The sequence below is a fragment of the Ranitomeya imitator genome, chromosome 1 (genome assembly GCF_032444005.1).
Source record: "Ranitomeya imitator isolate aRanImi1 chromosome 1, aRanImi1.pri, whole genome shotgun sequence".
Lineage (NCBI taxonomy): Eukaryota > Metazoa > Chordata > Amphibia > Anura > Dendrobatidae > Ranitomeya > Ranitomeya imitator.
Window position 1 is genome coordinate 168,794,807 of NC_091282.1, and position 288,358 is coordinate 169,083,164.

Here is a 288,358-nt window from a genome sequence, read left to right on the forward strand (position 1 = left end):
CAAACAGTGGTTTACTCCCACATATGGGGTATCTGCGTACTCAGGACAAACTGGACAACAACATTTGTGGTCCAATTTCTCCTATTACCCTTGGCAAAATAGGAAATTCCAGGCTAAAATATCATTTTTGAGGAAATAAAAATTATTTTTTATTTTCATGGCTCTGTGTTATAAACTTCTGTGAAGCACCTGGGGGTTTAAAGTGCTCAATATGCATCTAGATAAGTTCCTTGGGGGTCTAGTTTCCAAAATGGGGTCACTTGTGGGGGAGCTCCACTGTTTAGGCACACAGGGGCTCTCCAAACGCGACATGGTGTCCGCTAACAATTGGAGCTAATTTTCCATTCAAAAAGTCAAATGGCGCGCCTTCCCTTCCGAGCCCTGCCGAGTGCCCAAACAGTGGTTTACCCCCACATATGAGGTATCGGCGTACTCGGGAGAAATTGTCCAACAAATTTTAAGATCCATTTTATCCTATTGCCCATGTGAAAATGAAAAAATTGAGGCGAAAAGAATTTTTTTGTGAAAAAAAAGTACTTCATTTTTACAGATCAATTTGTGAAGCACCTGAGGGTTTAAAGTGCTCAATAGGCATCTAAATAAGTTCCTTGGGGGGTCTAGTTTCCAAAATGGGGTCACTTGTGGGGGAGCGCCAATGTTTAGGCACACAGGAGCTTTCCAAACGCGACATGGTGTCCGCTAACGATGGAGATAATTTTTCATTCAAAAAGTCAAATGGCGCTCCTTCCCTTCCGAGCCTTACCATGTGCCCAAACAGTGGTTTACCCCCACATATGAGGTATCAGTGTACTCAGGAGAAATTGCCCAACAAATTTTAGGATCCATTTTATCCTGTTGCCCATGTGAAAATGAAAAAATTGAGGCTAAAAGAATTTTTTTGTGAAAAAAAAGTACTTTTTCATTTTTACGGATCAATTTGTGAAGCACCTGGGGGTTCAAAGTGCTCACTATGCATCTAGATAAGTTCCTTGGGGCGTCTAGTTTCCAAAATGGGGTCACCTGTGGGGGAGCTCCAATTTTTAGGCACACGGGGGCTCTCTAAACGTGACATGGTGTCCGCTAAAGAGTGGAGCCAATTTTTGATTCAAAAAGTCAAATGGCGCTCCTTCCCTTCCAAGCCCTGCCGTGCGCCCAAACAGTGGTTTACCCCCACATATGAGGTACCAGCGTACTCAGCACAAATTGGACAACAACTTTCATGGTTCCGTTTCTCCTTTTACCATTGGTAAAATAAAAAAATTGTTGCTAAAAGATAATTTTTGTGACTAAAAAGTTAAATGTTCATTTTTTCCTTCCATGTTGCTTCTGCTGCTGTGAAGCACCTGAAGGGTTAATAAACTTCTTGAATGTGGTTTTGAGTACCTTGAGGGGTGCAGTTTTTAGAATGGTGTCACTTTTGGGCATTTTCAGCCATATAGACCCCTCAAACTGACTTCAAATGTGAGGTGGTCCCTAAAAAAAATGGTTTTGTAAATTTCGTTGTAAAAATGAGAAATCGCTGGTCAAATTTTAACCCTTATAACTTCCTAGCAAAAAAAAATTTTGTTTCCAAAATTGTGCTGATGTAAAGTAAACATGTGGGAAATGTTATTTATTAACTATTTTGTGTCACATAACTCTCTGGTTTAACAGAATAAAAATTCAAAATGTGAAAATTGCGAAATTTTCTAAATTTTCGCCAAATTTCCGTTTTTATCACAAATAAACGCAGAATTTATTGACCTAAATTTACAACTAACATGAAGCCCAATATGTCACGAAAAAACAATCTCAGAACCGCTAGGATCCGTTGAAGCGTTCCTGAGTTATTACCTCATAAAGGGACACTGGTCAGAATTGCAAAAAATGGCAAGGTCTTTAAGGTCAAAATAGGCTGGGTCATGAAGGGGTTAATATTCTTCATTTAACCATACTTACCATACTTCAGCGCCTGCAAAAAAAGTAAAATTATAAACCGTATACTCCCTTTCCGCCGTAGTCCAATTAATAACGAGTGTCCCACGACGATCTCCCCTATAGAACAGTGACATCGGGTAATGTCACTGCTCTATAGGACCCTCAGTGACCCACTGACAGGAGACAATGGCTCCTGCAGTGCATCACTGAGAGGTTATCTTAGGACAAAGTCTCACTTTATGGCAATTGCTGCGTGGGAAAATGTCTCACCCAGCAATGCCAATAGTGAGACTAGGGACTATTTTCTCCCAGGGGCGTAGGAATACCTTGTGATGAATACATGATGGAAGGATACCTTCCATCATTGTGTTCCTGGAGCCCCTGGAGAGTGGTCGCATCAGCTGATGCTCCTGCTCTCCACGGGAGATCGTCGTGGGACACTCATTTTAATTGGATTTCTGCGGACAGGGAGTATATTGTTTGTTTATTATTTTAATATTTTTTACAGGTGACAATGGCTTTGGGGAACAAAGTGACAAGTGATGGTGAGTATGTACTCTATGTTATATGTACTTTTGTCTGTAGTATGTATGTATGTTCTGTATGTCGCATGTCGTTGCATGGTGCATGTCGTCGCATGGTGCATGGTGCATGTCGTTGCATGGTGCATGTCGCATGGTGCATGTAGCATGTCGTCGCATGGTGCATGTCGTCGCATGGTGCATGTTGTCGCATGGTGCATATTGTCGCATGGTGCATGTAGCATGTCGTCGCATGGTGCATGTCGCATGGTGAATGTCGCATGCCGTCACATGGTGCATGCAGCATGTCGTCGCATGGTGCATGTTGCATGTAGGCGCATGGTGTATGTTGGCGCATGGTGCATTTCGCATTTCATCGCATGGTGCATGTCGCATGCCGTCACATGGTGCATGCAGCATGTTGCATGTCATCGCATGGTGTATGTTGCATGTCGTCGCATGGTGCATGTCGTCGCATGGTGCATGTCATCGCATGGTGCATGTCATCGCATGGTGCATGTCGTCGCATGGTGCATGTAGCATGGTGCATATCGTCGCATGGTGCATGGCGCATGTCGTCGCATGGTGCATGTCTCATGGTGCATGTAGCATGTCACATGGTGCATGTCGTCGCATGGTGCATGTAGCATGTCGCATGGTGCATGTAGCATGGTGCATGTCGTCGCATGGTGCATGTAGCATGTTGCATGGTGCATGTCGTCACATGGTGCATGTAGCATGGTGCATGTCGTCGCATGGTGCATGTCGCATGTCGCCGCATGGTGCATGTAGCATATCGCATGGTGCATGTCGTCGCATGGTGCATGTAGCATGTCGCATGGTGCATGTAGCATGTCATCGCATGGTGCATGTCGCATGTCGTCGCATGGTGCATGTAGCATGTCACATGGTGCATGTTGCATGGTGCATGTCGTCGCAAGGTGCATGTCGTCGCATGGTGCATGTGTTGCATGATGTCACATGGTGTGTGTTGTATGTATGTATGTGCTGTGTGTTTTTTTTTACATTCGAAACACATTAGCTGGATGATAGGACTACTACTGTCCCATCATTGGCTAATGTGTCACTCACTGTCACTGTAGCAGGCATAGCCCGATGGAACTTGTAGTTCCATCGGACGATGCCTGCCTACACACACACACACACACAGCGCCGGCACGCACATGCCGGCGGGCACCGGCCGCCGGTCCACAGGCACCGGCCGCCGGCGGGCAGACACCGGCCGCCTGTCCACAGACACCGGCCGCCGGCAGGCAGACCCCAGCGACAGCAGCACAGCCCCGCCCGCCCGCAGATCCCAGCAGCAGTGAGCACACACAGCCCCGCCCGCCCCCAGCACAGCTATGCAGGCAGCCCCCAGCACCGCCCACAGCCCAGTCACTCTTGCTGAGTGACTGCTGACTGTGGGGGCTGGTCACACCTGCTGCTGACGTCACGTCAATTTCTACAGTCTGGAAATTGACGTGACGTTGGCGGAAATGAGCGGCGGCTGCAGCCTGGGGGTCACGTGACCCAGACTCAGCAGCCAGAATAGCGCTGCTCACAGGCAAAAACGGCAACGGAAGGTAATTGCACAATTCATTAGGGGCCCCGGGGGGGTACATTGGGGGGTTAATTGAAAGTAGTGGACACCCCCTTTAATAAACAAACATTTCTCAAGATTGTGTCACTATGAGCATTGTCTGTCACATCTGTAAATGTTTTACAAGAAATGCAGCTATGTGATTGTCTGAATGCTTTTGGTATACAGTATTTTAATCTGAATTCCAAATCTCCATTTCTATATTCACCATTTGTACATTTGAGGCAGCCAAAGTTATGGCTCTCAAGGAGAGAAACTAATATAGTGGACAAAGAAATATTTGTAATGAACTACTGAGCCAAACTAACAGCATTGCTTTATCAAATTTATATGAAGTGTATTGTGTCCAATGTGAACAACCAAGCAACACAAATAGGAGCTTTACAAGTGAGCGCTTTAAGGTACACAAATGTTATGAAGTCTTTGCCAACAAGGATGTGGTTTCACCAAAGGGGTGTACATTTTTTAAAAATATACTATTGCCATCACAGCCCCCCTTGCTCATAATTCTGTGGCCTATTACAGTACAGAACATGTTCACCAACGTCATGTCGTCGGAGAGAAGGAAGAGACATTGCAGGAAATAGAGTTAAGAAGTAGACCCAATGTAGGGATGTGGATCTCTGAGACTTGTAATGGAGGGCATGAGCTGACAAACAATTCCCCAATGTGGGGTCCTTTTTTTATTAAATAAAATAGTGCCATCACAGCCCCCTTGCCCAAAATTCAGTGGCCTATAACAGTACAGAGCACGTTACTCTGGTGATCTACTAGCAGTTAAAGGAGACATTGCAGGAAATAGAGTTAAGAAGTAGACCCAATGTAGGGATGTGGATCTCTGAGACTTGTAATGGAGGCCATGAGCTGAAAAACAATTCCCCAAAGTGGGGTCCTTTTTTTAATAAAAAAATAGTGCCATCACAGCCCCCTTGCACAAAATTTACCAGCCTATAACAGTACAGAGCACATTCACCCTGGTCATCTAATGGCAGTTAAAAGAGACATTGCAGGAGACAGAGTTAAGAAGTAGGCTCAATGTAGGGGTGTGGGTCTCTGAGACTTGTAATGGAGGGCATGAGCTGACAAACAATACCCCAATGGAGGGATCTTTTTTTAATAAATAAAATAGTGCCATCACAGCCCCCTTGCCCAAAATTCAGTGGCCTATAACAGTACAGAGCACGTTCACCCTGGTCATCAAGTGGTTCTGGATGATGAGGATGAGGATAAGGAGGAGGATAAGAACAAACAGACCAAATCTGGAGCGTATACCCATGTGTGGTTGTGAAGAGGTGCATGAGAATACACCTCCCCAAAACAGAGAATGTATTTGAGGTTATGTTTTGCTGTTTTCACTTGGTGGTATATAGAAGTCTTTCCCAATCCAGCCCTTGTTGATTTTTATAAGAGTCAGCCTGTCAGCATTTTCAGTTGACAGGTGGATGCGCTTATCTGTTATGATTCCACCAGCGGCACTAAAAACCCGCTAGCAGCAGGGCAGGCCAGGATCTCCAAGGCGTAGAGAGGCAGTTCATGCCACACGTCCAGCTTGGATACCCAATAATTAAAAGGCACAGAGGAATCATGGAGGATGTTTGTTCGATCTGCAAGGTACTCCCTCACCATCTTCCCAAACATTGCACTTCTTGTGACAGCACCCCTTGCCTCTGTGCCATCACTATAGGAGGGTCTGAGAAAACTGTCCCAGAACTTTGCCATTATTACCCTGCCTGAGCTGGATTGTGCTTCTTTCTCTCTCGCTTGGACTCCTTGCTTCTACAACAAACTCTGACATCTGCTGCCAGCATTCTCACATGGGAATTTTCTAAGTAATTCCGCTGCAAGGGCCCTCTGGTACTGCAACATTTTAGTACACCTCTCTGCCTCAGGCAGAAGAGATTGAAAGTTCTTCTTGTAGCGTTGATCTAGAAGTGTCACTAACCAGAAATGAGTGTCACCCGAAATTTTTATAATGCGAGGGTCACGTGTACCGCAGTGCAACATAAAGTCAGCCATGCATGCCAGACTACTAACAGGCAAGACTTCCGTGTCCTCACCAACAGGATGGCTGACCATGCTGTCCTCCTCCTCATCCCCCTCCTCCTCCCTGTCCTCAGGCCATCCACACTGAAAAGACGGTATGACAGCTGTGCTTGTAGAACAATCTGTAGCGCATAAAAGCTCCTGTTCTTCCTCTTCCTCCTCACTGCCTGCAATGCATCCTCTTTAATTGATGCTAATTATGGCGTCATCGCCGCTCACCATCTTGGTGCAGTCCTCAAAGTTTTGGAGGATGGTACATATATCTGACATCCATGTCCACTCCTGAGGTGTTATGTGTGGAGTCTGAACTGAATATCAACAGCCTTGTTGATGTTGGTAGTCAACAACTGCCCTCTTCTGCTCACAAATCCTTTCCAACATATGCAGCATAGAGCTCCAGCATGTGGGGACATCACACATCAGTCGGTGAGCTGGAAGCTGCAAACGCTGCTGAAGCACATCAAGGGCGGCTGAAGCTGTAGCTGACTTTCTAAAATGGGCAGACAGATGGCATGCTTTCACTAGCAGATCCGGCAGTTTCAGGTAGCTTTTCAGAAAACGTTGAACCAGGAGGTTAAGCACATGGGCCAAGCAAGGAATTGTGTAAGCTCACCTTGCCTCAGAGCCGCCACTATGTTTTCAGCGCTGTCCAAAACTCTTCCGCATTGTGCTCTTTCTCAGGTATGCAGATTAGCTTCAGCACAGCCTTTTGTCTCTTGGCTGAGGCAGTGCTGCAGTGCTTCCAGCTTCTGACTGATGTGTTGATTTCAGAGCTGGAGGATGAAGAGGAGGAGGAGTTGCAGGAGCTATAGACTGTGGGGGCAACCCTGGTTAAGGTAGGGCCAGCAATCGTCGGCATGGGGAGGATGTGTTCCATCCCAAGGTCCGACTGGGTTCTTTCTTCCACTATGTTAACCCTGTGTGCCATCAGTAAGATGTACTGTCCCTGCCCACAAGCACTTGTCCACGTGTCTTTGGTTAGGTGGACTTTCCCTGTAACAGCCTTGCTGAGGGCACGGGTAATGTTGTGGGACACATGCTGGTGTAATGCTGGTACGGCACACTGGGAGAAATAGCGGCTACTAATAGCGGGGACCGAGTACCTTGAGATAACCGCAGCCTTCAGGTTGCGGAAAGCTTCTGTCTCAAGGAGCCTCTAAGGCAATATTTCTAATGCAAGCAGAAGAGAAATGTTAGAATTTAGGACTGTGGCCTGTGGGGCGTTGGCTGGGTATTTATGCTTGCGTTCCAAAGACTGGGGTATAGACAACTGAAGGTTGTGCTGGGACAAGGTTGTGGATGGGCTTGATGATGGTGCTGCTTGACTGTGAGCAACAACAGGTGCAGGGCTAGAGGCTTCTTCACATGCACGGTGGACTGGAGATTGGCTTCGCCTTCTACACAAAACAGTGGAAGAATCAGTGTTGTCACCTGCAGACAATGTTCCTGGAGCCTGGGGTTCAGCCCACAAAGTTGTGTGCTTTGCTGCCATGTGCCTGATCATGCTGGTGGTGGTCAGGCTGGTTGTTTTGCTACCCCTGCTTATGGGGGCATGACAGGTGCTGCAAATGGCCTGTTTGGGGTTATTGGCAGAGTCTTTAAGAAATAACCAGACTCGGAAAGATCTAACAGTTGGAATGGCAACTTCACTCATGTTGGTGTTACGGGGAACGGATACATGCCTTCTGTCTGTGGCCACCACACTGCTTCTTCCTGCCTGTTGGGGGGATCGTTTGTGCTGCTGTCCTCGCTTTGCATGTCCTCCTGCCAGGTAGGGTCAGTTACTATGTCATCCACCACCTCGTCTTCCACATCCGCACCCTGCTCCTACTCCTGACTTTCTGGCAATTGTCTCATCATCGTCCACCTCTTGTGACACTTTCCCACCATCGCCTTCGTGTGTCTGGGGCTGGTCAAAGCTTTGGGCAGCTCTGCATCCAATCTCATCTGTCCCCACTTCAAGTTGACCTGCCGAGAGTCCGGAATCTTGAAATGGAAAACTGAACAGCTCTTCAGAGTGTCCAAGTGTGGGATCAGTTGTCTCAGGGTACGCGGCATGGTGGGAGGAAGGAGGATCAGGGTGAGAAATATCCGGGCCACACTCACGGCTACTCAGACTTGACTGTGTGGAAGACGTGGTGGTGGTGGCTAAGTAACTGAAAGCATTATCCGCTATCCTATCTGGCTTGAAAAGTGGGGTGCTGCGGTCCCTTAGAAACTGGGGCAGGAAGGTCGAGCGAGAAGATGTGGGTCTTTGTTGTGGCCCACTTTCACTTTGTCTAGGGCCTCGTCCTCTGCATGCACCATCAGTATCATGTCCACTTCCCCGTCCCTTGCCTTGCCCATTTTAAATGGACTACTGCACTATTTCAAAAGAGCAACACAAAAGTATTTATTTGGAGCTAAATGATATCTGATCAGTGTGCCTGCAAAGCTAGGATTTTTCAAACACAAACACCAAGCCTTCAGCCTGACATAACAAACTGTATTACATTTTTGGGACTTTTACTGAATTTAAAACCCCCCAAAAAAGAGTGGCACAGGGCTAGCACACAGAACTATGCTATGTATGCCTGCTGAAATATGATTTTTCTAAACCAGATTCAACAGAACTCAGCCTGACATAACAGGCTGTATTAACTTTTTTTAGGGTTTTGTATAAATTAAAAAAAAAAAAAAAAGAACAAAGCTAGCAGACAGAACTATGAAACATATGCCTGTCAAGCTACGATTTTTCAACCACAGAAACAATAGGCCTCAGTCTGACATAACAGACTGTGTTAAATTTTTTGGGGGTTTTGTAGAATTTTATTAAATGCAAAACAGTGCTGTATATAAGTAGAGTAACAGGCACCAAACAGTGGAAAACCTGCCTAAAATGCCCAAACTTGGAGCACGCAGATTTATGAGACCTGTCATGGAAATATCACACTGCCAAATATGTGGACTGTATTTTTTGGGGGGTCTGCAAAATAGTGCTGTATATAAGTAGAGTCACAGACTGAAAAAACAGGCCTAAAATGCCCAAACTTGGAGCACGACGATATATGAGGCCTTTTTTGTTTTTTTTGGCACAAATAGAGCTGTATATAAGTAGAGTAAGAAACAGTAAAAAAAAGGGGAAACAGGCCTACAATGCCCAAACCTGGAGCACGCAGATATATGAGGCCTGTCACAGAAATACCACACTGCCAAATATGTGGCCTGTATTTTTTTAAATGCAAAATAGTGCTGTATATAACTAGAGTAAGAGACAGCAATAACAGTGGAAAACCGGCCTAACATGCCCAAACTTGGAGCACGCAGATGTATGAGGCCTGTCACGGAAATACCACACTGCCAAGTATGTGGCCAGTACTTTTTGGGGGTCTGCAAAATAGGGCTGTATATAGCTAGGGTAAGAGACAGCAAAAATGGTGGAAAACTGGCCTAAAATGCCCAAACTTGGAGCACTCAGATATAGGATGCCTGTCACCGAAATACCACACTGCCAAATATGTGGACTGTACTTTTTGAAATGCAAAATAGTGCTGTATATAAGTAGAGTTACAGACAGCAAAAACAGTGGGAAACTGGCCTAAAATGCCCAAACTAGGAGCACGCAGATTTATGAGGCCTGTCACGGAAATATCACACTGCCAAATATGTGACCTGTATTTTTTAAATGCTAAATAGTGCTGTATATAAGTAGAGTAACAGAGAGCAAAAAAAAGGGGGAAACAGGCCTACAATGCCCAAACTTGGATCACGCAGAAATATGAGGCCTGTCGCAAAAATACCTCACTGCCAAATATGTGACCTTTACTTTTTGGGGCGTCTGAAAATAGTGCTATATATAACTAGAGTAAGAGACAGCAAAAACAGTGGAAAACCAGCCTACATTGCACAAATTTGGAGCATGCAGATATATGAGGCCTATCAGGCAAATATCACACTGCCAAATATGTGGCCTGTATTTTTTAAATGCTAAATAGTGATGTATATAAGTAGAGTAACAGACAGCAAAAAAAGGGGGAAACAGGCCTACAATGCCCAAACTTGGAGCATGCAGATATATGAGGTCTGTCGCAGAAATACCTCACTGCCAAATATGTGACCTTTACTTTTGGGGCATTTGAAAATAGTGCTATATATAACTAGAGTAAGAGACAGCAAAAACAGTGGAAAACCGGCCTAAAATTCCCAAACTTGGAGCACGCAGACATATGAGGCCTGTCTTGAAAATAACACATCGCCAAATATATGGTCTGTACTTTTTGGGGGGTCTGCAAAATAGTGCTGTAAATAACTAGAGTAAGAGAAAGCAAAAACAGTGGAAAACTGGCCTAAATGCCCAAACTTGGAGCACGCAGATATATGAGACCTGTCACGGAAATACTACACTGCCAAATATGTGGCCTGTATTTTTTTAATTGCTAAATAGTGCTGTATATCAGTAGAGTAATAGACAGCAAAAAAGGGGGAAACAGGCCTTCAATGCCCAAACTTGGAGCATGCAGATTTATGAGGCCTGACACGGAAATATCACACTGCCAAATATGTGGCCTGAATTTTTTTAATGCAAAATAGTGCTGTATATAAGTAGAGTAAGAGACAGCAAAAAGTGGGAAAGCGGCCTACAATGCCCAAACTTGGAGCACGCAGATTTATGAGGCATTTTTTGTTTTTTTTTGTGAATTTAAAACAAAAAAAAGAGTGGCAATACTTGCTAGGCTAACGGGGACGGCCTCCCAGCATCCCGGGTAATGTGATTCTTCTTTGGCTGATACAATCTTCTGCAATGTGTAAAATGCAAGGACCTTGTGCCAACTTACTGGCAAATAGCAATTGTAGATCATTTTAAAAGGACCTATCACCCAATCAAATGTGGTCAATTTTTACGCTAATTTCATTCTTACTGCTGCCCTGGGTGTTACATTTTTTAAAATCCTCCTCATGGTTTCAGTCATATAAGCTAAATTATTTTGGGTTAATTGTTACGGTCTATACTAAGCGGGTGTGGCTCACAGGTTTTTCTGGGGGCCTGTTTTTATACTACTGTACATTTATTACCCTGTGAGCAACACCCCTTTTGGGTGGGGTACGCTGCTGAGTTGCACCAAATTGTACTAGGCCCAAAAGGATTTCCTGGGCTAGATGCCGTTACAAAATAGTACTTAGGTAAACAGGCGGTGTAGCTTGCTTCATGGGTGGGGTACGCTGCTGAGTAGCACCAAATTCTTCAAGGCCCAAAAGGATTTCCTGGGCTAGATGCCGTTACAAAATAGTAGTTAGGTAAACAGGCGGTGTAGCTTGCTTCATGGGTGGGGTACGCTGCTGACTGGCACCAAATTCTACTAGGCCCAAAAGGATTTCCTGGGCTAGATGCCGTTACAATATAGTAGTTAGGTAAACAGGCGGTGTAGCTTGCTTCATGGGTGGGGTACTCTGCTGAGTAGCACTAAATTCTACTAGGCCCAAAAGGATTTCCTGGGCTAGATGCCGTTACAAAATAGTACTTAGGTAAACAGGCGGTGGGTAGCTGGGCTACTCTGCTGACTAGCAGACACTGAAGCATTGGAGTAGACCTCTGAATCCCAGGCCATAGTATGAGTAAACAACTCTGCAGACGATGGCAACATCATGTAAAACTCAGCAAGGGGACTAAATAAAGAGTCTCCATTTTTTCCAAAAAATCGGCCACAGACACCACTTAAGTGGCATCAATTTTGCCAGAGTCTTTTTAAACAGTTTGTGAGGTGATTTTCAAAAATCATCAAGCTTTTAGTCTCCCCAAGATGACACAGGGGTATAAAAGTCCTTGCGGATCCAGGATTTGTTTATCTTGATGAACGTTAGTCTGTCTACATTGTCACTGGACAATCGCGTGCACTTATCTGTCAGCACACCACCAGCAGCGCTGAACACACGTTCAGAGAGAACGCTGGCTGCGGGGCACGAAAAGATCTCCAAGGCGTGAGTGTCGAGCTCAGGCCATTTTTCAAGATTGGAAGCCCAAAATGAGCAAGGGTCCAGTTCCACAGTCATGGCATCGATGTTAACTTGGAGATACTCTTGTACCATCCTCTCTAGGCATTGGCTGTGCGTCATACTTCTTGTCTCCTGTGGCCTTGCAAAGGATAGTCTAAAAAAATCTTGAAACGATTGGAAAAAATTGCTGTTACCACCAGATACGATGTTACTGTTACGGTTTGCGTGATGACTCGATAGTCCCACGGTTGGCAAGTTAGAACTCAGAGATTCACTTCGTGCACCACTGGTGTTTTGTGGAAAAGCAGATGTTAGATTCTGTAACAGTCTCTGCAGATACTCCTGCATGAGTGAATCCCGTTCTATGGCAGGAATTATTTCACCAAATTTGGTTTTGTACCAGGGATCTTAGAGTGTGGCAACCCAGCAGTCGGCATTACTTCGGATTCTGACAATCCGAGGGTCATGTTGCAGGTAGTGCAGCAAGAAGGCACTCATGTGTGCATTCAGGAGGACCAAGTCCTTGTTGTCTTGGTGGTGGCAAGGTGATAATCATGCTTCCTTCATCTGCACTCTCCCCCCAACCTCGCACAACAGAAATTTGATCAAGGTCTCCCTCATCTGATGAGTTTTCCATGCCCAGTGCCAGTTCGTCCTCCACTTCTTCCTCGCCTCCTGCACCTTCCTCAACAGTTTGGCTGCTACCATGCGCCCTCGGTAATCCCTCTCCCCCAGCCTCCAATGCCAGCCACCTTGGTGCTGCCAACCTTCTTGACCTTGGAGATATGATCTCTTCCGCATACGACTCCTCCTGTTCCTCCTCCTCCTTCTTCTTCTCTTGTTCCACCACCTGACTCCGAACACTGTGTAAGGTTTGCTCCAGCATGTAAATCACTGGAATGGTCATGCTGATAATAGCATCGTCAGCAGCACTAAACATCTTCATTGCTATTTCAAAACTGTGCAGAAGGGTGCATAGGTCCCTGATCTGAGACCACTCCTGCAGCGTGATTTGCCCCACCTCTTGATCTCATTGGCCCAGGCTGTACGTCATAACGTTTTGCACCAGGGCTTGTTGGTGCTGCCACAGTCGCTGCAACATGTGCAGAGTTGAATTCCAGTGTGTGGGCACATCGCATTTCAGTAGGTGAACTGGCAGCACCAACAACTTCTGTAGAGAAGCAAGTCGTTGAGCTGTGGGATGCAAACGGTGGAAGTGAGCACACAGCGACCGTGACCTCTGCAGAAGCCCATCTAGTCTGGGATAGTGGGATAAAAATTGCTGGACAACCAGGTTCAAAATGTGAGCCATGTAAGGCACGTGTGTGACATTGCCCCGGCGAAGGGCCGCACCCAGGTTTGCAGCATTGTCGCACACAGCCTTCCGTGGCTGCAAGGTTGAGTGGAGACAACCATTGATGGAACTCGGTCTCCAGAGCTGACCACAACTCCTCAGCTGTGTGACTCACATTTCCCAGACATTTCAATGTAAACACTGCCTGATGCCTTTGAGCCCTGGTGACAGCATAGTGAGAAGGTGTGCAGGATTCCTTCTGCCCAGTTACAACATGGGTGGCATTACCAGACAGGCTTTGGGTACAGGTGGAGGACCGAGAGGAGGTTGAGGAGGCAGAAGCAGTGGAGGAACTTCTAGATACAGAGGATCAACGAGCAACTCGTGGGGATGGCAAGACTCAGACAGCAGCCCCTTCTCCTGATGTCGCTGTAGTTACCCAGTGCCCAGTCACCGACATGTAATGCCCCTGTCCATGTCTACTCGTCCAAGTGTCTGTGGTGAAATGCACCCTGTCACATACAGAGTTTCTCAAGGAAGCGGTGATGTTGTGTGCGACATGCAGGTGTAGCGCAGTCACAGCTTTCTTTGAGAAGTAGTGGCGACTGGGCATCTAGTACTGGGGCACTGCGACGGACATAAGGTCTCGAAAATCCTCTGTGTCCACCAGGCGGAAAGGCAGCATTTCTGTAGCCAACAGCTTGCAGATGGAGAAATTCAACCTCTTAGCTTTGTTATGGTTAGGAGGAAATGGTCTTTTACTTGTCCACATCTGAGGGACTGAGGGCTGGTTGCCGTGCTTAGACAGAGTTGAGTAGGGTTTCCCCGGCATGCTGCTGGTCTGTGAGGAAGGTGCAAGCGGAGATGTTATGTTGCCTTGATCAAAATGTGGTGTCGATGTCGGAGAGCGCTCAACACCAGCAGGTGTTTCCATGTGCAAACATCATGAAGACCTGCCAATCACACTGGCTGTTGTGGGTAGAGGTGGAAGGTCTGTATCCAAAACCATGTGCGACTGCTGTCCCCACAGTCACAGAGGATTAAGAGGACGCGGATGCACTTGATGGGGCAGATGGTGGTTGACCCAGCCCACTAGGCCGCATTGTAGCATAGTGAGCTTCCCACTGCAACTTATGCCTCATATCCATGTGACGGTTCATGCATGAAGTACTCAAGATAGTGATTTTTTGGCCTCTACTGAGATTTTTGTTGACAAATCTTACAGACAACATGAGTTGGGTCATCCTTTGCAATGTCAAAAAAATTCCCAGGCTATGCAAGGCTTAGAGCCCGTACGACCTGAAGAGCCACCACGACTTCTGGTCTGAGGCACAGTTGGGGCTGAGGATGCAGTTGTTGAGGGGCTTCCAGTACTCCGTCTCTGTCCAGGAAGGCGCACCATTACCTCATCATCAGACTCGTCACTAGCATCCTCCACCACCTCCTCTACTGACCTCATGGACTGGCGGTTGACAGAAAGTGGGGTCTACAAACTCGTCATCATCATCCTGTGTGTTCTCACGCCCGTCATCCTCAGAGCCAACCTCTTCCTGCCCCGACCGAAAAGTCAGTTTTCGTTCCAATCAGGTATCTCAGTTTCATCATCATCTTCCTCATTATCTCCACCAACAGGAGTTACAGTTTGGGAACGAGGGTCTACATTATGCTCAGAACCTTCTTCATCTGGGCCTGGATCCGACTCACAAAGATTCTGGGCATCAGTGCAGATCATTTCCTCGTCTGGATTCACAGAAGCTCTGGAGCAGACATCTGATTCCCAGGCTATAGTATGCGTAAACAGCTCTACAGACTCAACCATGTGTGTTACCCAATGCTCAGACGGGCAGCTGGAGACTTGGGAGCTGTGAGGAAGCAAGTGCGATTGGGGTGACAAATTTGAGGACTGGAGTAGTTGTTATTAGGGTTGAGCGACCTTGACCTTTTTAGAGTCGAGTCGGGTTTCGCGAAACCCGACTATCTCAAAAGTCGAGTCGTGTGGAATCGGCCGATTATCGTGAAAAGTCGGGGATCGACCGAAACACGAAACCCAATGCAAGTCAATGGGGGAGCATAGTTGGCAGTGAGTAGAGGCCAGGAAAACATGTACAGAGCCCATTTTAATGGCAAAAACATCCATTCTTGTTACTGAAGCTTGTCAATCTTAATTTAGCTTATAACAATTGTAAGTCATTTGAAATTGGGGGTCATTTGACTAAAGTTGTGGGGGGTAGGGCCGGTTCAAGTAATTAGTGGGCCCAGTAAATCTGGACCACGTCACGGCAGTGGAGCAGGGAGAGATAAGTATTTCAACTTTGCAAGTGCTGTGATCCTGAGCAAGCAGGGGGGGGCCCCTCGTTGGTATTGGCACTGGCACAGGGCCCCTCAAAGTACAGCGGTGTGTTTGCATGGCGGGGGCGCCTCCCACCGGCAGCAACACTTTTGCGTACTATGAGAGGGCCCTGTGCCAGTGACGTCGCCAACGAGTATTCCTCCCCCCACCTGATGAAGGAACCTGCACCTTCATCTGCACCTTCCTCTTTGTCCCCGTGTAAGGTGGTATGGTATGCGGGAAGGGGGACCTGACTTTCAGCAGGGTCACAATCTTGCAGTGTAGCGTGCATGGGGAATGTTGCGTTATGGGTCAATGTACGAGCAGACTCATCTATCACTGGCTGGGCATTGGGCAGGATGAGGAGGAAACACAGATATAGGCCCAAAGAATAAAGTGGGCTAAATGCAGTTCAAAATTGGTAACAGGACTAACCAGGGGGCATTGTTTTGTTCAGTGGAGGACAACTGGAATGAGAGGCTGATACAGAGAGTAGGCCCAAATCTGTAAGTAGTCTAAATGCAGTTCAAAATTGGCAAGAGTAGTAAACAGGCGGCACAGCTTTGTTCACTGTAGGAGAACAGCAAGGAGCGGCAGACACAGATAGAAGGCCCCAACCCAACTAGTAGGCCCACTGCAGTTTTAAAATTCCGATAGGCTGAAAATCAGATAATTGTAGGTCATTTTTTGTAAAGAGGACAGCTGTATTGAGTGGCGCAGCCAGACACTACAAGTAGGCCTTAAACCACAAAGTTGGCTCGACGCTGGTTTAAAATAGGTTACATGGGTACACGTTCTACATTGTTGTGCTCAGTGGAGGACAATTGGAAGGAGGGACCGCAGAAAGACTTTGTAGGCGTAAAATTACAAAATAGGCTCTATGCAGCTTCGATTATGTGGCAACATGGAGAACACCTTGGAGCGGCAGACAACGTCTCTACGACCCAGACCCAACTTGTAGGCCTAATGTAGTGTTGTTTCAACAACTACTTAAGACGAGCATGAAGATTGAAGCTATGGAGAGGAAACCTGGAGAACACCTTGGAGTGGAAAACACCGTCTCTACACCCCAGACCCAACTTTTAGGCCGAATGCAGTGTTGTTTTCAACAACTACTTAAGAAGAGCCAGAAGATCGAAGCAATGGAGAGACAACCTGGGGAACACCTTGGAGTGGAACACACCGTCTCTACACCCCAGACCCAACTTGTAGGCCGAATGCAGTGTTGTTTTCAACAACTACTAAACGAGAGCCAGAAGATTGAAGCAATGGAGAGGCAACCTGGGGAACACCTTGGAGTGGAACACACCGTCTCTACACCCCAGACCCAACTTGTAGGCCGAATGCAGTGTTGTTTTAAACAACTACTTAAGAAGAGCCAGAAGATTGAAGCAATGGAGAGGCAACCTGGGGAACACCTTGGAGTGTAACACACCGTCTCTACACCCCTGACCCAACTTGTAGGCCGAATGCAGTGTTGTTTTCAACAACTACTTAAGAAGAGCCAGAAAATCGAAGCAATGGAGAGGCAACCTGGGGAACACCTTGGAGCGGAACACACCGTCTCTACACCCCAGACCCAACTTGTAGGCCGAATACAGTGTTGTTTTTAACAACTACTAAACAAGAGCCAGAAGATTGAAGCAATGGAGAGGCAACCTGGGGAACACCTTGGAGTGTAACACACCGTCTCTACACCCCTGACCCAACTTGTAGGCCGAATGCAGTGTTGTTTTCAACAACTACTTAAGAAGAGCCAGAAGATCGAAGCAATGGAGAGGCAACCTGGGGAACACCTTGGAGTGGAACACACCGTCTCTACACCCCAGACCCAACTTGTAGGCCGAACGCAGTGTTGTTTTCAACAACTACTAAACGAGAGCCAGAAGATTGAAGCAATGGTGAGGCAACCTGGGGAACACCTTGGAGTGGAACACACCGTCTCTACACCCCAGACCCAACTTGTAGGCCAAATGCAGTGTTGTTTTCTACAACTGCTAAACAAGAGCTTTAAGATTGAAGCAATGGAGAGGAAACCTGGAGAACACCTTGGAGCGGAAGACACCGTCTCTACAACCCAGACTCAACTTGTAGGCCGAATGCAGTGTTGTTTTCAACAACTACTAAACGAGAGCTAGAAGCTCTAAGCTATGGAGAGGAAACCTGGGAAACACCTTGGAGCGGCAGACACCGTTAGTAGGCCCTACCGAAGTAGTAGTAGTAGCCCCAATGCAGTTTTCAAATTCCTATAGGCTGAAAACCAGACTATTGACGCTCAGCTTTTTTAAAAGGAGGACAGCTGTATTGAGTGGCGCAGACAGACACAGGTAGTAGGCCTTAAACACAACATTTGGCTCAATGCAGTGTAAAAAAGGTTACAGGGGTACACAGGCAGCATTGGTCTGTTCAGTGGAGGACAATTTCAATTATGGACCACAGACAGAGTTTGCATGCCTACTATTAAAAAAAGGATGCTCTATGCAATTTAAAATAGGTTCCAGGGGTACACGGGTAGCAGTAGACAGGTCACTGGAGGACTAGTGGAAGGAGGGACCGCAGACAGGCGTAGTAGGCCTAACATAACAAAATTTGGCTGTAGGCACTTTAAAATTGGTTCCAGGTGTACACGGGCAGCAGTGGACAGGTCACTGGAGGACTAGTGTAAGGAGGGACCGCAGACAGGCGTAGTAGGCCTAACATAACAAAATTTGGCTGTAGGCACTTTTACATTGGTTCCAAGGGTACACGGGCAGCAGTGGACAGGTCACTGGAGGACTAGTGGAAGGAGGGACCGCAGACAGGCGTAGTAGGCCTAACATAACAAAATTTGGCTGTAGGCACTTTAAAATTGGTTCCAGGGGTACACGGGCAGCAGTGGACAGGTCACTGGAGGACTAGTTTAAGGAGGGACCGCAGACAGGCGTAGTAGGCCTAACATAACAAAATTTGGCTGTAGGCACTTTTACATTGGTTCCAAGGGTACACGGGCAGCAGTGGACAGGTCACTGGAGGACTAGTGGAAGGAGGGACCGCAGACAGGCGTACTAGGCCTAACATAACAAAATTTGGCTGTAGGCACTTTAAAATTGGTTCCAGGGGTACACGGGCAGCAGTGGTCTGGTCAGTGAAGGACTAGTGGAAGGAGGGACCGCAGACAGGCGTAGTAGGCCTAACATAACAAAATTTGGCTGTAGGCACTTTAAAATTGGTTCCAGGGGTACATGGGCAGCAGTGGTCTGGTCAGTGGAGGACTAGTGGAAGGAGGGACCTCAGACAGGCGTAGTAGGCCTAACATAACAAAATTTGGCTGTAGGCACTTTAAAATTGGTTCCAGGGGTACACGGGCAGCAGTGGTCGGGTCAGTGGAGGACTATTAGAAGGAGGGACCGCAGACAGGCGTAGTAGGCCTAACATAACAAAATTTGGCTGTAGGCACTTTAAAATTGGTTCCAGGGGTACACGGGCAGCAGTGGTCTGGTCAGTGGAGGACTAGTGGAAGGAGGGACCGCAGACAGGCGTAGTAGGCCTTACATAACAAAATTTGGCTGTAGGCACTTCAAAATTGGTTCCAGGGGTACACGGGCAGCAGTGGTCGGGTCAGTGGAGGACTAGTGGAAGGAGGGACCTCAGACAGGCGTAGTAGGCCTAACATAACAAAATTTGGCTGTAGGCACTTTTAAATTGGTTCCAGGGGTACACGGGCAGCAGTGAACAGGTCACTGGAGGACTAGTGGAAGGAGGGACCGCAGACAGGCATAGTAGGCCTAGCATAGCAAAATTTGTCTGTAGGCACTTTAAAATTGGATCCAGGGGTACACGGGCAGCAGTGGTCTGGTCAGTGGAGGACTAGTGGAAGGAGGGACCTCAGACAGGCGTAGTAGGCCTAACATAACAAAATTTGGCTGTAGGCACTTTTAAATTGGTTCCAGGGGTACACGGGCAGCAGTGAACAGGTCACTGGAGGACTAGTGGAAGGAGGGACCGCAGACAGGCGTAGTAGGCCTAACATAACAAAATTTGGCTGTAGGCACTTTAAAATTGGTTCCAGGGGTACACGGGCAGCAGTGGTCTGGTCAGTGGAGGACTAGTGGAAGGAGGGACCTCAGACAGGCGTAGTAGGCCTAACATAAAAACATTTGGCTGTAGGCACTTTTAAATTGGTTCCAGGGGTACACGGGCAGCAGTGGTCTGGTCAGTGGAGGACTAGTGGAAGGAGGGACCTCAGACAGGCGTAGTAGGCCTAACATAACAAAATTTGACTGTAGGCACTTTAAAATTGGTTCCAGGGGTACACGGGCAGCAGTGGTCTGGTCAGTGGAGGACTAGTGGAAGGAGGGACCTCAGACAGGCGTAGTAGGCCTAACATAAAAAAATTTGGCTGTAGGCACTTTTAAATTGGTTCCAGGGGTACACGGGCAGCAGTGGTCTGGTCAGTGGAGGACTAGTGGAAGGAGGGACCTCAGATAGGCGTAGTAGGCCTAACATAACAAAATTTGGCTGTAGACACTTTAAAATTGGTTCCAGGGGTACACGGGCAGCAGTGGACAGGTCAGTGGAGGACTATTGGAAGGAGGGACCGCAGACAGGCATAGTAGGCCTAACATAACAAAATTCGGCTGTAGGCACTTGCAATTCTCTTGCAGGGGTACACAGGCAGCATTGGTGTTGTCAGCGGAGGCTGATTGTAATGAGTGTCTGCCAGTTAGTACTCCAAAAAAAATAAATAGATGTAATGTCTCGCATTACAACAAACCCAAAATACAAAAGGGTGGAATACTTAGGTACAGGGGTGGGCTCCTCTACTGAGTTTTAGACCTAGTAATTTGGCGCTAATTATTTACTGGTGTAAATATAGGACACTGCCCCTGACTATGTTAAGTACCATCATACATGTCAACACAATGGTATTGTCAGTGCCAGGCATTGAATGATGTCAGCGCATAGACTAAACATTGGTGGAACTGTGAGAGATAATTGTGCAAGTGGTAGAGCAATGTTTGAGCTGGGGGGGGAACTCTCTTGTGGCCGGCGGTACAGGCCCAGGGCCCCTCATGTTACAACAGTGTGTCTGACGTTGGGTGCGCACCACCACCGCCAGAGACACTTTATTGTACTATGAGGGACCCAGTGGCAGTGCCATCGACCAAAAGCGGGCACACCCACCTCTTCAGACAAATGGCACTCTCACGGGTGCTTGCGCCAAGTGGCGAGACCACGGCCCCGTGGGGGGAGTTTGGCCATTTAGGGAGGTGTAAACATGTCGTATGCTGGACAATCAGCTGCTGCAAATTACGAGATTGGAAAAGGCATTCAGAATAGTCCACAGGCAAGACCTTTTCATAGGAAAGCTAGGTGTCAGCCAGGCAAGGTGGGGCAAAAGATTTCGAAATCCAGTTGTGGTTCATTTTAATGAAGGTTAGATCATCTACATTTTGGGTAGCCAGACGAGTCCTTTTTTCGGTTAATATTGAACCTGCAGCACTGAATACTCTTTCTGATAGGACACTAGCTGCCGGGCAAGCAAGCTCCTGCAATGCATATTCTGCCAATTCTGGCCAGGTGTCTAATTTGGATGTCCAGTAATCAAATGGGAATGACGGTTGAGGGAGAACATCGATAAGGGATGAAAAATAGTTAGTAACCATACTGGACAAATGTTGTCTCCTGTCACTTTCAATTGATGCTGCAGTACCTGTCCTGTCTGCGGTCATAGCAAAATCACTCCACATCCTGGTCAGAAAACCCCTCTGTCCAACGCCACTTCTGATTTCTGCACCTCTAACACCTCTCGTCTGCTGCCCCCTGCAGCTCGTGTGAGAACGATCACGGGCGCTGTGTGCTGGGAATGCCTGAAGCAAACGGTCAACAAGAGTTGATTGTTTGGTTGCTAATATTAGTTCCAAGTTCTCATGTGGCATAATATTTTGCAATTTGCCTTTATAGCGATGATCAAGGAGGCAGGCCAACCAGTAATCGTCATCGTTCATCATTTTAGTAATGCGTGTGTCCCTTTTGAGGATATGTAAGGCATAATCCGCCGTGTGGGCCAAAGTTCCAGTTGTCAAATCTGCGGTTGTGCTGGGTTGAGGGGCTGTTTCAGGCAAATCCACGTCACTTGTGTCCCTCCAAAAACCAGAACCCGGCCTTGCCGCGCCAACAATTTCCAGTGGTACCGGAAAAGCTTCCTCATTAAAAATATAATCATCCCCATCATCCTCCTCGTCCTCCTCCTCCTCTTCGCCCGCCTCCTCGTCCTGTACACTGCCCTGGCCAGACAATGGCTGACTGTCATCAAGGCTTTCCTCTTCCTCAGCTGCAGACGCCTGATCCTTTATGTGCGTCAAACTTTGCATCAGCAGACGCATTAGGGGGATGCTCATGCTTATTATGGCGTTGTCTGCACTAACCAGCCGTGTGCATTCCTCAAAACACTGAAGGACTTGACACTTGTCTTGTATCTTCGACCACTGCACACCTGACAACTCCATGTTTGCCATCCTACTGCCTGCCCGTGTATGTGTATCCTCCCACAAATACATAACAGCACGCCTCTGTTCGCACAGTCTCTGAAGCATGTGCAGTGTTGAGTTCCACCTTGTTGCAACGTCTATGATTAGGCGATGCTGGGGAAGGTTCAAAGACCGCTGATAGGTCTGCATACGGCTGGAGTGTACGGGTGAACGGCGGATATGCGAGTAAAGTCCGCGCACTTTGAGGAGCAGGTCGGATAACCCCGGATAACTTTTCAGGAAGCACTGCACCACCAGGTTTAAGGTGTGAGCCAGGCAAGGAATGTGTTTCAGTTGGGAAAGGGAGATGGCAGCCATGAAATTCCTTCCATTATCACTCACTACCTTGCCTGCCTCAAGATCAAGATCTACAGTGCCCAGCCACGACTGCGTTTCTTTCTGCAAGAACTCGGACAGAACTTCCGCGGTGTGTCTGTTGTCGCCCAAACACTTCATAGCCAATACAGCCTGCTGACGCTTGCCAGTAGCTGCCCCATAATGGGACACCTATTGTGCAACAGTGGCAGCTGCAGATGGAGTGGTTGGGCGACTGCGGTCTGTGAGCGAGCTCTCGCTTCTGCAGGAGGATGAGGAGGAGGAGGAGGGGGTGCGAACGGCTACAGCCAACTGTTTCCTAGACCGTGGGCTAGGCAGAACTGTCCCAAAATTGCTGTCCCCTGTGGACCCTGCATCCACCACATTCACCCAGTGTGCCGTGATGGACACGTAACGTCCTTGGCCATGCCTACTGGTCCATGCATCTGTTGTCAGGTGCACCTTTGTACTCACAGATTGCCTGAGTGCATGGACGATGCGCTCTTTAACATGCTGGTGGAGGGCTGGGATGGCTTTTCTCGAAAAGAAGTGTCGACTGGGTAGTTCGTAGCGTGGTACAGCGTAGTCCATCAGGGCTTTGAAAGCTTCGCTTTCAACTAACCGGTAGGGCATCATCTCTAACGAGATTAGTCTAGCTATGTGGGCGTTCAAACCCTATGTACGCGGATGCGAGGCTAAGTACTACCTTTTTCTAACCATAGTCTCATGTAGGGTGAGCTGGACTGGAGAGCTGGAGATCGTGGAACTAGCCGGGGTGCCGGTGGACATGGCAGACTGAGAGACGGTGGGAGACGGTATTGTTGCCGCCGGTGCCCTAGATGCAGTGTTTCCTACTACGAAACTGGTGATTCCCTGACCCTGACTGCTTTGGCCTGGCAAAGAAACCTGCACAGATGCTGCAGGTGGTGTGGAAAATGGTGGCCTTACACTGACGGAAGGGATGTAGCGTTGCTGACTAGCTTCATTGGCCGAGGGTGCTACAACCTTAAGGGACGTTTGGTAGTTAGTCCAGGCTTGCAAATGCATGGTGGTTAAATGTCTATGCATGCAACTTGTATTTAGACTTTTCAGATTCTGACCTCTGCTTAAGGTAGTTGAACATTTTTGACAGATGACTTTGCACTGATCAATTGGATGTTGTTTAAAAAAATGCCAGACTGCACTCTTTCTAGCATCAGATCCCTTTTCAGGCATTGCAGACTGAGCTTTAACCGGATGGCCACGCTGTCCTCCAACAGGTTTTGGCTTTGCCACGCGTTTTGGGCCAGATACGGGCCCGGCAGATGGAACCTGTTGCGATGTTGATGCCTGCTGCGGCCCCTCCTCCTCCGCTTCAGAACTACTGCCTGTTCCCCCAATGGCTGCCAATCGGGGTCAACAACTGGGTCATCTATAACCTCCTCTTCTAGATCGTGTGCAACTTCGTCTGTGTCACCGTGTAAGTCGGTGGTATAGCGTTCATGACGGAGCACCATAGTCTCATCAGGGTCTGATTCTGGATCAGTACCCTGCGAGGGCAATGTTGTGGTCTGAGTCAAAGGACCAGCATAGTAGTCTGGCTGTGGCTGTGCATCAGTGCACTCCATGTCAGATTCAACTTGTAATGGGCATGGCCTGTTAACTGTTTCACTTTCTAAGCCAGGGACGGTATGTGTAAAGAGCTCCATGGAGTAACCCATTGTGTCGCCTGCTGCATCCTTCTCTGTTGCTGTTTTTGCTGAAGAGGACAAGGAAACGACTTGTCCCTGACCGTGAACATCCACTAACGACGCGCTGCTTTTACATTTACCAGTTTCAGAAGAGGAGGCAAAAGAGCTAGAGGCTGAGTCAGCAAATTAAGCCAAAACTTGCTCTTGCTGCTCCGGCTTTAAAAGCGGTTTTCCTACTCCCAGAAAAGGGAGCGTTCGAGGCCTTGTGTAGCCAGATGACGAACCTGGCTCCACAGCTCGAGACTTAGGTGCTATATTGTTTTTCCCACGACCACCCGATGCTCCACTACCACTACCATCATTACCAGCTGGCAATGAACGCCCACGGCCACGACCTCTTCCACCAGATTATCTCATTGTTTTAAAAACGTCACCAAACTAACAGTATTTGTTACTGTCAAACAACTTACAAGGTGAACTCTAACTTCTGTATGATTTAGATATCCCTTTATAGGTGGGTGAGACCGCAAGGAAAATCAGGCACGATGTTACACCTCTGTTTCCTGTGGCACCAAATGAGAGAGATGCCACACACGCAGGACTGTAACTCAAGCACAAAGGCCAATATTAATTTCCCACTGTTTTTTTTTTTCTTCAGAGAGAATTTAGATACCAAATTAAAAAAAAACAAAAAAAACACGGGGCTTTCTATGGGCCACTATTTAAGAGAGATAGCACACTCAGGACTGGCACACAAGCAGAAAGGCCAATATTAATCTCCCACTGTTTTTTTTATTTTTCAGGGAGAATTTAGATACCAAATAAAAAAAAAACACTAGGCTTTCTATGGCCCACTATTTAAGAGAGATGGCACACTCAGGACTGGCACACAAGCAGAAAGGCCAATATTAATCTCCCACTGTTTTTTTTTTTTCAGGGAGAATTTAGATACCAAATTAAAAAAAAAAACACTAGGCTTTCTATGGCCCACTATTTAAGAGAGATGGCACACTCAGGACTGGCACACAAGTAGAAAGGCCAATATTAATCTCCCACTGTTTTTTTTATTTTTCAGGGAGAATTTAGATACCAAATTTTAAAAACAAAAACACTAGGCTTTCTATGGCCCACTATTTAAGAGAGATGACACACTCAGGACTGGCACACAAGCAAAAAGGCCAATATTAATCTCCCACTGTTTTTTTTATTTTTCAGGGAGAATTTAGATACCAAATTTAAAAAAAAAACACTAGGCTTTCTAGGGCCCACTATTTAAGAGAGATGGCACACTCAGGACTGGCACACAAGCAGAAAGGCCAATATTAATCTCCCACTGTTTTTTTTTTTTTAAGGGAGAATTTAGATACCAAATTTAAAAAAAAAAAACGGGGCTTTCTATGGCCCACTATTTAAGAGAGATGGCACACTCAGGACTGGCACACAAGCAGAAAGGCCAATATTTATCTCCCACTGTTTTTTTATTTTTCAGGGAGAATTTAGATACCAAATTAAAAAAAAAACACTAGGTTTTCTATGGCCCACTATTTAAGAGAGATGGCACACTCAGGACTGGCACACAAGCAGAAAGGCCAATATTAATCTCTCACTGTTTTTTTTATTTTTCAGGGAGAATTTAGATACCAAATTTAAAAAAAAAACACTAGGCTTTCTATGGCCCACTATTTAAGAGAGATGGCACACTCAGGACTGGCACACAAGCAGAAAGGCCAATATTAATCTCCCACTGTTTTTTTTTATTTTTCAGGGACAATTTAGATACCAAATTTAAAAAAAAAACCACTAGGCTTTCTATGGCCCACTATTTAAGAGAGATGGCACACTCAGGACTGGCACACAAGCAGAAAGGCCAATATTAATCTCCCACTGTTTTTTTTTTCAGGGAGAATTTAGATACCAAATTTAAAAAAAAAAAAAACCACGGGGCTTTCTATGGCCCACTATTTATGAGAGACGGCACACTCAGGACTGGCACACAAGCAGAAAGGCCAATATTAATCTCCCACTGTTTTTTTTTATTTTTCAGGGAGAATTTAGATACCAAATTAAAAAAAAACGCTAGGCTTTCTATGGCCCACTATTTAAGAGAGATGGCACACTCAGGACTGGCACACAAGCAGAAAGGCCAATATTAATCTCCCACTGTTTTTTAATTTTTCAGGGAGAATTTAGATACCAAATTAAAAAAAAAACACTAGACTTTCTATGGCCCACTATTTAAGAGAGATGGCACACTCAGGATTCAAGCACACCCAGGGATTCAAGCTTCAGGAGGCTAATTTGCATATTCCAGGTGCCTTCTGGGAGAAGCGAAGTCTCCCTAAGCTAGAAGATCGTTGGGTACAGCCGGGACCAGCTGCTTCGAAAGCATCACCAAACCAGGGATTCAAGCTTCAGGAGGCTAATTTGCATATTCCAGGTGCCTTCTGGGAGAAGCGAAGTCTCCCTAAGCTAGAAGATCGTTGGGTACAGCCGGGACCAGCTGCTTCGAAAGCATCACCAAACCGCGCGAATTTTTGCCTGTAGGACAGTATTGCAAGAGAGCTTGGCTGAGTAGATTACACAAGAAGGAAAACACACAGCAAGTCAGCAGGATCGAGGAGCAACATGGCAGATGTGACAACCTACATGGTGAGCTGCAGCATGTGCTACATGTTCACAGATCGACCAGAAGAAGAATCCAATTTCACCTGTCAGAAGTGTAGACTAGTGGCCCTTTTAGAAGAAAAGGTGCGGGGTCTGGAAGAAAGAATAGCAACTTTGAAACTCATCAAAGAGAATGAAGACTTTCTAGACAGAACAGAAGCATCTCTACTGGTCACAGAAGGTGCAAAAAGTGTCAGAGAACCTCCAAAAGCAGATGAGTGGAAGCATGTGACCAAAAGAAGCAAGAAGATCATGGAGAAATCACCAACCACACAACTGAAGAACCGATATCAAATCTTTGTAGAGGATGAAGATGGCACACCTAAGAATGAAGCAATACCAGCAAGCAAAAAAGAAAAGGGCACACAGCAACAAGTGACAGCAAAAAGTACAGCCAAGAAGCAACGAAGAGTGGTGGTGGTGGGAGACTCACTACTGAGAGGCACAGAAGCAGCCATCTGCAGACCGGACATAACTGCAAGAGAAGTATGCTGCCTTCCAGGTGCGATGATCAAGGATGTGACCGATAGGATACCAAAGCTCTTCAGCTCCAAGGACATCCACCCATTTCTTCTGATACATGTTGGCACCAATGACACGGCAAGGAAGGACCTACCGACAATCTGCAAGGACTTTGAAGAGTTGGGGAAGAAAGTAAAGGAACTGGATGCACAGGTAGTTTTTTCTTCTATCCTTCCAGTAGACGGGCATGGCACCAGGAGATGGAACAGGATCCTTGATGCAAACAACTGGCTAAGACGATGGTGCAGACAACAAGGATTTGGATTCCTGGACCACGGTGTGAATTACTGGTATGATGGACTCCTCGCCAGAGACGGACTACACCTCAACAAACCTGGGAAACACACATTCGCCAGAAGACTCGCTACACTCATCAGGAGGGCGTTAAACTAGAAGAAGAGGGGACGGGAAGAAAAACATTAGACTCGAACAAAGACGACCCAGGAAAACATACTCAGAAGGGAGGTAAGAACATTTCTAAAACAATCCACAGTGAGGAGATTGGAACAAAACAAAATCCTCTAAACTGCATGCTCGCAAACGCCAGAAGCCTGACAAACAAGATGGAAGAACTAGAAGCAGAAATATCTACAGGTAACTTTGACATAGTGGGAATAACCGAGACATGGTTAGATGAAAGCTATGACTGGGCAGTTAACTTACAGGGTTACAGTCTGTTTAGAAAGGATCGTAAAAATCGGAGAGGAGGAGGGGTTTGTCTTTATGTAAAGTCTTGTCTAAAGTCCACTTTAAGGGAGGATATTAGCGAAGGGAATGAGGATGTCGAGTCCATATGGGTTGAAATTCATGGAGGGAAAAATGGTAACAAAATTCTCATTGGGGTCTGTTACAAACCCCCAAATATAACAGAAACCATGGAAAGTCTACTTCTAAAGCAGATAGATGAAGCTGCAACCCATAATGAGGTCCTGGTTATGGGGGACTTTAACTACCCGGATATTAACTGGGAAACAGAAACCTGTGAAACCCATAAAGGCAACAGGTTTCTGCTAATAACTAAGAAAAATTATCTTTCACAATTGGTGCAGAATCCAACCAGAGGAGCAGCACTTTTAGACCTAATACTATCTAATAGACCTGACAGAATAACAAATCTGCAGGTGGTTGGGCATTTAGGAAATAGCGACCACAATATTGTGCAGTTTCACCTGTCTTTCACTAGGGGGACTTGTCAGGGAGTCACAAAAACATTGAACTTTAGGAAGGCAAAGTTTGAACAGCTTAGAGATGCCCTTAATCTGGTAGACTGGGACAATATCCTCAGAAATGAGAATACAGATAATAAATGGGAAATGTTTAAGAACATCCTAAATAGGCAGTGTAAGCGGTTTATACCTTGTGGGAATAAAAGGACTAGAAATAGGAAAAACCCAATGTGGCTAAACAAAGAAGTAAGACAGGCAATTAACAGTAAAAAGAAAGCATTTGCACTACTAAAGCAGGATGGCACCATTGAAGCTCTAAAAAACTATAGGGAGAAAAATACTTTATCTAAAAAACTAATTAAAGCTGCCAAAAAGGAAACAGAGAAGCACATTGCTAAGGAGAGTAAAACTAATCCCAAACTGTTCTTCAACTATATCAATAGTAAAAGAATAAAAACTGAAAATGTAGGCCCCTTAAAAAATAGTGAGGAAAGAATGGTTGTAGATGACGAGGAAAAAGCTAACATATTAAACACCTTCTTCTCCACGGTATTCACGGTGGAAAATGAAATGCTAGGTGAAATCCCAAGAAACAATGAAAACCCTATATTAAGGGTCACCAATCTAACCCAAGAAGAGGTGCGAAACCGGCTAAATAAGCTTAAAATAGATAAATCTCCGGGTCCGGATGGCATACACCCACGAGTACTAAGAGAACTAAGTAATGTAATAGATAAACCATTATTTCTTATTTTTAGTGACTCTATAGCGACAGGGTCTGTTCCGCAGGACTGGCGCATAGCAAATGTGGTGCCAATATTCAAAAAGGGCTCTAAAAGTGAACCTGGAAATTATAGGCCAGTAAGTCTAACCTCTATTGTTGGTAAAATATTTGAAGGGTTTCTGAGGGATGTTATTCTGGATTATCTCAATGAGAATAACTGTTTAACTCCATATCAGCATGGGTTTATGAGAAATCGCTCCTGTCAAACCAATCTAATCAGTTTTTATGAAGAGGTAAGCTATAGGCTGGACCACGGTGAGTCATTGGACGTGGTATATCTCGATTTTTCCAAAGCGTTTGATACCGTGCCGCACAAGAGGTTGGTACACAAAATGAGAATGCTTGGTCTGGGGGAAAATGTGTGTAAATGGGTTAGTAACTGGCTTAGTGATAGAAAGCAGAGGGTGGTTATAAATGGTATAGTCTCTAACTGGGTCGCTGTGACCAGTGGGGTACCGCAGGGGTCAGTATTGGGACCTGTTCTCTTCAACATATTCATTAATGATCTGGTAGAAGGTTTACACAGTAAAATATCGATATTTGCAGATGATACAAAACTATGTAAAGCAGTTAATACAAGAGAAGATAGTATTCTGCTACAGATGGATCTGGATAAGTTGGAAACTTGGGCTGAAAGGTGGCAGATGAGGTTTAACAATGATAAATGTAAGGTTATACACATGGGAAGAGGGAATCAATATCACCATTACACACTGAACGGGAAACCACTGGGTAAATCTGACAGGGAGAAGGACTTGGGGATCCTAGTTAATGATAAACTTACCTGGAGCAGCCAGTGCCAGGCAGCAGCTGCCAAGGCAAACAGGATCATGGGGTGCATTAAAAGAGGTCTGGATACACATGATGAGAGCATTATACTGCCTCTGTACAAATCCCTAGTTAGACCGCACATGGAGTACTGTGTCCAGTTTTGGGCACCGGTGCTCAGGAAGGATATAATGGAACTAGAGAGAGTACAAAGGAGGGCAACAAAATTAATAAAGGGGATGGGAGAACTACAATACCCAGATAGATTAGCGAAATTAGGATTATTTAGTCTAGAAAAAAGACGACTGAGGGGCGATCTAATAACCATGTATAAGTATATAAGGGGACAATACAAATATCTCGCTGAGGATCTGTTTATACCAAGGAAGGTGACGGGCACAAGGGGGCATTCTTTGCGTCTGGAGGAGAGAAGGTTTTTCCACCAACATAGAAGAGGATTCTTTACTGTTAGGGCAGTGAGAATCTGGAATTGCTTGCCTGAGGAGGTGGTGATGGCGAACTCAGTCGAGGGGTTCAAGAGAGGCCTGGATGTCTTCCTGGAGCAGAACAATATTGTATCATACAATTATTAGGTTCTGTAGAAGGACGTAGATCTGGGTATTTATTATAATGGAATATAGGCTGAACTGGATGGACAAATGTCTTTTTTCGGCCTTACTAACTATGTTACTATGTTACTATGTTACTATGACTGGCACACAAGCAGAAAGGCCAATATTATTCTTCCACTGTTTTTTTTTAAGGGAGAATTTAGATACCAAATTAAAAAAAACACTAGGCTTTCTATGGCCCACTATTTAAGAGAGATGGCACACTCAGGACTGGCACACAAGCAGAAAGGCCAATATTAATCTCCCACTGTTTTTTTTTTTTTCAGGGAGAATTTAGATACCAAATTTAGAAAAAAAACACTAGGCTTTCTAGGGCCCACTATTTAAGAGAGATGGCACACTCAGGACTGGCACACAAGCAGAAAGGCCAATATTAATCTCCCACTGTTCTTTTTTTTCAGGGAGAATTTAGATACCAAATTAAAAAAAACACTAGGCTTTCTATGGCCCACTATATTAGAGAGATGGCACACTCAGGACTGGCACACAAGCAGAAAGGCCAATATTAATCTCCCACTGTTTTTTTATTTTTCAGGGAGAATTTAGATACCAAATTTAAAAAAAAACACTAGGCTTTCTATGGCCCACTATTTAAGAGAGATGGCACACTCAGGACTGGCACACAAGCAGAAAGGCCAATATTAATCTCCCACTGTTTTTTTTATTTTTCAGGGAGAATTTAGATACCAAATTAAAAAAAAAACATGGGGCTTTCTATGGCCCACTATTTAAGAGAGATGGCACACTCAGGACTGGCACACAAGCAGAAAGGCCAATATTAATCTCCCACTGTTTTTTTTTATTTTTAAGGGAGAATTTAGATACCAAATTTAAAAAAAAAAACCTAGGCTATCTATGGCCCACTATTTTAGAGAGATGGCACACTCAGGACTGGCACACAAGCAGAAAGGCCAATATTAATCTCCCACTGTTTTTTTTTATTTTTCAGGGAGAATTTAGATACCAAATTAAAAAAAAACACTAGGCTTATTATGGCCCACTATTTAAGAGAGATGGCACACTCAGGACTGGCACTCAAGCAGAAAGACCAATATTAATCTCCCACTGTTTTTTTTTTCTGGGAGAATTTAGATACCAAATTTAAAAAAAAAAACACGGGGGCTTTCTATGGCCCACTATTTAAGAGAGATGGCACACTCAGGACTGGCACACAAGCAGAAAGGCCAATATTAATCTCCCACTGTTTTTTTTATTTTTCAGGGAGAATTTAGATACCTAATTAAAAAAAAAAAACACTAGGCTTTCTATGGCCCACTTTTTAAGAGAGATGGCACACTCAGGACTGGCACACAAGCAGAAAGGCCAATATTAATCTCCCACTGTTTTTTTTATTTTTCAGGGAGAATTTAGATACCAAATTTAAAAAAAAAAACCACTAGGCTTTCTATGGCCCACTATTTAAGAGAGATGGCACACTCAGGACTGGCACACAAGCAAAAAGGCCAATATTAATCTCCCACTGTTTTTTTTTTTTCAGGGAGAATTTAGATACCAAATTAAAAAAAACACTAGGCTTTCTATGGCCCACTATTTAAGAGAGATGGCACACTCAGGACTGGCATACAAGCAGAAAGGCCAATATTAATCTCCCACTGTTTTTTTTTCTCAGGGAGAATTTAGATACCAAATTTAAAAAAAAAAAAAAAACACGGGGCTTTCTATGGCCCACTATTTAAGACAGACGGCACACTCAGGACTGGCACACAAGCAGAAAGGCCAATATTAATCTCCCACTGTTTTTTTTTATGTTTCAGGGAGAATTTAGATACCAAATAAAAAAAAAACACTAGGCTTTCTATGGCCCACTATTTAAGAGAGATGGCACACTCAGGACTGGCACACAAGCAGAAAGGCCAATATTAATCTCCCACTGTTTTTTTTACTTTTCAGGGAGAATTTAGATACCAAATTTAAAAAAAACACTAGGCTTTCTATGGCCCACTATTTAAGAGAGATGGCACACTCAGGACTGGCACACAAGCAGAAAGGCCAATATTAATCTCTCACTGTTTTTTTTATTTTTCAGGGAGAATTTAGATACCAAATTTAAAAAAAAAAATACGGGGCTTTCTATGGCCCACTATTTAAGAGAGATGGCACACTCAGGACTGGCACACAAGCAGAAAGGCCAATATTAATCTCCCACTGTTTTTTTTTTATTTTTCAGGGACAATTTAGATACCAAATTTAAAAAAAAAACCACTAGGCTTTCTATTGCCCACTATTTAAGAGAGATGGCACACTCAGGACTGGCACACAAGCAGAAAGGCCAATGTTAATCTCCCACTGTTTTTTTTTTTATTTTTCAGGGACAATTTAGATGCCAAATTTTAAAAAAAAAACACTAGCCTTTCTATGGCCCACTATTTAAGAGAGATGGCACACTCAGGACTGGCACACAAGCAGAAAGGCCAATATTAATCTCCCACTGTTTTTTTTTTCAGGGAGAATTTAGATACCAAATTAAAAAAAAAAAAAAAAAAACCACGGGGCTTTCTATGGCCCACTATTTATGAGAGACGGCACACTCAGGACTGGCACACAAGCAGAAAGGCCAATATTAATCTCCCACTGTTTTTTTTTATTTTTCAGGGAGAATTTAGATACCAAATTAAAAAAAAACACTAGGTTTTCTATGGCCCATTATTTAAGAGAGATGGCACACTCAGGACTGGCACACAAGCAGAAAGGCCAATATTAATCTCCCACTGTTTTTTTATTTTTCAGGGAGAATTTAGATACCAAATTAAAAAAAAAACACTAGGCTTTCTATGGCCCACTATTTAAGAGAGATGGCACACTCAGGACTGGCACACAAGCAGAAAGGCCAATATTAATCTCTCACTGTTTTTTTTATTTTTCAGGGAGAATTTAGATGCCAAATTAAAAAAAAACACTAGGCTTTCTATGGCCCACTATTTAAGAGAGATGGCACACTCAGGACTGGCACACAAGCAGAAAGGCCAATATTATTCTCCACTGTTTTTTTTTAAGGGAGAATTTAGATACCTAATTAAAAAAAAAACACTAGGCTTTCTATGGCCCACTATTTAAGAGAGATGGCACACTCAGGACTGGCACACAAGCAGAAAGGCCAATATTAATCTCCCATTCTTTTTTTATTTTTCAGGGAGAATTTAGATACCAAATTAAAAAAAAAAAACACTAGGCTTTCTAGGGCCCACTATTTAAGAGAGATGGCACACTCAGGACTGGCACACAAGCAGAAAGGCCAATATTAATCTCCCACTGTTCTTTTTTTTCAGGGAGAATTTAGATACCAAATTAAAAAAATCACTAGGCTTTCTATGGCCCTCTATTTAAGAGAGATGGCACACTCAGGACTGGCACACAAGCACAAAGGCCAATATTAATCTCCCACTGTTTTTTTTATTTTTTAGGGAGAATTTAGATACCAAATTTTAAAAAAAACACTAGGCTTTCTATGGCCCACTATTTAAGAGAGATGGCACACTCAGGACTGGCACACAAGCAGAAAGGCCAATATTAATCTCCCACTGTTTTTTTTATTTTTCAGGGAGAATTTAGATACCAAATTAAAAAAAAAACATGGGGCTTTCTATGGCCCACTATTTAAGAGAGATGGCACACTCAGGACTGGCACACAAGCAGAAAGGCCAATATTAATCTCCCACTGTTTTTTTTTATTTTTAAGGGAGAATTTATATACCAAATTTAAAAAAAAAACCCTAGGCTATCTATGGCCCACTATTTAACCCCTTAACCCCCAAGGGTGGTTTGCACGTCAATGACCAGGCCAATTTTTACAATTCTGACCACTGTCCCTTTATGTGGTTATAACTCCGAAACGCTTCAACGGATCCTGGTGATTCTGACATTGTTTTCTCGTGACATATTGTACTTCATGATAGTGGTAAAATTTCTTTGATAGTACCTGCGTTTATTTGTGAAAAAAACGGAAATTTGGCGAAAATTTTGAAAATTTCGCAATTTTCAAACTTTGAATTTTTATGCAATTAAATTACAGAGATATGTCACACAAAATACTTAATAAGTAACATTTCCCACATGTCTCCTTTACATCAGCATAATTTTGGAACCAATTTTTTTTTTGTTAGGGAGTTATAAGGGTTAAAAGTTGACCAGCAATTTCTCATTTTTACAACACCATTTTTTTTTAGGGACCACGTCTCATTTGAAGTCATTTTGAGGGGTCTATATGATAGAAAATGCCCAAGTGTGACACCATTCTAAAAACTGCACCCCTCAAGGTGCTCAAAACCACATTCAAGAAGTTTATTAACCCTTCAGGTGTTTAATAGGAATTTTTGGAATGTTTAAATAAAAATGAACATTTAACTTTTTTACACAAAAAATTTACTTCAGCTCCAATTTGTTTTATTTTACCAAGGGTAACAGGAGAAATTGGACCCAAAAAGTTGTTGTCCAATTTGTCCTGAGTACGCTGATACCCCATATGTGGCAGTAAACCACTGTTTGGGCGCATGGGAGAGCTCGGAAGGGAAGGAGCGCTATTTGACTTTTCAATGCAAAATTGACAGGAATTGAGATGGGACGCCATGTTGCGTTTGGAGAGCCACTGATGTGCCTAAACATTGAAACCCCCCACAAGTGACACCATTTTGGAAAGTAGACCCCCTAAGGAACTTATCTGGATGTGTGGTGAGCACTTTGACCCACCAAGTGCTTCACAGAAGTTTATAATGCAGAACCGTAAAAATAAAAAATCATATTTTTTCACAAAAATTATATTTTTGCCCCCATTTTTTTATTTTTCCAAGGGTAAGAGAAGAAATTGGACCTCAAAAGTTGTTGTCCAATTTGTCCTGAGTACGTTGATACCCCATATGTGGCAGTAAACCACTGTTTGGGCGCATGGGAGAGCTCGGAAGGGAAGGAGCGCAGTTTGACTTTTCAATGCAAAATTGACAGAAATTGAGATGGGACGCCATGTTGCGTTTGGAGAGCCACTGATGTGCCTAAACATTGAAACCCCCCACAAGTGACACCATTTTGGAAAGTAGACCCCCTAAGGAACTTATCTAGAGGTGTGGTGAGCACTTTGACCCACCAAGTGCTTCACAGAAGTTTATAATGCAGAACCGTAAAAATAAAAAATCATATTTTTTCACAAAAATTATAATTTTGCCCCCAATTTTTTATTTTTCCAAGGGTAAGAGAAGAAATTGGACCTCAAAAGTTGTTGTCCAATTTGTCCCGAGTACGCTGATACCCCATATGTGGCAGTAAACCACTGTTTGGGCGCATGGGAGAGCTCGGAAGGGAAGGAGCGCCGTTTGACTTTTCAATGCAAAATTGACAGGAATTGAGATGGGACGCCATGTTGCGTTTGGAGAGCCACTGATGTGCCTAAACATTGAAACCCCCCACAAGTGACACCATTTTGGAAAGTAGACCCCCTAAGGAACTTATCTGGATGTGTGGTGAGCACTTTGACCCACCAAGGGCTTCACAGAAGTTTATAATGCAGAGCCATAAAAATAAAACAAAATTTTTTTCCCACAAAAATTATTTTTTAGCCCCCAGTTTTGTATTTTCCCTAGGGTAAGAGGAGAAATTGGACCCCAAAAGTTGTTGTCCAATTTGTCCTGAGTACGCTGATACCCCATATGTGGGGGGGAACCACCGTTTGGGCGCATGGGAGGGCTCGGAAGGGAAGGAGCGCCATTTGGAATGCAGACTTAGATGGAATGGTCTGCAGGCGTCACATTGCGTTTGCAGAGCCCCTAATGTACCTAAACAGTAGAAACCCCCCACAAGTGACACCATTTTGGAAAGTAGACCCCCTAAGGAACTCATCTTGATGTGTTGTGAGAGCTTTGAACCCCCAAGTATTTCACTACAGTTTATAACGCAGAGCCATGCAAATAAAAAATCTTTTTTTTTCCACAAAAATTATATTTTAGCCCCCAGTTTTGTATTTTTCCAAAGTTAGCAGGAGAAATTGGACCCTAAATGTTGTTGTCCAATTTGTCCTGAGTACGCTGATACCCGATATGTGGGGGGGAACCACCGTTTGGGCGCATGGGAGGGCTCGGAAGGGAAGGAGCATCATTTGGAATGCAGACTTAGATGGATTGGTCTGCAGGCGTCACATTGCGTTTGCAGAGCCCCTAATGTACCTAAACAGTAGAAACCCCCCACAAGTGACCCCATATTGGAAACTAGACCCCTCAATGAACTTATCTAGATGTGTTGTGAGAACTTTGAACCCCCAAGTGTTTCACTACAGTTTATAACGCAGAGCCGTGAAAATAAAAAATCTTTTTGTTTTGCCACAAAAATTATTTTTTAGCCCCCAGTTTTGTATTTTCCCAAGGGTAACAGGAGAAATTGGTCCACAAAAGTTGTTGTCCAATTTGTCCTGAGTACGCTAATACCCCATATGTTGGGGTAAACCCCTGTTTGGGCACACAGGAGAGCTCGGAAGGGAAGGAGCACTGTTTTACTTTTTCAACGCAGAATTGGCTGGAATTGAGATCGGACGCCATGTCGTGTTTGGAGAGCCCCTGATGTGCCGAAACAGTGGAAACCCCCCAATTATAACTGAAACCCTAATCTAAACACACCCCTAACCCTAATTCCAACGGTAACCCTAACCACACCTCTAACCCTGACACACCCCTAACCCTAATCCCAACCCTATTCCCAACTGTAAATGTAATCTAAACCCTAACCCTAACTTTAGCCCCAACCCTAACTGTAGCCCCAACCCTAACCCTAACCCTAGCCCTAACCCTAGCCCTAACACTAGCCCTAACCCTAACCCTAGCCCTAACCCTAGCCCTAACCCTAGCCCTAACCCTAGCCCTAACCCTAACCCTAGCCCTAACCCTAGCCCTAGCCCTAACCCTAGCCCTAACCCTAGCCCTAACCCTAACCCTAGCCCTAGCCCTAACCCTAGCCCTAACCCTAGCCCTAGCCCTAACCCTAGCCCTAACCCTAGCCCTAACCCTAGCCCTAACCCTAGCCCTAATGGGAAAATGGAAATAAATACATTTTTTTTTATTTTTCCCTAACTAAGGGGGTGATGAAGGGGGGTTTGATTTACTTTTATAGCGAGTTTTTTAGCGGATTTTTATGATTGGCAGCCGTCACACACTGAAAGACCCTTTTTATTGCAAAAAATATTTTTTGCAATACCACATTTTGAGAGCTATAATTTTTCCATATTTTGGTCCACAGAGTCATGTGAGGTCTTGTTTTTTGCGGAACGAGTTGACGTTTTTATTGAAAACATTTTTGGGCACGTGACATTTTTTGATCGCTTTTTATTCCGATTTTTGTGAGGAAGAATGACCAAAAGCCAGCTATTCATGAATTTCTATTGGGGGAGGCGTTTATACCGTTCCGAGTTTGGTAAAATTGATAAATCAGTTTTATTCTTCGGGTCAGTACGATTACAGCGACACCTCATTTATATCATTTTTTTATGGTTTGGCGCTTTTATACGATAAAAACTATTTTACAGAAAAAATAATTATTTTTGCATCGCTTTATTCTCAGGACTATAACTTTTTTATTTTTTTGCTGATGATGCTGTATGGCGGCTCTTTTTTTGCGGGACAATATGACGCTTTCAGCGGTACCATGGTTATTTATATCTCTCCTTTTGATCGCGTGTTATTCCACTTTTTGTTCGGCGGTATGATAATAAAGCGTTGTTTTTTGCCTCGTTTTTTTTTTTTTTTCTTACGGTGTTTACTGAAGGGGTTAACTAGTGGGACAGTTTTATAGGTCGGGTCGTTACGGACGCGGCGATACTAAATATGTGCACTTTTATTGGTTTTTTTTTATTATTTAGATGAAGAAATGTATTTATGGGAATAATATTTTTTTTTTTTTTCATTATTTTGGAATATTTTTTTTTATTTTTTTTACACATTTGGAAATTTTTTTTTTTTACTTTTTTACTTTGTCCCAGGGGGGGACATCACAGATCAGTGATCTGACAGTTTGCACAGCTCTCTGTCAGATCACTGATCTGACATGCAGCGCTGCAGGCTTCACAGTGCCTGCTCTGAGCAGGCTCTGTGAAGCCACCTCCCTCCCTGCAGGACCCGGATCCGTGGCCATCTTGGATCCGGGGCTGGAGGGAGCAGGGAGGGAGATGAGACCCTCGCAGCAACGCGATCACATCGCGTTGCTCCGGGGGTCTCAGGGAAGCCCGCAGGGAGCCCCCTCCCTGCGCGGTGCTTCCCTGCACCGCCGGCACATCGCGATCATCTTTGATCGCGGTGTGCCAGGGGTTAATGTGCCGGGGGCGGTCCGTGACCGCTCCTGGCACATAGTGCCGGATGTCAGCTGCGATAAGCAGCTGACACCCGGCCGCGATCGGCCGCGCTCCCCCCGTGAGCGCGGCCAATCGGCTATGACGTACTATCCCGTCTAGGGTCAGATAAGCCCAGGGCACCTCGACGGGATAGTACGTCTAAGGTCACAGAGGGGTTAAGAGAGATGGCACACTCAGGACTGGCACACAGGCAGAAAGGCCAATATTAATCTCCCACTGTTTTTTTTATTTTTCAGGGAGAATTTAGATACCAAATTAAAAAAAAACACTAGGCTTATTATGGCCCACTATTTAAGAGAGATGGCACACTCAGGACTGGCACTCAAGCAGAAAGGCCAATATTAATCTCCCACTGTTTTTTTTTTTCTGGGAGAATTTAGATACCAAATTTAAAAAAAAATACACGGGGGCTTTCTATGGCCCACTATTTAAGAGAGATGGCACACTCAGGACTGGCACACAAGCAGAAAGGCCAATATTAATCTCCCACTGTTTTTTTTATTTTTCAGGGAGAATTTAGATACCTAATTAAAAAAAAACAAACACTAGGCTTTCTATGGTCCACTATTTAAGAGAGATGGCACACTCAGGACTGGCACACAAGCAGAAAGGCCAATATTAATCTCCCACTGTTTTTTTTATTTTTCAGGGAGAATTTAGATACCAAATTTAAAAAAAAAAATACGGGGCTTTCTATGGTCCACTATTTAAGAGAGATGGCACACTCAGGACTGGCACACAAGCAGAAAGGCCAATATTAATCTCCCACAGTTTTTTTTTATTTTTCAGGGACAATTTAGATACCAAATTTAAAAAAAAAACCACTAGGCTTTCTATGGCCCACTATTTAAGAGAGATGGCACACTCAGGACTGGCACACAAGCAGAAAGGCCAATATTAATCTCCCACTGTTTTTTTTTATTTTTCAGGGACAATTTAGATACCAAATTTAAAAAAAAAACCACTAGGCTTTCTATGGCCCACTATTTAAGAGAGATGGCACACTCAGGACTGGCACACAAGCAAAAAGGCCAATATTAATCTCCCACTGTTTTTTTTTTTTTTCAGGGAGAATTTAGATACCAAATTAAAAAAAACACTAGGCTTTCTATGGCCCACTATTTAAGAGAGATGGCACACTCAGGACTGGCATACAAGCAGAAAGGCCAATATTAATCTCCCACTGTTTTTTTTTTCAGGGAGAATTTAGATACCAAATTAAAAAAAAAAAAAAATAACACGGGGCTTTCTATGGCCCACTATTTAAGAGAGACGGCACACTCAGGACTGGCACACAAGCAGAAAGGCCAATATTAATCTCCCACTGTTTTTTTTTATGTTTCAGGGAGAATTTAGATACCAAATTTAAAAATAACACTAGGCTTTCTATGGCCCACTATTTAAGAGAGATGGCACACTCAGGACTGGCACACAAGCAGAAAGGCCAATATTAATCTCTCACTGTTTTTTTTATTTTTCAGGGAGAATTTAGATACCAAATTTAAAAAAAAAAAATACAGGGCTTTCTATGGCCCACTATTTAAGAGAGATGGCACACTCAGGACTGGCACACAAGCAGAAAGGCCAATATTAATCTCCCACAGTTTTTTTTTATTTTTCAGGGAGAATTTAGATACCAAATTAAAAAAAACACTAGGCTTTCTATGGCCCACTATTTAAGAGAGATGGCACACTCAGGACTGGCACACAAGCAGAAAGGCCAATATTAATCTCCCACTGTTTTTTTTATTTTTCAGGGAGAATTTAGATACCAAATTTAAAAAAAAAACACTAGGCTTTCTATGGCCCACTATTTAAGAGAGATGGCACACTCAGGACTGGCACACAAGCAGAAAGGCCAATATTAATCTCTCACTTTTTTTTTATTTTTCAGGGAGAATTTAGATACCAAATTTAAAAAAAATACGGGGCTTTCTATGGCCCACTATTTAAGAGAGATGGCACACTCAGGACTGGCACACAAGCAGAAAGGCCAATAATAATCTCCCACTTTTTTTTTTTATTTTTCAGGGAGAATTTAGATACCAAATTAAAAAAAAAAACACTAGGCTTTCTATGGCCCACTATTTAAGAGAGATGGCACACTCAGGACTGGCACACAAGCAGAAAGGCCAATATTAATCTCCCATTCTTTTTTTATTTTTCAGGGAGAATTTAGATACCAAATTTAAAAAAAAAAACACTAGGCTTTCTAGGGCCCACTATTTAAGAGAGATGGCACACTCAGGACTGGCACACAAGCAGAAAGGCCAATATTAATCTCCCACTGTTCTTTTTTTTCAGGGAGAATTTAGATACCAAATTAAAAAAATCACTAGGCTTTCTATGGCCCTCTATTTAAGAGAGATGGCACACTCAGGACTGGCACACAAGCAGAAAGGCCAATATTAATCTCCCACTGTTTTTTTTATTTTTTAGGGAGAATTTAGATACCAAATTTAAAAAAAAAACACTAGGCTTTCTATGGCCCACAATTTAAGAGAAATGGCACACTCAGGACTGGCACACAAGCAGAAAGGCCAATATTAATCTCCCACTGTTTTTTTTATTTTTCAGGGAGAATTTAGATACCAAATTAAAAAAAAAACATGGGGCTTTCTATGGCCCACTATTTAAGAGAGATGGCACACTCAGGACTGGCACACAAGCAGAAAGGCCAATATTAATCTCCCACTGTTTTTTTTTATTTTTAAGGGAGAATTTAGATACCAAATTTAAAAAAAAAACCCTAGGCTATCTATGGCCCACTATTTAACCCCTTTACCCCCAAGGGTGGTTTGCACGTCAATGACCAGGCCAATTTTTACAATTCTGACCACTGTCCCTTTATGTGGTTATAACTCCGAAACGCTTCAACGGATCCTGGTGATTCTGACATTGTTTTCTCGTGACATATTGTACTTCATGATAGTGGTAAAATTTCTTTGATAGTACCTGCGTTTATTTGTGAAAAAAACGGAAATTTGGCGAAAATTTTGAAAATTTCGCAATTTTCAAACTTTGAATTTTTATGCAATTAAATTACAGAGATATGTCACACAAAATACTTAATAAGTAACATTTCCCACATGTCTCCTTTACATCAGCATAATTTTGGAACCAATTTTTTTTTTGTTAGGGAGTTATAAGGGTTAAAAGTTGACCAGCAATTTCTCATTTTTACAACACCATTTTTTTTTAGGGACCACGTCTCATTTGAAGTCATTTTGAGGGGTCTATATGATAGAAAATGCCCAAGTGTGACACCATTCTAAAAACTGCACCCCTCAAGGTGCTCAAAACCACATTCAAGAAGTTTATTAACCCTTCAGGTGTTTAATAGGAATTTTTGGAATGTTTAAATAAAAATGAACATTTAACTTTTTTACACAAAAAATTTACTTCAGCTCCAATTTGTTTTATTTTACCAAGGGTAACAGGAGAAATTGGACCCAAAAAGTTGTTGTCCAATTTGTCCTGAGTACGCTGATACCCCATATGTGGCAGTAAACCACTGTTTGGGCGCATGGGAGAGCTCGGAAGGGAAGGAGCGCTATTTGACTTTTCAATGCAAAATTGACAGGAATTGAGATGGGACGCCATGTTGCGTTTGGAGAGCCACTGATGTGCCTAAACATTGAAACCCCCCACAAGTGACACCATTTTGGAAAGTAGACCCCCTAAGGAACTTATCTGGATGTGTGGTGAGCACTTTGACCCACCAAGTGCTTCACAGAAGTTTATAATGCAGAACCGTAAAAATAAAAAATCATATTTTTTCACAAAAATTATATTTTTGCCCCCATTTTTTTATTTTTCCAAGGGTAAGAGAAGAAATTGGACCTCAAAAGTTGTTGTCCAATTTGTCCTGAGTACGCTGATACCCCATATGTGGCAGTAAACCACTGTTTGGGCGCATGGGAGAGCTCGGAAGGGAAGGAGCGCAGTTTGACTTTTCAATGCAAAATTGACAGAAATTGAGATGGGACGCCATGTTGCGTTTGGAGAGCCACTGATGTGCCTAAACATTGAAACCCCCCACAAGTGACACCATTTTGGAAAGTAGACCCCCTAAGGAACTTATCTAGAGGTGTGGTGAGCACTTTGACCCACCAAGTGCTTCACAGAAGTTTATAATGCAGAACCGTAAAAATAAAAAATCATATTTTTTCACAAAAATTATATTTTTGCCCCCAATTTTTTATTTTTCCAAGGGTAAGAGAAGAAATTGGACCTCAAAAGTTGTTGTCCAATTTGTCCCGAGTACGCTGATACCCCATATGTGGCAGTAAACCACTGTTTGGGCGCATGGGAGAGCTCGGAAGGGAAGGAGCGCCGTTTGACTTTTCAATGCAAAATTGACAGGAATTGAGATGGGACGCCATGTTGCGTTTGGAGAGCCACTGATGTGCCTAAACATTGAAACCCCCCACAAGTGACACCATTTTGGAAAGTAGACCCCCTAAGGAACTTATCTGGATGTGTGGTGAGCACTTTGACCCACCAAGGGCTTCACAGAAGTTTATAATGCAGAGCCATAAAAATAAAACAAAATTTTTTTCCCACAAAAATTATTTTTTAGCCCCCAGTTTTGTATTTTCCCTAGGGTAAGAGGAGAAATTGGACCCCAAAAGTTGTTGTCCAATTTGTCCTGAGTACGCTGATACCCGATATGTGGGGGCGAACCACCGTTTGGGCGCATGGGAGGGCTCGGAAGGGAAGGAGCGCCATTTGGAATGCAGACTTAGATGGAATGGTCTGCAGGCGTCACATTGCGTTTGCAGAGCCCCTAATGTACCTAAACAGTAGAAACCCCCCCACAAGTGACACCATTTTGGAAAGTAGACCCCCTAAGGAACTCATCTTGATGTGTTGTGAGAGCTTTGAACCCCCAAGTATTTCACTACAGTTTATAACGCAGAGCCATGCAAATAAAAAATCTTTTTTTTTCCACAAAAATTATATTTTAGCCCCCAGTTTTGTATTTTTCCAAAGTTAGCAGGAGAAATTGGACCCTAAATGTTGTTGTCCAATTTGTCCTGAGTACGCTGATACCCGATATGTGGGGGGGAACCACCGTTTGGGCGCATGGGAGGGCTCGGAAGGGAAGGAGCATCATTTGGAATGCAGACTTAGATGGATTGGTCTGCAGGCGTCACATTGCGTTTGCAGAGCCCCTAATGTACCTAAACAGTAGAAACCCCCCACAAGTGACCCCATATTGGAAACTAGACCCCTCAATGAACTTATCTAGATGTGTTGTGAGAACTTTGAACCCTCAAGTGTTTCACTACAGTTTATAACGCAGAGCCGTGAAAATAAAAAATCTTTTTGTTTTGCCACAAAAATTATTTTTTAGCCCCCAGTTTTGTATTTTCCCAAGGGTAACAGGAGAAATTGGTCCACAAAAGTTGTTGTCCAATTTGTCCTGAGTACGCTAATACCCCATATGTTGGGGTAAACCCCTGTTTGGGCACACAGGAGAGCTCGGAAGGGAAGGAGCACTGTTTTACTTTTTCAACGCAGAATTGGCTGGAATTGAGATCGGACGCCATGTCGTGTTTGGAGAGCCCCTGATGTGCCGAAACAGTGGAAACCCCCCAATTATAACTGAAACCCTAATCTAAACACACCCCTAACCCTAATTCCAACGGTAACCCTAACCACACCTCTAACCCTGACACACCCCTAACCCTAATCCCAACCCTATTCCCAACTGTAAATGTAATCTAAACCCGAACCCTAACTTTAGCCCCAACCCTAACTGTAGCCCCAACCCTAACCCTAACCCTAGCCCTAACCCTAGCCCTAACCCTAGCCCTAACCCTAACCCTAGCTCTAACCCTAGCCCTAACCCTAGCCCTGACCCTAGCCCTAACCCTAACCCTAGCCCTAACCCTAGCCCTAGCCCTAACCCTAGCCCTAACCCTAGCCCTAACCCTAACCCTAGCCCTAGCCCTAACCCTAGCCCTAACCCTAGCCCTAGCCCTAACCCTAGCCCTAACCCTAGCCCTAACCCTAGCCCTAACCCTAGCCCTAATGGGAAAATGGAAATAAATACATTTTTTTTTATTTTTCCCTAACTAAGGGGGTGATGAAGGGGGGTTTGATTTACTTTTATAGCGAGTTTTTTAGCGGATTTTTATGATTGGCAGCCGTCACACACTGAAAGACCCTTTTTATTGCAAAAAATATTTTTTGCAATACCACATTTTGAGAGCTATAATTTTTCCATATTTTGGTCCACAGAGTCATGTGAGGTCTTGTTTTTTGCGGAACGAGTTGACGTTTTTATTGAAAACATTTTTGGGCACGTGACATTTTTTGATCGCTTTTTATTCCGATTTTTGTGAGGAAGAATGACCAAAAGCCAGCTATTCATGAATTTCTATTGGGGGAGGCGTTTATACCGTTCCGAGTTTGGTAAAATTGATAAATCAGTTTTATTCTTCGGGTCAGTACGATTACAGCGACACCTCATTTATATCATTTTTTTATGGTTTGGCGCTTTTATACGATAAAAACTATTTTACAGAAAAAATAATTATTTTTGCATCGCTTTATTCTCAGGACTATAACTTTTTTATTTTTTTGCTGATGATGCTGTATGGCGGCTCTTTTTTTGCGGGACAATATGACGCTTTCAGCGGTACCATGGTTATTTATATCTGTCCTTTTGATCGCGTGTTATTCCACTTTTTGTTCGGCGGTATGATAATAAAGCGTTGTTTTTTGCCTCGTTTTTTTTTTTTTTCTTACGGTGTTTACTGAAGGGGTTAACTAGTGGGACAGTTTTATAGGTCGGGTCGTTACGGACGCGGCGATACTAAATATGTGTACTTTTATTGGTTTTTTTTTTTATTTAGATGAAGAAATGTATTTATGGGAATAATATTTTTTTTTTTTTTCATTATTTTGGAATATTTTTTTTAATTTTTTTTACACATTTGGAAATTTTTTTTTTTACTTTTTTACTTTGTCCCAGGGGGGACATCACAGATCAGTGATCTGACAGTTTGCACAGCACTCTGTCAGATCACTGATCTGACATGCAGCGCTGCAGGCTTCACAGTGCCTGCTCTGAGCAGGCTCTGTGAAGCCACCTCCCTCCCTGCAGGACCCGGATCCGCGGCCATCTTGGATCCGGGGCTGGAGGGAGCAGGGAGGGAGATGAGACCCTCGCAGCAACGCGATCACATCGCGTTGCTCCGGGGGTCTCAGGGAAGCCCGCAGGGAGCCCCCTCCCTGCGCGGTGCTTCCCTGCACCGCCGGCACATCGCGATCATCTTTGATCGCGGTGTGCCAGGGGTTAATGTGCCGGGGGCGGTCCGTGACCGCTCCTGGCACATAGTGCCGGATGTCAGCTGCGATAAGCAGCTGACACCCGGCCGCGATCGGCCGCGCTCCCCCCGTGAGCGCGGCCGATCGGCTATGACGTACCATCCCGTCTAGGGTCAGATAAGCCCAGGGCACCTCGACGGGATAGTACGTCTAAGGTCACAGAGGGGTTAAGAGAGATGGCACACTCAGGACTGGCACACAAGCAGAAAGGCCAATATTAATCTCCCACTGTTTTTTTTATTTTTCAGGGAGAATTTAGATACCAAATTTAAAAAAAACACTAGGCTTATTATGGCCCACTATTTAAGAGAGATGGCACACTCAGGACTGGCACTCAAGCAGAAAGGCCAATATTAATCTCCCACTGTTTTTTTTTTTCTGGGAGAATTTAGATACCAAATTTAAAAAAAAATACAAGGGGGCTTTCTATGGCCCACTATTTAAGAGAGATGGCACACTCAGGACTGGCACACAAGCAGAAAGGCCAATATTAATCTCCCACTGTTTTTTTTATTTTTCAGGGAGAATTTAGATACCTAATTAAAAAAAAACAAACACTAGGCTTTCTATGGTCCACTATTTAAGAGAGATGGCACACTCAGGACTGGCACACAAGCAGAAAGGCCAATATTAATCTCCCACTGTTTTTTTTATTTTTCAGGGAGAATTTAGATACCAAATTTAAAAAAAAAAATACGGGGCTTTCTATGGTCCACTATTTAAGAGAGATGGCACACTCAGGACTGGCACACAAGCAGAAAGGCCAATATTAATCTCCCACAGTTTTTTTTTATTTTTCAGGGACAATTTAGATACCAAATTTAAAAAAAAAACCACTAGGCTTTCTATGGCCCACTATTTAAGAGAGATGGCACACTCAGGACTGGCACACAAGCAGAAAGGCCAATATTAATCTCCCACTGTTTTTTTTTATTTTTCAGGGACAATTTAAATACCAAATTTAAAAAAAAAACCACTAGGCTTTCTATGGCCCACTATTTAAGAGAGATGGCACACTCAGGACTGGCACACAAGCAAAAAGGCCAATATTAATCTCCCACTGTTTTTTTTTTTTTTCAGGGAGAATTTAGATACCAAATTAAAAAAAACACTAGGCTTTCTATGGCCCACTATTTAAGAGAGATGGCACACTCAGGACTGGCATACAAGCAGAAAGGCCAATATTAATCTCCCACTGTTTTTTTTTTTCAGGGAGAATTTAGATACCAAATAAAAAAAAAAAAAAATAACACGGGGCTTTCTATGGCCCACTATTTAAGAGAGACGGCACACTCAGGACTGGCACACAAGCAGAAAGGCCAATATTAATCTCCCACTGTTTTTTTTTATGTTTCAGGGAGAATTTAGATACCAAATTTAAAAATAACACTAGGCTTTCTATGGCCCACTATTTAAGAGAGATGGCACACTCAGGACTGGCACACAAGCAGAAAGGCCAATATTAATCTCTCACTGTTTTTTTTATTTTTCAGGGAGAATTTAGATACCAAATTTAAAAAAAAAAAATACAGGGCTTTCTATGGCCCACTATTTAAGAGAGATGGCACACTCAGGACTGGCACACAAGCAGAAAGGCCAATATTAATCTCCCACTGTTTTTTTTTATTTTTCAGGGAGAATTTAGATACCAAATTAAAAAAAACACTAGGCTTTCTATGGCCCACTATTTAAGAGAGATGGCACACTCAGGACTGGCACACAAGCAGAAAGGCCAATATTAATCTCCCACTGTTTTTTTTATTTTTCAGGGAGAATTTAGATACCAAATTTAAAAAAAAAACACTAGGCTTTCTATGGCCCACTATTTAAGAGAGATGGCACACTCAGGACTGGCACACAAGCAGAAAGGCCAATATTAATCTCTCACTTTTTTTTTATTTTTCAGGGAGAATTTAGATACCAAATTTAAAAAAAAATACGGGGCTTTCTATGGCCCACTATTTAAGAGAGATGGCACACTCAGGACTGGCACACAAGCAGAAAGGCCAATAATAATCTCCCACTGTTTTTTTTTATTTTTCAGGGAGAATTTAGATACTAAATTAAAAAAAAAAAACTAGGCTTTCTATGGCCCACTATTTAAGAGAGATGGCACACTCAGGACTGGCACACAAGCAGAAAGGCCAATATTAATCTCCCACTGTTTTTTTTTATTTTTAAGGGAGAATTTAGATACCAAATTTTAAAAAAAACACTAGGCTATCTATGGCCCACTATTTAAGAGAGATGGCACACTCAGGACTGGCACACAAGCAGAAAGGCCAATATTAATCTCCCACTGTTTTTTTATTTTTCAGGGAGAATTTAGATACCAAATTAAAAAAAAAACACTAGGCTTTCTATGGCCCACTATTTAAGAGAGATGGCACACTCAGGACTGGCACACAAGCAGAAAGGCCAATATTAATCTCCCACTTTTTTTTTATTTTTCAGGGAGAATTTAGATACCAAATTAAAAAAAAAACACTAGGCTTTCTATGGGCCACTTTTTAAGAGAGATGGCACACTCAGGACTGGCACACAAGCAGAAAGGCCAATATTAATCTCTCACTGTTTTTTTTTTTTTTCAGGGAGAATTTAGATACCAAATTTAAAAAAAAACACGGGGCTTTCTATGGCCCACTATTTAAGAGAGATGGCACACTCAGGACTGGCACACAAGCAGAAAGGCCAATAATAATCTCTCACTGTTTTTTTTTTTTTTCAGGGAGAATTTAGATACCAAATTTAAAAAAAAACACGGGGCTTTCTATGGCCCACTATTTAAGAGAGATGGCACACTCAGGACTGGCACACAAGCAGAAAGGCCAATAATAATCTCTCACTGTTTTTTTTATTTTTCAGGGACAATTTAGATACCAAATTTAAAAAAAAAACCACTAGGCTTTCTATGGCCCACTATTTAAGAGAGATGGCACACTCAGGACTGCACACAAGCAGAAAGGCCAATATTAATCTCCCACTGTTTTTTTTTATTTTTCAGGGAGAATTTAGATACCAAATTAAAAAAAAACACTAGGCTTTCTATGGCCCACTATTTAAGAGAGATGGCACACTCAGGACTGGCACACAAGCAGAAAGGCCAATATTAATCTCCCACTGTTTTTTTTTTTCAGGGAGAATTTAGATACCAAATTTAAAAAAAAAAAAAAACACGGGGCTTTCTATGGCCCACTATTTAAGAGAGACGGCACACTCAGGACTGGCACACAAGCAGAAAGGCCAATATTAATCTCCCACTGTTTTTTTTATTTTTCAGGGAGAATTTAGATACCAAATTAAAAAAAAACACTAGGCTTTCTATGGCCCACTATTTAAGAGAGATGGCACACTCAGGACTGGCACACAAGCAGAAAGGCCAATATTAATCTCCCACTGTTTTTTTTTTATCTTTCAGGGAGAATTTAGATACCAAATAAAAAAAAAACACTAGGCTTTCTATGGCCCACTATTTAAGAGAGATGGCACACTCAGGACTGGCACACAAGCAGAAAGGCCAATATTAATCTCTCACTGTTTTTTTTATTTTTCAGGGAGAATTTAGATACCAAATTTAAAAAAAAAAATACGGGGCTTTCTATGGCCCACTATTTAAGAGAGATGGCACACTCAGGACTGGCACACAAGCAGAAGGGCCAATATTAATCTCCCACTGTTTTTTTTTTTAAGGGAGAATTTAGATACCAAATTTAAAAAGAAAACACTAGGCTTTCTATGGCCCACTATTTAAGAGAAATGGCACACTCAGGACTGGCACACAAGCAGAAAAGCCAATATTAATCTCCCACTGTTTTTTTATTTTTCAGGGAGAATTTAGATACCAAATTAAAAAAAAAACACTAGGCTTTCTATGGCCCACTATTTAAGAGAGATGGCACACTCAGGACTGGCACACAAGCAGAAAGGCCAATATTAATATCCCACTGTTCTTTTTTTTCAGGGAGAATTTAGATACCAAATTTAAAAAAAAAACACGGGGGCTTTCTATGGCCCACTATTTAAGAGAGATGGCACACTCAGGACTGGCACACAAGCAGAAAGGCCAATATTAATCTCCCACTGTTTTTTTTATTTTTCAGGGAGAATTTAGATACCAGATTAAAAAAAAACAAACACTAGGCTTTCTATGGCCCACTATTTAAGAGAGATGGCACACTCAGGACTGGCACACAAGCAGAAAGGCCAATATTAATCTCCCACTGTTTTTTTTTATTTTTCAGGGAGAATTTACTTACCAAATTAAAAAAAAAAACACTAGGCTATCTATGGCCCACTATTTAAGAGAGATGGCACACTCAGTACTGGCACACAAGCAGAAAGGCCAATATTAATCTCCCACTGTTTTTTTATTTTTCAGGGAGAATTTAGATACCAAATTAAAAAAAAACACTAGGCTTTCTATGGCCCACTATTTAAGAGAGATGGCACACTCAGGACTGGCACACAAGCAGAAAGGCCAATATTAATCTCCCACTGTTTTTTTTTCAGGGAGAATTTAGATACCAAATTTAAAAAAAAAACACGGGGGCTTTCTATGGCCCACTATTTAAGAGAGATGGCACACTCAGGACTGGCACACAAGCAGAAAGGCCAATATTATTCTCCCACTGTTTTTTTTATTTTTCAGGGAGAATTTACTTACCAAATTAAAAAAAAACAAACACTCGGCTTTCTATGGCCCACTATTTAAGAGAGATGGCACACTCAGGACTGGCACACAAGCAGAAAGGCCAATATTAAACTCCCACTGTTTTTTTTATTTTTCAGGGAGAATTTACATACCAAATTTAAAAACAAAACACTAGGCTTTCTATGGCCCACTATTTAAGAGAGATGGCACACTCAGGACTGGTACACAAGCAGAAAGGCCAATATTAATCTCCCACTGTTTTTTTTAAGGGAGAATTTAGATTCCAAATGTAAAAAAAAAAAAAAAAATGGGGGGCTTTCTATGGCCCACTATTTAAGAGAGATGGCACACTCAGGACTGGCACACAAGCAGAAAGGCCAATATTAATCTCCCACTGTGATAGGGTTGGCGGAACGCACCAAATATATTGTTTATTAAATGGAATTGGTGCGTTCGCAACCCGGGATCCACCGTGCAGGAAAGTACCTGCTGCTAAATAATGGCGGCTCTATATGGCGGTATATACCAACTCTGTTAGCTTCACAGAGTAACCGCGAGAGGCAGGCTCTGTGCCCTGTTAGACTTTCACAGAGGCACAGGCCAACTACCCAGATGTGAGCAGTGAGTGGTCATGCATGCATACACAATCTCCTCGCCGGAGGAGCCAGCATTCTAGGGGCTTATTTCAGCCGGGTCCCTGAACACACTTATACACAATCTCCTCGCCGGAGGTGCCAGCATTCTAGGGGCTTATTTCAGCCGGGTCCCTGAACACATACAAACGCATGACCACATTGGCGCAAAGCATATGACAAAAGACGATACTAGCGCATGGCCGTGCGGTCATGCGCAGTTTATATAGTTACAGCACAGGAAGCTGCTACCAAAGTTTTGCCCTTTCAGGACCTTCCTGGAGGACCAATGGGATGCGCTGCAGTACCTGAACATGTGACCGAACATGTGACCCTCGACCTCCAATGGGAGACCTCGCCCTGGGCATGCTCAGTATGTGTAAATAAGGACTTAGTCCCAGAGAGGCCTGCTCGCCGCAGATCAGTGCAGGGTACCATAGGAAAGCCAGAAAAGGCAGTAGTGACCCTATGCACCGAATCAGCCTCAGCGAGACATTGGGAGCGATGTCTCCGCTGAGCAGACCCCACTGCGGCCGATGCTGAATGGGAGACCGCAGCAGACACGGATCGAGATTCCCCCTGTGCAGCAGAGGAAACTCGACTCCTAACATTACCCCCCCTCCTAGGGCCCCCCCTCCTTGAGCCTCACTACGCTCAAAAGCTGCAATAAGCAGTGGAGCCCATATGTGCTCCACAGGCTCCCAGGTTCTATCCTCTGGGTCGTGACCCTTCCAGTCCACCAGATAAAATTTCTTGCCGCGTACCACCTTGCACCCCACAATAGCATTCACCTCAAACTCATCCGTGGATGAACCCGATGTCCCAGCAGATGACTCAGAAAACCGGGACAAATGAACGGGCTTTAAGAGGGAAACGTGAAAAGTATCGGTGATACCAAGGCGTGCAGGAATAGCCAAACGGTAGACCACAGGGTTGACCTGTTCCAGAACCTTAAACGGGCCAATGTAGCGAGGAGCAAACTTAGTGGACTCAACTCGCAGCCTGATGTTACGGGCGGAGAGCCACACTAAGTCGCCAGGAGCAAAAACCGGAGCGGGGCGCTGGTGTGTATCAGCCGAAACCCTCATTTTCTCCTTGGAGGCCCGGATGGCATCCTGTGTGCGGTCCCAGATGTCACGTGCCTCCACCGCCCAGTCTGCCACCCTAGAATCGGTGGATGACACGGGCATGGGCACAGGGACACGCGGATGCTGGACGAAATTAAGGAGAAAAGGAGTTTGACCAGTGGAATCGGCTACGGCGTTATTCAAGGCAAATTCCGCCCAAGGTAGCAAAGATGCCCAGTCATCCTGCCTAGCAAAGACGAAATGTCGCAAATATGTCACCAGAGTCTAATTGGTTCTCTCCACCAACCCATTCATCTCGGGATGGTATGCAGAGGAAAGGATTAACTCTATGCTGAGTAAACGGCAGAGTTCTCTCTAAAACCGAGACGCAAACTGGGGACTCCGATCGCTGACAATCTTATCAGGCATACCATGCAATCGGAAAACGTGCTTAATGAACAACACCGCCAAGGACTGTGCTGAGGGTAACCGAGGAAGCGGCACCAAATGCACCATCTTAGAGAAATGGTCGGTGACAACCCAAATAATGGAGCAGCCACGCGACTTGGGTAGGCCCACCACAAAGTCCATCCCGACCATCTCCCAGGGCCTGTCTGCCACCGGTAGAGGGTAAAGCAACCCAGCAGGCCGTTGCCGAGGAGACCGATTCTGGGCGCAAGAAACGCACGCCTGAATATAGTCCCTGACATCTCGGGCCATATGCGGCCACCAGTATGTTCTCGCCAAAAGCTCACATGTCCTCTTGGTCCCAAAATGCCCACCCACTCTGGAGGAGTGAGCCCAAGAGAGAACCTCCGGTCGCAAGTTAGCTGGTACGAAAGTCTTGCCCGGGGGCACAGACTCAAGCAAAACCGGAGCTACAGTTCTCAGGCTCTCAGAAGGGACAATAAGCCGAGGCTCCTCCTCCTCCTCCTCCGATGACACTACGGAGCGGGAGAGAGCGTCAGCACGAACATTCTTCTCCCCGGAGAGGAAATGGAGAGTAAAATGGAACCGGGAGAAGAACAGGGACCATCTATCCTGGCGAGAATTCAGCCGCTGGGCCGTTTGTAGATATACCAAGTTCTTGTGGTCAGTGAAGACTTGGAAGGGAAAGCGAGCTCCCTCCAAGAGATGTCTCCACTCTGAAAAAGCCAACTTCATGGCTAGCAACTCCCTGTCCCCGATGGAATAATTCCTCTCCGCTGATGTGAAGGTCTTGGAGAAGAAGAAGCAAGGATGCTTCCGACCTTGAGCATCCTTTTGGAAAAGGACTGCCCCAGCACCAACGGATGAGGCATCCACCTCCAAGATAAATGGTTTATCAACATCGGGGCGATGTAGGATGGGAGCGCTAGCGAAGTGTGACTTGATCGAGAGAAAGGCTTTGGAGACCTCCTCTGACCACAACATGGGATTTGCTCCCTTTTTGGTGAGGGCAACCAAGGGAGCTACCAAAGTTGAGATGTGTGGAATGAACTGGCGATAGTAATTAATGAACCCCATAAAGCACTGCACCGCTTTAAGAGAATGGGGTTCCTGCCAGTCCATTACAGCCTGTAGCTTGGCAGGATCCATAGCCAAACCCTGGGCAGAGATGATGTAACAAAGGAAAGGCAAGGACTCCTGCTCAAACACACACTTCTCCAACTTGGCGTAGAGGGAGTTTGCCCGTAAGAGGTCGAAGACTTTGCGAACATCTCTCCGATGGGAGTCAATATCTGGAGAGAAGATGAGAATATCGTCCAGATAGACTACGACTGAGGTGGTGAGCATATCCCGGAATATGTCGTTCACAAAGTCTTGGAAAACGGCTGGGGCATTACAGAGCCCAAAGGGCATCACCAGATATTCATAGTGCCCATCCCTGGTGTTAAAAGTCATCTTCCATTCATCCCCCTCACGGATGCGAATCAGGTTGTAAGCACCCCGCAGATCTAACTTCGTAAATACCCTCGCTCCCCGTAGCCTATCAAACAGCTCAGAAATCAGGGGTAATGGGTACTTGTTCTTAACGGTGATGGCGTTAAGACCCCTGTAGTCTATGCATGGACGTAAGTCTCCAGTCTTCTTCTGTACGAAGAAGAACCCAGCCCCTGCCGGTGACACTGACTTCCTAATGAATCCTCTTGCCAGATTTTCTTGGATGTACTGAGACATCGCCTCCGTCTCTGGGAGAGATAACGGATAGACTCGACCCCGGGGAGGCTCAGCACCAGGCAAAAGGTCAATAGGACAGTCATAGGGGCGGGGAGGCGGAAGGGTTTCCGCAGCTCTTTTGGAGAACACGTCTGCATAGGGCTATTAGTGCTTGGGGAGAGAGGAAAGATCTGCGGGTACCTGTGTAGTAGCAACCTGAATGCACTCCCTCAGACATCTACCCTCGCAAGATTTACTCCAACCCAAAATTCTCCCAGAGGACCACTCAATATGAGGAGAATGGTAGCGAAGCCATGGTATCCCCAACAGGACCTCATCAATTCCCTCAGGAATGACTAATAGGGAGATTATCTCCTGATGTGACGGAGACACAGAAAGCGTGAAAGGAATGGTTTGGTGGGTAATCTGTGAGGGTAGTGTTGACCCATTTACCACTCGAACGGTTACAGGCTTGGCGAGCATCACCAAGGGTATTGCGTGACGCTGGGCAAAAGAGGAAGACATAAAATTACCCTCTGCCCCAGAATCCACGCATAGCTCGACCATAAGAGTGGATGGGCCTATGGTAATTGTCCCCTTGAAGGACAATTTTGAGGCAAACGTCGCCGTCTCTAGTGTACCTCCTCCAACTGCCACTAGACGCTGACGTTTCCCCGACCGCTGAGGACCCTTGGAGGCAAGATGTCCTGACTGCCGGCAAACATGAGGGACCTTATGTGCACGGGCGGACTGAGACTTGGATCCCGCTCGTGTCACCTCTAAGGCCTCATGTGACTCGGACGCCTGGACTGGAGATTCCAAAGATTTGGCGAAGGTGGGAGCCAGCCGAAACCTCTGCCTGCACTGGGCTGGCTCCAACCTTCGCTCGTGAAAACGAAGGTCTATGCGAGTAGATATGGCTATGAGCTCCTCCAGTGTGGCGGGAATCTCCCTAGTGGCCAAAACGTCCTACACATGGTCAGCCAGCCCCCTCCAAAATACGGGAATGAGGGTTTTATCTGGCCATTCCAACTCAGACGCTAATGTCCGGAAGAGAACGGCAAAATGGCTGACCATGGTTGAACCCTGAGTCAAAGCCAGCAGTTGGAGCGCTGTATCATGGGTGACTTGAGGTCCTAAAAAGACCTGTTTCAGAGAGTCCAGAAACCGAGGAACACTCCGCACCACATGATCGTTGCGCTCCCACAGCGGCGTAGCCCACTCCAACGCTCTGACCGACAAGAGGGAGATTATGAATCCCACCTTTGCCCGCTCAGTAGGGAAACGTGCAGCCAGGAGCTCGAGGTGTATACCACATTGGCTCACGAAACCCCTACAGGACTTACTGTCCCCAGAGTATCTCTCAGGCAAAGGAAGGTGAGATAGGGTCGGAACAGAGGTGGCAGTGGGTAAAGCTGCTGCAGCCACGCTAGCAGCCTGAACAGCTATTGCGGTAACATCCACCGCCGAGGTTGCACGCTCAAGAGACGCCAACCGGCCCTCCAGCAGCTGGATGTACCCCTACAATCGCTGTTCATCCGCCATTACTTAGCCAGATCCTGGCGCTAGTATACTGTTAGGGTTGGCGGAACGCACCAAATATATTGTTTATTAAATGGAATTGGTGCGTTCGCAACCCGGGATCCACCGTGCAGGAAAGTACCTGCTGCTAAATAATGACGGCTCTATATGGTGGTATATACCAACTCTGTTAGCTTCACAGAGTAACCGCGAGAGGCAGGCTCTGTGCCCTGTTAGACTTTCACAGAGGCACAGGCCAACTACCCAGATGTGAGCAGTGAGTGGTCATGCATGCATACACAATCTCCTCGCCGGAGGAGCCAGCATTCTAGGGGCTTATTTCAGCCGGGTCCCTGAACACACTTATACACAATCTCCTCGCCGGAGGTGCCAGCATTCTAGGGGCTTATTTCAGCCGGGTCCCTGAACACATACAAACGCATGACCACATTGGCGCAAAGCATATGACAAAAGACGATACTAGCGCATGGCCGTGCGGTCATGCGCAGTTTATATAGTTACAGCACAGAAAGCTGCTACCAAAGTTTTGCCCTTTCAGGACCTTCCTGGAGGACCAATGGGATGCGCTGCAGTACCTGAACATGTGACCGAACATGTGACCCTCGACCTCCAATGGGAGACCTCGCCCTGGGCATGCTCAGTATGTGTAAATAAGGACTTAGTCCCAGAGAGGCCTGCTCGCCGCAGATCAGTGCAGGGTACCATAGGAAAGCCAGAAAAGGCAGTAGTGACCCTATGCACCGAATCAGCCTCAGCGAGACGTTGGGAGCGACGTCTCCGCTGAGCAGACCCCACTGCGGCCGATGCTGAATGGGAGACCGCAGCAGACACGGATCGAGATTCCCCCTGTGCAGCAGAGGAAACTCGACTCCTAACATTACCCCCCCTCCTAGGGCCCCCCCTCCTTGAGCCTCACTACGCTCAAAAGCTGCAATAAGCAGTGGAGCCCGTATGTGCTCCACAGGCTCCCAGGTTCGATCCTCTGGGCCGTGTCCCTTCCAGTCCACCAGATAAAATTTCTTGCCACGTACCACCTTGCACCCCACAATAGCATTCACCTCAAACTCATCCGTGGATGAACCCGATGTCCCAGCAGATGACTCAGAAAACCGGGACAAATGAATGGGCTTTAAGAGGGAAACGTGAAAAGTATCGGTGATACCAAGGCGTGGAGGAATAGCCAAACGGTAGACCACAGGGTTGACCTGTTCCAGAACCTTAAACGGGCCAATGTAGCGAGGAGCAAACTTAGTGGACTCAACTCGCAGCCTGATGTTACGGGCGGAGAGCCACACTAAGTCGCCAGGAGCAAAAACCGGAGCGGGGCGCCGGTGTGTATCAGCCGAAACCCTCATTTTCTCCTTGGAGGCCCGGATGGCATCCTGTGTGCGGTCCCAGATGTCACGTGCCTCCACCGCCCAGTCTGCCACCCTAGAATCGGTGGATGACACGGGCATGGGCACAGGGACACGCGGATGCTGGACGAAATTAAGGAGAAAAGGAGTTTGACCAGTGGAATCGGCTACAGCGTTATTCAAGGCAAATTCCGCCCAAGGTAGCAAAGATGCCCAGTCATCCTGCCTAGCAGAGACGAAATGTCGCAAATATGTCACCAGAGTCTGGTTGGTTCTCTCCACCAACCCATTCGTCTCGGGATGGTATGCAGAGGAAAGGTTTAACTCTATGCTGAGTAAACGGCAGAGTTCTCTCTAAAACCGAGACGCGAACTGGGGACCCCGATCGCTGACAATCTTATCAGGCATACCATGCAATCGGAAAACGTGCTTAATGAACAACACCGCCAAGGCCCGTGCTGAGGGTAACCGAGGAAGCGGCACCAAATGCACCATCTTAGAGAAATGGTCGGTGACAACCCAAATAATGGAGCAGCCACGCGACTTGGGTAGGCCCACCACAAAGTCCATCCCGACCATCTCCCAGGGCCTGTCTGCCACCGGTAGAGGGTAAAGCAACCCAGCAGGCCGTTGCCGAGGAGACCGATTCTGGGCGCAAGAAACGCACGCCTGAATATAGTCCCTGACATCTCAGGCCATATGCGGCCACCAGTATGTTCTCGCCAAAAGCTCAGATGTCCTCTTGGTCCCAAAATGCCCACCCACTCTGGAGGAGTGAGCCCAAGAGAGAACCTCTGGTCGCAAGTTAGCTGGTACGAAAGTCTTGCCCGGGGGCACAGACTCAAGCAAAACCGGAGCTACAGTTCTCAGGCTCTCAGAAGGGACAATAAGCCGAGGCTCCTCCTCCTCCTCCTCCGATGACACTACGGAGCGGGAGAGAGCGTCAGCACGAACGTTCTTCTCCCCGGAGAGGAAATGGAGAGTAAAATGGAACCGGGAGAAGAACAGGGACCATCTATCCTGGCGAGAATTCAGCCGCTGGGCCGTTTGTAGATATACCAAGTTCTTGTGGTCAGTGAAGACTTGGAAGGGAAAGCGAGCTCCCTCCAAGAGATGTCTCCACTCTGAAAAAGCCAACTTCATGGCTAGCAACTCCCTGTCCCCGATGGAATAATTCCTCTCCGCTGATGTGAAGGTCTTGGAGAAGAAGAAGCAAGGATGCTTCCGACCTTGAGCATCCTTTTGGAAAAGGACTGCTCCAGCACCAACGGATGAGGAATCCACCTCCAAGATAAATGGTTTATCAACATCGGGGCGATGTATGATGGGAGCGCTAGCGAAGTGTGACTTGATCGAGAGAAAGGCTTTGGAGACCTCCTCTGACCACAACTTGGGATTTGCTCCCTTTTTGGTGAGGGCAACCAAGGGAGCTACCAAAGTTGAGATGTGTGGAATGAACTGGCAATAGTAATTAATGAACCCCATAAAGCACTGCACCGCTTTAAGAGAATGGGGTTCCTGCCAGTCCATTACAGCCTGTAGCTTGGCAGGATCCATAGCCAAACCCTGGGCAGAGATGACGTAACCAAGGAAAGGCAAGGACTCCTGCTCAAACACACACTTCTCCAACTTGACGTAGAGGGAGTTTGCCTGTAAAAGGTCGAAGACTTTGCGAACATCTCTCCGATGGGAGTCAATATCTGGAGAGAAGATGAGAATATCGTCCAGATAGACTACGACCGAGGTGGTGAGCATATCCCGGAAGATGTCGTTCACAAAGTCTTGGAAAACGGCTGGGGCATTACAGAGCCCAAAGGGCATCACCAGATATTCATAGTGCCCATCCCTGGTGTTAAAAGTCGTCTTCCATTCATCCCCCTCACGGATGCGAATCAGGTTGTAAGCACCCCGCAGATCTAACTTCGTAAATACCCTCGCTCCCCGTAGCCTATCAAACAGCTCAGATATCAGGGGTAATGGGTACTTGTTCTTAACGGTGATGGCGTTAAGACCCCTGTAGTCTATGCATGGACGTAAGTCTCCAGTCTTCTTCTGTACGAAGAAGAACCCAGCCCCTGCCGGTGACACTGACTTCCTAATGAATCCTCTTGCCAGATTTTCTTGGATGTACTGAGACATCGCCTCCGTCTCCGGGAGAGATAACGGATAGACTCGACCCCGGGGAGGCTCAGCACCAGGCAAAAGGTCAATAGGACAGTCATAGGGGTGGGGAGGCGGAAGGGTTTCCGCAGCTCTTTTGGAAAACACATCTGCATAGGGCCAATAGTGCTTGGGGAGAGAGGAAAGATCTGCGGGTACCTGTGTAGTAGCAACCTGAACGCACTCCCTCAGACATCTACCCTCGCAAGATTTACTCCAACCCAAAATTCTCCTAGAGGACCACTCAATATGAGGAGAATGGTATCGAAGCCATGGTATCCCCAACAGGACCTCATCAATTCCCTCAGGAATGACTAATAGGGAGATTATCTCCTGATGTGACGGAGACACAGAAAGCGTGAAAGGAATGGTTTGGTGGGTAATCTGTGAGGGTAGTGTTGACCCATTTACCACTCGAACGGTTACAGGCTTGGCGAGCATCACCAAGGGTATTGCGTGACGCTGGGCAAAAGAGGAAGACATAAAATTACCCTCTGCCCCAGAATCCACGCATAGCTCGACCATAAGAGTGGATGGGCCTATGGTAATTGTCCCCTTGAAGGACAATTTTGAGGCAAACGTCGCCGTGTCTAGTGTACCTCCTCCAACTGCCACTAGACGCTGACGTTTCCCCGACCGCTGAGGACCCTTGGAGGCAAGATGTCCTGACTGCCGGCAAACATGAGGGACCTTATGTGCACGGGCGGACTGAGACTTGGATCCCGCTCGTGTCACCTCTAAGGCCTCATGTGACTCGTATGCCTGGACTGGAGATTCCAAAGATTTGGCGAAGGTGGGAGCCAGCCGAAACCTCTGCCTACACTGGGCTGGCTCCAACCTTCGCTCGTGAAAATGAAGGTCTATGCGAGTAGATATGTCTATGAGCTCCTCCAGTGTGGCGGGAATCTCCCTAGTGGCCAAAGCGTCCTTCACATGGTCAGCCAGCCCCCTCCAAAATACGGGAATGAGGGTTTTATCTGGCCATTCCAACTCAGACGCTAATGTCCGGAAGAGAACAGCAAAATGGCTGACCATGGTTGAACCCTGAGTCAAAGCCAGCAGTTGGAGCGCTGTATCATGGGTGACTTGAGGTCCTAAAAAGACCTGTTTCAGAGAGTCCAGAAACCGAGGAACACTCCGCACCACATGATCGTTGCGCTCCCACAGCGGCATAGCCCACTCCAACGCTCTGTCCGACAAGAGGGAGATTATGAATCCCACCTTTGCCCGCTCAGTAGGGAAACGTGCAGCCAGGAGCTCGAGGTGTATACCACATTGGCTCACGAAACCCCTACAGGACTTACTGTCCCCAGAGTATCTCTCAGGCAAAGGAAGGTGAGATAGGGTCGGAACAGAGGTGGCAGTGGGTAAAGCTGCTGCAGCCACGCCAGCAGCCTGAACAGCTATTGCGGTAACATCCACCGCCGAGGTTGCACGCTCAAGAGACGCCAACCGGCCCTCCAGCAGCTGGATGTACCCTTACAATCGCTGTTCATCCGCCATTACTTAGCCAGATCCTGGCGCTAGTATACTGTTAGGGTTGGCGGAACGCACCAAATATATTGTTTATTAAATGGAATTGGTGCGTTCGCAACCCGGGATCCACCGTGCAGGAAAGTACCTGCTGCTAAATAATGGCGGCTCTATATGGCGGTATATACCAACTCTGTTAGCTTCACAGAGTAACCGCGAGAGGCAGGCTCTGTGCCCTGTTAGACTTTCACAGAGGCACAGGCCAACTACCCAGATGTGAGCAGTGAGTGGTCATGCATGCATACACAATCTCCTCGCCGGAGGAGCCAGCATTCTAGGGGCTTATTTCAGCCGGGTCCCTGAACACACTTATACACAATCTCCTCGCCGGAGGTGCCAGCATTCTAGGGGCTTATTTCAGCCGGGTCCCTGAACACATACAAATGCATGACCACATTGGCGCAAAGCATATGACAAAAGACGATACTAGCGCATGGCCGTGCGGTCATGCGCAGTTTATATAGTTACAGCACAGGAAGCTGCTACCAAAGTTTTGCCCTTTCAGGACCTTCCTGGAGGACCAATGGGATGCGCTGCAGTACCTGAAAATGTGACCGAACATGTGACCCTCGACCTCCAATGGGAGACCTCGCCCTGGGCATGCTCAGTATGTGTAAATAAGGACTTCGTCCCAGAGAGGCCTGCTCGCCGCAGATCAGTGCAGGGTACCATAGGAAAGCCAGAAAAGGCAGTAGTGACCCTATGCACCGAATCAGCCTCAGCGAGACGCTGGGAGCGACGTCTCCGCTGAGCAGACCCCTCTGCGGCCGATGCTGAATGGGAGACCGCAGCAGACACGGATCGAGATTTCCCCTGTGCAGCAGAGGAAACTCAACTCCTAACACACTGTTTTTTTTTTTTTCAGGGAGAATTTAGATACCAAATTTAAAAAAAAAACACTAGGCTTTCTATGGCCCACTATTTAAGAGAGATGGCACACTCAGGACTGGCACACAAGCAGAAAGGCCAATATTAATCTCCCACTGTTTTTTTTTATTTTTCAGGGAGAATTTAGATATCAAATTTAAAAAAAAAAACACTAGGCTTTCTATGGCCCACTATTTAAGAGAGATGGCACACTCAGGACTGGCACACAAGCAGAAAGGCCAATATTAATCTCCCACTGTTTTTTTTATTTTTCAGGGAGAATTTAGATACCAAATTAAAAAAAAACACTAGGCTTTCTATGGCCCACTATTTAAGAGAGATGGCACACTAAGGACTGGCACACAAGCAGAAAGGCCAATATTAATCTCCCACTGTTTTTTTTTTCAGGGAGAATTTAGATACCAAATTTAAAAAAAAAAAACACGGGGCTTTCTATGGCCCACTATTTAAGAGAGACGGCACACTCAGGACTGGCACACAAGCAGAAAGGCCAATATTAATCTCCCACTGTTTTTTTATTTTTCAGGGAGAATTTAGATACCAAATTTAAAAAAAAAACACTAGGCTTTCTATGGCCCACTATTTAAGAGAGATGGCACACTCAGGACTGGCACACAAGCAGAAAGGCCATTATTAATCTCCCACTGTTTTTTTTATTTTTCAGGGAGAATTTAGATACCAAATTTAAAAAAAAAAGGCTTTCTATGGCCCTCTATTTAAGAGAGATGGCACACTCAGGACTGGCACACAAGCAGAAAGGCCAATATTTATCTCCCACTGTTTTTTTAATTTTTTCAGGGAGAAGTTAGAAACCAAATTTAAAAAAAAGGCTTTCTATGGCCCACTATTTAAGAGAGATGGCACACTCAGGACTGGCACTCTAGCAGACATGCCAATCTTAATCTCCCACAACTTATTTTTTTAGGGAGAATTAAAAAAAAAAAAAGGGACTGTCCTACAATTACTATCTCCCTGCAGTAATCTCAGCCAGGTATGGCAGGCAGCAATAAGAAGGAGTGGACTGCTGCACAAATTAAATCAAAAGTGTGGACAAACAAAAAAGATAGCTGTGCAGAAAGGAAGGAAACACAGGATTTGTGCATTGAAAAAAGCAGTTGGTTTGCACAGCGGCGTACACACAGCAATGCAGCTATCAGGGAGCCTTCTAGGGCAGCCCAATGAGCTACAGCGCTGAGGAAAAAAAAATGTAGCTTCCACTGTCCCTGCAAACAAAAGGTGGTGTTGGACAGTGGAAATCGCTACAGCACAAGCGGTTTGGTGGTTAATGGACCCTGCCTAACACTATCCCTGCTTCTGACGAAGCGGCAGCAACCTCACCCTATGCTCAGATCAGCAGCAGTAAGATGGCGGTCGGCGGGAACGCCTCTTTATAGCCCCTGTGACGCCGCAGACAGCAAGCCAATCACTGCAATGCCCTTCTCTAAGATGGTGGGGACCAGGACCTATGTCATCACGCTGCCCACACTCTGCGTCCACCTTCATTGGCTGAGAAATGGCACTTTTAGCGTCATTGAAACGCGACTTTGGAGCGAAAGTCGCGTACCGCATGGCCGACCCCACACAGGGGTCGGGTCGTGTTTCGTGAAACCCGACTGTGCCAAAAGTCGGCGACTTTTGAAAATGAACGATCCGTTTCGCTCAACCCTAGTTGTGATGTTGACGTTGACATGGAGGAGAGCCCACTTGAATGAGCACTTGATATCCGTTCAAGCACCTGCTATTTTTTTGCCTCAACTGGAATTTTTGGCGATACTTGTAGCGATGGTAGTAAGAAAGGGATCATATCAGATTGTCCACGAAAAGAAGTAGACATCTTACTTTGGCTGGAAGATGGTCTTTCTTCTGCAGATATTACTGTTGCTTGACCACCTACTCCACGGATACAACCTTTTTTTCCCTTTTCAACACGCCTATTCCCCTTTCCACCAGCAGCAGGCCTTTTGCCACTCATTTTAGTGCTTAACTAATTGGCAACTCTGTATCTGTAGTTGTTGGCACACCGAGCAGAACTGAGTGGCCAAACTGTGGTACTAGGCCCAAAACTAATAACTGGATTAGATGCAGTGAAAATTGAGATACACAGTCGGTATAGCTTGTTTCACAGGCAGGCTACTCTGCTGACGTGCAGACACTGCTCCTAGGCCCTAAACTATCAACTGAATTAGATGCAGTGAAAATTGAGATACACAGGCGGTATAGTTTTTTTCACAGGCAGGCTCTTCTGCTAATGTGCAGACACTGCTCCTAGGCCCTAAACTATCAACTGGATTACATGCAGTGAAAATTGAGATACATAGGCGGTATAGTTTGTTTCACAGGCAGGCTACTCTGCTGACGTGCAGTCACTGCTCCTAGGCCCTAAACTATCAACTGGATTAGATGCAGTGAAAATTGAGATACACAGGCGATAGTTTGTTTCACAGGCGGGCTACTCTGCTGATGTGCAGACACTGCTCCTAGGCCCTAAACTATCAACTGGATTAGATGCAGTGAAAATTGAGATACACAGGCGGTGTAGCTAGCTTTACAGGCGGGCTACTCAGATGACTATCAGACAATGCTACTAGCCCAAAAGGATTGGCTGAGCTAGATTACACCAAATGCTGTGACAAACACTTGCACAGCACTGGCACAGACCTGCCTGGCAATCAGTGCTATGAACTGCTGTAACCTACCCTGAAAAGGGCTGATATTACAACTAGTCCCGACTCCCTAAACCTACCTCTCTGACAATTCGCTCCAAAAAAACACTATCAGTCTGTATAGCGCCCACAGCAGCAGCGGTGCCGTCTAACACTAAGCTGCAGCAGCGAGGAAATGGTGGCGACGGGGCAAATGGCTGGTTCTTATAGGGCAAGGACATGTGACATACACAGCCAATGACACATGCCCTTGCTTGTTTGCATCACATGCACATTGCTGTGTGTGTGCGCACTGCTGATAGGCTGAAAGACTGCACCGCCCCACTGTAAATGCGGGAAGAAAAAAAAATGGAGATCCGCGTTATTTCAGTACAGATCTATCCCCCGCCCACTATACACTGAAACAGTCTATTAACAATAATAAACAGTTTTAATGTGCAAATCAAACTAGGCTTTTGGTGAATGAACATTTATCGAACAGAAACTCGAACAGCCGAATTTTAAGCAAATTGTTTGGGTTCGTCGAACGACTCGAACATCGCCCAAAACAGCTCGAATTTGTAATTGGCGAACAGTTCGACTCGTACACCGTTCATCTCTAATCTAAACTCAGCAACATACCTCCTTGACGCCCATTAATTTGTGAATGCGTTTATTATTTGCTGTTTTATGCTTGACCAGACTTGTTACTTTGAGCCCAACATAACTCGTACATATTAAATGGATGTCAGCTGAAGAAAGGTTCAGCTGATTATTCAGTTAGCAGCCATTTTGACCAGCTCTTCTATACACAGGAGTGCACGTTTGGCCAAGCGCTCTTGTGTTCTTTATGGTGGAGCCGCCGTCAAACATGCCTCCTAACTAGTGATGAGCGAATATATTCGTTACACGAGATTTGTTGAGCATGCTCGGGGGTCCTCCGAGTATTTTTTAGTGCTCGGAGATTTAGTTTTTCTTGCCGCAGTTGAATGATTTACATCTGTTAGCCAGCATAAGTACATGTGGGGGTTGCCTGGTTGTTAGGGAATCCCCACATGTACTTATGCTGGCTAACAGATGTAAATAATTCAGCTGCAGCAAGAAAAACTAAATCTCTGAGCACTAGTGTTGAGCGATACCGTCCGATACTTGAAAGTATCGGTATCGGATATCGGTATACCCGAAAAATATCGGATATCGCCGATACCGATATCCGATACCAATACAAGTCAATGGGACATCAAGTATCGGAATGTATCCTGATGGTTCCCAGGGTCTGAAGGAGAGGAAGCTCATGTGACCGCCACGCGACCAATCAGAAGCCGCGACGTCATTCGCAGATCCTCAATTCCTAGAGTTAGGAGTTTAGTGAATGAGAATGACGTCGCGGCTTCTGATTGGTCGCGTGGCGGTCACATGGGCGGCACGCGACCAATCAGAAGCCGCGACGTCATTCTCAGGTCCTAAAGGCGCTCATTTTAAACAAAGAAGCCGGCCGGTTACCAGCGTGATGTCCAGGGGCCGCCGGAGAGGTGAATATATCAATATTTTTTATTTTAATTCTTTATTTTACACATCCCTATGGATCCGATACCGATACCCGATACCACAAAAGTATCAGATCTCGGTATCGGAATTCCGATACCGCAAGTATCGGCCGATACCCGATACTTGCGGTATCGGAATGCTCAACACTACTGAGCACTAAAAAATACTTGGAGGACCCCCGAGCATGCTCGAGAAATCTCGATTAACGAGTACTGTATATTCGCTCATCACTACTCCTAACATTATCTCTGGGAGAGCAAAAGCAATCTGAATTCAGACATGCTAGATGCTTAAGTTCCATGACAATCAATTGTCCGGGGCCACAATACAAATCAAAAATGAGTCTAATAAGTATTGGGGGATTTACTCTGTCTTTTCATTGCTGACTTATCTGACCTCTGTCTGTTTTATTGCGTTATGAAATTTGGCTGACCGGTCTTTGAAATTGTCAACTTTTTCAATCTCTGGTGATCTTGTATATACATTTCATCCATACCATCAGTACCCTCATGGGCAAAATTTTAGTGTGAGAATAGTAAAATACTTCGGACTCTAAGGCTGCGTGTCCACGATCAGGATGGCCGGCGGTATCGTCGGAGCGGCTTTGCCGCTCTGCGCTAAGCCCCGTCCCCTTCTGGGACGCGATGATGCCGGATGTGTTCACAGCACACATCCGGCATCATCACACCCATCGCATAGGGCCCTGTGCTATATCTTGTGGCGACGCAGCGTCGCCGCAAGATATACGGACATGCTGCGATCTGAAAAGACGCGCAGCATGTCTGGAGTCGCCGGGCCGCCGGGTGCATGTTACCATGCATAGTGGAGACGGGATTTCATTAAATCCCCTCCACTATGCTGTAACATCTGGACGCTGCGTGTCTGACGCTGCAGCTCTATGCAGCGTCAGACACGCAGCGTTTCCTGCACGTGGAAACATACCCTTTAGCCTCCTCACCCTACCATCCCATCAAGTTTAGCTCAGAGCCGAATCTAGTAGTGACAAAGTAGGTCCACATCTTAACCGTGACATTGTACCAGCTAGGGAGGTTGCATTTATTGTACACTTTTATATGGTTGAGTCCATAAAATAGATCCTTATGCTGTTATGCAATACATTATGAATAGAGTTGAGCGACCTTGACCTTTTTAGAGTCGAGCCGGGTTTCACGAAACCCGACTATCTCAAAAGTCGGGTCGAGTGAAATCGGCCGATTATGACGTAAAGTCGGGATCGACTGAAACACGAAACCCAATGCAAGTCAATGGGGCAGCATAGTCGGCAGTGAGTGGGGGCCAGGAAAACACCTAGAGTGCCCATTTTAATGTCAAAACCATCCATTCTTCTTAATGAAGCTTGTCAAGCGTAATTTACCTTATAATAATTGGAAGGCATTTGAAATTGGGGGTCATTTGGCTAAAGTTGTGGTGGGTAGGGCTGGTTCAAGTAATTAGTGGGCCCAGGAAATCTGGACCACGTCACGGCAGTGGAGCAGGGAGAGGTAAGTATTTCAACTTTGCAAGTGCTGTGAACCTGAGAAAGCAGGGGGGGCCCACTCGTTGGCATTGGCACTGGCACAGGGCCCCTCAAAGTACAGCGGTGTGTTTGCACGGCGGGGGAGCCTCCCACCGGCAGCAACACTTTTGCGTACCATGAGAGGCCCTGTGCCAGTGACGTCGCCAACTAGTATTCCTCCCCCCACCTGATGAAGGAACCTGCACTTTCATCTGCACCTTCCTGTTTGTCCCCGTGTAAGGTGGTATGGTATGCGGGAAGGGGGACCTGACTTTCAGCAGGGTCACAATCTTGCAGTGTAGCGTGCACGGGAAATGTTGCGTTATGGGTCAATGTACCAGCAGACTCATCTATCACTGGCTGGGCAATGGGCAGGATGAGGAGGAAACACAGATATAGGCCCAAAGAATAAAGTGGGCTAAATGCAGTTCAAAATTGGTAACACAGGACTAATCAGGGGGCATGGCAGTGGAGGACAACTGGAATAAGAGGCTGACACAGAGAGTAGGCCCAAATCAGTAAGTAGTCGAAATGCAGTTCAAAATTGGCAACAGTAGTAAACAGGCGGCACAGCTTTGTTCAGTGGAGGAGAACAGCAAGGAGTGGCAGACACCGATAGTAGGCCCCAACCCAACTAGTAGGCCAAATGCAGTCTAACATTAACAACTACTTAACGAGCGCCTGAAAACGGAATTTCAGGACAGGAAACCAGGAGAACAGCAAGGAGCGGCAGACACCGATAGTAGGCCCCAAACCAACTAGTACGCCAAATGCAGTTGTTCCGTTTAACCACAATTTAATGAGAGCCTGAAGATAGAAGTTCAGGAAAGGCAACCTGGAGAACACCTTGGAGTGGAACACACCATCTCTCTACACCCCATACCCAATTTGTAGGTCTAATGCAGCGTAGTTTCCAACAACTACTAAACGAGAGCATGATGATCGAAGCATTGGCGAGGAAACCTGGGGAACACCTTGGAGTGGAACACACCATCTCTCTACAGTGGAACACACCATCTCTCTACACCCCATACCCAATTTGTAGGCCTAATGCAGCGTAGTTTCCAACAACTACTAAACGAGAGCCGGAAGATCGAAGCAATGGAGAGGAAACCTGGGGAACACCTTGGAGTGTAACACACCATCTCTCTACACCCCATACCCAATTTGTAGGCCTAATGCAGCGTAGTTTCCAACAACTACTAAACGAGAGCCGGAAGATCGAAGCAATGGAGAGGAAACCTGGGGAACACCTTGGAGTGTAACACACCATCTCTCTACACCCCATACCCAATTTGTAGGCCTAATGCAGCGTAGTTTCCAACAACTACTAAACGAGAGCCGGAAGATCGAAGCAATGGAGAGGAAACCTGGGGAACACCTTGGAGTGTAACACACCATCTCTCTACACCCCATACCCAATTTGTAGGCCTAATGTAGCGTAGTTTCCAACAACTACTAAACGAGAGCCGGAAGATCGAAGCAATGGAGAGGAAACCTGGGGAACACCATGGAGTGTAACACACCATCTCTCTACACCCCATACCCAATTTGTAGGCCTAATGCAGCGTAGTTTCCAACAACTACTAAACGAGAGCATGATGATCGAAGCATTGGCGAGGAAACCTGGGGAACACCTTGGAGTGGAACACACCATCTCTCTACAGTGGAACACACCATCTCTCTACACCCCATACCCAATTTGTAGGCCTAATGCAGCGTAGTTTCCAACAACTACTAAACGAGAGCCGGAAGATCGAAGCTCAGGAAAGGCAACCTGGAGAACACCTTGGAGTGGAACACACCATCTCTCTACACCCCATACCCAATTTGTAGGCCCAATGCAGCGTAGTTTCCAACAACTACTAAACGAGAGCCGGAAGATCGAAGCAATGGAGAGGAAACCTGGGGAACACCTTGGAGTGTAACACACCATCTCTCTACACCCCATACCCAATTTGTAGGCCTAATGCAGCGTAGTTTCCAACAACTACTAAACGAGAGCCGGAAGATCGAAGCTCAGGAAAGGCAAACTGGGGAACACCTTGGAGTGTAACAAACCCTCTCTCTACACCACGGAAGGGCTGATTCTTAGGAAGGAAGGCTGTCGGAAAGAAGCAGGGCGCGTCCGAGGGTGATTATATTCTTATTAGGTATATACTCACCCTCGGACGCGCCCTGCTTCTTTATTTGTAATGAATGTTTATTTGCAATGTGGTTTTGACTTACTCTATTTTTTTGGTAAATAATGATTTTATTATTTTCATTGTTTTGCATCTTCTTGGCAATAATATAAAGAAGACGCGACAGGACAACACTCGGTGGATGCCATATCTGTGTTTAAAATTGAAAAAACCTTTCAGTTAACTACTTGCAGGAGAAAGTTATTGTAGCTGGTGGCCATTTTTAGTACTGTACCAGATTTTTGTTGTATGTGTTTGTTTTTAATGTTAAAATGTCTGCATTTGATATCTCTCCAGTATTTTCATTTTTATTTGCAAAATACTTATTTTTATATTTTCTGATGTTGGTTCCAGGGGTACACGGGCAGCAGTGGTGTGGTCAGTGGAGGCCTAGTGGAAGGAGTGACCGCAGACAGGCATCGAAGGCCTGAAATAATAACACATGGCTGTAGGCAATTTTAAATTGGTTCCAGGGGTACACGGGCAGCAGTGGTGTGGTCAGTGGAGGCCTAGTGGAAGGAGTCACCGCAGACAGGCATCGAAGGCCTAAAATAATAACACATGGCTGTAGGCAATTTTAAATTGGTTCCAGGGGTACACGGGCAGCAGTGGTGTGGTCAGTGGAGGCCTAGTGGAAGGAGTGACCGCAGACAGGCATCGAAGGCCTAAAATAATAACACATGGCTGTAGGCAATTTTAAATTGGTTCCAGGGGTACACGGGCAGCAGTGGTGTGGTCAGTGGAGGCCTAGTGGAAGGAGTCACCGCAGACAGGCATCGAAGGCCTAAAATAATAACACATGGCTGTAGGCAATTTTAAATTGGTTACAGGGGTACACGGGCAGCAGTGGTGTGGTCAGTGGAGGCCTAGTGGAAGGAGTGACCGCAGACAGGCATCGAAGGCCTAAAATAATAACACATGGCTGTAGGCAATTTTAAATTGGTTCCAGGGGTACACGGGCAGCAGTGGTGTGGTCAGTGGAGGCCTAGTGGAAGGAGTGACCGCAGACAGGCATCGAAGGCCTAAAATAATAACACATGGCTGTAGGCAATTTTAAATTGGTTCCAGGGGTACACGGGCAGCAGTGGTGTGGTCAGTGTAGGCCTAGTGGAAGGAGTGACCGCAGACAGGCATCGAAGGCCTAAAATAATAACACATGGCTGTAGGCAATTTTAAATTGGTTCCAGGGGTACACGGGCAGCAGTGGTGTGGTCAGTGGAGGCCTAGTGGAAGGAGTCACTGCAGACAGGCATCGAAGGCCTAAAATAATAACACATGGCTGTAGGCAATTTTAAATTGGTTACAGGGGTACATGGGCAGCAGTGGTGTGGTCAGTGGAGGCCTAGTGGAAGGAGTGACCGCAGACAGGCATCGAAGGCCTAAAATAATAACACATGGCTGTAGGCAATTTTAAATTGGTTCCAGGGGTACACGGGCAGCAGTGGTGTGGTCAGTGGAGGCCTAGTGGAAGGAGTGACCGCAGACAGGCATCGAAGGCCTAAAATAATAACACATGGCTGTAGGCAATTTTAAATTGGTTCCAGGGGTACACGGGCAGCAGTGGTGTGGTCAGTGTAGGCCTAGTGGAAGGAGTGACCGCAGACAGGCATCGAAGGCCTAAAATAATAACACATGGCTGTAGGCAATTTTAAATTGGTTCCAGGGGTACACGGGCAGCAGTGGTGTGGTCAGTGGTGGCCTAGTGGAAGGAGTGACCGCAGACAGGCATCGAAGGCCTAAAATAATAACACATGGCTGTAGGCAATTTTAAATTGGTTCCAGGGGTACACGGGCAGCAGTGGTGTGGTCAGTGGAGGCCTAGTGGAAGGAGTCACCGCAGACAGGCATCGAAGGCCTAAAATAATAACACATGGCTGTAGGCAATTTTAAATTGGTTACAGGGTTACACGGGCAGCAGTGGTGTGGTCAGTGGAGGCCTAGTGGAAGGAGTGACTGCAGACAGGCATCGAAGGCCTAAAATAATAACACATGGCTGTAGGCAATTTTAAATTGGTTCCAGGGGTACACGGGCAGCAGTGGTGTGGTCAGTGGAGGCCTAGTGGAAGGAGTGACCGCAGACAGGCATCGAAGGCCTAAAATAATAACACATGGCTGTAGGCAATTTTAAATTGGTTCCAGGGGTACACGGGCAGCAGTGGTGTGGTCAGTGTAGGCCTAGTGGAAGGAGTGACCGCAGACAGGCATCGAAGGCCTAAAATAATAACACATGGCTGTAGGCAATTTTAAATTGGTTACAGGGGTACACGGGCAGCAGTGGTGTGGTCAGTGGAGGCCTAGTGGAAGGAGTGACCACAGACAGGCATCGAAGGCCTAACATAACAAAAATGTCAATACAATGGTATTGTCAGTGGCAGGCATTGAAGGATGTCAGCGCATAGACTAAACATTGGTGGAGCTGTGAGATAATTTTGCAAGTGGTAGAGCACTGTTTGAGCTGGGGTGGGGGGAAACTGTCTTGTGGCCGGCGGTACAGGCCCAGGGCCCCTCATATTACAACGGTGTGTCTGACGTTGGGTGCGCACCACCACCGCCAGAGACACTTTATTGTACTAGGAGGGACCCAGTGGCAGTGCCGTCGACCAAAAGCGGGCTCACCCACCTCTTCAGACAAACTGCACTCTCACGGGTGCTGTCGCCAAGTGTCGATACCACGGCCCCGTGTGGGGAGTTTGGCCATTTAGTGAGGTGTAAACATGTCGTATGCTGGACAATCAGGTGCAGAAAATTACGAGATTGGAAAAGGCATTCAGAATAGTCCACAGGCAAGACCTTTTCATAGGAAAGCTAGGTGTCAGCCGGGCAAGGTGGGGCAAAAGATTTCGAAATCCAGTTGTGGTTCATTTTAATGAAGGTTAGATCATCTACATTTTGGGTAGCCAGACGAGTCCTTTTTTCTGTTAGTATTGAACCTGCAGCACTGAATACTCTTTCTGATAGGACACTAGCTGCCGGGCAAGCAAGCTCCTGCAATGCATATTCTGCCAATTCTGGCCAGGTGTCTAATTTTGATGCCCAGTAATCAAATGGGAATGACGGTTGAGGGAGAACATCGATAAGGGATGAAAAATAGTTTGTAACCATACTGGACAAATGTTGTCTCCTGTCACTTTGAATTGATGCTGCAGTACCTGTCCTGTCTGTGGTCATAGCAAAATCACTCCACAACCTGGTCAGAAAACCCCTCTGGCCAACGCCACTTCTGATTTCTGCCCCTCTAACTCCTCTGGTCTGCTGGCCTCTGCAGCTCGTGTGAGAACGATCACGGGCGCTGTGTGCAGGGAATGCCAGAAGCAAACGGTCAACAAGAGTTGATTGTTTGGTTGCTAATATTAGTTCCAAGTTCTCATGTGGCATTATATTTTGCAATTTGCCTTTATAGCGAGGATCAAGGAGGCAGGCCAACCAGTAATCGTCATCATTCATCATTTTAGTTATGCGTGTGTCCCTTTTGAGGATACGTAAGGCATAATCCGCCATGTGGGCCAAAGTTCCAGTTCTCAAATCTGCGGTTGTGCTTGGTTGAGGGGCAGTTTCAGGCAAATCCACGTCACTTGTGTCCCTCAAAAAACCAGAACCCGGCCTTGCCGCGCCACCAATTTCCAGTGGCCCCGGAAAAGCTTCTTCATTAAAAATATAATCATCCCCATCATCCTCCTTGTCCTCCTCCTCCTCTTCGCCCGCTACCTCGTCCTGTACACTGCCCTGGCCAGACAATGGCTGACTGTCATCAAGGCTTTCCTCTTCCTCAGCTGCAGACGCCTGATCCTTTATGTGCGTCAAACTTTGCATCAGCAGATGCATTAGGGGGATGCTCATGCTTATTATGGCGTTGTCTGCACTAACCAGCCGTGTGCATTCCTCAAAACACTGAAGGACTTGGCACATGTCTTGAATCTTCGACCACTGCACACCTGACAACTCCATGTCTGTCATCCTACTGCCTGCCCGTGTATGTGTATCCTCCCACAAAAACATAACAGCCCGCCTCTGTTCACACAGTCTCTGAAGCATGTGCAGTGTTGAGTTCCACCTTGTTGCAACGTCTATGATTAGGCGATGCTGGGGAAGGTTCAAAGAACGCTGATAGGTCTGCATACGGCTGGAGTGTACGGGCGAACGGCGGATATGTGAGCAAAGTCCACGCACTTTGAGGAGCAGGTCGGATAACCCCGGATAACTTTTCAGGAAGCACTGCACCACCAGGTTTAAGGTGTGAGCCAGGCAAGGAATGTGTTTCAGTTGGGAAAGGGAGATGGCAGCCATGAAATTCCTTCCGTTATCACTCACTACCTTGCCTGCCTCAAGATCTACAGTGCCCAGCCACGACTGCGTTTCTTTCTGCAAGAACTCGGACAGAACTTCCGCGGTGTGTCTGTTGTCGCCCAAACACTTCATAGCCAATACAGCCTGCTGACGTTTGCCAGTAGCTGCCCCATAATGGGAGACCTGGTGTGCAACAGTGGCAGCTGCGGATGGAGTGGTTGTGCGACTGCGGTCTGTGGACGAGCTCTCGCTTCTGCAGGAGGACGAAGAGGAGGAGGAGGGGGTGCGAACGGCTACAGCCAATTGTTTCCTAGACCGTGGGCTAGGCAGAACTGTCCCAAACTTGCTGTCCCCTGTGGACCCTGCATCCACCACATTTACCCAGTGTGCCGTGATGGACACGTAACGTCCCTGGCCATGCCTACTGGTCCATGCATCTGTTGTCAGGTGCACCTTTGTGCTCACAGATTGCCTGAGTGCATGGACGATGCGCTCTTTAACATGCTGGTGGAGGGCTGGGATGGCTTTTCTGGAAAAAAAGTGTCGACTGGGTAGCTCGTAGCGTGGTACAGCGTAGTCCATCAGGGCTTTGAAAGCTTCGCTTTCAACTAACCGGTAGGGCATCATCTCTAACGAGATTAGTCTAGCTATGTGTGCATTCAAACCCTGTGTACGCGGATGCGAGGCTAAGTACTTCCTTTTTCTAACCATAGTCTCATGTAGGGTGAGCTGGACTGGAGAGCTGGAGATCGTGGAACTAGCGGGGGTGCCGGTGGACATGGCAGACTGAGAGACGGTGGGAGATGGTATTGTTGCCACCGGTGCCCTAGATGCAGTGTTTCCTACTACGAAACTGGTGATTCCCTGACCCTGACTGCTTTGGCCTGGCAAAGAAACCTGCACAGATACTGCAGGTGGTGCGGAAAATGGTGGCCCTACACTGCCGGAAGGGATGTTGCGTTGCTGACTAGCTTCATTGGCCGAGGGTGCTACAACCTTAAGGGACGTTTGGTAGTTAGTCCAGGCTTGCAAATGCATGGTGGTTAAATGTCTATGCATGCAACTTGTATTGAGACTTTTCAGATTCTGTCCTCTGCTTAAGGTAGTTGAACATTTTTGACAGATGACTTTGCGCTGATCAATTGGATGTTGTTTAAAAAAATGCCAGACTGCACTCTTTCTAGCATCGGATACCTTTTCAGGCATTGCAGACTGAGCTTTAACTGGATGGCCACGCTGTCCTCCAACAGGTTTTGGCTTTGCCACGCGTTTTGGGCAAGATACGGGCCCGGCAGATGGAACCTGTTGCGATGTTGATGCCTGCTGCGGCCCCTCCTCCTCCGCTTCAGAACTGCTGCCGCCTGCACCCTGTTCCCCCAATGGCTGCCAATCGGGGTCAAGAACTGGGTTATCTATTACCTCTTCTTGTAGCTCGTGTGCAACTTCGTCTGTGTCACCGTGTCGGTCGGTGGTATAGCGTTCGTGATGGGGCAACATAGTCTCATCAGGGTCTGACTCTTGATCAGCACCCTGCGAGGGCAATGTTGTGGTCTGAGTCAAGGGACCAGCATAGTAGTCTGGCTGTGGCTGTGCATCAGTGCACTCCATGTCAGATTCAACTTGTAATGGGCATGGACTGTTAACTGCTTCACTTTCTAAGCCAGGGACGGTATGTGTAAAGAGCTCCATGGAGTAACCCGTTGTGTCGCCTGCTGCATTCTTCTCTGTTGTTGTTTTTGCTGAAGAGGACAAGGAAGCGACTTGTCCCTGACCGTGAACATCCACTAACGACGCGCTGCTTTGACATTTACCAGTTTCACGAGAGGAGGCAAAAGAGCTAGAGGCTGAGTCAGCAAGATAAGCCAAAACTTGCTCTTGCTGCTCCGGCTTTAAAAGCGGTTTTCCTACTCCCAGAAAAGGGAGCGTTCGAGGCCTTGTGTAGCCAGACGACGAACCTGGCTCCACAGCTCCAGACTTAGGTGCAATATTTTTTTTCCCACGACCAGCTGATGCTCCACCACTACCACTACCCTCATTACCAGCTGACAATGAACGCCCCCGGCCACGACCTCTTCCACCATACTTCCTCATTGTTTTAAAAACGTAAACAAACTAACGGTATTTGTTGCTGTCACACAAATTACACGGTGAGCTATAACTTCAGTATGATTTAGCTACCCCTTTACAGGTGAGTGAGACCACAACGAAAATCAGGCACAATGTTACACACTCTGTTGTTGGTGGCAACAAATGAGAGAGATGCCACACACGCAGGACTGTCACTGAAGCACAAATGTAAATATTAATCTCCCACTGATTTGATTTTTTTTTTTTTTAAGGGAGACTTTAGGAAAAAAAAATAATAGAATAAAATGATTTTTTCAGGAAGAATTTAGAAACCAAATAAAATAAAATGATTTTTTCAGGGAGAATTTAGAAAACAAATAAAACAAAAAAAGGCTTTCTATGGCCCACTGAGTGAGAGATGACGCACACAAGAGTCAGGAGTGGCACACAAGCCCAGGGGCCAATATTTATCTCCCACTGATTGATGTAGTGATTTTTTCAGGTAGATTTTGGAACCCAAATCAAGCTAAAAAAAATAATAGGCTTTCTATGGCCCACAATTGGAGAGAGAGAGAGAGAGAGAGATGGCACACCCAGGAGTCAAGACTGGCAAACAAGCAGAAAGGGCAATATTAATCTCCCACTGATTTTTTTTTTTTTTTTTTTTTTCAGGGAGACTTTAGGAAAAAAAAAAATAGAATAAAATGATTTTTTGAGGAAGAATTTAGAAACCAAATAAAATAAAATGATTTTTTCAGGGAGAATTTAGAAAACAAATAAAACAAAAAAAGGCTTTCTATGGCCCACTGAGTGAGAGATGACGCACACAGGAGTCAGGAGTGGCACACAAGCCCAGAGGCCAATATTTATCTCCCACTGATTGATGTAGTGATTTTTTCAGGTAGATTTTGGAACCCAAATCAAGCTAAAAAAAATAATAGGCTTTCTATGGCCCACAATTGGAGAGAGAGAGAGAGAGAGAGAGAGAGAGAGAGAGAGAGATGGCACACCCAGGAGTCAAGACTGGCACACAAGCAGAAAGGGCAATATTAATCTCCCACTGATTTGTTTTTTTTTTTTCAGGGAGACTTTAGGAAAAAAAAAAATAGAATAAAATGATTTTTTGAGGAAGAATTTAGAAACCAAATAAAATAAAATGATTTTTTCAGGGAGAATTTAGAAAACAAATAAAACAAAAAAAGGCTTTCTATGGCCCACTGAGTGAGAGATGACGCACACAGGAGTCAGGAGTGGCACACAAGCCCAGAGGCCAATATTTATCTCCCACTGATTGATGTAGTGATTTTTTCAGGTAGATTTTGGAACCCAAATCAAGCTAAAAAAAATAATAGGCTTTCTATGGCCCACAATTGGAGAGAAAGAGAGAGATGGCACACCCAGGAGTCAAGACTGGCACACAAGCAGAAAGGGCAATATTAATCTCCCACTGATTTGTTTTTTTTTTTTTTTTTTCAGGGAGACTTTAGGAAAAAAAAAATTGAATAAAATGATTTTTTGAGGAAGAATTTAGAAACCAAATAAAATAAAATGATTTTTTCAGGGAGAATTTAGAAAACAAATAAAACAAAAAAAGGCTTTCTATGGCCCACTGAGTGAGAGATGACGCACACAGGAGTCAGGAGTGGCACACAAGCCCAGAGGCCAATATTTATCTCCCACTGATTGATGTAGTGATTTTTTCAGGTAGATTTTGGAACCCAAATCAAGCTAAAAAAAATAATAGGCTTTCTATGGCCCACAATTGGAGAGAGAGAGAGAGATGGCACACCCAGGAGTCAAGACTGGCACACAAGCAGAAAGGGCAATATTAATCTCCCACTGATTTGTTTATTTTTGTTTTTTTTCAGGGAGACTTTAGGAAAAAAAAAATAGAATAAAATGATTTTTTCAGGAAGAATTTAGAAACCAAATAAAATAAAATGATTTTTTCAGGGAGAATTTAGAAAACAAATAAAACAAAAAAAGGCTTTCTATGGCCCACTGAGTGAGAGATGACGCACACAGGAGTCAGGAGTGGCACACAAGCCCAGAGGCCAATATTTATCTCCCACTGATTGATGTAGTGATTTTTTTCAGGTAGATTTTGGAACCCAAATCAAGCTAAAAAAATAATAGGCTTTCTATGGCCCACAATTGGAGAGAGAGAGAGAGATGGCACACCCAGGAGTCAAGACTGGCACACAAGCAGAAAGGGCAATATTAATCTCCCACTGATTTGTTTTTTTTTTTTTTTTTTTCAGGGAGACTTTAGGAAAAAATAAATAGAATAAAATGATTTTTTCAGGAAGAATTTAGAAACCAAAGAAAATAAAATGATTTTTTCAGGGAGAATTTAGAAAAGAAATAAAACAAAAAAAGGCTTTCTATGGCCCACTGAGTGAGAGATGACGCACACAGGAGTCAGGAGTGGCACACAAGCCCAGAGGCCAATATTTATCTCCCACTGATTGATGTAGTGATTTTTTCGGGTAGATTTTGGAACCCAAATCAAGCTAAAAAAATAATAGGCTTTCTATGGCCCACAATTGGAGAGAGAGAGAGATGGCACACCCAGGAATCAAGACTGGCACACAAGCAGAAAGGGCAATATTAATCTCCCACTGATTTGTTTTTTTTGTTTTTTTTTTTCAGGGAGACTTTAGGAAAAAAAAAATAGAATAAAATGATTTTTTCAGGAAGAATTTAGAAACCAAAGAAAATAAAATGATTTTTTCAGGGAGAATTTAGAAAACAAATAAAACAAAAAAAGGCTTTCTATGGCCCACTGAGTGAGAGATGACGCACACAGGAGTCAGGAGTGGCACACAAGCCCAGAGGCCAATATTTATCTCCCACTTTTTTTTTTTCTTGTTCCAGGGAAAATTTATAAACCCAATAAAAAAAATAATAAATAGGCTTTCTATGGCCCACTATCTGAGAGACAGAGAGAGATGGCACGCTTAGGACTGGCACACAAGCCCAAAGGCCAATATTAATCTCCCTTTTTTTTTAAGGGAGAATTTATAAAACCAAAAAAAAATAAATAAATAGGCTTTCTATGGCCCACTATTTGTGAGAGAGATGGCACGCTCAGGACTGGCACACAAGCCCAGAGGCCAATATTAATCTCCCACTTTTTTTTTTTTTCCAGGGAAAATTTATAAACCCATTAAAAAAAAATAAAAATAAATAGGCTTTCTATGGCCCACTATCTGAGAGAGAGAGATGGCACGCTTAGGACTGGCACACAAGCCCAAAGGCCAATATTAATCTCCCACTGATTGATTTATTGATTTTTTTCAGGTAGAATTTAGAACCCAAATAAAGCAAAAAAAAAAAAAAATGGGCTTTCTATGGCCCACTGAGTGAGTGATGATGCACACAGGAGTCAGGAGTGGCACACAAGCCCTGAGGCCAATATTTTTCTCCCACTGATTGATGTAGTGATTTTTTCAGGTAGATTTTAGAACCAAAATCAAGCAAAAAAATAAATAGGCTTTCTATGGCCCACTGAGTGAGTGATGATGCACACAGGAGTCAAGAGTGGCACACAAGCCCTGAGGCCAATATTTTTCTCCCACTGATTGATGTAGTGATTTTTTCAGGTAGATTTTATAACCCAAATCAAGCAAAAAAATAAATAGGCTTTCTATGGCCCACTGAGTGAGAGATGACACAGACAGGGATGGCACTCTAGCAGAAATGTCAATCTTAATCTCCCACAAAAAAAAAAAAAAAAACAGGGAGTGTCCTTCAATTACTATCTCCCTGCAGTAATCTCAGCCAGGTATGGCAGGCAGCAATAAGGAGTGGACTGATGCACAAATTAAATAAAAAGTGTGTACAAACCAAAAAGATAGCTGTGCAGAAAGGAAGGAACAAGAGGATTTGTGCTTTGAAAAAAGCAGTTGGTTTGCACAGCGGCGTACACACAGCAATGCAGCTATCAGGGAGCCTTCTAGGGCAGCCCAATGAGCTACAGCGCTGAGGGGAAAAAAAAAAAAAAAATTTAGCTTCCACTGTCCCTGCACACCGAAGGTGGTGTTGGGCAGTGGAAATCGCTACAGCACAAGCGGTTTGGTGGTTAATGGACCCTGCCTAACGCTATCCCTGCTTCTGACGAAGCGGCAGCAACCTCTCCCTAAGCTCAGATCAGCAGCAGTAACATGGCGGTCGGCGGGAACGCCCCTTTATAGCCCCTGTGACGCCGCAGACAGCAAGCCAATCACTGCAATGCCCTTCTCTAAGATGGTGGGGACCAGGACCTATGTCATCACGCTGCCCACACTCTGCGTTTACCTTCATTGGCTGAGAAATGGCGCTTTTCGCGTCATTGAAACGCGACTTTGGCGCGAAAGTCGCGTACCGCATGGCCGACCCCGCACAGGGGTCGGATCGGGTTTCATGAAACCCGACTTTGCCAAAAGTCGGCGACTTTTGAAAATGAACGACCCGTTTCGCTCAACCCTAATTATGAACACATTTTTCTACTGAATTCAATTCCGAGGTCTTATCTAAAGAAGTGCCTGTTAAACTGATCCTATCTCACTCAATGTTAAAGCATAAAGAGAATAAGATGCATATAAATAATTATATAAAATGTTATAACGTCACACACATAATGGATTCATCCAAATAGATGTGAAAAACAAATCAAATAAGTACCTGTGCCATTTATTTTAAGTTTGTGCTGTGTGATAACAGTCATTCATGTCATTCAATGACATTTACTATGACATTTACCAGGATGTAGAATTTCATTAACAACAAAGCTTCATCCACATATGTAAATTGAAGTTACACTGTTAGTAACCCTCCACCATCTTGAGAAGCAAATGTCTATTAACATATTTTCCAAAGTGCTGATTGTATCTCCTTGGAACTTTTATTACTACTAATAGAAAATAAATGCATGTTTTTATCCTTGTCTTGGTTCTTTGGAAAATATAATTAAGGACCCAATTCATTATTGTATTTATGCCTATATTTTCCCTAATTTTTCGCTTTAAACCCATTTTTTTTTCAGTTCTGCCTATTTTGAAGTATTTTTTCAACTTGCTAGTCTATTTTTGACTGTTTGCCATTATGGACTTGTTTTTTGACTGTTTGCCATTATGGACTTGTTTTTTTTAATCCACATGTTTAAAAGGAACCTGCCCCTTTCCCCTTCCCCCCCCCCCCCCCCCCCCCAGCGTTTTTAATTAAATGTGCCACCTTGGGCAGCACCAATTCCCTTCTAACGCTGCTATATTATTTTTTATAATTTTCGCGCCATACCTTTAGTCTGTCCGGGTGGTACGTCTTTCCCCCGGACACAACTACCTCCCAGCCATCAGTCAGCCCCTCAGTGCGCCTGGTGGCACCTCCTCTGTCTTCACACTGCGGGGCGGCATCTCTGGTCTCGGCTACATGCAGGCGCGAGATGAATACATCAGGTGATGCGATTGAAGGGCAGCGCAAATGGCACATGCCCGAAAAAGGAAAGCACAGTTCAGGCACCGGGTACGTTAATGCAATTTGGGATCAAATAGGTAAAAGTTTGTGTAGAACTGCTATTTATCCAATGTACAATACATTCATTTTGCTGTATGACAATGGCTCTGTTTATCTAGTCCCTAATAAAACTTAAAAAAAAGGTAAAGCATTCACATCTCAATGAAACGGTTTTGTAAATTTTATTCTCGTCTTATGACATTTCAGCCTCAATTGTACTAAAACAAAGATGCAAATATTATGTATTAATATTGTGATATACTGATTTTTTTTGTCTTCAATTAGTTCATTCTGATATTGTTTTCTTTTTCTGTGCAGCTTGCCAACAGGTTAACAACAAGGTAAACTTGTATAGACAAATCTTCTTTCATACCTTTAGGCTCTGTGCACACGTTGCAGATTTCCTGCTGATCCGCAGCGTTTTTCCGCCCAGAAACGCTGCAGATCCGCAAGTGATTTACAGTACAATGTAAATCAATGGGAAAAAATGCTGAGCTAATGGTCAGAAAAATCCACATGGAAAACGCAACAGATTCAAAAAAGGACTATGTCAATTATTTTTGCGGATCTGCAGCGTTTCTGCACCCATTAACTGCCATTGTGTCAGGCATATCCGCAGCAAACCCGCAGATGTAAAAAAGGTCTGCGGTTTTGCTGCAGATGAAACGCTGCAGATCGGGAGGGGGAAGAGTGTGGGAGGAGTGTGGGCGGAGCTATGTGCATGTATGTGTGTGTGCCGATGTCTGCATTAATCTGTGTCTGTGTGCGGGTGTGCGTGGGTCTGTGTGTGTGCGTGTGTCCCTGTGTGTGTGCGGGTCTGTGTAAGCAGCCATTGTCTGATGGGATTTCTGCTCCCATCCGGCTATGAATGCTCACAGTGACAGCATTGCCGATGATGGGAAAGTAGTCCCATCAGACAATGCATGTGTTTAGTAGTAAAAAAAAACAAAAACATACAGAACATGCAACATATAACGTACAGTACATACACATAACATATAACACATAACGTATAGTACATACTTACCAATCACCTAGTCTCCAAAGCCCTCGATTCTACTGTAATAAAAATAACATAATAAACCAACCTATACTTACCTTTCCATCATAGTCCAGTTAATACCGAGTGTCCCACGACGATCTCCCATGTAGAACACTGACATCGGCCGATGTCAGCGCTCTATGGGGGCCCCGCGATGAACTGACAGCGGGGGTAATCCTCCGCAATGTATATCCCTCCGCCGCTGCCGGGAGAGAGGTCACTAAAGTTCATTCTTTCACTGGCAATGCTGTGTGAGAAAATTCCCATTCAACATTGCCATATAGCGAGAGAATGATCTAAAGTAACCTCTTCAGTGATGCACTGCAGGAGCCATTATCTCCTATCAGTGCATCACAGGAGGCCTATAGAGCAGTGACATTACTCAATGTCACTGTTCTATAGGGAAGATTGTTGAGGGACTGCTTCAGACAGGGAGTAAATGGTTGGTTTATTATTTTTTATTTTTTGCAGGTGATTGATGGTCGTTGTAAGTATAGTGAAATTAAGAATATTAAAATACTTTTTTCTGGCTGTCTCTTTTTTTTACTCTATCACTACTGTAGGATTAGTAATGGATAGGCATGTTATTGACACCGCTCCATTACTAACCGCGCTTAATATCACCTTACAATCAAAGGTGACATTAACTCCTTATTACCTCATATGCCATCGCTACAGGGCAGAGGGAAGAGAAAGGATAGATGCCAGAATTGGCACCATTTCTAGGGTGGCTGGGAGCTGGTATTTGTAGCCAGGGGAGCAATATCCATGGCCCCTCTCTAGGCTATGAATATCAGCCTGCAGCTGTGTGCATAGGCTTTCTGGCTGTAAATTGTAGGGGGACCCCACGTAATTTTTTTGGGAGGGTCCCCCTATTTTAATAGCCAGTAAACGCTAAATATACAGCTGCGGGCTGATATTCATAGCCTGGGAAGCTCCATGAGTATTAACCCCTTCTTCCCAGGCTATAAACATCGGCCCCCAGTCGCTGGCTTTCCCACTCTGGATTTGAAAATTGCGTGGGAGCCCAAGCAATTTTTTTTCCATTTTTTAAATTAAACAGATATTGCATTTAAGGCCGGGGTCACACTTGTGAAAAACTGCCGCCGGCACTTGGGACTGGAGTGTGCATCTGCATGTATTTCTATGTAGCTAAATGCTCCGGTCCCAGTGCCAGCGGCAGTGCCGCGTATTGAGGTGCGAGACTCGTGCAAATTTCTCGCAAGTGTGACCCCAGCCAACTTTGTGTGTGTGTGTACGTGTCTTTGTTTAACCCTTTATGTACCATTTTATGTTTATTACTAAACATCAGGCTTGGCATTATCTATCTATAGATCTATCCACCTATCTATAGATCTATCTTTCTAGATAGATATATCTGTAGATAGTAGTCCAAAAAGTGTTCAGGTTTTAATAGCCCATCATGGCAAGGCTTGAGAAAAACTCTTTATGAGCTGAAACGTTGCTATGATGGGCTATTAAAACCTGAACACTTTTGAAATGTATTTTCAATGGTGTGCTGCCTCTGACTTTTTGGACTTCTATTATAAGGTTTGGTACATGCCTGAGGGGCTTTGCACTCTAAATTTGTTTTTCTGTGCTGCTCTCACTTTTTTGCAATTATATCTGTAGATAGATAGATCTATAGATAGATGGATAGATATATCTATAGATAGATCTAAAGATAGATAGATCTAAAGATCAAGAAAAAAATAGGAACAGCATCAATACTATCGCAATTGTGGTGCAAAGCTTTCCAAACCAGGGTTCCAATGGCTTCAATATAGAATATAGAAGTAAAAAAAGAAAACAGCACACAAAAAATATCTATCTATCTATCTATCTATCTATCTATCTATCTATCTATCTATCTATCTATCTATCTATCTGTCTATCTATCTATCTATCACTGTGTGTAAACATTATTCTTCAATGGAGTATGTAAATGAAGAGGTTGGACAAGAAATGACATCACAATTCTTTTTTTTTCAATAATAGATCTTTATTTAACTTTCAAAAACGCATACAAGTCCGCATGAAAAAAACGCATCAAAAACGCATCAAATCCGCACCTGCGTTTTCTGGCAAGAGACGAAAGAATCTGCACAGAGAATTCCACAGGCAAATCTGAAACGTGTGCATATACCATTGTTAGCTCAGTTTTTTTTTAAGAGAATTTGTCAACAAGTTTTTGCCAACTAATCTGAGCGCAGCATAAAGTCGAAGCACAGACACTAATTCCAGCAAAGTGTCACTTAGGCTACTTTCACACTAGCGTCGGACTAGCGTCCGCACAACGGAGGCAGCGGATGCATCCGCTGCCCCATTGTGAGGTGCGGGGAGGTCTGGCCGCGCATGCGTGGTCGGAAAAAGCGGTCCGTCGGCAGCAAAAAATGTTACATGTAACGTTTTTTGCTCCCGGCGGTCCGCAACAACACGTCGCACGACGGTTGCGACGTGTGTCAATGCGTCGCAATGCGTCGCTAATGTTAATCTATGGGGCAAAAACGCATCCTGCAAACAACTTTACAGGATGCGTTTTTTCCCATAAACGACGCATTGCGACGTATTGCAAAAACTGCTAGTGTGAAAGAAGCCTTACTAAGGTAATGAATGAATGCCCCTTAATGAACCGAGCTTTTTTCAGTTTTACATTTTCATTTTTCACTCCCCTCTTTCCCATAGCCATAACTTACTTACTTTTCTGTCAATATGGCCATGTGTGGGCTTACTTCCTTTTTGTGGGACGAGTTGTACTTTTGATCAACACCATTGGTTTTACCATGTCGTGTACTAGAAAAACGGAAAAAAAATTCCAAGTGCGGTGAAATTGCAAAAAAAGTGCAATCACACACTTGTTTTTTATTTGGCTTTTTTGCTAGGTTCACTAAATGCTAAAACTGACCTGCCATTATGATTCTCCAGGTCATTACGAGTTCATCAACACATCAAAACCAAACACACAACACACACAATTTTCCAATACCCTTAGCGTCTCCATTTTTTGTTATCTTGGGTCAGGTGAGGGCTTATTTTTTGTGTGCTGAGCCAACTTTGGTGCAGATATATTCTTTTGATCGCCCATTATTGCATTGAAATGCAATGTCACGGCCCCCCCAAAAATGTAATTCTGGTGTTTTGAATTTTTTTCTCATTACGCCATTTAGCGATGAGGTTAATCCTTTTTTCATTGACAGATCAGGTGATTCTGAACACGGTGATACCAAATATGTGTGTGTTTTATTTTTTTATTGTTTTATTTTGAATGGAGCAAAAAGGGGGTGATTTAAAGGGGTTGTCCACTACTTTCAATTAACCCCCCCAATGTATCCCCCCAGAGCCCCTAATGAATTTTGCAAATACCTTATGTTGCCGTTTTCGCCTGTGAGCGGCGCTATGCTGGCGGCTGAGTCCGGGTCACATGACCCCCAGGCTGCAGCCGCCGCTAATTTCCGCTAATGTCACGTCAATTTTCAGACTCTGGAGATTGACATGACGTCAGCAGCAGGCGTGATCCAGCCTCCACAGACAGTGGTCACTCATCAAGAGTGGTGCTAAGGTCAGCCTGCGGGGCTGTGCTGGGGGCAGGGCGGGGCTGCCTGCTCTGCTGGCTGTGCTGGAATGTGCGGCCGGTGTTGGGATCTACATGCAGCCGGGGGATCTGTGCAGTAGGTCTGCGGCTGGCCCTGGGATCTCCTGGCAGTGCTGGGATGTGCGGGCGGGGCAGGGGGGTCTGCGGGGCTGTGCGGTGTAGTCATTGGTGTGTGTGTGTCTCTGTGTGCAGGCATCGTCCGATGGGACTACAAGTCCCATCGGGCTATGCCTGCTACAGTGACAGTGAGTGACACATTAGCCAATGATTGGACAGTAGTAGTCCCTTCATCCAGCTAATGTGTTGAATGTATAAAAAAACACAAGCATACAACATACAGTCATAGCCAAAAGTATTGACACCCCTGCAATTCTGTCAGATAATACTCATTTTCTTCCTGAAAATGATTGCAAACACAAATTATTTGGAATTATTATCTTCATTTAATTTGTCTTAAATGAAAAAACACAAATACAGCATATTACATACAGCATATTACATACAACCTACATACATACAACATGCATACTACGTACATACAACATACTACATACATGCAATATACTACACACATGCAACATACATACAACATGCAACATACTACATCCATGCAACACACTCCATGCATGCAACATGCTACATACATGCAACATACATACAACATGCAACATACTGCATGCATACAACATACTACATACATGCAACATACATACAACATGCAACATACTCCATACATGCAACATACTACATACATGCAACATACATGCAACATGCTACATACATGCAACATGCATGCAACATGCAACATACTACATACATGCAACATACTACATGCATGCAACATACTACATACATACAACATACTACATACATGCAACATACTACAAACATACTACATACATACAACATACTACATACATACAACATACTACATACAGTACATACTACATACAACATACATACAACATACTACATACATACAACATCTAGATATACAGTACATACAACATAGAGTACATCCTCACCATCACTTGTCACTTTGATCCCCGAAGCCAGTGTCACCTGTAAAAAATATTAAAATAATAAACAAACACTATACTCCCTGATCCGCAGAAATCCAATTAAAATGAGTGTCCCACAACGATCTCCCGTGGAGAGCAGCAGCATCAGCTGATGCAACCGCTCTCCAGGGGCTCCAGGAATACAATGATGGATGGTATCCTTCCGGCCTGTATTCCTCCGCCACTGTAAAAAATAGTCCCTAGTCTCACTTTTGGCACTGCCATGTGAGAAAGTTCCCACGCAGCAAAGCCAAAAAGTGAGACCCTGAACTAAGGTAACCTCAGTGATACACTGCAGGAGCCATTGCCTCCTGTCAGTGTGTCACTGGAGGCCCTATAGAGCAGTGACATCACCCGATGTCACATTTCTAAAGGGCAGATCATCGTGGGACACTCGTTATTAATTGGACTGCATCGGACAGGGAGTATATGGTTTATTATTTTTAATTTTTTGCAGGCGATCAAGTATGGTAAGTATGGTTAAATTAAGAATATTAAAATACTTTTGCCTGCCTGTGTCTTTATTTTTTTTAACCCTTTCACTACTCTAGGATTAATAATGGATAGACGTCTTATTGAAGCCTCTCCATTATTAATCGGGTTTAATGTCACCTTACAATAGCTACACGGGAGTGGGAAGAGAGGGGCTAAGTGCTGGAATTGATGCATCTTACAGATAAGCCATTTCTGGGGCGGCTGCGGGCTGGTATTTGTAGCCGGGGGGTGGCAATATCCATGGCCTCTCTCTAGGCTATGAATATCAGCCCGCAGCTGTCTGCATAGCCTTTAAATAAAGGGGGACCCCACGTCTTTTTTTTTTTGGAGTCCCCCTATTTTAATAGCCAGTAAAGGCTACGCAGACAGCTGTGGGCTGATATTCATAGCCTAGAGAGGGGCCATGGGTATTACCCCCTTCCCAGGCTACAAATATTGGCTCCCGGCCATCGGCTTTCCCCCTCTGGTGCAGAAAATTGCGCGGGAGCGAAATTTTAACCCCGCGCGTTCCAATTCACCAAACAATTTTGCCCCTATCTACATAATGGGGAAAAAAGTGAAAGGAAAAGTGTTGGAGGCGTCGCAGCTACAGACACAAAATTTTGCACAGTCACACGTCTGGACCCTGAGAGCATCATAGGCTATGTTGTGAGGTGAAATTTTAGCCCTGCGCTTTCCAATTCACCAAACAATTTTGCCCCTATCTACATAATGGGGAAAAAGTGAAAGGAAAAATGTTGGAGGCGTCGCAGCTACAGCCACAAAATTTTGCACAGTCACAGGTCTGGACCCTGAGAGCGTCATAGGCTATGTTGTGAGGTGAAATTTTAACCCTGCGCTTTCCAATTCACCAAACAATTTTGCCCCTATCTACATAATGGGGAAAAGTGAAAGGAAAAGTGTTGGAGGCAAATTGACAGCTGCCAGATGTGAACAAGGGGGACTTAAAGAATGAGAGCGATGGCGCCAAAGAGTATATACCGTACAGTTGCTAAGGTGGGGCCCCGACATGGGATACTCACCACACACGGGGATATGAACACACACAAAATGCGCCACACACTACCACATGCTTGAACACATATACCACCCTCAGCACACATTTCACCACACATACACCAACCTCGCCACATAAAAGTCGAAACACAAAAGTCGGCGCTCAAAACTCGCCATGCGCAGAACTCGCCACATGCAAAAACTAGGCTCACGCAAAACTCGCCACAAGTGCAAAACTCACCTCATGGAAAACTCGCCACAGGCAAAACTTGCACACGCGGAAAAATTGCCACATGCACAAAATTTGCAACACATGCAAAAGTTGCCTCACACAAAACTTGCACATACTCAAAAGGCACCACACATAAAACTCGCCACGCGCAAAACTCGCCATGCGCAAAACTTGCTGCACACAACTTGCTACACTAACCTGTCACATGCAACTCGACACACAAAAAGTTGCTACACGCATGTTGCCACATGCAACTCAACACACACAACTTGACAAACGGAACTCACCCTAAAACACACACAAGTCTGGTATCCTTCAAAAATAAAAATCTGATTAATAAGCAGACAAACTATAAGAGCAACAAATGTACCATATAGGAAATACGGCAGCTGTCAGTCATATGACCTGTCTATTATGTGTATGTGTGAGCTAATATATACTGCCAGGGGGAGGGCTTCCTGTTGGCTGGGGATTTATCAGGCTGCCAATTTAGCTTACAAATACTGAGGTAAAAATACTGAGCAAATAACGTGTGAACGAGGTCTAATACAGGAGGAGATGACACACAGGTATATACTATATACAGGGGAGATGACACACAGATATATACTATATACAGGAGAGATGACACACAGGTATATACTATATAGAGGAGGAGATGACATACAGGTATATACTATATACAGGAGGAGATGACATACAGGTATATGCTATATATAGAAGATGACATACAGGTATATACTATATACAGGAGGAGATGACACACAGATATATACTATATACAGGGGAGATGACACAAAGGTATATACTATATACAGGAGGAGATGACATACAGGTATATACTATATATAGAAGGAGATGACATACAGGTATATACTATATATAAGAGGAGATGACATACAGGTATATACTATATACAGGGGAGATGACACACAGCAGGTATATACTATATACAGGGGAGATGACATACAGGTATATACTATATACAGGAGATGACATACAGGTGTATAATATATATAAGGGAGATGACAAACATGTATATACTGAGGTGAAAATGAGAGGTGTGAGGTGAAAATGAAAAGGTGTGAGTACAAAATGAGAGGAGTGAGGGAAAATAGTGGAGTGATCAGAAAATGACAGATGTGAGGTCGAAATGACAAGTGTTAGGGGGGAATGAGAGGAGTGAGGGAGAAAATGAGAGGTGTGAGGGAGAAAATGAGAGATGTGAGGGGGAAAATGAAAGATGCGATTGGGAAAATGAGAGGCGTGATGGGAAAATAAGAGACGTGAGGTGCTATAACTAACCACAGATATTTACTATGCCCAGGCAACGCCGGACTCTTCAGCTAGTCCATAGATAAATCTATATATCTATACATGGATAACTATGGATATATCCATAGATGGATAACTATGGCTATATCGATCTATAGATATATTTATAGATAGATATATCTGTAGTTACATAGATATATCTATCCATATATCTATCTGGCTACTTTCACACATCAGGTTTTTGCCGTCAGGCACAATCCGGCGAGTTTTGAAAAAGCGGATCCGTGTTTTTTTTCCGCCGGATCCGTTGTTTTCTCATAGAGTTTTATTAGCGCCGGATTGCGCCTGATGGCAACACGTTTCATCTGTCTTTTGCCGGATCCGTCAGAACAGCTGTTTCCAGCGGACAGAGAAAATGTACAGAAAAATGTTTTTTCTGTCCGGCGAAAAAACGCCCAGCGACTGATCCGGTGAAAAACGTATGAAAGTGAGATCTGAAATGATGAATCCGGCCTCCGAATCCGGTTTTTCATGCATTTTTGAATTGAAAATCATGTACATTTTCCATTCTCTCTCTCTCAAAAAAACGGATCATTGCATCAGTTTTTCACTATTTGCAATGGATCCGTTTTTTCAAACATTCACCTGATCCTGCCTGACGGAAACAAACTGATGTGTGAAAGTAGCCTAACTATCCATATATCTATCAACATCTATACATCAAGCAGGATCTGGCGAATTTTGGTGAAAAACTGATGCACCTGATCCGTTTGTTTTTTTAGAGAGAGAGCGAGAGAGAGAATGGATAATGTGCATGATTTCAATGGAAAAAATGCAAGAAAAAACGGATTCGGAGGCCTGATTCATCATTTCACATCTCAGTTTCAAACGTTTTTCGTAGGATCCGTCACTAATACAACTCTATGAAAAAAAAACGGAACCAGCGAGAAAAAAAATGAATCCTTTTTTTCAAAACTCGCCAGATTATGCCTGTTCAATAATACATCCTTATTTATCTTTCAAAAACGCATACAAAAACTTATAAAAAAACAGCATCAAAAACCGCGCAAAAACGCATCAAATCCACGCAAAAAATACATCTGCGTTTTCTGCCAAGCGCTGCGGATTTAGTGCAGCAAAATCCACAGGAAAATCTGCAACGTGTACACATAGCCTTAGGCTATGTTCACATGCTGCGGATTTTGCTGCGGATCCGCAGCGTTTCCGCAGCTGCGGGTCCGCAGCAGTTTCCCATGCCTTTACAGTACAATTAAAAATGTCCATGGTTGTTAGGTCACGCCGGGTACTCCATTCCTGTGCTGACAGACCATGTGATGCGGGGACCGGAAGTTGCCGACCTCCAGACTGCGCATGCGCCGCACATACCCGGGCCGCAGCGCTCGGTGAAAGTCCTATAAATACCCCTCTGGGATCTTCATTCACTACCCCCTGACGAAGGTAATACATCCGAAACGCGCGTCGGGCACACGCAGGTCCCGGACCCAGTCTCTCCTCTCAGGTAGTGCCACATGACTTTCTGCTATTATTATTTGCCCGCATGGCCATTTACCAGTGATAGTCTCTTGTATTTGGGCACCGCTCTATGCAGTAAGCAGTCACTTAATCTACCTTGCTGTGTGAGCACTTATTATTTGCACCTGGGCACTCTCTTGAATATGCTGCTATAACTCCCATAATTGGTACACTTATCTTGCAATGAGCTGATGTAGAAATTCTCCCCATGTAGAAATCTATCTCGCTGTGGGTGCATTATTAAACGGTCATTTGTACCAGGGCACGTTCTAATATTTGTACCAGGGCATGTTCTAATATAGCGTACTACTACAACTCTCCCATTCAGATAATATACCTCGCTGTGTATATACCACTGTTGTCACTTTACTTTACATCCCCTGATAGGGATATGCACTGCTTTCACTTTTTATAAAAGGATTTTTATTCACACATTTTTGCTGTGTTTTATACATTTTTTCATATTTTTCTCTTATTTAGTGTTTGTATTTCACATACATAATATTTCACAATTTTTTATGGGTCATATGTGACTTTTTTCTTGTGTATATATATATTTTTAATATATTTTTTTATATACTATACTTTTTTACATACGTATACGACACAGTGAGTAGTGATATTATATATCATTTTTGGAGGGATATCTGTATTATATGCTCATATATATATTTTTTAGGAGTTTTTGGGTACCATACAATATTGTTCCTGCGTTTTGTTTTTATATATTTTTAAAAAATATATACTTATATGATATGTATAAATTGCCACTTTATGTAATAAAGGCATATTATTGATCCTAACGCTGTATGACTTTCTGGTGATTTCCTATCTTGTGGTGGTTAGGTGTTTTGATCTTTACAGTACAATGTAAACCTATGGTAAACGCAATCCACATTGCACATGCTGCGGAAAAAATGCTTGGAAACGCAGCGGCTTACATTCCGCAGCATGTCAATTCTTTGTGCGGATTCCAGAGCGGTTTACACCTGCTCCACAATAGAAATCCGCAGGTGTAAAACCGCAGAGGAATCCGCACAAAATCCTCCATAAATCTGCAGTAATTCCGTAGGAAAACCGCAGGAAAATCACAGTGCCTTTTACCTGTGGTTTTCACAAATCCGCTGTGGAAAAATCTGCAGACCTCAAGAATACGTGTGCACATACCCTTATGCAGTTTTTGGTGCAGTTTTTTGTGCAGTTTTGATGCAGTTTTGGTGCAGTTTTGATGCAGTTTTTGGTGCAGTTTTGATGCAGTTTTTGGTGCAGTTTTGATGCAGTTCTTGGTGCATTTTCGATGCAGTTTTGGTGCTGTTTTCTATGCAGTTTTTGGTGCAGTTTTGATGCAGTTCTTGGTGCATTTTTGATGCAGTTTTGATGCAGTTTTTGATGCAGTTTTGGTGCAGTTTTGATGCAGTTTTTGGTGCAGTTTTGATGCAGTTTTATTGTGTTTTTATTCAGTTTTTGGTGCAGTTTTGATGCGTTTTTTATGCAGATTTTGTTGGAGTTTTGATGCAGGTTTTGGTGCTATTTTTTATGCAGTTTTGATGCTGTTTTTGGTAAGGTTTTGATGCAGTTTTTGGTGCAGTTTTGCTGTGTTTTTGATGCAGTTTTTGATGCAGTTTTGGTGTGATTTTTGCACGGTTTCGATGCATTTTTTAAATAATATTTAGGGCGGTTTTGATGCAGTTTTTGGTGCAGTTTTGATGCATTTTTGATGCATTTTTTATGCAGTTTTTATGCGTTTTTAATGCAGTTTTTGGTGCGTTTTTTGCGTGGTTTTGATGCAGTATTGTGTATGGTTTTGGTGTGGTTTTGATGCGTTTTGGATGCAGCTTTTTGTACGGTTTTGATGCAGCTTTTGGTGCATTTTTTGCGGTTTTTATGTGTTTTTGTGCATTTTTGTATGCATTTTTGAAAGCTAAATAAATGTGTTATTGAACAATAAAAAAAAATTGTGATGTCATTATTGTCCAACCTCCTCTTTTACATTCATCCAACCCACACTCCATTACACACACAGATAGACAGATAGATGATAGATGAGATGGATAGACAGATCTACATATAGATAGATCTATAGATGCATACATCTATCTATTCACATATCTATCTATAGATATATCTGGATAAATATATCTATTGATAGATGTATGGATAGTGTAGCGTGCATGTCTGGATTACATCCGGATTAGCTGCAGATTGGATGATGCATACTTGTAGTCCCATCGGATGATGCCTGCATACTCACCCCCAAAGACCCCCGCACAGCCCCGCAGAGCCCCGCACAGTCCCCCACACACCCACACACATCCAAACAGCCCGCAGACCCAACCCGCAGACACATACACGCACACAGTCACCGCCCACAAACTTCCCTTCTCCCGAACTGCAGCGTTTCTCAGACCCACATCCGCCACAAAACTGCAGATCTTTTTTACATCTGGGGTTTTGCTGCGGATGTGCCCGACTCAATGCAAGTCTAAGGGTGCTGAAACGCTGCAGTTCCACACAAATGAAGTGACATGCTGCGGAAAAAGCCGCACCAAAACGCAGCTTTTTTTTCCGCTCAGCTCAGCATGTCTGCGGCTCCCATAAACTTACATTGGTTGTGCACTACACTACGGATTTGATGCAATTCCGTGTGGCAAAAAGCACTGCAGATCTGCAATCAAATCCGCAATGTGTGCACACAGCCTTAGCATTTAGTGAACCTAGCAAAAAAGCCAAGCAAAAAACGTGTGGGATTGCAATTTTTTTGCAATTTCATCGCACTTTGAATTTTTTTCACATTTTCTGTTACACGACATGCTAAAACCAATGGTGTCGTTCAAAAGTAGAACTTAGGTTGGTTTCACATTTGCGTTTTTGCGCAACAAAATGCAAAAAAACGCATGCGTTTTCCCCCCTATACTTAACATTAAAATCGCATGCGTTTTTTGCATGCGTTTTGATGTGTTTTTGCAACGCATGCGTTTTTTCTCTGCATGCTTTGTGTTGCAGAAATGCATCCCCTTGAGGAAGCGGCACGGTGCTGCCGCGAAATGCGCATCGGGGTTCACCTCCTGACCGTCTCCCCACCCTCCCCCCGATATTGGTAAGTTTTGCACCAGTACCAGCCACCTTATTTTTGTGGTGACACTATGGGGTCCGATGTTTGGACACTGGTCTGGTAACTGGGTGCTCTACTTGGGTCAGGCCCATTGTGGCAGTCTATTTGCGCATAACACCTTATTACGTTTTACTGCTGAGGGGGATTGGTTTGTATGCTCCCAATGTGTGGAGTATTACTTGTGGGGTTGGGATGGGGGCTTTTTTCAGCATTTCTTAGACACTCATGTTGCTCCTGTTACTTAATAATGTTATATTGCTATTGAACTTTATGTTTGTTTATGTAGTAATTTATATAATAAACGCTATTTATATTTTGTACATCAATGCTCCGGGTTTTTCTCCTTAATTAGAAATGCAATATGTAGTAATTTTAGCGGCGTTTTTTTGCCGCAAAAAAACGCATGCATTTTTTTGCAGCAAAAAACCCTATTGATGTCTATGTAAACGCATGCGTTTTTAAGCACATGCGTTTTCAAGCGTTTTTATAGAAAAACACAAGAATACACACTGATTAGGGTTAGGATCCCTAGGGTTAGGGTTAGGATCCCTAGGGTTAGTGTTAGGGTTAGCGTTAGGGTCCCTAGGGTTAGGGTTAGGATCCCTAGGGTTAGGGTTAGGGTCCCTAGGGTTAGGGTTAGGGATAGGGTTAGAGTTTGGGTTAGGGTTAGGGTTAGAGTTTGTGTTTTAGGGTTAGGGTTAGGGTTACAGTTTGTGTTTTAGGGTTAGAGATTGTGTTTTAGGGTTAGGGTTAGGGTTAGAGTTTGTGTTTTAGGGTTAGGGTTAGAGTTTGTGTTTTTGGGTTAGGGTTAGGGTTAGTTTTTGGGTTAGGGTTAGGGTTAGAGTTTGTGTTACAGTTTGTGTTGGAGTTGTGTTAGGGTTAGGGTTAGAGCTTGTGTTTTAGGGTTAGGGTTAGGGTTAGAGTTTGTGTTTTAGAGTTACGGTTAGGGTTAGAGTTTGTGTTTTAGGTTTAGGGTTAGGGTTAGGATCCCTAGGGTTACTAGGGATCCTAACCCTAACCCTAACCCTAGGTATTTCTGTTTATAGTGGGTTTTCTAGTTGATTTTGATGATTGGCAGCTGTCACACACTTCTCATCATGCGTTTCAAAAACGCAAACGCAGGAAAAAACGCATGTAAACGCATCAAAACGCCGCATTTGTGTTAAAACATGCAAAAACGCATGCGCCTAAAAAACGCAGCGTTTAAACGCGTTTTTTCACCAAATGTGTTTGCGTTTAAAACGCTGAGTTTTTAAACGCAAATGTGAAACCAGCCTTAGATCTATTATCTATCTATCTATCTATCTATCTATCTATCTATCTATCTATCTATCTATCTGTAATTGAGTGTGGGTTGGTCAAATGTAAAAGAGGAGGTGGGACAAGAAATGACATCACAAATCTTTTTGAAGATGGAGGAGGGAGAGGAGGGAGGGGTTTGGGTGTGTTTTGGAGTGGGTGTGTTAGGATCGGGCTTAGAAGCCAGGGCAATGCATCATGGAACTTGTAGTATTAGAGCACAATAAGTCAGGAGAAAGGAAGTTGTCGATTAACCCCATGAGAGCTGGATCCAGCACTGAAGATTTGCTGCTACAGCATGATAAAAGGTAAAATAAATTGCTAATTATTATTGCTAAAAATAAGCACAGTGGATGTATTCAGTGGCACATAATAGCAAGATTTATGAAAAAAAAAGTTATAGTAGTGGACAACTTCTTTAAACTTATATATTTTTTTCATATTCTCTAAAACATTTTTTTTACTTTTGCCATAATTCAATAGCCTCCATGGGAGGCTAGAAGCTGATATAGCCTGATCGGCTCTGCTCCATAGGAGTGATGCTCAGATTGCTCCTATGTAGCTGAATGACAGCATTCCTATGAGAGCCACAGCAATCTGGCATCAACAATCATAGAGGTCTTCACTAGATCTCTCATTGTCATGCTGACACATCGCTGACTCCCGATCCCGGAGATCAGCGATGCGCACAATTCCAGCCGGATGGCTGGAAGCACTAGTTAAATGTTGCTGTGAACAGTGAATAGTGAATAGGCGTGGGCGGATCGGGAATCCACCCACGCCTATTGCAGGCTCATGTCAGCTGTTCAAAACTTTGACGCAGGGGTTCTGCCATACTGACGTACTATTCCATCCGATGGCAGAAAGGGGTTAAATTAAAAAAATTTTTATAAACAGGAGATTATCACTACAGGACTAGTAAACCTGCTGAGAGATAGTCCTTCATAATAATAACATCTGTATAACCACGCCCCCACATCTGATTGTCAGCTTTCTCTCTATGCACAGTGCATGCAGAAAGCTGCCAATCAGTGGTGTGGGTTGGGCTATGTAGAGCTCAGAATTCAGAGAACTGATAGATCTGCAGCAAATAAAATAATGATTTTATCAGAAGAGCAGCAAGCAGCCCAGTTAGTGATAAATCGGTGGAATAAGGGTCTCTGCCCCAATTTCTTGCTCCTCTAATATAGGGTAGGAAAACCCTTGTGACAGATTCCCTATTAAGGTACATTAAATTAATATATTACATTCTAATTATATGTATTTATGTGGGAAGGATCTTACTTAAAGTATTAAATTTGAATAATAATTGCAGGATCCAAAAGTAACAGATTCCAGGCAAAGTCAAAGGTAGAGTTACATTTTAATTTAGTCCAAATAAAGAAGACACTCTAATAAATATATGCGAGAAAGTGTAAGCATAAGTAATACAGGCAAAACAACTATGCCAGGGTGCACAGGTCCAGCAACCTACAATTCCTGCCAGACATAAAACTCCAAAAGTGCGAAAAAGATTAATTAGCATTAGTGATGAACAAAACCAAACTGTAAAGTTCGGGGTCTGTACCGGACACCTAGTGTCTGGTATCAAACCCCAAACACGGACTTTTCACAGGATGTACAGTTTACTGTTTGGGTATGAGATGCCTAATGAAGTTCCTTAAAAGGCTGCAGCACATCCAACCAACAAGCTTTTAGGCTGGGCCACTTCCGGAGCGATCACAGCCATGCCAAGTATTGGTATGGTTGTGATTGGCTGGCACACCACATAACTTGGACTCAGGGCCGGACTGGGACTAAAATTCAGCCCTGGCATTTGCAGTTACACAGGCCCACTTGTCACGTGGTGACTCTATAATATCTTTGTACACTTGTAGGTTAGTGAAGTGAGGGGAGTGTAACACGACTATATAATATATAATTACAGCTGTATCCAGCATCACAGCTCAGTCCTATTTATTGCTTTTAGTTGCGGTACCAAGAAAAGCCGCTACTTTACCTACATAACTGGATCTCATAGATAATGAAGGGATGAGATGACCAAAGGCTATGGAACCTCATTCTGATGCTCCATAAGCGTTGCCTACAGCCACTTTTGGTTCCACTGCGCAGCATGAGACCCGGTGACTCTTCAGATATTCCGGGTCTTGCGCTGAGCTCGGCGACTGTGAAGAGCGGTATTGTTACTACCGTCACTGCTCTTCAGAGTCACTGGGTCTCGCCAGGTCTGGGCTAGTAGTGGAGATGTCTGATAGACACCTCTCCATTACTTACACCAGGGATTGATAGCAGCTGACATTACGCAGCTGACATCAACCCTAAAAATCATTACACATACCAGAATTAAATGCTCTGGCAGCTGGGAAAAGCAGTAAAGTTAGAGCTATTCCCAGGCACTAAATACAACTGTCATCATCCTTGCCTTGTCTCCCTGTGAAGCATTTCTGCTGTATTTACATGCACTGATCTCAGGCCACTAAACAAGTGTGATCGACAATACTGAAGTCGTTCGCTTGTTTCCCGGCCTCTTTACACCAACTGAGAAAGAATGATGGGGACAGAACAATCACAATTAGATCAATCTGTCCCCATACAGTATAATGTTATTAGCAGCACAACTACAGTTTACACCGGCAATGTGCTGCTGAGAACTAGGATTTCTGTTCCCACATAAACAATCCAATCACTTGATGAATAGGAAGCATTTTGCTTGTTTAGTATATTACACCCCATAGTCCTCCATATATTATAATGTGCACCTCAGTTCTCCATATAGTATAATACACTCCTCAGTCCTCCATATAGTATAATACATTCCTCATAGTGCTCCATAGAGTATAATACACTCCTCAGTCCTCCATATAGTATAATACACCCCATAGTCCTCCATATATTATAATGTGCACCTCAGTCCTCCATATAGTATAATACACACCTCAGTCCTCCATATAGTATAATACACTCCTCAGTCCTCCATATAGTATAATACATTCCTCGTAGTGCTCCATATAGTATAATGCCCCGCCATTGTCATCCATGTAGTACAATTCACTTCCCATTGTATAATGCACCCCATAGTTCTTCATATAGTATAATGTATTCTCCATAGTCCCCGATACAGTATAATGCAGCCCACATATAGTATAATGATGCCACCCCAAAGTGTAATGCAGCCACCCCACAGAATATATTGTAGCCCCCTGAGTATAATGTAACCCCCTCAGAGAATATAATGCAGCCCCCTCATATAGTATAATGCAGCCCCTGCATATATAATCTATGGTAACCTCATAGAGCATAATGCAGCCCCCCATAGAATATAATGTAGCCCCTCCATAGAATATAATACAGCACCCCATAGAATATAATACAGCACCACATAGAATGTCATACAGCCCCCCATAGAATGAAATACAGCCCACCTCCCCATAGAATATAATACAGCCCCCATAGAATATAATGTAGCCCTCAGAGAATGTAATACAGCCCCCCCATAGAATGTAATACAGCCCTCCATAGAAGGTAATACAGCCCTCCCTCCCACATAATGGGATAGGTACAACCATAGCCAGTGTATGGATGAAAGCAAGATGCAACACCAGACAGGAGATATATATTAAAAACGCCTTTATTAAATACAGTTGGCAAATAATTGTATATTTAAATTCTCATAAATAGTGCGCACAAGGACAAAAAATATATGATATCAAAAAATAACAATTAATATTAAACATATATGTAAAAGAATATATATATATATATAAAAAAATTAAAAATATATAGAAAAATGGAAAGAAGGCTGACCCCAACAGTTTCTTATTAGCCTACACCGTAGCAGGTAGTTAGACCGGATAGACCGTCTCTTTGTGCTTGTTTTATCACCCGATTGTGGAAAATATTTTGCACACTTATTTTTGCACTTTAGTTTGCACACTACTTATCATATTGGTGTTTTCACCCCCATAAAAAAAAATTTTTTTTATATAAATTTTGGCACGTTGCACTTTGGTCTGTGTAGTTTAGCATATATATACGGAACTACATTACATATTGTTGATTTCACCTCAATATTTTATTATATTATATTTTTTTATATATAAATTTTGGCACGTTGCACTTTGGTCTGTGCAGTCTAGCATATATATATACGGAACTTCTGTGCTTACTAGATTTTAGCTTTGCTATATATATTGTATGGGAGCCACACCCTCTGTCCTATTTGTATACTGTTGGGGTCAGCCTTCTTTCCATTTTTCTATATATTTTTAATTTTTTTATATATATATATTCTTTTACATATATGTTTAATATTAATTGTTATTTTTTGATATCATATATTTTTTGTCCTTGTGCGCACTTTTTATGAGAATTTAAATATACAATTATTTGCCAACTGTATTTAATAAAGGCGTTTTTAATATATATCTCCTGTCTGGTGTTGCATCTTGCTTTCATCCATACACTGGCTATGGTTGTACCTATCCCTGGTTAGGTGGGTCCTCCACGAATCCTTCCACAGAGCACTGGTCACTTTCACACAGATTATTTTATATAGATTATTGCCTACGTTGGCACGTGTATGTACACATAAAACCTCTGTGCCCTGTGGATTTGTCTCTCCCTCCCACATAGAATGTAATACAGCCCTCCCCCATAGAGTGTAATACAGCCCCCCATAGAATGTAATGCACCCAGCCACCATAGAATGTAATGCAGCCAGCCCCCCATAGAATGCTATGCAGCACAGCCCCCATAGAATGTAATGCAGCCAGCCCCCATAGAATGCAATGCAGCCAGCCCCCGTAGAATTTAATGCAGCCAGCCCCCATAGAATGTAATGTAGCACAGCTCCCATAGAATGTAATGCAGCCAGCCCCCATAGAATGTAATGCAGCCAGCCCCCATAGAATGTAATGCAGCCAGACCCCATAGAATGTAATGCAGCCTGCCCCCATAGAATGTAATACAGCACAGCCCCCATAGAATGCAATGCAGCACAGCCCCCATAGAATGTAATGCAGCACAGCCCCATAGAATGTAATGCAGCCAGCCCCAATAAAATGTAATAAATCCCCCCATAGAATGTAATACAGCACAGCCCCCATAGAATGTAATACAGCACAGCCCCCATAGAATATAATACAGCCCCCCAAATAGCCCCACAATCCAGTTATCACTCATTGATATATTTAAAAAAAACACCTCCTCCTCACCTCTCCTCGTGGCCTCCTGGCTCCGGTCTCAGCAGCTGCAGTCTGCCCGCCCGACACACAGCAGGTGTGCGATAATATGACATCATCACGCACCCGCAGTGTCAGAGGCAGAGCGGTGAATGATGGGAGAGGGAGCGACAGCAGATGCTCTCTCCATCATTGCATTCAACTGTACCGGCGTCATAGTCTCCAGTATAGTTGAATGCGGCGGCACTGGCGGGGGGTGAGTCAGCAGCGGGGGGTGAGTTGGCGGCGGGGACGGAGTCGGCTCTGGTGAGCGGCCCAAGACTCCCACTGGCCCTTCTGGCATTTGCCAGAAATGCCCGATGCCCAGTCTGGCCCTGCTTGGACTGTATAAATGCTGGATCACTGGTGCTGCCACAATTTTGCTTTGTTTAGTGTAGGGACAGAACGAAACTGGAATAAGGGACAGCATTAGGTAGCGCACTCTGCCACAAATCTGCCGTATTTACTCTGCACCTGTCTTAGTGGGAGAACTGTGCCAAAAGCCAAAGTCTACTCTGCAAACCCACTTGTGGGAGTAGTGTACCAAAACACATTGTGTGTACTCTGCAACCCTGCCTGTGGGAGTACTGTGCAAAAAAACTTTGTTTATACTGTGACAAAAACCACCTGTTTGCACTGTACCAAAATAGGGATCGTATCAGATGGTGTTGCTGGATATTTTGAAGTGCTGCGTAAAGTTTTCCACATTTCTGCTATGCTAACCAACCATTTCGAGATGGTGCCAGTGCCCCAGCTACTTTGGTGATTTTATCCTCATCTGCCATGTTCTTCAACTGATTCCCAGCTGTCAGGGGAGAGTGCCATCAGTAGTGTGTCTACCAGTGTGGGGATCCAGCAGGGGGTAACCAGTAATCAACACTTGTAACAATCTGAGCAACTCAGTGGTCATTGTGCAGGCACAGCTCCATGTATTTCTTCATGTGTGCCAGGCTGCACAGGAGCAACGACAGCATGTGCAAGGTGGAGTTCTGCCTTGTGGGTACATCGCATATGAGGCAGTGAGTGGAAAGGCAGAGGTGAAGCTGCAGCACAGACAGGCGAGCAGCAGCAGGATGAGAATGCCAAAAGCATGTAAAGATGGCTTGCACTTTCAGCGGTAGCGCTGATATACCATATATACTCGAGTATAAGCCGACCTGAGTATAAGCCGACCCCCCTAATTTTGCCACAAAAAACTGGGAAAACTTATTGACTCGATTATAAGCCTAGGGTGCGAAATGCGGCAGCTACCGGTTAATGTCAAAAATAAAAATAGATACCAATAAAAGTAAAGTTAATTGAGACATCAGTAGGTTAAGTGTTTTTGAATATCCATATTGAATCAGGAGCCCCATATAATGCTCCATACAGTTCATGATGGGCCCCATAAGATGCTCCATATTAAAATATGCCCCATATAATGCTGCACAAAGGTTAATAATGGCCCCATAAGATGCTCCATAGAAACATTTGCCCCATACAATGCTGCATAAAGGTTGATGGCCCCATAAGATGCTCCACACATTAGGGGCCCCATGAGATGCTCCATACATTATGGCCCCATGAGATGCTCCACACATTATGGCCCCATAAAATGCTCCACACATTATGGCCCCATGAGATGCTCCATGCATTATGGCCTCATGAGATGCTCCACACATTATGGCCCCATACATTGTGGCCCCATGAGATGCTCCACACATTAGGGGCCCCATGAGATGCTCCACACATTATGCCCCATACATTGTGGCCCCATAAGATGCTCCACACATTAGGGGCCCCATGAGATGCTCCACACATTATGCCCCATACGATGCTCCATACATTGTGGCCCCATGAGATGCTCCACACATTAGGGGCCCCATGAGATGCTCCACACATTATGCCCCATAAGATGCTCCTTATATATGCCCCATGTCAGGCCAAATGAGAATCATGAGGTCAAAGGAACTGTCCAAGGAGCTCAGAGACAGAATTGTGGCAAGGCACAGATCTGGCCAAGGTTACAAAAGAATTTTTGCAGTACTCAAGGTTACTAAGAGCACAGTGGCCTCCATAATCCTTAAATGGAAGAAGTTTGGGACTAGCCAAAATGAGCAATCGTGGGAGAAGAGCCTTGGTGAGAGAGGTAAAGTAGAACCCCAAGATCACTGTGGCTGAGCTCCAGAGATGCAGAGGGGAGATGGGAGAATGTTACACACAGTCAACTATCACTGCAGCCCTCCACCAGTCAGGCCGTTATGGCAGAGTGGCCTGACGGAAGCCTCTTCTCAGTGCAAGACATATGAAAGCCTGCATAGAATTTGCTAAAAAACACATAAATGACTCCCAGACTATGAGAAATAAGATTCTCTGGTCTGATGAGAAGAAGATAGACCTTATGGTGATAATTCTAAATGGTATCTTTGGATAAAACCAGGCACTGCTCATCACCTGTTTATATATTCTTTTCTTAGAAACTACAAGTAACTTTTAGAAAACAGATGTAGAAATCATGATACGTCTTGTACAATGTTTAATATGTAGCATTATCCACCCCTCATGTTAGGCTGCCACAGGGAAGGGTCACGCTGACTCTAATCCTTCCACTCCTTCTTTATATTGATGTTCCATTCCCTGGACAAGGGGTCGGATTTGTCATCTTCTGTGAACCAGAATTTCATGTGGTACGTCCCCCAGACAAGCATTCTTTTTGGAGCTTCTTCTAAGGGAGTTAGGAACTCGTAGGCTTCGGCGCGGGGTCCGTAGCTGCCGACCATGTGCATTTCTTTATCAACTCTAATTCCTTTCCTGAAGGTGTGCTGTACATACTTCAACCCAGAAACTATTTCCTTGTTCACCTTAAAGGTCATTTTCACCTTGTAGCTTGAGCCCTCCTTTATTACAATTGTAATGTCCTTAAGTGCCGCTATGTTGCCTGTTAAGTCCATAGTGATGGGTCCTGGGGCGTCATCGCACATCAAAGCCATCTGCGTTACCTGCACATTGAAGGCACTGAGGTCCACTGCGCCCGGCAGGTTGCCCAGCAGGGCCTGCTTGGACTTGATCAGACTCTCGTCATCCTTGTCCAGCTCCTGGATCTCCTGCAGGGATTTCTTCTCTGGGGCTTTGTAGTTCAGGTCGGTTTTGTCCTCTTGATCATCTCCAATGGTTTAATCCCATCTTTGTCGGCCATGATGTCTCTGCCTGTAGCTGGTGCTGGGCTCCTGGGGGCTCAGGCTGCGGCTGCTGCTGCACAGGGTGGAAATGCTGAAGTTCTGCTCATCACCTGCCCAATACAATCCCAACAGTGAAACATGTTGGCATCATGCTATGGGGGTGTTTTTCAGCTGCAGAGACAGGATGACAGGTTCCCATTGAAGGAAACATGAATGCGGCCAAGTACAGAGATATCCTGGATGAAAACTTCTTCCAAAGTGCTCTGGACCTCAGACGTGGCCAAAGGTTCACCTTCCAACAAGACAATGACCCTAAGCACACAGCTAAAATAACAAAGGAGTGGCTTCAGAACAACTCTGTGACTATTCTTGACTGGCCCAGCCAGAGTCCTGACCTAAACCCAATTGAGCATATCTGGAGAGACCTGAAAATGGCTGTCCTCTAACATTTACCATCCAAACTGAAGGAACTGGAGAGAATCTGCAAGGACGAATAGCAGAGGATTCCCAAATCCAGGTGTGAAAAACTTGTTGCATCATTTCCAAGATGATTCATGGCTGTACTAGCTCAAAAGGGTGCTTCTACTCAAACTGAGCAAAGGGTCTGAATACATATGACCATGTGATATTTCAGTTTTTCTTTTTTAATACATTTGCAAACATTTCTACAATTCTGTTTTTTCAGTCAAGATGGGGTGCAGAGTAAACATTCATGAGAAAAAAAAAATAAGTTTTTGAATTTACCAAATGGCTGCAATGAAACAAAGAGTAAAAAATGTAAAGGGGTCTGAATACTTTTCGTACCCACTGTATATGCACATAGGGTGCAAAAGATAAATATGGTAGCAACTCTATAGAATATGAATAGAAGAGATCACTGAGTCCATGCTACAAGTAAAAACAAAAAAAATTATTGCGAAAAACACAAACAATTAAATTATACGAAAAGTGGAAAGGGTAGAGAATGAGGGCAGGACAGTGACTCTTTACCCACGAATTGAGAGGCCGGAAGCACTACATAACAGGTAATAAGCAATGGGTACTGAAGGATGATTAAACGTCGAAAAAATATGTATCAAACTTAACCAATCTAAAGAGAAATTGTATTAAGTGCCCATTTGGAGAATAGGCTGCATAAGCGGTGTGTGCACCACGTTTGGTGTGAGTTTATGGGAAATGGATCTCCAAATGTCCCATCCCATGCACTATGGCAACTTGATGTAAGTGGACCTCCAAATATCCCTACACTGTGGCCACAGTGTAGCATGACTCCACATCTATTTTATAAAATAGTGCACTCAGAAAGCAGTGTCTGCATTAATACGTCCACCCAAATATGCATGCATATGCATCAAAGCAGGCAACTGAAGTAGAAGATGAGAATATAATTAGGAAAGATGGATTAGTAATGAACCATGGCTATAGTCAAAGTAGTGCGCCGGCCAAATTTCCCCAATTCACATTTCGCTTGTGGGTTGCTTCTTAAGGAGGCATGGCTTGTTACATCATGTGTCACTCTATATGTATTCAGTTCCACCAATCACGTGGTTGGCAGGAATCATTCACGATGAGTGAGTGGCGCATGTACTCTAGCACCACGGAGTCCCGCGACTGTGCACGTGTCAGTCCGACATGATCACGTGGGGCTGTCGGCGCCTGGCTGCAACGTCGCAACCACATCCGACCTGGGAAGACAGAGGTACGTCCAGAGCAAGACGCTGGGAGACAGCGCGAACGCGCCCACAACGTAGATAAAGTGCATGATTGAATACGTAACCAAAGTGCTTTCGTGTACGGTGAGGTATTTAGGTAAAGCAAGGGAGCTATATCTGCTAAGAAGAGTAGGCAATACAATTAAGGAATAGTAACCTCATATACGTTTACCTTGAGTGAAAGGGAGATATAGGTAACAGAGTCTAAACTATGGTTATATATTCATAGGTAACATGAATATATAACCATAGCCCTCTCTATCCAGAGGTGGGGGATGTTTGTTTAAAGAAAGGTGTTTACTAGAAATACCACGAGGTTGACCATACCTAACCCTCCTAGTCTCCTCGTGCGGTACGTGACCTCCCTCTTGATTAGGTTAAGCCTGTTCCCCCATAACAGTTGGAATAACAGGCTATAGACCCGTGTCCAAAGAGGTTCTGGCAACATGCAGACACTGCCCAGATATATTAACAAGGGAAGCAGGAAACCTTTGGCAAAGTTGACCCTTTCCCTCAGGGTTACGGACCAACCTTTCCATTGATCCATCTTTTGGGCGGTGATCTTCAGTCTTCCCTCACAATTTTGCTGGAGGTAATCCCCCGGGCCGAAATTTGTGCCTAAAATTGTAGCTGAGGCCTGGTACCCTGGAAGGGTGTCCAGGAGATCAAAACTTGGATCACCCCCTCTCAGCCAGAGATTATCACACTTTTCTCAGTTGATTACGAACCTGGAAGCCTCCGAGTAGCGTTCAACCTCAGACATGAACCAATCCACCTCCTCTTTCGAGGATACAAAAAGGGAGATGTCATCGGCATTTGCTACTACCCTCAGAGTGGCCCCCGGCTCTGCCTGGTCCATCACAACTCCCACCAACAGTCCACGATCCACCCTCCTTAAATGGAGATCGATCACGAACACATATAACAGTGGGCTCAAAGGACAACCCTGGCGGACCCCAGAACTAACCTTAAAAGGGTGACCAACCCAACCATTCACAATTGGAAAAGTCTCTGCCCCTCTGTACAAGATCTTTAACCAATTTACACACCTTCCAAGCAGACCGTATCTCAAAAGGGCAGACTAAAGTTACTCATGATCCACTCGGTCAAAAGCCTTAGCTTGGTCTAAGGACAGAAAATACCCCTTCCAGTGATCCGCCCTACCCTGCTCCACTTCCTCCCAGACACTGAGCACAGAACTAAACGTACTTTGGCCTGGAATAGAGCAGTGCTGAGCCCCTGAAAGGAGCTGGGTGCAAACTTCACCAACAGATTGAGCAGCACCTTTGCCAGAACTTTTCGGTCCACATCTAGAAGCGCTATGGGATGCCAATTCTCAATATGGGACGAGTCTTTACCCTTTGATAGGATAATCAGGGCTGACCTCTTCATTGATCTGGGAAGAGTGCCCGAGAAAACATACTCATTAAAAATCTCAGTCAAGAGGGGGACCAACGAGTCCCTAAAGGTCTTGTAAAACTCAGATATTAAACCATCCGGACCCGGCAAATTTTTTTAGGCCGGAGCCGATCAATCGCCATTCTCACTTCTTCTTCCCTGATTGTCATTGCCAAAACATGGAAGCAATCCATAGCCCCTTTTTTCAACATTTATTTGCTTGGTCACGCTGCAGACTACAGCCAGGTCATAGCAATACAAGAGCATGAAAATATAATTTTTTAACTATTTTTGGGGGCCCAGGCATCAGATGTGATTGCACCAAAAAATCTGGACTTTTTTGGGCACTATCTATTATTTTGTTGTGTATTACAACATTTTTGGACACCATTTTGCTTCCCCAAAAATCTGTAGCCCACACAAAAATATTTAGCGACAGTTGTTATATTTATCACTGTGAGTTGTACGCCACACGCATCGCATATCATTGTGCTAAATATCTTACAATTTTACTACGTTAATTTTTTTTGGTGTAATAGCCAACTTTTGGACAGAATTGTGGTGTGCCCAAAAAAATTAAGGCCACATTTTGATCAGTTTGTTATCTCTGGCTGACACCTGTTGTTTCAGTGGTGTCAAAATCCATGCTCTGCAGGCATATGTTTGATTGTTCTGTCTGCTAGCCTTGGTCTACTGAGAATTTATTGTTTTCAAAAATTAAAAAAAAAAAAATGATACAGTCTGTTATCTCCATCAGACACCTGGTGTATCTGTAGTGTCTAAATCTTCACTTTACAGGCATACGTTGTATTTTTGGGTCTGTTAGCCTTGGTCTACTCAAAATTTTAACTGTCTGTTATCTCCGTCAGACGCTTGGTGTATCTGTGGTGTCCAAATCTTTGCTTTGCAGGCATACTGATCACATATAATTTTTCTGCAAATTAATCCATTTGTATTGAGCTTTTAAACTATTTCAGCTGTCCATTTAAAATGGGCAAGGCAAGGGGCAAGGGACGGGGAGTGGACATGATGCTGATGGTGCATGCAGAGGACGAAGCAGTGGCAAAGCTTAAAGTGGGCCACAGAAAGACCCACATGTTTACGCTCAACCTTCCTGTCCCAGTTTCTAGGGGACCACTGTTGTGAATTCTGTGGTCGAGCTCCCTCCTGTGGTCACAAGTGGTACTTCAGCTGATTCTGTCTATGGGCTTCCGTTGGTGGATGTGAGTGGTACTGCGGCTTCTGAGTTTCCTTCCTCAGGTGATGAGGTTAAGTCGTTAGGTGCTGCTCTATTTAACTCCACCTAGTGCTTTGATCCTGGCCTCCAGTCAATGTTCTAGTATTGGTCTTGCTTCCTCCTGGATCGTTCCTGTGGCCTGTTTGCCCAGCATAAGCTAAGTTCTGCTGGTGTTACTTTTGTTTGCTATATTTTCTGTCCAGCTTGCTATATTGGTTTTTCTTGCTTGCTGGAAGCTCTGAGACGCAGAGGGAGCACCTCCGTACCGTTAGTCGGTGCGGAGGGTCTTTTTGCCCCTCTGCGTGGTTGTTTGTAGGTTTTTGTGTTGACCACAAAGCTATCTTTCCTATCCTCGGTCTATTCAGTAAGTCGGGCCTCACTTTGCTAAATCTATTTCATCTCTGTGTTTGTATTTTCATCTTAACTCACAGTCATTATATGTGGGGGGCTGCCTTTTCCTTTGGGGAATTTCTCTGAGGCAAGGTAGGCTTATTTTTCTATCTTCAGGACTAGCTAGTTTCTCAGGCTGTGCCGAGTTGCATAGGGACTGTTAGGCGCAATCCACGGCTACCTCTAGTGTGGTGTGATAGGATTAGGGACTGCGGTCAGCAGAGTTCCCACGTCTCAGAGCTCGTCCTATGTTTTTGGTTATTGTCAGGTCACTTTGTGTGCTCTGAACTTCAAGGTCCATTGTGATTCTGAATTACCTATTCATAACAGTACTGGAGGCCCAAAGTACTATGCTTCTCAATAGAGGGAAAAAAGAAGTTCTGAGACCATTTTTTTTTCTTTGCACTGTGTTTTGCCTTTTTTTTTCCCCTAGACATTTGGGTGGTTCAGGACACAGGTGTAGTGATGGACATTAAAGGTCTGTCTTCATGTGTGGATCATCTCACTGCAAGAGTACAAAATATTCAACACTTTGTGGCTCAGAATTCTATGTTAGAAACAAAAATTCCTATTCCTGATTTGTTTTCTGGAGATAGAGCTAAATTTCTGAGTTTCAAAAATAATTGCAAACTGTTTCTGGCGTTGAAACCTCGCTCCTCTGGTGACCCAGTTCAACAAGTTAAGATCATTATTTCTTTATTACGTGGCGACCCTCAAGACTGGGCATTTTCCCTTGCGCCAGGAGATCCTGCATTATGTAATATTGATGCGTTTTTTCTGGTGCTCGGATTACTGTACGATGAACCTAATTCAGTGGATCAGGCAGAGAAAAATTTGCTGGCTCTGTGTCAGGGTCAGGATGAGATATAGATTTATTGTCAGAATTTAGAAAGTGGTCCGTGCTCACTCAATGGAATGAATGTGCGCTGGCAGCTATTTTCAGAAAGGGTCTCTCTGAAGCCCTTAAGGATGTCATGGTGGGATTTCCTATGCCTGCTGGTCTGAATGAGTCTATGTCTTTGGCCATTCAGATCGGTCGACGCTTGCGTGAGCGTAAATCTGTGCACCATTTGGCGGTATTATCTGAGCATAAACCTGAGCCTATGCAGTGCGATAGGACTTTGACCAGAGCTGAAAGGCAGGAACACAGACGTAAGAATGGGCTGTGTTTCTACTGTGGTGATTCCACTCATGCTATCTCCGATTGTCCTAAGTGCACTAAGCGGTTCGCTAAGTCTGCCACCATTGGTACGGTACAGTCGAAATTTCTTTTGTCCGTTACTTTGATCTGCTCTTTGTCTTCCTATTCTGTCATGGCATTTGTGGATTCAGGCGCTGCCCTGAATTTGATGGACTTGGAGTTTGCTAGGCGCTGTGGCTTTGTCTTGGAGCCCTTGCAGTGTCTTATTCCATTGAGAGGAATTGATGCTACGCCTTTGGCCAAGAATAAGCCTCAGTATTGGACCCAGCTGACCATGTGCATGGCTCCTGCGCACCAGGAGGATATTCGCTTTCTGGTGTTGCATAATCTGCATGATGTGGTCGTGTTGGGGTTGCCATGGCTACAAGTCCATAACCCAGTATTAGATTGGAAATCTATGTCTGTGTCCAGCTGGGGTTGTCAGGGGGTACATGGTGATGTTCCATTTCTGTCTATCTCATCATCCACCCCTTCTGAGGTCCCAGAGTTCTTGTCTGATTACCGGGATGTATTCGATGAGCCCAAGTCCAATGCCCTACCTCCGCCTAGGGATTGTGATTGTGCTATCGAGTTGATTCCTGGTAGTAAGTTTCCTAAGGGTCGACTGTTTAATTTATCTGTACCTGAGCACGCCGCTATGCGGAGTTACGTAAAAGAATCCTTGGAGAAGGGTCATATTCGCCCGTCGTCATCGCCATTGGGAGCAGGGTTCTTTTTTGTGGCCAAGAAGGATGGTTTGCTGAGACCTTGTATTGATTACCGCCTTCTAAATAAAATCACGGTCAAATTTCAGTACCCCTTGCCGCTGCTATCTGATTTGTTTGCTCGGATTAAGGGGGCTAGTTGGTTCACCAAGATAGATCTTCGTGGTGCATATAATCTTGTGCGTATTAAATGGGGCGATGAATGGAAAACTGCATTTAATACGCCCGAGGGCCATTTTGAGTACCTAGTTATGCCATTTGGACTTGCCAATGCTCCATCAGTATTACAGTCCTTTATGCATGACATCTTCCGAGAGTACCTGGATAAATTCCTGATTGTATACTTGGATGATATTTTGGACTTCTCAGATGATTGGGAGTCTCATGTGAAGCAGGTCAGAATGGTGTTCCAGGTCCTGCGTGCTAATTCTTTGTTTGTGAAGGGATCAAAGTGTCTCTTTGGTGTTCAGAAGGTTTCATTTTTGGGGTTCATTTTTTCCCCTTCTACTATCGAGATGGACCCTGTTAAGGTCCAGGCCATTTATGATTGGACTCAGCCGACATCTCTGAAGAGTCTGCAAAAGTTCCTTGGCTTTGCTAATTTTTATCGTCGCTTCATCTGTAATTTTTCTAGTATTGCTAAACCATTGACCGATTTGACCAAGAAGGGTGCTGATGTGGTCAATTGGTCTTCTGCTGCTGTGGAAGCTTTTCAAGAGTTAATGCGTCGTTTTTCTTCTGCCCCTGTGTTGTGTCAGCCAGATGTTTCGCTTCCGTTCCAGGTCGTGGTTGATGCTTCTGAGATTGGAGCGGGGGCTGTTTTGTCGCAAAGAGGTTCTGATTGCTCGGTGATGAAGCCATGCGCCTTCTTTTCCAGGAAGTTTTCGCCTGCTGAGCGAAATTATGATGTTGGCAATCAAGAGTTGCTGGCCATGAAGTGGGCATTTGAGGAGTGGCGTCATTGGCTTGAAGGAGCTAAGCATCGCGTGGTGGTCTTGACTGATCACAAGAACTTGACTTATCTCGAGTCTGCCAAACGGTTGAATCCTAGACAGGCTCGTTGGTTGCTGTTTTTCTCCCGTTTTGACTTTGTGGTTTCGTACCTTCCGGGCTCTAAAAATGTGAAGGCGGATGCCCTGTCTAGGAGTTTTGTGCCCGACTCTCCGGGTTTGCCTGAGCCGGCGGGTATTCTCAAAGGGGGAGTAATTGTGTCTGCCATCTCCCCTGATTTGCGGCGGGTGCTGCAAAAATTTCAGGCTAATAAACCTGATCGTTGCCCAGCGGAGAAACTGTTTGTCCCTGATAGGTGGACGAATAAAGTTATCTCTGGGGTTCATTGTTCGGTGTTGGCTGGTCATCCTGGAATCTTTGGTACCAGAGATTTAGTGGCACGATCCTTTTGGTGGCCATCTCTGTCGCGGGATGTGCGTTCTTTTGTGCAGTCCTGTGGGATTTGTGCTCAGGCTAAGCCCTGCTGTTCTCGTGCCAGTGGGTTGCTTTTGCCCTTGCCGGTTCCGAAGAGGCCTTGGACACATATCTCTATGGATTTTATTTCGGATCTCCCCGTCTCTCAAAAAATGTCGGTCATTTGGGTAGTTTGTGATCGCTTCTCTAAGATGATCCATTTGGTACCCTTGTCTAAATTACCTTCCTCCTCTGATTTGGTGCCATTGTTCTTCCAGCATGTGGTTCGTTTACATGGCATTCCAGAGAACATTGTTTCTGACAGAGGTTCCCAGTTTGTGTCGAGGTTTTGGCGAGCCTTTTGTGCTAGGATGGGCATTGATTTGTCTTTTTCCTCGGCTTTCCATCCTCAGACAAATGGCCAGACTGAATGAACCAATCAGACCTTGGGAACATATCTGAGATGTTTTGTTTCTGCTGATCAGGATGATTAGGTGTCCTTTTTGCCGTTGGCTGAGTTCGCCCTTAATAATCGGGCCAGCTCAGCTACCTTGGTTTCGCCGTTTTTCTGCAATTTTGGGTTCCATCCTCGTTTCTCTTCAGGGCAGGTTGAGTCTTCGGACTGTCCTGGTGTGGATACTGTGGTGGACAGGTTGCAGCGGATTTGGACTCAAGTAGTGGACAATTTGACCTTGTCCCAGGAGAAGGCTCAACGTTTCGCTAATCGCAGACGCTGTGTGGGTCCCCGACTTCGTGTTGGGGATTTGGTTTGGTTGTCATCTCGTTATATTCCTATGAAGGTTTCCTCTCCTAAGTTTAAGCCTCGTTTCATTGGCCCGTATAGGATTTCTGAGGTTCTTAATCCTGTGTCTTTTCGTTTGACCCTTCCAGATTCTTTTTCCATCCATAACGTATTCCATAGGTCATTGTTGCGGAGATACGTGGCACCTATGGTTCCATCTGTTGATCCTCCTGCCCCGGTTTTGGTGGAGGGGGAGTTGGAGTATATAGTGGAGAAGATTTTGGATTCTCGTGTTTCGAGACGGAAACTCCAGTATCTGGTTAAGTGGAAGGGTTATGGTCAGGAAGATAATTCCTGGGTCTTTGCCTCTGATGTCCATGCTGCCGATCTTGTTCATGCCTTTCATATGGCTCATCCTGGTCGGCCTGGGGGCTCTGGTGAGGGTTCGGTGACCCCTCCTCAAGGGGGGGGTACTGTTGTGAATTCTGTGGTCGAGCTCCCTCCTGTGGTCACAAGTGGTACTTCGGCTGATTCTGTCTATGGGCTTCCGTTGGTGGATGTGAGTGGTACTGCGGCTTCTGAGTTTCCTTCCTCAGGTGATGAGGTTAAGTCGTTAGGTGCTGCTCTATTTAACTCCACCTAGTGCTTTGATCCTGGCCTCCAGTCAATGTTCTAGTATTGGTCTTGCTTCCTCCTGGATCGTTCCTGTGGCCTGTTTGCCCAGCATAAGCTAAGTTCTGCTGGTGTTACTTTTGTTTGCTATATTTTCTGTCCAGCTTGCTATATTGGTTTTTCTTGCTTGCTGGAAGCTCTGAGACGCAGAGGGAGCACCTCCGTACCGTTAGTCGGTGCGGAGGGTCTTTTTGCCCCTCTGCGTGGTTGTTTGTAGGTTTTTGTGTTGACCGCAAAGCTATCTTTCCTATCCTCGGTCTATTCAGTAAGTCGGGCCTCACTTTGCTAAATCTATTTCATCTCTGTGTTTGTATTTTCATCTTAACTCACAGTCATTATATGTGGGGGGCTGCCTTTTCCTTTGGGGAATTTCTCTGAGGCAAGGTAGGCTTATTTTTCTATCTTCAGGACTAGCTAGTTTCTCAGGCTGTGCCGAGTTGCATAGGGAGCGTTAGGCGCAATCCACGGCTACCTCTAGTGTGGTGTGATAGGATTAGGGAATGCGGTCAGCAGAGTTCCCACGTCTCAGAGCTCGTCCTATGTTTTTGGTTATTGTCAGGTCACTTTGTGAGCTCTGAACTTCAAGGTCCATTGTGATTCTGAATTACCTATTCATAACAGACCACAGCACACCACTATTGAAGCCAGAGCAGTGTGAAACGGTTGTTGGTTGGATAGCGGATAATGCTTCCAGTCACTTAGCCACCACTACCACCACCACCATGTTTTCCACACTGTATTTCCATTTTTCCTATCTCTGCACCATCCTCTTATGACCTAGTGTATACCTCTCCAATCTAAAAATATTGAAATACTATTATTTTATATTTTTATTTATATCCCTGTCTCTGAGCTGTTGCTAGGGACCAACATATCTCGTTGGACACATTCTGGCTTCATATGTATGAACCTGTGGTTGCCTCTCCCTGTTCTTATTTTCTTTCATAGGTGGATTCACATCCTTTATTCATTTTTTGGATTTCAGTATGATTATTATGTCTCCTCATTCTCCGCCACTAGATCACCAGGGTTAACGGGTTCTGTGCTGCTTCGGCCAGTCACATTTTTTGCAAGGGTGTTTATGATACACATAAATGATTTTTTTTAAATGTAGCCCCATGGGGAAATGTTTGTCAGCCCATGCACGTAGTGTATGGGCATTACAAGTCTAGTAGATCCGCTCCTTAACATTGGGCCTAGTTTTTAATAAGTCCTTCCTCCACATATCATCATTCTCCACCACTAGAACACAATGGTGAAAGTGTTCTGTGCTGCTACAGCCATTCAATTTTTGGGAAAGGGCGTCTATGATCCCCATAAATAATTTTTTAATAACGTACCCCCCATGGTGAAATGTTGTCAGCCCATGCACTTAGTGTATGGGCATTACAAATCTAGGAGACCGTCTCCTTAACATTGGGCCCAGTTTTTAATAAGGACTTCATCCACATATCATCATTCTCCGCCACTAGAACACCATGGTGAATGTGTTCTGTGCTGCTACAGCCATTCAATTTTTGGGCAAGGGCATCTATGATCCCCATAAATATTGTTTTAAAAATGTACCCCCCATGGGGACATGTTTGTCAGCCCATGTACTTAGTGTATGGGCATTACGAGTCTAGGAGACTCGCTCCTTTAAAATGGGAAAAAAAAATTATGAGTCCCTCTTCCATGATTCTTCCAAGGGGGGATTGTGTTGCATGCAAATTTTGGTCAAGATGGCCTTTGCATTCAATGCAAGGAAACAGTATGGCAGGACCAACTAAAGAATGTGAAGTGGGTTTTCCTGTGGCAATCCAGTACCTGGGTTCAAAGGCTTATTGGGTTGCATATTACTGGGTAGCAGGGCAGGCCTTGCAGTTAATACATAAGAAAACCGTGTGGGATTATAAAATGAATAATGTGAAGTGTATTTTCCTGTGTCCATCCACTACCTGGGTTCAAAGGCTTATTGGGGTGCATATGACTTGATAGCAGGGCAGGCCTTGCATTCAATGCAACTTTTTTTCAGGAGGTCCTCCTGTACCTTTCGTGAAAGGGGTATTGGGGTGCGTTGTGATTCTTGGCAGTCCAGCTACTCAGTGCATAGGCAATAGCAGCATAGGAGACCCAATGTTTAATAATGTCCTGTTAAGAATATCAATGCCACCGGATGCACCTCTAAAAATAGGCTTTGTGATTTTAAGAGTCCCTTTTTCAGAAATGAAGCAAGATGTGTCTCCTTATGTGTCACACACCACATGGCCAGCTAGGGTTGTTAAATGTTACAATGGCATTTCCCAGTGAATGCATTTGTATTGGTTGAAAGCAATGTCAAGGTTGAAAAATGTCAGTGTGAACATAGCAAAAGTGGTGGAGGAACATTTTGGTCTGCGTTAAATTAAGACCACCAGGTCGAAAAGCGTAGATCATCATTAGGTTCTATAGCCAGTATGCACCGAGTGCTGGATACCGTATATATGGATATATTTTTAACTTATTTTCATTAAAAGTTATTTTTTACCTTCACCACTCAATGGACACACCTGCTTTTCTGTTGGATTCATTGTGGCTACTTCATCCTGGTCCATGCGAAGTGTTTGGTGACCACACAGGAGGTCAAGATAAAAGACATGATGAGCTGATTTTATTTTTCTCTACTAAATTATTTTGCCTTATATACAAATCATTACCCTGGAAAGGATGTACCTTAACATATTTCCCAGCAAAATCCATTTTGGTTTTGTTTTTGGATATTTTTTGGTGCACCTGTAAAAATGGCATGAAACTCTGACAACATTGCTTTCAGCTGTGATCTAGGAGTCAGAAATACTTCCGGGGGCGATCCCTATGATGTTCCTGTGTCATTTCTGCAGTGTTTCCATCAGTTTCAGATGTTTTTAGAGCTTAAAAGGACCCCCGGGGGGGATCGCGGTAAAAATACTCGGGTTCCCCATAGACTTACATTGGGCTCGTTGCTCGGGTCAAGTACCCGAGTATTCCATTTTGCTCGACCCGAGCAATGAGCACCCGAGCATTTTAGTGCTCGCCCATCACTAATCATTACACCTCTCCAGTCAGTCCATTACTCTGCTTTCTCCTCTCTGCAAATCCCTTCATTGCCTCCCAATTCCACAATGTATCTACTTGAAGATAGTAACAGTAACACTGACCTACAAAACCGTTAATAATCTGTCTCCCCCATATACTGTATCTCTAAACTAATCTCCGGATATCTCCCACCACTTAATCTTTGGTCCTCCCAAGATTTTCTTCTCTCCTCCACAATCATATGATCCTTATCAAATTGCCGGCAACATTTCTCCCAAGTATCCCCCATTCTGTAGAATTCTGCGGCTCAACACATCTGATTATCCTCTATATTTGGAACTTTAAAGCGGAACTTGAAAACCAATATCTGAAGAACAGTTACAACCTGCAATGACTCCGCTGCCAACTCACCAACACCAGAGCTGCTGCAACCCCCAAGCCAACCGTCTCCTTAAAAATTTTCCTGTAGAATGCAAGGCCACAAGGGTAGGGTCCTCTCCCCTCTGTAGCTGTCTGTCACTATTATTTTGTTCATTGTAATTTCTATTAGTGTTTTGTATGCAACTCCTCTTCATGTATTGGATCGCCCCCCAAGGGACATGGGGTACTCGGTACCGGGTCCGGTCGGCTCAAAGGGGATGTCACGGTAGCTGACCCGGTCCGTGGCCCTGGGACATCCGTATAAAAGGGAAAGGTCTTTAAATGGATAAAGTTTATGTTCGTGACGCCACCTGTGGTTTTCGGTCAGGGTGACCGACACTGCTTTAAGGGGTCCGCTGGGGTGATGTTATGGCAGCTAGATGATATACCTTCCCACAGGTGAAGTATGTCACCAGGGCTTCCCAGTGTGTAGATGGTTGTATGGTGAGAGGTGCAGAGAAGAATTAGGACACAAGGTTGCAGTCTCTTTACCTTTACTGAACACCAGCATCCACATTCCAGGACATGAGATCACAGGGCAGGCAGAGTCCGGCCGTTTGGAGGCAAGTCCGGAGTTCCCTTGTCCAGGTGGAAATCAGTAGCCTTCCCTTGCGCTGCGGTAGTGTAGTCCCTTACTGCCTATGACTTCACAAAAGGGTCTCACAGATGTGCTCTCTCTATCCCCAATTTAGGATAGGACAAAACCCGTATGACTGGTGACTTAAGCCTGTTTATAGGGTCTCTTAGATAACCCGGCTCTGTAGGTGTCACCTTTGCTCCTGGGTGTAGGTGCGGACAGGTAACCTGCAATTAGCTGTCCTGCCGGTCTCTGAAATAAGGCGTAGAGGTCCTTACTCCCTCGGTGTTCCAGCTACTGGGATTCTGCACCTCAGAAGGAGGCAGCCTGAGCGGGGCTGTCCCCTTCTGGTATCCTCTCCTTTGCTTCGACTTCCTTCATGCTCGCTGCAATACAATTCTGCCTTTCAATGTCTCTTTCTGGGAGCTGCAGCTCTGAGGACATGCACAGCTCCGTTAACCTTCTGTCCTCCTCAGACTCCGGTCTGGAACGAACTGAGCTGAGCTCAGCCAGCAACTAACTCCTGTCTGGAACTGACTAACTTTCCCTGCAGACTACCAGTTATATATATGTGGGGACTGACTTAATAAATATGAGCAGGAGCTCCCCCTGGTGGCCCAAGTATGAAATGCATTGCATGTTTGTGATACCTGAATGCAGTTATCCTTTCTTGCCTCCAAACGTAGCATCACTCTCCCTGAGAGGAAAGCAATGCCACTGTGACGACCAGGACCATGGGGCGTCACAGTACAACATCATGGAATCAATGGTGAGCTAAAAATAAATAACAATAATAACCCCCACATAAACTTCCACCCAGTTTTCACCCCTGACCTCCTTGTCGGTGTACACACAGCAGAAAGCTGCAGCATTTGGCAAATATGTTTCGTAGTCAGCATCATCAAAGATGTGCTGTGGTGGTCCACTGATGGTTTGCACTACCCCTCCCAAGTACTCATCCTCCAATAGAACAAGTGGTCTCTTAAAATTGAGTGGCAGGGCCAGGAGGAGTCACAGACAGCAGAGTCATCAAAAAGCAGAAGGGACTGCTGCATGACTTGGGGCCCACACTGCTTGCCTGATTTTCAATGGGGTGAGGGGGAAGACAGATGCCCATGGGCCACAGATGCAAAATCTGCACTTTTAGCAGGGGACTGGGTAAAAGACAAAGCAAGGGAACTGAAGGCACTCTCAACCAACCAAACCTCTACTTGTTCTGGTCTTACCATTCATCTAATGGTACTCGTGCCTAGGAAATTACACAGAACGTCCTTTCACCTGCTTGCGCCAGAGGAAGGTGTATTATTTGAGCGTGTAGCAGACACATATCGACCATGCTTTCTCTCTGCCTGCAGCAGTTACAACACCATCACCATCAATACGGCCATATCTCCTATTTGATGCTCTCCTTATTCTTTTCAACCCCCCAAAAATTGCAGAGTATTACACAGCCTGTATACAGAGAGACAATGCCCAGCATATTATTGCATTGCCTGTTTTCAAAAAATCTATGCACCTCCACAAAAACAGTTTTGGCTACCTCCTCCTCCTATGCCTTTTCCATCTACACCACAACCTCCTCCTCAACCTCCTCCTGCACTTGGACTTCTGCCTCCTGGTTCAATATTACATATATATATATATATATATATATATATAACAGAATAATATATATATATATATATATATATATATATATATACAGTACAGACCAAAAGTTTGGACACACATTCTCATTTAAAGATTTTTCTGTATTTTCATGACTATGATAATTGTAAATTCACACTGAATGCATCAAAACTATGAATTAACACATGTGGAATTATATACTTAACAAAAAAGTGTGAAACAACTGAAAATATGTCTTATATTCTAGGTTCTTCAAAGTAGCCACCTTTTGCTTTGATGACTGCTTTGCACACTCTTGGCATTGTCTTGATGAGCTTCAAGAGGTAGTCACCGGAAATGGTTTTCACTTCACAGGTGTGCCCTCTCAGGTTTGATAAGTGGGATTTCTTGCCTTATAAATGGAGTTGGGACCATCGGTTGTGTTGAGCAGGAGTCTGTTGGATACACAGCTGATAGTCCTACTGAATAGACTGTTAGAATTTGTATTATGGCAAGAAAAAAGCAGCTAAGTAAAGAAAAACGAGTGGCCATCATTACTTTATGAAATGAAGGTCAGTCAGTCCGAAAAATTGGGAAAACTTTGAAAGGTTCCCCAAGTGCAGTTGCAAAAACCATCAAGCACTACAAAGAAACTGGCTCACATGAGGACCGCCCCAGGAATGGAAGACCAAGAGTCACCTCTGCTTCTGAGGATAAGTTTATCCGAGTCACCAGCCTCAGAAATCGCAGGTTAACAGCAGCTCAGATTAGAGACCAGGTCAATGCCACACAGAGTTCTAGCAGCAGACACATCTCTACAACAACTGTTAAGAGGAGACTTTGTGCAGCAGGCCTTCATGGTAAAATAGCTGCTAGGAAACCACTGCTAAGGACAGACAACAAGCAGAAGAGACTTGTTTGGGCTAAAGAACACAAGGAATGGACATTAGACCAGTGGAAATCTGTGCTTTGGTCTGATGAGTCCAAATTTGAGATCTTTGGTTCAAACCACCGTGTCTTTGTGTGACGCAGAAAAGGTGAACGGATGACCTGGCCAGACCGGAACCCAATCGAGATGTTTTGGGGTGAGCTGGACCGCAGAAGGAAGACAAAAGGGCCAACAAGTGCTAAGCATCTCTGGGAACTCCTTCAAGATTGTTGGAAGACCATTTCCGGTGACTACCTCTTGAAGCTCATCAAGAGAATGCCAAGAGTGTGCAAAGCAGTCATCAAAGCAAAATGTGCCTACTTTGAAGAATCTAGAATATAAGACATATTTTCAGTTGTTTCACACTTTTTTGTTAAGCATATAATTCCACATGTGTTAATTCATAGTTTTGATGCCTTCATTGTGAATTTAAAATTTTCATAGTCATGGGGATACAAAAAAATCTTTAAATGAGAAGGTGTGTCCAAACTTTTGGTCTGTACTGTATATATATATATATATATATATATATATATATATATATATATATATATATATATATATATATATAATTCTGTTATTTTAAGTCATTTCCCTATCCACATTTGTTTGCATGGTAACTGTACTGCTCTTGCCCCTCTTTAGCTTCCTTTTGCAGCTGTGTTGCCCTTACTATGACAATTTTACAGCTTTTTAACCCCTTCCCGACCTTTGACGCCACGTAGGCGTCATGAAAGTCGGTGCCAATCCGACCCATGACGCCTATGTGGCGTCATGGAAAGATCGCGTCCCTGCAGATCGGATGAAAGGGTTAACTCCCATTTCACCCGATCTGCAGGGACAGGGGGAGTGGTAGTTTAGCCCAGGGGGGTTCACCCCCCGTGGCTACGATCGCTCTGATTGGCTGTTGAAAGTGAAATTGCCAATCAGAGCGATTTGTAATATTTCACCTATTAAAACTGGTGAAATATTACAATCCAGCCATGGCCGATGCTGCAATATCATCGGCCATGGCTGGAAACACTAATGTGCCCCCACCCCACCCCACCGATCGCCCCCCCAAGCCACCGATCTGTCCTGTACACTGCTCCGGCTCCCCTCCGTCCTGTGCTCCGCTCCCCCGTGTTCTTGTCCACTCCCCCCGTGCTCCAATCACCCCCCGTGCTCCGATCCAACCCCCCCTGCACTCCGATCCACCCCCCCCGTGCATCATCCACCCCCCGTGCTCCGATCCACCCCCCATGCTCCGTTCCACCCCCCGTGCTCCGTTCCACATCCCCCCGCGCTCCGATCCCACCCCCCATGCTCCGATCCCCCCCCCCCGTGCTCCCCCCCACCCCATCATACTTACCGATCCTGCCGGGGTCCGTCCGTCTTCTCCCTGGGCACCGCCATCTTCCAAAATGGCGGGCGCATGCGCAGTGTGCCCGCCGAATCTGCCGGTCGGCAGATTCGTTCCAAAGTGCATTTTGATCACTGAGATATAATCTATCACAGTGATCAAAATAAAAAAATAATAAATGACACCCCCCCTTTCCTTTGTCACCCCCATAGGTAGGGACAATAAAAAAATAAAGAATTTTTTTTTCCCACTAAGGTTAGAATAGGGTTAGGGTTAGGGATAGGGCTAGGGTTAGGGCTAGGGCTAGGGTTAGGGTTAAGGTTAGGGCTAGGGCTAGGTTTAGGGCTAGGGTTAGGGTTAGGGATAGGGCTAGGGTTAGGGTTTCGGTATGTGCACAGGTATTCTGTTCCTCTGCGGATTTTTCCACTGCGGAATTGATAAATCCGCAGTGCTAAACCGCTGTGGATTTATGGCGGATTTACCGTGGTTTTTCTGCGCATTTCACTGCGGTTTTACAACTGCGATTTTCTATTGGAGCCGTTGTAAAACCGCTGTGGAATCCGCAGAAACAAGTGACATGCTGCAGAATGTAAACCGCTGCGTTTCCGTGCAGTTTTTCTGCGGCATGTGTACAGCGATTTTTGTTTCCCATAGGTTTACATTGAACTGTAAACTCATGGGAAACTGCTGCGGATCCGCAGCGTTTTACGCAGTGTGTGCACATACCTTTAGAATTAGGCTATGTGCACACGGTGCGGATTTGGCTGCGGATCCGCAGCAGTGTTCCATCAGGTTTACAGTACCATGTAAACCTATGGAAAACTAAATCCGCTGTGCCCATGGTGCGGAAAATACCGCGCGGAAACGCTGTGTTGTATTTTCCGCAGCATGTCAATTCTTTGTGCGGATTCCGCAGCGTTTTACACCTGTTCCTCAATAGGAATCCACAGGTGAAATCCGCACAAAAAACGCTGGAAATCCGCGGTAAATCCGCAGGTAAAACGCAGTGCCTTTTACCCGCAGATTTTTCAAAAATGATGCTGAAAAATCTCACACGAATCCACAACATGGGCACATAGCCTTAGGGTTAGGGTTGGAATTAGGGTTGTGATTAGGGTTATGGCTACAGTTGGGATTAGGGTTAGGGGTGTGTTGGGGTTAGTGTTGGAGGTAGAATTGAGGGGTTTCCACTGTTTAGGCACATCAGGGGTCTCCAAACGCAACATGGCGCCACCATTGATTCCAGCCAATCTTGTATTCAAAAAGTCAAATGGTGCTCCCTCACTTCCGAGCCCCGACGTGCGCCCAAACAGTAGTTTACCCCCACATATGGGGTATCAGCTTACTCAGGACAAACTGCGCAACAATTTCGGGGGTCCAATTTCTCCTGCTACCCTTGTGAAAATAAAAAATTGCTTGCTAAAACATCATTTTTGAGGAAAGAAAAATGATTTTTTAATTTCACGGCTCTGCGTTGTAAACGTCTGTGAAGCACTTGTGGGTTCAAAGTGCTCACCACACATCTAGATAAGTTCCTTTCGGGGTCTAGTTTCCAAAATGGGGTCACTTGTGGGGGTTTCCACTGTTTAGCCACATCAGGGGCTCTGCAAACGCAACGTAACGCCCGCAGAGCATTCCATCAAAGTCTGCATTTCAAAACGTCACTACTTCACTTCCGAGCCCCGGCATGTGCCCAAACAGTGGTTTACCCCCACATATGGGGTATCACCGTACTCAGGAGAAACTGGGCAACAACTTTTGGGGTCAAATTTCTCCTGTTACCCTTGGGAAAATAAAAAATTGCAGGCTAAAAGATCATTTTTGAGAAAATAATTTTTTTTTTTATTTTCATGGCTCTGCGTTATAAACTTCTGTGAAGCACTTGAGGGTTCAAAGTCCTCACCACACATCTAGATTAGTTCCTTTGGGGGTCTAGTTTCCAAAATGGGGTCACTTGTAGGGGGTTTCTACTGTTTAGCCACATCAGGGGCTCTGCAAATGCAACGTGACGCCCGCAGAGCATTCCATCAAAGTCTGCATTTCAAAACGTCACTACTTCACTTCCGAGCCCCGGCATGTGCCCAAACAGTGGTTTACCCCCACATATGGGGTATCAGCGTACTCAGGAGAAACTGGACAACAACTTTTGTCATCAAATTTCTCCTGTTACCCTTGGGAAAATAAAAAATTGCAGGCTAAAATATCATTTTAGAGAAAATAATTTTTTTTTTTTATTTTCACGGCTCTGCGTTATAAACTTCTGTGAAGCACTTGGGGGTTCAAAGTCCTCACCACACATCTAGATTAGTTCCTTTGGGGGTCTAGTTTCCAAAATTGGGTCATTTGTGGGGGATCTTCATTGTTTAGGCACATAGGGGCTCTCCAAACGTGACATGGTGTCCGCTAATGATTGGAGCTAATTTTCCATTTAAAAAGCCAAATGGCGTGCCTTCCCTTCCGAGCCCTGCCGTGCGCCCAAACAGTGGTTTACCCCCACATATGGGGTATCATCGTACTCAGGACAAACTGGACAACAACATTTGGTGTCCAATTTCTCCCATTACCCTTGGCAAAATAGGAAATTCCAGGCTAAAAAATCATTTTTGAGGAAAGAAAAATTATTTTTTATTTTCATGGCTCTGCGTTACAAACTTCTGTGAAGCACCTGGGGGTTTAAAGTGCTCAACATGCATCTAGATAAGTTCCTTGGGGGGTCTAGTTTCCAAAATGGGGTCAATTGTGGGGGAGCTCCAATGTTTAGGCACGCAGGCGCTCTCCTAACGTGACAAGGTGTCCGCTAACAATTGGAGCTAATTTTCCATTCAAAAAGTCAAATGGCGCGCCTTCCCTTCCGAGCCCTGCCGTGTGCCCAAACAGTGGTTTACCCCCACATATGAGGTATCGGCGTACTCGGGAGAAATTGCCCAACAAATTTTAGGATCCATTTTATCCTATTGCCCATGTGAAAATGAAAAAATTGAGGCAAAAAATTTTTTTTGTGAAAAAAAAGTACTTTTTCATTTTTACAGATCAATTTGTGAAGCACCTGAGGGTTTAAAGTGCTCACTAGGCATCTAGATAAGTTCCTTGGGGGGTCTAGTTTCCAAAATGAGGTCACTTGTGGGGGAGCTCCAATGTTTAGGCACACAGGGGCTCTCCAAACGCGACATGGTGTCAGCTAACGATGGAGATAATTTTTCATTCAAAAAGTCAAATGGCGTTCCTTCCCTTCTGAGCCTTACCATGTGCCCAAACAGTGGTTTACCCCCACATGTGAGGTATCGGTGTACTCAGGAGAAATTGTCCAACAAATTTTAGGATCCATTTTATCCTGTTGCCATGTGAAAATGAAAAAATTGAGGCTAAAAGAATTTTTTTGTGAAAAAAATTACTTTTTCATTTTTACGGATCAATTTGTGAAGCACCTGGGGGTTCAAAGTGCTCACTATGCATCTAGATAAGTTCCTTGGGGCGTCTAGTTTCCAAAATAGGGTCACTTGTGGGGGAGCTCCAATTTTTAGGCACACGGGGGCTCTCCAAACGTGACATGGTGTCCGCTAAAGAGTGGAGCCAATTTTTCATTCAAAAAGTCAAATGGCGCTCCTTCCCTTCCAAGCCCTGCCGTGCGCCCAAACAGTGGTTTACCCCCATATATGAGGCATCAGCATACTCAGGACAAATTGGACAACAACTTTCATGGTTCAGTTTCTCCTTTTACCATTGGGAAAATAAAAAAATTGTTGCTAAAAGATAATTTTTGTGACTAAAAGGTTAAATGTTCATTTTTTCCTTCCATGTTGCTTCTGCTGCTGTGAAGTACCTGAAGGGTTAATAAACTTCTTGAATGTGGTTTTGAGTACCTTGAGGGGTGCATTTTTTATAATGGTGTCACTTTTGGGTATTTTCAGCTATATAGACCCCTCAAATTGACTTCAAATGTGAGGTGTTCCCTAAAAAAAATGGTTTTGTAAATTTCGTTGTAAAAATGAGAAATCGCTGGTCCAATTTTAACCCTTATAACTTCCTAGCAAAAAAGTTTCCAAAATTGTGCTGATGTAAAGTAGACGTGTGGGAAATGTTATTTATTAACTATTTTGTGTCACACAACTCTCTGGTTTAACAGAATAAAAATTCAAAATGTGAAAATTGCAAAATTTTCTAAATTTTTGCCAAATTTCCATTTTTATCACAAATAAACGCAGAATTTATTGACCTAAATTTACCACTAACATGAAGCCCAATATGTCATGAAAAAACAATCTCAGAACCGCTAGGATCCGTTGAAGCGTTCCTGAGTTATTACCTCATAAAGGGCCACTGGTCAGAATTGCAAAAAATGGCAAGGTCTTTAAAGGGAACCTGTCACCCCGTTTTTTGAGATTGAGCTATAAATACTGTTAAATAGGGCCTGCGCTGTGTGTTCCTATAGTGTATGTAGTGTACCCCGATTCCCCATGTATGCTGAGAAATAACTTACCAAAGTCACCGTTTTCGCCTGTCAATCAGGCTGGTCAGGTCGGGAGGGCGTGGTGATATCGCTGGTTCTTCCTCAGCTTTACGTTGGTGGCGTAGTGGCGTAGTGGTGAACAAGCAGCGCGCGATCTGCGCTGTCATCCCTTTCGTCGGTGGGGGCGGCCATTTTCCTGGGGCCGCGCGTGCGCAGATCGAGTGCTCTGCTGCACAGGGCTTCAGGAAAATGGCCGCGGGATGCCGCGCGTGCGCATTAGAGATCGCGGCGGCCATTTTCCCAAAGCCGAGATGCAAACTCGGCTTTGGGAAAATGGCCGCCGCGATCTCTAATGCGCACGCGCGGCATCCCGCGGCCATTTTCCTGAAGCCCCGTTGCATGTTGGCCTACACAGAGAACTTTTCAAGTGTACTTTTCAAGTGTGCTTGGAAAAGGTCTCTGCCTTGGCAGATAACATGCTGCTTGTCGAATGAAAAACCTTTTTTAGTGCATTAAATATAATAATTTTCTTTAACCCCTTTCTACCATTGGATGCACTATTCCGTCCATGTGGGGTGGGCCCTACTTCCCATGGATGGAATAGTACGTCCACGAGGGAAGCACGGCCGATCGCGGCCAGGTGTAAGCTGACTATCGCAGCTGACATCCGGCACTATGTGCCTGCTCCTGACACATTAACCCCTGGAACGCTACGATCAAAGATGATCACAGTGTTCCAGCGGCACAGGGAAGCATCGCGCAGGGAGGGGGCTCCCTGCGTACTTCCTTGAGACCCTCAGAGCAACACGATGTGATCATATTGCTCCGAGCGTCTCCTACCTCCTACTGCCTGCAGGCCCGGATCAAAGATGGCCACGCGGGGCCTTCCGGGTCCTGCAGCGAGGTGGCTTTCAAGCGCCTGCTCGGAGCAGATGCCGGGACGCCTCCCTGCAGTGCCTGTGAGATCGCTGATCTGACACAGTGCTCTGCAAAGAGTCAGATCAGCGATCTGATCATATATATAGTGATGTCCCCCCTGGGGAAATGTTAAAAAGTAAAAAAACAAACATTTGCATGTGTAGAAAAAAAAAATCTAAATAAAGAAAAAATATATATATATTGTTTCAATAAATACATTTCTTTATCTAAATAAAAAAAACAATAGAAGTACACATATTTAGTATCGCCGCGTCCGTAGCGACCTGACCAATAAAACTGTCCCACTAGTTAACCCCTTCAGTGAACACCATGAAAAAAAAACGAGGCAAAAAACGACGCTTTATTACCATACCACCAAACAAAAAGTGGAATAACACGCAATCAGAAAGACGGATATAAATAACCATGGTACCGCTGAAAACATTATCTTGTCTCGCAAAAAACGAGCCACCATACAGCATCATAAACAAAGAAATTAAAAAGTTATAGTCCTCAGAATAAAGCGATGCAAAAATAATTATTTTTTATATAAGGTAGTTTTTATCGTATAAAAGTGCCAAAACATAAAAAAATGATATAAATGAGATATCGCTTTAATCGTACTGACCCAAAGAATAAAACTGCTTTATCAATTTTACCAAAAGCGGAACGGTATAAGCGCCTCCCAAAAAAAATCATGAATAGCTCCTTTTTGTTCATTCTGCCTGACAAAAATCGGAACAAAAAGCGATCAAAAAATGTTATGTGCCCGAAAATGGTACCAATAAAAAGTAAACTCATCCCGCAAAAAATAAAACCTCACATGACTCTGTGGATCAAAATATGGAAAAATTCTAGCTCTCAAAATGTGGAGAAGCAAAAACTATTTTTAGCAATAAAAAGCGTTTTTTAGTGTGTGACAGCTGCCAATCATAAAAATCCACTAAAAACCCCACTATAAATAGTAAATCAAACCCCCCTACATTAGGGTTAAGGTTAGGGCTAAAGTTAGGGTTAGGGCAACAGTTAGGGTTAGGGTTAGGGCTAAAGTTAGGGCTAGGGTTGGGGCTAAGGTTAGGGTTAGGGTTGGGGCTAAAGTTAGGGTTTGGATTACATTTACGGTTGGTATTAGGGTTGGGATTAGGGCTATGGGTGTGTTTGGATTAGGGTTTCAGTTATAATTGGGGGGTTTCCACTGTTTAGGCACATCAGTGGCTCTCCAATCGCGAAACCTGACTCGACCCTAAAAAAGTAAAAGTCGCTCAACCCTACTCACCACACATCTAGATAAGTTTCTTATGGGGTCTACTTTCCAAAATGGTGTCACTTCTGGGGGGTTTCATTGTTTAGGCACATCAGTGGCTCTCCAAACACGACATGGCGTCCTATCTCAATTCCAGTCAATTTCGCATTGAAAAGTCAAATGGCGCTCCATCCCTTCTGAGCTCTGCCATGTGCCCAAAACAGTGGTTTACCCCCACATATGGGGTATTATCATACTCAGAACAAATTCTACAACAACTTTTGGGGTCCAATTTCTCCTGTTACTCTTGGTAAAATAAAACAAATTGGAGCTAAAGCAAATTTATTGTGAAAAAAAGTTAAATGTTCATTTTTTTTAAACATTATTGAATGTAGTTTTGAGCACCTTGGGGGGTGCAGTTTTTAGAATGGTGTCACACTTGGGTATTTTCTATCATATAGACCCCTCAAAGTGACTTCAAATGTGACGTGGTCCCTAAAAAAAATGGTGTTGTAAAAATGAGAAATTGCTGGTCAACTTTTAACCCTTATAACTCCCTAACAAAAAAAAAAGGTTGGTTCCAAAATTGTGGTGATGTAAAGTAGACATGTGGGAAATGTTACTTATTAAGTATTTTGTGTGACCTAACTCTGTGATTTAATTGCATAAAAATTCAAAGTTGGCAAATTGCGAAATTTTCAAAATTTTCGCCAAATTTCCATTTTTTTCACAAATAAACGCAGGTAATATCAAAGAAATTTTACCACTAACATGAAGTATAATATGTCACAAGAAAACAATGTCAGAATCACCAGGATCCGTTGAAGCGTTCCAGATATAACCTCATAAAGGGACAGTGGTCAGAATTGTAGAAATTGGCCCGGTCATTAATGTGCAAACCACCCTTGGGGGTAAAGGGGTTAAGCACATCAGGGGCTCTCCAAACGCAACATGGCTCCTCTTATTATTCCAATAAAGTTTACATTCAAAAAATCAGATGGCGCTCATTTCATTCTGAGCCCTGCCTTGTGCCTAAATAGTGGTTTTACACCACATATGGGGTATCATTGTGCTCAAGAGAAATTGCACAACAAACTTTGCGGTCTACTTTTTCCTGTTACCCTTGTGAAAGTAAAAAATTGTGTCTAAATGAAAATTTTTGTGAAGAAAGTTACAGTAAATATTTATTTTTTCCTTCCACATTCCATTAATTCCTGTGAAGCACCTGAAGGTTTAATAAACTTCTTGAATGTGGTTTTGAGCCTATAGTGGGGTGCAGTTTTAGAATGGCGTCACTTTTGGGTATTTTCTGTCATATAAGCCCCTCAAAGTAACTTCAAGTGTGATGTGGTCCCTAAAAAAATGGTTTTGTAAATTTTGTTGTAAAAATGAAAAATTTCTGGTCAAATTTTAACCCTTATAACTTTCTATAAAAAATGATGTTTCAAAAATTGTGCTGAAGTAAAGAAGACATTTGTGAACTGTTATTTATTAACTATTTTGTGTGACATGACTCTCTGATTTAAGGGCATAAAAATTCAACGTTGGAAAATTGCGAACTTTTCAAAACTTTCGCCAAATTTCCACTTTTTTTCACAAATAAATGCAGGTAATATCAAAGAAATTTTACTACTAACATGAAGTACAATATGTCACGAGAAAACAGTGTCAAAATCACTGGGATCCGTTGAAGCGTTCCAGAGTTATAACCTCATAAAGGGACAGTGGTCAAAATTGTTAAAATTGGCCCGGTCATTAATGTGCAAACCACCCTTGGGGGTAAAGGGGTTAAAAGGGAAGGTTATTATGAGGATAAGTTCTACAAGGAAATGTACAGGTGAGATATGTGTACAGGATGTGGCTAGGGAAAGAAACCTGTGTGAACATAAAGGTACAATGCTGCTTATCCGAAGCCTACAGACGAACACTTCAGACCAATAACTATTTTGTGCAACCTCTCCACTTCTCTTCTTTTTTACAAAACTCTCAAACAATAAAATTTAATCGAAAGATAGAGGCTTAAAGAGAAGAGATAACCATCTTGACCTTGAGAGTGACTTTTTAAAATCTATTAACCGTCATCTAAAGGTACAAAATATACACTTGACTTGAAGTACTGACATATGATAATTTTCATAGTTTCATAGTTTTAAGGTTAAATATCAAAAGTCAATTAATTTCAAGTTTCTTAGGTTCTATTATTATTATTGACAAATGTACTGTATGTATATTATTTCTTTTAACATTTTCAAGCACAAATAAGACAATAAATATATCTTAAAGGGAAGGTGCCATAAAAAAAATTCCAGCAATTGAAAAATGTAAAGAATTAATGTTTACATTTTCTTAAATATTATCTGTTTATAATTTCATAAAATATGAAAAATAATTTTAAAAAGTTTGGCATTTCCACTTTTAAACACTAGGGGGAGCAGCTACTGAAATTTGACAACAACCTAGTGTACAACTAGCTCACATTAATGCACTGCAGTAATTATGGGCGGAGTCTGGTGACATGGGTGTGATGTCTCCTCTCCTCTCCTCCTGGGTGTTTGCTAAGGGATAAGAGAGGATTCAGGAACACAGTGAGCAGCCATTTTGTTGGTGACTGCAAAGTTATACTGACTAGTAAACAGTTACAGAGGATGGCAGGCAGCAAGGATTCTGGGAGACATATGGTGAAGGGAGCAGGTTGACAGCAGCACAAAGTATTTCAGGAGAGCAGTGTGCTGGTCTATGGGGCGCACCCTGTTCAGCGTGCGGAGCAGCCAGGGATTTACATAGAGCGCTGTCTTTTATACACATGGATGGACTGTCTGCTCCACAAAAATCCAGGAAACATTTCTGTGGATTGATGGCCTGTTCTGATCCAGACATTGCATGCAGACCCCATTCCCCTCTTCAGATCCTGTCCTGGTGATGTGTGAAAGCGAGGCGACAGGCACAGTACAGGGTTACACTGGGAAGCAGGCTGGGGGGAAATGTAGCCACATAGTAACGATAAAAATGAGACCCCTCTCATCAGCTGCCTCACCAGCCCTCCCCTGAGGCAAACTTTTTGGGTGGCCCATTTATATGGATACACCTAAATAACATGGGATTGTTGACAGTTTTCTTGCGTAGGGTGTCTTGCATTGAAATCTGTTGCAATGACCCGAGTACTGTGTTCACCAGACATCAACACAATATCTGTACGCTCCTCACGTGTTAACCTCTGCAACATGTCAATGGCTGTAAACAAAGAGAAACTCGTTAATAACCCATGAAAGAATAAAGTTACGTTAAAACCAAGCACACTATTGTTTTTGTGGCACCCCTAGGGGTATTTGCCACAAAAATAGTTACTGACACTAAACACAAATATTAAGATAGCAAAACTGCACTACCACCTCCGGCCAGAAGGGGGAGCTCCAGAGACTCCCCTTAATCCATTCTGGTCTGAGAGAAGAAATGGCAGTTGGGCTAAGGAGCTGATAGTGAGAGGTCATACAGCTGAATTTCTAACAGCCCTATGACGGTTTCCAGGCCCAAATCACCGGCCTGAGGAGAAAAGGGACAGAGAAAAAGTACATTGTGAGAATCGGGTAGCATTAATCACTACCCAGAACAGGCGCAAAGATGGATACCGGATCCGTGGCTGTATTCATTATATATAATACAGCAACCGGAAAAACGTGAGGTGATATCAGCTTCACTAGGGCCGGATGCAGCAACAGACACAGAGTTCGGCGGTACTCCTGGAGGGGGTAAGCCGATAAAAGGACTCGGGTTGCCCGTCGAACCAGGACCCGGAGGGGACAGATTGGGCCGGCAGCCAGTTCACATACAGCAGCAGGGCCACACAGAAATTGCGTACAATAAGAGGCAAAGACCCCGGCAGGGTCAAAGTAACACAGAGTTCCCATACAGACTCCGGTGACAGGATTGGTTGTAAATCCCTTTATGTTGAAGTAAACTGGTTAAACGTTTCAGTGCCTCAGACTTTCATTTGGACAATAGCCAATATCCAGGATCGGGATCATCGCCGCTGAGAGAACCTGCTGCTGATCAAGTAAGTGCCTGTTCCCTCATGATACCCCTTACACTGTGCATTGCCTGAGGCCACAGCACCGGGTCAAGCCACCCGTGACATCCCGCTTAAGAGACAGACCCCATTGGTCCGGTGCTGGGTACCCCGGTCTCCTGGGCGTCACATTTTTCTTGTGAAATTTTCAATAAGTTTGATGTGTCACGTGACCATCTTCCCATTGGAAAAAATAAAGTTGGATCCAAAATGGCCAACTTCAAAATGGCCACCATGGTCACCACCCATCTTGAAAAGTTGTCCCCCTTCAATATACTAATGTGCCACAAACAGGAAGTTGATATCAGCAACCATTCACATTTTATTTAGGTGTATCTATATACTTGGCCCACCCTGTATATAATTTTCTTTTGCACAGTGAAATAAGTTTAAAGGGAACCTGTCAACAGAAAAAACACTATTATCCTGCAAATATGGGGTTAATCTGCAAGTTAGTAACATTATTAACCTGACTAGCACCTGCACTTAGCAGAGCATTGTGGGCAGAAAATTAACTTTATTCCCCCACCGGCAGTGTTCCGGTTTCGGTCAAGGGGTCAGCACCTTCATGGGTTCAGTCACCGCTCTGAGAAAAATTGCGTGCGCCAGCAACAAAAGAGATTTTTTTTCTTCCCTTTGATCAGTTTTATAGAATCTACCACAGTGATCAAAAGCCCAATAATATGTCAATCATTCTCCCTGTGTCATCCACTTAATAGATTTTTTTTTATTTAATAATTTTTATTTCTTTTATTCTTTGCCTTTAGGGTTAGGGTTGGGCTTAGTGTTAGGGTTGGGCTTAGGGTTCAGGTTTTTTCAAAAGATAAAAAAAAGGTTGATGATATGATAACATATTCAATATGATGACCTAATGTTATGAAATTCTGTGTAGTACCTTTTGGGTTCACAGCGCTCACTATACTACTAGATAAAATTATTGAAGATATAGTTTCATAAATGGGGTCAGTTCCGCTTTTTGAATACTTTAGGGGCCATGCAAATGTGACATGGTCTCCGCAACCTATTTCAGCCAATACGTGTTCCGAAATTCAAATATTGCTCCTTCCGTCCCGAGCCCTGCCATTTGTCCAAGCAGAATTTTTTGACCACTTGTGGGGTATCGCTGCACTCAAAAGAATGTGGGTAAGAAACTGTTTTGTCTACTTTTTGGTGTTGCCTCTTGCAAAAGTGAAAAATTGGGGCTAAAGCAACATTTCACAGGTAATTTTTTTTTTCATTCTACTTTGCCTCTCAAAGTTCATTCAAATCTGAATAGGCCCTTAAAGAAGCAGGTTTTGCAAATTTTTTGAAAGAATGAAAAATTTAAGGTAAACTTTTAACCGCTCTAACATCCTAACAAAACTAAATGACATTTGAAAAATGATGCAGATGTAAAGGAGACATATAGGAAATATTATTTATTAATTATTTTGTAAAGCACGACTACCTGATTAAAGGATGTAAAGATTGATAATTGCTGTGTTTTTCAAAATGTTCCCCAAAATTTCGATATTTTCACAAATATCAAACAAATTTTACTAGTATCATGAAGTACGATGTGACACGAAAAAGCATTCTCAGAATCACTGGGATCCATTGAAGCCTTCCAGAGTTATCACAACATAAAGTGACAGTGGTCAGATTTCTAAAATTTGGTCACTAAGGTCAAAATTAGTTTGGTCACTAAATGGCATATCAAAGGAAGGCAAAGAAGCATGCAAAGACCAGGGATCACTGTATATAATACAGCAAATCTCTTTATTAAAGTAATAAGACTGCAAAAATACTTGTTTAACCCCTTTACCCCCAAGGGTGGTTTGCACGTCAATGACCAGGCCAATTTTTACAATTCTGACCACTGTCCCTTTATGAGGTTATAACTCTGGAACGCTTCAACGGATCCTGGTGATCATGATATTGGTAAAATTTATTTGATAGTACCTGCGTTTATTTGTGAAAAAAACGGAAATTTGGCGAAAATTTTGAAAATTTCGCAATTTTCAAACTTTGAATTTTTATGCAATTAAATCACAGAGATATGTCACACAAAATACTTAATAAGTAATATTTCCCACATGTCTCCTTTACATCAGAACAATTTTGGAACCAAATTTTTTTTTTGTTAGGGAGTTATAAGGGTTAAAAGTTGACCAGCAATTTCTCATTTTTACAACACCATTTTTTTTTAGGGACCACATCTCATTTGAAGTCATTTTGAGGGGTCTATATGATAGAAAATACCCAAGTGTGACACCATTCTAAAAACTGCACCCCTCAAGGTGCTCAAAACCACATTCAAGAAGTTTATTAACCCTTCAGGTGTTTAATAGGAATTTTTGGAATGTTTAAATAAAATGAACATTTAACTTTTTTACACAAAAAATTTAATTCAGCTCCAATTTGTTTTATTTTATCAAGGGTAACAGGAGAAAATGGACCCCAAAAGTTGTTGTCCAATTTGTCCTGAGTACGCTGATACCCCATATGTGGCAGTAAACCACTGTTTGGGCGCATGGGAGAGCTCGGAAGGGTAGGAGCGCCGTTTGACTTTTCAATGCAAAATTGACAGGAATTGAGATGGGACGCCATGTTGCGATTGGAGAGCCACTGATGTGCCGAAACAGTGGAAACCCCCCAATTATAACTGAAACCCTAATCTAAACACACCCCTCACCCTAATTCCAATGGTAACCCTAACCACACCTCTAACCCTGACACACCCCTAACCCTAATCCCAACCCTATTCCCAACTGTAAATGTAATCTAAACCCTAACCCTAACTTTAGCCCCAACCCTAACTGTAGCCCCAACCCTAACCCTAGCCCTAACCCTAGCCCTAACCCTAGCCCTAGCCCTAACCCTAGCCCTAACCCTAACCCTAACCCTAATCCTAGCCCTAACTCTAGCCCTAACCCTAACCCTAGCCCTAGCCCTAATCCTAACACTACCCCTAACCCTAGCCCTAACCCTAGCCCTAACCTTAACCCTAGCCCTAACCCTAGCCCTAACCCTAACCCTAGCCCTAACCCTAGCCCTAACCCTAGCCCTAACCCTAACCCTAGCCCTAACCCTAATCCTAGCCCTAACCCTAGCCCTAATGGGAAAATGGAAATAAATACATTTTTTTAATTTTTCCCTAACTAAGGGGGTGATGAAGGGGGGTTTGATTTACTTTTATAGTGGGTTTTTCAGCGGATTTTTATGATTGGCAGCCGTCACACACTGAAAGACGCTTTTTATTGCAAAAAATATTTTTTGCAATACCACATTTTGAGAGCTATAATTTTTCCATATTTTAGTCCACAGAGTCATGTGAGGTCTTGTTTTTTGCGGGACGAGTTGACGTTTTTATTGAAAACATTATCGGGCACGTGACATTTTTTGATCGCTTTTTATTCCGATTTTTGTGAGGAAGAATGACCAAAAACCAGCTATTCATGAATTTCTATTGGGGGAGGCGTTTATACCGTTCCGCGTTTGGTAAAATTGATAAAGCAGTTTTATTCTTCGGGTCAGTACGATTACAGCGATACCTCATTTATATCATTTTTTTATGTTTTGGCGCTTTTATACGATAAAAACTATTTTACAGAAAAAATAATTATTTTTGCATCGCTTTATTCTCAGGACTATAACTTTTTTATTTTTTTGCTGATGATGCTGTATGGCAGCTCGTTTTTTGTGGGACAAGATGACGTTTTCAGCGATACCATGGTTATTTATATCTGTCTTTTTGATCACGTGTTATTCCACTTTTTGTTCGGCGGTATGATAATAAAGCGTTGTTTTTTGCCTCGTTTTTTTTTTTTTCTTACGGTGTTTACTGAAGGGGTTAACTAGTGGGCCAGTTTTATAGGTCGGGTCGTTACGGACGCGGCGATACTAAATATGTGCACTTTTATTGTTTTTTTTTTATTTAGATGAAGAAATGTATTTATGGGAATAATATTTTTTTTTTTCATTATTTTGGAATATTTTTTTTTTTTTTTACACATTTGGAAAATTTTTTTTTTACTTTTTTGCTTTGTCCCAGGGGGGGACATCACAGATAAGTGATCTGACAGTTTGCACAGCACTCTGTCAGATCACTGATCTGACTAGCAGCGCTGCAGGCTTCACAGTGCCTGCTCTGAGCAGGCTCTGTGAAGCCACCTCCCTGCAGGACCCGGATCCGCGGCCATCTTGGATCCGGGCCTGGAGCAGGGAGGGAGGTATGCAGACCCCCGCAGCAACGCGATCACATCGCGATCACATCGCGTTGCTGCGGGGGGCTCAGGGAAGCCCGCAGGGAGCCCCCTCCCTGCGCGGTGCTTCCCTGCACCGCCGGCACATCACGATCATGTTTGATCGCGGTGTGCCAGGGGTTAATGTGCCGGGGGCGGTCCGTGACCGCTCCTGGCACATAGTGCCGGATGTCAGCTGCGATAAGCAGCTGACACCCGGCCGCGATCGGCGGCGCTCCCCCCGTGAGCGCTGCCGATCGCTATGACGTACTATCCCGTCCTGGGTCAGATAAGCCCAGGGCACCTCGACGGGATAGTACATTAAAAACAATGAACACAACAGAACAGTCTATGGTAGGACTATGCCCGTTTCCCCACACACAAAAATATACTCATCAGCAATATGTGAGTACGAATGTACCTGGAGATCTATACAGATAAATAGCCATAATAGACACATGCAATCAAGGCATCTGCAATAATGAACCATTCGTAACGCTACAACTTGATCCAAGGAGAGAAATGTTATTTGACCAACCAGAAAAACCCAATATGAAAAAAAAAACAACAACAAGAAAAATCTCCCTACAGAAGGAAAATATGAGAAATAAGAAAAATAACAGAACCCCCCCCCACCCCCCCCCACCCCCTTGGGTTCACAAATGTGTCATTTCCTATGTTAATAAATCAGAGCTGCTCTAGATGGATGAAAATAATCAGAGGGATAGCATACTGGGACCACTGATATCTGAAAGAATTGAGTCCCCCATCAGCATACTACCAGCAATCAGACCAACGTGGACCCAGCAAGGAAAAGGCAAAATTGGTCACTAAAGGGTTAACAGAAAAAAGGGTGACTGCTGCATCACTGCATCCCAGGAGCCATCACTGTTTACATTCTTCAAGTGCAGAAAAAGAGGAATACGATTGTTCACAGTCGGCACCACCCAAGGTTTTAAAGGTGTAGTCACACGCAAGGTTAAAGCATGAAAGCATTTATTCTGTCCATGCGTTTCAAGCTTACCAAACCTCTTTATCAGGATCAAACCTATCATTGTGGTTTGGTCCTGAATCCTGATGAAGAAGTTGGGAAGCCATGAAATGTATTGACAAAGTAATCTTTTTCTGCATGTCATTTTATTGGTGGCTCAGCAGCAGCCTTTACATGTTTTTATAGGAGTTGAGACTGTCACAACCCTATCAGGAGAGTGTACCTGCAATATTTTATTTCATTTGTATATCAGATAAGACAATATGGTGTATTTATAAATGATTTTTATTTATTTATCTTTTTTAATAGGGGAATAGAGTTAAAATGGCAATTTTTTTCACACAATTGTGATGACTGTGACTAGAGATGGGTGGACACCAGGATGTTCGGGTCTGACAGTTTGGCCAAACAGTTACAAAAAGTTTGTGTTTGTGTACCAGAACAGTATCTGGACCCGAACCCTGACCCCATTCACTTGAAAGGGGGGCCCGAACATCCAGTGTTGCTGCGCTGTGATGTGCCTGACAGAGCGGCAAACACCGCTTCTGATTGGCTGTGAATTAATCCCCGCCGGTCAGAGAGCGCAGTTCCCACGCTGTCAGAAGAGAGCGTGAGCGCTCAGCTGTGATCAGAGGTATAAGGCTGTGTGCACACGTTGCTGATTTTTCACGTTTTTTCGCTATAAAAACGCTATAAAACTGCAAAAAAAGAGCATACATTATGCATCCCATCATTTAGAATGAATTCCACAATTTTTGTGCACATGATGCGTTTTTTTCCGCGAAAAAAAGCATCGCGGTAAAAAACGCAGCATGTTCATTAATTTTGCGGATTTTTTGTGGATTTCCCACTATATAATGCATTGGGAAATGTCCAGAAAAATCCACAAAAAAGCACCAAAAATGCGGTAAAAACGCGCAAAAAATGCATGCAGATTTCTTGCAGAAAATTTCAGGTTTTTCTCAGGAAATTTCTGCAAGAAATCCTGAACGTGTGCACATAGCCTTAAGTTTACCTCCGATCACTGGTGTCAGCTGATAGGACAACTACTCCCATCATCCGACACCTGCTGCTGCTAATAACAGTGAGAGCAGGAGCGGCAGATGGGAGTATTTCTCTGTCGCTCCTGCGCTGTAAATAAACAAGTTTAAAAGAAAAGGTGTGGGTTCCCCTGTATTTTTGTTCAACAGCCATGCAAAACTCACAGCTGGGGGCTGCAACCCTCAGCTGTCAGCTTCCTGACAGCAGGATGTGTAAAAACGCTGAAAGACAGCTGAAAGAAGTGACATGCTCTATGAAAAAAAAAAAGCTGAATAGCACAAAATCCTGATGACAAAAAAACAATGTATGTGCATGAGATTTCTGAAAGTGTGGTTCATATTTGTGGGGTTGATGTTACCTTTGAATTATTAGGTGACATCAAGCCCATGGATTACTAATGGAGAGGTGTCTATAAGACACCTATCCATTACTACTCCTATATTTACTTGGTAAATAAAGACTAAGCCAGAATAAAGTCCTTTAATAGAAATAAGACTAAGCACAGTCTTCCATTTTCTTTAAAAATAACAGTTATACTAACTTAACACTTAATTCCACCGAAGCCCTCGTTTTCCTGTAATAAAACTAAAAAAAAACAACATAATACCATACCTGTCTGTCATTCTGTCCCACGCCTTAATCCATGTCTGAGGCATTAATAGTTTTCAACCTGGACGGTGCCAAGATGTGACCGTCCAGGCTGAGAACCACTGGTGAATGAGCTTCTGCAAGTGCAGCCTCAGTGACTAGCAGTGACGTCACCGAGGTTACCTCCAGTCACTGAGGCTGTGTTACCAGATGGGCTGAACTGCCATGACCTTAGCATCGTAGGAAAAAGTCAGTGATGAGATCACTGCAGTTCAATCTCAGTAACTTCACCGCAGATCACGGTGAGAAATTCTCATGGTGATCTGCTGTGAAGTCACTGTGTTTGAACTGCAGTGAACTAAGTGACTTTTTTCCACAGAGTTAGCAGTGATCTCCCCAAGGTCACAGCAGTTAAGTCTAGCTGGTCAGCTGTGTGTTGCTATTTTTAGGTTGGGGGGCATATATCCATGGCCCCTTACCAACCTGAGAATACCAGCCCCCAGCTGTCTGCTTTAGCAAGGCTAGTTGTCAAAAATGGGGTGGACCCCACACCATTTTTTTTAATTATTTATTTAAATAATTAAAAATACGGCATGGGAACCCCTCTATTCTTGATAACCAACCTTGCTGAAGCTGACAGCTGAGGGTTCCAGCCCCCTTGCCTGGCTGATTATCAAAAATAAAGCTGAACCCAAGCAGGTTTTTTTATTATTTATTTTAAGCAGGAATCATAGTTAGGATATAGCCAGAGGTAGGTACATAGAGGGGTATTATAGTTTGGAGGAAAAGCAGGTAACATAGTCAGGATAAGACATAGGTCAGTACGCAGAGCATCAGTAGGATCTTGACAATAAGTGGGGATCGTAGCCAGGAGATAGACAGAGGTTGGTACATGGAGCTGTAGTATAGTTGTAAGGATAGCAGGTAAGGTAGTCAGGATATATCCAGAGGTCGGTACACGGATCAGCAATACGATCTTGAGGATAAGCAACAGGTGTTAAGAAACTAGACTAAAGGCTGCGAGCTCAATAATTTCACAATGAAGTGCAGTGCCAGGTTTGGCGGTCTGAACACCAGGTGTTTCTGGCACTGTCATGTGCATGACAGAGTGGCACGCTCTGCCTCTGATCAGCAGTAAAATCATTACTGCCCGTCAGACAGCGTGAGCTTGCATCTGTGATTAGAGGTAAAAAGTTTACCTCAGGTCACTGGTGTCGGATGATGGGCCCTCTATTCCCTTCAGCCTATGCCTGCTGCTACTAATAACAGCGAGAGCAGGCGTCAACCGATGGGTGTATTCATGAGCCAATGCCTGCGCTATAAATAAATAATGGAAAATTAAAGCGCCATTGGTTCCCCTGTATTTTTTGATAACCAGTCAGGCAAAAGTGACATCTGGGGCTGCAATCTTCAATTGTCAGCGTTAGCAAGGTTGGTTATTAAGAAAGCAGACAGACGGGGCTAATATTCTCAGGTTGGTAAGGGACCACGAATATTGTCCCCCAGCCCAAAAATAGCAGCCTGCAGCTGCCCAGAAAAGGTGCATCTATTAGATGCACCAATTCTGGTACTTTGCTCAGTTCTTCCCATTTGCCCTGTGGTGCTGGCAAGTGGGGTTCAATTTGTTGGGTTGATGTCACCTTTGCATTGTCCGGTGGCATCAAGCTCACGTCTTATTAACCCCTTACCGGCATCGGACGTACTATACCGTCCGATGCCGGCTCCCCTGCTTTGATGCAGGGCTCCGCGGTGAGCCCGCATCAAAGCCGGGACATGTCAGCTGTTTTGAACAGCTGACATGTGTCCGCAATAGGTGCGGGCAGAATCGCGATCTGCCCACACCTATTAACTAGTTAAATGCCGCTGTCAAACGCAGACAGCGGCATTTAACTACCGCTTCCGGCCGGGCGGCCGGAAATGACGTCATCGCCGACCCCCGTCACATGATCGGGGGTCAGCGATGCTTGTATATTGTAGCCATAGAGGTCCCAGAGACCTCTATGGTTACTGATGAGCGGTGGCTGTGAGCGCCACCCTGTGGTCGGCGCTCACAGCACACCTCCATTTCTGCTACATAGCAGCGATCAGCAGATCGCTGCTATGTAGCAGAGCCGATCGTGCTGTGCCAGCTTCTAGCCTCCCATGGAGGCTATTGAAGCATGGCAAAAGTTAAGAAAAAAAGTTTAAAAAAATGTGAAAAAAATAAAAAAACATAAAAATTTAAATCACCCCCCTTTCGCCCCAATCAAAATAAATCAATAAAAAAAATATCAAATCTACGCATATTTGGTATCGCCGCGCTCAGAATCGCCCGATCTATCAATTAAAAAAAAGTATTAATCTGATCGCTAAACAGCATAGCGGGAAAAAAATTCGAAACGCCAGAATTACGTTTTTTTGGTCGCCGTGACATTGCATTAAAATGCAATAACGGGCGATCAAAAGAACGTATCTGCACCAAAATGCTATCATTAAAAACGTCATCTCGGCACGCAAAAAATAAGCCCTCAACCGACCCCAGATCATGAAAAATGGAGACGCTACGAGTATCGGAAAATGGCGCAATTTTTTTTTTTTTTTTTAGCAAAGTTTGGAATTTTTTTTCACCACTTAGATAAAAAATAACCTAGTCATGTTAGGTGTCTATGAACTCGTACTGACCTGGAGAATCATAATGGCAGGTCAGTTTTAGCATTTAGTGAACCTAGCAAAAAAGTCAAACAAAAAACCAATGTGGGATTGCACTTTTTTTGCAATTTCACCGCACTTGGAATTTTTTTCCCGTTTTCTAGTACACGACATGCTAAAACCAATGATGTCGTTCAAAAGTACAACTCGTCCCGCAAAAAATAAGCCCTCACATGGCCAAATTGACGGAAAAATAAAAAAGTTATGGCTCTGGGAAGGAGGGGAGCGAAAAACGAACACAGAAAAACGAAAAATCCCCTGGTCATGAAGGGGTTAATGGAGAGGCGTCTATAAGACACCTCTCCATTACTAATCCTATAGTTATATTGTAAATTAACGTACAGAGAGAATAAATAATTTTATTTGAAACTAGCTGAAGAGCTCGGCGTTGCCTGGGCATAATAAATATCTGTGGTTAGTTATAGCACTTCACTTCTCTTATTTTCCCATCATGCCTCTCATTTTCCCCTCACATTTCTCATTTTCTCCCTTACACCTCTCATTTTCCCCCTCACTCCTCTTATTTTCCCCCTCACTCCTCTCATTCCCCCCTAACACTTGTCATTTCGACCTCACATCTGTCATTTTCTGATCACTCCACTATTTTCCCTCACTCCTCTCATTTTGCACTCACACCTTTTCATTTTCACCTCAAACCCCTCATTTTCACCTCACACCTCTCATTTTCCCCTCAGTATATACATGTTTGTCATCTCCCTTATATATAGTATACACCTGTATGTCATCTCCTGTATATAGTATATACCTGTATGTCATCTCCCCTGTAAATAGTATATACCTGCTGTATGTCATCTCCTCCTGTATATTGTATATACCTATGTGTCATCTCCTCCTGTATATAGTATATACCTGCATGTCATCTCTTCTGTATATACTATATACCTGTTTGTCATCTCCTCCTATATATATTATATACCTGTATGTCATCTCCTGTATATAGTATATACCTGTATGTCATCTCCCCGTATATAGTATATACCTGCTGTATGTCATCTCCTCCTCTATATACCTATGTGTCATCTCCTCTTTTATATGGTATATACCTGTATGTTATCTCCTCCTGTATATGGTATATACGTGTGTCATCTCCTCCTGTATATAGTATATACCTGTAAGTCATTTCCTCCTGTATATAGTATATACCTGTGTGTCATCTCCTCCTGTATATAGTATGTACCTGTATGTCATCTCCTCCTGTAAATAGTATATAACTGTGTGTCATCTCCTCCTGTATATAGTATATACCTGTGTGTCATCTGCTCCTGTATATAGTATATATCTGTGTGTCATCTCCTCCTGTATATAGTATATACCTGTGTGTCATCTCCCCTGTATATAGTATATACCTGTGTGTCATCTCCCCTGTATATAGTATAAACCTGTGTGTCATCTGCCCTGTATATAGTATGTACCTGTGTGTCATCTCCCCTGTATATAGTATATATGTGTGTGTCATCTCCTCCTGTATATAGTATATACCTGTATGTCATCTCCTCCTGTATATAGTATATACCTGTGTGTCATCTCCCCTGTATATAGTATATATGTGTGTGTCATCTCCCCTGTATATAGTATATACCTGTATGTCATTTCCTCCTGTATAAAGTATATACCTGTGTGTCATCTCCTCCTGTATATGGTATATACCTGTGGGTCATCTCCTCCTGTATATAGTATATACCAGTGTGTCATCTCCTCCTGTATAGAGTATATACCTGTGTGTCATCTCCCCTGTATATAGTATATATGTGTGTGTCATCTCCTCCTGTATATAGTATATACCTGTGTGTCATCTCCTCCTGTATATAGTATATACCTGTGTGTCATCTCTCCTGTATATAGTATATATCTTTGTGTCATCTCCCCTGTATATAGTATATATCTGTATGTCATCTCCTCCTGTATTAGTCCGCGTTCACACGTTATTTCATCATTATTTTTACCTCAGTATTTGTAAGCTAAATTGGCAGCCTGATAAATCTCCAGCCAATAGGAAGCCCTCCCCCCGGCAGTATATATTAGCTCACACATACACATAATAGTCAGGTCATGTGACTGACAACTGCCGTATTTCCTATATGGTACAATTGTTGCTCTTGTGGTTTGTCTACTTATTAATCAGATTTTTATTTTTGAAGGATAATACCAGTCTTGTGTGTGTTTTAGGGCGCGTTTCATGTGTCAAGTTGTGTGTGTTGAGTTGCATGTGGCTACATGCATGTAGCGACTTTTGTGAGATGAGTTTTGTGTGGCGACATGCGTGTAGCAACTTTTTGTGTGTCGAGTTGCATGTGACAGGTTAGTGTAGCAAGTTGTGTGCAGCAAGTTTTGCGCATGGCGAGTTTTGCACTTGGCGAGTTTTATGTGTGGTGCATTTTGAAAGTGTGCAAGTTTTGTGTGAGGCAATTTTTGCATGTGTTGCAACTTTTGTGCATGTGGCAATTTTTCCGCGTGTGCAAGTTTTGCAAGTGGCGAGTTTTCCATGAGGTGAGTTTTGCACGTGTGGCGAGTTTTGCGTGAGCCTAGTTTTGCATGTGGCGAGTTTTGCGTGTGGTGAGTTTTGAGCGGCAACTTTTGTGTTTCGACTTTTATGTGGCGAGGTTGGTGTATGTGTGGTGAAATGTGTGCTGAGGTTGGTATATGTGTTCAAGCACATGGTAGTGTGTGGCACATTTTGTGTGTGTGTTCATATCCCAGTGTGTGGTGAGTATCCCATGTCGGGGCCCCACCTTAGCAACTGTACGGTATATACTCTTTGGCACCATCGCTCTCACTCTTTAAGTCCCCCTTGTTCACATCTGGCAGCTGTCAATTTTCCTCCAACACTTTTCCTTTCACTTTTTCCCCATTATGTAGATAGGGGCAAAATTGTTTGGTAAATTGGAACGCGCGGGGTTAAAGTTTCACCTCACAACATAGCCTATGACGCACTCGGGTTCCAGATGTGTGACTGTGCAAAATTTTGTGGCTGTAGCGGTGACAGTGCAGATGCCAATCCCGGACATACACACACACATACACACACACATTCAGCTTTATATATTAGTTAAAGAAACACACTTTTCCTTTTTTATTTAAAAATAACAAACACAGTTATACTCACCCATTTAATTGAAGCCATCATCTACTGTAAAAAACATAAAATAATAAACAACAAAAATGTTCACCTAATGCCCAATTCCACTGAAGCCAATGTCACCTGTAAGGCTATGTGCACACATTGCGGATTAGACTTAGGAATTTCTGGTGCGGATTCTGCCTCTCCTGGCAGAAAACGCACCTGCGGATTTGTTGCGTTTTTGGTGCGGTTCCGCAGCATTTTTTTTGCGTTTTTGCTGCGGTTTTCTTGCGGATTTGCTGCCTTTTTTACCCCTGCGGTTTTCTATAATGGAATGGGTACAAAAACTCTGCAGATTCACAAAAAATAAGTTACATGCTGCTTCTTTTAAACTGCAGCGTTTCCGCAGCGGATTTTCCACAAAGTGTGCACAGCATTTTTTTTCTCATTAATTTACATTGTACTGTAAGGTTATGTGCACACGTCAGGATTTCTGGCAGAAATTTTCCTGACAAAAACCTGACATTTCTGCCAGAAATCCACATGCGTTTTTTTTGCGGTTTTGATGCGTTTTTGCGCATTTTTAAGCGTTTTTGATGCATTTTTTCTTGCGTTTTTTCCAAATGCATAGAATAGCGGGAAAAACGCAGAAAATCTGCAAAATTAACGATCATGCTGCTTTTTTTAACGCAATGTGTTTTTTTTGCGGTAAAAACACATCATGTGCATAAAAATTGCAGAATGCAATTCTAAATGATAGGATGCATATGTAGGCGTTTTCCAATGCGTTTTTATCGCAAAAAAATGTGAAAAAACCTGAATATGTGCACATACCCTAAATCAATTACGGATCTGCAGCATTTCTGCACTGCAAAAAACGCTGCGGATCCGCAGAGAATCCGCAACGTGTGCACATACCCTAAAGCTGTAGACTGTTCTGCTATTTTTAGGCTAGAGGGGGCCAATATCCATGGCCCCTTACCAGCCGGAGAATACCAGCCCCCTGCTTTAGCTTGGCTGGTTGTCAAAAATAGGGGGACCCCAAGTCATTTTTTTTTTTAATTATTTATTTAAATAATTTTAAAAAATGGTTCTGGGACCCTTCTATTCTGGATAACCAGATAAATTGAACTGACCCTAGAAAATAGGGAAGAAAGGGGAAACAAAAGCCACGCACGATGTAAGTGTAGTAAAAACTTTCTAGATTGCACACTACATATAATAGTTGCACATGTGGAAAAAAGGGAATCCAGCTCCAAGAGATAAAATTGCTTAACTTTAATAGTATTCATTTAAAATAGAAATAGGCTATAAGACATACAGAAACTGGATATACCGGAAGGAGAGTGCCTGTATAAACTGTATGCGTTTCGAACACACAAGTGCTCTTAGTCCCAGACTGTATGTGTCTCTACTCTCTAGGCGTCTGGCAGAGGCGCAAATCCGTGCTCAAGATTTCCTGGACTTAAGGAAATTCATCTAAAGGGTGAGCTGAACATATCTTTTTTTTCTACACTATAATAGTTGCACTCACCAGACATAGGCAAATCAGGCATAAAAAGGGATCCCAAGGAGGCGGACTGCAGCTCAACCTGCTGGACTCATGGAAGGCTTCAGATGACTGTGGTGAAAACAGTAACTAAAGAAAAATCCAGTTAGCTGTCAGTGCTTCCGTATCAAGATTCTCATGAATATCAAATGTAATCATTTATTTATAAAATGCAGGATAAAACAACAGATTTCGACTTCAAAATCCCGGAGTCTTCTTCAGGTTTTAAAAATATATAATCATTATTACATCATTATTTTATATCATGTCATATGAGATATATTTTGTGTGAATAGAAATTTCTGGTCATAACAAATACATCAATCATGTTACAAATGCATCAGTCTAAACCATGAAAGCAATGTGTTTGTTATTATAATTTATTTAAAACACAATATCACCGGCGCTCTACACTTCTGCCTACTAAGTATATGGGGGTACCTCATACAATAACCCAGCCGCTGGTATCCTCAGAACATGTGCCGACTCTGTAAAAACCAAATATGCTACTAACTGGTACCGCACTTAGGTTATTGAGGTGACCTGAGCCTGGTCACAGGGGCGCAATCACCCTGGGTATGCTGGTAAGTAAAGCAAATGTCACACTATACAAACAATGTGCTAAGAGTCACACTGGTGGCCAGGCAAACCACCTCTAAGTCCTACGAATATACACCCCCTGCATGTGCCAACATTATGTGCCCAAATAGGACAGATGACAGCAAATGCACCGGCCGAAAACACAAGAGAAATGTGGATCTCTTACCGTGTGCTGTAACTGTGTGCACGCTCCGCTACTCCTGATGGGGATCAATAGGGATGTGTGATGTTCCGCAAGTGCTGAGGTGAGTAAGGGAGCAGAACGAATCTGCAGGCAGTAACCGGAGGGTGGGCACACAGGAACGTGAGCGGACGAGGGCGGTATAAGGTGCCGCTGCTAAGTGCAGAGCCAGGGAACGTCCCGGATGGAGGCGTCCCTGGTTGCACTTGGAAACAAAGATGGCCGACGCTGGCAAGCAGCGTGTGACGTCACAGGCCTACGGAGCCTCACTAGGACCCAAAGACAAACTGACGCGTTTCAAAGGGTAAATGCCCTTCTTCATCAGGGTTATTGTTTGTATAGTGTGACATTTGCTTTACTTACCAGCATACCCAGGGTGATTGCGCCCCTGTGACCAGGCTCAGGTCACCTCAATAACCTAAGCGCGGTACCAGTTGGTAGCATATGTTATTATAATTTGTTTGTCAATTGGACTTGTATAGTTTTAAAACCATGCTAAAGGTATATAAAAAACTAGATTGTGGCCCGATTCTAACGCATCGGGTATTCTAGAATATGCATATCTCCGTAGTATATGGACAATGATGATTCCAGAATTCGCAGCAGACTGTGCTCGTCGCTGATTGGTCGAGGCAACCTTTATGACATCATCATCGCCATGGCAACCATTATGACATTTACGTCGATACTGTGCCCGTCGCTGAATCAGAAACGTGGGATTTCTACGTCCTTTATGACATCATCATCGCTGTGCCGGTCGCTGATTGGTCGAGGCCGCCAGGCTTCGACCAATCAGAGACGCGGGATGTCTACGTCCTTTATGACATCATCGTCGCTGTGCCCGTCGCTGATTGGTCGAGGCCGCCAGGCCTCGACCAATCAGAGACGCGGGATTTCTACGTCGATACTGTGCCCGTCGCTGATCAGAGATGCGGGATTTCCAGGACAGACAGATAGACAGACGGAAAAACACTTAGACAATTATATATATAGATTACTTTGGGAGAGAACCATTAATTTGTTTTTTAGTAAAGGGCACATATTTTGAGACTCACATTCTGTACTGTGATTTTCTCATTATTTCTGTTTAGAGCTACTTGAATTTCCTCACTTGATATAGAGCTTTGTAAAGCCCTGAACAAAGTGTATGAATAAGATAAATGTGTGCTTGAATTGCATGCCATCAGTTAGCTTGGTTGTCACTGTCAAGAAGGTGGATAGATTTTACTTATCAGTGTCAAATCTTCAATATCTAATGTCTTTTCAATGAGCATTGTGCAGCACATTAGATAGTGTGCGTAACCGTGCAGATGATGTGATGTCTGGGGACACTTAATGCTACATGACTGATTTAGTATGATCTCTTGAATAAACACCAAATAAGCTTCCCTTTTTTGCTAATTCAAATATAGACCTTTTATTGCCTGATATCTCTTAGCTAAACACACACATATATATATATATATATATATATATATATATATATATATATACCGTATATATATATATGCTCTAAAAATTGGGATCTTTACAATATTTGACAAATTAACAATGATCAAAGCTTTCGTAATTCGAATTTGTCATCTCTGGGAAATTTTTTAAAAACATTTTATTTGAAGCTTATTGATTAGCCATTAATCAAAATACTGTAAAACCTACCATTGTCCTGAAAAGATGAGTATAACACTTTGAGGTCTCTTACTTGTATTTAGTGGCATAGCTATAGGTTCAACTCAGGAAGATGACAGTTGGTTACAATTGTAGAGGTGCACTTTCGTTTTAGTGACTTTAAATACCCCAGTGGACACCTCAGTGGATAACTATGCATTTCTGAATTTAGGTTCTCATCTTTTTTTGGCAAAAATGCACTGCTTCTGAATCGATGGCTGGGGAACCACCACGGTGCAGGGAGACTACCATAAACAAGATGAGGTGCAAACAACAAAGGGTAAATTTATTGGAAAGCAAGGAATGAAGTGGAAGAGAAAGGTGCAAACAGAGTAATGCAATGGCAACCGATAATTTACAAGAGTTGTACTCCATTTATTACAGAATCAATATACATACACAAGCAAATGCAAACAATAAACAAAGATTGATGCTACTCTACATATAGCCTCCCTTGCCACTCTAAGCAGGCCACACGGCTGCCGTGTTCTGTCTGTTGAAGCCTACACTAGGCCCTGACATGTGTGTTGTGAATTCTGTGGCTGAATTCACTCCTGTGGTCACAAGTGGTACTGCAGCTTCTGGGCTTCCTCCCTCAGGTGTTCTGGTGAGCTCGTTGGCTGCTTTGTTATTTAACTCCACCTGATTCTGTCTTCCTTGCTCCTTGTCAATGTTCCAGTGTTGGATCTGAGCTTCTGGATCTTTCCTGTGGCCTGCTGCTCTGCTTAGATAAGTGCTTCTTTGCTTTTGTTGCTGTTTTTTCTGTCCAGCTTGTCTATTCGTTTTTGCTGGAAGCTCTGAGACGCAAAGGGTGTACCGCCGTGCCGTTAGTTCGGCACGGTGGGTCTTTTTGCCCCCTTTGCGTGGTTTTTGCTTTAGGGTTTTTTGTAGACTGCAAAGTTCTCTTTGCTATCCTCGCTCTATCTAGAATATCGGGCCTCACTTTGCTGAATCTATTTCATCCCTACGTTTTGTCTTTTCATCTTGCTAACAGTCATTATATGTGGGGGGCTGCCTTTTCCTTTGGGGTATTTCTCTGAGGCAAGTCAGGCTTGTATTTCTATCTTCAGGCTAGTCAATTCCTCAGGCTGTGCCGAGTTGCATAGGTAGTGTCAGGCGCAATCCACAGCTGCCTTTAGTTGTGTTTAGGATAGGTTCAGGTATTGCGGTCTACAGAGATTCCACGTCTCAGAGCTCGTTCTATTGTTTTTGGGTTATTGTCAGATCACTGTATGTGCTCTGATTACTGGCACACTGTGTTACTGGATTGCCTTCATAACAGTACAAGGAGCCCAAACTAATGATTCTCAATAGAGGGAAAAAAGAAGTTCTGACATCATTTTTTTTTTCTCAGCTCTGTGTTCAGTCTTTTTTTTCCCCTAGACATTAGGGTGCTTCAGGACACAGCTGTGGACATGGATATTCAGGCTCTGTGCTCTTCAATGGATAATCTCGTTATAAATGTACAAAAGATTCAAGATACAATTGATCAGAAATCTATGCTAGAACCAAGAATTCCTATTCCTGATTTGTTTTTTGGTGATAGAACTAAGTTTCTGAGCTTCAAAAATAATTGTAAGCTATTTCTGGCCTTGAAACCTCATTCTTCTGGTAATTCAGTTCAACAGGTTTTGATTATTATTTCTTTTTTGCGCGGCGACCCTCAGGACTGGGCATTTTCTCTTGCGCCAGGAGACCCTGCATTGAGTGGTGTCGATGCGTTTTTCCTGGCGCTCGGATTGCTGTACGATGAGCCTAATTCAGTGGATCAGGCTGAGAAAAATTTGCTGGCTTTGTGCCAGGGTCAGGATGATATAGAAGTATATTGTCAGAAATTTAGGAAGTGGTCAGTACTCACTCTGTGGAATGAATCTGCGCTGGCAGCTTTGTTCAGAAAGGGTCTCTCTGAGGCTCTTAAGGATGTCATGGTGGGTTTTCCTATGACTGCTGGTTTGAATGAGTCTATGTCTTTGGCCATTCAGATCGGTCGTCGCTTGCGCGAGCGTAAATCTGTGCACCATCTGGCGGTATTGTCTGAGATTAAACCTGAGCCTATGCAGTGCGATAGGACGATGACCAGAGTTGAACGGCAAGAACACAGACGTCTGAATGGGCTGTGTTTCTACTGTGGTGATTCCACTCATGCTATTTCTGATTGTTCTAAGCGCACTAAGCGGTTCGATAGGTCTGCTGTCATTGGTACTGTACAGTCCAAATTCCTTCTGTCCATTACCTTGATATGCTCTTTGTCATCGTATTCTGTCATGGCGTTTGTGGATTCAGGCGCTGCCCTGAATCTGATGGATTTGGATTATGCTAAACGTTGTGGGTTTTTCTTGGAGCCTTTGCGGTGTCCTATTCCGTTGAGAGGAATTGATGCTACACCTTTGGCCAAGAATAAACCTCAGTACTGGGCCCAGCTGACCATGTGCATGGCTCCTGCACATCAGGAAGTTATTCGCTTTCTGGTGCTACATAATCTGCATGATGTGGTCGTGTTGGGGTTGCCATGGCTACAAACCCATAATCCAGTATTGGATTGGAACTCTATGTCGGTATCCAGCTGGGGTTGTCAGGGGGTACATGGTGATGTTCCATTTTTGTCTATTTCGTCATCCACTCCTTCTGAGGTCCCAGAGTTCTTGTCTGATTATCAGGATGTATTTGAAGAGCCCAAGTCCGATGCCCTACCTCCGCATAGGGATTGTGATTGTGTTATCAATTTGATTCCTGGTAGTAAATTCCCTAAGGGTCGTTTATTTAATTTATCCGTGCCTGAACACACCGCTATGCGCAGTTATGTGAAGGAATCCCTGGAGAAGGGACATATTCGCCCATCGTCATCACGACTGGGAGCAGGGTTCTTTTTTGTAGCCAAGAAGGATGGTTCGCTGAGACCGTGTATTGATTACCGCCTTCTTAATAAGATCACTGTTAAGTTTCAGTATCCCTTGCCATTGTTATCTGACTTGTTTGCTCGGATTAAGGGGGCTAGTTGGTTCACTAAGATAGATCTTCATGGTGCGTATAATCTGGTGAGAATCAGGCAAGGAGATGAATGGAAAACGGCATTTAATATGCCCGAGGGTCATTTTGAGTATCTAGTGATGCCGTTCGGACTTGCCAATGCTCCATCTGTTTTTCAGTCTTTTATGCATGACATCTTCCGTGAGTATCTGGATAAATTCCTGATTGTTTACTTGGATGACATTTTGATCTTCTCAGATGATTGGGAGTCTCATGTGAAGCAGGTCAGAATGGTTTTCCAGGTCCTGCGTGCTAATTCTTTGTTCGTGAAGGGATCAAAGTGTCTCTTCGGTGTGCAGAAAATTTCATTTTTGGGGTTCATCTTTTCCCCTTCTACTATCGAGATGGATCCGGTTAAGGTCCAAGCCATCCAGGATTGGACTCAGCCGACATCTCTGAAAAGTCTGCAAAAGTTCCTGGGCTTTGCTAATTTTTATCGTCGCTTCATCTGTAATTTTTCTAGCATTGCCAAACCATTGACCGATTTGACCAAGAAGGGTGCTGATTTGGTTAATTGGTCTTCTGCTGCCGTGGAAGCTTTTCAGGAGTTGAAGCGTCGTTTTTGTTCTGCCCCTGTGTTGTGTCAACCAGATGTTTCTCTTCCGTTCCAGGTCGAGGTTGATGCTTCTGAGATTGGAGCAGGGGCGGTTTTGTCACAGAGAGGTTCTGGTTGCTCAGTGTTGAAACCATGTGCTTTCTTTTCCAGGAAGTTTTCTGCTGCTGAGCGTAATTATGATGTGGGCAACCGAGAGTTGCTGGCCATGAAGTGGGCATTCGAGGAGTGGCGTCATTGGCTTGAAGGAGCTAAGCATCGCGTGGTGGTATTGACTGATCATAAGAACACTTACTTATCTCGAGTCTGCCAAGCGCTTGAATCTTAGACAGGCCCGTTGGTCGTTATTTTTTGCTCGCTTCGATTTTGTGATTTCGTACCTTCCGGGCTCTAAAAATGTGAAGGCGGATGCTCTGTCTAGGAGTTTTGTGCCCGACTGCCCTGCTGTTCACGTGCCAGTGGGTTGCTTTTGCCCTTGCCGGTCCCGAAGAGGCCTTGGACACATATTTCGATGGATTTCATTTCTGACCTTCCCGTTTCTCAAAAGATGTCAGTCATTTGGGTGGTCTGTGATCGCTTTTCTAAAATGGTCCATCTGGTGCCCTTGGTTAAATTGCCTTCCTCCTCTGATTTGGTGCCTTTGTTCTTCCAGCATGTGGTTCGTTTGCATGGCATTCCTGAGAATATTGTTTCTGACAGAGGTTCCCAGTTTGTTTCAAGGTTCTGGCGAGCCTTTTGTGGTAGGATGGGCATTGACCTATCTTTTTCCTCGGCTTTCCATCCTCAGACTAATGGCCAGACCGAACGAACCAATCAGACCTTGGAAACATATCTGAGATGTTTTGTTTCTGCAGACCAGGATGATTGGGTGTCCTTTTTGCCGTTGGCTGAGTTCGCCCTTAATAATCGGGCCAGCTCGGCTACCTTGGTCTCTCCATTTTTCTGCAATTCTGGGTTCCATCCTCGTTTCTCTTCAGGACAGGTTGAGTCTTCGGACTGTCCTGGTGTGGATTCTGTGGTGGACAGGTTGCAGCAGATCTGGACTCAGGTAGTGGACAATTTGACCTTGTCCCAGGAGAAGGCTCAGCTTTTCGCTAATCGCAGACGCCGTGTGGGTCCCCGACTTCGTGTTGGGGATCTGGTTTGGTTATCTTCTCGTCATATTCCTATGAAGGTTTCCTCTCCTAAATTTAAACCTCGTTTTATTGGTCCATATAGGATTTCTGAGATTCTCAATCCTGTGTCCTTTCGTCTGACCCTTCCGGACTCCTTTTCCATACATAATGTATTCCATAGGTCGTTGTTGCGGAGATACGTGGCACCTATGGTTCCATCTGTTGAGCCTCCTGCCCCTGTTTTGGTGGAGGGGGAATTGGAGTATATTGTGGAGAAAATTTTGGATTCTCGTGTCTCTAGACGGAAACTCCAGTATCTGGTTAAATGGAAGGGTTATGCTCAGGAAGATAATTCCTGGGTTTTTGCCTCTGATGTCCATGCTCCAGATCTTGTTCGTGCCTTTCATGTGGCTCATCCTGGTCGGCCTGGGGGCTCTGGTGAGGGTTCGGTGACCCCTCCTCAAGGGGGGGGGTACTGTTGTGAATTCTGTGGCTGAATTCACTCCTGTGGTCACAAGTGGTACTGCAGCTTCTGGGCTTCCTCCCTCAGGTGTTCTGGTGAGCTCGTTGGTTGCTTTGTTATTTAACTCCACCTGATTCTGTCTTCCTTGCTCCTTGTCAATGTTCCAGTGTTGGATCTGAGCTTCTGGATCTTTCCTGTGGCCTGCTGCTCTGCTTAGATAAGTGCTTCTTTGCTTTTGTTGCTGTTTTTTTCTGTCCAGCTTGTCTATTCGTTTTTGCTGGAAGCTCTGAGACGCAAAGGGTGTACCGCCGTGCCGTTAGTTCGGCACGGTGGGTCTTTTTGCCCCCTTTGCGTGGTTTTTGCTTTAGGGTTTTTTGTAGACTGCAAAGTTCTCTTTGCTATCCTCGCTCTATCTAGAATATCGGGCCTCACTTTGCTGAATCTATTTCATCCCTACGTTTTGTCTTTTCATCTTGCTAACAGTCATTATATGTGGGGGGCTGCCTTTTCCTTTGGGGTATTTCTCTGAGGCAAGTCAGGCTTATATTTCTATCTTCAGGCTAGTCAGTTCCTCAGGCTGTGCCGAGTTGCATAGGTAGTGTCAGGCGCAATCCACAGCTGCCTTTAGTTGTGTTTAGGATAGGTTCAGGTATTGCGGTCTACAGAGATTCCACGTCTCAGAGCTCGTTCTATTGTTTTTGGGTTATTGTCAGATCACTGTATGTGCTCTGATTACTGGCACACTGTGTTACTGGATTGCCTTCATAACACATGTGCACAAAACAGGAACAAACTCATGGTGCTGTTGGGAACTCAGATCCAGTCCCGGGGGCCCCCAAAAGTCTAGTACGGTGGTGCGCATGGCTGTCAGCCAGCTCTGTGAAACATGGTCTTCTCCTTGCTTCAGGGTCTGGGATGTGCTCCTGGAAACTGTAAATCCTTTTCTCGGTATCTTTGTGGCTTCTCAAACTAGCACAGGACAGCCACCCTTGCTGCTCCCATAGTCTGTCCAATTTCACGAGTCCACACCATCCCAGGCTGTGGGTCCTTTTTCACAGCTACAAGCACAGACGTTCTCTGCAGCAGCTCTTTGTTCACATGCTCTAAAGGCTCTAGCCCTCCCCTCTGCATAGGGCAGTTCATTCACACAGTCTATTGCAGGTGGAAGAGGAACATTCCATCAAACCAGACAAGGGGGTGCTGTCTCTTAAAGTGGCAGTGGGTTCCTTACTGTCCATAACAGCACCACCCCCCTACCCTCCATCCAAACATCCATATTCTAAAAGAGATCAGTCTTGAAGAATGGAAAAAGATCTTGCAATATTTTGCCAATAATTAATGAAGATATGCAAAATAATGAACATATACAAAAATAAGATGACGCTGGCATCTCGAGCGACACATGTGTTAACTTAGAAGACTTCTTGGACATTGACCTGTTTGCTCCAATGTGTCCTGCTTTTTACTAATAAAGATTAAATACTGATTATTTTTCAGCTACAGAATAGAACCATAAAAGGTCATGACTTTTGATTAAATCCTTCCCAAGGAGGAGAAATTACAGCTTTTAGCAATGATCATGATAATATTGGTTGTCTATGTAAGTATGTACAACTTCTGTAATAAATTAGAATTCTACTAGTTACTGACCCAACAATCACGAGTGTTTTTTCCTATATGTACATGTATATCTATTTGATATATAGTTTGGCAGCACTTAAGATGATATCACACTCTTAGCGTGTGACCCTATTATCCATATTTGAAGCACTACTGCTTGTCAACTAGTACACTCTTGCTTCGTAGCTGTCACGTCTGTATGCAATGATATTTATAGGCCCTTAAGGAATATTTGTTACACAGTTTGTCTAATATTAATGGTGTTTTTTTTCTTTTCAGATATCCACTCCCCAGACAAGAAAAAGGAATTCAAGATACTGATTTTGCACTGCTTGTAACCATCAGCCATTAACTGATGAATATTACAAAGACATATGTTCCACCTGGCTGTCTCTTGATATAGCTACCTCCATTCAATCTGAAGCTTCATCCTTTTTTCAACTGGTTCAAGGGTCATTTTTCAGAAGCTTTTAAGGACTTCAAACATTTTTAAAGAAAAAGTCAAAGAAGCAACATAGAGGACCTTCTCCTTGAGTAGTGATTTCCTCTTCATCTTTACAGTCTGAAGGAGAAGAGGAAAAAGTACTTACTGGCCTGATGATTTCCCAATGGACGACCTATATTTGCTTCATGATTCAGCTCCATCTCCTATAAAAGTTGTCAAAAAACAGTGGAATCTGATAAAGTCACATAATATAAAGCAAAGAAGCAGATGCTATTTTTCCCACTGCTGAAAGAGAGTTCATTTTGGATACATCTGATTTTAAATAAAAGTCTTCAGAGTGAAAGGGTTCAAAGCCATCTATAGAGTGGAGTCTAACAGACCTTAGAGGGGGGTTCCTCCGAAAGTGCATTTCACAGTTGCTAGATTGGCCAAAAGGTTTTTCTTCCCTGCAGAAGAGACTTCTCTTATCTCCTATACCCTATGAAGAGAAAAGCAGATTTTCTTCTGAAAAAGAGTGATGTGACAGTTACCTTCTCCTCCAAGATTTCATTGTCTTCTGTGCCAGTCGTTATAGCAATAAAGATATGGCTCAGTCAATTGTCAAACAATTTGGAAAAAAGTATCTTAGGGGAAGAAATCTTTGATAGGCTTCCACTCCTCAAATCCACTGCAGAATTTGTATGTGCTGTACTTCTTGATATCTTATAATGCATCTCAAAATTTTTAGTAATGCCTTCTTGACAGCAAGAATATTGTGGATAAAGTGATGGTCTGGTGACTCGGAGTAACCTTCGACTCTGCCCTGTCCTTCAAACCACACATCCAAGCTCTTTCCACCTCCTGTCGCCTCCAGCTCAAAAATATCTCCAGGATCCGTCCTTTCCTCAACCCCAATCTACTAAAATGCTTGTGCACGCCCTCATCATTTCCCGCCTTGACTACTGCAACATCCTTTTCTGTGGCCTCCCTGCTAACACCCTTGCACCTCTCCAGTCCATCCTTAACTCTGCTGCCCGACTAATCCATCTCTCTCCTCGCTACTCCTCCGCTTCCCCCCTCTGCAAATCTCTTCACTGGCTCCCATTCCCTCAGCGTATCCAGTTCAAATTGCTAATACTGACCTACAAAGCCATCCACAACCTGTCTCCTCCATATATCTCTGAACTAATCTCTCGATATCTTCCCTCACGTGATCTCCGGTCCTCCCAAGACCTCCTTCTCTCCTCCACACTTATTCGCTCTTCATCCAATCACCTCCAAGACTTCTCCCGAATATCCCCCATCCTCTGGAACTCTCTGCCCCAACACGTCCGACTATCAACCACAGTCGGATCCTTCAGACGGAACCTGAAAACTCATCTCTTCAGGAAAGCCTACAGCCTGCACCGACACCGCTGCTGCCTCATCACTATCGAAGCTACCGCCTCACCAACACCGGAGCTACCGCCTCACCAACACCGGAGCTACCGCCTCACCAACACCGGAGCTCCTGCAACCCTCAACCTACTGTCTCCTTCCCCATAGTCCTGTAGAATGTAAGCCAGCAAGGGCAGGGTCCTCGCCCCTCTGTATCAGTCCGTCATTGTTAGTTTGTTTACTGTATGTGATATTTGTAACTTGTATGTAACCCCTTCTCATGTACAGCACCATGGAATCAATGGTGCTATATAAATAAATAATAATAATAATAATATTCCTTCAAAGAATAATTTTTGTACTGTCCTATTTCAGCCTTCACGTATCTTTGGTTCACCACTAGATGAAATACTTAAGTCCTTGACTGGAGACAATGAGTTAATATTTTGATAACCTAGAAAAATCTTCATTTTTTTGTCATTAGAAGGTATCTCAAATTTAAAAGAATTTTTTCTGTAAAGAAACTGTACAGACTAAGCCCAATTATAACTCCACCAAAAAGAAGTCAACATTTCATAAGGCTGCATATTGATCACAACAAATTTTCATTGTTTAAAAAAGGAAGAGGAGTCAACTTTTATCCAGCTCAGTAACTTCCTCGGATGCATCGGTCTCATCAGTAATAAAAAGATGCCTTTCTTTAGAAATAAAAGATTTTGCCATAATTGCTTTATTGTGAATCACAAGAAAATCCAATGGTTTGGTGCCCGATAAAATAATTTGCTCTATATAAATTCCACTGTATTTCCAGTCCCCAAATCTGGAGGAATAATTGCTAGTAATCCCAGTGGAACCTCAAGTATTCCATTATCAGTTGATCTGCCTCCCATTTTATGAGCTCCAAGAGTCTTTATCAAATTAACAATGATGCTTGCATCAGCGGTTAGACTGCAGAGCATATAGGTAGTCCCTTATCTCAACAACTGGTTGGTGAGAGTATCATCTGAGGCCCAATTGATGGATCATCATCAGACAACTATGAAATTACTGGCCTCTCAAAGATTCTATATCAAAAGGCAAATATTTGAATTTTCCTTCTCTGCTGGAGCTTTTGATCCAGGGAAGCATTCCTCTTCTATATATGGCCAAACTGCATCTGACAACATGGAGATTGTCTCTGAAAAACTAGTAGTCAATAAAGTTTTCACTTGCTTGACGCCAAAAGAATTCTTTTTTTATCTTAAGAAAAAACGTACGCCTTTTGAAAAAATGAGAATGTGTTCTTCACATTTAAGGACCAAACCAATGCTGGGAAGTCAGCAAAAATCAATTTGGCCAGTTGCATCAGAGATTTAATCTGTGATACTTACCTGCTAAATATTCAAGATCCATCACTGGCCATCAGAGCTCACTCCACTCTAGCAACTTCTGCATCCTGGACTGAGTTGACAAATATACTCCTAGAACACATATGCAAAACTGGTACTTGATTGTTCATGTCAACCTTCATGAAATATAACTGGTTAGATGTCTCTGCTACACAGAGTTCCGACTTCGACAAATGGTTTCTTTAGCAAGAAGCCAGTTAATATTTCTGCCCTTATATACCTTTGCTGAATACTACTTTTCAAGTACCGTTATGTTCTCCAATAGGACAACATTCACTGACATTTTCATTCCCTGGAGTCAATAACAAGAACAGATTTCCCTAGTTTTATTAAACCTAGAATGCATAACAGATAATAAATGGAAATTGTTTAAGAACATACTAAATAGGCACTGTAAGTGGTTTATACCTTGTGGGAATAAAAGGACTAGAAATAGGAAAAACCCAATGTGGCTAAACAAAGAAGTAAGACAGGCAATTAACAGTAAAAATAAAGCATTTGCACTACTAAAGCAGGATGGCACCATTGAAGCTCTAAAAAACTATAGGGAGAAAAATACTTTATCTAAAAAACTAATTAAAGCTGCCAAAAAGGAAACAGAGAAGCACATTGCTAAGGAGAGTAAAAATAATCCCAAACTGTTCTTCAACTATATCAATAGTAAAAGAATAAAAACTGAAAATGTAGGCCCCTTAAAAAATAGTGAGGAAAGAATGGTTGTAGATGACGAGGAAAAAGCTAACATATTAAACACCTTCTTCTCCACGGTATTCACGGTGGAAAATGAAATGCTAGGTGAAATCCCAAGAAACAATGAAAACCCTATATTAAGGGTCACCAACCTAACCCAAGAAGAGGTGCGAAACTGGCTAAATAAGATTAAAATAGATAAATCTCCGGGTCCGGATGGCATACACCCACGAGTACTGAGAACTAAGTAATGTAATAGATAAACCATTATTTCTTATTTTTAGGGACTCTATAGCGACAGGGTCTGTTCCGCAGGACTGGCGCATAGCAAATGTGGTGCCAATATTCAAAAAGGGCTCTAAAAGTGAACCTGGAAATTATAGGCCAGTAAGTCTAACCTCTATTGTTGGTAAAATATTTGAAGGGTTTCTGAGGGATGTTATTCTGGATTATCTCAATGAGAATAACTGTTTAACTCCATATCAGCATGGGTTTATGAGAAATCGCTCCTGTCAAACCAATCTAATCAGTTTTTATGAAGAGGTAAGCTAAAGGCTGGACCACGGTGAGTCATTGGACGTGGTATATCTCGATTTTTCCAAAGCGTTTGATACCGTGCCGCACAAGAGGTTGGTACACAAAATGAGAATGCTTGGTCTGGGGGAAAATGTGTGTAAATGGGTTAGTAACTGGCTTAGTGATAGAAAGCAGAGGGTGGTTATAAATGGTATAGTCTCTAACTGGGTCGCTGTGACCAGTGGGGTACCACAGGGTCAGTATTGGGACCTGTTCTCTTCAACATATTCATTAATGATCTGGTAGAAGGTTTACACAGTAAAATATCGATATTTGCAGATGATACAAAACTATGTAAAGCAGTTAATACAAGAGAAGATAGTTTTCTGCTACATATGGATCTGGATAAGTTGGAAACTTGGGCTGAAAGGTGGCAGATGAGGTTTAACAATGATAAATGTAAGGTTATACACATGGGAAGAAGGAATCAATATCACCATTACACACTGAACGGGAAACCACTGGGTAAATCTGACAGGGAGAAGCACTTGGGGATCCTAGTTAATGATAAACTTACCTGGAGCAGCCAGTGCCAGGCAGCAGCTGCCAAGGCAAACAGTATCATGGGGTGCATTAAAAGAGGTCTGGATACACATGATGAGAGCATTATACTGCCTCTGTACAAATCCCTAGTTAGACCGCACATGGAGTACTGTGTTCAGTTTTGGGCACCGGTGCTCAGGAAGGATATAATGGAACTAGAGAGAGTACAAAGGAGGGCAACAAGATTAATAAAGGGGATGGGAGAACTACAATACCCAGATAGATTAGCAAAATTAGGATTATTTAGTCTAGAAAAAAGACGACTGAGGGGCGATCTAATAACCATGTATAAGTATATAAGGGGACAATACAAATATCTCGCTGAGGATCTGTTTATACCAAGGAAGGTGACGGGCACAAGGGGGCATTCTTTGCGTCTGGAGGAGAGAAGGTTTTTCCACCAACATAGAAGAGGATTCTTTACTGTTAGGGCAGTGAGAATCTAGAATTGCTTGCCTGAGGAGGTGGTGATGGCGAACTCAGTCGAGGGGTTCAAGAGAGGCCTGGATGTCTTCCTGGAGCAGAACAATATTGTATCATACAATTATTAGGTTCTGTAGAAGGACGTAGATCTGGGGATTAATTATGATGGAATATAGGCTGAACTGGATGGACAAATGTCTTTTTTCGGCCTTACTAACTATGTTACTATGTTACTATAACACTTAGGCCGGCGTCACACTAGGCGTAAGACCATACGGTCCGTTTTTTACTGCCGTAATACGGCCGTAATACGCAGAAATGTTCCCAAAATAGTGATCCGTATGTCATCCGTAGGCAGGGTGTGGCAGCGTATTTTGCGCATGGCATCCTCCGCATGTAATCCATATGGCATCCGTACTGCGATATTTTCTCGCAGGCTTGCAAGACCGACATCTAATGGATTTATGGGCTCAAATGTTCGTTTAAACATATATACAGTATATATCTATATATATGTCATTGAAACACACATATATATATATATATATATATATATATATACACTGTATTTATATTTAATTCAGAGCTAGATAGCTTAAAAGCCGGTAATTCACTTGCTGGCTTTTGCTATCTCCTTCCTAAACCCGACATGATTTGAGACATGGTTTACATACAGTAAACATCTCATATCCCCATTTTTTTGCATATTTCGCACTACTAATGTTAGTAGTGTGTATGTGCAAAATTTGGGCGCTCTTACTATTAAATTAAAGGGTTAAATGGCGGAAAAAATTGGCGTGGGCTCCCGCGCAATTTTCTCCGCCAGAGCAGTAAAGCCAGTGACTGAGGGCAGATATTAATAGCCTGGAGAGGGTCCATGGTTATTGGCCCCCCCTGGCTAAAAACATCTGCCCCCAGCCACCCCAGAAAAGGCACATCTGGAAGATGCGCCTTTTTTTTCACTTGGCCACTCTCTTCCAATTCCCGTGTAGCGGTGGGATATGGGGTAATGAAGGGTTAATGTCACCTTGCTATTGTAAGGTGACATTAAGCCAGATTAATAATGGAGAGACGTCAATTATGACACCTATCCATTATTAATCCAACAGCATGAAATGGTTAAAAAAAACACACACAATATTGAAAAGTATTTTAATGAAATAAACACACAGGTTGTTGTAATATTTTATTGCTCTCTCAATCCACCTGAAGACCCTCAACCTGTAACAAATTAAAAATATTAAACCAACAATATCTCATACCTACCGTCGATATGTCCCACAATGTAAATCCATCTGAAAGGGTTAAATTATTTTACAGGCAGGAGCTCTGCTATAATGCAGCTGTGCTCCTGCCTGTAAAACCCCAGCGAATGAATGGAAACTAGGTCAATGACCTGTAGTTACCTTCATTCGCGGTGATGCGCCCTCTGCTTGTTGTCCTCATATGACCTCGAGCCTGGGAACTTTTCAGAATATTTTCCCAGGCTCGAGGTCATATGAGGACAACCATACGACGTTTATTCTCAGCGAGGTAAGGCAAGCTTAGGACCTGGTATAAGAGAGATGCCGTAAAGGGGCTACCAGGTACACATAAAATTGGCCATTTTTATGCGTTAAACGCTCTCATTTTTCATATTTCTAGTGCAGTAATGCAGTTCAAATTTCGTATTTCAAGTTTGTATGTTCTAGCGCTGCAGTGTGCTGCCTTATTTACTTAACTATATACGAGTTGGCGACTCTAGGTTCAGCACCTGTTCACACTGAGTCTATGTTTGGATGTGCAGGTCAGGTTTTTCAAATGCAAGTGCCAGAATAGGCGCATCTTCCAGATGTGCCTTTTCTGGGGTGGCTGGGGGCAGATGTTTTTAGCCAGGGGGGGCCAATAACCATGGACCATCTCCAGGCTATTAATATCTGCCCTCAGTCACTGGCTTTACTACTCTGGCAGAGAAAATTGCGTGGGAGCCACACCAATTTTTTCCGCCATTTAACCCTTTAATTTAATAGTAAGGGCGCCCAAATTTTGCACATACACACTACTAACATTAGTAGTGTGGAATATGCAAAAAATGGGGATATGAGATGGTTTACTGTATGTAAACCATGTCTCATATCATGTCGTGTTTAGGAAGGAGAAAGCAAAAGCCGGCAATTGAATTACCGGCTTTTAAACTATCTAGCGCTGTATGAAATGTTAATATATACATATATGTGTCTCACTGACATATATATATATATATATATACCTATTCTATGTGTACACATTTATTCTACCTATTCTATTGTAAGCTGTCAGTGTGATTTTACTGTACACTGCACTGAATTGCCGGCTTTTCTCTCTAACACCGCTGCGTATTTCTCGCAAGTCACACTGCTGGTCCGTGTGTAATCCCTATTTTTCTCGCCCCCATAGACTTTCATTGGCGTATTTTTTGCGCAATACGGTGACAAACGCAGCATGCTGCGATTTTCTACGGCCGTAGAAAGCAGTATAATACGGATGCAGAATATACGGCTGATAGGACCTGACCCATTGAGAATCATTGGGCCTTGTGTAATGCGTGTTTTACAGACGTATTTTATGCGCTCATACGTCTGTAAAACTCGCTAGTGTGACGCCGGCCTTACTTTTTGCAAACAATTATAATTACAGTGTTGTGCATTTTTCACATCTTACTTTCCAATTTTGAAATAAATTTGTAAAAGTTTATTTATTTGAGTTCCACTTTATGATTTGCACAAGGGCCTAAAGGACCCGGGTTATGTCAAAGTGTATATTTCAGACATCACACATTTAATTATGTGTTTTACTGATGCAAAAACACAAGTAGTATGAGGTCTTCTTACTCCCATTATGGCATAAGATAGGGGGAAGGTTTAGGTAATTGATTGATGTTGTTATAATGTGCTTTCTTATGTCTCCAGGAAATGAAAGTTTTAGGTAAATTTTTGTATATGGTCCGAATGAATGTATTTACCTTGCAATTTTTCAAAGGGGAAAATTTGCACCTTCATCCGTTGCATAAGTTGACACGCTTCTGATCATAGAACTGCAGCTCTAGTCCGTTTACGCTGTGGAAATTTTTTGCAGCATGTGCATGAGATTTTTTAAAATGAGAGGTAATGTATGTAATTCATCAGTGTGAGTAAAGAAGCAACAACAGCCACCAGGAGGAGAAGCGAAGGGAAGCTGTGGACTGCAAGTGCATTGATTAGCCCACAAGTGCATTTGTGAGGTTGTTTTGCATTTGAATAAAAAAAATTCACAGCAAAGAAGCATCAAAAAGAATAAAAAAAAGTATATCCTTAGAAAGGAGTTACACAGCCCTTGCCTGTAATACCTCTGCTCGCCTTTGGCAAATCTTGCTGACAGATTCCATTTAACCCCTTAGCGACCGCCGATACGCCTTTTAACGGTGGCCGCTAAGGGTACTTAAACCACAGCGCCGTTAATTAACGGCGCTGTGGAAAAAGTGAATAGCGCCCCCCAGAGTCGGATTTTCTCCGGGGTCTTGGCTGCCGGGGGTAGCCGAGACCCCAGAGAACATGATTCGGGGTCTTTTTAACCCACCCCGCTTTTGCGATCGCCGGTAATGAAACGTTTACCGGCGATCGCAAAAAACAAACAAACCGCGATTTCTTTTTAATTTCTCTGTCCTCCGATGTGATCGCACATCAGAGGACAGAGAAAAGGGGAGAAAAGGGGTCCAAGATAGCCCCCCGATACTCACCTGTCTCCCCCGATGCTCCTCGTGGCTCCCGGTGGGCACCGCCATCTTCAAAATGGCGGGCGCATGCGCAGTGTGCCCGCCGGCCGGCCCCGGGAGAATCTTTGGGGTCTCGGCTACCGGGGGTAGCCAAGACCCCAAAGAGCATGATCGGGGTCGGTTTTACCGACCCCTGTTTTGCGATCGCCGGTAATTAACTGTTTACCGGCGACCGCAAAAAAAAAAAAAAGCTAAGTGTAATTCTCTATCCTCTGATGTGATCGCACATCAGAGGACAGAGAAATAGGGGGATTTGGGGACCCTATCATACTTACCGGTGTCCCTGGGTCCTCCTGCTGCTCCTCCTGGCCGCCGGCATCTTCTGGGGAAAAGAAAATGGCGGGCGCATGCGCAGAGCGCCCGCCATCTGTCTCCATCTGCCGGCTGGCAGGAGAAGAGCAGTTGGGGCTAAAATTAGGGTTAGGGTTAGGGTTAGGGTTAGGGCTAGGGTTAGGGGTAGGATTAGGGCTAGGGTTAAGGTAGGGTTAGGGGTAGGGGTAGGGTTAGGGGTAGGGTTAGGGCTAGGGTTAGGGTTAGGGGTAGGGTTAGGGTTAGGAGTAGGGTTAGGGTTAGGGCTAGGGGTAGGGGTAGGGTTAGAGGTAGGGTTAGGGGTAGGGTTAGGGCTAGGGTTAGGGTTAGAGCTAAATTTAGGGTTAGGGTTGGGGCTAAATTTAGGGTTAGGGTTGGGGCTAAATTTAGGGTTAGGGTTGGGGCTAAATTTAGAGTTAGGGTTGGCGCTAAATTTAGGGTTAGGCTTCTTTCACACTTACGTCGGTACGGGGCCGTCGCAATGCATCGGCCCGACATACCGACGCACGTTGTGAAAATTGTGCACAACGTGGGCAGCGGATATAGTTTTTCAACGCATCCGCTGCCCAATCTATGTCCTGGGGAGGAGGGGGCGGAGTTAAGGCCACGCATGCGCGGTCAGAAATGGCGGATGCGACGTACAAAAAAACGTTACATTGAACTTTTTTTGTGCTGACGGTCCGTCAAAACACAACTGATCCAGTGCACGACGGACGCGACGTGTGGCCATCCGTCACGATCCATCGGCAATACAAGTCTATGGGCAAAAAACGCATCCTGCGGGCACATTTGCAGGATCCGTTTCTTGTCCAAAACGACGGATTGCAACGGATGCCAAACGAAAAGTGTGAAAAGTAGCCTTAGGGCTAGGGTTAGGGTTGGGGCTAAAGTTAGGGCTAGGGTTGTGGCTAAAGTTAGGGTTAGAGTTGGGATTAGGGTTAGGGTTTGGATTAGGTTTGGTATTAGGGTTAGGGTTGGCATTAGGGTTACGCTTGGGATTAGGTTAGGTTTGGGATTAGGGTTAAGGTTAGGGTTGTGATTAGGGGTGTATTGGGATTAGGGTTAGGTTTGAGGTTAGGGTTGAGATTAGAATTAGGGGTGTGTTGGATTTAGGGTTTTGATTAGGGTTATGGTTAGGGTTGACATGAGGGTTGTTTTGGGGTAAGGGTTGTGATTATGGTTAGGGTTAGTGATTAGGATTATGGATCAGGTTGGGATTAGGGTTAGGGGTGTGTTGGGGTTAGGGTTGGGGCTAGAATTGGGGGTTTCCACTGTTTAGATACATCAGGGGGTCTCCAAACACGACAGCCAATTTTGCGCTCAAAAAGTCAAATGGTGCTCCCTCCCTTCTGAGCTCTGCCGTGCGCCTAAACAGTGGGTTACCCCCACATATGGGGCATCAGCGTACTCGGCATAAATTGGACAACAACTTCTGGGGTCCAATTTCTCTTGTTACCCTTGTGAAAATAAAAACTTGGGGGCTACAAAATCCTTTTTGTGGAAAAACATATATTTTTTTTTTTATGACTCTGCATTATAAACTTCTGTGAAGCACTTGGGCATTCAAAGTTCTCACCATATATCTACATAAGTTCCTTCGGGGGTCTAGTTTCCAAAACGGGGTCACTTGTGGGGGGTTACTACTGTTTAGGTACATCAGGGGCTCTGCAAACGCAACATAATGCCCACAGACCATTCTATCTAAGTCTGCCTTCCAAAACGGCGCTCCTTCCCTTCCGAGCTCTGCCGTGCGCCCAAACAGTGGGTTGCCCCCACATATGGGGCATCAGCGTACTCAGGATAAATTGGACAAGAACTTTAGTGGTCCAATTTCTCCTGTTACCCTTGTGAAAATAAAAACTTGGGGGCTACAATATCTTTTTTGTGAAAAAAAAAATATTTTTTATTTTCACGACTCTGCATTCTAAACTTCTGTGAAGCACTTGGGCATTCAAAGTTCTCACCACACATCTAGATAAGTTCCTTGGGGGGTCTAGTTTCCAAAATGGGGTCACTTGTGGGGGGTTACTACAGTTTAGGTACATCAGGGGCTCTGCAATCGCAACATAATGCCCACAGACAATTCTATCAAAGTCTGCATTCCAAAATGGCGCTCCTTCCCTTCCGAGCTCTGCCGTGCGCCCAAACAGTGGTTTACCCCCACATATGGCGCATCAGCGTGCTCGGGATAAATTGGACAACAACTACTGCAGTCCAATTTCTCCTGTTACCCTTGTGAAAATAAAAACTTGGGGGCTACAATATCTTTTGTGTGGAAAAAAAATATTTTTTATTTTCACGACTCTACATTCTAAACTTCTGTGAAGCACTTGGGCATTCAAAGTTCTCACCACACATCTAGATAAGTTCCTAGGGGGGTCTAGTTTCCAAAATGGGGTCACTTGTTGAGGGTTTCTACTGGTTAGGTACATCAGGGGCTCTGCAAACGCAACATAATGCCCGCAGACCATTCTATCAAAGTCTGCATTCCAAAACGGCGCTCCTTCCTTCCGAGCTCTGCCGTGCGCCCAAACAGTGGTTTACCCCCACATATGGGGTACCAGCATACTCAGGACAAATTGGACAACAACTTTTGGGGTCCAATTTCTCTTGTTACCCTTGTGAAAATAAAAACTTGGGGGCTAAAATATCTTTTTTGTGGAAAAAAAAAATATTTTTTATTTTCACTACTCTGCATTATAAACTTCTGTGAAGCACTTGGGCATTCAAAGTTCTCACCACACATCTAAATTAGTTCCATGGGGGGGGTCTAGTTTCAAATTGGGGTCACTTGTGGGGGATTTCTACTGTTTAGGCACATCAGGGGCTCTCCAAACGCGACATGGCGTCCGATCTCAATTCCAGCCAATTCTACATTGAAAAAGTAAAACGGCACTCTTTCTCTTCCAAGCTCTGCGGTGCGCCCAAACAGTGGTTTACCCCCACATATTGGGTATCGACGTACTCAGGAGAAATTGCACAACAACTTTAGTGGTCTAATTTTTCCTGTTACCCTTGTGAAAATAAAAATTTGTGGGCAAAAAGATCATTTTTGTAGAAAAAATTCGATTTTTTTTTTCACGGCTCTACGTTATAAACTTCTGTGAAGCACATGGGGGTTCAAAGTGCTCACCACACATCTAGATAAGTTCCTTAAGGGGTCTAGTTTACAAAATGGTGTCAATTGTGGGGGGTTTCCACTGTTAAGGCACATCAGGGGCTCTCCAAACACGACATGGCGTCCAATCTCAATTTCAGCCAATTCTACATTTGAAAAGTAAAACGGCACTCCTTCTCTTCCAAGCTCTGCGGTGCGCCCTAACAGTGGTTTACCCCCACATATTGGGTATCAGCGTACTCAGGAGAAATTGCACAACAACTTTTGTGGTCTAATTTCTCCTGTTACCCTTGTGAAAATAAAAATTTGTGGGCATAAATATCATTTTTGTAGAAAAAATGCGATTTTTTTTTCACGGCTCTACATTATAAACTTCTGTGAAGCACATGGGGGTTCAAAGTGCTCACCACACATCTAGATAAGTTCCTTAAGGGGTCTAGTTTCCAAAATGGGGTCACTTGTGGGGGGTTTCCACTGTTTAGGCACATCAGGGGCTCTCCAAACACGACATGGCGTCCAATCTCAATTCCAGCCAATTCTACATTGAAAAAGTCAAACGGCGCTCCTTCACTTCTAAGTTCTGCGGTGCACCCAAACAGTGGTTTACCCCCACATATGGGGTATTGGCGTATTCAGGAGAAATTGCATAACAAAATTTATGGTTACATTTCTGGTTTTACACTTGTGAAAATAAAAAAAATGGTTCTGAATTAAGATGTTTGCAAAAAAAAGTTAAATGTTCATTTTTTCCTTCCACATTGTTTCAGTTCCTGTGAAGCACGTAAAGGGTTAATAAACTTCTTGAATGTGGTTTTGAGAACCTTGAGGGGTGTAGTTTTTAGAAAGGTGTCACACTTCATTATTTTCTATCATATAGACCCCTCAAAATGACTTCAAATGTGATGTGGTCCCTAAAAAAAATGGTGTTGTAAAAATGAGAAATTGCTGGGCAACTTTTAACCCTTATAACTCCCTAACAAAAAAAAATTTTGTTTCCAAAATTGTGCTGATATAAAGTAGACATGTGGGAAATGTTATTTATTAACTATTTTTCGTGACATATCTCTCTGATTTAAGGGCATAAAAATACAAAGTTTAAAAATTGCAAAATTTTAAAAATTTTCGCCATATTTCTTTTTTTTTCATAAATAATCGCAAGTAATATCGAAGAAATGTTACCACTATCATGAAGTACAATATGTCACGAAAAAACAATCTCAGAATCAGCGGGATCCGTTGAAGCGTTCCAGAGTTATAACCTCATAAAGTGACAGTGGTCAGAATTGCAAAAATTGGCTCGGTCATTAAGTACCAAATTGGCTCTGTCACTAAGGGGTTAAACCACTGGTATAGAGGGGCCCACTCCCAACCACTGCTAACTACAGTGTGCATCACTGGCTGCTGTGCTCTCTACATTAAACACTTTCAAGCTCGGCTTTGTGAGCTCAACTGCTGTCTCTGCAGAGAGAACAGTCAGGCTAAATTTGTCACTGTCTACCAGTCTCTTTACATTGAAGTTGAATGTACAGAGTGCAGCAACCAGTGACAAAGTCAGCTTAATTGCTGCTCTTTTCAGTGTCAACAGTTCTGTTGGCAAAGCGGAGTTTAAAAGTGTTCAGTGTGTAGATCACAGCAGCTCATGACAATTTGACTGCTGCACTCTGTACACTGTGCGTAAGGCTGGGTTCACACTGCGTTAACAGCAGCCCGTTCAACACATACGTTAGCGGGCTGCTGTTGACGCAAGTACCGACTTGTCACATCGCTAGCGCAGATAGAGCATCTGCTAGCTCTATCTGCGCTAGCAGTGATGGACCCGGAAACGCTGCAGCCCGCGTCTCAGGGTCCGTCACTCAATGACGGCACATCCCTAGCGTGCGCTAGCGATGCGTCCGACATAGGAATTGAAGACGGCCTTAACGGACTACGTTACACTGCGTTTATGCTTTATGCCGCGGTGTAACGTAGTCCGTCTAACGGACGCCTATAACAAAGTGTGAACCCAGCCTTACAGTCATCAAGAGTGGGCCCTTAATCCAACCCTTTTTCTTATTTTAAAGGGAACCTGTCTGCAGGTTTTTCCAACATAAACTAAAACAACCACATTTAACTAATCTCGTACCACATTCTATCAATCTGTATGTAAGTCACCAACTACCCTGTATATGGAAAAAAATAATTTTTATAATTCTTTCGGTCTGTATGCTAATTGATGCAGTCTGGTCTGATGGGTGTGTTGGTCTTTGCCCAGCACCCCCTTTATTCACACAAATAAATAATTTAGTTACATTGTTACAGTTGAAAAAACAAATGACAATTAAGTTTAACCGAAAGATGGTTGCTTCAGCAGGTTCTCTCTTTTTCTAATCTTTAGGATAGCCCCTGGACAAAACATATCACTCATAATTCCTATATCAATATCACATTTCGCTCTATTAGAAGTAATAATTCCCACTCTCATAAGCTGACTATGTGGAAAGCTTTTAAATATATAGGGGGCATGGTGACTTCTATAATGTAAAACGTTATTCTTATTGGTGGGTTTGCTATATACATTGCCGGGGGTAGCCGAGACCCCAGAGAACATGATTCGGGGTCTTTTTAACCCACCCCGCTTTTGCGATCGCCGGTAATGAAACGTTTACCGGCGATCGCAAAAAACAAACAAACCGCGATTTCTTTTTAATTTCTCTGTCCTCCGATGTGATCGCACATCAGAGGACAGAGAAAAGGGGAGAAAAGGGGTCCAAGATAGCCCCCCGATACTCACCTGTCTCCCCCGATGCTCCTCGTGGCTCCCGGTGGGCACCGCCATCTTCAAAATGGCGGGCGCATGCGCAGTGTGCCCGCCGGCCGGCCCCGGGAGAATCTTTGGGGTCTCGGCTACCGGGGGTAGCCAAGACCCCAAAGAGCATGATCGGGGTCGGTTTTACCGACCCCTGTTTTGCGATCGCCGGTAATTAACTGTTTACCGGCGACCGCAAAAAAAAAAAAAAGCTAAGTGTAATTCTCTATCCTCTGATGTGATCGCACATCAGAGGACAGAGAAATAGGGGGATTTGGGGACCCTATCATACTTACCGGTGTCCCTGGGTCCTCCTGCTGCTCCTCCTGGCCGCCGGCATCTTCTGGGGAAAAGAAAATGGCGGGCGCATGCGCAGAGCGCCCGCCATCTGTCTCCATCTGCCGGCTGGCAGGAGAAGAGCAGTTGGGGCTAAAATTAGGGTTAGGGTTAGGGTTAGGGTTAGGGCTACGGTTAGGGGTAGGATTAGGGCTAGGGTTAAGGTAGGGTTAGGGGTAGGGGTAGGGTTAGGGGTAGGGTTAGGGCTAGGGTTAGGGTTAGGGGTAGGGTTAGGGTTAGGAGTAGGGTTAGGGTTAGGGCTAGGGGTAGGGGTAGGGTTAGAGGTAGGGTTAGGGGTAGGGTTAGGGCTAGGGTTAGGGTTAGAGCTAAATTTAGGGTTAGGGTTGGGGCTAAATTTAGGGTTAGGGTTGGGGCTAAATTTAGGGTTAGGGTTGGGGCTAAATTTAGAGTTAGGGTTGGCGCTAAATTTAGGGTTAGGCTTCTTTCACACTTACGTCGGTACGGGGCCGTCGCAATGCATCGGCCCGACATACCGACGCACGTTGTGAAAATTGTGCACAACGTGGGCAGCGGATATAGTTTTTCAACGCATCCGCTGCCCAATCTATGTCCTGGGGAGGAGGGGGCGGAGTTAAGGCCACGCATGCGCGGTCAGAAATGGCGGATGCGACGTACAAAAAAACGTTACATTGAACTTTTTTTGTGCTGACGGTCCGTCAAAACACAACTGATCCAGTGCACGACGGACGCGACGTGTGGCCATCCGTCACGATCCATCGGCAATACAAGTCTATGGGCAAAAAACGCATCCTGCGGGCACATTTGCAGGATCCGTTTCTTGTCCAAAACGACGGATTGCAACGGATGCCAAACGAAAAGTGTGAAAAGTAGCCTTAGGGCTAGGGTTAGGGTTGGGGCTAAAGTTAGGGCTAGGGTTGTGGCTAAAGTTAGGGTTAGAGTTGGGATTAGGGTTAGGGTTTGGATTAGGTTTGGTATTAGGGTTAGGGTTGGCATTAGGGTTACGCTTGGGATTAGGTTAGGTTTGGGATTAGGGTTAAGGTTAGGGTTGTGATTAGGGGTGTATTGGGATTAGGGTTAGGTTTGAGGTTAGGGTTGAGATTAGAATTAGGGGTGTGTTGGATTTAGGGTTTTGATTAGGGTTATGGTTAGGGTTGACATGAGGGTTGTTTTGGGGTAAGGGTTGTGATTATGGTTAGGGTTAGTGATTAGGATTATGGATCAGGTTGGGATTAGGGTTAGGGGTGTGTTGGGGTTAGGGTTGGGGCTAGAATTGGGGGTTTCCACTGTTTAGATACATCAGGGGGTCTCCAAACACGACAGCCAATTTTGCGCTCAAAAAGTCAAATGGTGCTCCCTCCCTTCTGAGCTCTGCCGTGCGCCTAAACAGTGGGTTACCCCCACATATGGGGCATCAGCGTACTCGGCATAAATTGGACAACAACTTCTGGGGTCCAATTTCTCTTGTTACCCTTGTGAAAATAAAAACTTGGGGGCTACAAAATCCTTTTTGTGGAAAAACATATATTTTTTTTTTTATGACTCTGCATTATAAACTTCTGTGAAGCACTTGGGCATTCAAAGTTCTCACCATATATCTACATAAGTTCCTTCGGGGGTCTAGTTTCCAAAACGGGGTCACTTGTGGGGGGTTACTACTGTTTAGGTACATCAGGGGCTCTGCAAACGCAACATAATGCCCACAGACCATTCTATCTAAGTCTGCCTTCCAAAACGGCGCTCCTTCCCTTCCGAGCTCTGCCGTGCGCCCAAACAGTGGGTTGCCCCCACATATGGGGCATCAGCGTACTCAGGATAAATTGGACAAGAACTTTAGTGGTCCAATTTCTCCTGTTACCCTTGTGAAAATAAAAACTTGGGGGCTACAATATCTTTTTTGTGAAAAAAAAAATATTTTTTATTTTCACGACTCTGCATTCTAAACTTCTGTGAAGCACTTGGGCATTCAAAGTTCTCACCACACATCTAGATAAGTTCCTTGGGGGGTCTAGTTTCCAAAATGGGGTCACTTGTGGGGGGTTACTACAGTTTAGGTACATCAGGGGCTCTGCAATCGCAACATAATGCCCACAGACAATTCTATCAAAGTCTGCATTCCAAAATGGCGCTCCTTCCCTTCCGAGCTCTGCCGTGCGCCCAAACAGTGGTTTACCCCCACATATGGCGCATCAGCGTGCTCGGGATAAATTGGACAACAACTACTGCAGTCCAATTTCTCCTGTTACCCTTGTGAAAATAAAAACTTGGGGGCTACAATATCTTTTGTGTGGAAAAAAAAATATTTTTTATTTTCACGACTCTACATTCTAAACTTCTGTGAAGCACTTGGGCATTCAAAGTTCTCACCACACATCTAGATAAGTTCCTAGGGGGGTCTAGTTTCCAAAATGGGGTCACTTGTTGAGGGTTTCTACTGGTTAGGTACATCAGGGGCTCTGCAAACGCAACATAATGCCCGCAGACCATTCTATCAAAGTCTGCATTCCAAAACGGCGCTCCTTCCTTCCGAGCTCTGCCGTGCGCCCAAACAGTGGTTTACCCCCACATATGGGGTACCAGCATACTCAGGACAAATTGGACAACAACTTTTGGGGTCCAATTTCTCTTGTTACCCTTGTGAAAATAAAAACTTGGGGGCTAAAATATATTTTTTGTGGAAAAAAAAAATATTTTTTATTTTCACTACTCTGCATTATAAACTTCTGTGAAGCACTTGGGCATTCAAAGTTCTCACCACACATCTAAATTAGTTCCATGGGGGGGGGTCTAGTTTCAAATTGGGGTCACTTGTGGGGGATTTCTACTGTTTAGGCACATCAGGGGCTCTCCAAACGCGACATGGCGTCCGATCTCAATTCCAGCCAATTCTACATTGAAAAAGTAAAACGGCACTCTTTCTCTTCCAAGCTCTGCGGTGCGCCCAAACAGTGGTTTACCCCCACATATTGGGTATCGACGTACTCAGGAGAAATTGCACAACAACTTTAGTGGTCTAATTTTTCCTGTTACCCTTGTGAAAATAAAAATTTGTGGGCAAAAAGATCATTTTTGTAGAAAAAATTCGATTTTTTTTTTCACGGCTCTACGTTATAAACTTCTGTGAAGCACATGGGGGTTCAAAGTGCTCACCACACATCTAGATAAGTTCCTTAAGGGGTCTAGTTTACAAAATGGTGTCAATTGTGGGGGGTTTCCACTGTTAAGGCACATCAGGGGCTCTCCAAACACGACATGGCGTCCAATCTCAATTTCAGCCAATTCTACATTTGAAAAGTAAAACGGCACTCCTTCTCTTCCAAGCTCTGCGGTGCGCCCTAACAGTGGTTTACCCCCACATATTGGGTATCAGCGTACTCAGGAGAAATTGCACAACAACTTTTGTGGTCTAATTTCTCCTGTTACCCTTGTGAAAATAAAAATTTGTGGGCATAAATATCATTTTTGTAGAAAAAATGCGATTTTTTTTTTTCACGGCTCTACATTATAAACTTCTGTGAAGCACATGGGGGTTTAAAGTGCTCACCACACATCTAGATAAGTTCCTTAAGGGGTCTAGTTTCCAAAATGGGGTCACTTGTGGGGGGTTTCCACTGTTTAGGCACATCAGGGGCTCTCCAAACACGACATGGCGTCCAATCTCAATTCCAGCCAATTCTACATTGAAAAAGTCAAACGGCGCTCCTTCACTTCTAAGTTCTGCGGTGCACCCAAACAGTGGTTTACCCCCACATATGGGGTATTGGCGTATTCAGGAGAAATTGCATAACAAAATTTATGGTTACATTTCTGGTTTTACACTTGTGAAAATAAAAAAAATGGTTCTGAATTAAGATGTTTGCAAAAAAAAGTTAAATGTTCATTTTTTCCTTCCACATTGTTTCAGTTCCTGTGAAGCACGTAAAGGGTTAATAAACTTCTTGAATGTGGTTTTGAGAACCTTGAGGGGTGTAGTTTTTAGAAAGGTGTCACACTTCATTATTTTCTATCATATAGACCCCTCAAAATGACTTCAAATGTGATGTGGTCCCTAAAAAAAATGGTGTTGTAAAAATGAGAAATTGCTGGGCAACTTTTAACCCTTATAACTCCCTAACAAAAAAAAATTTTGTTTCCAAAATTGTGCTGATATAAAGTAGACATGTGGGAAATGTTATTTATTAACTATTTTTCGTGACATATCTCTCTGATTTAAGGGCATAAAAATACAAAGTTTAAAAATTGCAAAATTTTAAAAATTTTCGCCATATTTCTTTTTTTTTCATAAATAATCGCAAGTAATATCGAAGAAATGTTACCACTATCATGAAGTACAATATGTCACGAAAAAACAATCTCAGAATCAGCGGGATCCGTTGAAGCGTTCCAGAGTTATAACCTCATAAAGTGACAGTGGTCAGAATTGCAAAAATTGGCTCGGTCATTAAGTACCAAATTGGCTCTGTCACTAAGGGGTTAAACCACTGGTATAGAGGGGCCCACTCCCAACCACTGCTAACTACAGTGTGCATCACTGGCTGCTGTGCTCTCTACATTAAACACTTTCAAGCTCGGCTTTGTGAGCTCAACTGCTGTCTCTGCAGAGAGAACAGTCAGGCTAAATTTGTCACTGTCTACCAGTCTCTTTACATTGAAGTTGAATGTACAGAGTGCAGCAACCAGTGACAAAGTCAGCTTAATTGCTGCTCTTTTCAGTGTCAACAGTTCTGTTGGCAAAGCGGAGTTTAAAAGTGTTCAGTGTGTAGATCACAGCAGCTCATGACAATTTGACTGCTGCACTCTGTACACTGTGCGTAAGGCTGGGTTCACACTGCGTTAACAGCAGCCCGTTCAACACATACGTTAGCGGGCTGCTGTTGACGCAAGTACCGACTTGTCACATCGCTAGCGCAGATAGAGCATCTGCTAGCTCTATCTGCGCTAGCAGTGATGGACCCGGAAACGCTGCAGCCCGCGTCTCAGGGTCCGTCACTCAATGACGGCACATCCCTAGCGTGCGCTAGCGATGCGTCCGACATAGGAATTGAAGGCGGCCTTAACGGACTACGTTACACTGCGTTTATGCTTTATGCCGCGGTGTAACGTAGTCCGTCTAACGGACGCCTATAACAAAGTGTGAACCCAGCCTTACAGTCATCAAGAGTGGGCCCTTAATCCAACCCTTTTTCTTATTTTAAAGGGAACCTGTCTGCAGGTTTTTCCAACATAAACTAAAACAACCACATTTAACTAATCTCGTACCACATTCTATCAATCTGTATGTAAGTCACCAACTACCCTGTATATGGAAAAAAATAATTTTTATAATTCTTTCGGTCTGTATGCTAATTGATGCAGTCTGGTCTGATGGGTGTGTTGGTCTTTGCCCAGCACCCCCTTTATTCACACAAATAAATAATTTAGTTACATTGTTACAGTTGAAAAAACAAATGACAATTACGTTTAACCGAAAGATGGTTGCTTCAGCAGGTTCTCTCTTTTTCTAATCTTTAGGATAGCCCCTGGACAAAACATATCACTCATAATTCCTATATCAATATCACATTTCGCTCTATTAGAAGTAATAATTCCCACTCTCATAAGCTGACTATGTGGAAAGCTTTTAAATATATAGGGGGCATGGTGACTTCTATAATGTAAAACGTTATTCTTATTGGTGGGTTTGCTATATACAGAGAAATCTAATTTATTGTCTTCCTTTACAAGATGCACATATGAGAATGGGTAGGATTTCATCTAGTAAAGAGAAATATGATATTCATATAAGAGTCCTGAGTAATACATTTTTTGTCCAGGGGCTATCCTAAAGATTTGATAAAGAGAGAAGTTTACCAACGTAACTGGATTATTTTATGTAAGTGTTCCAAATGTAAGATCAAAACAGGAGACGTGTTTTTCTATCAAATATGATAACATTATACATTGATGATATGCAAATAATGGGGAATTTTGAAGCAGAATTATAAATTGTGTGTCCTGTTTGGCATTGAGCCCATACTGTATGTGCATATCATAAAAGAAGGTCCATTGCCAATGTTTTATTTAAGGGTCACATTAAAGACAAATAATTATTACATCAAAAAGTTTTATTTGCCAAAAAGTGAAGCACCATTGCCTTTCTTAATTTCCAGCATTGTAGTTCTATCAAATGGGTGATGTGATACACTCTCCGCGAATAGTATAGCCCGTGAATTGGTCCATGTGTTTTCCCAGACAGGTTTACCGAAGGAGATCCTGACTGACCAGGGAACACCTTTTATGAGTAAGGTGATGAGGGAGTTACGCATGGTCCTTCAGTGTACCATCCTCAGACAGATGGCCTTGTCGAAAGGTTAGATAAAACACTAAAGAGCATGCTGAGGAAAGCCATAGAAATAGACGGTAGAGACTGTCACTGTCTCTTACCGTAACTGTTGGGGTTCCACAGGCCTCTACAGGGTTCTCGCCATTTGAACTTTGTATGGCCGACATCTGCGAGGTCTCCTGGATATAGCCAAGGAAATCCGAGAAGCCGAAGTTACACCTCACAGAAGTGTCATTGAGAACATGGCACTTATACAGTAGAGGATTGTGAAGGTGATGCCCATCATAAAAGGACATCTCCTCCCGGCACAAGAAGCTCAGGCCAGGGTCTACAACTGGTCATCCAGAGTAAGGCAGTTCAGTCGGGAGACCAAGTTCTTGTGCTAATTCCTACGGTGGAGAGCAAGTTTTTAGCCAAATATTAACCCCTTAATCCCATTGGACGTACTATCCCGTCAAGGTGACCTGGGACTTAATTTCCAGTGACGGGATAGTATGTCCATCGCGATCAGCTGCGCTCACGGGGGGAGCGCGGCCGATTGCAGCCGGGTGTCAGCTGACTAGCGCAGCTGACATCAGGCACAATGTGCCAGGAGCGGTCACGGACTGCCCCTGGCACAATAACCCCTGGCACACTGCGATCAAACATGATCGCAGTGTTCCGGGGGCATAGGGAAGCATCGCGTTGCGAGGGGGCTCCCTGCAGTCTTCCCTGAGACCCTCGGTACAAGGCGATGTGGTCACCTTGTACCAAGGGTCTCCTACCTGCAGGGCCCGGATCCAAAATGGCCACGGGGCTGCATCCGGGTCCTGCAAGGAGGTGGCTTACCAGTGCCTGCTTCGAGCAACCACTGGTAAGCCTGCAGCCCTGCATGTCAGATCGCTGATCTGACACAGTGCTCTGCAAAATGTCAGATCAGCGATCTGTCACTATAACATGATACCCCCCTGGGGCAATGTTATAAAGTAAAAAAAAAATATTCAGATGTGTAAAAAAAAAAATCCTAAATAAAGAAAAAAAAATTGTTCCCATAAATACATTCCTTTATCTAAATAAAAAAACAATAAAAGTACACATATTTAGTACTGCCGCGTCCGTAAAGACCCGACCTATAAAACTTTCCCACTAGTTAACCCCTTCAGTGAACACCATAAAAATAATAAAAAAAAAACAAGGCAAAAAACAACCCTTTATTATCATACCGCCGAACAAAAAGTGGAATAGCACGCAATCAAAAAGACAAATATAAATAACCATGGTACCGCTGAAAACGTCATCTTGTCCCGCAAAAAACGAGCCACGATACAGCATCATCAGTGAAAAAATAAAAAAGTTATAGTCCTCAGAATAAAGTGATGCATTTTGGTGTTCCAAGATTGTGCTGATGTAAAGTAGACATGTGGGAAATGTTACTTATTAAGTATTTTGTGTGACATATCTCTCTGATTTAAGGGCATAAAAATTCAAAGTTGGAAAATTGAAACATTTTCAACATTTTCGCCAAATTTCCATCTTTTTCACAAATAAACAAAGGTAATATCAAAGAAATTTTACCACTATCATGAAGTACAATATGTCTCGAGAAAACAATGTCAGAATCACCAGGATCTGCTGAAGTGTTCCAGAGTTATAACCCCATAAAGGGACAGTGGTCAGAATTGTAAATATTGGTCCAGTCATTAACGTGCAAACCACCCTCGGGGCTTAAGAGGTTAAGGGCCGTATGAGGTGGTGGAGAAGATTGGTGCTGTAAACTATAAGATTCATCAACCTGGAAGACGGAAACCATATCAGATCTACCATATGAACCTCATCAAGCTATGGCAAGACAGAGGGCTAGCTGAAACTCTGTGTTTGCTGTTTAATTCAGAAGGTGAGGTTGGAGGTGTTGTCATAGCAGAGACGCTGTCGAAGGCACAGAAACAACAGTGCCAGGAGTTGCTCCAGAGGAACAGGGACTTGTTCTCAGAATTACTTTGGTGCACAAGGGTTGTAGAACACGAAGTTCTGATGGAGCCACATGTGTGTGTAAATGTAAAGCCCTATTGAATTCTGGAGGCCCGTTGAGAAGTGATCTCCAAGGAGATGGCATGTATTTTAAAACTTGAGGTCTTTGAGGAGTCAAAGAGCGATTGGTCGAACCCGATTGTCCTGGTCCCAAAGCCCAATGGTGAATGAAGTTTCTACAATGACTATCAGAAGTTGAACGAGGTCCCCTAGTTCAACGCATATCCCATGCCAAGCGTCGATGAACTAATCGTGAGACTTGGGACCCACAGGGTTTGTAACCACCTTGGATTTGATGAAGGGTTATTGGCAGATTCCCATGACACAGGTAGCTAAGGAGAAGACTGTGTTTTCTACACCGGATGGATGCTTACAGTATGTTCTGATGCCGTTTGGACTGCAGGGGGCCCCTGCGAACATCCAGAGAGCTATGGATCAAATTTTTGCACCCCAAAGGCAATATGCCACGGCATGCCTGGACAATATTGTTATCTTCAGCCCGGAGTGGGAGAGTCATCTGGAAAAGGTCCAGGTGGTGTTTGATGCTCTAAGGAAGGTGGGGTGTTCAATAAACCCAAAGAAATGTGCTATGGGGAAAGAAGGGGCCAAATACCTGGGATATGGAGTGGGTAGAGATGATATCAAACCCCAAATCAGTAAAGTAGACGCAATCCAAACACAGCCAAAACTGCTGTCAAAAAACAAATGAGAGCCTTCCTGGGGTTCGTGGGACACTTTGGCAGGTTCATCCCAAACTTCGCCATGCTGGCCACCACCCTGACTGACCTCCTTAAGGGGATGAAGTCAGTACTGGTCAAAAGATCTGAAGAGGCAGAGACTGCCTTTAAAAAAATGAAAGGGGCTCTGTGTAAACAGCTTGTTCTGGAGGCCCCTGACTTTAAGAAAGAGTTTATACTCCAAACAGATGTCTCAGATGTCAGTTTAGGAGCAGTCCTTTCCCATGAGATACACAGGGAGGAGCACCCTGTTCTCTACCTGAGTAGGAAGCTTTCCTCATGTGAGAGGAATTATTCAGTCATAGAGAAGGAGTGTGGTGAACACATTACGGTACTATCTGGAAGGAGGAAAGTTTAGATTAGTACCTGACCATGCCCCACTCAGATGGATAAGGGAAACAAAGGGTAAAAATGCTAGCATTACCCGCTGGTTCTTAGACCCGCAAGATTTCAATTTCCATGTAGAGCATGGAGCAAGGAAGCTACATGATAATACCGATAGCCTTGTCTGGTAGTAGAAAGTACCAAGCCCCATGGCTTTAGGCTGAGGGGGAGGTATGTAAGGAGGCTAACGGCCGTGTAGTCGATGAGGAGTATATGTCACACAGATGGCTGCTCTCTGTGATGTAACCCGGGGGAATTTTCTCTTGCGCACGTGAGCACTAAGAGGTTTGTTTTGTGCACCTGGGACGGGGTTATGGGTAGCTATGAGAGGTGGGTGGGTCTAGCTACCCACATATCTCACCTCTGGGTGTGGTTTGCCACATGGTCTGTGTTATTGGGAGGGAAGAGGCCTCCGGCGTGTTTGACTCCAGACTGAGCCTGACTACTGAACACTACCCAAGCCTGTGTACCCACAGGCCTGGTGGAGCAGAGCCCTGCTATGGACATTGTTACTTTGTTTGCATGATCTAAAAGCTGTTTATTTTCTGTTTGTGGTTGTGGGGTTTATGAAGAAATAAACCCACATGAACTTTTAAAGGAATGAGCCTCCTGTTTTCCTCCTGTCACACCCAAGCACCCAAGTGAGTAAAACCCTTACAATACATAAAGGTATAAATAAGAATCACAGTACCATACATAATGAAGTTTCTAATCACCTTAGTAATGTATACAGTAATCGCCAAAAGTGTTAGCACCCTTGAAATTGTTCCAGAAAATGAAGTATTTCTCCTAGAATATTATTGCATCTATACACGTTTATTTCCTTTGCGTGTATTGGAATAGCACTAAAAATTTAGAAAGAGAAAAATTGGAATTTAGGCATAATTTCCTACAAAACCCCAAAAATAGGCAGGACAAAATTGTTGGTACCCTCAACTTAATTTTTAGCAGCGCACTCTTTGGAATAACTGCTATCAATGGCTTCCTATAACTATCAACAAACTTGAAAATTCATTGAAGGGGCTTTCCCACGAACAAAGTACATTTTAATTAATAAATCTTGGAATAAAAATAAGTTCAACAATTGGATGTGTTAAAAAAACATTTTCCTGTGCGGAGATAATCTTAGAAATATGGCCCGTCTATGTGTTGTGTATTTGCTGTGCAGGAACATGGACTAATCATAGCACAATTCCAGGGTAGGGGGGGAAGCAAAAGGGCAAACAGACTGGACACAGCTGATTCTTTTTGTAAGGCAAAACATTTCACTGCCTGTTTTTAAGTAATGTTTTATTTCAAAGAGAGAAACAGACATAATGCATTGTTATTTTTAACCCATTCCTGACATGTGTTCTATATGTACAGCGCTGCAGGTTCTGAAGTCTGTAAAACAGCTGTAAATATACTACTTCTAGATCGTGTGGGTACACGCCGCTGCGATTGAGTGCGGGTGTCAGCTCTATAAGAGAGCTAATATCTTGCAGCAATGCCCATGATCAGTGCTAGCACTGATCGTGGAGGTTTAACCCCTTTGATGCCTCTGTCAATAGTGACAGCAACATCGAAGAGTATCGCAGAGGGAGTGAGAACTGTTATGATCAGGTGGCCTTGGAGCAGCATGAAATGACCTTCGCTGGAGCAGTGGTAACTTTACTGACCGCAAACCCTGATCATATCACCGCAACTTGAAGTAGCCGTGGGGTGTGCCTAACCAGAACTAGACACGTCGACACAGCCTAAGGACTAAATATCCCTAAAGATGGAAATAGGAAAACTCTCTTGCCTCAGAGTAGATCCCCAAAGGATAGGCAGCCCCCCACAAATAATGACTGTGAGCAGGAGAGGAAAAGACACACGCAGACAGAAAACAGGGATAAGCAAAGGAGGCCATTTCTACCTAGATAGGAAAGGATAGTACAGGATACTATACGGTCAGCATAAAAAAACTACAAAATATCCACAGCAGAAAAATACAAAAACTCCACCACCTAACTAAAGATGTGGAGAGTATATCTGCGACTCCAGCGAGTCCAACTAGACTGAAAAAAAACATCAGGCACAGTCTAGCAGGAACAAAATAGAAACAAGATAAGCACAGAAAACAAACACACAGCAGTGTGTCTAAAAAAATGAAGCAAACACTTATCTTAGCTGAATTGGCAGCAAGCAGGAGAGGCCAGGCAGAGGACCAACACTTCCAAAGGAACATTGACTACTGGCAAGGACTAATGAGTCCTGCACAGCTAAATACCCCAGTCAGAATTGCAATTAGCCGAAACACCTGTCCAAGACTGCCGCTCAGGAAGAACTGCATTACCATGAACAACCACCGGAGGGAGCCCAAGAGCAGAATTCACAACAGAGAACCCTGTCTGCTCCCATCAGCACAACGCCATGCAATTGCATTGTGCTGATGGTCTCCATGGTGACACTGGGCTGCAAGATCGCAGCTGGGTCGTTCAGGGTCTTTCATGGACCAGAACTGTGCACAGTATTCTAAGTGTGGCCGCACTAGTAACTTGTATAGAGGTAAAATTATGTTCTCCTCATGAGCATCTATGCCTCTTTTAATGCATCCCATTATTTTATTTGCCTTTGTAGCAGCTGCCTGACACTGGCCACTAAATGTGAGTGTGTCATCCACCCATACACCCAGGTCTTTTTTATTGACGGTTTTGCCCAGTGTTTTACAATTAAACACATAGTTATATATCTTATTTGCTCAACCCAAGTGTATGACCTTACATTTATCCCCATTAAAGCTCATTTACTATATATCAGCCCAAGCTTCTAGTTTACATAAATCCTCCTGTAATATAAAATTGTCCTCCTCTGTATTAATTACCCTGCAGAGTTTAGTGTCATCTGCAAATATTGAAATTCTACTCTGTATGCCCCCTACAAGGTCATTGTTAAATATGTTAAAAAGAAGAGGGCCCAATACTGAACCCTGTGGTACCCTACTGCTAACCGCTACCCAGTCTGATTGTGCTCCATTAATAGCCACCCTTTGTTTCCTATCCCTGAGCCAGCTCTTAATCCACTTACACATATTTTCCCCTATCCCCATTGTTCTCACTTTATGTTTCAACCTTTTGTGTGGCACCGTATCAACAGCTTTTAAAAGTCCATATACACCACGTTCACTGCATTTCCTTGGTCCAGTCCGGAACTTACCTCTTCATAGAAACTGATCAGATTAGTCTGACATGAACGGTCTCTAGTAGGGTTGAGCGAAACAGATCGGCACTTTTCAAAAGTCGCCGACATTTAGCAAAGTCGGGTTTCGTGAAACCCGACCCGATCCCACTCTGGGATCGGGTCGGCGATCTCTACTTAAAAGTCGGGTTTCGTTATATACATATATATAAATATATATATATATGTGTATATATATATATATATGTATATACACCTATATATGTCATTCAGACACATATATACAGTGGGGCAAAAAAGTATTTAGTCAGTCAGCAATAGTGCAAGTTCCACCACTTAAAAAGATGAGAGGCGTCTGTAATTTACATCATAGGTAGACCTCAACTATGGGAGACAAACTGAGAAGAAAAAATCCAGAAAATCACATTGTCTGTTTTTTTATCATTTTATTTTCATATTATGGTGGAAAATAAGTATTTGGTCAGAAACAAAATTTCATCTCAATACTTTGTAATATATCCTTTGTTGGCAATGACAGAGGTCAAACGTTTTCTGTAAGTCTTCACAAGGTTGCCACACACTGTTGTTGGTATGTTGGCCCATTCCTCCATGCAGATCTCCTCTAGAGCAGTGATGTTTTTGGCTTTTCGCTTGGCAACACGGACTTTCAACTCCCTCCAAAGGTTTTCTATAGGGTTGAGATCTGGAGACTGGCTAGGCCACTCCAGGACCTTGAAATGCTTCTTACGAAGCCACTCCTTCGTTGCCCTGGCGGTGTGCTTTGGATCATTGTCATGTTGAAAGAACCAGCCACGTTTCATCTTCAATGTCCTTGCTGATGGAAGGAGGTTTGCATTCAAAATCTCACGATACATGGCCCCATTCATTCTTTTATGTACCCGGATCAGTCGTCCTGGCCCCTTTGCAGAGAAACAGCCCCAAAGCATGATGTTTCCACCACCATGCTTTACAGTAGGTATGGTGTTTGATGGATGCAACTCAGTATTCTTTTTCCTCCAAACACGACAAGTTGTGTTTCTACCAAACAGTTCCAGTTTGGTTTCATCAGACCATAGGACATTCTCCCCAAACTCCTCTGGATCATCCAAATGCTCTCTAGCAAACTTCAGAGGGCCCGGACATGTACTGGCTTAAGCAGTGGGACACGTCTGGCACTGCAGGATCTGAGTCCATGGTGGCGTAGTGTGTTACTTATGGTAGGCCTTGTTACATTGGTCCCAGCTCTCTGCAGTTCATTCACTAGGTCCCCCCGCGTGGTTCTGGGATTTTTGCTCACCGTTCTTGTGATCATTCTGACCCCACGGGGTGGGATTTTGCGTGAAACCCCAGATCGAGGGAGATTATCAGTGGTCTTGTATGTCTTCCATTTTCTAATTATTGCTCCCACTGTTGATTTCTTCACTCCAAGCTGGTTGGCTATTGCAGATTCAGTCTTCCCAGCCTGGTGCAGGGCTACAATTTTGTTTCTGGTGTCCTTTGACAGCTCTTTGGACTTTACCATAGTGGAGTTTGGAGTCAGACTGTTTGAGGGTGTGCACAGGTGTCTTTTTATACTGATAACAAGTTTAAACAGGTGCCATTACTACAGGTAATGAGTGGAGGAAAGAGGAGACTCTTAAAAAAGAAGTTACAGGTCTGTGAGAGCCAGAAATCTTGATTGTTTGTTTGACCAAATACTTATTTTCCACCATAATATGCAAAAAAAATGATAAAAAAACAGACAATGTGATTATCTGGATTTTTTTTTCTCAGTTTGTCTCCCATAGTTGAGGTCTACCTATGATGTCAATTACAGACGCCTCTCATCTTTTTAAGTGGCGGAACTTGCACTATTGCTGACTGACTAAATACTTTTTTGCCCCACTGTATATACATATATTTATACTAACTTCAGCGCGATATAGCAGAAAAGCCGGTAATTCAATTACCGGCTTTTCATTTCTCCTGCCAAAACCCGACACGATTTGAGACATGGTTTACATACAGTAAACAATGTCATATCCCCCTTTTTTTGCATATTCCACACTACTAATGTTAGTAGTGTGTATGTGCAAAATTTCAGCGCTCTAGCTCTTAAATTTATGGGTTAAATCGCAGAAAAAATTGGCGTGGGCTCCCGCGCAATTTTCTCCGCCAGAGTAGTAAAGCCAGTGACTGAGGGCAGATATTAATAGCCTGGAGAGGGTCCACGGTTATTACCCCCCCCCCCTGGCTAAAAACACCTGCCCCCAGCCACCCCAGAAAAGGCACATCTGTAAGATGCGCCTATTCTGGCACTTGGCCACTCTCTTCCCATTCCCGTGTAGCGGTGGCATATGGGGTAATGAAGGGTAATGCCACCTTGCTATTGTAAGGTGACATTAAGCCAGATTAATAATGGAGAGGCGTCAATTATGACACCTATCCATTATTAATCCAATTGTATGAAAGAGTTAAAAAAAACACACAATATTAAAAAGTATATTAAAATTTTTATAAATAACTATCCAGCAGGGGGCGCATCACCGCGAATGAAGGTAACTACAGGTCATTGACCTACATTACCTTCATTCGCTGGGGTTTACAGCCACAAGCAGCGCTGCATTAGCAGAGCTCCTGGCTGTAAAATATTTTCACCCCTTCAGATGGATTTACAACGTGGGACGTTACAGATCTACGGAAGGTACGTATATTGTTGGTTTATTATTTTTTATTTGTTACAGAGCGAGGGTCTTCAGTGAGTGGATTGAGCGTACAATAAAATATTACAACAAACGGTGTGCTTATTTCATTAAAATACTTTTTAATATTGTGTGTTTTTTTTAACTCTTTTATACAATTAGATTAATAATGGATAGGTGTCATAATTGATGCCTCTCCATTATTAATCTGGCTTAATGTCACCTTACAATAGCAAGGTGGCATTAACCCTTCATTACCCCATATCCCACCGCTACACGGGAATGGGAAGAGAGTGGCCAAGTGCCAGAATAGGCGCATCTTACAGATGTGCCTTTTCTGGGGTGGCTGGGGGCAGGTGTTTTTAGCCAGGGGGGACCAAAAACCGTGGACCCTCTCTAGGCTATTAATATCTGCCCTCAGTCACTGGCTTTACTACTCTGGCGGAGAAAATTGCGCGGGAGCCCACGCCAATTTTTTCCGCGATTTAACCCTTAAATTTAAGAGCTAGAGCGCCGAAATTTTGCATATACACACTACTAACATTAATAGTGTGGAATATGCAAAAAAAAGGTGGATATGACATGGTTTACTGTATGTAAACCATGTCTCATATCATGTCGGGTTTTGGCAGGAGAAATGAAAAGCCGGTAATTGAATTACCAGCTTTTCTGCTATATCGCCCTGAAGGAAATGTAAAAAAAACAAAAAAAAAACATAAACTTACATTGGGTTTCGAGTTTCGGCCGATCCCCGACCCCGACTTTTCAATAGGATTGGCCGATTTCACTCGACCCGACTTTTGAGAAAGCCGGGTTTTGTGAAACCCGACTCGACTCTGAAAAACTAAAAGTCGCTCAACCCTAGTCCCTAGTAAACCCGTGTTGGTATTGGGTCATGAGGTTATTCCTCTTCAGATACTCCAGTATAGCATCCCTTAGAATGCCCTCCAGGATTTTACCCACAGTAGACGTTAAGCTTACTGGCCTATAATTTCCTAGTTCAGTTTTTGTCCCCTTTTTGAATATTGGCACCACATTTGCTATACGCCAGTCCTGTGGTACATATCCTGTTATTATCGAATCTTTAAAGATTAAAAATAATGGTCTATCAATGAGTGTACTTAACTCCTGCAACTTAATTTTTAGTACTCAGGGGTGTATCCCATCTGGGCCCGGGGATTTGTCAACTTTAGTGATTTTTAGACTCCGCTGTACTTCCTGCTGGGTTAAGCAGGTGACATTTATGGGGAAATTTTGTTATCACTGAAGAATAAAAAAGTTATGGCTCTGGGAAGAAGGGGAGTAAAAAACGAACACAGAAAAACGGAAAATCCCAAGGTCATGAAGGGGTTAATGCCTCATCACTACCTACTTGCTTTAATTCTCTAAATGCTTTCTTTTTGTCACTTATTGTGCCCCTTACAGCTCTATTTAGCCATGTGAAGGTTATGAAAAAATGGTACAAATAGGCAGAAAAAATTAATATATATAATGCACCAACTATTTAGATTTTTTTCTCAGCTATGAAGAAGAATTATGTTTTTTACTTTTCAAAGTGATATTCTGGTTTCAGATAAAGGTTATTCAGTTTACAATAAATGTTATTCATTAGGTAAGTGTTCTTTTACACCTGGTGTCTTAGGTGCGATCTACACACAAGAGCAAATCTTATTAAAGTTACACTACAGTTATCAGAATTGTGTCTTTTAAAGAATTGTTCACTTCATCTTTATGTTAGCAAATGTGTTGGGGACTTGATTTTGGAACATTTATGAAAATATAACTAACACAGGTTCTCTGAGTGTACTTTTTAGGAATTGTCCATCAGCTTTGTACGATTAAAAAAAAATTGGCCAGTGTTTTTCCATCGGAGGAGGCTGTTGGACAGATCTGGTCATCCGTTCTTCAATCAGTGACCATTCTGTGAACAGTACAGCCAAGAAACCTGTGAGGAACAAGTCTAAGATGAGAACATAAAAAACTTATCGATTAGTAAGTGCTACAAAATCATGTCCACAAGACTTTTGTCAACTTTCCATGCCCATTTTTGTCATCATGTGACCTGGATACATTTTTATAAAAAAAAAAATCCGCTTTACTCTAATTAATTTTGCTTTGGGGGAGAAACTTTATGTGTATACCTGGTAATTAATGTCTGATCATATGTAATTTCATTCTTGTGTCTGTGACATCTTTCTGCTTTGGTTCGTTATTCTACAGAAAAAGCCAACCCATTGACTTACATTTAATTTCCAAGACTGTCTCTCCAAGGAACATCTTCTCTATTCTACACTCTAACTTATAGGCATTCTAAAACCTCTGGAGGAAATCTGATTCTGCCTCTTCTATTATTAATTCTTATTATAGCCTCAAAATTTCTTTCTTACGCATTTCGAAATACAGCAAATGAGATATTCTAAATTACATTTCAGACTTAGTAATACAAATTGAATGTTGTTCCTAACTCTTTAGAAATGTAACTTATTTCTTATTAGATTATTTTAAGTATAAAACAAGATCCCTTTAATGGGAATATTTACTATGTTAACAATTGAGTCCTTCACATCTGTCTTGCTTTACTCCCCATTATGGCTGTGGCACATTTATAATTCTAAAGATGGAATTAGTAAGAGGAGAACTTTAATTTACAGCTTTATCGCTCACTTGAGTATGAAAGTGTAATACGGCAATAGATCAAGATATTTCTGGTTGCCTAGTCTTCGAGTCTAGATTCTTTGAAACATATTAAACTGAACAAAATTGCACACAGCAAAAACGGAACAGTTAATTAGTGTCCTTAATATATTAGGAGCTTAATTAAATTTTTAATTTGATTCCAATGATTCTTTGTCATATTTTATCAGGTTTGACTCAAGCATTACTGTGGGTTATTCTTTTCTTGCGTTATTTTACAAGAGCTTAAAGCTACCCTTATTAATCATTATTTTATATTTTACATAATTTTGTTTGGTACTGTCTATATAATGCGAATAATATACCTATCTGTATAATTAGTCATAATTATATTGAGATTTTAAATTTTTTAAAGTCTATTTGGACAATAACACAAAAAGGAATTAGACCTTTGATTTTATTTATTACAAAATGGGATTACAAAAGATCAAGACAAAGTTGACTTGACCCGTCACATAGGATACGATGTACATGCGTCGTGTCCAACGTGAACATGTATTGCGCAATCAGTGGTGGCACCTGCTGGAACATAGAAAACAGGAGAAGAATGCAAGATGGAAGAGGAGCAATGGCAGCAGGACAGGTATGAGGAGGGCCGAGAAGAGGTTTATTATTTTTACCCCCCTCCCAGTAAATTTGATTTGCACTGGATTTATTCAATGCAAATAGAATCTCATAGTTTTATAGTTTCATAAATTTTAAGCTTGAAAGTAGACAGAATTTCATTTGTCAACTTTTAACCAAACAATGTGATCCTGGGGAAGGTTAAGGCCATGTTATTATTATTATTATTATTATTTATTGTTATAGCGCCATTTATTCCATGGCGCTTTACATGTGAGGAGGGGTATGCATAATAAAAACAAGTACAATAATCTTAAACAATACAAGTCATAACTGGTACAGGAGGAGTGAGGACCCTGCCCGCGAGGGCTCACAATCTACAAGGGATGGGTGAGAATACAGTAGGTGAGGATAGAGCTGGTCATGCAGCGGTTTGGTCGATCGGTGGTTACTGCAGGTTGTAGGCTTGTTCACACGTTGCGGTTTTTACTGCGGATCAGCAGCGTTTTTGACGCTGCGGATCTGCAACAGTTTTCCATGCGGTTTACAGTACCATGTAAACCTATGGAAAACCCAATCCACTGTGCACATGCTGTGGAAAAAAACGTGTGGAATCGGAGCTTTGTTTTTCCATGCAATTGTTTGCACAGATCTGCAGCGTTTCTGCACCCATTCACTTGCATTGAGTCGGGCACATCCGCAGCAAAACCGCAGATGTAAAAAAGATCTGCGGTTTTGCTGCTGGGAAATCGACTGCAGATCGGGAGGGGGGAGTGTATGGGTGGAGTGTGGGCAGAGACTGTGTGCTTGTCTGTGTGTGCGGGCGGGGTCTGCTGGGGTCTGTGCAGGCTGCCGGGGGGTCTGTGCGGGCTGCTAAGGGTCTGTCCGGGGCTGCCGGGGGGTCTGTGCGGGGCTGCTGGGGAGTCTGTGCGGGCTGCCGGGGGGTCTCTGTGTGCTGCTAGGGTTCTGTGTGGGCTGCCGGGGGTCTGTGCAGGGCTGCCGGGGGTCTGTGTGGGCTGCCGGGGGGTCTGTGTGTGCTGCCGGGGGTCTGTGCGGGCTGCCGGGGGTCTGTGCGGGCTGCAGTGGGTCTGTGCGGGCTGCCGGGGTGTCTGTACGGGCTGCCGGGGGTCTGTACAGGCTGCCGGGGGTCTGTGCGGGGCTGTCGGGGATCTGCCATGTCTGTCGGAGGTGTGTGTGTGTGCAGGCATCGTCCCATCGGGCTATGCCTGCTACAGTGACAGTGACTGACACATTAGCCAATGATGGGACAGTAGTAGTCCCATCATCCAGCTAATGTGTTGATTGTGAAAAAAACAACAACACAAACATATAACAGTACATACAGCATACAACATATAACATTACATACAACATAACAGTATATACAACATACAACATATAACAGTACATACAACATATAACATGTAACAGCACATACAACATACAACATATAACAGTACATACAACATATAACAGTACATACAACATATACCACGTAACAGTACATACAACATACAACATATAACAGTACATACAACATACAACATATAACAGTACATACAACATATAACAGAACATACAACACATAACAGTTCATACAACATACAGTGCATACAACATATACATACAGTACATTCATACATTACATACAATACATACATATAGACATACAGTATATACTCACCATCACCTTGTCACCTTTATCCCCGAAGCCAGTGTCACCTATAAAAAATATTAAAATAATAAACAAACACTATACTCTCTGATCCGCAGATCTTACAGATGTGCCATTTCTGAGGCGGCTGGGGGCTGGTAATTGTAGCCGGGGGGGGGGGGGGGCAATATCAATGGCCCCTCTCTAGGCTATGAATATCAGCTCGTAGCTGTCTGCGTAGCCTTTCTGGCTATAAAATATAGGGGGAACCCACGTCATTTTTTGGGGGGGTCGCCCTATTTTAATAGCCAGTAAAGGCTACGCAGACAGCTGCGGGCTGATATTCATAGCCTGGGAGGAGGCCACGTGTATTAACCCCTTCCCAGGCTACAAATATTGGCCCCCGGGTTTCCCCTCTGGCACAGAAAATTGTGCGGGAGCCCACGCCATTTTTTTCTGTGTTCTTTTTTTCTTAATTAAACATTCAGTAATAAACATAGGCCTTGCTATTATATATCTATGGATATATCTATGGCTAAACCTATATATCTATAGAAGGATAACTATGGCTATATCTATCTATAGATATATATATATATATCTATAGATACATAAGTATATGTATCCAAATATCTATCTGGCTTCTTTTACACATCAGGTTTTTGCCGTCAGGCCCAATCCAGAAAGTTTTGAAAAAAAGGTTCCTTTTTTTTATCCGCTGGATCCGTTTTTTCTCATAGAGTTGTATTAGCGCCGGATTGCGCCTGATGGCCAGACGTTTCATCCATTTTTTGCTGGATCCGTAAGAAAAGCTGTTTCCGGCGGAGGGAGAAAACGTACAGAAGAACGTTTTTACTGTCCGATGAAAAAACGCCCAGCGACTGATCCGGCAAAAAATTTATGAGATTGAGATGTGAAATGATGAATCCGGCCTCTGAGTCCGTTTTTTCATGCATTTTTTCCATTGAAATCATGCACATTTTCCGTTCTCTCGCTCTCAAAAAAAGGGATCAGTTTAATCAGTTTTTCACCATTTGCAACGGATCCGTTTTTTTTAGAGAGAGAGAACAGAAAATGTGCGTGATTTGAATGGAAACATGCATGGAAAACTAGATTCGGAGGCCGGATTTATCATTTCACATCTCAGTTTCATACGTTTTTCGCTGGATCAATCGCTGTGTGTTTTTTCGCCGGACAGAAAAAATGTTCCTCTGTATGTTTTCTCCGTCCGCAGGAAACAGGTTTTTTTACGAATCCGGCAAAAAACGGATGAAACGTCTGGCCATCAGGCGCAATCCGGCGCTAATACAACTCTATGAGAAAAAAACAGATCTGGCGGAAAAAAAAACGGATCCATTTTTTTTCAAAACTCGCCGGAATATGCCTGACGGCAAAAACCTGATGTGTGAAAGTAGCCTAACTATCCATATATCTATCTACATCTATCTATAGATATATCTATCTACCTACATCTATCTCATTCTATCTATCTATCTATCTATCTATCTATCTATCTATCTATCTATCTATGTGTGTAATAGAGTGTGTGCTGGACAAATGTAAAAGAGGAGGTTGGACAAGACATGACATCACAAATCTTTTTTTGTTTGTTCAATTAATACATCATTATTTAGCTTTCAATAGCGCATACAAAAACCTGCATCAAAACCGCGCAAAAAACGCATCAAAACCGCGGAGAGAGACCGCTACGTCATCATCTCGCGAGACCGCAATGCATGGCCCAGATCGTCGCGAGGAGCAGGAAAGGCACCGGAAGGTGAGTATATAATGATTTTTTTATTATTATTATTATTTTTAGCATTAGATCTTTTACTATTGATGCTGCATAGGCAGCATAAATAGTAAAAAGTTGGTCACACAGGGTTAATAGCAGCGTTAACGGACTGCGTTACACCACGGCATAACGTGGTGTAATGCAGCCATTAACTCTGTGTGAGCGCTCACTGGAGGGGGCACTGACAGAGAGTAGGAAGAGGCGAATTCGCGGCCGGACTGTGCCCGACGCTGATTGGTGCAATCAGCGACACCAGATTTCTGTGACAGACAGACAAACAGACAGACAGATAGACAGACAGACAAACAGACGGAAGTGCCCCTTAGACGATTATATAGATAGATGTTACAAAGTTTCTTATATTTGTTGTTTGATTTACACAAAGTTTGTTGAAATAACAGAGACCATTTCACTTCATTCTGAGGATAGCTGGAAATCCTGTAATTTGTACCCACAGTAATTAGGATTGTACCCACGGCAATTAGGAACTGATGGTATGAAGGTATATCACACTGATTGCCTATCTCTTTTGGTGATGGTGAAACATATTTTATTGCATTCACGTATAAATATTGTGAGATAGCGCTCACTAACGGGTAGGGGAATTACTCGCTTGGCACGGGATTAACACACAAGACTGTATTTTCTTCTAAAAGTTCAACTGGGTTTATTACTCCATAAACCCCAGTGGCAGAAAACACAAAACAACAATCTTCATAGCATGGCAAAATACGGTAACAATGTTCACAGTGTGACTCTGTTCCATCAGGACTGTGACCATACACTCTTGGTTGAGTCCAATGTTCAGGCTCGCTCTGGAGCCAAACACACAGTCTGATATTACCTGCTTGTCAGTGCTGCAGGCTTTCCACTGGCAGTACCACACGGGACCTGTTTCTGGCTCTGCAGATCCCTCTCCTCACCTCGTGCTGTTCAGGGATCCAGTCCTCCTCCCAGGACCTCCCAACACCCAGGTTACTTGGGATCACACAGGTGGCCTGTCCGGGTACAATTCAGGATGTCCAACCCCAGCTGGGTCCATCCAATACCCAGGTCACCAGTAGCAAAGTCCCACCACGTGCTCTTCAGGGCTTAGCACACCCAACACTGAGGTATCTGCCAGGACCTTGCACGTAGACCATTCAGGTCCCCTCACTCAGACCATGTGACCCACACCCTGGTCACATTACATACCTTAAACCACTCCCCTGGGTGGGAGTGTGGGTGTGTGGCTAGTTTGTCCCGCCCATCTCACACAACTAGCTTTGCCAGCCACCCATGATAATCATACCAAACACTTGTGGGACTATAGGTCCCAGAACACCACATTGCTTCAGGCTGGCAGCGCAGAGTCTTCTGCTCTGCGACACACGTATCGGCCATTCACAATACTGCTGTATTTTATCACATTACCACAGTCATGCCTGCGATTGCCATGCATTCCTGTGGCCTCAATACGCCTCTGTACGTATACTGGGGAGACCATGCAGCGCACCCTACCTGTTACAGGGGTCACTGCATCACAATATATATATATATATATATATATATATATATATATATATACAGTTATATGAAAAAGTTTGGGCACCCCTATTAATCTTAAGCTTAATGTTTTATAAAAATTGTTTTTTTTGCAACAGCTACTTCAGTTTCATATATCTAATAACTGTTGGACACAGTAATGTTTCTGCCTTGAAATGAGGTTTATTATACTAACAGAGAATGTGCAATCTGCATTCAAACAAAATTTGACAGGTGCATAAGTATGGGCACCCCACCTGAAAAGTGACATTAATATTAAGTAGATCCTCCTTTTGCAAAAATAACAGCCTCTAGTCGCTTCCTGTAGCTTTTAATGAGTTCCTGGATCCTGGCTGAAGGTATTTTTGACCATTCCTCTTTACAAAACAATTCCAGTTCAGTTAAGTTTGATGGTCACCGAGCATGAACAGCCCTCTTCAAATGATCCCACAGATGTTCAATGATATTCAGGTCTGGGGACTGGGATGGCCATTCCAAGACAGTATAATTGTTCCTCTGCATGAATGACTGAGTAGATTTGGAGCGGTGTTTTGAATCATTGTCTTGCTGAAAGATCCATCCCCTGAGTAACTTCAACTTTGTCACTGATTCATGAACATTATTGTCAAGAATCTGCTGATACTGAGAGGAATCCATGCGTCCCTCAACTTTAACAAGATTCCTGGTGCCAGCATTGGCCACACAGCCCCAAAGCATGATGGATCCTCCACCAAATTTTACTGTGGGTAGCAAGTGTTTTTCTTGGAATGCTGTGTTTTTTGGCCGCCAATGCATAACACCTTTTTGCATGAACAAACAACTCAATCTAGGTTTCATTAGTCCACAGGACCTTCTACTAAAAAGAAATTGGCTTCTCCAAATGTGCTTTTACATACCTGAGCCGACTCTGTTTGTGGCTTGCTTGCAGAAAAGGCTTCTTTTGCATCACTCTCCCATACAGCTTCTCCTTGTGCAAAGCACGTTGTATAGTTGACCGATGCACAGTGACACCATCTGCAGCAAGTTGATGCTGCAGCTCTCTGGAGGTGGTCTGAGGATTGTCCTTGACTGATCTCACCATTCTTCTTCTCTGCCTTTCTGATGCTTTTCTTGGCCTGCCACTTCTGGCCTTAACAAGAACTGTACCTATGTTCTTCCATTTCCTTACTATGTTCCTCACAGTGGAAATTGACAGGTTAAATCTCTGAGACAGCTTTTTGTATCCTTCCCCTGAACAACTATGTTTAATAATCTTTGCTTTCAGATCATTAGACAGTTGTCTTGGGGAGCCCATGATGCCACTCTTCAGAGGAGAGAGGAGATTAAAACAGGAGAACAACTTGCAAGTGGCCATTTTAAGTAGCTTTTCTCATGATTGCATACACCTGGCTATGAAGTTCAAAGCTCAATGAGGTTAGAAAACCAAAAAAAGTGCTTTAGTAAGTCAATAAAAAGTAGGTAGGAGTATTTAAAACAGTAAAATGATAAGGGTGCCCATACTTATGCACCTGTCAAATTTTGTTTGAATGCAGATTGCACATTTTCTGTTAGTACAATAAACCTCATTTCAAGGCAGAAACATTACTGTGTCCAACAGTTATTAGATATATGAAACTGAAATAGCTGTTGCAAAAAAAAACAATTTTTATAAAACAATAAGCTTAAGATTAATAGGGGTGCCCAAACTTTTTCATATAACTGTATATATATATTTATATATATATATATATATATATATATATGTATATATATATATATATATATATATATAATTTTTAACAGACCATGGCTTGATCTCAAGATCTCAAGCCATGATGACTTGATGGATGAACAATCAGTAGGAAGATCGAACTTGTGCAAGCCAAGATATGTCTAGCTGGGTCTTCTCTGCTTTTTACTTAACCCCTTAATCCCATATGACGTACTATCCCGTCCAGGTGACCTGGGACTTAATTCCCATGGACGGGATAGTACGTCATATGCGATCGGCCGCGCTCACGGGGGGAGCGCGGCCGATCGCGGCCGGGTGTCAGCTGCCTATCGCAGCTGACATCCGGCACTATGTGCCAGGAGCGGTCACGGACCGCTCCCGGCACATTAACCCCCGGCACACCGCGATCAAAGATGATCGCGGTGTGCCGGCGGTGCAGGGAAGCATCGCGCAGGGAGGGGGCTCCCTGCGGGCTTCCCTGAGACGATCGGTACACGGTGATGTGCTCACCGTGTAGCGAGCGTCTTCTCCCTGCAGTCCCCGGATCCAAAATGGCCGCCGGGCTGCATCCGGGTCCTGCAGGGAGCACTTCCGGGTCAGGATCAGGCTGCAGCTGCAGCTCTAATCCTGCCCGGCTGTATGTCAGATCACCGATCTGATAGAGTGCTGTGCACACTGTCAGATCGGTGATCTGTGATGTCCCCCCCTGGGACAAAGTGAAAAAGTAAAAAAAAAAATTTCCACACTTGTAAAAAAAAAAATAAAAAAAAAATTCCTAAATAAAGCAGAAAAAAAAAAATATTATTCCCATAAATACATTTCTTTACATAAAAAAAAAAACAAAAAAACAATAAAAGTACACATATTTAGTATCGCCGCGTCCGTAACGACCCGACCTATAAAACTGGCCCACTAGTTAACCCCTTCAGTGAACACCGTAAGAAAAAAAAAAAAAAAACGAGCCAAAAAACAACGCTTTATTATCATAACGCTGAACAAAGAGTGGAATAACACGCGATCAAAAAGACGGATATAAATAACCATGTTACCTCTGAAAACGTCATCCTGTCCCGCAAAAAACGAGCTGCCATATAGCATCATAACCAAAAAAATAAAAAAGTTATAGTCCTCTGAATAAAGCGATGCCAAAATAATTATTTTTTCTATAAAATAGCTTTTATCGTATAAAAGCGCCAAAACATAAAAAAAATGATATAAATGAGGTGTCGCTGTAATCGTACTGACCCGAAGAATAAAACTGCTTCATCAATTTTACCAAACGCGGAACGGTATAAACGCCTCCCCCAAAAGAAATTCATGAATAGCTGGTTTTTGGTCATTCTGCCTCACAAAAAAATCGGAATAAAAAGCGATCAAAAACTGTCACGTGTCCGAAAATGTAACCGATAAAAACGTCAACTCGTCCCGCAAAAAACAAGACCTCACATGACTCTGTGGACCAAAATATGGAAAAATTATAGGTCTCAAAATGTGGAGACGCAAAAACTTTTTTGCTATAAAAAGCGTCTTTTAGTGTGTGACGGCTGCCAATCATAAAAATCCGCTAAAAAACTCGCTATAAAAGTAAATCAAACCCCCCTTCATCACCCCCTTAGTTAGGCTAGGTTCACATTGCGTTAATGGGTTAACGCTAACGGACAGCGTTGCACAGCGAAAATGTCACAATTAACGCCGTGCAACGGGTCCGTTAGCACAACCATTGACAGCAATGTGATTTTCAGGTGTAGCGCATCGCTAGAGCGTGCCATTTTCGGCTCGCGCTAGCAAGGTGCCATTCTTTTGTGGCGCGCCTCAGACGCTGCTTGCAGCGTCCGCGGCGCGCCCGAGGTCCGATCCCCGATCTTCCAGAGCGGGGACGTTAACGCGACCACTAAACACGACACCTAAAAAGACATTGTGTTAGCGCAATCCGCTAGTGCTAAACGGATTTCCTTAACGCAATGTGAACCTAGCCTTAGGGAAAAATAATAAAATTAAAAAAAATGTATTTATTTCCATTTTCCGGTTAGGGTTAGGGTTAGGGTTAGGGCTAGGGTTGGGGCTAGGGTTAGGGTTTGGATTACATTTACGGTTGGGATTAGGGTTGGGATTAGAATTAGGGGTGTGTCTGGGTTAGGTGTGTGGTTAGGGTTACAGTTGGGATTAGGGTTAGTGGTGCGTTTGGATTAGGGTTTCATTTATAATTGGGGGGTTTCCACTGTTTAGACACATCAGGGGCTCTCCAAACGCGACATGGCGTCCGATCTCAATTCCAGCCAATTCTGCATTGAAAAAGTAAAACAGTGCTCCTTCACTTCCGAGCTCTCCCGTGCGCCCAAACAGGGGTTTACCCCAACATATGGGGTATCAGCGTACTCGAGACAAATTGGACAACAACTTTTTGGGTCCAAGTTCTCTTGTTATCCTTGGGAAAATAAAAATTTGGGGGGCTAAAAATCATTTTTGTGGGAAAAAAAAGGATTTTTATTTTCACGGCTCTGCGTTGTAAACTGTAGTGAAACACTTGGGGGTTCAAAGTTTTCACAACACATCTAGATAAGTTCCATGGGAGGTCTAGTTTCCAATATGGGGTCACTTGTGGGTGGTTTCTACTGTTTGGGTACATCAGGGGCTCTGCAAATGCAACGTGACGCCTGCAGACCAATCCATCTAAGTCTGCATTCCAAATGGCGCTCCTTCCCTTCCGAGCTCTGCCATGAGCCCAAACAGTGGTTCCCCCCCACATATGGGGTATCAGCGTACTCAGGACAAATTGAACAACAACTTTTGGGGTCCAATTTATTCTGTTACCCTTGTAAAAATACAAAGCTGGGGGCTAAAAAATCATTTTTGTGAAAAAAAAAAGAATTTTTATTTTCACGGGTCTGCGTTATAAACTGTAGTGAAACACTTAGGGGTTCAAAGTTCTCACAACACATCTAGATAAGTTCCATGGGAGGTCTAGTTTCTAATATGGGGTCACTTGTGGGGGGTTTGTACTGTTTGGGTACATCAGGGGCTCTGCAAATGCAACGTGACTCCTGCAGACCAATCCATCTAAGTCTGCATTCCAAATGGCGCTCCTTCCCTTCCGAGCTCTGCCATGCGCCCAAACAGTGGTTCCCCCCCACATATGGGGTATCAGCGTACTCAGGACAAATTGGACAACAACTTTTGGGGTCCAATTTATTATGTTACCCTTGTGAAAATACAAAACTGGGGGCTAAAAAATTTTTGCGAAAAAAAAATAAATTTATTTTAACGGCTCTGCGTTATAAACTGTAGTGAAACACTTGGGGGTTCAAAGCTCTCAAAACACATCTAGATAAGTTCCTTAGAGGGTCTAGTTTCCAAAATGGTGTCACTTGTGGGGGTTTTTAATGTTTAGGCACATCAGGGGCTCTCCAAACCAACATGGCGTCCCATCTTAATTCCAGTCAATTTTGCATTGAAAAGTCAAATGGCGCTCCTTCCCTTCCGAGCTCTGCTATGCACCCAAAAAGTGGTTTACCCCCACATATGGGGTATCGTCGCACTCAGGACAAATTGCACAACAACTTTTGTGGTCTAATTTCTTCTCTTACCCTTGGGAAAATAAAAAATTGGGGGCGAAAAGATCATTTTTGTGAAAAAATAAGATTTTTTATTTTTACGGCTCTGCATTATAAACTTCTGTGAAGCACTTGTTGGGTCAAAGTGCTCACCACACATCTAGATAAGTTCCTTAAGGGGTCTACTTTTCAAAATGGTGTCACTTGTGAGGGGTTCCAATGTTTAGGCACATCAGGGGCTCTCCAAACGCAACATGGCGTCCCATCTCAATTCCAGTCAATTTTGCATTGAAAAGTCAAATGGCGCTCCTTTCCTTCCGAGCTCTGCCATGCGCCCAAACAGTGGTTTACCCCCACATATGGGGTATCGTCGCACTCAGGACAAATTGCACAACAACTTTTGTGGTCTAATTTCTTCTCTTACCCTTGGGAAAATAAAAAATTGGTGGCGAAAAGATTATTTTTGTGAAAAAATATGATTTTTTATTTTTACGGCTCTGCATTATAAACTTCTGTGAAGCACTTGTTGGGTCAAAGTGCTCACCACACCTCTAGATAAGTTCCTTAAGGGGTCTACTTTCCAAAATGGTGTCACTTGTGGGGATTTCAATGTTTAGGCACATCAGGGGCTCTCCAAACGCAACATGGCATCCCATCTCAATTCCAGTCAATTTTGCATTGAAAAGTAAAATGGCGCTCCTTCCCTTCCGAGCTCTGCCATACGCCCAAACAATGGTTTACACCCATATACGGGGTATCAGCGTACTCAGGACAAATTGGCCAACAATTTTTGAGGTTCAATTTCTTCTCTTACTCTTGGGAAAATAAAAAATTGGGGGCGAAAAGATCATTTTTGTGAAAAAATATGATTTTTTATTTTTACGGCTCTGCATTATAAACTTCTGTGAAGCAATTGGTGGGTCAAAGTGGTCACCACACATCTAGATAAGTTCCTTAGGGTGTCTACTTTCCAAAATGGTGTCACTTGTGGGGGGTTTCAATGTTTAGGCACATCAGTGGCTCTCCAAACGCAACATGGTGTCCCATCTCAATTCCTGTCAATTTTGCATTTAAAAGTCAAATGGCGCTCCTTCCCTTCCGAGCTCTGCCATGCGCCCAAACAGTGGTTTACCCCCACATATGGGGTATCAGCGTACTCAGTACAGATTGTACAACAATGTTTGGCATCCATTTTATCCTGTTACCCTTGGTAAAATAAAACAAATTGGAGCTGAAATAAATTTTGTGTGAAAAAAAGTTAAATATTCATTTTTATTTAAACATTCCAAAAATTCCTGTGAAACCCCTGAAGGGTTAATAAACTTCTTGAATGTGGTTTTGAGCACCTTGAGGGGTGCAGTTTTTAGAATGGTGTCACACTTGGGTATTTTCTATCATATAGACCCCTCAAAATGACATCAAATGAGATGTGGTCTCTAAAAAAAAATGGTGTTGTAAAAATGAGAAATTGCTGGTCAACTTTGAACCCTTATAACTCCCTAACAAAAAAAAATTTTGGTTCCAAAATTGTGCTGATGTAAAGGAGACATGTGGGAAATGTTACTTATTAAGTATTTTGCGTGACATATCTCTGTGATTTAAGGGCATAAAAATTTAAAGTTGGAAAATTGCGAAATTTTCAAAATTTTCGCCAAATTTCCGTTTTTTTCACAAATAAACGCAAGTTATATCGAATAAATGTTACTACTAAAATGAAGTACAATATGTCACGAGAAAACAATGTCAGAATCGCCAAGATCCGTTGAAGCGTTCCAGAGTTATAACCTCATAAAGGGACAGTGGTCAGAATTGTAAAAATTGGCCCGGTCATTAACGTGCAAACCACCCTCGGGGCTTAAGGGGTTAATAGTATCAAACCATCAGGTTGCTGGTCTTTCTCTTTATTTTGTTCTTTCTATACTTCTGACCATAATGACCTTCTCCAGTGATTGCTGTATTCATATGAAGTGTTCAAAGTAGGTAGCCTGGTGATCTTTGCTTCAAGTGACATGTCTGGCTTGATTTGTTCCAAAATTGATTTATTTATTCTTCTTTCTATCCATGGTATTGATAAAATCCTTCTCCAGCAACACATTTCAAGGCGTCAATTCTTGTTCTGTCTTTGTTTTACATCCGTATGTTACCACAGAAAAGACAAAACTATGCACAAGGTGTGTCTTCATTGCCAGTGAAATGTTCCTTGATTTGAAGACCTTGTCCAGTGACTTCATTGCTGTTTTTCCATAGCTATTGTAATGAGTTTACTGCGACAGAGAGTTGCCAGAAGATCACATTGTCTGATTTCTCCTACTTCTGCACTGATTAGAAGCACTTCACTTTCATATTAATTGGTGCAGGTTTCTTTTAGCAGTGCAGGGATTAATCTGCTCAGTTGAGAGCTCCTAGAAGTTTTCCTGTTTTAGTCTACTTTCACACATTAGGTTTTTGCCATTAGGCTGAATCCGGCGACATTTGACAAAAACGGATCCATTACAAATTGTGAAAAACTGATGCGATGGATCCGTTTTTTTCCCGGATCCGACTAGCTGACATCGGTGTACTAGCTGGTCCAGGAAGGAGAGAGAGAGAGAGAACGAACTCCAGACTGGGAAAATGCAGCTATGGGGCATGCTCAATGTAAAAAATTGGAATAGGACGCTGGATTCACTCATTTGACGAATCCAGCGCCATAGGCTTCCATTATAGCAAAAGCTGTATGGCGCCAGATCCGTCGCTGGCCGTTTTTTAGATCGACACAAAAAACATTCCTCTGTGCGCTCTCTCCAGCCGCCAAACTGACAATTTTTGATGGATCCGGCGAAAAACAGATGAAACGTGAGGCCATCACAAGTCTATGAGAAAAAAACGGATATTGCGGCAAAAAAAACGGATTCATTTTTGTCTAAATTTGCCGGATTGTGCCTGATGGCAAAAACCTGATGTGTGAAAGTAGCCTGCCACTCCCATCTCCTATATGCTGATGAGTGTGAGCCCTTAATGTCTGTTTCCCTGGTGGTTTATGAGTAACACAAAGGCCAGCCTCCCCATTATTTCCCACACAGATTACATGGGTTAGATCAGTGCAAGGCCAGAACATGAATGGAACAAATAGGAAATGCAGCAGCGAATCCTGAAGTTCTGAACTCTGATCTTGGAAATATCCAAGGCCCGAAACATTGATTATGCCTAACTAACTAACTACAGGCCCTATCTTAGTCTCAGGTATTTTTGGTGCCAGAATGTGGTGAAGCGAGTGTAAGGTTACCCACTACAACTACACATCACATCACCTGAGATTGTAGCTCCACCTCTTTTATTCTGTATGTATTTTGCAGTCTTTCACCTATGCTTAGGCAACAGAGACATATTGTGACCGAAAAACAACATTACTCCAAATGACTAAACTTATTTACAATAGGTACAGTATTATACAGATGTACGCACAGTTATATACATTTATACCACACTGGTCAGCCTCATACCCGCATCAAAGGCATGAACATTACATACGACAAACATGTACATCATATGTCGTGAAGAGGTTACCTGAGTTGGTGACGTGAAGTGTTAAAAATATAGGCATAAATTAAATTTATGGGATCAAATAACAACATTTTCATGCACTTATATATTCATTTCTTTAGCTATGAAGCCCCTAAAAAATTCTGGCACAAGCAATTACCTTCATAAGTCACATGCTTCGTGAAACAAAGGCCACCTATGCGCAAGTTGTCACTTGGTCTGTCAGTATATACACATCTTTCCTGAAAGGCCATAGAGGCTGCAACACCATTAAATAAGAGACACCACTAACCAAATAACACCATGAAAACCAAGAAGATTTTCAGAGAAGTCAGGGAGAAGTTCAGAGAAGTAAAAGTCAGGGTTGTGCTATAAAAAAATATCCCAGTCTCTGATGATCCTTCAGAGCACCATCAAATCCATTATCATCAAATGGAAAGAATATAGTACCACAACAGGCCAGCCAAGAAAGAGTCGCCCTCCAAAACTCTCAGCCCGGGCAAGATAGACATTATAATCAGAAAGGCAGCACAGAGAACAAAGGTAACCCTGAAGGAGGTGCAGATTTTTCCAAGCAGAGACTGGAGTACTGTATCTGTTCATGTGACCACAATAAGTGGTACACTCCACAGAGGTTTAATTTAAAGAAAAGTCATCAGAAAAAAGCCTTTACTTAGGCACAAAAGTTGTAAAGCTTGTTTTGAGTTTGCCAAAAGAAATGTGGAAGACTCATCAAATGTAGGGAGTAAGGTGCTGTGGTCAGGTAATACTAAAAATGAACTTTTTGGCCACCAAAGTAGACCCAATGTCTAGCGCCAAACCAACAGCTCATCAACCAAAGAACACCATCCCTACAGTGAAACATAATGGTGGCAGCATCATGCTGTAGGGATGTTTTTTGTCAGCAGGGACAGGGAAAATGGATGGTGCAAAATTCTGGCTTAGTTTTGAGCCAAACCTGTTTTTAGTATGAGTCTTTGCATCCAGTAGTGGTTACTACTCCCTAGATTAGGAAAAGGAAAGGATATGTTTCTGGCACACCGACAAGTTAAAATATAAAAAGTTTATTTGGACATGATTAAAAATAAAGCAATAAACACAACCTTACGTGTTTCTGGTGCAATAGTGCACCCTTAGTCATAGAACTGTTGCTCCATAAACACGTAAGGTTGTTTTCATTGCTTTATTTTGAATCATGTCCAAATGGACTTTTTTTCATTTACCTGGTTGGTGTGCCGGACACATATCCTTTCCTGTTTCTACGTTTGCTGAATGCACCAGCAGGATCGGCACCCACCAAACAAAGGCTAGCAAACTCGCTTGGATTCCAGCTGGATACTACTCAAGTGGAGACTCCCTGTCCACTTTCCCTACTCCCTAGATTATTTATTAGTATTGTGAAATATATAAAGCAGAAAAATGAAGAGAAATGGCAGGAGTTTGATTGAAGAGTCGACAGCATCTTAAACAATATTGTGAAGTGAAAACCAGCTCAACTTTAGGATCTCATCAATAACTGAACGGGATTTTGGATGGGGCTGAAATGCAATGGCACACTCAACCACACAAGAACAGTGAAGGGTTCATTGGACTTTCTTTGCTTATTGGTTGAGGTATTGGGGTTTCAACTATTACCTCTTAAAACATTTAAAATATTTTAATAGTTTCAGAAACTATAATTTTGGGGGAATGCAATTATTGCGAATCCAATCAAATCAAAGCTGATCGCCATTTTCCTTGATTCGAAATGGTCAGGAGATAATAAAAATAGTAAAAATAATAGTAAAATATACTCTCCTTTCCAGGACTCTTACCTTAATTGGTTAGTCTATTCAGACCTTCATTCACATGCTGTTTTCTTCATGCCATGGGTCACATTGGGTCTTTGCTTCCCTATCCGGTAACCTCTAGGCCTTACATCATCATGACATTGTGGCCCAATATATATGGTAATGTTGCAATAAGCCTAAACTGATTAAGCTTCAAATTTTATATCAAAGAACTAGCCATAAACATAAAAAGATTATTTATTAGTTAGGCCGGCGTCACACACAGCGTAAAACAATACGGTCCGTATATTACGGCCGTAATACGCTGAAAAGTCCCGAAAAAAGTGGTCCGTATCTCCTCCGTAGGCAGGGTGTGTCAGCGTTTTTTGCGCATGGCATCCTCCGTATGTAATCCGTATGGCATCCGTACTGCGTGGTTTTCTCGCAGGCTAGCAAAACCAACATACCGCTATAGAAGTGATCCATGTGTCCCAAAAAGAAAAGAAAATATATATATACTGTCTATATATATATATATATATATGTCAGTAGACACATATATTAGAGAGAAAAGCCGGTAATTCAGTGCGGTGTACAGTAAAATCACACTGACAGCTTACAGTAGAATAGGTAGAATAAATGTGTACACATAGAATAGGTATATATATATATGTCAGTGAGACACATATATGTATATATATTAATATTTATTCCAGCGCTAGACAGCTTGAAAGCCGGTAATTCAATTACCGGCTTTTTCCTTCTCCTTCCTAAAACCCGACATGATTTGAGACATGGTTTACATACAGTAAACCATGTCTTCTCTCCATTTTTTTTGCAGATTCCACACTACTAATGTCAGTAGTGTGTATCTGCAAAATTTGGCCGTTCTAGCTATTAAAATAAAGGGTTAAATGGCGGAAAAAATTGGCGTGGGCTCCCGCGCAATTTTCTCCGCCAGAGTAGTAAAGCCAGTGACTGAGGGCAGATATTAATAGCCTGGAGAGGGTCCACGGTTATTGGCCCCCCCCTGGCTAAAAATATCTGCCCCCAGCCACCCCAGAAAAGGCACATCTGGAAGATGCGCCTATTCTGGCACTTGGCCACTCTCTTCCCATTCCCGTGTAGCGGTGGGATATGGGGTAATGAAGGGTTAATGCCACCTTGCTATTGTAAGGTGACATTAAGCCTAATTAATAATGGAGAGGCGTCAATTATGACACCTATCCATTATTAATCCAATACTAGTAAAGGGTTAAATAAAACACAAACACATTTTTTAAAATTATTTTAATGAAATAAAAACAATGGTTGTTGCAGTATTTTATTCAACGCCCAATCCAGTCACTGAAGACCCTCGTTCTGTGAGTAAAAAAACATAATAAACCAACAATATACTTACCCTCCGCAGATCTGTAACGTCCAACGATGTAAATCCTTCTGAAGGGGTTAAAACATTTTGCAGCAAGGAGCTGTGCTAATGCAGGCTGCTCCTCGCTGCAAAACCCCAGGGAATGAGGCTAAAAATAGATCAATGATCTATATTTAGCTTCATTTGCGGTGAGGCGCCCTCTGCTGGCTGTTCATAGATCGTGGGAAATTACCTAGAAAGCCAGGGAGCTTTCTAGGTAATTTCCCACGATCTATGAACAGCCAGCAGAGGGCGCCTCACCGCAAATGAAGCTAAATATAGATCATTGATCTATTTTTAGCCTCATTCCCTGGGGTTTTGCAGCGAGGAGCAGCCTGCATTAGCACAGCTCCTTGCTGCAAAATGTTTTAACCCCTTCAGAAGGATTTACATCGTTGGACGTTACAGATCTGCGGAGGGTAAGTATACTGTTGGTTTATTATGTTTTTTTACTCACAGAACGAGGGTCTTCAGTGACTGGATTGGGCGTTGAATAAAATACTGCAACAACCATTGTTTTTATTTCATTAAAATAATTTTAAAAAATGTGTTTGTGTTTTATTTAACCCTTTACTAGTATTGGATTAATAATGGATAGGTGTCATAATTGACGCCTCTCCATTATTAATTAGGCTTAATGTCACCTTACAATAGCAAGGTGGCATTAACCCTTCATTACCCCATATCCCACCGCTACACGGGAATGGGAAGAGAGTGGCCAAGTGCCAGAATAGGCGCATCTTCCAGATGTGCCTTTTCTGGGGTGGCTGGGGGCAGATATTTTTAGCCAGGGGGGGGCCAATAACCGTGGACCCTCTCCAGGCTATTAATATCTGCCCTCAGTCACTGGCTTTACTACTCTGGCGGAGAAAATTGCGCGGGAGCCCACGCCAATTTTTTCCGCCATTTAACCCTTTATTTTAAGAGCTAGAACGGCCAAATTTTGCAGATACACACTACTGACATTAGTAGTGTGGAATCTGCAAAAAAAATGGAGAGAAGACATGGTTTACTGTATGTAAACCATGTCTCAAATCATGTCGGGTTTTAGGAAGGAGAAGGAAAAAGCCGGTAATTGAATTACCGGCTTTCAAGCTGTCTAGCGCTGGAATAAATAGTAATATATATACATATATGTGTCTCACTGACATATATATATATATATATATACCTATTCTATGTGTACACATTTATTCTACCTATTCTACTGTAAGCTGTCAGTGTGATTTTACTGTACACCGCACTGAATTACCGGCTTTTCTCTCTAACAGCGCTGCGTATTTCTCGCAAGTCACACTGCTTGTCCGTGTGTAATCCGTATTTTTCACGCTTCCATAGACTTTCATTGGCGTATTTCTTGCGCAGTACGGTGACAAACGCAGCATGCTGCGATTTTGTATGGCCGTAGAAAGCCGTATAATACTGATCAGTAAAATACGGCAAATAGGAGCAGGGGCATAGAGAATAATTGTGCCGTATTTTTTGCGAGTTTTACGGACGTAGATTCTGCGCTCTTACGTCCGTAAAACTCGCATGTGTGATGGCGGCCTTATACCTTAAAAAATTATGAATGCAAAAAAACACACCAAGAATTGTGTGTATTAAAAACAATGTCTATGACTATGTCAATAATTATCTTTTATTGTAGCCTGTATTATCTGCATTTGAACCTTTATTGAATCTGATATCCCTGAACAACAGCATTTGCCTTTCTTAGTTTTAGCCATAGCCGATGTTAGGCATAGGCAAACCAGGCAGCTGCCTAGGACCCCCACTCCTCCAGAGACCTCCAGCCAATGGTGTGCCACTAATAGCTGCAAACCAAGCGACCGCTATGGGGACCCTGAGTAAGAGGGACTCAGCGCCGCCCCCTGCATTGTGCATTCAATTGATTGGCATCATAGATGCCAATACAGTTGAAAGCAGTGATAGAGGAGAGAGCATCACTCACCCTCTACCTCTGACTCAGTGTGTGCCAGCAATGGAGCTGATGAGATGCTCTACAGAAGCCAGAGTAGCAATGGAACAAGGAGAAGAGGTAATGTGTGTGTTTTGCACTATACTGTGTGGGGGGGGGCTACACTATACTGTGTTTGTGGGGACTCTACTATACTGTGTGGGGGGCTACATTACACTGTGTGTGGGAGGACTGCACTATACTGTGTATGTGGGTGGGCCACATTATACTGTGGGTGGGGTACTGCATTATACTGTGTGTGGGGGGCTGCACTGTACTGTGTGTGGGGGGACTGCAGTATACTGTGTATGTGGGGGGCACATTATACTGTGTGTGGAGAGGCTGCATTATACTGTGTGTGGGGGACTGCACTATACTGTGTGTAGGGGCTGCATTATACTGTGTGGGGGCTGCACTATATTATGTGTGGGGGCTACAGTATACTGTGTGGGGGGATGCATTATAATGTGTGGGGGACTGCACTATACTGTGTGGAGGGCTGCATTATACTGTGTGGGGGCTGCATTATACTGAGTTGGGGGGCTGCAATATACTGTGTTTGTAGGGGCTACATTTTACTGTGTCGGGGACTGCACTATACTATGTGTGGGGGTTGCATTATACTGTGTGTGGGGGGACTGCACTATACTGTGTGGGGGGCTGCTGTTGTGAATTCTGTGGTCGAGCTCCCTCCTGTGGTCACAAGTGGTACTTCGGCTGATTCTGTCTATGAGCTTCCGTTGGTGGATGTGAATGGTACTGCGGCTTCTAAGTTTCCTTCCTCAGGTGATGTGGTGAAGTCGTTAGGTGCTGCTCTATTTAACTCCACCTAGTGCTTTGCTCTTGGCCTCCAGTCAATGTTCTAGTGTGGATCTTGCTCTCTCCTGGATCGTTCCTGTGGCCTGTCTTTCCTGCATAAGCTAAGTTTTGCTGGTGTTACTTTTGTTGCTATATTTTCTGTCCAGCTTGCACTATTGGTTTTTCTTGCTTGCTGGAAGCTCTGGGACGCAGAGGGGGTACCTCCGTACCGTTAGTCGGTGCGGAGGGTATTTTTGCCCCTCTGCGTGGTTGTTTGTAGGGTTTTGTGTTGACCACAAAGTAATCTTTCCTATCTTCGGTCTATTCAGTTAGTCGGGCCTCACTTTGCTAAAATCTATTTCATCTCTGTGTTTGTATTTTCATCTTAACTCACAGTCATTATATGTGGGGGGCTGCCTTTTCCTTTGGGGAATTTCTCTGAGGCAAGGTAGGCTTATTTTTCTATCTTCAGGGCTAGTTAGTTTCTCAGGCTGTGCCGAGTTGCATAGGGAGCGTTAGGCGCAATCCACGGCTACCTCTAGTGTGGTATGATAGGATTAGGGATTGCGGTCAGCAGAGTTCCCACGTCTCAGAGCTCGTCCTTGTTATTGGTAACTGTCAGGTCACCTTGTGTGCTCTTAACCACTAGACCCATTGTGGTTCTGAATTACCTGTTCATAACAGTACTGGAGGCCCAAAGTACTAATGCTTCTCAATAGAGGGAAAAAAGAAGTTCTGAGACCATTTTTTTTTCTTTGCACTGTGTTTTGCCTTTTTTTTCCCCTAGACATTTGGGTGGTTCAGGACACAGGTGTAGTGATGGACATTAAAGGTCTGTCTTCATGTGTGGATCATCTCCAGGGCTGCCACTAGAAATTTCGGGGCCCCATACTGGCAAAATTTTCGGGGCCCCCTTGAAACTCCGCCCAGGCTCCACCCCAGCCCCGCCTCCAGGCTCCACCCCACGAACTGTCCACAGTCCCACCACTTTCTCTTGGAAAATCTCCACTTCTCACCTATCACACATTAACAGTTCCCATCACCAGATCACACATATAGCCGGCAGCTTTTGTTTTGGCCAAAAGATTTTTTAAGCCGCCACCACAACAAGGTAGACACTTTTGGCCGGGCCCTACTCTACTGTAACCTACTAAATATTTGTTAAAATATGCAATACAATTTAGGTATATTTTTATTTATTTTTCAATTTTTAAAATGACCTATAATACTACATACAAGGAACAAATACCACAGCACTATGACCAGATGACATATTACCACCACAGTGATCGAATAATATAAAATACAAGGAACAAATACCGCTACACCATGACCAGACCACATATTACCTCCACATCATGACCAGACCACATATTACCAACAATGACTGAATACTACAATACTGATCAGTAATACAAAAAAAAACCACAATACTATCACCATCAGTGCCATTATGCACAGGAGATCTGTAATTAGTAAGCAGTGTCTGTGTACAGGTAATACAGTGATCACTGGTGACATTACACACAGGAGCTCTGTATATAATGTATAGATAATACAGTGATCACTGGTGACATTGTACACAGGACCTCTGTATATAGTATACAGTGTATAGTGTAAGTGTATAGGTAACACTGACTCACCAGTGACGTCTCTAGGTGAAGTCCTTCATCTTTCATCCAGCACAGACCGCCATCACTTTATCCAGCCAGGACTCGTCTCTGCAGGAAATAAAACAGTTATCTCGAGTTCCGCTTGTAGAACACATTACTTAATTTTCCCAACTTCTACATTACACCACATGAAGAAGGCAACATAGTATCACTCTACACAGTAACAGGACCGCCCCCCCATTTAAAACAGTATACTCAAAAAATAAAATAAATACATCACTACAATAATAATATCCCTTAATTAGCCCCTATGGTAATATTCGCCATCCTGGCCACCGTGTGTCTCATTTCAGGCTCCAGCCATATGTTCTCTCATCCTGCCCTCATGAGTATCCATTCTACCCCATATGATCTCCCCATCCTGCCCCATCTGTCTCCATCGTATCCATCCTGCCCCATCTGTTTCCAATCCTGCACCATCTCTGTCCAGCACTCTGCCCCATCTCTGTCCAGCACTCTGCCCCATCTCTGTCCAGCACTCTGCCCCATCTCTGTCCAGCACTCTGCCCCATCTCTGTCCAGCACTCTGCCCCATCTCTGTCCAGCACTCTGCCCCATCTCTGTCCAGCACTCTGCCCCATCTCTGTCCAGCACTCTGCCCAGCACTCTGCCCCATCTCTGTCCAGCACTCTGCCCCATCTCTGTCCAGCACTCTGCCCAGCACTCTGCCCCATCTCTGTCCAGCACTCTGCCCCATCTCTGTCCAGCACTCTGCCCCATCTCTGTCCAGCACTCTGCCCCATCTCTGTCCAGCACTCTGCCCCATCTCTGTCCAGCACTCTGCCCCGTGTCCAGCTTTCTGCCCCCCATGTGTCCAGCTTTCTGCCCCCCATGTGTCCAGCTTTCTGCCCCCCCCCCCGTGTCCAGCTTTCTGCCTCGCCCCCCCTGTCCAGCTTTCTGCCCCCCCCGTGTCCAGCTTTCTGCCCCCCCGTGTCCAGCTTTCTGCCCCCCCGTGTCCAGCTTTACTGCCCCCTCTGTGTCCAGCTTTACTGCCCCCTCTGTGTCCAGATTTACTGCCCCCTCTGTGTCCAGATTTACTGCCCCCTCTGTGTCCAGATTTACTGCCCCCTCTGTGTCCAGATTTACTGCCCCCTCTGTGTCCAGATTTACTGTCCCCTCTGTGTCCAGATTTACTGCCCCGTGTCCAGCTTTACTGCCCCCTGTGTCCAGCTTTACTGCCCCCTCTGTGTCCAGCCTTCTGCCCCCCCTGTGTCCAGCTTTACTGCCCCCCTGTGTCCAGCCTTCTGCCCCCCGTGTCCAGCTGCCTTCTGCCCCCTCTGTGTCCAGCTGCCTTCTGCCCCCCTGTGTCCAGCTGCCTTCTGCCCCCTCTGTGTCCAGCTGCCTTCTGCCCCCCTGTGTCCAGCTGCCTTCTGCCCCCTCTGTGTCCAGCTGCCTTCTGCCCCCCTGTGTCCAGCTGCCTTCTGCCCCCCTGTGTCCAGCTGCCTTCTGCCCCCTCTGTGTCCAGCTGCCTTCTGCCCCCTCTGTGTCCAGCTGCCTTCTGCCCCCTCTGTGTCCAGCTGCCTTCTGCCCCCTCTGTGTCTAGCTGCCTTCTGCCCCCCTGTGTCCAGCTGCCTTCTGCCCCCTCTGTGTCCAGCTGCCTTCTGCCCCCCTGTGTCCAGCTGCCTTCTGCCCCCTCTGTGTCCAGCTGCCTTCTGCCCCCCTGTGTCCAGCTGCCTTCTGCCCCCTCTGTGTCCAGCTTTACTGCCCCCCTGTGTCCAGCTGCCTTCTGCCCCCTCTGTGTCCAGCTGCCTTCTGCCCCCCTGTGTCCAGCTGCCTTCTGCCCCCTCTGTGTCCAGCTGCCTTCTGCCCCCCTGTGTCCAGCTGCCTTCTGCCCCCCTGTGTCCAGCTGCCTTCTGCCCCCTCTGTGTCCAGCTGCCTTCTGCCCCCTCTGTGTCCAGCCTTCTGCCCAAACCTCCCCCCCCCGATCGCCGCTCTCCGCTCTCCGCTCTCCGCTCTTAATAGAAAAAAAAAAAGTTCTACTTACCTGCCGCGCTCCTGATCTCTCCACGCAGCTGCACTGTGCACTCGCCGGCGACTGACAATGACGTCAGACGCCGGCGACCTGCACGCTGCAGCTGGCGGCTGTTAACTATTGACGTGCGGGCGCGGGCCCGCATGTCAATAGCGTACAGCTGCAGCGCCGGCCGCCGCTAAGGGCCCGGTTCAGCCTGCGGCTGCCGGTAGGGGCCCGGTGAGCAGGTAAAAGGGGGCCCGATGCGGGCCCCCTCTGCTCACCGGGCCCCTTACGCCAGTCACGGCTGTAATGCCCTGATGGCGGCCCTGATCATCTCACTGCAAGAGTACAAAATATTCAAGACTTTGTGGCTCAGAATTCTATGTTAGAACCAAGAATTCCTATTCCTGATTTGTTTTCTGGAGATAGAACTAAATTTCTGAGTTTCAAAAATAATTGTAAACTGCTTCTGGCTTTGAAACCTCGCTCCTCTGGTGACCCAGTTCAACAAGTTAGGATCATCATTTCTTTATTACGTGGCGACCCTCAAGACTGGGTGTTTTCCCTTGCGCCAGGAGATCCTGCATTATGTAATATTGATGCGTTTTTTCTGGCGCTCGGATTGCTGTATGAAGAACCTAATTCAGTGGATCAGGCAGAGAAAAATTTGCTGGCTCTGTGTCAGGGTCAGGATGAGGTAGAGGTATATTGTCAGAGGTTTAGGAAGTGGTCCGTGCTCACTCAGTGGAATGAATGTGCGCTGGCAGCGATTTTCAGAAAGGGTCTCTCTGAAGCCCTTAAAGATGTCATGGTGGGATTTCCTATGCCTGCTGGTTTGAATGAGTCTATGTCTTTGGCCATTCAGATCGGTCGACGCTTGCGTGAGCGTAAATCTGTGCACCATTTGGCGGTATTATCCGAGCATAAACCTGAGCCTATGCAGTGCGATAGGACTTTGACCAGAGCTGAACGGCAAGAACACAGACGTCAGAATGGGCTGTGTTTCTACTGTGGTGATTCCACTCATGCTATCTCCGTTTGTCCTAAGCGCACTAAGCGGTTCGCTAAGTCTGCCACCATTGATACGGTACAGTCAAAATTTATTTTGTCTGTTACTTTGATCTGCTCTTTGTCATCTTATTCTGTCATGGCATTTGTGGATTCAGGCGCTGCCCTGAATTTGATGGACTTGGAGTATGCTAGGCGTTGTGGGTTTTTCTTGGAGCCCTTGCAGTGTCCTATTCCATTGAGAGGAATTGATGCTATGCCTTTGGCCAAGAATAAGCCTCAGTACTGGACCCAGCTGACCATGTGCATGGCTCCTGCACATCAGGAGGATATTCGCTTTCTGGTGTTGCATAATCTGCATGATGTGGTCATGTTGGGGTTGCCATGGCTACAAGTCCATAACCCAGTATTAGATTGGAAATCAATGTCTGTGTCCAGCTGGGGTTGTCAGGGGGTACATGGCGATGTCCCATTTCTGTCTATTTCGTCATCCACCCCTTCTGAGGTCCCAGAGTTCTTGTCAGATTACCGGGATGTATTTGATGAGCCCAAGTCCAATGCCCTACCTCCGCATAGGGATTGTGATTGTGCTATCGATTTGATTCCTGGTAGTAAGTTTCCTAAAGGTCGACTGTTTAATTTATCTGTGCCTGAGCACGCCGCTATGCGGAGTTATATAAAGGAATCCTTGGAGAAGGGTCATATTCGCCCGTCATCGTCGCCATTGGGAGCAGGGTTCTTTTTTGTGGCCAAGAAGGATGGTTCGCTGAGACCTTGTATTGATTACCGCCTTCTAAATAAAATCACGGTCAAATTTCAGTACCCCTTGCCGCTGCTATCTGATTTGTTTGCTCGGATTAAGAGGGCTAGTTGGTTCACCAAGATAGATCTTCGTGGTGCGTATAATCTTGTGCGTATTAAGCAGGGCGATGAATGGAAAACTGCATTTAATACGCCCGAGGGCCATTTTGAGTACCTGGTTATGCCATTCGGACTTGCCAATGCTCCATCAGTGTTTCAGTCCTTTATGCATGACATCTTCCGAGAGTACCTGGATAAATTCCTGATTGTATACTTGGATGATATTTTGGATTCTCGTGTTTCGAGACGAAAACTCCAGTATCTGGTTAAGTGGAAGGGTTATGGTCAGGAAGATAATTCCTGGGTCTTTGCCTCTGATGGCCATGCTGCCGATCTTGTTCGTGCCTTTCATGTGGCTCATCCTGGTTGGCCTGGGGGCTCTGGTGAGGGTTCGGTGACCCCTCCTCAAGGGGGGGTACTGTTGTGAATTCTGTGGTCGAGCTCCCTCCTGTGGTCACAAGTGGTACTTCGGCTGATTCTGTCTATGAGCTTCCGTTGGTGGATGTGAATGGTACTGCGGCTTCTAAGTTTCCTTCCTCAGGTGATGTGGTGAAGTCGTTAGGTGCTGCTCTATTTAACTCCACCTAGTGCTTTGCTCTTGGCCTCCAGTCAATGTTCTAGTGTGGATCTTGCTCTCTCCTGGATCGTTCCTGTGGCCTGTCTTTCCTGCATAAGCTAAGTTTTGCTGGTGTTACTTTTGTTGCTATATTTTCTGTCCAGCTTGCGCTATTGGTTTTTCTTGCTTGCTGGAAGCTCTGGGACGCAGAGGGGGTACCTCCGTACCGTTAGTCGGTGCGGAGGGTCTTTTTGCCCCTCTGCGTGTTTGTTTGTAGGGTTTTGTGTTGACCGCAAAGTAATCTTTCCTATCTTCGGTCTATTCAGTCAGTCGGGCCTCACTTTGCTAAAATCTATTTCATCTCTGTGTTTGTATTTTCATCTTAACTCACAGTCATTATATGTGGGGGACTGCCTTTTCCTTTGGGGAATTTCTCTGAGGCAAGGTAGGCTTATTTTTCTATCTTCAGGGCTAGTTAGTTTCTCAGGCTGTGCCGAGTTGCATAAGGAGCGTTAGGCGCAATCCACGGCTTCCTCTAGTGTGGTATGATAGGATTAGATATTGCGGTCAGCAGAGTTCCCACGTCTCAGAGCTCGTCCTTGTTATTGGTAACTGTCAGGTCACCTTGTGTGCTCTTAACCACTAGACCCATTGTGGTTCTGAATTACCTGTTCATAACAGGCTGCATTATACTGTGTGTGGGGGCTGCATTATACTGAGGAGTGTGAGGGGCTGAACTATAATGTGTATGTTGGGGGGCTGCATTATACTGAGTGTGGAGGGCTGCACTATACTGTGTTTTAGGGGCTGCACCATACTGTGTTTGTGGGGGCTGCATTGTACTCTGTGTGAGGGCTGAATTATAATGTGTATGGGAAGCTACATTACACTGTGTGTGTGTGGGGGGGCTGCATTATCCTTTGTGTGTGGGTGGACTGCATTATGCTGTGTGGGGGGGCTGCATTATTCTGTGTGGGGGGCTGCAAAATACTGTGCATGTGGGGGGCTGTATTATACTGTGTGTGGGGGGTTACATAATACTGTGTGTGAGGGGGCTGTATTATACTGTGTGGGGGGATGCATTATACTGTCTGGGGGACTGCACTATACTGTGTGGAGGGCTGCATTATACTGTGTGGGGGCTGCATTATACTGAGTTGGGGGGCTGCAATATACTGTGTTTGTAGGGGCTACATTTTACTGTGTCGGGGACTGCACTATACTATGTGTGGGGGCTGCATTATACTGTGTGTGGGGGGACTGCACTATACTGTGTGGGGGGCTGCATTATACTGTGTGTGGGGGCTGCATTATACTGAGTGTGAGGGGCTGAACTATAATGTGTATGTTGGGGGCTGCATTATACTGAGTGTGGGGGGCTGCGCTATACTGTGTTTTAGTGGCTGCACCATACTGTGTTTGTGGGGGCTGCATTGTACTCTGTGTGAGGGCTGAATTATAATGTGTATGGGAAGCTACATTACACTGTGTGTGTGTGTGGGGGGCTGCATTGTCCTTTGTGTGTGGGTGGACTGCATTATGCTGTGTGGGGGGCTGCATTATTCTGTGTGGGGGGCTGCAAAATACTGTGCATGTGGGGGGCTGTATTATACTGTGTGTGGGGGGGTTACATAATACTGTGTGTGAGGGGGCTGTATTATACTGTGTGGGGGGATGCATTATACTGTGTGGGGGACTGCACTATACTGTGTGGAGGGCTGCATTATACTGTGTGGGGGCTGCATTATACTGAGTTGGGGGGCTGCAATATACTGTGTTTGTAGGGGCTACATTTTACTGTGTCGGGGACTGCACTATACTATGTGTGGGGGCTGCATTATACTGTGTGTGGGGGGACTGCACTACACTGTGTGGGGGGCTGCATTATACTGTGTGTGGGGGCTGCATTATACTGAGTGTGAGGGGCTGAACTATAATGTGTATGTTGGGGGGCTGCATTATACTGAGTGTGGGGGGCTGCACTATACTGTGTTTTAGGGGCTGCACCATACTGTGTTTGTGGGGGCTGCATTGTACTCTGTGTGAGGGCTGAATTATAATGTGTATGGGAAGCTACATTACACTGTGTGTGTGTGGGGGGGGGCTGCATTATCCTTTGTGTGTGGGTGGACTGCATTATGCTGTGTGGGGGCTGCATTATTCTGTGTTGGGGGCTGCAATATACTGTGCATGTAGGGGGCTGTATTATACTGTATGTGGGGGGTTACATAATACTGTGTGTGAGGGGGCTGTATTATACTGTGTGGGGGCTGCATTATACTGTGTGTAGGGGGCTGCATTATACTGTATGTGTGTTTGTGGGGGAGCTGAATTATACTGTGTGTGGGTGCATTATACTGTATATGTGTGTGGGGGCTGCATTATACTGTGTGTGGGGGCTGCACTATACTGTGTGTGTGTTTGTGGGGGAGCTGAATTATACTGTGTGTGGGTGCATTATACTCTGAGGGGACTACATCATACTCTGAGGGGGCTGCATTCTTCTCTGAGGGGGCTGCATTCTACTCTATATGGGACCTGCATTATACTGTATCAAGGACTATCTGTGTCCATCATTCTTCCTCAGCTGGAGTAAAGAGGCTGAGAAGCAAAGTGTCGAACGACTTCAATATTGGCGATCACGCTTATTTATTGGCCTAAATTCAGTGCATGTAACTACAACCAAAATGGTTCTCTGTAGAATTCTGTGCAGTATGCGAGCATTTGGGCCCCAGGGCCCCACTTTGTGTAAACCAGCCCTGGTCTTTGCAATGGCAGAGTGTGATAGGGACATTAGGAACAGTCAACGCTGAGCAGGGGCATAGTTTGTGTTATTAAAGGTGCCAACCTCCATGGACAGATAGGCATTGTTTATAGGGCCTATACAGGGATTTGTTAGCATCAGGTCTTTGATATACTATTTTTGCTCTACACGGAGTTTACTTGGGAACATTAGCTATATTTGTTTACAATCTATACAATTTCTGGTGTGTTTTTTGTATTTACAATTTTTTAGACATATCTAATAAATAGTCTTTTTATGGATAATTCTTTGCTGTAAAATTTGATTGAAATAGTTTACCTTGTACTGGCGCTATTTCCCTTAGAATTATTGACTAGCCTGCACAAAACGTTGTGATGTCACTGGTCCATTAATAGATCTTAGAATAAAATAATGGAATAATATAATATGTTAAGTAAGAGCAGTAAAAATCATATGGCCCAATGGCCTAATTTTAATCTATATACATAATTATAGCATGGAGGACAGTGTGTGAGGGAGAGAATACCATGGAGGTCAGTCTGTGAGGGCGAGAATAACATGAAGGACAGTCTGTGAGGGAGAGAATAACATGGAGGACAGTGTGTGAGGGAGACAATAACATGGAGGACTGTCTGTGAGGGAGAGAATAACATGGAGTACACTGTGTGAGGGAGAGAATAACATGGAGGACAGTCTGTGAGGGAGAGAATAACATGGGGGACAGTATGTGAGGGAGAGAATAACATGGAGGACAGTCTGTGAGGGAGAGAATAACATGGAGGACAGTCTGTGAGGGAGAGAATAACATGGAGGACAGTCTGTGAGGGAGAGAATAACATGGAGGTCAGTGTGTGAGGGAGAGAATAACTTGGAGGACAGTCTGTGAGTGAGATAATACCATGGAAGACAGTCTGTGAGGGCGAGAATAACATGAAGAGCAGTCTGTGAGGGAGAGAATAACATGGAGGACAGTGTGTGAGGGAGAGAATAACATGGAGGACATTCTGTGAGGGAGAGAATAGCATGGAGGACAGTCTGTGAGGGAGAGAATAACATGGAGGACAGTCTGTGAGGGAGAGAATAACATGGAGGTCAGCTGTGAGGGCGAGAATAACATGGAGGACAGTGTGTGAGGGAGAGAATAACATGGAGGACAGTCTGTGAGGGAGAGAAAAACATGGAGAACAGTCTGTGAGGGAGAGAATAACATGAAGGACAGTCTGTGAGGGAGAAAATAACATGGAGGACAGTCTGTGAGGGAGAAAATAACATGGAGGACAGTCTGTGAGGGAGAGAATACCATGGAGGACAGTCTGTGAAGGAGAGAATAACATGGAGGACAGTCTGTGAGGGTGAGAATGACATGGAGGACAGTCTGTGAGGGAGAGAATAATATGGAGGACAGTGTGTGGGAGAGAATAACATGGAGGACAGTCTATGAGGGAGAGAACAACATGGAGGACAGTGTGTAAGGGAGAGAATAAAAATTTTCCCTGTTTTTAAGTTTCTCATATGGTAAAATAAATGGTATCTTTGAAAACTATAATTCATCCTGTAGAAAACAAGCTGTCATACAGCGATAGATGACTAATAAAGTTTTGACTCTTAAAATAAAAACAGGAGAAAAACAATGGCAGTGTGTCCAATGGGTTAAAACATAAATGTAAGCACCAATGATTATATGAATACTAGCAGTGGCACGATTCTAACAAATCGGGTATTTACTATATAATCTAATTTTGTCTGTTCGTCTGTAACGGAAATCCCACGTCACTGATTGGTCTCGTCAGCTGCCCATGACCAATCAGCAACAGGCGCAGTCTTGCCGCGAATTGGCACGGGATTTGAACCACGCTTCGCTGATTGGTCGCGACCCGGCCAGCCACGACCAATCAGCGATATTGGCTCAGGATTTAAACCCCGCTTTATTGATTGGTCATGCCCGGGCAGCCGCGACCAATCAGCGACAGGCGCAGTCCGGCCGCAAATTGGCACGGGATTTGAACCATGCTTCGCTGATTGGTCACGCCCGGCCGGCCATGACCAATCAGCGATATTGGCTCGGGATTTAAACACCGCTTCACTGATAATGTATATATTTTACCCGGAAAATCTTGTGTGTTCATTGCATTATTCTTAAATCTTCATAAATAAACTACCTACATATTCTAGAATACCGGATGTGTTAGAATTGGGCCACCATCTAGTATGTAATAACAAAGGTTAAAAAACCTTGAATAATACAGATAATAAAGTATGATGCAAACAAAAGTGCCCTCAAGCAGAGTATAACACCCTCACAGGGAATTCCTCTATAGTACCCTCCACACACATGGTATGATGACCCTACTGTAGCCCCTCCCTCAATCCCCACCACAAAAAGTGCTCCATACAGGATAATGTACTTCAAATAGTCTTCCATAGAGTATAACAGGGCCATTTGTTGCCTCCCATAAAGTATAATGGCCCCACATAGTGCTCCATACAGAATAATGGCCCCACATAGTGCTCCACATAGTATAATAACAATACGAAGTACCCCATACAGTATAATGGCCCCACATAATGATCCATACATTATAATTGCCTCATTTAGTGCTCCATACACCATAAAGGGCCCCACACAGTGCTCCACACAGTACAATGGCCCCATATAGTGCTCCTTATAGTATAATGGCCACACATGGTGCTTCATAGAGTATAATGACCTCACCTAGTATTCGATAAAATTTAATGGCCTCACATAGTGCTCTATACAGTGTAATGCTCACTACATAGTGCTCCATACGGTATAATGGGCCCACATAGTGCTCCATACAGTATAATAGGCCCCACATGAAAAAAATACTCATCTCTGCCTGTTCCCTGCTGCCCGGTCTGTTCATATTGTCTTCAGATCCTCTACACATCTTGGTGCAGTGACTGCATTATAATGATGTTATAACACCCACTGTACTGAGATGTCAGATGCAGTGGAGGGGAATAATGGGAGAGGAAGCGTCAGCTGATGATCCTTGCTACATCGCTGCTTTCAACTGTATCAGCATCTAGGATACCAATATAGATCAAAGTACGATGACAGGTGAAAGTGCAATGCTGGGTGGGGGACCCGTCAGGGACCTGCCTGGCATCGCTGGCCAAATATACTCACCCTGTGGGCCAAATTTGGTTTGGCATATGTGCCGTTTAGGTTCCTTGGCATAAAGGAGACTGGTGGCCTTGGAATAAAAGCCAGAATAAAACAACCAAGCACAGCGAGTGCTGTAGAATGGTTATTTTATTCTTTTCACCATTGGTTTATTGTGCTCCATGATCATAGCATAATAATACGCATTTAATTCATACTTAATAAACCTGATGCAAAGCAAATTTCCTGGACAAATTTCAGCAAACTGCTTACATTTTAATTTCATCAGATTATGCCATCAATACCAAATAATAACACTGTTATTAACCCCTTTCTGCCATTAGACGTACTATTCCGTCCATGTGGGGTGGGCTTTACTTCCCAAGGACGGAATAGTACGTCATAGGCGATCGGCCGCGCTCACGGGGGGAGCGCGGCCGATCGCGGCCGGGTGTCAGCTGCTTATCGCAGCTGACATCCGGCACTATGTGCCAGGAGCGGTCACGGACCGCCACCGGCACATTAACCCCCGGCACACCGCGATCAAACATGATCGCGATGTGCCGGCGGTGCAGGAAAGCATCGCGCAGGGAGGGGGCTCCCTGCGTGCTTCCCTGAGACCCCCGCAGCAACGCAATGTGATCGCGTTGCTCCGGGGGTCTCTTACTTCCTCCCCGCAGCAAGTCCCGGATCCAAGATGGCCACGGATCCGGGTCCTGCAGGGAGGGAGGTGGCTTACCAAGTGCCTGCTCAGAGCAGGCACTTGGTAACGCTGCAGCGCTGTTTGACAGATCGGTGATCTGTCAGAGTGCTGTGCAAACTGGCAGATCACCGATCTGTATTGTCCCCCCCTGGGACAAAGTAAAAAAGTTTAAAAAAATTTTTACAAGTGTGTAAAAAAAAAAAAAAAAATCCTAAATAATGAAAAAAATATATATATATTATTCCCATAAATATATTTCTTTATCTAAATAAAAAAACATAACAATAAAAGTACACATATTTAGTATCGCCGCGTCCGTAACGACCCGACCTATAAAACTGGCCCACTAGATAACCCCTTCAGTAAACACCGTAAGAAAAAAAAAAAAAAAAACGAGGCAAAAAACAACGCTTTATTATCATACTGCCAAACAAAAAGTGGAATAACACGCGATCAAAGAAACAGATATAAATAACCATAGTACCGCTGAAAGCGTCATCTTGTCCCGAAAAAAACGAGCTGCCATACATCAACATCAGCAAAAAAATAAAAAAGTTATAGTCCTCAGAATAAAGCGATGCAAAAATAATTATTTTTTCTATAAAATAGTTTTTATCGTATAAAAGCGCCAAAACATAAAAAAAAGATATAAATGAGATGTCGCTGTAATCGTACTGACCCAAAGAATAAAACTGCTTTATCAATTTTACCAAACGCGGAACGGTATAAACGCCTCCCCCAAAAGAAATTCATGAATAGCTGGTTTTTGCTAATTCTGCCTCACAAAAATCGGAATAAAAAGCGATCAAAAAATGTCACGTGCCCGAAAGTGTTACCAATAAAAACGTCAACTCGTCCCACAAAAAACAAGACCTCACATGACTCTGTGGACTCAAATATGGAAAAATTATAGCTCTCAAAATGTGGTAACGCAAAAAATATTATTTGCAATGAAAAGTCTTTCAGTGAGTGACGGCTGCCAATCATAAAAATCCGCTAAAAAACCCGCTATAAAAGTAAATCAAACCCCCTTTCATTACCCCCTTAGTTAGGGAAAAATAAAAAAAATTAAAAAAATGTATTTATTTCCATTTTCCCATTGGGGTTAGGGCTAGGGCTAGGGTTATGGTTAGGGTTAGGGCTAGGGTTAGGGTTAGGGCTAGGGTTAGGGCTAGGGTTAGGGTTAGGGCTAGGGTTAGGGCTAGGGTTAGGGCTAGGGTTAGGGCTAGGGTTATGGTTAGGGCTAGGGTTAAGGCTACAGTTAGGGTAAAGGCTACAGTTAGGGTTAAGGCTACAGCTAGGGTTAAGGCTACAGTTAGGGTTAAGGCTACAGTTAGAGTTGGGGCTAAAGTTAGGGTTAGGGTTTGGATTACATTTGCGGTTGGGAATAGGGTTGGGATTAGGGTTAGGGGTGTGCCTGGGTTAGAGGTGTGGTTAGGGTTACCATTGGAATTAGGGTTAGGGGTGTGTTTGGATTAGGGTTTCAGTTATAATTGGGGGGTTTCCACTGTTTAGACACATCAGGGGCTCTCCAAACGCGACATGGCGTCCGATCTCAATTCCAGCCAATTCTGCGTTGAAAAAGTAAAACAGTGCTCCTTCCCTACCGAGCTCTCCCGTGTGCCCAAACAGGAGTGTACCCCAACATGTGGGGTATCAGCGTACTCAGGACAAATTGGACAACAACTTTTGGGGTGCAATTTCTCCTGTTACCCTTGGAAAAATACAAAACTGGGGGCTAAAAAATAAGTTTTGTGGGAAAAAAAGATTTTTTAATTTTCACGGCTCTGCGTTATAAACTGTAGTGAAACACTTGGGGGCTCAAAGTTCTCACAACACATCTAGATAAGTTCGTGGGGGGGTCTAGTTTCCAATATGGGGTCACTTGTGGGGGGTTTCTACTGTTTAGGTACATTAGGGGCTCTGCAAACGCAATGTGATGCCTGCATTCCATTCCATCTAAGTCTGTATTTCAAATGGCGCTCCTTCCCTTCCGAGCCTTCCCATGCGCCCAAACGGTGGTTCCCCCCCCACATATGGGGTATCAGCGCACTCAGGACAAATTGCACAACAAATTTTGGGGTCCAATTTCTCCTGTTACCCTCGGGAAAATACAAAACTGGGGGCTAAAAAATAAGTTTTGTGGGAAAAAAAAGATTTTTTAATTTTCACGGCTCTGCATTAGAAACTGTAGTGAAACACTTGGGGGCTCAAAGTTCTCACAACACATCTAGATAAGTTCGTGGGGGGGGGTCTAGTTTCCAATATGGGGTCACTTGTGGGGGGTTTCTACTGTTTAGGTACATTAGGGGCTCTGCAAACGCAATGTGACGCCTGCAGACCATTCCATCTAAGTCTGCATTCCAAATGGCGCTCCTTCCCTTCCGAGCCCTCCCAAGCGCCCAAACGGTGGTTCCCCCCCACATATGGGGTATCATCGCACTCAGGACAAATTGGACAACAAATTTTGGGGTCCAATTTCTCCTGTTACCCTCGAGAAAATACAAAACTGGGGGCTAAAAAATAATTTTGGGGGGAATGTTTTCTTTTATTTTCACGGCTCTGCGTTAGAAACTGTAGTGAAACACTTGGGGGCTCAAAGTTCTCACAACACATCTAGATAAGTTCCTTGGGGGGTCTACTTTCCAATATGGGGTCACTTGTGGGGGGTTTCTACTGTTTAGGCACATTAGGGGCTCTGCAAACGCAATGTGACGCCTGCAGACCATTCCATCTAAGTCTGTATTTCAAATGGCGCTCCTTCCCTTCCGAGCCTTCCCATGCGCCCAAACGGTGGTTCCCCCACATATGGGGTATCAGCGCACTCAGGACAAATTGCACAACAAATTTTGGAGTCCAATTTCTCCTGTTACCCTCGGGAAAATACAAAACTGGGGGCTAAAAAATAATATTTGTGGGAAAAAAATTTTGTTTTATTTTTACGGCTCTGCATTATAAACTTCTGTGAAGCTCTTGGTGGGTCAAAGTGCTCACCACACATCTAGATAAGTTCCTTAGGGGGTCTACTTTCCAAAATGGTGTCACTTGTGGGGGTTTTCAATATTTAGGCACATCAGTGGCTCTCCAAACGCAACATGGCGTCTCATCTCAATTCCTGTGAATTTTGCATTGAAAAGTCAAACGGCGCTCCTTCCCTTCCGAGCTCTCCCATGCACCCAAACAGTGGTTTACCCCCACATATGGGGTATCAGCGTACTCAGGACAAATTGTACAACAACTATTTCGTTCCAATTTCTTCTCTTCCCATTGGGAAAAAAAAATTGGGGGCGAAAAGATAATTTTTTTTCACAAAAATTATTTTTTATTTTTACGGTTCTGCATTATAAACTTCTGTGAAGCACTTGGTGGGTCAAAGTGCTCACCACACCTCTAGATAAGTTCCTTAGGGGGTCTGCTTTCCAAAATGGTGTCACTTGTGGGGGATTTCAATGTTTAGGCACATCAGTGGCTCTTCAAACGCAACATGGCGTCCCATCTCAATTCCTATCAATTTTGCATTGAAAGGTCAAACGGCGCTCCTTCCCTTCCGAGCTCTCCCATGCGCCCAAACAGTGGTTTACCCCTACATATGGGGTATCAGCGTACTCAGGACAAATTGTACAACAACTTTTTGGTTCCAATTTCTTCTCTTACCATTGGAAAAAAAAATTGGGGGCAAAAAGATCAATTTTTTTTCACAAAAAGTATTTTTATTTTTACGGTTCTGCATTATAAACTTCTGTGAAGCACTTGGTGGGTCAAAGTGCTAACCACACCTCTAAATAAGTTCCTTAGGGGGTCTACTTTCCAAAATGGTGTCACTTGTGGGGGGTTTCAATGTTAAGGCACATCAGTGGCTCTCCAAACGCAACATGGCATCCAATCTCAATTCCAGTCAATTTTGCATTAAAAAGTCAAATGGCGCTCCTTCCCTTCCGAGCTCTGCCATGCGCCCAAACTGTGGTTTACCTCCACTTATGGGGTATTCGCGTACTCAGGACAAATTGTACAACAAGGTTTGGAGTCCATTTTCTCCTGTAACTCTTGGCAAAATAAAACAAATTGGAGCTGAAGTAAATTTTTTGTGAAAAAAAGTTAAATGTTAATTTTTATTTAAACATTCCAAAAATTCCTGTGAAACAGCTGAAGGGTTAATAAACTTCTTGAATGTGGTTTTGAGAACCTTGAGGGGTGCAGTTTTTAGAATGGTGTCACACTTGGGTATTTTCTATCATATAGACCCCTCAAAATGACTTCAAATGAGATGTGGTCCCTAAAATAAAATGGTGTTGTAAAAATGAGAAATTGCTGGTCAACTTTTAACCCTTATAACTCCCTAACAAAAAAAAATTTTGGTTCCAAAATTGTGCTGATGTAAAGTAGACATGTGGGAAATGTTACTTATTAAGTATTTTTTGTGACATATCTCTGTGATTTAATTGCATAAAAATTCAAAGTTGGAAAATTGCGAAATTTTCAAAATTTTCGCCATGTTTCTGTTTTTTTCACAAATAAACGCAGGTAATATCAAAGAAATTTTACCACTATCATGAAGTACAATATGTCACGAGAAAACAATGTCAGAATCACCAGGATCCGTTGAAGCGTTCCTGAGTTATAACCTCATAAAGGGACAGTGGTCAGAATTGTAAAAATTGGCCCGGTCCATAACGTGCAAACCACCCTTGGGGGTAAAGGGGTTAAAGCTATGATAATGTTACAATAAATAATCTTGACATGATGAATGAAAGTAGCTCCCACCATGACCTTTTTAAAGTTTAGTGTGGTTTACAGTATATTCTTGATCATATCGAGGATGCACTTTATCTTTATATAGATCTCAGAGGGGAAAAAAGCTCAATAACTCCTTCCTGTTCTTCTGTGAGGCTTTATTTAAATTAAAACCTTGTAAATAAAAGCAGAGTTTTGCGGCAACGTAATGAAGCAGACAGAGTGCGAGATTAGCAAAAGTTGAAATTGTGTTTCTGCACTTAAATATTTATCTTGAACGCTCCTAGCATATCCCCATTGTCTAATGAGTTCATTCTAGCCAAAGCCACTAATAAAACAAATTACTATTGCTGGCATCAGACAGAGCTTAATGCAAATTGCAGAGTATTTAAAGGGCTAAATTACTTACTTTGATGGTGGGAAAGTGTAATTTACACACTGTAGATGGGAAGAGGCCAAAATGTTATTGTGCAGTAGTATCTGGGATTCCGTCTTTTAAATTCTGCAGCTGTCACTCGTGCAGTCACAATGAGGAAACATTGTCTTTTTTAACAGATGGCTGATTACAATGTTAAAGGGAAGGTGCCATCAAAATAAAAATTTCTACAGCAATTGTAAAAATGTAAAGAATTAATGTTTACATTTTCTTAAAAAATATTATCATTTGTTTATAATTTAGTAAAATATGAAAAATAATTTGAAAAGTTTTGGAATTTCCACTTTTAAACACTAGGGGGAGCAGCTGCTGAAATTTCAGAAAAACCTAGTGTACAACTAGCTCACATTACAGCACTGCAGTAATTATGGGCGGAGTCTGCTGACGTGTGTGATGTCTCCTCTCCTCCCCTTCTGGTGTTTGCTAAGGGATTAGAGAGGATGAGATTCAGGGACCCAGTGAGCAGCCATTTTGTTGGTGACTGCAGAGTAAGGCTGCCGTCACACTAACAGTATTTGGTCAGTATTTTACATCAGTATTTGTAAGCCAAAACCAGGAGAGGAACAATTAGAGGAAAAGTGTAATAGAAACATGTAACCGCTTCTGCATTTATCACTCACTCCTGGTTTTGGCTTACAAATACTGAGGTAAAATACTGACCAAATACTGCTAGTGTGACAGCAGCCTTAGGCTACTTTCACACTAGCGTTGTTTGCAATACGTTGCAATGCGTCATTCAGGAGAAAAAATGCATCCTGCAAAGTTGTCTGCAGGATGCGTTTTTCCCCATAGACTAACATTACAGACGCATTGCGACAAATTGCCACACATCGCAACCGTCGTGCGACGGTTGCATCGTGTTTTGGCGGACCGCCGCCACAAAAAATGCCCCCTCCTCCTCGGACTTTGCAATGGGGCAGTGGAAATGTTGTAAGACTGCTTCCGCTGCCCACGTCGGGCATTTCTTTCACAGCATGCGTCGGTACGAAGGGCCCGTACCGACGCTAGTGTGAAAGCAGCCTTACACTGACAAGTAGACAGTCACCGAGGATGGCAGGCAGCAAGGATTCTGGGAGATATGTGGTGGAGGGAGCAGGGTGACAGCAGCACAGAGTATTTCAGGAGAGCAGTGTGCTGGTCTATGGGGGCCCCCTGTTCGGTGTGCGGAGCAGCCAGGGATTGTACATAGAGCGCTGTCTTTTATACTCATGGATGGACCATCTGCTTGTCTGCTCCACAGAATTCCAGGAAACATTCCTGAGGATTGATGGCCTCTTCTGATCCAGACTTTGCATGCAAAGACCCCATTCCCCTCCTCAGATCCTGTCTTCTCCATCCTGTCCTGGCGATGTGTGAAAGCGAGGCGACAGGCGCAGTCCGGGGTGACGCTGGGAAGGAAATGTAGCCATATAATAACAATAAAAATGAGACCCCTCTCTTCAGCTGCCTCACCAGCCCTCCCCTGACTGCACCTAACTGGAGGTCCTGTTGCCCCCTCTATTACCCCAGACCCGCGTGCAGGTGCTCAGCCAGAACCACCATAGAATTGGTCCGCTTTCTGAAGATAATACTGCCATAGTGTCCTCACATAATACCACCATACAGATCACACATAATACCGCCATGTAGATCACACACAATACTATCAAATAGATCACACAATACTGTCATACAGTTCTCACATAACACCGCCATATAGATCACACACAATACCACCATATAATTCTCACAATACTGATCAAGCATAATACCACCATACAGATCACATAATACCGTCATATAGATCTCACATAATGCCATAATACAGCATGATCCCTGCAGATCCTGTTATCGCACGCATTGAGTTGTGTGTGCAATGGGGAAAGATATGCAGGGGGGGAGGAGTACATAGGAGAGGATTAGATACACGGTTCACCAGACAGTATCACACAGGAGAGGATTAGATACACGGCTCAGCACAGTATCACACAGGATAGGATTAGATACATGGCTCAGCATAGTATCACACAGTATAGGATTAGATACACAGGTCAGCAGACAGTATCACACAGTATAGGATTAGATAGACAGCTCTGCATAGTATCACACAGGAGAAGATTAGATACACGGCTCAGCAGACCGCATCATACAGGAGAGGATTAGATACATGGGCCAGCAGACAACATAAAACACGGGAGAGGATTAGATACATGGCTCAGCACAGTATAGTGATCGATACACGGTCTGATGTCCTGTGAGGAGCTGCAGTGAGAGGCAGGGTCGGAGCAGCACAGAGCCTCCCTCATCCCCCTCTGTTACCTTTCTGCAGCTCCTGATAGAGGACATCAGACCACATCACTTCACCTTCTCTAGCGATTCTAGAGATCACAGCCACACACCAGGCAGCATAGCAGAGGACAGGGAACGGCCGCTGCTGACAGTGTGAGGGGAGGCAGCTGGAGCTGTCTCTCCTATAACAGCGCAGCTCTCAAGTCACAGTGAGTGGAGCTCACACACTGTGGGCTGAAGAAAGATGGTGCCGACCTCCTGCCTCTGCTGTGATGTGAAGACAGCCCAGGGGGCGTGGCCACATCAGAGCAGGGAGCAGCACATTGCGCAATGATAGCTATGGGATCGGCTCCCGACCGCAGCCTCCTATGCGCAGGGCTGCCGTATTTGCAGAGTGTAAGTGTCGTGCTGGGACTCTTACACTCCTGCAAAGCAAAATGGCGGCGCCCAGTGGCTGCAAAAATAATTAATAATGAAAAAGATATTAAATTAAAAATAAATAATTTGTATTAAAAATAATTGTTTATATAAACAGTCATTTTTAATACAAAAACATAATTGCGGCACCTTCCCTTTAAGAAGCCAAACTTACATAGAAAAGATACCGTTTGGTCTTTTGTGTTTTTACAGATTTTTTTTTACTGCATGGATCTTTTACAGTATGTTATTATCAAGTTGCAAAATACAATAGATTTTTTAAAGTGCCACTTTTTCATGACCTATGTAAACATTTATTATTTATTTATCTGCTAGATGGTGGCCCGATTCTAACGCATCGGGTATTCTAGAATATGTATGTAGTTTATTTATGAAGATTTTAGAATAATACATTGAATACACAGGATTCGGCCGGCCGCGACCAATTAGCGAAGCGTGGTTCAAATCCTGCACCAATTCGCGGCCGGACTGCGCCAGTTGCTGATTGTTCGAGGCCGGCCACGTAGTATATAGCACAGCCACGTAGTATATAACAGCCCACGTAGTAAATAGCACAGCCATGTAGTATATTGCACAGCCACGTAGTATATAGCACAGCCACGTAGTACATAGCACAGCCATGTAGTATATAGCACAGCCACATAGTATATAACACAGCCCATGTAGTATATAGCACAGCCACGTAGTATATAGCACAGCTAATGGAGTGTATAACAGCCCACATAGCATATAACACAGCCACGTAGTTTATAACAGCCCACGTAGCATATAACACAGCTCACGTAGTATTTAACAGCCCACGCACGCAGTGTATAACAGTACATGCAGTATATTGCACAGCCCACGTAGTATATAGCACAGCCCACGTAGTATAGCACAGCCCACGCAGTACATTGCACACCTCACATAGTATATAGCATAGCCCACGTAGTATATAGCACAGCCCACGTAGTATATAGCACAGCCCATGTAGTATATAGCACAGCCCATGTAGTATATAGCACAGCCCACGTAGTATATTGCACAGCCCATGTAGTATATTGCACAGCCCACGTAATATATTGAACAGCCCACATTATATATAGCAATGTGGGCATCATATCCCTGATTAAAAATAGAATAAAAATAAAAAATAGTTATATACTCACCTTCCGTCGGCCCCCGGATCCAAGTGAAGCATTTACCGATGCTCCTTGCGCGCTCCGGTCTCAAGAGGGCATTGCAGTCTCGCGAGATGATGACGTGGCGATCTCGCAAGATGACGACGTCGCAGTCTCGCGAGTCCGCTACGTCATCATCTCACGAGACCTCACTGCATGGACCAGACACCGGAGCATCGCGAGGAGCGGGAAAGGCCTGGGCTGGATCCGGAAGGTGAGTATAAAATGATTTTTTATTATTTCTAGCATTAAATCCCGTACCAATGTCGCTGATTGGTCGCGCCGGCTGGGCGCGAGCAATCAGCGAAGCGGGATTTAAATCCGTGGAAATGTCGCTGATTGGTCGTGTGTAATCAGTGAAGCAGGATTTAAATCCCGTGCCAATGGCGCTGAAAGGTCGCGCGCACCGGCTGGGCGCGACCAATCAGCGAAGCAGGGTTTAAATCCCGCGCCAATGTCACTGATTGGTCGCAGCGGCTGGGCGCAAGCAATCTGCGAAGCAGGATTTAAATCCCACGCCAATGGTGCTGATTGGTCGCGCTGGCTGGGTTCGAGCAATCAGGGAAGCGGGATTTAAATCCCGCAACAATGTCTGGGGGGTCGTATAGAGGGGGCACTGACTGCAGGGGGTAGGGAGCGGCGGGACTGTGCCCGTCGCTCCCAAGAGTGCATTGCGGTCTCACGAGATGTTGACTCGCGCTCTAGCGAGGCCGCTACGTCATCATCTCGCGAGACTACAATGCATGGACCAGTCACCGGAGCGTCGCGAGGAGCGGGAAAGGCCTGGGCTGGATCAGGAAGGTGAGTATATAATGATTTTTATTTTTTTAATTATTTTTAACATTATATCTTTTTACTATTGATGCCGCATAGGCAGCATCAATAGTAAAAAAGTTGGTCACACAGGGTTAATAGCAGCGTTAACGAAGTGTGTTACACCGCGGCATAATGCGGTCCGATAATGCTGCCATTAACCCTGTGTGAGCACTAACTGGAGGGGAGTATGGAGCGGGCACTGACTGCGGGGAGGAAGGAGCTGCCATTTTTCTGCCGGACTGTGCCCGTCGCTGATTGGTCGTGGCTGTTTTGCCGCAACCAATCAGCGACTTGGAATTTCCGTTACAGACATACAGAAAGACAGACATAAAGACAGACAGACAGAAAGATGGAAGATACCCTTAGACAATTATATATTAGATTAAGAAGTCTATTTGTAACAGGCACAACTGATGTAGTCATGTAGCCTGCAAGTCACTTCTTCTGGATGTGATTCCTAATTGATAGATCTATGAAAACATTTGTGCTTTGTTTCTAAAGTTTCAACAAGTAATGTAGTCCTGCAGTTCCAGATTTAGGCCAACTCCACACAAGCATATTTTTAGTGCCTGTGCATTTCCTATCCGAAAAATATCAAAGTTAATGAAAGTGGTAGTCACATGAATGTTTTTTCAACAATGTGGAAAAAAATTAACATGCACTGGTCTCATCTTTGATTTGCAGAGAATTTCAATGGATACACAGAAAAAAATGGATGCCATATGGACACCATCTGTGTGAGGGTGTACTAAAAATGGATACATTGTGAAGATTACATTGGAAAGTACAAAATTAGAACTTTAAATTTTTTTTATTTGTGGTTTTAAAAAAAGATTTCAAAACCAGACATAAGTACGACATAGAGATGACAAATGGACCACCATACAAATGAAGGAAAAAAGAGAATTTGTAGAGAAAAGATGGCGGCTGGTGAATATGAGACTAGGTGTATAAACCTTAGATTATTGACAACACTCCAGCGCTGCAATTAAAAAAACCTCTGGAGTGGAACCTTAAGATACCTTTCTTTTTACTGATCTATGCTTTCGTTCCTCTGAGCTCAGTGCATGTACTATTCTCATCTGTTTTTGCAGATCAGACCAAGACTTTCAAGCCTATAGTAATCCATAAAAATGCAACAAGAATGGAAGACATTCGTTTTCCATCTGTACATAAGTGATTTCTTGCTAACTGTCAATAGAACAAAGTTCCAATTTCACTTTTGAAAAATATATGAGAAAAATATGTATGCATAGCAGATTCAAAATTCAACCAAAATGGATGACACTGATGAAAAACAATAAAAGCAGAAAGAGATGTCTGACTGTAACCTAAGGCTTCTTTCACATTTCTGTCGGTACGCTAAGCGTCAGTGCGATGTACCGACGGATGTTGAAGTTTTTTAGCACAACGTGTGCAGCGGACGCAGTGTTTCAATGTGAAGTCTCAGGGAGGAGGGGGTGGAGTTCCGGCCACGCCTGCGCAGTTTAAAATGCAGGACCCGACGTATGAAAAAACGTTCCCTTGAATGTTTTTTCGATACGACGGCCCGCCAAATACGGATGCATCCAGTACACGATGTATGGAACGTGTGTCCATACATCGGACTCGTGATGCGTCGGTAATACAAGTCTATGTGCAAAAAAACGCATCCTGCGGGCAACTTTGCAGGATGCGTTTTTTACACAGAACAACGCATTGTGATGTCTTGTAAAAGACGGAAGTGTGAACGTAGCCTTAGGGCTAGAATGAGCAACAGTGTCATCTATTGTCAGACAGCGACCACTACACTTCTTGGATGCATCAATAACAAATAGAGTAAGACATAAAAAAGTGTTTTTCCTGGACTACATAATATCTGATCAGTAAAAGTTAATCTATCAGAATTTTAATAGCTCTGAGCTGAAGTAGCACCACAGCCACAAAATCATATACGGAGCTGCTGCTTAAAAATGATTGAGAACCCTAATCAATAATAAAGGTTCCATTGTCCAGACACCTACCACACAAATATTAATCAAATAATGACATTGCAAAAACCATTTTAATATATTTTCTTCAAACAAAAAGTATATTGAAAAAATGCATTAACTTCTTAAAATTAGAAGGATCTTCCCATAATGATGGGTAATAGCATACAGTTAAAAACTCGACAGCTGCTGAGGGGTAGAGGTACCACTGTCATATACCAAAGTTGTCAACCTCTACTGAGGCAGGAATTCAGGAGAAGACATGTACTAGGGTTAGTCCAGGACCACCCTAATTTACTTTGTCATGTTGTCTTACGTGTTGTTAGTCACTTTTTTAAATTTAGATTTAATAAAAGTTATATTTTATTCTTTGGAGTTTTCCAATGTGAGCCATTACTTAGAGACTCTGATTCTTCATGATCAATTAAATGCTTAGTGATGGCATACAGCATAGCGCAGCCTACTAGTGATAAAAGTGTATTTTTAACAAATAACAAAATGCAAAGTGAATGGACAAAAGAAAATTATAAATCAAATCAAGATTTGGTGTGCCTCCCCCTTTGCATCACAATTGCATCATTTTCTCTAAGTATACTGGCGCACAGTAAAGGATTTTGTAAGAATATACTCAGGTATATGAGTAAACAGTTATACCAAGAAGGATATAATGATCATTAATTTTATATATAGGTTGAAACATGGTCATTGAATGAAACAGAAACAGCTGTGTAGGAGGCTAAAACCTGGGTGAGGAACAGAAAAACTATAAGGTTATGGAAGACAGTTTCATGTCACAAGTCATAAATAGTGTTGAGTGATACCTTCCGATATCCAGAAGTATCGGTATTGGATTGGATCGGCCGATATTCAAAAAATATCGGATATCACCGATACTGATACCCGATACCAATGCAAATCAATGAGACAAAGTTATCAGAATTAAAATAAAACCTTTATTTCCTTATAGGTTAATTCTACATGAAGGAAAACAACTAAGAATAATGTAGGATGTTTTGGGGGAGGTGGAGGAGACATTAAAGGCATAGAAGTTTAGCTGAATCAAATGGAAGAGCAGGAATTAATATATTTGTTTTAAGACGTTCTGAGTTACAAAGATATTGACTATGTTAAGATTTTTTATATTTTGTCAGATATTTATGTTTCACTGCTTCTATGCTCTTCACCTTCTTTTTTACTTCTCCCACACTTTATTCTTCATCATCCTCAGCAGCATCTTTTTCATCAACTTCTTCTTCACTTTATTCATTTTCTTTTTCTTCACCTTCTTATTATTCTTTTTTTTTACATTCTTCATATTCTTTTTATTCAACTATTATTCTTCTTCATATTCTACTTCTTCATCTTCTTCATATTCTTCTTCTTCATCATATTCTTATTTGTGACAGGCATTCCTGTAGTTGTTATCTATAAAAGTTTGAAGATTACACCTTCCGTTCTGCCTGTCACAAAAGATTTACAACAGGATTTGTCCACGTTCAGTTTGGCCTGCAGCAGCAGGTTTTTTCCAGGGGCACCACGAGGAGGAACGGACTCACCCCCATACACTGCTTAGTCTTCTTCTGCTTATAATTTAGATAATATCTTTTGTTCTGATTTTTAGTCTTATGCTTAATGTTCTTCTGCTTTTTGTTCTGCAACTTCTTGTTCTTCTGCTTCTTGGTCTTTAGGGTCGTCGTCTCCAGGGTCGTCATCTCTGGGGTCATAGTCTTCTTTGGGGTTGTTTTCAGGGTCATCGTCTCCAGGGTCATCGTCTCAGGGGTCGTCGTATCCGGGGTCGTCGTCATCTACGGGGTGGTCTTCAGGGTCGTCGTTTTTAGGGTCTTGAACTTGGAAATGTAGCAGAAGGTACAAGAAGGCTGAGGAACTGCTGAGAACCAGCTGACGGTACTGGAACCCGGATAGGTAGCCGAAGGTACAAGAGCCAATGGAACTACTGAGGACCAGCTGACGGTTCTGGAACCCGGTTACTAAGCAGGAGGTACACGTGCCAGAAAGCACTACCAAGGACCACCAGACGTTGGTGGAACTCGGATACCCAGATGGAGGCACCTAAGCAAAAGGCTCTGCCCGGAACCAGCTGACGGTACTGGAACCAGGATGGGGAGCAGAAGGTACAAGAGCCAATGGAACTACCGAGGACCAGCTGACGGTACTAGAACCCGGTTACTAAGCAGGAGGTATCCATGCCAGAAAGCACTACCAAGGACCACCAGGCGTTGGTGGAACTCAGATACCCAGAAGGAGGTACCTAAGCCAAAGGCTCTGCCCGGAACCAGCTGACAGTACTGGAATCAGGATGGGGAGCAGAAGGTACAAGAGCAAAAGACACTGCCGAGAATCAGCTGACGGTACTGGAACCCGGATGGGTAGCCAAAGGTACAAGAGCCAATGGAACTACCGAGGACCAGCTGACGGTACTGGAATCCGGTTACTAAGAAGGAGGTACACGTGCCAGAAAGCACTACCAAGGACCACCAGATGTTGGTGGAACTTGGATACCCAGACGGAGGCACCTAAGCCAAAGGCTCTGCCCAGAACCAGCTGACGGTACTGGAACCAGGATGGGGAGCAGAAGCTACAAGAGCAAAAGACACTGCCGAGAACCAGCTGACGGTAGTGGAACCTGGATGGGTAGCCAAAGGTACAAGAGCCAATGGAACTACCGAAGACCAGCTGACGGTACTGGAATCCGGTTACTAAGAAGGAGGTACACGTGCCAGAAAGCACTACCAAGGACCACCAGACGTTGGTGGAACTCGGATACCCAGAAGGAGGCACCGAAGTCAAAGGCTCTGCCTGGAACCAGCTGACGGTACTGGAACCAGGATGGGGATCAGATGGTACAAGAGCCAATGGAACTACCGAGGACCAGCTGACAGTACAGGAACCCGGTTACTAAGCAGGAGGTACCCGTGCCAGAAAGCACTACCAAGGACCACCAGATGTTGGTGGAACTCGGATACCCAGAAGGAGGCACCAAAGCCAAAGGCTCTGCCTGGAACCAGCTGATGGTACTGGAACCAGGATAGGGAGCAGAAGCTACAAGATCAAAAGACACTGCCGAGAACCAGCTGACGGTACTGGAACCCGGATGAGCAGCCGAAGGTCCAGGAGCCAATGGAACTACCGAGGTCCAGCTGACGGTACTGGAACCCGGTTACTAAGCAGGAGGTACCCGTGCCAGAAAGCACTACCAAGGACCACCAGACATTGGTGGAACTCGAATACCTAGAAGGAGGCACCGAAGCCAAAGGCTCTGCCCGGAACCAGCTGATGGTACTGGAACCAGGATGGGACCTATTCAAGATTGTCTTCCAAAGAACCAGCTGATGGTGCTGGAACTCAGATAGACAGCAGATGGTCCACATGAACCAAAAATTGCAAGGCCGCGAGCCGGCCGGAGTTACCAAAAACCCACAGTCCTACAGGGAGAGCTTGTTCTATTGGCACTACAGAACCAGTCTTGATTGCCAGTTCCTGCAGCCCACATAGGAAGCACCTAAACTGCAGGCATCATAGAGTCGGCTAACCCGACCGCAACACGACTGGACAACGTATTGGAGGCAAAGTGACCTTGACACTACCCAGAAACAGCTGGCGTGCTGGAACCGGGCTGGGAAGGAGGGAGTACCCGTACCAAAGACACTTCTGAGCAGCAACTGGTGGTGTTGGAGCCCAGGGATTACCTGAGAAACAGAGTGCAGGCTGAGGCCTATTTGGAACAAGTTAAAACAAGTTAACCCCCCCAGGTGTTTGCAACTAAAAGAGCCACTTTGTGCAGCACTAATGCTGCACAAGGAAAAGGTGGCTCTTTTAATTATGCTCCTTGCACACGCTGAAGTTAACACTTATAAAATGTGTCCCCTCATACCGTTAAACCGTCCTGGAGGCGGTACTTTCCTTCTTAATGAGATGCAGCACAGCCGTCATTCATACCCCCTTTGCGCCGTGTGCTGCCTCCTCAGTGTTGTTTGAATCTGTCCCGGAGCCTGCGCTGTTATGTTATCCCTTGGGCATGCGCAGTTAGCACTGCCCGTCTTCAGACATCATTTGTTGTCAGGCTGGCTGCGCCTGTGCGGCCACCCTGCCCGAGATCCTGCCCTGCAGTGTCTTCAGATTTATTTACACTGCGGGGCTGGGGCATGCACAGTGCATATCTTGGCCTCTCACTCATCTCCTTCCACCTTCTTCAGACTGTGCCGTGAAGACGGGCAGCACTAATCGTGCATGGCTAATAGATAACATAACAGCGCAGACTCCGGGATAAATTCAAACAACGATGAGGAGGCGGCGCCTGGCGCCAGGGGGTATGAACGACGGCTGTGCTGCGTCTAATTAAGAAGGAAAGTCCCACCTCCGAGATGGTTTAACGGTATAAGGGGACACATTTTATAAGTGTTAAGTTCAGCGTCTGCAAGGAGCATAACTAAAAGAGTCATCTTTTCCTTGTACAGCGTTAGTGCTGCACAAGTTAGCTCTTTCAGTTACAAATGCCTGGGGGGGACAGATTCCCTTTAATTTCTGTAGTAGTGTGAGTGTGGAGGGAGCAGGAGAAATTGTCTTATACACAGCAGGGGATCAGTTGACTGTTATGAAAGGTAATTCAGTACCACAATGGACATAGAGGTCAGCGCACATACAGTGACCTGGCAATAACCCAAAAAACAAGAACGAGCTCTGAGACGTGGGAACTCTGTTGACCGCAATCCCTAATCCTCTCCAACCACACTAAAGGCAGCCGTGGATTGCGCCTAACGCTGCCTATGCAACTCGGCACGGCCTGAGAAACTAGCTAGCCTGAAGATAGAAAATAAGCCTACCTTGCCTCAGAGAAATACCCCAAAGGAAAAGGCAGCCCCCACATATAATGACTGTGAGTTAAGATGAAAAGACAAACGTAGAGATGAAATAGATTTAGCAAAGTGAGGCCCAACTTTCTGAACAGAGCGAGGATAGGAAAGGTAACTTTGCGGTCAACACAAAACCCTACAAAAACCACGCAAAGGGGGCAAAAAGACCCTCCGTACCGAACTAACGGCACGGAGGTACACCCTATGCGTCCCAGAGCTTCCAGCAAGCAGAAAAAAACAAATTGACAAGCTGGACAGAAAAAAACAGCAAACAAATAGCAAAGAGGAACTTAGCTATGCAGAGCAGCAGGCCACAGGAACGATCCAGGAGGAAACAGGTCCAATACTAGAACATTGACTGGAAGCCAGGATCAAAGCACTAGGTGGAGTTAAATAGAGAAGCACCTAACGACTTCACCACATCACCTGAGGAAGGAAACTCAGAAGCCGCAGTACCACTTTCCTCCACCAACGGAAGCTCACAGAGAGAACCAGCCGAAGTACCACTTGTGACCACAGGAGGGAGCTCTGCCACAGAATTCACAACAGTACCCCCCCCCTTGAGGAGGGGTCGCCGAACCCTCACCAGAGCTCCCAGGACGACCAGGATGGGCCATATGAAAGGCACGAACAAGATCGGGAGCATGGACATCAGAGGCAAAGACCCAGGAATTATCTTCCTGAGCATAACCCTTCCACTTAACCAGATACTGGAGTTTCCGCCTTGAAACACGAGAATCCAAAATCTTCTCCACAATATACTCCAACTCCCCCTCCACCAAAACCGGGGCAGGAGGATCAACAGATGGAACCATAGGTGCCACGTATCTCCGCAACAATGAGCTATGGAATACGTTATGTATGGAAAATGAATCTGGAAGGGTCAGACGAAAAGACACAGGATTAAGAACCTCAGAAATCCTATACGGACCAATAAAACGAGGTTTAAACTTAGGAGAGGAAACCTTCATAGGAATATGACGAGAAGATAACCAAACCAAGTCCCCAACCCGAAGTCGGGGACCCACACAGCGTCTGTGATTAGCGAAACGTTGAGCCTTCTCCTGGGACAAAGTCAAATTGTCCACCACATGAGTCCATATCTGCTGCAACCTGTCCACCACAGTATCCACACCAGGACAGTCCGAAGACTCAACCTGCCCTGAAGAGAAACGAGGATGGAACCCAGAGTTGCAGAAAAACGGTGAAACCAAGGTAGCCGAGCTGGCCCGATTATTAAGGGCGAACTCAGCCAAAGGCAAAAAGGACACCCAGTCATCCTGATCAGCAGAAACAAAGCATCTCAGATATGTTTCCAAGGTCTGATTGGTTCGTTCGGTCTGGCCATTAGTCTGAGGATGGAAAGCCGAGGAAAAAGACAAGTCAATGCCCATCCTACCACAAAAGGCTCGCCAAAACCTCGAAACAAAGTGGGAACCTCTGTCAGAAACGATATTCTCCGGAATGCCATGCAAACGAACCACATGCTGGAAAAACAATGGCACCAAATCAGAGGAGGAAGGCAATTTAGACAAGGGTACCAAATGGACCATCTTAGAGAAGCGATCACAGACCACCCAAATGACTGACATCTTTTGAGAGACGGGAAGATCTGAAATAAAATCCATAGAGATATGTGTCCAAGGCCTCTTCGGGAGCGGCAAGGGCAAAAGCAACCCACTGGCCCGAGAACAGCAGGGCTTAGCCCGAGCACAAATTCCACAGGACTGCACAAAAGTACGCACATCCCGCGACAGAGATGGCCACCAAAAGGATCTAGCCACCAACTCTCTGGCACCAAAGATTCCAGGATGACCAGCCAACACCGAACAATGAACCTCAGAGATAACTTTATTCGTCCACCTATCAGGGACAAACAGTTTCTCCGCTGGGCAACGATCAGGTTTATTAGCCTGAAATTTTTGCAGCACCCGCCGCAAATCAGGGGAGATGGCAGACACAATTACTCCCTCTTTGAGGATACCCGCCGGCTCAGATACACCCGGAGAGTCGGGCACAAAAATCCTAGACAGAGCATCCGCCTTCACATTTTTAGAGCCCGGAAGGTATGAAATCACAAAGTCAAAACGAACAAAAAACAACGACCAACGAGCTTGTCTAGGATTCAACCGCTTGGCGGACTCGAGATAAGTCAAGTTCTTATGATCAGTCAAGACCACCACGCGATGCTTAGCTCCTTCAAGCCAATGACGCCACTCCTCGAATGCCCACTTCATGGCCAGCAACTCTCGATTGCCCACATCATAATTTCGCTCAGCAGGCGAAAACTTCCTGGAAAAGAAGGCGCATGGTTTCATCACCGAGCAATCAGAACTTCTCTGCGACAAAACAGCCCCTGCTCCAATCTCAGAAGCATCAACCTCGACCTGGAATGGAAGCGAAACATCTGGTTGACACAACACAGGGGCAGAAGAAAAACGACGCTTCAACTCTTGAAAAGCTTCCACCGCAGCAGAAGACCAATTGACCACATCAGCACCTTTCTTGGTCAAATCGGTCAATGGTTTAGCAATACTAGAAAAATTGCAGATGAAGCGACGATAAAAATTAGCAAAGCCCAGGAACTTTTGCAGACTTTTCAGAGATGTCGGCTGAGTCCAATTATGGATGGCTTGGACCTTAACAGGGTCCATCTCGATAGTAGAAGGGGAAAAGATGAACCCCAAAAATGAAACCTTCTGAACACCAAAGAGACACTTTGATCCCTTCACAAACAAAGAATTAGCACGCAGGACCTGAAACACCGTTCTGACCTACTTCACATGAGACTCCCAATCATGCGAGAAGATCAAAATGTCATCTAAGTACACAATCAGGAATTTATCCAGGTACTCTCGGAAGATGTCATGCATAAAGGACTGAAACACTGATGGAGCATTGGCAAGTCCGAACGGCATTACTAGATACTCAAAATGGCCCTCGGGCATATTAAATGCAGTTTTCCACTCATCGCCTCGCTTAATACGCACAAGATTATACGCACCACGAAGGTCTATCTTGGTGAACCAACTAGCCCCCTTAATCCGAGCAAACAAATCAGATAACAATGGCAAGGGGTACTGAAATTTAACCGTGATCTTATTTAGAAGGCGGTAATCTATACAAGGTCTCAGTGAACCATCCTTCTTGGCTACAAAAAAGAACCCTGCTCCCAATGGCGACGATGACGGGCGAATATGCCCCTTCTCCAAAGACTCCTTCACATAACTCCGCATAGCGGCGTGCTCAGGCACAGATAAATTAAACAGTCGACCTTTTGGGAATTTACTACCAGGAATCAAATCGATAGCACAATCACAATCCCTATGCGGAGGTAGGGTATTGGACTTGGGCTCATCAAATAAATCCCGGTAATCAGACAAGAACTCAGGAACCTCAGAAGGGGTGGATGATGAAATAGTCAGAAATGGGACATCACCATGTACCCCCTGACAACCCCAGCTGGACACAGACATGGATTTCCAATCTAAAACTGGATTATGGACTTGTAGCCATGGCAACCCCAACACGACCACATCATGCAGATTATGCAACACCAGAAAGCGAATAACCTCCTGATGTGCAGGAGCCATGCACATGGTCAGCTGGGTCCAGTACTGAGGCTTATTCTTGGCCAAAGGCGTAGCATCAATTCCTCTCAATGGAATAGGACACTGCAAGGACTCCAAGAAAAACCCACAATGCCTAGCATACTCCAAGTCCATCAAATTCAGAGCAGCGCCTGAGTCCACAAATGCCATGACAGAATATGATGACAAAGAGCAGATCAAGGTAGCGGACAGAAGAAATTTTGACTGTACCGTACCAATGGTGGCAGACCTAGCGAACCGCTTAGTGCGCTTAGGACAATCAGAGATAGCATGAGTGGAATCACCACAGTAGAAACACAGCCCATTCAGACGTCTGTGTTCTTGCCGTTCAACTCTGGTCAAAGTCCTATCGCACTGCATAGGCTCAGGTTTAAGCTCAGGTAATACCGCCAAATGGTGCACAGATTTACGCTCGCGCAAGCGTCGACCGATCTGAATGGCCAAAGACATAGACTCATTCAGACCAGCAGGCATAGGAAATCCCACCATGACATCTTTAAGGGCTTCAGAGAGACCTTTTCTGAAAATAGCTGCGAGCGCACCTTCATTCCACTGAGTGAGTACGGACCACTTTCTAAATTTCTGACAATATACCTCTATCTCATCCTGACCCTGACACAGAGCCAGCAAATTCTTCTCTGCCTGATCCACAGAATTAGGCTCATCGTACAGCAATCCGAGCGCCAGGAAAAATGCATCGATATTTCTTAATGCAGGATCCCCTGGCGCAGGGGAAAATGCCCAGTCCTGAGGATCGCCACGCAAAAAAGAAATAACGATCCTAACCTGTTGAACTGGGTCACCAGAGGAGCGAGGTTTCAAAGCCAGAAATAGTTTACAATTATTTTTGAAACTCAGAAATTTAGTTCTATCTCCAAAAAACAAATCAGGAATAGGGATTCTCGGTTCTAACATAGAATTCTGAACCACAAAGTCTTGAATACTTTGCACTCTTGCCGTGAGCTGATCCACACATGAAGACAGACCTTTAATGTCCATTGCTACACCTGTGTCCTGAACCACCCAAATGTCTAGGGGAAAAAAAAGGCAAAACACAGTGCAAAGAAAAAAAAATGGTCTCAGAACTTCTTTTTTCCCTCTATTGAGAATCATTAGTACTTTGGCTTCCAGTACTGTTATGAAAGGTAATTCAGTACCACAATGGACATAGAGGTCAGCGCACATACAGTGACCTGGCAATAACCCAAAAAACAAGAACGAGCTCTGAGACGTGGGAACTCTGTTGACCGCAATCCCTAATCCTCTCCAACCACACTAAAGGCAGCCGTGGATTGCGCCTAACGCTGCCTATGCAACTCGGCACGGCCTGAGAAACTAGCTAGCCTGAAGATAGAAAATAAGCCTACCTTGCCTCAGAGAAATACCCCAAAGGAAAAGGCAGCCCCCACATATAATGACTGTGAGTTAAGATGAAAAGACAAACGTAGAGATGAAATAGATTTAGCAAAGTGAGGCCCAACTTTCTGAACAGAGCGAGGATAGGAAAGGTAACTTTGCGGTCAACACAAAACCCTACAAAAACCACGCAAAGGGGGCAAAAAGACCCTCCGTACCGAACTAACGGCACGGAGGTACACCCTCTGCGTCCCAGAGCTTCCAGCAAGCAGAAAAAAACAAATTGACAAGCTGGACAGAAAAAAACAGCAAACAAATAGCAAAGAGGAACTTAGCTATGCAGAGCAGCAGGCCACAGGAACGATCCAGGAGGAAACAGGTCCAATACTAGAACATTGACTGGAAGCCAGGATCAAAGCACTAGGTGGAGTTAAATAGAGAAGCACCTAACGACTTCACCACATCACCTGAGGAAGGAAACTCAGAAGCCGCAGTACCACTTTCCTCCACCAACGGAAGCTCACAGAGAGAACCAGCCGAAGTACCACTTGTGACCACAGGAGGGAGCTCTGCCACAGAATTCACAACAGTTGACGTTACTGAACCCCAATAACATGGCAGCAAGTGTTGACTGTGCAAACAGCACTTCTGGGCAGCAACTGGCGGTGTTGGAGCCCAGGGATTACAGAAGAAAAAGAGTGTAGGCCTAAGCCTAATTGGAGACAGTTTAATATCTGAAGTTGTGTGAGTTTGGAGGGAGCAGGAGGAATTGCCGGATACACAGTAGGGGATCAGCTGACATTACCGAACCCCAATAACACGGCAGCAAGTGTTGATTGTGCAGACAGCACTTCCGGGGAGCAACTGGCGGTGTTGGAGCCCAGGGAAAACAGGAGGAGCAGACTGGAGTTATTGCCGCACACACTGCAGGGGAGCAGCTGGCATTACTGAATCCCAATAACAGAGGAGCAACTGTTAACTGTGCAGAAAGCACTTCCGAGCAGCAACTGGCGGTGTTGGAGCCCAGGGAAAGCAGGAGTAGCAGACTGGAGTTATTGCTGCACACACAGCAGGGGAGCAGCTGGTGTTACTGAACTCCAATAACAGAGGAGCAACTGTTGACTGTGCAGACAGCACTTCTGAGCAGCAACTGGTGGTGTACGAGACCAGGGAAAGCAGGAGGAGCAGACTGGAGGCATTGCTGGATACACAGCAGGGGAGGAGCTGGCGTTACTGAACCCCAATAACAGAGGAGCAACTGTAGACTGTGCAGACAGCACTTCCGAGCAGCAACTGGCGGTGTTGGAGCCCAAGGAAAGCAGGAGGAGCAGAGTGTAGGCTGAGGCCTAATTGGAGCAAGATGAAAGGGAACCTTTAACCCCCCCCCAGGCATTTGTAACTGAAAGAGCCACTTTGTCCATCACTAATGCTGCACAAGGAAAAGGTGGCTCTTTTCATACCCCCTTGGTGCCGGTCAAAGCCTCCTCAGCGTTGTTTGAATCTGTTCTGGAGCCTGCGCTGTTTTGTTAAACCGTGGGCATGCGCAGTTAGCGCTGCCCGTCTTCTGACATCATTTCGTGTCAGGCTGACTGTGCCTGTGCGGCGCCGCTGCCAGAGATCGCGCCCTGCAGTGTCTTCTGATTTATTCACACTGCGGGGCTGGGATTCATGGGCATGCGCAGTGCATATGTTTACCTGTCACTCATCTCCTTCCACCTTCTTCAGACTGTGATGCATCACAGCCGTGGCATGCAATTACGGATCAGCTGACGGTGCACAGTCTAAAGAAGGTGGAAGGAGATGAGTGAGAGGCCAAGATATGCACTGCACATGCCCAGGAATTCCAGCCCCACAGTATGAATAAATCAGAAGACACCGGGGGCGTGATCTCGGGCAGCGCGGCCGCACAGGCGCAGTCAGCGTGACTCAAAATGATGTCAGAAGACGGGCAGCTCTAACTGCGCATGCCCGGCGCCAAGGGGGTATGAATGATGGCTGTGCTGCGTCTCATTACAAAGGAAAGTTCCGCCTCTGGGACGGTTTCACTGTATGTGGGGCCACATTTTATAAGTGTTAAGTTCAGCGTCTGCAAGGAGCATAACTAAAAGAGCCTCCTTTCCTTGTGCAGCATTAGTGCTGCACAAGTTGTCTCTTTCAGTTACAGATGCCTGGAGGGGACAGTTTCACTGTCATTTCTGTAGCAGTGTGAGTGTGGAGGTAGCAGGAGCAATTGCCGAATACACAGCTGGGGATCAGCTGACGTTTCTAAACCCAATAACACGGCAGCAAGTGTTGACTGTGCAGACGGCACTTCCGAGCAGCAACTGGCGGTGTTGGAGCCCAGGGAATGAAGGAGAAGCAAAGTGGAGGCATTGCTGGCTACACAGCAGGGGATCAGCTGGCGTTACTGAACCCCAATAACACGGCAGCAAGTGTTGACTGTGCAGATGGCACTTCTGAGGAGCAACTGGCGGTGTTGGAGCCCAAGGGCAATCAGAGTGTAGGCCAAGGCCTGCACTCAAGGCAGTTTAATATCTGAAGCTGTGTGAGCGTGGAGGTGGCAGGCCAAATTGCCGGATACACAGCAGGGGAGCAGCTAACGTTAGTGAACCCCACTAACACAGGTGCGAGTGTTTTTCTCTGTGCAAACGGCACTTCTGAGCAGCAACTGGCGGTGTTGAAGACCAGGGGCAATCAGGGTATAGGCCAAGGCCTGTACTCGAGGCAGTTTAATATCTGAGGTAGTGTGAGCGTGGAGGTAGCAGGCCAAATTGCCGGATACACAGCAGGAGAGCAGCTGACATTACTGAACCCAACTAACACAGGAGCGAGTGTTTTGCTCTGTGCAAATGGCACTTCCGAGCAGCAACTGGCGGTGTTGGAGACCAGGGGTAGTCAGGGTGTAGGCCAAGGCCTGCACTCAAGGCAGTTTAATATACAGTATGAAGTAGTGTGAGCGTGGAGGTAGCAGGCCAAATTGCCGGATACACAGCAGGGGAGCAGCTGACATTACTGAACCCCACTAACACAGTAGCGAGTGTTTTTCTCTGTGCAAACGGCACTTTTGAGCAGCAACTGGCGGTGTTGGAGCCCAGGGAAAGCAGGAGTAGCAGACTGGAGTTATTGCTGCACACACAGCAGGGGAGCAGCTGGTGTTACAAAATCGATAAGTCCCGGACAACGTCTTATCATCCACAGGGGAATGGGGCTTGTGAAAGATTTAACCGCACTCTGATTCAAATGCTGAGGACCCTGGAAGAGGACCAGAAGGCGAAGTGGACTGAGTCCGTCCCTGAATTGGTGTGGGCGTATAACAATCGGAAACACAGCACCACCGGATTCACCCCCTACTCTTTGTTCTTTGGCCGACCCGGGAAGGGGCTGGCAGAGCTAGAGCTGGAACCCGAGGAGGACTACCCACGGACGGGGGTGTACTCCTGGGTTCAAGAACATCGGCGGCGGCTGCGGACAATTCAACGTCTAGTGCAGAACCGGCTGCAAGAATTGGAGCATCCTCAGGTTGCTCCTCAAAAGGGGACGGCCCTGCGGCCTGGAGACCGAGTCTTAGTGAGGGAAAAGCGCCCACACAACATAATAGAGTACCAGTGGGAGAAAAGGCCGTACCGAGTGAAGCGGCGGCTCAGCAATGGGGGTCCCGTTTATGAGGTCCAGCCTGAAACAGAAGAGGGGACTCCCACCCGCACACTGCACAGGAATATGTTGCGTCCATGTTTGTCTCGAGATCCTGAATCAGTCCAATTGGCTCCATCGCCCCCACCAGCTGCACCAATGATCAATGTCGATGTGGAAGATGAGGAAGACTCCCAATCTCTACCAGGGAACCCAGAAACAGGGATGGTGCCTGAAACTGCCAACGTATCGGAGGAAGCCTCGACTCCTCCCACAGCAGTTGACATCACCGCCCCTGCAGATTTAAGACGCTCCGAACGTTTGACGGCTGGTGTACCCCCTGTTCGCTACAATCAGGATGAGTTCATCTGGCAGCAGATTGTGCAAGGACTGGAAGATTGCCAACAAGAACTCCTGAAAATCTCGCCCGTGGAATGGCGAGCAGAAAGAGGGGGGGAGTGTAAGGGGCTGAAGCACAATGAGAGTCTGGCTGCGGTTACCTTCTCGGCTCTGTGCCTGGAACCATTGAGCTGTGCTGCAGGTTCCCCAGGGGACAGAATTAGAGACTGGTACAGGAAGAAAGCCAGGCAGAGGGCGGGAAAGGCACGCAGGCAAGGGACAGAGCAGCGTGAGCAGAGATCAGAGCAGGGTGCAGCTGCGCTCCTGTAGAGGGAGAAATCGCCCGGTCAGAGAACAGATACAGAGAGATTGCCCAGACAGACTGCATCTTGTGAGCACCTGAAAGCGGATTCTGCTGTGACTGGTGAGGGGCGCTTTGAGACCCATGTAGAGACATCGGCCCGTATAGAGACTGCGACCCCCCTGATTTCCTGGTACAGAGACTTAACAGTGCAGAGCCCCTGATTTCCTGGTACAGAGACTTAACAGTGCAGAGCCTCTGATTCCTGCTGTGCTGTAAAGGCTAAAGACTCCGAACTTGTGCATATCACGTTAACTCCTGAATCCCCAAGCAGCAGGCTCCTAGAGACTACTCAGCCCATGGACAACAGAGGAACGACAAGTGCCGCTGTTTCTCGGCGCCTACGTTGGAGAAGACGACCCTTAAAGCAAGTCCTCATCAGACTGATAAGTGTTCTTTTCTCAGGAAAATCCTGCTTAATTCTGTTACGCTGTTTGACTCCCATATTTTTGCACTATTTTAATACCAGTTATTTTCCATTGCTTCCTCCCTGCGAGGAGAACCTTATTACTGTTATTAAACCCTTCAACTGTTGGTCTGTCTGTTCCGTGGTGACATACTCAGTACCTGCATACTATTACACCTACACACAGACACACACAGCCACAGACCCCTACAGACACATGCACACACACAGACACCCGAAGAGACATGCACATCTTCTCCGCATACACATAGTCTATGCCCACACACATAGTCTCCACCAACACACTCTTCCTCTTCCCTATCTGCAGCAAAACCACAATCTTTTTACACCTGTGGTTTTGCTGCGGATTTGACTGACTCAATGAAAGTCAATGGGAGCAGAAATGTTGCAGATCTGCAAAATGAATTGACATGCTGCGGAAAAGTAAACGCTGCAAATCTGCGCAGATTTTTCCGCAGCATGTGCACACCAATTCTGGACTTCCCATTGACTAACACTGGTTGTGCACAACATTGCGGATTTGAAGCAATTCCGTGCATCCAAAAGTGCTGCGGATTTGGATCAAAATCCGCAACATGTGCACATAGCCTTGCCTGTCAATATAGGTGGGCTCGATCGACAGTCAGATGTGAACGATGACCTCCCAACTCTTCCCCGACAGATGATGTTGATGGAAATAAGGATCTGGCATGTCTAATTTCATATTACCGATCATTTTTGTTCTCCACATGATAAGCAGCAGCCAGATGAATCTGGCAGAAGCCCTCTCATATAGAATACAGGAGCACTCAGAGGAGTCCGGAAAGATGGCTGTCGGCTGAAAGAGAGAACATTATCTATTGTGTGTGGGACCCATAACATTTGATTTTGAATACACGCACTAGATTTATTTTGTGCCAATTTATTGACTGTTTTAAATATGTTTATTGCATAGTTCTATAGTTCTATAAGATGATTAGATTGCTTTATGATTTACTGTATAAATATTTTGGAATGTATATCACTCAGCCCACTGAATTCATTAATTTAGTTTTTCCGAATTTTGCCTACGGTAATTCAAAATTTATTTAGGTGAAGTGACAGCAAACTTGTCCAAACAAAATTACTAAATCACAGGTCTTTGTGAGTGCTCTCAGTGGGAAAAACAAGATAATCTTTTAGTTATGATACCATTTAATGGCTAATAAAAATAAAATAAATGATGTTATACACCAAGCTTTCGAGACATCTTTCGAGGTCTTTATGATTAACTTTTATTATCAACACATATAAAATATCCATTTATCTTTAAAAAACCATATACCTAATAAGAATATTCTATACAATTATTCGACAACAATGAACCAATGGAAATACTTTATATATATACAGTGGGGCAAAAAAGTATTTAGTCAGTCAGCAATAGTGCAATGATTTACTGTATAAATATTTTGGAATGTATATCACTCAGCCCACTGAATTCATTAATTTAGTTTTTCCGAATATTGCCTACGGTAATTCAAAATTTATTTAGGTGAAGTGACAGCAAACTTGTCCAAACAAAATTACTAAATCACAGGTCTTTGTGAGTGCTCTCAGTGGGAAAAACAAGATAATCTTTTAGTTATGATACCATTTAATGGCTAATAAAAATAAAATAAATGATGTTATACACCAAGCTTTCGAGACATCTTTCGAGGTCTTTATGATTAACTTTTATTATCAACACATATAAAATATCCATTTATCTTTAAAAAACCATATACCTAATAAGAATATTCTATACAATTATTCGACAACAATGAACCAATGGAAATACTTTATATATATACAGTGGGGCAAAAAAGTATTTAGTCAGTCAGCAATAGTGCAAGTTCCACCACTTAAAAAGATGAGAGGCGTCTGTAATTTACATCATAGGTAGACCTCATCTATGGGAGACAAATTGAGAAAAAAAAATCCAGAAAATCATATTGTCTGTTTTTTTAACATTTTATTTGCATATTATGGTGGAAAATAAGTATTTGGTCAGAAACAAACAATCAAGATTTCTGGCTCTCACAGACCTGTAACTTCTTCTTTAAGAGTCTCCTCTTTCCTCCACTCATTACCTGTAGTAATGGCACCTGTTTAAACTTGTTATCAGTATAAAAAGACACCTGTGCACACCCTCAAACAGTCTGACTCCAAACTCCACTATGGTGAACACCAAAGAGCTGTCAAAGGACACCAGAAACAAAATTGTAGCCCTGCACCAGGCTGGGAAGACTGAATCTGCAATAGCCAACCAGCTTGGAGTGAAGAAATCAACAGTGGGAGCAATAATTAGAAAATGGAAGACATACAAGACCACTGATAATCTCCCTCGATCTGGGGTTCCACGCAAAATCCCACCCCGTGGGGTCAAAATGATCACAAGAACGGTGAGCAAAAATCCCAGAACCACGCGGGGGGACCTAGTGAATGAACTGCAGACCTATGGTCTGATGAAACCAAACTGGAACTGTTTGGTAGAAACACAACTTGTCGTGTTTGGAGGAAAAAGAATACTGAGTTGCATCCATCAAACACCATACCTACTGTAAAGCATGGTGGTGGAAACATCATGCTTTGGGGCTGTTTCTCTGCAAAGGGGCCAGGACGACTGATCCGGGTACATGAAAGAATGAATGGGGCCATGTATCGTGAGATTATGAGTGCAAACCTCCTTCCATCAGCAAGGGCATTGAAGATGAAATGTGGCTGGGTCTTTCAACATGACAATGATCCAAAGCACACCGCAAGGGCAACGAAGGAGTGGGTTCGTAAGAAGCATTTCAAGGTCCTGGAGTGGCCTAGCCAGTCTCCAGATCTCAACCCTATAGAAAACCTTTGGAGGGAGTTGAAAGTCCGTGTTGCCAAGCGAAAAGCCAAAAACATCACTGCTCTAGAGGAGATCTGCATGGAGGAATGGGCCAACATACCAACAACAGTGTGTGGCAACCTTGTGAAGACTTACAGAAAACGTTTGACCTCTGTCATTGCCAACAAAGGATATATTACAAAGTATTGAGATGAAATTTTGTTTCTGACCAAATACTTATTTTCCACCATAATATGCAAATAAAATGTTAAAAAAACAGACAATGTGATTTTCTGGATTTTTTTTTCTCAGTTTGTCTCCCATAGTTGACGTCTACCTATGATGTAATTTACAGACGCCTCTCATCTTTTTAAGTGGTGGAACTTGCACTATTGCTGACTGACTAAATACTTTTTTGCCCCACTGTATATTTCGATTTTAATTTTTATTTCTTATGAAGAGAATGTTTATTCTGTAGAATTGTTCTACTGTTTCTTATGATAGAAATTGTTAAATATATGAACTATAGCAGTATTATTTAAAGCTAAATCAGCAGATGTAACTTTGACTCACATAAAATTACATTTTTAGAAGGATAATTGTCTGAGTAGATTTGGGTCATGACTTTTAATCAGGCTTTCAGTGCAATAATTTTTTCATTATGTGATTTCCTTAATTTGCTATGACTCTGTAGAACCATGACATCTGAGGCAAGCCACAAAAATAAAATAGAACTTAAGCAATAACCTTCACAACTGTCACTGCTAATGACCTATCTATCAATACCATGTGTGTAGAAAATATAGGGTATTTATGCAAGTTAAAGTTTGCATAATGACTTTTCTTGAATGACATGAAATGAGGTGTAGGTCCTGTACACCAGTAAAGATATGAACATAAAATATGAAATACATATATTTTATTTTTGCACAGACAAAAATGTACACCTCTGAACTGTAGTTAAGCTTTATTAAAGAGGCAGAAAGACCACACAGTTGCCTTGGCAACAACATAGTCTACTCATAGAATAAGGAGCAAAACTGAAAATACCGTAGGCCACTTCCTGACCAAATTCATGCTACCTTATTCCTTAACTGGAACTGGAACTTAAAGCATTTTTTCTTGTAATAATATAATACCCTAGTATTATTTATATAAGTAATGTATGATATCATTACAAAAAAAATGTACTTGAACCCTTTTATACCAAAACCTGTTTTCACCTTCCTGAACAAGCCATTTTTTTTCAATTCTGACCACTGTCAATTTATAAGGTAATAACTCTGGAATGCTTCAACAGATCCAACTGCTTCGGAGAAAGTTTTCTAGTAACATATTTTACTTCATAATGCTGTTAAAACTTCTTTCATGTGACTTACGTTTATTTGTGAAAAAATCCAAAAACTTGGCAAAAATTAAAAAAAGTTGCAATTTTAAAACTTAATTTTTATGCCCTTAAATCAGAGAGTCTTGTCACACAAAATAGTTAATAAATAACAGTTCACAAATGTCTTCTTAACTTCAGCACAATTTTTGAAACATCATTTTTTATAGAATGTTATAAGGGTTAAAATTTGACCAGAAATTTTTAATTTTTATAACAAAATTTACAAAACCATTTTTTTAGGGACCACATCACATTTGAAGTGACTTTGAGGGGCTTATATGACAGAAAATACCCAAAAGTGACACCATTCTAAAACTGCACCCCACTATATGCTCAAAACCACATTCAAGAACTTTATTAACAGCCAATACGTCTTTTAACTGACCTGAGATATACGAGAATAGTATCCCCATACAGGTGACAATCCAGCAGCTGTCAGCTGTAGACTATGGCTGACAACTTGCTCTACCAGCCACGATCAGTGTTTGCACCGTACATATCTGTTTAACCCCTTAGATGCTGCTGTCAATAGTGACTACATCATTACATCACTATAAATGGTTAACAGAGTGTGGGGGCTTCCTCTTTATCCCAATTGGTGTCCTCAGATCATGATTGTGTGGTCCTGATGTTTGCGATGGCAATTCACGACCAAATAGTAGCCTTAGAGTCTGTCGACTGTTGTAACCTGTTCAGAAGTTACCGACATTTAGGTGGTAAAAATACACATTTTCATTTCTGTCATACCACTTTGCATTCATTCCTGTAAAGCACCTGAAGGGTTAATAAACTACCTGACAGCAGTTTTCAATATTTCAGGGGGTGCTGTTTTTAAAATAGTATCACATTTGGGGGTTTCCCAATATATGAGACCCCTAAAGTCAATTCTAACATGGATGGTTCCCTAAAAAAATAAATGTTGTACGTTTCCTTGAAAAAATGAAAAATTGCTGCTACATTTTTAAACCTCCTAAAATGCTTACAAAATAAAAGAACATTTTACAAATGGTGCTGATGTAAAGCCGACATGAGGGAAATGTTATTTATTAATGGCTTGCTGTGGTATGACCATCTGGATTAAATGAATAATCATTCAAACTTTGAAAATTGCTATTTTTTTAACATTTTTCTCAAATTTTTTATATTTTCTATAAATAAACACAAAACATATTGACCTAAATTTACCATTACCATAAAGTGTAACCTGTCACGAAAAAAACAATCTCAAAATCACTGTGATTTGCTGAAGCGTTGCAGAGTTATTACCACATAAAGTGACACTGGTCAGATTTAAAAAATTTGGCTCCGTCACTAAGGGGTTAAACCTTAAGGTGCTTCACAGGAATTAATGGAATGTGGAAGGAAAAAATAAACATTTACTGTAACTTTCTTCACAAAAATTTTCATTTAGATACAATTTTTTTACTTTCACAAGGGTAACAGGAAAAAATGGACCCCAAAATTTGTTGTGCAATTTCTCTTGAGCACAATGATACCCCATATGTGGTGTAAAACCACTATTTAGGTGCAAGGCAGGGCTCGGAATGAAATGAGTGCCATCTGACTTTTTGAATGTAAACTTCACTGGAATAATAAGAGAATGCCATGTTGCGTTTGGAGAGCCTCTCATGTGCTTAAACAGTGGAAACCTTCACAAGTGACACTATTTTGGAAACTAGACCCTCCAGGGAGCTTATCTAGATGTGTAGTGAGCACCTTAAAACCTCAAGTGCTTCACAAAAGCTTCTAATATCGAGCCATGAAAATAAAAAAAATCACATTTTTCCCTCAAAATGTATTTTAGCCCCATATTTGGCATTCTCATAAGAGTTACAGGAGAAATTGTGTCATAAAATTTGCTGCACAATTTCTTCTGAGTACATCAATACCCAACATGTGAAGTATCTACTGTTTGGGCAAATGGCACAGCTTGGAACGGAAGGAGTGCTATTTGACTTTTTGAATCCAAAATTTGGTGGAATAATTAGCGGATGCCATGTCACATTTGAAGAGGCCCTGATGTGCCTAAACAGTGGAAACTCCACACAAGTGAAACCATTTTGGAAACTAGACCCCTCAGAGAAGTTAACTAGATGTGTTTTGAGCACCTTGAACCCCCGGGTGCTTCATAGAAGTTTGTAACGTTGTGCCATAAAAAGAAAATCACTTTTCTCCCACAAAAATGTTTTTAGCCCAATATTTTGCATTTTCACAAGTGTAACAGGGGAAAATGGACCCCAAAATTTGTTGTGAAATTTCTTTACAGTACCCCATGTGTGGTCTAAAAACTCCTTTTTAGGCACAGTCGGAAGCTCAGAAGGGAACAAGCGTCATATTGAAGTTCAGATTTTGCTGGACTGGTTTGAGGGTGACATGACACATTGGTAGATCCCCTGAGGTGCAAACCAGAAGAAGTCCCCATATGTCCCATAACTCCCCATTTTACAAACTACACCGCTCAATGAATTAATCTAGGGGTGCAGTTATGATATTTACACCACGGGTGTGTCACAGAATTTTACTATTGGACAGTTTACCACCAAGATTTTGCGTTAGCCAAAGATTTCATATTTTCACTCTGGGTAATGGTTAAAAATGGCAACAAAATGTGCCTCCTGTAGCGCAGATATTCCTAGAATAGTTTTCAAACTACATATACAAAGCCCCTAAGTACTAGAAAATATTATTGACCAGTGCATTGTAGTACCCAGTACGTTATTGTGACCAGTACGTTGTAGTGACCAGCTTATGCTTCTGGAGACATGCATCTGTTAATTAAGTGGTTTTTCATCGCTACAGAAATGCCAAACATGTGGATGCTGAATGTGATTTAGACACACTAGAGCTCAGAAGGGAGGGGGTATACAGATTTCCGAGTGCAGAATTTGCTGAATTTATTTGGGGGAGCCATTTCGCTTTTCCTGAGCCTTTCTACTACAAGTAATTTAGAAGCCCCTTATATGGAGTGGGAGCTTGCTATTTTTTGTGGACTGAGTTGAAGCTTTTATTGGGAACATTTTACATAGCATTTAGAATGGCAGAGGATCCCCAAATCCAGGTGTGAAAAACTTGTTTCATCATTCCCAAGAAGACTCATGGCTGTACTAGCTCAAAACCGGCTTCTACTCAATACTGAGCAAAGGGCCTGAATACTTATGACCATGTGATATTTCCATTTTTCTTTTTTATTAAATTTGCAAAAAATGTCTACATTTCTGTTTTTTTCAGTTAAGATGGTGTGCAGAGTGTACATTAATGAGAAAAAATTAACTTTTTTGAATTTACCAAATGGCTGCAATGAAACAAAGAGTGAAAAATTTAAAGGGGTCTGAATAATTTCCGTACCCACTGTATATCCATTTTTTATGTTTGGCAGCTGTCCCACACTAAGGCTGCTGTCACACTATCAGTATTTGGTCAGTATTTTACATCAGTATTTGTAAGCCAAAACCAGGAGTGGGTGATAAAGCAGAAGTGGTGCATATGTTTCAATTATACTTTTCCTCTAATTGTTCCACTCCTGGTTTTGGCTTACAAATACTTATGTAAAATACTGACCAAATACTGTTAGTGTGACGGCAGCCTAAAAGACACATTTAATTGCAAAAACTAGTTTTTGTGTCCCCATGTTTAATCTTCGTCCGGCTGAGTAGGTACAATTGTAACTATTCCGTTTTAAAATTGCAATAACTTTTTTTTTCGAAAAGCCATAAAGGGCTGAAATTTCGTGCCATCTCTGCAGTTTTGGTCCAGAATATATTGGCCAAATTTCAATAAAATATATATGAAGGTACAATTGTACCTCTGCAGCCTGTTAACGTTGTAAAATTATGCAGCCTGACGAAGGTTAAACAGGTATAATCTTTCCATATTTCAGCCGACAGAGTCATGTGACAGTTTCTTTTTTGCAGGACGAGTTGACTTTCTTTTGGTACCCTCTTCTGGCACATGACATTTTTGATCTGTTTCTATTCATAGTAACATAGTAACATAGTAACATAGTTAGTAAGGCTGAAAAAAGACATTTGTCCATCCTGTTCAGCCTATATTCCATCATAATATATCCCCAGATCTACGTCCTTCTACAGAACCTAATAATTGTATGATACAATATTGTTCTGCTCCAGGAAGACATCCAGGCCTCTCTTGAACCCCTTGACTGAGTTCGCCATCACCACCTCCTCAGGCAAGCAATTCCAGATTCTCACCGCCCTAACAGTAAAGAATCCTCTTCTATGTTGGTGGAAAAACCTTCTCTCCTCCAGACGCAAAGAATGCCCCCTTGTGCCCGTCACCTTCCTTGGTATAAACAGATCCTCAGCGAGATATTTGTATTGTCCCCTTATACACGGTTATTAGATCGCCCCTCAGTCGTCTTTTTTCTAGACTAAATAATCCTAATTTCGCTAATCTATCTGGGTATTGTAGTTCTCCCATCCCCTTTATTAATTTTGTTGTCCTCTTTTGTACTCTCTCTAGTTCCATTATATCCTTCCTGAGCACCGGTGCCCAAAACTGGACACAGTACTCCATGTGCGGTCTAACTAGGGATTTGTACAGAGGCAGTATAATGCTCTCATCATGTGTATCCAGACCTCTTTTAATGCACCCCATGATCCTGTTTGCCTTGGCAGCTGCTGCCTGGCACTGGCTGCTCCAGGTAAGTTTATTATTAACTAGGATCCCCAAGTCCTTCTCCCTGTCAGATTTACCCAGTGGTTTCCCATTCAGTGTGTAATGGTGATATTGATTCCTTCTTCCCATGTGTATAACCTTACATTTATCATTGTTAAACCTCATCTGCCACCTTTCAGCCCAAGTTTCCAACTTATCCAGATCCATCTGTAGCAGAATACTATCTTCTCTTGTATTAACTGCTTTACATAGTTTTGTATCATCTGCAAATATCGATATTTTACTGTGTAAACCTTCTACCAGATCATTAATGAATATGTTGAAGAGAACAGGTCCCAATACTGACCCCTGCGGTACCCCACTGGTCACAGCAACCCAGTTAGAGACTATACCATTTATAACTACCCTCTGCTTTCTATCACTAAGCCAGTTACTAACCCATTTACACACATTTTCCCCCAGACCAAGCATTCTCATTTTGTGTACCAACCTCTTGTGCGGCACGGTATCAAACGCTTTGGAAAAATCGAGATATACCACGTCCAATGACTCACCGTGGTCTAGCCTATAGCTTACCTCTTCATAAAAACTGATTAGATTGGTTTGACAGGAGCGATTTCTCATAAACCCATGCTGATATGGAGTTAAACAGTTATTCTCATTGAGATAATCCAGAATAACATCCCTCAGAAACCCTTCAAATATTTTACCAACAATAGAGGTTAGACTTACTGGCCTATAATTTCCAGGTTCACTTTTAGAGCCCTTTTTGAATATTGTAACCAAATTTGCTATGCGCCAGTCCTGCGGAACAGACCCTGTCGCTATAGAGTCCCTAAAAATAAGAAATAATGGTTTATCTATTACATTACTTAGTTCTCCTAGTACTCGTGGGTGTATGCCATCCGGACCCGGAGATTTATCTATTTTAATCTTATTTAGCCGGTTTCGCACCTCTTCTTGGGTTAGATTGGTGGCCCTTAATATAGGGTTTTCATTGTTTCTTGGGATTTCACCTAGCATTTCATTTTCCACCGTGAATACCGTGGAGAAGAAGGTGTTTAATATGTTAGCTTTTTCCTCGTCATCTACAACCATTCTTTCCTCACTATTTTTTAAGGGGCCTACATTTTCAGTTTTTATTCTTTTACTATTGATATAGTTGAAGAACAGTTTGGGATTAGTTTTACTCTCCTTAGCAATGTGCTTCTCTGTTTCCTTTTTGGCAGCTTTAATTAGTTTTTTAGATAAAGTATTTTTCTCCCTATAGTTTTTTAGAGCTTCAATGGTGCCATCCTGCTTTAGTAATGCAAATGCTTTCTTTTTACTGTTAATTGCCTGTCTTACTTCTTTGTTTAGCCACATTGGGTTTTTCCTATTTCTAGTCCTTTTATTCCCACAAGGTATAAACCGCTTACAGTGCCTATTTAGGATGTTCTTAAACATTTTCCATTTATTATCTGTATTCTTATTTCTGAGGATATTGTCCCAGTCTACCAGATTAAGGGCATCTCTAAGCTGGTCAAACTTTGCCTTCCTAAAGTTCAGTGTTTTTGTGACTCCCTGACAAGTCCCCCTAGTGAAAGACAGGTGAAACTGTACAATATTGTGGTCGCTATTTCCTAGATGCCCGACCACCTGCAGATTTGTTATTCTGTCAGGTCTATTAGATAGTATTAGGTCTAAAAGTGCTGCTCCTCTGGTTGGATTCTGCACCAATTGTGAAAGATAATTTTTCTTGGTTATTAGCAGAAACCTGTTGCCTTTATGGGTTTCACAGGTTTCTGTTTCCCAGTTAATATCCGGGTAGTTAAAGTCCCCCATAACCAGGACCTCATTATGGGTTGCAGCTTCATCTATCTGCTTTAGAAGTAGACTTTCCATGGTTTCTGTTATATTTGGGGGTTTGTAACAGTAATAATTCAGATTATTTTGGATGCAGAATTGAGAAAAAGTAGCAATTCAAGAATTGTGTTTTGGATTTTTTTCAATACTGTTCCTTGTGTGGCAAAACTGTTATGACAGCTTTATTCTTCAGGTCAGTACGATTACATCTTTACCACATTTATATCATTTTTTATGTTTTGGAGCTTTTACGCAATAAAAACAATTTTATAGAAAGAATAATTTTTTTTGCATCACTTTATTCTAAGAGCTATAAAAACAATTTTTTTGTCCGCTAAGGGAGCTATTTCTTGATTCGTATTTTGTGGGACAAGATGACATTTTCAGCAGTGTCATTTGTATTTGCATTTGTTTGAAGGGGATAATTAGTGGGACAGTTTTATTATTCGGTTTATTCCAGACGTGGCAATACCAAATATTTGTACTTTTTTTTTTTACTTAAATGTCTTTATTGGAATAATATTTTTTCATTTTTTTGTTCTTCATTTGTTTTTGCTTTTTATATTTTTAAAATTTTTAATAATTTTAAAAAAAATGTTTTACATTATCGCACTATGGGACATCATCTTTACTGACAGATCGCTGATCTGATACTCGCAATGCTTCTGCACTGCACGGGGTCTATTTGGAGTTTTTAGATTTTTTTAACAGTATAATATCCTCCTAATAATATTTAATACCCCAATATAAATATATAATGAAGGACTTATTACACAGTGTCAAGATGGATTTTGAACATGGGACTACTTCTCAATACAAAAAAAAAAACATTGACTACTGTTAAGTAGGACCGAGACACATTTGAGATGACATCGGCAAACTGAAAGTTGTAAAGGACTAGTGATGGGCAGACCAGTGAATGTTCGGATCCGTCGGGATAGGCCAAACATTTAAAAAGAAGTTTGTTTCTGGTACCAGAACGGTACCCGAACTTGAACATGAACCTCGACCCTGTTCAAATGAATGGGGGTCCAGAGTATCCAACATTTCTCACTCTGGCATCTGTGTGACAGAGCGTGAAACACCAGCTCTGATTGGCGATAAGTTTGTTACTGCCGGTAAGAGCACTGTAGTCCCCACGCTGTCACACAGATAATAGCATGTGAGCTGGCAGCTGTGATTGGTGGTAAAAAGGTTACTGTCAGTCACAGGCATTTGTTGAAGAAAGTAAGTACTACTCTCATCATCTTACACCTGATCTCACTGATAGCAGCAAAAACAGGCAAGGCTGATGAGAGTATTCACCAGCTGGTGCCTGTGCAATAGATAAATAAAGTTAAAAATAAAATAACGTGCAGTCCCTCTATTTTTGCTAATTAGCGTAATCAGGGCCACTACCCATGACCCATTCCCAGTCAGAGAATATCAGCCCCACATTTAGCTTTTTAAATTATTTATTTAAATAATTTAAAAAAGACTTGGGACACCTCTATTTTTGATAAGCACCCAATATAAAGCTGAAAGCTGGAAGCTGGATTGATTAGCAAAAATTGAGGGACCACACATAATTTTTTTAAATGTATTTATTGCACTGCCACCAACTGGTAAATGCTCTCATCAGCCTCGCCGGCCAGCACTGCTATCAGCGAGAGCAGGAGTAGGATGATTAGAGTAATACTCTCATCATCTGATGCCTGTGACTGGCAGTAACCTTTTTACCGCTGGTCAAAGCTGCTGGCTCACATGTTGTCTTCTGTGTGACAGTGTGGGAACTGCAGTACTCTGACCGGCGGTAACGCATTTACCTTCAATCAGAACAGGTATGTCTTGCTTCATACAGATGAAACCTTGAGAAACACTGGATGTTCCAGCTGCCGAACAGTAACACGGCCTTCAGGGAGGCATCTGTGTATGGGGTCCGTGCACTAACACTACGTTTTCGGTATAAACCCCAAACTTTACCATTCAGGTTCGCCCATCCTTATAAAGAACTTCAATCTACTCAGAAAAATTATCACATAAAATGCAGTGATGGCATCATAAAACAATAGGAGAATAGCTGTCACGACTCTGTTGTTGGGTGTCCCAGGACCAGGGCCTCCTTCCCTGTCTCTAACACTAGGGGTGCCGTATCTTTTGCTGTTCCTTGGATTATTTCTGATTGTGAAGGCACCGGGGACACATACCTTGCCTTAGCACCTGAATCCGCCCTTAGTCTGTGACTTTCAGCCACCCAGGGAAGAGCGGAGTTGTAGTGTACCACAATACACCAACCAGACTAACAAGGTAATACGGACATGGATAATGGAAAATACCAATCACACAAATATACTCACACAAACATATCAAGTTACACTGGGGAGTAGAGGATGGGGTAAAACCAAAGTAGAAGAAGAAGGGGAATTATCACACACCCTATACCTAGCAACAGTCATAGATAAATCCACCAAATACCTTCTCAAATAAGAACCACCAACCAACAACCTCCAGCCATGCAGCAAAAGCTAACACTGACAATGAGTGCTAGCCAGGGCCCAGATAATATAGGAGATGGGAGTGACTAACAGGGCACAGCTGTTCCAGAAACTCTCAACTGAGCAGATTAACCCCTGCACTACTAGAAAAAACTTCACTGTTTAGAATGAAGGTAAAGTGCTTCTAATCAGAGCAGGAGTAGGAGAAATCAGACACTATGGTCTTTGGGTTTCTCTCTGTAAATCTGTGGCACACTTATTGCAGTGTGGGGCCCTTCTTCTACCATGAGCACCACCGCAGCTGCATTTCATGAATTACACCACTTTGTATTCAGTTGATCTGGTAATAGACAAATACATTTGCAAACATGAATCCTCTAGCTAAATTTAGTATATGCTCCTTGCATTGGCTTATTGGGGTATACTAATAAGACAGCAATGATAATGAAAAAAAAGAATATATATATATATATATATATACAGTATATATGTATATATAGTAAATATATATATATTCCTTGCAATTCTTAAGAATTCTAATTCGCACCTAATTTCCGAAAAGACACGCAATGGACTTCCGACCAAACTTTAACTTCTTTTTATTCAGGAGACAGTTTTTGAAGAACATTGTATCACAGGATTATTGCTCAACTTTGTTAGACTTTGTTTCCAGCTAAATATCCGTTGCAGTTGGTTAATTGTTAGTGTATGCTTGGTATAGTTGAGGAGGGACTATTCCTCTGAGTTTATTGAAGTCACTTAGGGACGAGAGAGGGATATTTAGTTGAGCAACTGAGGTCATTTATTGTAAGTTTATAAACTGTTGTGCTATAACGCAAGTGAGCCCATACTTTATACTCATGAAATTGTTCCATTTCCAAGGATATTTACAGGTAACAGGCGGCCACTTTAGGTGCACCAGTTGGTAGATTTATAGATTGTATAGTAGATACAAATTGTTTGGGCGCTACGCTGTGCAGCACAAGAGTCTCCTGGTTGAATGTCTGTATAATGCTTTGAATGTTTTCTACTTTCTGGTGGAGTCATTCATATAACTAAGTAAAACATTTACCATCAGTAAACTGGTGTTGGAGTTGTTTTTTTCACACACATCTTTCCTCGCACATGATGGCTAAATTAATCAGCCAACATATGCTTTTAATAGCAACGAGAGCACAGGAGCCTTACCCATTGCTCTTAACCTGTTAAATCCTGCTGTTAGGGAGATGGCGCTTCACCCCGAGTGTCCATGGTGACGTGATCACAGTTCGCCGATGGGTTATCATGACATGTCTTCTGATGACCTCTGTGTGCTTGTCATTATGATTCTCCTGTGAAAGTCAGCTCGTGGCTGGTGTTCATAGGCATTTGTGATTTTTTCTATGCATAGCTATACATAGCTATCATATTTTTTGAACTATAAGATGCACCGGACCATAAGACACACCCCAATTATCAAAAGGAAAATAGGGAAAAAAATAATGTGTCAAATGAGGGTCCGTCATACAGTCCAAATTCTGCTTACGGAGGAGGGATAGACACAGGTGCAGGAGTGGTCACAGGAGTTGTTTGTTGGTCCAGGCTGGTGCGGTGGCCTACGAGAAATCCCATCCCAGGCTGGTGCGGCAGCTGTGCTCTGTGCTTGGGCAGCAGCGGTGATCTGTGCTGGGGCAGCAGCGGTGCTCTGTGCTGCAGTGGTGGCACTCTGTGCTGGGATGGCGTGGTGCTCTGTGCTGCAGTGACGGCACTCTCTGCTGTGGCAGCAGTGCTCCGCCAGCATTTTGTCAAAGCCCGGAGGCCCCCGCAGCTTCATTGCTGCGATGCAGTGGCCTCCGGGAAAATGGCTGCTGGGGGTGGCGCATACTCAGATTCAGATCTCGGCAACATGTCTTATAGTCCGAAAAATACGGTAATGCACATCTATTTATAGTACAAGCGATGGCATGATCGCAGCTTCAAGTCCCATAAAATGACTATTTAATACAGTAAAAAGTGAAATTTTTTTTTAAAAAAATATGAAAATAATAAGAAAAAACCACAAAAGTTCAAATCATTCCTCCTTTTGCCCCATTATAAATAAAACAATTACAAAAATTCACATATTTGGTATTGCTGTATTTGTAAAAGTATGATCTATCAAAATGTAAAATAAATTAATCAAATTGGTTAATGGCGTAACGAGAAAAAAATCACAATGCCAAAATTATGCTTTTTTGGCAGCCACAATATTGGATGGAATGCAATATGAGGCGAATAAAACATTGTATCTACCCTAAAATGGTATCAATAAAAATGTCAGCTCAGATGACAAAACATAAGCCCTCACATAGCCCCATGTCCAGAAAAATGAAAACATTATGGCGACAAAAGCAAAAAAAAAGAAAATTCTATTTACAAATTTCAGAAATTGTTTTCACCAATTTAAAAAAAAAAAACTATATATGCTTGGTATCGGTATCTGCATCCTCATTGTGACCTGGAGAATCATGCCAGGTCAGTTTTACCATATAACAAATGTGGTAAATAAAAAACTCGAAAAACAATTGTGGAATTGCACTTTTTTTTTCAATTTCGATGCACTTGGGCTTGTTTTCCCCTTTTCCAGTACATCATGTTTTAGAATGATGGTGTCATTCAAAATTTCAATTCATGCTGCAAGAACAAGCCCTCACAGGGCTATAATGAAGGAAAAATAGAAAAAAGTTATGGCGGCTCTTGGAAGAAAGGGAGGAAAAAGTGAAAACAAAAATGTAGAAAAATCGCCATGTCATGAAAGGGTTAAAAACAAATACTAATATACACAAACACTTGAAGAAAAAATATATTAAAAATATATTTAAAAAAACATATATAAGCTTTGTTGTATTACTATCCAAAAGTCACCCCTCCATGTAGGAGTGTAGCCATGTGCTAAATTGGTCAAATAATGAAGCTAGAAAAAGCTAAAGTACATTACTAACTACCCCTACCAGAAGATGTGGGAGGCCAAAATTTGGGTAAATTGTAAATCATTCAAAAATATTAAATCAATCCCTATAGAAGCTATGTTGCAATCAGTGGACTAATGCCACTTTAATACCATATAAATGATGTAACTTTAAACTATAAGCTATGAGTTATAAACATTCTCTACATAGTGAGACACTACGGACAGATTGGGTCAATTTTGACCTAGTGAATCATCCTCTTTAAATTTCTATACAGTGGGATTTTTATGACTATTTATGTAGATTGTGCTAAAATGTGATAACTGTAGTTAATCACTGGCCTCAGTGGTCATTGGGTGGCATTACCACTTACAATAAAACATATGTTTTTTTTTTCATTCTCTCTAAAAATATTTATACAATTTACATTATATTTTGGGTACGTGAATATAGTACCATTGGCATAAAGTCAGTCATAATATTATAACATTGATGGCAAAATAAAAAAGTCCTGCAGGCTGATCCTTCACAAGTTAAAAATGGTCCTACTCCTAAATAATTACAATTTGCAAGATCTGACAGAGTACAAATTGGGCATAGAGGACACTGAAAATTATGTTAAAATATAAATATCAAATTTTAAGAAGGAAAACATGTTTATACTTCTTCTGCTTTTAAGGAAATATACTGAAAAGTGCATTCATGAAGTCTCCTGCAAATGTTGGATACTGTCCCTGGTGACCAATGTAATTGAAAAACGGAGTTACTTCAATGCACACTGGACACTAATAACACTTCCATTGCATTGCAAAGCCTGGTGTGCCTGGCAATTAGTGTGCTTTCAAGCAAATCATATAAGAAAAGTGATTTTTATGATTTGAGTAGCAGGTTTTCAAAAGTAAAAGTAAAGTAACATAAGCTCATTCTTGACTTCTATACTTATGACTACCTGATGGAGCATGGAGCAATATGAGGACTCGATCCATTAATAGAGTCCTAAAGATAATACATATTTTATTATACAATCCTAATTCCAAAAAAAGTTGGGACACTTGCTAAAATGTATAGAAAACACAAATACAATCTATTTTAGCCATATTTTATTTACAACAGAACACAGGCCACAGTTCAAGTTGAAAGTTGGATATTTATTTTTCCATTATATTTGAAAAACAAATAACACATGCAGAAATTGATGGCAGCAAAACAAAAAAGTTGGGACAGGGTTAGCAAAAAGTAGGTGCAACTAATTAAAACAGCTGGAGGGTCAAGTTTTAAAACCAAGTCACATGGCTGTTGTATAAAAAGAACATGTTATAGAGGTAGAGTCTCTCAAGCAAAGATGGTCAGAGATTCTTTGAACAACTGGGTCTAAAAAATGTGGAAGAATTTCAGAAAATGTTCCTAAAAAAATTGAAAATACTTTGAATATATCACCATCTACAGTAAATAATATCATCAAGCAATATTCAGTGGGTATGGAAAGTATGCAGACGCCTTTACATTTTTCCCTCTTTCAATGCAGCCATTTGGTAAACTCAAAAAAGTTATCTTTTTTAATCTCATCATTGTACACTCTGTTAGGGCTGGTGGAACGCATCAAATAATTATAGGGATGGTATAAGGTGCATTCGCAGCCCGGGGTCCACCATGCAGAGATGACACCTGCTGCTCAGTAATGGCAGACAGTATATGGCGGTATAATGTGAACACAAACGGGTTAGCTTCATCCGGTATGTAAGGAAGCAAACTCTGTTGCATCACAGGGCTGCAATACTGCAGAGTGAAGGCTAGTATTGGGTCACAGGACTCTGCCCCAAGGATACGGGGTTAGAGTCCCTCTAGACCACTAGCGCTCGGCGCCGCAACTGCGGTGCCAGGGAAAAACCTAAATAATGATTTACTGCACTGGGTGCATGTAGCGTCACCCTGGTGAACACCACTAACCACCCTAACTAGGGACAGGTAAGCGCACTGGTTGCACACGGTGCCACAGTGGCCAATGCTGCTCTTAGACGCTATAGATTCTGCCTGGTGCTGGATGGCACTAACTGGCGCTAGACGCTAGACAGCTCCAACATTCACGAGCATTCATCAACACTAGGGATGAAAATGATTCGGAGCTTTCACCAGAACAGGCAAGCATACACACACACACACACACACAGTAACTGATTTATACTAGCGCATGGATGAGGGGCCATGCAAACCTTTTATATTTGTAGCCTTCCAGGACCTCCCTAGTGCTCCAATCAGAGCCACTACAGAACCTGAGCATGTGACCCCTGACCACCAATGAGAGGTCATCCCGTGGGCATGCTCAGTAGAAGAAAAGCAGGACTTAGTCCCTGGAGCATCTGCTCGCCTCTGATCAATGCTGGTTACCAAGGCTGAGCCTGGAATGGCAACTGTAACCAAACATGCAGTATCTGCTTGAGCCAGACGCTAGGACTGATGTCTCCGTTGAGCAGGCTCCACTGCGGCTGAAGGAGAATGGGAGACCGCAGCGGACATGGTTCGAGATTCCCTCTGTGCAGCGGTGGGAGCTTGACACTGAACACTCTGCATCTCATTTTGACTAAAAAAAAAGAAATGTAGAAATTTTTGCAAATTAGTTGAACAAGAAAAACTGAAATATCACATGGTCAAAAGTATTCAGACCCTTTGCTCAGACACTCATATTTAAGTCACATGCTGTCCATTTCCTTGTGATCCTCCTTGAGATGGTTCTACTCCTTCATTGGAGTCCAGCTGTGTTTAATTAACCCTCCATCAGGAACAATGGATCTGACAGGCACAGCACTTCTACTTTCATTTCTCCCTTCTCACCAGATTTTCAGGAAACCCCCTCCCCCTAGATAGTCTCCTGGCTCTAGCTGCTGTGTGAAACCTGATACCACAGTTGGAGAGAAAGGTTTGTGGATATTTCATATAAATAAGGCAGATTTTCTTACAAATGAATGGCTATTTGGTGGGAGTTTTGAAATTTGTGTATATCAAAGTTATTACTTTTATGTTGAGTAAATGGGTTTGTTTTGCACTTGATACTGTGTAGTCTCTTTTAGTACATCCCTATGAAGGTCTATGATCACTGAGAGTGAGAAGGAATTGCACGTCCGATGTGGACTTTCGAGCGGAAGCACTAAGGCTCACGGATCTTTTTAAGGAAAGGCACTACCCGCACAGAAGTATCTCTACTGCTTTCCAACGAGCAAGACTCCATACTCAGGATTCCCTATTGCTTGCGTCTAACAAGGTACGTGATGATAAACCTAGGTTTATCACGGGCTATAATAATAACTGGGGTGGCCTTAAGGCGATTTTGCGCAGGCATTGGGACATTCTGACGACAGACCTTCAAACTGCTGATGTGGTCAGTGCACAACCCCTATTGGTAGCTAGAAGGGCCCCTAATTTTAGGGATATACTATCTAGGAGCCACTATAGGAGACGGACTGTGAGTATCAATCGGGGCATTAAACTCCGAGGTTCGTTTGCCTGTGGTGGTTGCAGCATTTGCCCGCATATGGGGACCACAAGAGACTTTTTTGTTCATCCCCAGAATGGTAGTCGGCACAGACTTCTTTCATACATAAACTGTAGGACTACGTGCGTTATCTACGCCCTTATTTGCCCGTGTCAGCTTATATATGTGGGTCAAACGTCGCAGGAATTGCGACGGAGAGTGCAGAAGCACTTCTCCACCATTAATCTGGCTTCCAATGATGCGTCCAAGGGTAAAGTTCTCACCCCTGTGGCGGCCCACTTTCTTGCTCATCATGCGGGCAGGGTTACCAATACCAAGGTGGTTGGCCTGGAGCATGTCATTGTCTCTAATAGTGGGGGCCCACTCAAACCATCCCTGTTACGCCGTGAATCCCATTGGATTTTCAATCTGTCTTCTGTTACCCCAGCAGGTCTCAATGAAGAACTCCTTTTTACGGGCTTCCTGGGATGATATCTGTCTGGTTGGTTATCTCATGGTTTGGTGCCTCTTTGGACTGGATGGGTCTGGATTACTCTTCCTTCTCTAGAGTCGTCCCTGATGGACCTCGGGTATACTCCGCCTGTTGGGAATCACTTTTTCCTCCAATCTAAAGTGGACTCTCTACGTTCTAATTGGACTTTTTTGAGGATTCATCTATATTACGATCGGCGCCTTACTGTGTCTGCGGTTGGATTTGTATAGCAACATGATGGCCTTTATTTATTTGCACTACACTTTACATCTGCTGATGGAGTGGGCTACTCTACTGGTAGTTCATTGGGTTTTTATTTACACCCTTCGGTGTTCTTATTAAAATATATGTACTAGATGGTATCAGGATAGGGTTTAGCCTCCATTTGCTGCACTACATACTGTGTACAGGTATTTTTGGCTCATGGGGCATCAGGACATGATGCATGTTTGACACATTATATAGGGATTCCTCTGGCTCATGGGACATCCAGGTAGTTCTTCACTTATGCTGGATTTCATCTTGTTAGCCGGTTTGGGCATATAGTTGGGGCTGATCAGCTTCTTTTGGCTGTTCTTTTCTCTTCCCTAGCCCATTGGGCATAGTTCCTGCCCCTACTCTCTTTTGAGGTTGTCCTTTATGCATAAGATAGATTTCGGTGTATTCTACCGGTACATTTGATTCCTCTGTTCTGGCATGGCTGTTATTATCTTTTCAGTCGTCCTTACATTTCCTTCCCATACTAGTCTGTGTGTAGTATATACATGTTTTTTGCTGTATATTTATTCAATAAAGATGTTGACATTATTTATGCTGCAGACGTGTTTACAATACAATTGTATGGGTTGGATTTGGTTGGTGGCTGTTTCTTGGCGTGTTTGTTTATTAAAATTGCATGCCTGTGAGGTTGTCCCCCGGGGGTTGATTGCTGTGTGTGCATGTTTCTTGTCCATTTTGGGCATTCGGTCCGCCTTTCTATTTTTCAGTTTCTTGATTATTTTTTATTTATTTTTATTTATTTTATTTTATTTTTTTTTGTATTTTTTTTTTATATATTTATTTTTATTTCTTATTTATTTTTATTTTTTTCTTTATTTTTCTTTATTATTATTTTTTCTTATTTTTTCTTAGTTTCTCTTGGGTTTGTTATTTATTTTTATTATTTTTTCTTAGGTTAGCGTTCCGCTGTTTATATCTATAACTAGGGCCTCTGGTGCATAATTGCACCTCCATCTAGCTCCTTCTTCTGTATGTATATGTATGTGTATGCATTTGTATGCATATTTATACATGCATATATGGATATTTTGCCTTGGGACTAGTGTTGAACATTCCGATACCGCGAGTATCGGGTATCGGCCGATACTTGCGGTATCGGAATTCCGATACCGAGATCCGATACTTTTGTGGTATCGGGTATCGGTATCGGATACATAGAGATGTGTAAAATAAAGAATTAAAATAAAAAATATTGATATATTTACCTCTCCGGCGGCCCCTGGTGAGTCCGCGGGTAACCGGCAGGCTTCGTTGTTCAAAATCAGCGCTTTTAGGACCTGAGAATCACGTCCCGGCTTCTGATTGGTCGCGGGCCGCCCATGTGACCGCCACGCGACCAATCACAAGCCGCGACGTCACCGCAAGCTATTAGCGCGCTCATTTTTGAAAAATGAGCGCGTTAATGACTTTCAAAGACGTAGCGGCTTGTGATTGGTCGCGGCCACGCGACCAATCACAAGCCGCGACGTCACCGCAAGCTATTAACGCGCTCATTTTTAAAAATGAGCGCGTTAATGGCTTTCAAAGACGTAGCGGCTTGTGATTGGTCGCGTGGCCGCGACCAATCACAAGCCGCGACGTCACCGCAAGCTATTAACACGCTCATTTTTAAAAATGAGCGCGTTAATGGCTTTCAAAGACGTAGCGGCTTGTGATTGGTCGCGTGGCCGCGACCAATCACAAGCCGCTACGTCTTTGAAAGCCATTAACGCGCTCATTTTTAAAAATGAGCGCGTTAATAGCTTGCGGTGACGTCGCGGCTTGTGATTGGTCGCGTGGCCGCGACCAATCACAAGCCGCTACGTCTTTGAAAGTCATTAACGCGCTCATTTTTCAAAAATGAGCGCGCTAATAGCTTGCGGTGACGTCGCGGCTTGTGATTGGTCGCGTGGCGGTCACATGGGCGGCCCGCGACCAATCAGAAGCCGGGACGTGATTCTCAGGTCCTAAAAGCGCTGATTTTGAACAAAGAAGCCTGCCGGTTACCCGCGCTGAGTTCAGGGGCCGCCGGAGAGGTAAATATATCAATATTTTTTATTTTAATTCTTTATTTTACACATCCCTATGGATCCCAGGGCCTGAAGGAGAGTTTCCTCTCCTTCAGACCCTGGGAACCATGAGAATACCTTCCGATACTTGATGTCCCATTGACTTGTATTGGTATCGGATATCGGTATCGGCGATATCCGATATTTTTCGGGTATCGGCCGATACTATCCGATACCGATACTTTCAAGTATCGGACGGTATCGCTCAACACTACTTGGGACTGATCACCCCTTGGCTGGGCACACTTTTGTAGGCTCTCCTGTTCCTGTTTAGGATCTCTACCATCCTTATTATAACATATATTTTCTTAATACCTCTATCCCGTGTCTGTGCATATACATATATTTTTATAACTATGGGCTTTCCTGTTGCCAGGATTCTTTGTTCCAGCTGTTGCTTCACAGCTGGGCTTTTGGTGCTTTTTCCTCTGTGTTTTTGGCTCTCCTTCAGCTTGCTGTGTGGGTGTGGCTTTCATCGCTCACTCTGACAGCGGCCGCCTTCTCTTCCCCGCCCGGCTGGACGTGGGACTGGCTCCTTATCTCAGCTAGCTCCGGCTGCATTTTGGCTGGCACTTTCATTTCAGGACTTTCTGCACATTTGCAGCTTCTTTGCTCAGTCACAGGTGGGCCGTTTGTTCTAATTTATTGGGATGGTATTTATACAGGGTTTGGGACACATGTTGGTACTTCCCCTGACGAAGCCCTCTCTTGAAGGGCGATACGCGTGGGGCTGCTCTGGTCCCTGTCCTGCTTGCTTGCCTGGCTGCCCATGGACTCCGCTCTGGTCACCACGTGGGTAACCCCTTCTTCTAGTGCTCTGAGGTTTTTCCTGGCGGTTCCAGTGCTTTTTTTTTTTTTTTCTCCCACTGTTATTTTGGGATCCTGTTGCCTTACTGGCTTAGGGTAGATATTTTTGTCCCATGAGCCGTTCGGGCTAAATGCACTATTTGGGTGTTTACTGGCCACTTAGGATTTTGTATACATCCGCCTGGGTTGGTTAGTTTGTCCTGTGAGCTGGCCACGTATGGTCTGCATCTAGTCCTAGGGTACAGGCAGGCTTATAGCATTGGTTATCAGTATGCTTATTATGGGTTATATATATTATTGTACTCTGTATTTACTGAGTGTTATGGACAGGGCCTTGCCTTTCTGTTTTTAAGTATGTTTTATTATGTTGTGTGTCAATAAAATCTTGTTTTTTTTCCTACATTATGTTTTCATTTTTTATACGTGGTGTGCATAACTGGAGTGATACTTTTCTTTCTGCTGGTTATACCTGTAGTGTCGCCTGACGCATCCTTCACTTTTGTTTTGGGTGAAGGACCCAAGGAAACGTTTTGTTCCTGACCGGGAGCATCCACTGATGACTCGCTGCTTTTATATTTGGAACTTTCTGAAGAGGAGGCGAAAGAGCTAGAGGCTCAGTCAGCAAGGAAAGCCAAAACTTTTTCCTGCTGCTCCGGCTTTAAAAGACATTTTCCTACTCCAAGATAAGGGAGCATTCGAGGCCTTGTGTAGCCAGACGATGCTGCTGGCTCAACACCTCCAGCCTTAAGTGCTATTATGCTTTTGCCACTACCACTAGATGCACCACCACCATCAGTACCAGCTCGCAACCACCGCCCACGGCCTCTTCCACCTGACTTCCTCATTTTTTGGAAAATCTAACCAAAATAACAACCGTTATATGGTACTGTAAAACAAGGTAGAAGGTGTATATAAATGTGTTGAGAGTTTAAATCTCCATTTTTTTGGGGGAGACTGAACCAAAACTCAGGCCCAGTGTATATAACAACAACACACTGTAAGTGGCAGAAAGTGGCTGGCTGATATACGACAAACTAACAGGACAGAGGTATATCCACTTTGTGAGAATTTGAATATCCCTCTTTTTTTTGGGAGACTGAACCACAACTTAGGCCAGTGTATATAACAATGCAATCTAAGTGGCAGAAAGTGGCTGGCTGATATATGACAAACTAACAGGGCAGAAGTATATCCACTTTTTGAGAATTTGAATTTCCCTTTTTTTGGGGGAGACTGAACCACTACTTAGGCCCAGTGTATATAACAACGCTACCTAAGTGGCAGAAAGTGGCTGGCTGATATACGACAAACTATCAGGACTGAAATATATCCACTTTGTTATAATTTGAATCTCACTTTTTTGGGGGGAGACTAAACAAAACCTCAGGCCCAGTGCATAAAACAACACAATGTAAGTGGCAGAAAGTGGCTGGAAAATATATGAAAAAATACAAGGGCTGTAGTACAATTTCAATCTCCCTACAATGATCTCAGGACAAGTATGGCAGCAATAAAAAGGACTGCTGCACACAAAAGTGTGGACAAATAAACAAGATAACTGTGCAGAAAGGAGCAACAGGATTTTTGCTTTTAAAAAAGTAGTTAGTTTGCACAGCGGCGTGCAAACAGCAATGCAGCTACAGGGAGCCTTAGGGTATGTGTCCACGTTCAGGATTGCATCAGGATTTGGTCAGGATTTTTCATCAGTATTTGTAAGCCAAAACCAGGCGTGGAACAATTAGAGGAAAAGTATAATATAAACATATGCTCCACTTTTGCATTTATCACCCACTCCTGGTTTTGGCTTACAAATACTGATGAAAAATCCTGACCAAATCCTGATGCAATCCTGAACGTGGACACATACCCTTATAAGGCAGCCTAATAAGCTACAGAGCTGATGCACATAAATCTAGCCTCCACTGTCCCTGCAAGCAAATGGTGGTGTTGGGCAGTGGAAATCGCTACAGCACAAGCAGTTTCGGGGCTTAATATTCCCTCCCTAACTATATCCCTTCTTCTGATGAAGCTGCGGCAACTTCTCCCTATGCTACGATCGGCAGAAGTAAGATGGTGGTCGGCGTGCACGCCCCTATATAGCCCCTGTGACGCCGCAGAAAGCAAGCCAATCACTGTCTTGCCCTTCTCTAAGATGGTGGGGACCGAGACCTATGTCATCACGCTGCCCACACTCTGTATTCTCCTTCATTGGCTGAAAAATGGCACTAAAAGCGTCATACGAAACGTGACTTTGGCGCGAAGATTGCCGACCTCATGGCCGATTCCACACTAGGAACGGGTCGGGTTTCATGAAACCCGACTTTGCCGAAAGTCGGTGATTTTTGAATTTGTCCGATCCATTTCGCTCAACCCTACCCATCATCGTTTTTTTTCTCAGCCATATTATACATGCGAGTGAAATCGCATCATGAAAATCTATGGGTGCGAGCAAAACTCGAACACCTCATGGACCATCAGTGTGACTTGCGTGAAATACGCACCATTGTCCTTAAGAAAATCTGGCAATTCAGTGCTTTGTAATGTAAAGTCACACTGACAGGTTAAGATAGAATAGATAAAATAAATGTCTACACATAGTATAGGTATACATATACTATATACAGAGAGAGATATCTATATTTATACTAGCTATTGAACCCGTTCTATGTCTGGGTGATGAGCATTTATATTGGTATATGGTCTCCATCCTGGTAGGTACTGCTTCCATCCTGCGCCCTAATCTTGTTATGTGCTGCTACCATCTTGCGCCCCCCAATCCTGTTATATGCAGCCCTCATCCTGTGCTCCCTTCCTGTGATGTGCAGCCCCCATCCTGCGCCCTCATCCTGTTTTGTGCACCTCTATCTTTTCATTTGCTGCTCCCATCCTGCTTCCCCATTCTGTCATGTGCTGCTCCCATCCTGCTCCCCATTCTGTAATGTGCAACCCCCATCCTGATCACCCTTCCTGTCATGTGCAGCCCTATCCTGCGTCCTCATCCTGTTTTGTGCGCCTCTATCTTGTCATGCACTACTCTTCCTGTGCCCACATGCTGTCATGTTCTCCCATCCTGTGCCCCAATCCTGTCATGTGCTCCCATATTGCACCCAATTGTGTCATGTGGTGCTCCCTTCCTGCGCCCCCATCCTGTCATGTGATGCTCCCATCCTGAGCCCCCATTATGTCATGTTCTGCTCCCATCCTGCACCACAATTCTGTCATGTGCTGCTCTCATCCTGCGCACCCATTCTGTAATGTGCTGCTCCAATCCTGTGCCCTCATTCTGTCATGTGCTGCACCCATTCTGCGCCCCCATTCTGTCATGTGCTGCTCCCATACTGCACCCCCATTCTGTCATGTGCAGTGAAAAGTCACTTGCTTGCTGCGCTGACGTATTTTCTATATACAATATATTCAGCAGAAAGTGGCTGGATTGCTACGCTGATGTATTTTATATATAGATTCAGTATAAAAATGGCGCCAGAAAGCATGGACTGCACAAGCGACGGTTTCTGCGCCACAACCCTCCTGGCCACAATCCTCATCCCCGGATGCGTAACTTACAAAATGGCGCTTGAAGTGCACTATACACATGCACCATTTCCATCCGAGGATTCATGTCCCGGCCTCTGGCCCGAAGAGACCCCGCGGCAAATCCGGATAGGTACCGTATATACTCGAGTATAAGCCGACCCGAGTATAAGCTGAGACATCTAATTTTGCCACAAAAACTGGGAAAACTTATTGACTTGAGTATAAGCCTAGGGTGGGAAATGCAGCAGCTATTGGTAAATTTCAAAAATAAAAATAGATACCAATAAAAGTAAAATTGATTGAGACATCAGTAGGTTAAATGTTTTTGAATATCCATGTTGAATCAGAAGCCCCATATACGGTAATGCTCCATAAAGTTCATGATGGGTCCCATAAGATGCTCCATACAAAAATATGCCCATGTAATGCTGCACAAAGGTTAATGATGGCCTCATAAGATGATCCTTAGAATAATTTGCCCCATATGCTGCTCCATAAAGGTTGATAGCTTCATAAGATGCTCCATAGCATATTATGCCCCACATGCTGCTCCATAAAGGTTGATAGCCCCATAAGATGCTCTGTGGCATAATATGCCCCACATTCTTCTCCATAAGCTGCTCCTTAAAGGTTGATGGCCCCATTTGGCCATCCTGTATATAGCATATACCTGTGTGTCATCTCCTCCTGTAAATACCTGTGTGTCATCTCCCCTGTATATAGTATATACCTGTGTCATCTCCCCTGTATATGGTATATACCTGTGTGTTATCTCTCCTGTATATAGTATGTACCTGTATGTCATCTCCCCTGTATATAGTATATACCAGTGTGTCATCTCCTCCTGTATATAGTATATACCTGTATGTGTTAGGTGTCGAGTTACCGCCTCTGCACAGGGGGAATCTCGAACCATCTCTGCTGCGGTCTCCCATTCTTCTCCAGCCACAGTGGAGTCTGCTCAGCGGAGACGTCGGTCCCAGCGTCTTGCTCAGTCTCACTCTGTGCATAGGGTTACTGCTGTTTTTCCAGCTTCTGCCATTGAAGCCAGTGCTGGGCAGCGGCGAGCAGGCGCTTCTGGGACTAAGTCCAACTTTGCACACACTGAGCATGCCCAGGGCAAGATCTCTCAGTGGAGTTCTAGGGTCACATGATCAGGTACTGCAGCGACTTCCATTGGTTCTTCTCACGGAAAGTCCTGTAGGTACTAAGACTAAGTTCTGCTTTGCACACACTGAGCATGCCCAGGACAAGATCTCTCAGTGGATATCTGGGGTCACATGCTCAGGTACTGCAGCAATTCCATTGGTCCTTCTTTGAAAGGTCCTATACGTGCTGCAGCTATTTAAGGCTCGCATGGCCGCACGGCCATACGCTAGTGTACATTTGTAAACGTGTGTGTGTTCTGAGTGAAAGTCGCTTTGTAAATAATCCTCCCTATTGGATGACTGTTTGCGGAAGGTGTATGATTGCTATCTAGGGCCCGACTTACACAACAGCACGTTACACACTAATACAGCGTCTAGTTGCTGTGTCCGCCAGTGCGGCACCGTGAGCTTTCACAGCGCTTTCCTGACCCAAGCCTGGGTGGTTAGTGGCATCCACCAGTGGGGCACCGCACGCACTCTCGTGCATTCCTTTGTTATTATTTTGGTTACGCTGACACCCCAGTTGCGGTGTCGACCGCAAGTAGTCTACACAGACTCAGATCCCAAGTCTTAGGACTGAGCTCAGAGACTCCTTGCTTGTGCTCTTGTGTGCGGTACCGCAGCCCTGTGACTAAACAGGGTTCGCTTCCTTCACACAGGGTGAAGTTAACCCGTGTGTATTCACATTGTACCGCCATATAGTCCGTCATTACTTGGCAGCAGGTTCCATCTCTACACGGTGGACCCCGGGCTGCGAACGCACCTTATTCTACCTATCTTATTATTTGGTGCGTTCCGCTAGCCCTAACATTACACTAGCGCCAGGGTCTGGCTAGTAATGACGGACAAACAGCAATCCTTGCAGTACATCCAGCAGCTAGAGAGTAGGTTGGCGGCTCTCAAGCGCACAACCTCAGCTGTGGATGTAACCGCAGTTGCTGTTCAGGCTGCTAGCGTGGCTGCAGCAACCTTGTCCACTGCCACCCCTGTACCGACTCTATCACGCCTCCCGCTGCCAGAAAAATTTTCTGGTGATAGTAAATCTTGTAGGGGTTTCGTGAGTCAGTGCTCTATACATCTCGAGCTTCTGGCCTCTCGCTTCCCTACAGAGCGGGCAAAGGTGGTGTTTATTGTGTCACTCCTGTCGGACAGGGCGTTAGAGTGGGCTACGCCGCTGTGGGAGCGTGGCAATCATGTGGTGCAGAGTGCTTCGTTTTTCCTGAGCATTCTGAAACAGGTCTTTTTAGGACCTCGTGTCACCCATAATACGGCGCTCCAACTGTTGGCATTGACTCAGGGCTTGTCCTTGGTCAGCCATTTTGCCGTCCACTTCCGCACCCTAGCATCTGAGCTGGAGTAGTCGGATAAAGCCCTAATTCCGATATTTTGGAGGGGGCTGGCTGACCACGTTAAGGACGCCCTGGCCACTAGGGAGATTCCCGCCACACTGGAGGAGTTAATAGCTGTGTCCACTCGTATTGACCTCCGTTTTCACGAGTGGAGGTTAGAGCAAGCCCAGTGTAGGCAGAGGTTTCGGCTGGCTCCCACCTTTGCCAAACCTTTGGAATCTCCAGTCCAGGCCCCTGTGTCACGAGCGGGATCTAAGTCCCAGACCGCTCGTGCACTCCAGGTTTGTCATGTTTGCCAGCAGTCAGGACATCTTGCCACCAGATATTCCCAGCGGTCGAGGAAACGTCAGCGTCTAGTGGTAGTAGGAGGTACACTAGACACGGCGACGTTTGCCTCCAAATTGTCCTTTAAGGGGACAATAACAATAGGCTCATTCACTCACTCGGTAGAGCTCTGCATGGATTCTGGGGCGGAGGGCAATTTTATGTCTTCTGCCTTTGCCCAACGTCACGCAATACCCCTGGTTATGCTAGCTCAACCAGTAACAGTACGAGTGGTGAATGGGTCGACACTGCCCTCACAGATAACACACCAGACCATCCCTTTTACTCTGTCCATGTCGCCATCCCATCAGGAGATTATATCTCTGCTTGTCATTCCTGAGGGAATTGATGAGGTCCTGTTGGGAATACCTTGGCTGCGGTACCACTCTCCTCATATCGAGTGGTCCTCAGGCAGAATTCTGGGATGGGGTGAATCTTGTGGGGGTAGGTGTCAGAGGGAGTGCGTTCAGGTTGCTACTACAGAGGTACCCACAGATTTATCCTCTCTCCCAAAGCAATATTGGTCTTATGCAGATGTGTTCTCCAAAAAGGCGGCGGAGACCCTTCCGCCCCATCGCCCCTATGACTGTCCTATTGATCTCTTGCCTGGTGCTGAGCCTCCCCGGGGTCGAGTTTATCCGTTATCTCTCCCGGAGACGGAGGCAATGTCACAGTACATCCAGGAAAATCTAGCAAGAGGATTCATTAGGAAGTCAGTGTCACCTGCTGGGGCAGGGTTCTTCTTCGTGTAGAAGAAGAATGGAGAATTGCGTCCATGCATAGACTACAGGGGTCTTAACGCCATCACCATAAAGAATAAGTATCCTTTGCCCTTGATATCTGAGCTCTTTGATAGGCTTCGGGGAGCAAGGGCATTTATTACATTAGATCTGCAGGGTGCTTAAAACCTGATTCGCATCCGTGAGGGGGACGAATGGAAGACGGCTTTTAACACCAGTTATGGGCACTATGAATATCTGGTGATGCCCTTCGGGCTCTGTAATGCCCCAGCCATTTTCCAAGACTTTGTGAATGACATCTTCGGAAATATGCTCTCCACCTCGGTCGTAGTCTATCTGGATGATATTCTCATCTACTCTCCAGATATTGACTCCCACCGGAGAGATGTTTGCAAAGTCTTCGACCTCCTACGGGCAAACTCCCTCTACGCCAAGTTGGAGAAGTGTATGTTCGAGCAGGAGTCCTTACCATTCCTAGGCTATATCATCTCCGCCCAGGGATTGGCTATGGATCCTGCCAAACTACAGGCTGTGATGGACTGGCAGGAACCCCATTCTCTTAAAGCGGTGCAGCGCTTTATGGGGTTCATTAATTATTATCGCCAGTTCATTCCGCACTTCTCAACTTTGGTAGCTCCCTTGGTTGCACTCACCAAGAAGGGGGCAAATCCCAAATTGTGGTCTGAGGAGGTCTCCAAGGCCTTTAACTCCATAAAGTCACACATCGCTAGCGCTCCCATCCTACATCACCCCGATGTAGATAAGCCATCTATCATGGAGGTGGATGCCTCATCTGTTGGTGCTGGAGCAGTCCTCTTCCAAAAGGATGCTCAAGGTCAGAAGCATCCTTGCTTCTTCTTTTCTAAGGCCTTCTCACCAGCTGCGAGGAATTATTCCATCGGGGACAGGGAGTTGCTAGCCATGAAGTTGGCTTTCTCGGAGTGGAGACATCTCTTGGAGGGAGCTCGTTTTTCCTTCCAAGTCTTCACAGATCATAAAAATTTGGTGTACCTGCAGACAGCCCATCGGTTAAATTCTCGCCAGGCCAGATGGTCCTTGTTCTTCTCCCGGTTTCATTTCACCCTCCATTTTCTTTCTGGGGAGACAAACATTCGGGCCGACGCGCTTTCTCGCTCTGTTGTGTCATCTGTTGAGGAGGAGGAGCCTCGGCTTATTGTCCCTTCAGAGAGCCTGAGAACGGTGGCTCCGGTTTCGCTAGAGTCTGTGCCCCCAGGCAAGACTTTCATTCCATCTAATTTGCGACCGGAGGTTCTCTCTTGGGCTCACTCGTCCATGGTGGGTGGACACTTTGGGACCAAGAGGACATCTGAGCTCTTGGCGAGGACGTACTGGTGGCCGCATATGGCTCATGATGTCGCAGACTATGTTCGGGCATGTGTTTCCTGCGCCAAGAACAAGTCTCCTCGGCAATGGCCAGCTGGGTTGCTTTACCCCATGCCATTGGCGGACAGGCCCTGGGAGATGGTCGGGATGGATTTTGTGGTGGGCTTACCCAAGTCTCATAACTGCACCATTATCTGGGTGATCACCGACCATTTTTCCAAAATGGTGCACTTGGTGCCTCTTCCACGGCTACCTTCTGCACGGGCTCTGGCTGTGTTGTTCATCAAGCATATCTTTCACCTACACGGTATGCCAGACAAAATTGTTAGTGACCGGGGTCCCCAGTTTGAAAGATTCTGGAGAGATCTTTGTCGTCTACTCAGTATTGAGTTGAATCTCTCTTCGGCATATCATCCCGAGACGAATGGGTTGGTAGAGAGGGCCAACCAGACCCTGGTCACATATTTACGATATTTTGTTTCTGCCAGGCAGAATTACTGGGCATCCTTGCTACCATGGGCAGAGTTTGCGCTTAACAACGCCGTAGCTGACTCCACCGGTCAGACTCCATTCCTCCTAAATTACGGCCAGCATCCACGTGTCCCTGTGCCCATGCCCATGTCTTCCGCTGACTCCAGGGTGGCAGACTGGGCTGTGGAGGCACGGGACATTTGGGACCGCACTCAGGATGCCATTCGGGCCTCCAAGGAGAGAATGAGGTCCTCCGCCGATGCTCATCGGCGCTCCGCTCCGACCTTTGCTCCTGGCGACTTAGTGTGGCTCTCCGCCCGTAACATCAGGCTGCGTGTTGAGTCCACTAAGTTTGCACCTCACTACTTGGGTCCCTTCAAGGTCCTCGAACAGGTTAACCCTGTGGCCTACCGTCTGGCCCTTCCTCCACGCCTGGGTATCACCGACACCTTTCCTGTGTTCCTCTTGAAACCCGTATAAATGTCCCGGTTTTCCGAGTCATCTGCCAGGACATTGGGTTCGTCTACGGACGATTACGAGGTGAAAGCTATTTTGGGGTGCAAAGTGGTACGTGGCAAAAAATTCTATTTGGTGGTTTGGAAGGGTTATGGCCCAGAGGACAGGTCCTGGGAGCCTGCTGAGCACATTCGAGCTCCACAGCTCTTTGCTGCCTTCGAGCTTAGCGATCTCCAGGGAGGGGGGGCCCTGGGGGTGGTAATGTTAGGTGTCGAGTTCCTGCCTCTGCACAGGGGGAATCTCGAACCATCTCTGCTGCGGTCTCCCATTCTTCTCCAGCCACAGTGGAGTCTGCTCAGCGGAGACGTCGGTCCCAGCATCTTGCTCAGTCTCACTCTGTGCATAGGGTTACTGCTGCTTTTCCAGCTTCTGCCATTGAAGCCAGTGCTGGGCAGCAGCGAGCAGACGCTTCTGGGACTAAGTCCTACTTTGCACACCCTGAGCATGCCCAGGGCAAGATCTCTCAGTGGAGATCTAGGGTCACATGCTCAGGTACTGCAGTGACTTCCATTGGTTCTTCTCACGGAAGGTCCTTTAGGTACTAAGACTAAGTTCTGCTTTGCACACACAGAGCATGCCCAGGGAAAGATCTCTCAGTGGAGATCTGGGGTCACATGCTCAGGTACTGCAGCAATTCCATTGGTCCTTCTTTGAAAGTTCCTATACGTGCTGCAGCTATTTAAGGCTCGCATGGTCGCACGGCCATGCGCTAGTGTACATTTGTAAACGTGTGTGTTGTGAGTGAAAGTCGCTCTTTAAATAACCCTCCCTATTGGATGACTGTTTGCGGAAGGTGTATGATTGCTATCTAGCGCCCGACTTACACAACAGCACGTTACACACTAATACAGCGTCTAGTTGCTGTGTCCACCAGTGCGGCGCCGTGCGCTTTCACAGCACTTTCCTGACCCAAGCTTGGGTGGTTAGTGGCGTCCGCCAGTGCGGCACCGCACGCACTCTCGTGCATTCCTTTGTTATTATTTTGGTTACGCTGACACCCCAGTTGCGGTGTCGACCGCAAGTAGTCTACACAGACTCAGATCCCAAGTCTTAGGACTGAGCTCGGAGACTCCTTGCTTGTGCTCTTGTGTGTGGTACCACGGCCCTGTGAGTTAACAGGGTTCGCTTCCTTCACACAGGGTGAAGTTAACCCTGTGTGTATTCACATTGTACCACCATATAGTCTGTCATTACTTGGCAGCAGGTTCCATCTCTGCACGATGGACCTCGGGCTGCAAACGCACCTTATTCTACCTATATTATTATTTGGTGCGTTCCGCTAGCCCTAACAGTATGCAATCTCTTCCTGTATATAGTATATACCTGTGTGTCATCTCCTCCTGTATATAGTATATACCTGTGTGTCATCTCCCCTGTATATAGTATATACAGTACCTGTGTGTCATCTCGCCTGTAGATATTATGTACCTGTTTGTCATCTCCCCTATATATAGTGTATACCAGTGTGTCATCTCCTCCTGTATATAGTATATACCTGTATGTCATCTCCTCCTGTATATAGTATATACCTGTGTGTCATCTCCTCCTGTATATAGTATGTACCTGTATGTCATCTCCTCCTGTATATAGTACATACCTGTGTGTCATGTCCTCCTGTATATAGTATATACGTGTGTCATCTCCTCCTGTATATAGTATATACCTGTGTCATCTCCCCTGTATATAGTACATATGTGTGTGTCATCATCTCCTGTCTATAATATTACCTGTGTGTCATCTCCCCTGTATATAGTATATACCTGTGTATCATCTCCCCTGTATATAATATATATCTTTGTGCCATCTCCTCCTGTATTAGACCTCGTTCACACGTTATTTGGTCAGTATTTTTACCTCAGTATTTGTAATCTAAATTGGCAGCCTGATAAATCCCCAGCCAACAGGAAGCCCTCCCCCCTGGCAGTATATATTGTCTCACACATACACATAATAGACAGGTCATGTGACTGACAGCTGCCGTATTTTTCCTATATGGTACATTTGTTGCTCTTGTCTGCTTATTAATCAGATTTTTATTTTTGAAGGATAATACCAGACTTGTGTGTGTTTTAGGCCGGCGTCACACTACCGTGTTTTACGGACGTAAGAGAGGTGCAGAAAATACGGATTGCATACGGTACAATGCTTCTCTATGCCCCTGCTCCTATCAGCCGTATTTTACTGATCCGTATTATACGGTCTTCTACGGCCGTGGAAAATCGCAGCATGCTGTGTTTTTCACCGTATTGCGCAAAAAAGACGTCAATGAAAGTCTATGGGGGCGAGAAAAATACGGAATACACACGGATCAGCAGTGTGACTTACGAGAAATACGCAGCGGTGTTCTATAGAAAAGCCGGCAATTCAGTGCGGTGTACAGTAAAATCACACTGACAGCTTACAATCGAATCTGTAGAATAAATGTGTACACATAGAATAGGTATATATATATATATATATATATATATATATATATATATATATATATATATATATATATAGTCAGTGAGGCACATATATGTATATATATATTAATATTTCATCCAGCACTAGATAGCTTTAAAGCCGGTAATTCAATTGCCGGCTTTTACTATCTCCTTCCCAAACCCGACATGATATAAGACATGGTTTACATGCAGTAAATTATCTCATATCCCCATTTTTTTGCATATTCCACACTACTAATGTTAGTAGTGTGTATGTGCAAAATTTGGGCTCTCTAGCTATTAAATTAAAGGGTTAAATGGCGGAAAAAATTGGCGTGGGCTCCCGCGCAATTTTCTCCGCCAGAGTAGTAAAGCCAGTGACTGAGGGCAGATATTAATAGCCTGGAGAGGGTCCATGGTTATTGCCCCCCCCCCCTGGATAAAAACATCTGCCCCCAGCCACCCCAGAAAAGGCACATCTGGAAGATGCGCCTATTCTGGCACTTGGCCACTCTCTTCCCATTCCCGTGTAGCGGTGGGATATGGGGTAATAAAGGGTTAATGTCACCTTGCTATTGTAAGGTGATATTAAGCCAGATTAATAATGGAGAGGCGTCAATTATGACACCTCTGCTGGATGTCCCTCGAGCGTGGGAACTTTCCTGGAAAGTTCCCAGGCTCGAGTTCATATGAGGACATCCAGCAGAGGGCGCATCACCGCGACTGAAGGTAACTATAGGTCATTGACCTACATTACCTTCATTTGCTGGGGTTTTGCAGGCAGGAGCACAGCTGCTATATAGCAGAGCTCCTGCCTGTAAAATATTTTAACCACTTCAGATGGATTTACATCGTGGGACGTTACAGATCAACGGAAGGTATGTATATTGTTGGTTTACTATTTTTTATTTGTTACAGAGCGAGGGTCTTCAGGTGGATTGAGAGAGCAATAAAATATTAAAACAACCTGTGTGTTTATTTCATTAAAATAATTTTTAATAATGTGTGTGTGTTTTTTTAACCATTTCAGACAATTGGATTAATAATGAATAGGTGTCATAATTGACGCCTCTCCATTATTAATCTGGCTTAATGTCACCTTACAATAGCAAGGTGACATTAACCCTTCATTACCCCATATCCTACCGCTACACGGGAATGGGAAGAGAGTGGCCAAGTGCCAGAATAGGCACATCTTCCAGAGGTGCCTTTTCTGGGGTGGCTGGGGGCAGATGTTTTTAGCCAGGGGGGCCAATAACCATAGACCCTTTCCAGGCTATTAATATCTGCCCTCAGTCACTGGCTTTACTACTCTGGCAGAGAAAATTGCGCGGGAGCCCACGCCAATTTTTTCCGCCATTTAACCTTTTAATTTAATAGCTAGAGAGCCCAAATTTTGCACATACACACTACTAACATTAGTAGTGTGGAATATGCAAAAAAAATGGGGATGTGAGATGGTTTACTGTATGTAAACCATGTCTCATATCATGTCGGGTTTAGGAAGGAGATAGCACACATGAATGTGCCACCAGCCTACAACTTAGGACAAACATGTCACTCTGGGCTAAACCTACAATTTATGGGCAAGTAGAGATGATTACCGCCACCTGCAAGGTCAATGGGAGGAGTGCAAGATCAGTCTGGATGCAGCCACATCCATACACCAAAAAAAGAAAAAAAAAAAACAACCAGCACTCCCAATGTGAGCACATGCAAGCTGCAAGCTGTATCATATAGATATAAAGAAACACAGCAGCACATGTATATGAATCTAGGCCATGTGAAAACAGACAAATATTCGATATGAATCATACTTCTCAAAAATATTTTTTCATAAAAAAAATTTTTCAAAAAAATTTTTTTCATACAACTTACAGTCATAGATAAAATGAAGATTCTCAGCGCACAAATTGGCCAATTCATGTGTGCCCATGAATGATCTTGCACTCCTCCCATTGACCTTACAGGTGGCGGTAATCATCTCTACTTGCCCATAAATTGTAGGTTTAGCCCAGAGTGACATGTTTGTCCTAAGTTGTAGGCTGGTGGCCCAAGAGTGGCATGTACAGTAGAGTAGGACCCATCAGAGGGAGATCACCTCCAGGGCTTGTTCATAAGAGTCAGCCTGTTAGCATTTTCAGTTGACATGCGGATCCACCTATCAGTTATTATGTTCCCAGCGGCACTAAAAACTTACTCTGACAAAATGCTAGTGGCAGGGTGAGTCGGCACCTCCAAGATCTAAATGGACAATTAATGCCACGCGTCCAGCTTCGATCGCCAATAGTTGTATGGCACAGATAATTCACGGAGGGTGCTGGTGCAATCAGCTAGGTACACCTTCACCATTTTCCTAAACTTTTCCTTTCTAGTCAGACTACACACATCAGGGCCTGGATGCTGTTAGGGTCTAACGAAGCTGTTCCAGACATTTGTTAGTGTACCCCTACCTCTGTTGGACCTGGTGTGTGTCTCCTTCCTCTTTCCTCCTTGGTTGCCCAAAGAACTATGACCTCTGACATCAATTTACCAATTTTGTCAGATGGTAATTTCGGTTCAGCTTTTGGTATTGCACCTTTTTACTATTCCTCTCTGCCACAGCAAGTAGAGATGGAAAGTTCTCTTTGTAGCGTAGGTCAAGAAGGGTGAGCAACTTGTAATCAGTGATGGCCAAAGTGAGTATAATGTGATGGTAAAGTGAAAGGCAATGGGACATAAAGTCAGTCATGTGTGCCAGACTCCTAACAGGCAAGACTTCCCAGTCCCCATGAGGAGGACGACTCTCCATCTCTGGCATATGAGGCATACCTTTACAATTGGCACAGGCAATTCTGGGTAGGTTTCCAGAAAACGCTGAAATAGAAAGTTGAGCATGTAAATCAGGCATGGTACGTGTGCAGGCTTGCCAAACTTTAGAGGTGCCACAAGGTTATGGCCATTATCACAGATGACCAAGCCTTATTGTAGGTTCAGCGGCGAGAGTCACAAATCTGTCTGGTCTATTACACCTTTCCACAACTCTGTGGTGGTGTGCTGTTTGTCACCTAAAAAAATTAGTGTCAACAGTGTGGCGCAAGTCACTTCTCACTGCTAAACTGTGAGTCAGAGTGGTCAGGGAGTTCAATGTCAGAATCCAGGAGGGTACATCAAAAACAGAAGGAAGAAACAAAAGTGTAGTCAGGTAAAGTTTCAAGGTCAGAAGCCAGGAGGCTAATGGATCAGAACTGAAAGGGTTAAACAAGCAGATGGTCAGAACAAAGTCCAAAGTCAGGCAACAGATTAAGCAAACAGAACTCAAGGCACAGGGAGCACAAACCTCACAAGATGAATGTACATCTGGCAGTGGTCTGAGAGAAGCTGCTCAGTTAAGTAGGCATGCATTTACCAGGGATAGTGAACACCTGAGATAGCTGACGCCTCCCAGTCACAGATTGGCTAGTTGAGCTGTCAATAAACACACCGACAGCTCAGCATGCCCCTGAACCAGACTGGATAGTCATGCTGTCAATCAAAGTACTGACAGCTTCAGCATGCCCCTGTACCAGTTTGGACAGCCAAACTGTCAGTAACTGTATCCCAGACACAATGAGGGGTGGAACCATGGCAGTACCCCTTCTTCTAGGGGGGCCACCGGACCCCCAAGTTTCCCAGGAAATTATAGATGGAAGGCCCTGACTAACCGATTGGCCTTCACATCTCGAGAAGGGACCAAGGATCTCTCCTTTGGTCCGTATCCCTTCCAGTGGATGAGGTACTGGAGGGGAATACGGACCCTCCTA

General features: G+C 43.9%; 1 pseudogene; it reads right to left on the reverse strand.

The window, feature by feature from the left end:
* Positions 1-104,518: 104,518 nt before the first annotated feature.
* LOC138657665 (rho GDP-dissociation inhibitor 2 pseudogene) lies at positions 104,519-105,174 on the reverse strand (annotated as a pseudogene).
* Between the last annotated feature and the right edge of the window lie 183,184 nt (positions 105,175-288,358).